The 244,799-nt window shown below is 46.6% G+C and overlaps 1 protein-coding gene and 1 long non-coding RNA gene across 2 annotated transcripts; one reads left to right on the forward strand and one right to left on the reverse strand.

Moving 5' to 3' along the window:
- Positions 1–31,119: 31,119 nt before the first annotated feature.
- Positions 31,120–215,276, forward strand: NRG2 (neuregulin 2). Its single transcript, XM_045028853.1, has 11 exons — positions 31,120–31,166; positions 99,145–99,316; positions 119,194–119,312; positions 126,702–126,767; positions 146,163–146,283; positions 165,688–165,764; positions 195,368–195,470; positions 198,485–198,608; positions 201,180–201,307; positions 204,159–204,383; positions 212,944–215,276. The coding sequence occupies exons 4-11, from the start codon at positions 126,755–126,757 to the stop codon at positions 213,599–213,601; spliced, it is 1,449 nt and encodes a 482-aa protein (XP_044884788.1). The 5' UTR covers positions 31,120–31,166; positions 99,145–99,316; positions 119,194–119,312; positions 126,702–126,754; the 3' UTR covers positions 213,602–215,276.
- Positions 48,074–57,273, reverse strand: LOC123376665. The gene is made up of 3 exons (XR_006581875.1): positions 57,161–57,273; positions 50,354–50,466; positions 48,074–48,127 (listed from the first exon to the last, which is right to left on the reverse strand). It is a non-coding gene; the product is annotated as an uncharacterized LOC123376665 (long non-coding RNA).
- Positions 215,277–244,799: the final 29,523 nt, after the last annotated feature.

Here is a 244,799-nt window from a genome sequence, read left to right on the forward strand (position 1 = left end):
TAGGGCACCAGGCATTGGCCACTGAGGGAAGACTGGATATTGGGCTACATGGACCTTTGGTCTGTCCCAATATGGCCGTTCTTATGTTCTTATGATCAGCCTCCCAGGGCCATCTGTGAGTTTTTGGCTCCTGATGGTTTATTACCACATGTTTCCAGCAGGCACATTCACACTGTTACTATTGCACAAACCACATAATCAAACAGGATAATAACTGCTATTCAGGTGGCTTGTTCTAATCACTTGGACAAAAGGAAATGAGGCAACAAAGTTGTTAGATTTTGTGATAAAGTTTTATTTTATTTTCTCCAGGCTCACTAGCACACACAACCAAAAACCAAACCAGAGACAAGGTGTTTGATACAAAAAAACAAGGCCAAACCAGTTGCTGATGAAGTTTCCTGTCTGAGCAAGGACATGCCTGCAACAGGACAACTGGAAAGGGTCTTCCTTCTTATTGTCACAGGAGATGATATTGTTGTTAATATCCATCCCAAGGTGAGTGTGCTGCTGGGGAGGTCTAGAAAAGCTTGTGAATGAGGTATCCCCTCATCAGGGGGTTGCTGCCTTTTTGAGAAGATCTCTGGCTCTCAAAGGATGCAAGGTGAACACTTCCAGATGGAGTCTCTAATCTGGTGGGAACAGGCTGAGCGTGTCAATAAATGATACAGCTCCGTGCAGAAAGAGTGATGTTTGGATAATTATAGTAGGTAATTAATTGGATAATAACATGATAACAGAGAAAAGAACAGGAGTACTTGTGGCACCTTAAAGACTAACAAATTTATTTTAGCATGAGCTTTCGTGAGCTGCAGCTCACTTCTTCGGATGCATAGAATGGAACACACAGGAGATATTTATACATACAGAGAACATGAAAAGGTGGAAGTATGCATACCAACAGGAAGAGTCTAATCAATTGAGATGAGCTATCATCAGCAGGAGGAAAAAAAACTTTTTGAAGTGATAATTAAGATGGCCCATAGAAGGTGTAAGGAGAACTTAACATAGGGAAATAGATTCAATTAGTGTAATGACCCAACCATTCCCAGTCTCTGTTTAGGCCACAGTTAATTGTATCTAGTTTGCATATTAATTCGAGTTCAGCAGTTTCTCTTTGGAGTCTGTTTTTGAAGTTTTTTTGTTGCAAAATTGCCACCTTCAAGTCTGTCACTGAGTGGTTAGAGAGGTTGAAGTGTTCTCCCACTAGTTTTTTTTCCTCCTGCTGCTGATAGCTCATCTCAATTGATTAGACTCTTCCTGTTGGTATGGGTCTTTTGTCTGTGTGATACTTACTTCCACCTTTTCATGTTCATGAAAGCTCATGCTAAAATAAATTTGTTAGTCTTTAAGGTGCCACAAGTACTCCTGTTCTTTTTGCAGATACAGACTAACACGGCTGCTACTCTGAAACATGATAACAGAGAGTACAAGATAAGCTGCCGTAATTTCCAGCGCACATCCATTATGTGAGGGATAATTACAGTGGTGTGTGCGAGACGCGCCAGTTAAGGTGTGAGAAGCTGGTTTTCTGATGTTGATCGTTTTGCCAGGCTTAATTTCTCCAGGGGCCATACGGGGTCTTCGTCTCTAAAGAGCATTTGTTGGTAATTGTTTTTCCAGTTGTGTCAAACAATTTAGTTTGGCTCCTTTTTTACATGAAAGGGAAAACGTCTGTCCCGTGGGCTTTGGAAAAGATGTGACTTGGGAAGTTTGGATGGAATGCTAGCGTTTGTCTCAGGCCTGCTCTCAGAGACCCCAGCACAAACCTCTTAAGCCTGGTGCTAGGTGGAAAACATTGCAGCTGACCCAAGTCCTCCTTGTCCTGCTCTTTCTCTCATGCCCTTCTCTGTAGTGTCTAGGTGCCACTCACACAGATAAAAGACCCACCCAAATTCTATGCTGGAAAGGGCCCAAAATATCTGCCCCTCACTTGGAATAGCCAGTCCCCAATGCGATCCAGTGAGGTGATTGCTTTGCAGAACTGGCAGTTGCTTGGCTGTTCTGTTGCTCTGCAGGGAATGAATGCACAAGTTGGCCACAAGGCAGGTGGGCTACTGTCCCTTGGTCAGGCAAAATGGTCACCAGCTGTGGAGGTGGGGGGAGGAGGGGCCTTCTACTGGGAATGCCTAGTCACCAAGGGTTTCGGCTGGGGGCCGTTGCCTGCAGTGTTCCCTCAGCTGCAGCAGGGAGACACAAATAGAAAGGCGGTATCTGAGATAGCTTGGGTCTAGCCTATGAAAGCTCAGCGCTGTGAATCGCACAGGGAGTCAATGGGGAGGCAGGCTGTCCTTGGGCGCTCCTGCTCCTGAACTAGTTACGGTTTCCGTGTCACCTTTTTGGTCAAACCCAAGTAGAACGTGTTGCAATATTTTGCCCAAGTCACTGGTGCTGAGCAGCATCCATCCTGAGGAATAATTCAAGGCATCTGGGTTTCCCTGGGACTGACAAGACTTGTTATTATGCTTGATTTTCTCTGTGGCCCAGAAGATAGCTGGGTCATTGTCTGGACAGAGGAAGTATGGGTTGGTCAGAGGGTCCACTGAGAGCAGTTCTGCTGGTGGGATCTAGCAGAGCCTGTTTCAGAGAGGAAGACAGGCCTCTTGGCCTCAGTCAGAGCGATGCCAGAGGAGTCTATGAGCTGCTTGTACCCTAGTCGGTCAGGCTCAGGTTGAGTGTCCTGCCACTGGTGCTCAAGTTGTCTGTGCTTACACTTCATCAGACAGTCTAGGTGTCCTGTGGGAGTGATGTGGAGAAGGAAGACATCAGGGGCCCAGTGCCCCAGTTGGGAGGGTGGATGGAAAATCACTCAGTCCTCATAGAAACAACCTGCTGACTAGGTAGATGCTCAGTGGGCTGGTGATGCACTGGGGGGAGAATACCAGTGTAGGTGCTCATAGGGGTATCACTGCCTATGGACCATGCAGATTCAGCACAGACTGGAGAATGGCAGTGACAGGCAGCCCCCGGGTGGTGGTAGCTCCAAAGGCCTCCCTGCCAGAGCATCTCTGATTTGTTGCTCAGCCCCAGGAGGTGTGAAAAGGGGGCAAACAGCCAACCAAAAGGCTCTATTTTGCTAGAGAGTGGGAGCTTCTCGCATCATTGCAGGCTGGCCCCATCCATCCGGTCACTCACAAAGACGTCACTAGAGTCAGTGACACTGAAGTTGTGACTATGAAAATTGCTGTTTCACTGAATGTCTCAGTGTAAATGTGGACTGCACCATGGGTTGGCAGGCCAGTGTCACATCTGTCAGCCCAGGGACAATGGCAGGTTGTTAGAATTTAGTTCCTGCACAATAGGTATGCTAAAGAGGTTGCCTGAGCAGGGAAACTAGTTCTTCCCAACTTCCCTCAACATGGGTCTGGGGGTTTGGAAAATGGAAAGTTACCAGCAGCAAAACAAAGAGGCGAAGGTTGTGATGCTAACCTTTTTAAGGACTCATGGGGGAAGACTCAAAGAGATACACAGGGAGTTTTGGACAGAATAGGGGAAGGGGATGGACTGGCAAAGGTCAGAGAGGGCTGGGGGAGAAGGCTCCATGTTTGAAGCCATGTAGTGCAGCCAAGATGCCTGATTCTAGACAACTCTGGTGCCAGCTAGGGTTGCAAACTCTGACTGATGCTATTCTGGGAGATTTTTTCCCCAACATGATGTAATGTCATTTAAAAAAAATATCCTATTAAAATTTCCTAGATTGCTTTCAATAGTCATTGATGCCGACTCTGGGAGACTCCAGGCCAATCCTAGAGAGCTGGCAACTCTGGTCCCAGCCCAAAGAATGTTTGGGAGTGGTGAGGAAACTGAGGCAGGGAACTGTGAGTTGGGTTTATTATCATATGGATCTGTGTATTCCTTGTGCTTTTCAGGAAAGAGTGATAATGTAGTAGAATCCTGTGCAAAGTGTCTTTGCGCTTCATGAATTACACTATTCATGTGCCTGTTGACAAAACCTATGGGTCCAGCCCACCACACAGACAGAGCTCTGGGAGAGGCTCCATTTATGTTCCGGGGGAAATCTGAGGGGTCAGCACTGATTCCAGGCAGCGGGTAGCGTGATCCATCCCTCATCAGGGGGTTGCCAGAAACAAGGTCTGTATACTGCGAATGTGACCAGGGGCCCTACGACAGCGGCAGTGCCTAAACTCTGTTCACACCCTGGGGACTTAAAACACCTGGGAACTCAGCTGCGGGATCCCCTCAGAACAGCCTGGTGAGTGGCCAAGAGGAGGTGCCTGAGTGGAGCTGTGACATCCGGACATGAGTGTTGTGCTGGTTTCCAAGGGCCCTGCCTGACATGTCAGGGCTGTGCTGGTTCCTGGGGCCCGGACATGTCAGCGTTCATTTCCAGAGGCAAAACACTCCCAACATTTTATTGTGTGCTGGGTAGATGTGGGAAATGTTATAGACAGGAAAGTGTCCAAATTTCCCCAGACTTGGGACCCTTAGCTCAGGCCAAACGAAGGGTGTTGCTTTCTGTAAAAAAAATCATTGCAGGAGAAGGGCCTCCAGGCAGAATTTTTATTCCCCTCCAAATAATGGGTCAAACCTGTAAAGAGAGTTTATTTGTACTGAGATCATGAATCAGCAGGAAAAATTGTGGGTGAGTTTGCCAAATGGAGGGCGACCAGAGGCAGTCTTGAGCACCAAATCGTTGCTGCCCTGAGCGAGCGATACTCCGCCAACACCATAGGGACAGCCCCCGCGTACTTTGTACATTTAGTCCTGGGACACTGGGTACTTACTATGGGCACATAATATCACGCTCAGACTCATACCAAAGGCATTGCTAAGCCAGAACTCAATTGCCATCTCAAGCAGAGATGTTTATTCAACTGTACTCAGACAATATTGCTTGTGAAGTGTTTGCCATTTTCATCAATACCTAGTTTCTTCTAGTTACATGTTGTTCTTGTGCTGTTACTTGTGTCTTCGCGGAGAGTGAGAGCAAATGCATTGCACATGTGGAAAACATACAAATTTGGGTGGATAGCATCTTTACAGTTTTTGTGGGGGCCTTTCTGAGCAGTGGCTACAAATGGCTAAATGTTTGGACATTAAATGTTTCTCAGTGAAAGAAATATGTTAACTTGAAAAGTCGATGGTTCCTCATTGGCACAGTTAGATGATCTCCCAGTTAGACTATCTGCGGGACACCACACGCAGGCCGGAATAAATACATTGAGGACATGTCAGGTAATATGCATTTGATTTTCTGAACAGGCGACATGTAAAAACAATGGACCAGATTCTGTTCCCAATGACACCCATGTGACTCACTGCAGAATTTAGCCTGATTGTTAATCGATATAATAAAATTCCAGGATTGTCATCTGTTTGTGCACCACTCTGAAGCCTAGACTGTTGGTTGAGTCAGGGTGAAGTGGTGGAGATACCTGCAAGCATTGCTGAGAGCTCTTTTTGTTCAGAATAGCCCCAGGTTCAATCACCACTGGGATTCACAGTTTGTTCCCATTGAATTTTTAAGTTCTCAGCCATGTTGACTTTACAAGTTACACCGTACAGTGTACAGCTGCAGTAAGACATGTATCTATACCATACAAAGTGTCACCATTGTGATATCAGAGATAACGTGACCAATTGCCACCTTACTCTACAGCTAATTTGCATGCAATAATTTCATGGCTATATGAGGGAAACTGAACAGATGGTGGATGAGATAGCACAGGCTTTCAGCTGCTAGGTACTTATTAAAAGGGATGATTTACCAGCGGTTACTCCTGTTCCCCTTCCTGGCATTGCTTCCACAGTCACACTGTAGGCATGCCGTGCCTAGCCATGAGGCCGCAGACCTGCTTTTGAGCAATATTTGCAAGCTAGTGAATGCATACAGTTCTCCTGAGCCTGATGTTCTATGGTTTGATGGAGACAGGGAGAGGTCTGTTTGGTGGCCACTCCAGCTAGTGGATAGAGAGGAGCTGAGAGGCACTCAGAGGGCGTGGGCATCCTCGGTCTATGGCAAGCTGGGGCTGGGGGAGTTGTGTATGTTCCTTAATTGCCAACTACTGCAGAGGAATGGTGCCATGGCTGCGAATCCTCCAGCAGGACCCTATGGAGGCACTATCAGGAAAGAGAACATGAAGGTAGATGTGGTTTAGGGTGACCAGATGTCCCGATTTTATAGGGACAGTCCTGATATTTGGGGCTTTTTCTTATATAGGCTCCTCTTACCCCCACCCCCGTCCCTATTTTTCACACTTGCTGTCTGGTCATCCTAGTGTGGTTTATAGTCTGAAATGCTGTGATCATTCTGTAGACATGATTCACTGCCTGGATCCAGAGCCAACCTTCTGCCACAAAGCCATGGCCCTCTCTGATTTAATGGACCCCTGAAAAACCCAGCTAGTCTCAGCTTTCACTTTCTCTTTTGGAAGGAAGGTTTCAGTCCATGTCCTGGTGCCAACAGGCTTGAAACAGAAAGCTGGTCACAGGATTGAAAGTCTGAGCCTATGAATTCTCCTCAACGTTGCTAACACTCCCTGTACAGTAAGCGAGGGCTGGCCTCCAGGACCTGTAAAAAGACCCCACTGTTTTGGAGGTGAGGGGCACGCCATTGGCATGTCTGGAGTGCAGTGAAGCAAGGTTTCTGCTGATGGTATTAAGCTAGTTTGCTGCCTGGGTGTTCATTGTGAGAACTATGTAGCTAAAGTTTGCAAAGAGCCAGTTGCCCCAGAAAGCACTAACGGTACAAATGGCTACACTGCAGTTAGACCCCCGTGGCGGGCCCCCGCCAGTTGACTCGGGCTCACATGGCTCCGACTAAAGTAGGGTGACCAGACAGCAAATGTGAAAAATTGTGACGGGGGTGGGGGGTAATAGGAGTCTATATAAGATAAAGACCCCAAAATCGGGACTGTCCCTATAAAATCGGGACATCTGGTCACCCTAGACTAAAGGGCTGTTTAATTGCAATGTAGATGTTCTGGCCTGGGAGGCAGCCCAAACTCTTGGACCTTCCCACCTTGCAGGGTCCTAGAGCCCAGGCTCCAGCCCGAGCCTGAACGTCTACACTGCAGTTTAACAGCCCTGCAAGCCTGAGCCCCGCAAGCCCACGCCAGCTGGCAAGGGTCAGCCATTGGAGTCTAACTGCAGTGGAGCCCTGCCCTTAGAGATCAGACTCCAAGGCAGGTGGAAGCTGTCCGTACCATGGAAGCTTTATCAGCCTCCAGAACTCATGTGTGTGTGGACAGTGGCTCCCAGACCCCTGCCCATCCTTTCATGTGAAAATCAGTTAAATTCTGGGGGGACCTGAAGGATTCTCACACTGAGCCTCCCTCAGGCTGGCTTAGTTGTGATCAGAGTGGGTGGGAGTCGATTACATTTGGAGATAACGGACTAAAAATAGCTTTGCAGGGCTGGGCCATATTCGCTTCAGTGAGCTAAGGATCAAAAAGTCACTAAAATAATAATTCTAAAAAAGACCCAGCCAGCTTTCTCCAGTGTTCTGGTATCCAGGAGCGTTTGAGGGCTGGCTCTGTGCGTTGCCCCTCTGCTGACTGTGTGGAGAGGAGCTGTAGAATGGTGGCTGGGACTATGAGATCAGTCCAGAGAAGGAAGCAGAAACAGCACGTGCTTCTGTCACTATACACTGACCTCCATCTTCTGCCTGTGTTGAGGTTACTTCATGAGGCAATATGGCAATGAGTCAATGCCTGTTAGGAGTGCCGTTCATCAGCTGATGATGCTGAGAGTTTTTATTTTTGTGACAGGGCAGACTTATGTCGCCATCGGTAATAATAATTTATATTTATGCCGTGCCTTTCATCTCTGCAGGTCCCAAAGCCCTTTAAAACCTGGAATGTGTGGAACCCCTTGACCAATAATGGTGTGGAATGTAGCAACTGTGATCACCAGGAAGTGAAGACAAAAACTGGATCAAAGCTAAAGAAGCAGGGGAGGGGGGTTAAGGAAACAGAACCATAGGTACCAAAGATGGAATCTGGCCAGGGAACCTACACCAAGAGCCCCATTACTGCAAAAGTGCCCTGTTGATCTCTGACTGCACGTGATCCATGACCTTGGATTAATCTGTCAGGGGGAACACAGCAGAGTGCCTGCTAACACCCATTGGGGCATTACTTCAGCACTGAGAGGGCCACTTACTGGGTCGTCAGTACCAATTCTTGCAGCCCCTTGCAGGTCTCCCTGCAAGTGCCCAACCCTGTATGACCGGACAGTTTCCAAGACAAGATGACCTGTCTTTTTGCACCATGGTAACCACCTTAAAGCTGTTAAGAACCCGTGTGAGGCTTCTCTGCAAGGACACCGAGGGATGGTAGGAGAGGGACTGAACCTACCGCAGGGACCTGGTGTCACTGAAGGAACCAATGGCAGCAAGCGGGCACCGTGGTTTAAAGCTTGCCTTGGTAGCTGCTCCAAGAGGACAGCTCGAGTTACCCAACCTGGCAGCGAGTTGGCAGTACGTGGGCACTTGTCCTGCCCATCGGGTAGATCTAAGTGCGGAGCTACCCGCATGGCTCAGAATAGCCTTGATTGGCTTAATTGTTGTTGTTATAATTCCTGGTATGCCATGCACAGCAGCAGGGGGCTGGGAATGGGATGTTCATTTCTGATCCCTGCTACACCTTAGAGCAAGAAATGACACCATGTGTTTGGCTGAATGTTTCTGGAAGATCGTCGTGCCCAGCTGGTTGGTTGGGCTTTGGGCTGCTAGCTGTAACAGTGAAACTACAGGCTCTGCCTCCTCCAGCCACTAGCCAAGCAGCAAGACAGAGAATACAGGGAACAACAGGCGGCGCCATTTCACTGCTTCCTCCTCCGGTGTCTTGCAGCCGTGATTACTCACTGATCCCCACATTAAACCCTTCCAGCCAGCCAAGACGATTCTAAGCTGCTTTATTTGGCCGATGCACAGACCAGCTCTTAGGTTTTCATGCCAGCACCTTCTATTGTTATTAATTGCTATATGTATTGTGGTAGTGCCTATGGGCCCCTCTCAGGAGCTGGGCCCCATTTTTCTGTCTGTGGGAAAAGTGAAGCAACTGTTTACAGTGCTGCGAGCTCCTTAGATGGTGCATTGCCCGGTGTTTGGCAGTAGTGCCAGGGAATACACTGAACCTGAACAGTCTTCTGGCGCTGGCTGGCACTTACACACCTGCTCTTGGGAGCCTCTCCAGATTTCACTTCAAATACTAATTGCATCTGTGGTTCGGCCAAGCTTTGTGTTAACTCTTCCCGTGCAGTTTTTATGCATATGCATTCGCTGGTGCTAGACTGGCCCTGCTCCACTGAGCTGAACTGGCTCCTCAAAGAACCCGAGCAGGTAGGATGCAGAATGCTCTGTGACCTCCAAGGAGCTTTTTAGGGCATGGGGTGGCCTGGTGCATGAGGACAGGGTGCACGCTGGAGAAGAGTAGCAAGGAGAGACGTGGTGGATAGATAGATAGATGGGTCTGTATGGGATGGATGGATAAATAGAATGCTTTTGAGGAAGAGGAGAACTCATTGTTAGGTCCCTCATGATGCAGAAGAGACTTCATTTCCCTTGGTGTTTCTCTGCATCTCAAAGCATAAAGTATAGCATATTGTACATTTAGATTCTAAACTCTTGGATCAAGGACCATTTCTTTGTTGTATGTTTGTACAGTGTATAGCAAAATGGGACTCTGGTCTCTAGTCCGTACAGTAAATAATAATATATTTTTATTGATAAATTATGTGCGGTGTGGAGTTTGGCAAAATTTTTCTAATAGTTTTTCAGTCCCCATGAGCTGTAAATTAATGTAACAATGAATCCACTGAAATTCCCAGAAATGTGAAAAAAAGAGCAAAACTAATGGCAAATCTTTCTCCCCCTCATCCGCCAAGGGTAACTGATAAATTCTCTGCTGCAGGAACTACAAGGAAAAACATAGTGATGTGGCTTCCAGCATTGTCTTGGAGCATAACAGGGAACAGATTCTTGGCCTACATTTTGAGAGGGGGACTGGATCTCTCTCTCTGCAGGGTAACCTGTGAGGAATGCCCCTCTTAGCCTGGTTAAAGCCGTGTGCTTAAGGCCCCTATTTATATTGGGCTGAACAGGTCACTATGAGGATGAATTCCTTGCCCTAAAGAGCTCACAGTCTAAATGGATATATATATGGGCTTGATCTGCAGCAAGGCAGATTCAGGTTAGATATTAGGAAAAGCTTTCTAACTCTAAGGGTAGTTAAGCTCTGGAACAGGCTTCCAAGGGAGGTTGTGGAATCGCCATCACTGGAGGTTTTTAAGAATAGGTTGGACAAATAACTGCCAGGGATGGTCTAGGCTTACTTGGTCCTGACTCAGTGCAGGGGGCTGGACTTGATGATCTCTCAAGCTCTCTTTCATAATTCTATAATATAGATGGATGCAACAACTATGGTTGGTGGGAGTGCTGAATGCCTCTCATAGCTTGGTTAATAAATAATAATAATAAATAAATAACTAGCTCTTATATAGCACTTTTCCTCCATAGATCTCAAATTGTTTTACAAAGGAGGGCCGAATTATTATCCCCATTTCACAGATGGGGAAACTGAGGCACAGAGGGGGATGTGCTCATTTCTTAAAGCGCTGGAACTGTGTTAAAGTCCTTTCCAGATCATCTGTAGGTGCGCTGGTGGGTGGGCTGCCCTTGACAGAAATACTTACAGATTAAAAAGAACACAGGTGTGAAGGCTCCTGAGAAATGCCGTAGGAAAGGCATAAAGGAAAGCAATTCTTCAGGGTGAAGGAAGAAAAAGAAACAGTGAGAGCTGCTTAAGGGCTTGAAAGGCAGAAAAAGGTAGTTCCTAGAAAGTGAAAAGTCCCTTCAGAAAGACTTGTCTCAGACTTCCTCCAAGTAACACGAGGGCGGCAAACTTAGAAACTTTATTTTGTTCAGTGTGCAGGACAAGACACCCCAGTGTGATGGGGCAGACGGGTCCCACACTGCCAAGGAGAGACTTAATGAGAATTGTGGCCTCAGCTGGCCTCACCCTGCTACCCGGGCAGCAGCTGTCAGGTAGAGAGAGAGGAGATAAAAGGAGGATAGCTGGCCCAGTTCAGGACTGGCCGGGAAGGAAAGCAGAGATCTGCTTCTCCCGGTGTGAGAGAAGCATGGTTTCAGCCCCGAGACAGACTTAGCTTGCTGGTTGAATAAGCCTCCTGGTGGAAGAGACGACCGGGCGCCTGTTTTGACTTGTGGATTTTCCTGATTTCTTTTGGACCTTAGCCTTCTGGAAGGGGTAGGACTGAAGTGCACCTTGGATGGAACGCAAAAGCTCAGCTACATTGGACCTCCAAGAGATAGCCACCTACCAGTGGAGCCTTGTGATTGGCTGAATTGTGCCTGGATGGGCCACAAGAGGGTGCTGCAGAAGCAAATCCTATCACACCTGGTCAAGAAGGAAGCCTGGATGGAGCTATGGCAAGCCCACTCTGGAGGAAGGAAAGGACACTCTAGTGATGGCTGAATTGTGTGATGAGAACCTTGACTGGCCTAAGGATAACAGAGACCAGGGGAGGCCCAGAGAACTGAATGCTGAAGCTGATGTGGGGGAACTCTGCTCCAGTGCTATATGAAGGGCAGGTTGCTTGGATAAACCAATTACATGAGTTGCATCCCAGGGGAGAGGCCTTGATGCCGTGCCATTAGGTGGCATCTCCTCTGTTGCTTCCCAGAGATGTTTTTGCAGGGGCAAAGACAATATGCATGGAGCAAAGAATCCTGTGGCACCTTATAGACTAACAGACATTTTGCAGCATGAGCTTTCGTGCTCTTCTTCGGATGCAAGAAGTGGGTATTCACCCACGAAAGCTCATGCTGCAAAACGTCTGTTAGTCTATAAGGTGCCACAGGATTCTTTGCTGCTTTTACAGAACCAGACTAACACGGCTACCCCTCTGATAATATGCACGGAGAGCAGCTCAGTCATGGGAGGCGGGGTTCCCAGGATGGATGTATTGAGCCTAGAGGTGCTCCAGCTGATTTGTCACTCTAAGGGGTACCTTTCCCAGCCATGGCTCTAGCTTACCTCTAGATGTGCAGACCCCAGGCCACTGTTCTGGAATTATTGATCCTACAGCTCTGGGTTGAGATGCTTTTTGTGGGATAGAGAACTGGAGTTAGGGTTAGATTCTAAGGGCAGAAGAGACACGCCACGGGATCTGAGCTCCTGTATCACATAGGCCATAGGACTTCCCTGAATTAATCCCTGTCTGAACTACACCTATGCTTCAGACAAACATCCAATCTTGATTAAAAAATTGCCTATGATGTAGCTCCACCATATTCCAACCGTGTTCCAATGGTTACTTATCCTCACTGTTAAAAATTTGTGCATATTTTCCAGTCTGAATTTGTCTAACAAACTTCCAGCCATTGGATCATGTTAGACCTTTTCCTGCTAGGACAAGCTCATTATCAAAAATTTGTTCCCCATGTAGGTACTTACAGGCTGTAATCAAGTCACCCCTTAACCTTCTCTTAGACTCAAGGAGCTCAATCACTCTAAGGAATGTTTTCTAATCATTCTCAGAGCTCTTCTCTGGTCCGTCTCCAGTTTATCCATGCCCTTCTTGAATTGTGGGCACCAGAACTAGACAGAGGATTCCAGCCACGGCCACACCATTGCCAAATGCAGAGGTACAATAACCTCTCTGCTTCTACTCGAGATTGCCCTGTTTATACATGCAAGGATCCCTGTAACAGGATAGTTTGTCCCATGAGCTGAAGAGCCTGGGGCTAAGCCAACCCGGTTTACATGGTGAGCCCCACCTCAGAGGAATCAGGGGCTTCTAGTACCAAAGCAGCATGAGGTGCAGTGAAGGGGGAAGCTCAGGGAATTGCAGCGATGCCTGTAGACACTGGCAGGGAGTAAGAAGTCTCCTGAATCAGCAGGGCCAAAGCAGAAGCAGGAGAGCGTGAGGAAAGCTCTCCAGGCAGGGCAGCCCGGGAGAGTCTGCAGTAGCCCTCCGGGAAAGGCCTGTGGAGAAGGACAAACTCCAGGCAGGAGGTGCTGGGGAGTAGGAAGTCCCTCGGGGAGGAGGGTCTGTGCCCAGCTGCAGCGTCAATGGAGATGGCTGCCCATGAGGCAGTTGGATTAACCCCTTTGACCCAGCCATCATACTGGGAGCTCATGTTTAGCTGATTATCCTCCATGGCCCCAAGGTGGGTTCCCTTTCCACAGCCTTGCCATGGTGCCGTGAATGCTAATGTGGAGTAGGCTGGCCATCCTCATGATGCCTCGCTGACCACGGTGCTGTAGGTTTACTGATATTAGGAGCCCGTCTTGGGTCCATGCTGGAGAGCAGGCTGGGTTTGCTGCACTAAGGTGCGATATCTTTTGCCCTCCTTTCACACCTGAGCCATGTGGCAGACAATAGAGACCATGTGCTAAGAGAATGGTTTCCCTAGCAGTTTAAGTGTCTCCTCAGCAGCAGCAGGAAGCCTACCTCCTCCAAGTAGTCTTTTGGGCTGGGAGTTTCAAAGGAGCCTAGGGGAGTTTGATGCTCAGCTCCCATTGAGTGCCAATTAGATTTGGGCACCTAACTCCCCTAGGTTCCTTTGCAAACCCCAAGAAAGAGCCATGGATCAGTACCTCGAGAGCACCAGCAGCACTCAGTCCTGCTCTCTGAGGTGTTATCCCAGGAAGTGAGTTGGGTTCTCACAACATGATCCTAGGTAGAATTTCGAGGCTCTTATATTACAGCGTTCTGCAATCAGGACTGTTTCCCATCTGTGGGATTTTTCTTGTGTTCTTTGTTTTTTGCTCCCCCATTTGTGCCCCTGCAGCTACTCGGGATCCTTGTAGCCCTCTTGGGCACTGTGCCTTTGTCTTTTAGAGAGGGGCTCGAGAACCTTCCACAAAACATTTTCATGTGAAATTATGAATCATAGACCCGTCCCCAACAAACAGGCAGCAACCCCCTTCCCTGCGTGCTAGGGCTCAGTGCATTCAGGCTGCGGCCCTGCAGGAGAGAGCTGTCGGACCACCATACCAGGGCGGGATGCGAGAGGCATGTTGTACGGAGCTTTGACTGTGGTCAGTCACTTTGGCCCAGATTTTTAAAGCTGTTTAGGTGTTGCTGTGCGTAGCATCGCCAACACCTTACTGATTTAGGAGCTAAAATCTCATTTTCAAAAGGGATTTAGGCACTGTACCATGCCACTGCTGACTTAGGGCCTGATACAGCCTAGATGTTATGGCCCTGACAAAAAGCATGCAGCTGGCCTGCTCTGACAGGTTTCGTCAGTGCTGTGTTTTTATGCTTCTCCTGACCAAACCTTGCCCACTTTGTGGGGCTCTCCAGACACAAACGCAGACAAGATGTGGGTTTGGAGATCTGCCCATAGCTCCTGTTTGGTGCAGAGGCTGCAGTCAGGCTCTTTAGTTAATTAATGATGACAGATTCTGGAAATCAATCAGGTCAATCTGAGGAATCGTGCTCAGGTCTCAGGAAATCCTGTGGTTTTCATATTGGTAACTCTCAGGGGAAGATCGTGCATCCTACCTGACGTTGGGCAGTATTCAGGGGCGGCTCTAGACATGTCGCCGCCCCAAGCAGGGCTGCATGCCACGGGGGGCGCTCTGCCGGTCGCCGGGAGGGCGGCAGGCGGCTCCGGTGGACCTCCCGCAGGCGTGCCTGCGGAGGGTCCGCTGGTCCCGCGGCTTTGGTGGAGCCGCCCCCAGTGGCATGCCGCCCCAAGCATGCGCTTGGCGTGCTGGGGCTTGGAGCCGCCCCTGGCAGTATTTTATTACTCTTACTATTAATTTCAGTGATACTTCTTGAGGAGTAAGGTGCTACTCAGCATGAGTAAGGGTGGCACAATCCAGCCTTGGATGAGTAATTAATTGGTTTTCCAATGCACCTGTTAAAATGGCTCCGTAACGACTTTAGAATCGGTTTGTCTTTGTGTTTTAAATACCTCACCCACCCCACAAAAATCTATGAGAATGCTAAGCTACAAACCTATCATGAATGCTGATGAACTGAATGTGCCATAAAAGGGAAACATGCCCAGGTTAAAAGAGGCATTCTCTCCTCGATGCATCAGCATTGTATGCTAGCAGCTCCCATAAATGCCAATGCAGGAATCCCTGAGCGAAGGATTTGCTGGGTATTGAAAGGCTGTTTGTTCATTGGACAAAAGTGCATTAGTAGAGAGCTAACTGCAGTGGGAATGACTGGCAAATCCAGCTTGGAAATGCAGTTTGCAGAAAAGATTCAGGGAGCTACCTGTATGCTCTTCTGCATCAGTTTGGTTCCTGTGTGTGGATAATTGAAATATGAATGGAAGGAACATGAAACAAAAAATAGGTAAGGGAAAGAAAGTTCCCAGCGCATGAATAACCCATTTATTATAGCACTAAGTGGAGAGGAATGTTACTTGCTAATATCAATGCACAGATGGGGAATACATTCAGCAATATTCATTATTGTGCTGGGTCTGACACTTCATTGCTATTTGAGGACTTTCCAGTCCACTCAAACTTTTTGTTGCTATCGGCAATCTCAATGTGACTTTTAAAGGATAGATTTCCTGAGATAGGCAAGCACCAGATCACCGTAATTTCATCACAGAGGAAACTGGAGATGAAAGGTTTTTCTCATTTCACGCTCCTGGATTTCTCTGCCTGAGGAGAAGCGCTCCATTGTCGTCAGTGCAGACATTTGACAAAGAGGTCAAGTTTACAGCTTTGGGGGATGTCCGCCCCTCGCCCCCAGCTCTGATAGCAGCTCTGGCTCCTCCTTTGCCTTAACTCCCCAATGCTAAGTGTTTTCTCTCTTCTAGCATCCTGTAACACTGCTTCTTGTGGTAGTAACAAGCCTTCAGCTTGGCTGTTTATGGCAAGAGGGGTCATTCAGTGTTTACTTTGTGCATGATGATCAAGCAGAGTGAAGAGGCAGCTTCCTGACTCTTATTTACATTGCCCTGGCCACTGGGGGGAAATAAAAAGGCAAATCTCCGGAGAGGTTCTTTTCGGAAGGGCAGCATTCCCAGACACAAAAGGCCCAATCCCGCAACAGGATGGGCTGAAAGTTGCGCCCTGGCCATGGCAAAGTGCACAGGCAGCAGCAGAGGGACACATACACTTTTCTGAGCGAGCAGGCAAACCGGATGGAACTTGTGCTGCTAGGCACAAGCTCCTGCTTGCTTTTTCTAGAGAAGGGAACACTTCTTTGATTTCACAGCCCTCCCCAGGCCCTGTCCTGCTGCCCCGCCCCCTTCCCAAGCAGCGAGTTTCACTCTAGGTGACCTGATGGGAGATGGCAATGGACTGGATTGTTTGAGCGTTAGCTGGCTAAGCGATCCCCTGGCAACTGGCTGCTTTTGTCTCTGAGGTTCAGAGAGGTAGCGTGAGTTGCGCACTCGGTCACTGACAGGTCTTGGTTGACAGCTCCCTTCTTGTTTTGTAAAAATTGGTTGCTAGTTGAGACATGACGAAGTTTTGAAAGAGGGAATTTTGTTTCTTGTACAGTTTCCTGCGAAAGGTCACAGTGCCGCCCACGGTGCCACTCCGGGAAAATAAACACACACAGCTGCTGCAGCTGCGACTGACGCACATCAGGCAGTTTGAAAACATGCAGGGTCACCAAGGAGCTCCAGGGATGGGATCTACATAGAGCTCTGGGGGGATCTTTATAGAGCACTGACTCTATATGAGATCACTATGGTGTCAGGTCCAGACAGGATTGCTACATAGTGCCAGCTCTGTACGGGATAGGTGTAAGGTGCTGTTGCTAAGCGGGATCAGCTCTGTGAGAGATTGCTAGAGAGTGCCAGCTTTCTGCAATGCAAACTTCCATGAACACAGCCTCAGAGCTGAGAAATGCCCAAATCAGGGAGTTAAAAAGCTCTGCTCTTCCTGTCACTTGTACCAGTTTCACATCATCCTTGCACAGGGTTCAGCCCTGAATGTGCAACCTGTCTGAGTTAGCATTCGGCTAGGAACACTGGCTTTGGCTAGCACATATTTCAGCTTTAACATTGTGTTCATGAAATATTTTGTATTTAATTCCCCTAATTTTGGTTTAATGAAAGAAAGAGTGAGCAAGTAAAAGGGAATTGGGGTGTGTGGGGGGAAAAGAAATAGAAAAGAAAGGCCTGGGGCTTGCAGCCCTAAACACCTGCATCAGCATGGAGACTGTATCATCCCTCCATCCCTATAGTTCTGTGGGCCTGTTTCTCAACTTTTGCACTCTTTTACACCGGTGTAATACAATTGACTTCAGTGGAGTTACTGCTGGCTTACGCCACTGTAACGGAGAGCAGCATCAGGTCCTAGAGCACTCTGCTACTGCCGTTGTGCTACAGTCCTTGTGCTTCTGTTACAGTTTTGAGCCCACCTGGTACTTTTGTTGTTAAGCTTGGACAGGTTTGATTTTTGTTTGCTGTGGATTCCGGTGGGTAATATCGATGCTCATCTCCAAATAGTTCTTCTAGTTTTTTACTGATTCAAAGCAATGGTTCTCAGGCCCTAGTCTCACTGGAGTGTTGGCCGGTCATGTGGCACTGGCTCTCCTTGTTCTCAGCTGCTCCATTGCATTACATGACAGCCAAAACGACACTCAGTGCTTTCCTAATTGTCCATTGGCTAGGTAAGGAATTGCTACAGTGGGCAATGAGATATTATGTGATGGTGAATGAAAGAGGAGGTGATCTGCTCCATTGAGGATAGGTGGGGAAGTGTCTATTCTATGGAACAACCTTTGTAAGGTTCAAGTATTGCAAAGTTTGAGAACGCATCACTGAAAGGTTTTCACAGTCAGAGAAGGAAAGAAAATACCAGTCCATGTTCCAATAGACTGTAGCAGCTGAGATGAATAACAGATTCAGAAATTACAGCATTAATCCTATTTCATTATATTTGTTTCTTGTAAATTGACAGACAGCAAAGCTAGCTCCAGTTGTTTGTGAGGGCAACGTGTCTTTAATTTTCCCTCTCTGTAAATTTGTATCATAAAAGAAATAACTTTCCATGGTTAGTGGAGGGGGAAAAATGACTAAGTAACATCTGAGGCTTGGGCTGCAAGCAGATCCATGTGGGCAGAGCAGTATGCCCACGAAAAGCCTAACCGACTTTAATGAGGCTCTGTATAGGCATAAGGGTATGCCCATGCAGAACAGATGATTGGAGTCTCACTGATTACAAGTGACAAAAAGTTAAGAAAATAGTCTCAGAGCCAGGCAAATATATTTTATACCAATTTCCTAGAACTGGAAGGGACCTTGAAAGGTCATTAAGTCCAGCCCCCTGCCTTCACTAATTTTTGCCCCAAATCCCTATGTGGCCTCCTCAAGGATTGAATTTATAACCCTGGGTTTAGCAGGCCAATGCTCAAACCACTGAGCTATCCCTCCCCCCTCTTTCCCCACTGTCTTACTACAAACTGACCTGTGGGGCTGAGACCACGCCTGTGATGTTCCGGCCAAAACAAGGGTTTTTTGTAGAAAGTCATGAGCAACGGCAAAGGTGATGGAATGTCACCAGCTGAGCTCTGTGTTGGTGAAGCAATCTCTGTAGATTGTAAATTCTATGCAGTGTCACTATACTGCAAGTTCTGCTCTGAGTTACTCCCTTGAAAAATCCAGAGTAATTCAGTTGGCTGCACCAGTGTAAACGAGAACAGAAATTTGAACTTGTGTCTCTTTGGATAAATACATATTGGAGTCCACAGGTAATTATATTCTATATCTGAACTTATACAACTAGACCTACTGAGTGGGTTTTTACAGGGGTGTTACATATCCTTAAAAGCAGGCTTGTAACTGAAAGAATGATGAAACTGACTGTGGAGCAGCGAACTATTAAACTTAGCTTTTAAACAAAGTTTTACATTCTGAATACAAGAAGTTAAAAACATAGGGCCAAATTACTCAGTTTTTACACAGTCCTTACACTGGCAAAATGCCCAGTAAAGTCAGTAGGAGTTTTTCCTCAGTCAGAACCAAGTAAAGGCTTAATAATAAAATAATGGTAATAATAATAATTAATAATTAATAATAATCTTTTCTGGCTTCGGTCCATGGAAAAGAAACCTTTGCTTTGCTCTGCAGGTTTGACTAAGTTAAAACTCTTCCATATGTAAGGTGTTTGTTAACTGTTCAGTCTAAAGGGTTTTGCACCAATGTGAATCAGGGGTAACCCTACTGATGTTAAGAGTGATGTGGTATAAAGAAGTGCAAAATCAGGCTGAAAGGCCGGAATACAAGTTCACATTGTTGGCACTCAAGGCTAGATCTTCAAACTGCTGTGTGGTCTTTGCTCTGAGAATAGCCCGGAATAAATCACGTGCCCAAGTGCCCACATGAATTGCTGGGCACAGAATGGGGCCCATAGAATGTTTTCAGACCACATGGAAATAAGCTGGCTAGATTGACCATAGGAAGAGGTGGTGAGGGGGCAGGGCTCTGGGTATTGTCACTCAGGTGTAGTATTACAAGAATTGTGTGGGCATCTTACACTCAGGCTGGGCATGTTTAGACAAATGAAAACCTTCCATCTGATGACAAATAAAATTCCACAAGTGTGAATATGTTACAGCAAGAGCCTGATCAAATGAACACAATGGCAGTCAACAGAAGTGGCCCTACATTTCCCAGGAACATTACTGTCTTTGTTTAAAACTACAATTTGAATGCGCAGTAATGACTGATGGCTTAAGTCGATCTTTATTGTTCGCATTACAGTAGTGCCAGTGGCCACAGCCATGTTAGAGCCATTGTGCTAGGTGCTGTACAGACACGACAGTCCCTGCCCCAGAGACCTTACGGTCTCACTAGCAAAGAGAGACAAAGGTGAGAAGGGAAGCAGCACCCCAGGTTATGCAGCAGGTCAGTGACAGAGATGGGAGGGACAATGTCAGATCATCTGACTCCCAGGCAAGCATCTTACCCCCTGGCTCATACTGCCTCTTACAAAGCAATAGGTGTTTGCAGTATAATGACAGAACCAAACAGCCAGGAAAGATTGCTTTGGAAAGGAAAAACCCTCTGAAACAAGATTGTTTGCTTTTGTTTCCAGAGCCGAGTAAATCATCTTATTAGCATGTAAACACACCTATCACAGGCCCACTGGCCCTTTGAGGCAAGTTGGCCTCAGCCTTGCCCATGACTTAGCAACTGTCCCTCAGCCTCACTGATGAGCAGGTGACACAGGCTAATCAGTGACCCCAGCCAGACATAATGGGGCTTAATTAGAACCAGTTCCAGCTGTGGCAGCGAAGCAGGGTGATAACTATTTAAGTAGAGCCGGGAGCTCAGGAGAGGGAGGAAGATTCTGGAGGCAGGAACAAAAGGGAAGTTCCCCTCGGAAGCGCCTGAGGAAGTCATGCTGGGAGACCTGCAGGGAGCAGAGTAGGCTCCTGGGGAGAGCTCTGAGCTAGGGCCTACGAGGGTAAGGGAGCTGCAGTCCAGCCCAGGAGAGCCAAAGGGCCCTTTGTTTCGAGCCGAACCCTGGAAGGGGAATGATCTGTTCTGGGACTTGGCTGAAGGGCTGAGCTAGAGAAGACCCAGTGCGGGAGGCTCGGGAAGAGACTGGTTGGGAGAGGTTACTGTGGCCGAACAAGCGGCTGCCAGAAGGGCTATGAGAAGCACCCTGCCACGCCGTGCCCTGGCAAGAGGGGGCGCCCTAGAGGTGAAGAAGTGCACATACGGCACCTTATCACATTGACTCCCATCAGGATAGACCAAGAAAAGGGAGCTGGGGAGGGGACAGGAGAGGGTGGGAGTGGACATTGCCATGTTTGATGTGGGTGGGAGACATGCTGGTGAAGATAGGGGGAGAAATTCAATTTAAGCCAAGAAGGCTGCAGGTGTGGCTAGGTTTGTGCACCTCTCTGCACAGGGCTGGATTTCATCCCATGTGATGTCCCAGCACACCAAGGAGCCTGGCTCCCTTTCAGGAACTGATCCTTGAGTCGGCGTCTCTGTTGCGGCATCTCCAAGGAGTCAGAGGGAAGGAATAGTTTGCTGCTCCTTTGCCAGGGCGACTCCCTCCATTAGGAGGATAGAGGCAAGTTCTGTTTTCTGGAGTGTGGGAGGGATGGGACCTTTCTGGGCTCTTCTGGGATCCTTTAGGGAAGGGTAAGGCAAGGGCTGTGAGCAAGCAGTATTTGGGGTAAGGTGTTATGAGATGGTGCTTTTCATGGCCAAGCCCTGCAGAGGGGCTGACAGGTGACTCAGTGCATTTGCAGCTACTTTGTCCAAGCGGGGAAGATTTCCTGGCAGGGAGGTTTTCTTGGACCTTTCCAGCTGTGCACAGGCCTGGCCTTTTCATAAGGCCACCCATTATCGCTAGATTAGAAGAAGGGCCCTTACCAGCTTCAGCAGGTAACATGCCACAGGTCATATTCACTCGCAGGAATGTGTTGGGTTTTCCTGTCCTGCAGTACAAACAAAGCATTGTACGGCAGCCCAAACAGGATCCAGGCTTTACCAGGTAATAGCAACAATGATGCTATTGTAAGGAGGAACAGGAGAGGTATTGGAAGGAGAACCGGTCCCGAAGGCACAACATCCCTTTCCTGCAAACAGCCGGCAGTATGCTCAGCAGGAACAGAGTCCTCCTATGCCCCCGTGCTATGGAGCACAGCTGAGCTGCCCTGTGGATGTAGGAGGCCAGCGCGTCACTGGGAATCATGCTGAGAATTTCACTGCATCCAGGTACTTACAGGTACTTGATCATGGCCCTGACCTGCCCATGCCCATCCCTCTGCACTTTACTAGACATTCCTAGATTATAAAGCCAGAAGGGATCACTGTGGTCTTCTAGTCTGACCTCCTGTATAACAGGCCAGAGACATGCCCAGAATTAATTCCTGTTTGTACCAGAGCAGATCTTTGATTTAAACATTGGCTGTGATGGAGAATCCACCACGACCCTTGGTAAATTGTTTGTTAAAAATGTGTGCCTTATTTCCAGTCTGAATTTGTCTGGTTTTACTGCCAGCCATGGGATCATGTTATACCTTTGTCAGTTACATAGATGAGCCCATTATCAAATGTCTGTTCTGCATGTCGATACTCATAAACTGTGGTCAAGTTACCCCCAACCTTCTCTTTGTTAAACTAAATAGATTGAGCTCTTTGAGCATATCACTGTAAGCCATGTTTTCCAATCCTTTAATCATTCTTGTGGTTCTCCTCTGGACCCTCTCCAACTTGTCATCATCCTTCTTGAACTGCGGACAACCAGAACTGGACACAGGATTCCAGTAGTGGTCACACCAGAACCAAACACAGAGGCAAAATAATCTCTCTAATCCTACTGGAGATGGCTGTTTATGTATGCAAGGATCACATTAGCTCTTTTGGTCACAGTGTTGCACTAGAAGCTCATATTCAGCTGATTATCCATCATGACCCCCACATCTTTTTCAGTCCCTGCTTCCCAGGATAGAGATCTCCCCGCCCCTGTAAATATGGCCTCCATTCTTTGTCCCTAGACTTAACTCATGTTTGCTTGTGGCCAGCTTACCAAGTGATCCAGATCACTCTGTGTCAGGGATTTATTATTTACTACTCCTCAATCTTTGATATTCTGAGACAGTTTGTGCCCTCCAAGTAGCAGAACTGTTCTACTCCCACTGTCACTTGGTGTCTGGGCAGGACGTGGGCCTGTAGCTGGATTGTTTTCACTGGACAGGTGTAGAAGCCAGCCAGTTTTATTTTACTAAGACCTGATCATGGTCTTTCAGGTCAAAGGAGTAGTAGCTTGGGTTAGACCCAGGTAGGTATCTAGCTCACTCTTTCCATGAGCAGGCTAAGAAGTGATGACAAATTCAGGCCTTAAAAATGAAGGAAAGCTTCAGTTCGAATTGTCCTGCTTTGGCTATCCCCGCTGGGTTTCTGTTACCAATCGTTCAAAAGAACCCGGACCATTTCAGAGGTATTGAGAGACAGATGTGCCGCACGCGTTCTCTCAAACAATGAAAGGCCCTGAGTGCCAGTACTGTTATGAACTACAGCTGGGTTTTCCATTCTCTCCTTTCCCCTGCCTAAACTCAGAGCAACAGATTTTCCTGTTCCCAGTGCTGCCGGCCATCTCTCTCTCTTCACTGCACTCCTTACCCCGTTCCTCACTCTGATTCTCCAGAGGTGGAAAATCAGTATCCATGCAGTAGGCTTTCAGAGGAGTGCTCCTGTGGCTTTCCCATCCCTGGAGAGAAGGATGCAGATTCTGGCTGACTTTTTAAAGGGGCTGATCTCCTATGAATGGCTGGCACTTCTTCACTGCACTCTAGGCCCCACAGCCCTGATGCTTAGTAAAGAACACAGTACAGCTTCAGGGCTATGCAGCTACACTTGGAGCTGGGCACATGGTTCCCAGTTCGCATGGATGTACCTCCGCTAGCTCTGCCAAGCTAGCTCCCTAAAAATAGCAATGTGGCTGTGGTGGCACAGGGGGCGGCTTGGGATGTACCCGTGAGCGTTCCCTGCATACGTATGCAGGTGGCTAGCCCCAGCCTCAGCCCATGCTGCCTGAATCACATCACTAGCTTCATGTGCAGATGGAGCCTACGGCAGGGGCACTGGAACAGGAGGCCATGGTCCTCCCACTTTTTGCCACAGGCCCCGCCCCTGCCCCACCTCTTCCTGCTGAGGCCACGGCCCCCAGCCATGCCAGCAGCTGGAGCCCAGCCAGGGAGCCCAGGCAGTTGCCCAGGTGGCTCTTACCATGGCCGGGCTCTGGCTCCGAGGCCCCGCCCCCCGGCTGGAGCCGAGTCGAGGTAAGAGCCATGTGGGCAGCTGTGGGGAGCCGTGGACGCTCCATCTGCCCTGGGAGGGGAGCCTGGGGGGGTGGGAACATTGGCTGGGGGCTGTTCTCGGCCCCCCCCCACCATGGGGAGGTGGAGAGGTCCTGGCTCCCCGGTTCTGCTCTGGCTTCCAACTTGGCTGGGGGTGGGGCCTCGGGGAAGAGGTGGGGCAGGAGTGGGTCCACAGAAGATGTGGGGGCCCCTAGCCCCCCCAGTTTGGGGAAGACTCCACTAACCATGGCTTCTGGCTGTCACCAGACTTCAGTTAGCAGCATTCAGTAAATGTGTTAGGTTCCTGCTCACCTCCGAGAAGGAGGTTTTCTACTAGGGAATGATTTCTGGTAAAGGTATCTGATCTGACGAGCTCTTCAGCATTCTCCTTTCCCAGGGTGTTAATGAGCATTGAGGGTGCACACAGTGCCAGGGTCATGCTGTACAGCACTAAGCACTCGGAGAGCACGCAACCCAACAGCCGCCATCCCACAAATATTTGAAAGTAGCCAGACAATTTGACAGCACCAGTCTCTGGACAAGCACTCGTGGCTGCAAATACAAACACATGTGCCCAGAAAACAATAGCTTCCAAACTCTTGTGCTGGCTCCTTACACGCTGAACATAAGGCCGTCCATCACTCAGCAGAGGCACATGGTGCCACATACCACCCTGACCAGATGACGTGCATTGAGAAAGATCAGTCAAGCCCCTCAGAGCACAAATTCAAATGCAGATGAAGCGATGCGCAGAGGCAACTTTTCAGGGCTAGCTGGCTAAATGTCACACACTGCACCTGCACCTGGCACGGAACCCCATGACTGGCATGGGCAAACTCTCATTTAGGCAAACGCGTGGAATTTGTATCAGTAATTTAGGGAGCTAATATTGAAAGGCCTCCACGCCCCCCAATTCCCCATATCATTTTTACAGTGAACCCTGAAGTCCCCCCTGGCCCTCCCACTGCCTACCAGCTCTTCATTGTAATGAGTCACTAGAGTAAAGAGAGGCTATGCAGGTCAGCGACAAGGCAGTGGTGACACAGAAGAAGGACAGTGTTGACGTGAAACTCCAGACACAGCAGAAGATTTCAATACAAAAGGGTTTTTCAATTGTTCTAAATCGCTGAACTGGGACCCTCTGTAACTCCTGGATCCTACTCTAAATCTGCTACCTCGCACTGTTGTTTCAATGACCTATGGTAGATCCAAAGTATAACCCCCAGTGCCCCCTTCACCCCATATGGTGTCATAGTCCTGATCGGCTCTAATTAATTTCCTGGTGTATCAGTCTCCTAGTGAGTATCTCTGGATGCCTGGGGGCTTTGCCCAGGGATCGGCCTGGCTTTGCTTCTCCTGCCTGTGATCAGCACTTCCCAAAAGGTGTGAGTTATCATGGGGAGTCATGCTCCCAAGGAGGATGCTTGGGTCAGATCTGCTGACAGGGGTTTCCTCCCAACATGCTTGGTATATAACCAAGCCTGACCCATCAGCAGGAGCACAGAGCTGCCTGGACACTCACAACTTCCTTCTCTTTCATTTTAAATAGGGAACTACATACCACAACGGGAGGTTTGAGGGAAGAGGGAGACAAGCACCATGAGAGGAGGAGGAGAGGAAGAAAGTGTGAGGAGATGGAGGTATGAGCTCAGCGCAGTGTGCTCTGGTTAGCTGGTGTGAGATGTTTAGAGGTCATTGTAGTAGGTGCCTGTGGAACACTCTACCCAGCGAGCCAGGACACTCAGCCACACGGCAAGGGGGAATACGTAGAGATTCATTGCTACTTCCAGTGTGCAGCAAGCGGACCAAGTAAATCTAGCAATAGAGGAAGAAGTGCAGGTACACTAGAGTTCATACACTGCTCATTCCAGAAAGAGACACTTTGTGAATTACAGGGAAATTCATGATAAATAGCTGCTTATCCTTCTCTCCAACAGCCCGATATACCCTTGCCTCAGACAGTCAGAGCCTTGACTTCACTGTGGTCCCTTTGCGCTTCTCTGGTGGAAGTCACAGATTAGCAATGCTGCCCCAGCATAAGGGAATACCTGGATGGCGTAAAGTCAGCGCAGCTCTTTGAGGCAGGGATGGTCATTTACTAGATGTTTGTACAGCACCCAGCATAATGGGGCCCAATCCAGTTGGCCTCCAGATGCTGCTGCAGTATCAATGCTCAGTAATACATCATCCTGGGCTGGCTCTGACTATCCCCCACTGACATATTGTGCCTTGGGGGCCACTGGCAGCCCGCAGAAGTTAGAGCAGCCTTGAGGCTACTCTAGGTAGCTGGGTGCCAGACCATAAAAGAGAGCCCTTTGTCCCACTTCACCCCCTGTGTTAGGTCCTGTGCTCAGCACAGCTCGGCCAGACACAGGGATCGAGGCCCGACAACCTTTCAGTCCACACAGTCCCCCGGCACTGCGTCTACACAGATGATAGGAACACCTCAGTCAGCGTTCCCCGGCGGTTTGCTTTACTGGCTGGCAGTGTGGAAATAAGTCAGTATTTCCAGGGTGGGGGGGGGGCGGGGGTTGGAGAGGTGTTGCAGAAGGATCTGTAGAGCCTGGGACTCCACACCCCCTTTCCTAGAAGCTTGCTAAACTGTCCAAGTTTTTCCCATGCACAGTTCTCACCCCCTCCTCCAACAGAGCTGGAGTTCACCCTGTGTGCTTTAGGCCAGGCTCCTGCTGAACTGTGTCAGTCAGCCAGTCAGGTATCTGACAAAGATGCCTTTGGAATGGGCATTGCTGCTCTCCAGGATTGGGAGGGTGCCAGGGGCTGCCCCGTGTGCAAACCTCAGACACCACTGCAGTCCCTGTGAGCACCCTGAGGTTCAAGCCTCCCCAGCAGGGATGGAGGCAAAGCCACAGCCCTGCCACACACACCAGCCCACTGCAACGGGGTGCACACGGCACCTTCCTCATGGCAGGCCCAGTGCACAATCTCCCCACTCAGCAGTGTGTGAGTCAGACATGTCACCTGAACTGCTCTTCCTCCTCTCTCTGGGGCTGGGGCCGCGGGATGATCCCCTTTGCCCTGTCTCTGGGGCATAAACTGGTTTCATTTTCCTGAAGTTTGGGAAGTGCAGTTATAACCGAACCCCACTGTGTTTGCAAAAATCTTTGCGAGGCAAGTGGAATTACATTTCCCCTCTCTCTGCATGTGGACTAATGGAGATGATTCATAAATGACTTCAATAATTCCAGTGGGCAAGCAGATTAGCATCATGTGTGAGAAGCAAAACTAGAAATTTGGACTTCTTAGCATGTCGCCAAGAGACAAATAAAATAAAATAAAGAAACCACTTGAACCTTGTGTTTGCTGGTTTTCAATTTCACCATCAGCAAACAGCAACTTTTAATACTATGTATTTCCTGTATATAGCTTTCTTCAGCTAACATAGCCTTTGAGCTAGGTAAGTATTCTCATACTCATCTTATAGATCAGTAAGCATAGGAAGCCTGAAGCCAATATTTTTCAAACTTGGGTGCCTAAAATGAGACACCTAAATAAGTGACTTGATTTGCAGAAACACTGACTGCTGAGAACTCCCAGTGAAGAAACTGGGAATTGAGCACCTCTGAAAATCAGATTGCTTGTACATAGGAATGTGGAGTTAGATGCTGTCTTATGCAGCCTTGGTTGAATATTTTGGCCTAAATGATCTGCACATGGTTACACAGCACATCAGTGGCATAGCTGGGAATAGAATCCAGAAGTCCTGATTGCGAGGTTCGTGCTCTGGGTTATTGCCTCACCACAAAAATCAAAACAAAACAAAAAGGCTGTTTCTGGCTCTGGAAAGATCTTTACTTTTAAAGCTGCAAAGCCTGCACAATTTCGCTAATAAATATTGTTCTTGTGTACAGTGCAGAATGTCTGTCATGCCTGGAGTTTAGTTAATGGTGCTGTGGTCAGTTTCAGTGATTGGACTCATGCCTAGCATAATTGTAAGTAGACTGAGCCATCCCATACATAGCTTTACATGGTTTTTGTTTGATTGTGTACCTGTATGAATTCCTGGCATTTAATTGTACTCTCTGATAGGGGCAGGTTTGCCGGCATTGGTTAGTGATAGATCATATCAATGCTGGGCTGCTTAATTTCACTTTCTGATCATCAGTCCCCCTTTAAGGTGTCTCACTTTGGGCACCCAACAATAGAGGCCCCCAGGATCACTAGTTGCTATTAAATCTCAGCATATATGTGCAGCATGTCCAAGGGTACTAGTACTATGGGAACCTTAACTTGTGTATCTCAAGTTGTGGTGACTTTAAGGGGGACAGTCTGGCCCAGGTGCAAGGGGTGCTGAAAACACCCCAGTTTCTCCGTCAAATGGCCTCTGTTTTTATCTGTGTCCAGCCATGCGAAATACTAGCCATTTGCTCAAGAGTTGACAAGGCCAGTGGATGATCTGTGCTGGAGAGGCGTGTGGCGGTTAGGGCTTTGGGGAGGATCTGTGCTCTGGCCTGCGTAAGCATCCTCGTCGCATGTGCCCCAGCCAATCTGGGCTTGTGCTAATGCTGTCTTTTGCCTTTAATAAAGAAAGAGAACAGCATCCAAAGGGAATGAAACATCATGCTCCAGGGTGTAAGCTGATCAGCTGCTGGGGTCAGAAAGGAATTCAAGCCCCACCCTGCGCATTGTTTTCACTTTTTCCTGTACATTAGAATCTAAAGTATCAGGCATTGACTGCTGCCAGGGAAACAATACCAGATCATGTGCGTACGGACCCATGGCAGCCCAGGGCTCTGAGAGACTATAGTGCAGTTTGAGGCACTACTTAGTGTTTGAATATCTCCCATCCGTCAGGGTTAGCCATTTTCACTGACTCCATGATGGCAGAGCTTGGATGTAAATCACAGAGGTGGGCACTACTTGTCTGTGGAGCTCACTGCCATTAGTGTTTGTGGGGGAGCAGTGCAACACCCCATAGGGCCGTGAGGAGTGCTGCACAGTGTAGTGCAATCTGTGTGTGTGTGGGGGGAGCGGGGGGAGGGGATGTGCAGTGCAGTCTATGTGTGGGGGAATGAGCAGTGCAACACCCCCCTGAGGAGTGCTGTGCAGTGTAGTGCAATCTGTGGGGGGAGGAGGGGAGGGGATGAGCAGTGCAGTGCAGTCTGTGTGTGTTGGGGGGTGAGCAGTGAAGTGCAGTCTATGTGGGGGGGGGGAGCAGTGCAGTACCCCCATGGGGCTCTGAGGAGTGCAGTGTAGTGCAGTGTAGTCTGTGTGTATTGTGGGGGGGGGTGAGCAGTGCAGTGCAGTCTATGTTTGGGGGGGAGCAGTGCAGCACCCCCATAGGGCTCTGAGAACTGCAATGCAATGCCGTCTGTATGCGTTGTGGGGATGAGCAGTGTGGTCTATGTGGGGGATGAGTAGTGTAGCACCACCGTAGGGCCCTGAGGAGTGCACTGTAGTGAAGTGCAGTCTGTGTCTGTTGGGGGAGGGGGAGATGAGCAGTGCAGTGCATTCTATGTGTTTGGGCGGGGAGCAGTGAAGCACTCCCATGGGTCTCTGAGGAGTGCAGTGTAATGCAGTGCGGTCTGTGTGTGTTGGGGGGGTGAGCAGTGCAGTGCAGTCTATGTTTGGGGGGGAGCAGTGCAGCACCCCCATAGGGATCTGAGGAGTGAAGTGCACTCTGTGGGTGTTGCGGAGGTTGGGGGTGAGCAGTGCAGCACCCCAGCACAGCCCTGTTGGAGGAACTGACTGTGGATGGTAAGAGGGGCTTGCACAATAGCTAGGTTCCAGGCGGGGACTCGGAATCCCATTGCCTGGGGCTCTCTGCGTCCAGCTGTTTGTGACAGGCTCTCTCTGCTAGTGCACACCCCACGCCAGTGACAGGGGAGGCCCCATATCATCCCAGACTAGCTGTATCCATTGTGGGATACCAGTAGCTTTCCCTCAATGGCCACTTTGTTCAGTGCTGCCTGTCAGTGTGATAGGTCCCCTTGTGTAGCCCCCAGCACACACCCTGCTTCCCTCTGCCTCTTGCCGTAGGAACAGAGAAAGGGTCCAGGACAATTTTCCGGATCACAGATGAAGCAAATGTTACGGGGCTGCACACAGAGGGCTCCAGAGCATCGTAGCTCTTGTCTCCTTTGCTACAGCGCCATCCATAATTCATTCCCTGTAGCAGCTGCAGAGAAGGGCAGCAAAAGAACCTGATAATGTCTCACTCAGGGAGGAAAATGAGAATTTGGGCTCCATCAATGGAGAGGCCAGACTTTGACAGTGTCGCCTGAGGACTTTTTATCGCAGGCTGTAGCTCGGCTAGACATGGGACCAAGCCCTTAAGTTCAGGGGCGACTGGCTCTGGGAGTTCGGTCTGAGCTGTTCTCTTGCACGAAAGCCCCAAATGCTAAAAGCAGAAGGTGAGCTGCGCTCTGGGAAGTGGCCAGTCTCAGGCATTGTGCAATGGGTTTGGGGGTAACTGCAGCCCTGTGCGGGAAGGAGAGGAAGTTGGTGGAGGTTCGGTTACTCTGGGAAAAGGAGCACATGGGAGGACGAAGAGTGTTTTCAGAGACTCCTTTATTCACTTTCCATGTACCATTTGCCCAGAGTGAAATCTGGAATGCACTGAGGGGTTACGTGTAGCATAGTGGAGGATCAGCGGGGAGGGCTTCTCTCTGGGTGGAAAATCCCCCTTTTGGCTGGGGTTGCTTATTAGCCTGAGTCAGTAGATTGTTTTCCTGGTTTATGATGTGCCAACTATTGTTTAGCTTAATTGCCTGGAATATTAACAGGGCCAATATAATCCTACTAGATTAAGGAAAATGATTCCTTCCCTGGAAGGAAAAGACGCTTCAGTAGCAAGGTTGCAAGACAGTACGTCTGCCGTCAGATACTCTTACGAAGCTCAGACAGCTATGGGACTGGGTCAGATTTCTCATTCCTGCTTTGCCCCTGGGACCAGGGAGGGAGAGCACACACACGTGCACATGCACACAGGAGAGGCCAGAGTTCCAGACTCCATCCTAACAGCACTGGTTGGAACGATGAAGGCGGGATGCCGAGTACTTTTGAGCCTTAGCTAGGGAGCTCTTGGTTGTAACCACTGCCTCGGACAAATTCTGGCCGAGTCAACTAGTCTGCCTGCTGGGAAGTACAGGTAGGAGCGTCCACCCTACCAGCCTTTAAATGAGTGTGGTATGCCCAGTGCCCATTCTCTATGGTCTCCTCACCCCGCTCTGCCTCCCTTTGGGTCCTAGCCAGGAACAGTGCCTCTGCTCACTGGCAGGATGCTGAGCTCCTAGTGGGCAGAGGGCACACCCTGCTAGCACCTGTGCGGAGCCAAGCATGATGGAATTTTATAGTAGGAACATAAGACTTGGAAGAATGCTGTTTGTTGCCTAGGCATCTCACCAGAGCATAATGAGTCCAGGGGTGCGCACAGCTTGCGTGGTTCAGAAATCACATCTGGATAACGGGTGAGTGATTTTCCCCACTGCCTGCTCCTCAGCAACAGCGGGCAGGAAAACTGGCAAGATGAAACTTTTGGATGGGTTTGAGTCATGCTGGAGATTCCAGCATAGCAAATGTGGAATAGAATTCAAACTTCCAAGAGACTGGTTCTTTTGGGGGCCAGAGGAGGGCCGGAGGACAGAGGTATTTAACCAGGCCTGTTCTCTCATGATTCCTTCTGCAAGACCCTTATATCTGCCGCTAGAAAAGCCACCAGGTTAGTGTTCAAATCCAACTAAGGTAGCCAAGACACCAGGTGTATCAAGCTAGGCACCCAAAATCAGCTTCCATGCTAGAAAATATTGGCTTTAATGACTGAACTGTGGGAGTGGAAGGAATTTTTATATCCAGATAAGAGCACAAATCCTAGGCACAGAAAAAGCCCATCTGGGCCAACACGCTGATTCTTTTATGGTTTCAACTTAATCCCACCATCCGGCTTTTTTCCCAGATGCCTTAATCCTCTCCCTCCCCAGAAACGAACCCAGGTGTCTCCTGAACACCACTGCGTCAGTTGCCTTCGTCAGCCCTTAGTCAACGTGTTCACTAACTAGAGTGAATGCGAATGGGCTTTGTATGCTGGGGTCTGTCTGATTTATATTTCCCAGCTCCTACCCTCGACTCCTCCTTGGCTTTGGTTACTCTCTGTGGGCTGTCGTTCTATTTCTCTGTTTCGCATTTGGGATAATTTTGCCCTCGTTACTCCCTGCTGGTTTCTGCTCTATTTTCCTAAGCAGCAACTGAGTGCCACTTTATTAGGGTGGGAGACAGTTGTCAGGAAGCAATGTTCTCTAGCAGAAAGATCAGGCATCCAGGGGTTCTACTCCTTAATTCTGCCACTCTGCCCTTTGTCCTTCAGTCTCCTGACAGGGTATCACAGGTAGGGCCAGCCCTAGAACAAATGGCGCCCCAGGTGAGTAGCGTTTTTGGTGCCCCCCTCCATTTATTAGACTTTTGAATACCTTATTTTGTGTTGCATTTGTAGCCCATTTCACAATTTAGATGCACAATTTGCATGCATGACTTATCCCTGTCATAGAAGAGGAGTAATTTGCACTCTAGGATCTGTAAATCTGTATTTATTCATGCCATATATAAGCCCCGCCGCTTATATACTTGTGAGGGCGTGGCTGACAACATTCGAGGAGGTTCTCAGAAAGTCTGGAAGGTTCTGCGAGATTCTACAAAGGTCCAGAACATTCTAGGAGGTTAGTGAAAAATGAATCCACATATGGAATACCTGAAACATTTTACTTCAAACATTCTATTTTCTCTTTTGTTGCTAACAAGAACAGCAGCAGCCTGAGCCTGGCACCCCCCTCCCCTCCAAGCCCAGCACACCAGGCAGTTGCCAGGATCGTCTGCCCCTGAATCCGGCCCTGATTGCGGGAGTATTGTATGTTGCAAGGCTCACACTGTAAAGTGAGTTAAGATCACAGGTGTCAGGCCTTTGAAAGTGCTGAGTATTATCATCACAAGTTTGTGACAGAGCAAATTCAGGGCTCGATTCCACTCCCGTTTAAGCCAAAGGCAAGGCACCCACTGAGCTCAGTGGGTTAAATTCGCCACGGTGCAGAGGGCCAGCACACGGTGTAATGGGTTCTGCTGGCCCTTGAAGGTCAGAGCTGAACTCTCTGGGGATAGGCTACCCAGTTCCAGGAGTTCTGGGGCTGGCAGGGTATGTCCACACTACAACTGGGAGTGAGCTCATGCTAGCAGAGTTCGAGCTAGCGTGCTGAAAAAGGCAGTGTGGATGTTGTGGCTCGGGCTGCCACTTGCATTTGCAAAGCCACCTGATGCCCAGCTTTGGTACCCAAGCAGCAACCATCCACACTGCTAGCTTTCAGCGCACTCTCTCGAGCCCCACTAGCTCAAGGCTGTCTACCCAAGCTGGAGCCTGAACATGGCCACAGACAGCCGGGAACAGCAGAAGAAGAGAGGAAGTGCTTTCCAGGATGACATTGGGGTCTGAAAACTTCAGGCTGGGCTCTCTTTGGCTATGTCTACACTGCAATAAAACACCCATGGCTGGCCTGGGTCATCTGACTGGGGCTTGGGGACAGGGAAAGGGACGTGAAGTCTTTCTTGCTAGTTCAGTATGTTGAGTTTTCCTGCATGTCTCGCTGGAGCCGAGTATAAGCAATTGTAATGGCCTCCTGGGAGAAGCCCACTCAGGGCTGTGGCCTACAGTCCAGTGCTTCTGAACCATCTAAGTCTCACACTGCAATTTGACCTTCTAAGTGATGCACAGATATTGTGCTTCTCTGCCCTGGGGTGAATTTCAGCCATTACTTGGGCCCTGAGTTATTTATAGGCATTGTTAACTTTACCACTTGTGCTAAATCCTTCTGCTTTTTGGGAAGCTTTGGGGGGTATTCGCTGCATGTCAGGGGCACGTACTTAATTTTCCATCTTCAGAGAAGAAGGAAAAGAGAAGCAGAATGTTTCTGTTAAAAACAGAGAGCAGATTGAATGAGGGCCTTTGTTACCTAAATCTCTGGTTATTAAGGGTGAAATGAATGCCAGAGAAGGTCATTACAATTTCATTATAACACAAAAGGAGGAACAAACACTTTATTATGCTAAACAAAAGGGTTATGGGCAAGAGAATAAGGCAGGGAAGCTATTAGCTAGGTTAATTAAAATAGAACAAGATGGCTGAATAATTCCCTGCCTAAGAAAGAATAGAAGAGAAATAATTCATCACCCATGAGGAAAACAAATATGGGGGGGGGGTTTAGGCCTGTTGTGCTGGAAATTCTGCTCCCTCTGAGCATTTCTTTTTAGACAAGATTATATTCATGCCTATTGAAACATAATTGATTTTCCAGCAATCTCAAATGCAGAAGATGCTCTTTAGTCAGAATGAGCAGTGTAAGAAAGCTAGAAACAGAGGCATAGTTCTAAGGGTCTTAAGGCCAGAGAAGGGACCACCAGATCAGTGTGACCTCCTGTATCGCAAAGGCCACCAACAGCCCTCCCACAGCACCTGCTCACTAAGCCCAACAACCGATGGCTGTCCATTCTCTTCTCATGGCTAAACAGCTTCAGTCCGAGAGCAGAAACAATGCCATTGAATTGACAGGCTCGATTCTGCTGCCATTGAAGAAGATAGCAAATCTTGCATTGACTGGTGCAGGATCACGCCATCGGCAGCCAGTCTTACCCTGTGAAGACTGAATAATGAATAGGGGAAGTGAATGCTCTATAGGCTGAAATTTTTCCACGTCAACTATTTGGCAAATGTTCGTGAGGACTGAATGCGTTTATAGAGACCAAGAGTGGTTCAGGAACATTTCGCAAACAGGAAGAAGGCTTCAATTCCTCAGTTAATTTATTTGCAACTTATAATTAATTCATCCAGCTCTAGCTCTAGGCTGGGCAGCCAGGAACCAGTGGCTTTCTGATTGGCTTGAAGAAATGTGTTAGTCTATATAATTTTTATGTAGAATTCCAGAAGAACTCTTTGTGGTTTGCTACAGAAAAGATTTGTTTCAGTTTTGTTAAAATCTCCAGGAAAGAGTAACAAATACCATTCTTGTTTTAATATCATCACTGTATGGATGGGGAAAGCTCTTTAAAATAAATACAAAGATCATTCCCTTTCCTTAAGTCTTGACCGAGATTTAGAATTGAATCAAGCAAGCTTTTTTTTAAAAAGAGTCTGAAATGTTTCTTTCATTTCCCTCTTCTACCGATTTTTTTTAAGCGTCTGAACTTTTGAGTTTTGGCTATGACTGGAAATGGAAATGTCCAAATAAGTTGAGCAAAGCGTTTCATTTGCTATTTCTAGATTGCCAGAAGTCTCACAAGAGACCCCCTGCTTGTGAAATATTCCCTTATGGAAATATCTGCATAGACTTGAAGGAGAGAGGCAAGTCTGAGCTCCTGCACATTGCAGGCCACAGAACCTCACCCACCAACTCCTGCAACAGGTCTGAGAACCTCTGGCTGAGTTACTGAAGTCCTCAACTCTTGATTTAAATACTTCAAGTTCCAGAAAATCCACCACTTACTGTAGTTCAAACCAGCAAGCAACCCCATGCCCCATGCTGCAGAATTTAACATACAAAGATAACCTTTATAGAACAATTAATTCAGCCTATAGAAACTTACATCAGGGATCTCATTCCCTACTAAACCTTTTGAGATTTATTAACATTTCATTATCATATTATAATTATTAATTGTTACAGTTCTTTTTATAGTGCTATAAATGTACATGACGCTTTATATAGGTTAAAGGTGGACTAGAAATTCTAAATGAAAACTGAGCAAAACCACATTTTGGTGCTGAATGACTCAAGTAGCCAGACCATGTGGGCTACTCAATAAAGTCATAATCTCTAATTCTTTCAAGTCATAGATTTGTAGATTCCAAGAGTAGAAGGGACTACTGTGATCATCTAGTTTGCCCTCCTGTATAACACAGGCCAGAGAACAGCCTCCAAATAATTCTTAGAGCAGATTTTTTAGAAAAACATCCAAACTTGATTTAAAAACTGTCAGTGATGGCAAATCCACCATGACTCTTGGTAAATTGTTCCAGTGATTAATTACTCACTGTTACAGAATTACACCTTAAGAAGTTCTTTACCCTACATGAAGCTGCAAAGAATCCTGTGGCACCTTATAGACTAACAGACGTTTTGCAGCATGAGCTTTCGTGGGTGAATACCCACTTCTTCGGATGCAAGACGTATTCACCCACGAAAGCTCATGCTGCAAAACGTCTGTTAGTCTATAAGGTGCCACAGGATTCTTTGCTGCTTCTACAGAACCAGACTAACATGGCTACCCCTCTGATACTTTACCCTACATGAAATCCTTTCAAATCCCTTCCCCGGAGCAGTACAGCTATCACCAGGTGATGTATTCTGGGACAGCACAGCTAACTATGGATTGCATGGGTTACAGTGAAGCTTCTGGTAGTAGAGAGATTTCTTCAGTGATCCAGGAGTTACTGAAAGGTTATCAGAGGGGAAGAAATGCAGATGGGAGCTAGAATGTATTTCTGTGCTGAATGCCTCCTTAGCCTGGTTAGGACGAGGCCATTCGCAGCAAAGACTATCTCTGCTTTGCAGTTCATTGCAGTGCTAACACAGTTCATTGCAGTGCCAAGGGCCCCATGTTGGGTGCAGTTACATCTGCAGTGTATCCCCCCCCCGCCCCCCGTGTATTTCTGCAGTGGGCAAGTTTAGAATATGTGGGCATGGAGTGGGCTGAGTGCAGATCGGATAGGGGCAGGTGTGATGTGTGTGTGTGGAGGGGGTGTTGTATGGGAGGGATGGGTGGGTGTGAACTGAATCTGACTTAGGAGGGGTGGAAAGAATGTGTGGTGTGGGCTAAGTGGGCAATAATTCGCCATACGAATGTGGGTAAAAGTGTGTAACTGCATTTAACACAACACACATTTGTGTTAATTAGCATCTCTGGGGGGGGTTGTTTGCAAATCTGCTGGTGAACCTCAGCTCTGGGGAATCTCATGCATCCAGGAGAGGCTGAGCTCACTTTGCTCTTTGCCACTGGGGGCCTTGACAAAAGATAATTGACTTCCCTGGCCTTACAGTATATCTCCCATGATCCATGTGCAGATATTTCCCATCCATGCTCACAGGGCTTCTGGGAGGGGTTACACAACATCATATTTTAAGTAGTTGCCTCTAACTCGCATTGCCATGCTCTCTGGACATCTTATGTTTAATTTAAAATGAGCAATTCAACAAGCATGAATTGCCCACATGCCCCTTTGTGCCTCCCGTGCCTGGCTGTGATGGGGACAATGACGTTGTTTGTGGCAAAAGTGTGGCTGTAGGTCACACACCCTCCCTGGGCTGCTGCAGAGTCACCTCACTTTGGGGGAGCTGCAGGACCCATCAAGCCTCAGAAAGCCAAAGTAGCTTCGGCAGCAACCTGGTGCCTGGAGGAGTCCTCTGACCATTTGGGATGGGGGGATACAAACCCCACACTGCCAAGGAAGAAGTTAAATAGCTCCTTTGGGCCCAGGTGGCCCCACCCTGCTGCACCTGCAAAGCCTGCACTGGCTGGAGGAGGAGCTTAAAAAGGGAGTGGAGTTGCTCAGTGGCAGGTAGACTTTGGAGGTGAGCTGTCCTGCATGCTGAGCTCCTGGCAAGCACCCCAGAAGCTCCTGCTGCCTGACTGCAGTGACCTGACCAAGCCCATACAGAAAGGACCTGTGCTTCTCAGAAGGTGAGAGACTTTGTCTTGGTGTTTAATTCTTTGCTGGACCTGTCTGGAAGAAGTGGTCCTGGGGAGCAGCTGCATAGCACTCCAAGGTGCAGGAGGACTCAGCTGCCTACCACTGGACCCTGGATTGGAGCCCAGTGGAGAGGATGGACCTAGATTCCCCCACCAACCCCTAAAGAGCGACAGCTATGGAAGTCTGTCCCTTGGCAGGGAAACTAGTTGGAGAAGACCCTGAAGATACAAAGGTCTGAGACCCTGACCAAAAGGGGATGCCCTGAATCCCTCACGTAACCCCAAAGTCTTCTCCAGTATTGGACTTCTAATATATATTCTCTGAAGGGGTTGGACTTGAACAGGTGACCTTGCTGGAGGGCTGAGTCACTGAAAGGACAGACCACCGCAGGGCAAAGTGGTAGTAAGAAAGGGGAATGCTTGTGACGGAGACACATACCACACCACCACCTACTCACTAGGTGGCATTGGCTGTGACTGCTTCCCTTTGCTCCATTGCAGAGGATGGGATGGGGCTCTGGCCTCGCCCCCTCCCTTGTTGTGGTGGAGTGCACCCCAAAGAGCGCTAACAGGAAGCAGTTCCAATGCTTAGGAGAGTGCAAGGATCTGCAATTGTGCCTGACCTGCATGCAGAGTGGAGAGTGGGAAGGCCCCTTACATCTTCCTCCCTCTACTGCACCCCCCTCCAAAGGACCCTGCAGAGTCTGACCCTAGAGTCATGGAGTCAGTCAGAAGGAACAAATTCCATGGGTCAGTCTCAGCAGCAAGGGCATCCTAGCAGATCTTCATTGCTATGACAGGATAGGGCTGGGGGTAAAATCAGACCAACAAGGAGGAGCTTGCTGCAAATATGAATAAAATATTTTGCAAGGATCTTAATAGCTGCTCTCCTGTTAATATACCTTTGTTCATGAAAACATAATGGTGAGCATATTTAGGGAGAACTTCTATAAGCACTTAGAGGATAATGGCATTGGAAGCAGGTGCCACAGGGTGCATGAAAAATAGACCGCAGCAAGCAGCCTATTTCTGCATAATTAAACAATTAGTGGACATGGGGAAAGCAGCAGATAGAATATCACTTGCCTTTAGTGAATAGTGTGATACGGTACAACAGGGATCTTATTTGAGACATCAGTTCAAATTGGTTTGGATACACATCTTGTGACATGGGTCAGGGACTTCTTGATGGATAAATGGGCATAAATGATGGCTGTGTCTAGTAGGGGGCAGGGTGGCATGCAGGTAGAATCTTCCAGGGGGCTGTTCTGGGTCCTGTTTTGATTTATATCTCAGAAGCAATCTAGAGGAGGAAGTAGAAAACATCTTAATTACTTTCTTAAAAGAAATGTTGCAAATGCCTGGCAGAACAGAGAGAAAATTACAAGTGTAGGCAAAGAGGCTGGAGGATGTGCAGAAATTAATAATCTGGGTTTGAAATCTGTGAAGACACAGCTAATACCTTTGGGCAAGAATAATTATGAAAGTAATTCTGTAATGACAGGGAGCTGTTTAGAAAGCAATAGCACTGAGACACACACACCTGGGTGTGAAAGCAGATGACAAGTCAGATAGGAGGTTGTAATGTGTTGTGGTGCTTCTGAGCTGTGCATTCACAGGCATCAGATCATGGAGCCAGACGCAGATGATTCCTCTTTACACTCTGCTGCTGCGGCTATCCTTGGACCAGTGCTTGGTGAGTGAGCTGCTGAAATGAGACAAATGAGGGAGGGCCCAGAGAAGAAGAGCAAAGGGGTAAAGGGGATGAATGAAATGACTGACCAAGACAGTTGAAATGAGGGAACAGAACGTGCACAGCTCAGTTAACAAGTCAAAGAGGCTTCATACTGTCTCTGCTGGTGTAACACCCCTGAAATCAATGGAGCTAGCACCAGAAGGATGTTTGGCCCTTACTATGTACAATTAGCTGAAGGGGAGTTAGGAGAAAGGAGGAAATAAAGTGCTGACGTGCCCATGGGGCTTCATCTCATTCAATGATGTGCTTTGTCGTTCTCACACCTGTTCATTCTGCAGACCGCCTTGTAGGAAGGAAATGTTGTTGTGGATTATCCCTGGTCCCTCACTAATTCATATGACTTCCTGTCACCAACTCATCATCCCGGGATGCCCCTCATGGCAGGACTTGGCATTTTGGTGACTCTGCCTCACTCTGCTCCTCGGGATGTCAGTGGTCTGCTACGGTGGTGGTTTGTTCTTCCAGCAGGGTCACACTGTGGTTCCACCTTTTCTGGGGTACCAGTGTCCCTTACAAACAGTGTGCAATACAATGGTGGTAGTGAACATGACTAGGTTCCTCTTTGGCATCACTCTTCTTCCACAGCAGTGGCTCTCAGGGCTGCTCCCTTGAGTCCCTCAGGAAAAACTCAAAAAAAGCCAGACAAAAATATAAACTTAAGAAACTTCCACCCATCCTTAGGTTCTTCCTGGTGCTCTACTGTTCTGCAGAACGCTGACCCACAGGGCTGAAATCTTGACCCTGTTTCAAGGCCCATCACAGCAGCTAATTCCACTCCTGTAGCTTTTTCACAGTTCTCCCTCTATCTGGCTTCTGCCAGGTCCTTCCAGTAGAGAGGGAACGCCAGACCACACTCAAGATATAACAAGGTGGAGCTACCCAGGTTTTGGTCAGTGTGAGGTTATACACCCCAGCATACTTCCTCACTGTGTTCTCGCTCTTCAGGTGAATTGAGGACCATAAGAAATGGCTCCATGGCTCCACTGAGAATCACCTCTCTGCTGTAGCTTCCTCTGAGCGAATAGTTGACCTTGATGTCCTAAATTGTAACTGCTTTGCAGGTGTTCAAGGGTAAAGCTTTTATGAATTTAGGGGAGAAGATGATAATGCTTCGAGGGGATTTTAAATGGGTCTGGATGTGGTCAGCTGTGGGCAAGGCAAGTAGATTTTGCAAGTCCATTTTGGATGGATTGGAGTAAGGGGTGAAGCAAGGGCATGGGCCTTCAGATAGGAGATTGTAACAGTGCCACGGAATGACCAAGGCCCACAGAGTGGAGAAGAATGGACTGATAGACCTTGGGGAGGTTATGGTAGGATTTAGGGACAGTCTCAATGTGGGGAATAAAGGGAAAGAGAGAACTGTCAAAAATGACATTGAGATTCAGAGAGGATGGCAGAGTTGTTGACAGTAATGGAGACGGGTGGAGAAGTTGTGGGTGTGGAGGAAAGATGAGTTATGGTGTGAGTGCCCTTTGCATCATATGCAGCAAGTCAGTACAAAACCAATGACTCTGCAATGAATTAGCAAACCTTGTGCTACTGCAGGTATTGTCTTTCCGATAAGATATAAAACTGGTGACCTGGCCAATTTGCAGTCATTAAAGATCCCATGGCAGAGTTTGCATGAGTAGCAGGGTTGTTCATTCTACTGTCCTGGCAAATTCTGATTTGGATTACTATTGTCAACTGACCTAAAATTTCCCTTGTAGAATATTATTTTGTTTTACTCCAGAAATGGCTGCATTTCATAATGTCTGTAGCTTGTTGAAATGGTTTTGGGGATGCATTGAAATGAAACACAAGAACTAGGGGGCACCAAATGAAATTAATAGGCAGCAGGTTTAAAACAAACAAAAAGAAGCATTTTTTCATACAACGCACAGTCAACGTGTGGAACTCCTTGCCAGAGGATGTTGTGAAGGCCAAGACTAACAGGGTTCAAAAAAAGAACAGGAGTACTTGTGGCACCTTAAAGACTAACAAATTTATTTTAGCATGAGCTTTCGTGAGCTGCAGCTCACTTCTTCGGATGCATAGAATGGAACTAGATAAGTTCATGGAGGCTAGGTCCATCAATGGCTATTAGCCAGGATGGGCAGGGATGGTGTCCCTAGCCTCTGTTTGCCAGAAGCTGGGAATGGGCAACAGGGGATGGATCACTTGATGATTACCTGTTCTGTTCATACCCTCTGGGGCACTGGCCACTGTCGGAAGACAGGATACTGGGCTAGATGGACCTTTGATCTGACCCAGTATGGCTGTTCTTATGTTCTTAAACAAGCTAGTTGCAAATGTTAAATATCTTTGGAACAAGAGGTGTTGGATAAGGAAAATGCCTTCTGCAAAATATTGTCTAGCCCATCCCCCCATGGCCAATGCAGAACTGTTCCTTCCAGTATTTTGTCCAGGTTTGCTTTAAATATCCCAAGCAACAGAGCTTCTGCCACTTTCCTTAGGGAGTCTGTTCCTGAGCTGATAAGCAGATAAAGGTGACGCACGTGATCTCAAATTGAAATCAAAGGTCAGTTTATGTACGTTTTTTTCCCTATAGTATGTCAGATTCTGTAGTGTGGAGCTAATATAAGACAGAACAGCATGTTACCCTTGACTAGCTGACTAACCCATCTAATCATTCTACATCCCCACAGTGGTGCAGACTCAGTCTTGTCTTTGCTCTTTACAGGCTGCCAGAGTTGTTGTGGGGGGAGATTTTTTTTTTTCAAAAAATGAATCTTACAAGTTATAGTCTTGTTAGAATTTTAATTAAAAAAACCCAAAGCTCAAGCACTTAAGGTTATGTCACTGTGGAAACCTCCTAGACATTGTGATTTCTCTTCTGCATTTCTTTGCATTGGGCCAAATTCTCACTCACGTGAGCCAATGTTGCATAGCTCTGCAATAACAACGGGACTCGCTGAAATACAACAGGTAGCACCTGCATTCCAGGCTTCTGGCCCCAGAACCACAGGGTATGTGGAACCCATTGAAGTCAGAACCTGGAAATCTGTTTGCCACCCATGACCTAGGTTCTGAGGTGACCAACAGGCAGTCCCTTCTAGGCCTAACCTGTAGCCACCAGCGCATGGGGTCATTTGAAGGCAGAGGCTCTAGGTTGCAGGATGAACCCTCCTTCACCTAGTCCTGCCCACCCCCACTCCATCTCTGCCATTCCCCAGCTAGCTGGACTCAGTTGTCTTTGTCCATGTTTGTGCATTGTGGGTACGCGTGTGGGGAGGGTCAGTATGCAGGAAATGAACTTGCTTTCTCTTTGGCTGTGCTGCTTGGTTGCAGTTTCTGACGTGTCACCACTACAAGTAAGAGCTTCACAATAGCTTATGGGTTGGCGCAAGGCAGTGCACTGCAAAACTCGGCCCAGTGACTTTGGACTCCACTGCTCTGCCTCAAACCACGGCCCTCCTCAAGTGCATGTGAATGTGGGACTGGACGGCGTGGTAAGAGTATGCTGTGGGATGCAGCCACGGCCCGCCGTGTGACTTGCTGGACTCTAAGCAAGAGTGGAACTGCCCGCTGCAATGGAGCACTCAGCTGAGGGGTTGTTTCACTCCCAAGCGGGTCAAGCCTTGCAATGCGGCTGTTGCTTCAGAGTCTGCCCATGAGCCTACACAGGGCCTCAAGCAGCTGCTTACAGCACTCAGATTTAAGACTGGCCCCAAATGCAGGGGAAGGGCCGAGGGAGAGAGGCCTTCTTGCTATCACTTAAGTATAAACACTGCTGAAGGTAACTTACCGCCTTCTCTGGAGGAGGCTGTAGCATGCTGGGGCCTTCAGCACTGAAACAGCAACTGCACTGACATATGAAGAAAACATAAGAATGCATGGAATTTTTTCCAAATGAGAAGTACCCCCTGGCTTTCAGTTCAGCCTGACTGGTTTTCAGGGTTCTGGGCCAGCAAGGGCTCTTTTTATTTGCTTCATTTAGAAGTTGTTCGGTAATTGCAACGGGGACTAAGTGGAAACACAAAACAAGCAAGATCATTCTGAAGGAAAGCACAAAGCTCTCTAAATGGTGTGAGAAATGAACAGGGGAAACTAGATGGCACACTGAGGGAGAGGAAGACTAAGCCAGTAAGAACTGAGTCCAGCTAAATCAATATAAGGTGATTGTCCATGCACATGGGTTGCAACGATTTAATTGAAGCAGTTTCCAAACTGAATTAAACTTGTACAATTTTCACATGTAGACAAGGACTTACTCTCAGGCATTTAGCTTGGAAGAAGGGCCATGGAAAGACTGCCTGTGGCAAGCTGTCGCATAAAGATATAGAGTAGGAGCTATTCCCTGTTTGGCTCCATAGAGGAATACGGTCCGGCTCTGGTTTTCATACATTTCAGATTTCTACTATATGAGCAGTCCAATACTTGAGATAACAGGGGTTACATCATTCATTGGGCTTGCTGAATGCAGGATTAATGTGGAGAAGCTATTCTAAGGAGAGCTAGTCACACTATTTGTTTTCCTTTTGCTATACATCTGCGGTAGCAAGTACAGCAGGTTTTTAATGAGATTTGGTAATATGCTCTCAGCCCCGTATGTTGTAGCACAGACATAGATGGGTATCTAGCTCTATCTCTGTAGGATAAATCATGTCAAGATGGTGGATCTTTTCATTCCTTAAAAATGAAAAGAAGATGCAATTTGAAGTGTCCTGCATCAGCTAGCTGAGCTAGGTTTCCATTATCAATCATCCAAAAGAACCGGCACGATTCTCATAGCTGTTTTTCCACATGTGGCAAGCTTTAGGTTAAGAGCTGCGAGGCATGCAGATGGTAGATATGAGGACGGCAAAATTCCATTTGTGTTCCAAATAGAGATCAGGTGCTTGTCAGATGGAACTTATCTGGGGCCTTATTGAAGAAAATCAATAGCCACATTTTTCTGAATACTCAGAATGGGAACAAAAGATGTGACAGGAGAGTGGAAAAAGTACAGGATTTGTTACTTTCAAATAGATTTCTCCCGTTTGCCAGCTTCTATAAAGTAAGCTTAAAGTGTCACCTGCCACTGACAATCCAGCCAGTTACCATCCAGGATTGAGCCACCCATTCTTAGGTAAGATTATTGAGTGAGACAACTCTGAGTACCTAGGTGGCTCAGATCTCCTTGACCCTGGTCCTTCTGGGTTTGGCCTGGAGGCAGCTCTGTCTCAGTACTGCTGATCACAAGGTGTTGTTCGCCTTCTTGCAGATACCAGTGAAGGTTGCTCTTCAGTGGCTTGGCTGCAAGGGTTCTTGTCTGTGGGGTTCTGTAGCCAGGGGTGGCTCCAGGCACCAGCACACCAAGCGTGTGCCTGGGGCAGCCTGCTGGTCGCAGTGTGGGTGGCAGTCAGGCTGCCTTCGGCGGTGTTTCTGTGGGAGGTCCGCTGGTCCCGCAGTTTCGGCAGCAATTCAGCTGCGGGTACGCCGAAGGCGTGGGACCGGCGGACCTCCCGCAGGCATGCCGCCAAATCTGCATTACCAGCGGACCTCCTGCAGGCATGCCACCGAAAGCCGCCCCACTGCCGTGCTTGGGGCGGCAAAATACATAGAGCCGCCCCTGTGTAGAGCTCCAATTTGTCCCCACTCTGCTTAATATGGAGAAGGAGACATGGGCTATGATATATACTGGTTATTACAGCTCCTTATTTTTTTCTCCTCCAGTCCCGCAGTGCTTGGTAGAGATTGGGTCGTGGATTAATGGTGGCTGGCTGAAGCTCAGTCTAGATAAACCAGAAGTGATGTGGTAGGATTCGGGAAGATATGGCCAGGAAGCATAGCATTGTGCACCTATAGGAAATCCTGCAGATATTTCCCACTGTTGCTAACTTAGGGTTATGCTCCTCAAAAGCCACAACTTATGGCCCTAGTGTAGGCATGTCATGTAACCTTGCTTAGAGCAAGTTTATTGATATACAGGTGATTAAAGAGCTCAGTGTTGCCTAACTCTGCTCCCATTTAAGTCAATGGTAAAACTCCCACTGATTTGTAGAAGATGACAGAACAAGGAGTAATGGTCTCAAGTTGCAGAGGGGGAGGTTTAGGTTGGATATTAGGAAAAACTTTTTCACTAGTAGGGTGGTGAAGAACTGGAATGGGTTACCTAGGGAGGTGGTGGAATCTCCTTCCTTAGAGGTTTTTAAGGTCAGGCTTGACAAAGCCCTGGCTGGGATGATTTAGTTGGGTTTGGTCCTGCTTTGAGCAGGGGGTTGGACTAGATGACCTCCTGAGGTCCCTTCCAACCCTGAGATTCTATGATTCTATGATTTCAAAGAGAGCAGAGTTAAGCCAGTGCTGAGCACTTTGGAAAATCCCACCTTCTCTGTTGAAAACACCGGTGGACTATTTACAGTTGTGTCTCCAACATTGCTACCATCAGTGGTGATGCAGTGTGGAGAGTTTGCAAACTGGGGGGAATTTTGGATCACCAGCTGCTTTTAGATGGTCATAGAGCAGCAGTGACCAGGGTCAGCTCTTTTTCATCTCCATCAGACCAGGAGGGTGAGATCTCCTGGCAATTAGACGGCTGCAGTGCAGTGCCTTAGAGCAACTCAGGAAGTGAAGCTAGAACACAATGCAGCAGCTTGAGTCTTAAGTACTCATAGTTTTTCCAATGCCCATTGAAATCATCACTGTACAGCCACTGACTTGGATGGGCGCTATATCAGAGAGGTGTGCTCTTTCACATGTGAAATACAACACTGGTCCTGGCCACTTGTGGCCATTAAAGCCTGTTGTACTGACCAAATTCCAACTAGTATAATGACATTTTGCCTATGGTACCTACTGGTCAATTCGCCCTTCAGTTACACTTGGATATTGTAGTGTAGTGTTACAGTGCACTGGTACAGTTCACACCAGAAATGGCTGCATTATAGATATTGGTCAATCCCTCCCTTAGTTAAAGTTAAGATGGCTACAGTAAGTATCTTAGGCCTGGTCTACACTGGGGGGGGGGTCGAACTAAGGTACGCAACTTCAGCTATGCGAATAGCGTAGCTGAAGTCGAACTACCTTAGTTCGAACTACTTACCCGTCCTCACGGCGCGGGATCGAAGTCCGCGGCTCCCCCGTCGACTCCGCCACCGCCGTTTGCGGTGGTGGAGTTCCGGAGTCGACGGGAGCACGTTCGGAGTTTGATATTGAACTCCGAGAAGTCGATTGCTACCCGCTGATCCGGCGGGTAGTATGGACGTACCCATAGACTAGAAAATAAGTGCCAAGAACATGACAGGTTAAATAAAAAATCACAACAACTTTTACAAGTAATCATTAAATGACATTTAAACCTAACATTAAGTAACTTGTGAGAACGTAACTACCTTATCTTATCATCTGCATGTTTTAATAATGTACACAGAGACTTGAATTCCTTTGCAGTAAGTATGTTCCATAACACAAATCTAGCCATGTGAGTTCTGAAGTAATATAATGGATGTGTCATTTAGCTTCATTAGAAATGCATTAAGATTGTTCAGGAGGAAAGGTGTTTTATAAGTCCTGATCCTGAAACTGGATCTAGATATGCAGATCCCTGTGCCTGGAGCCCATGTGGATGTGATAGTCAGGACTGGTGCCTGAATGTAAGATCAATATCTGCCAAGATACAATTCATATGCATGAGCTATTTCTTATTCATGCCACAGAGTAGATCATTAATACTGCAAGAATGTTTACAAATCTATTTTGTTTTGTGCCACCGATGCTGTTCTTTCACATTTTGCATTTCCCATGGCTAGGACAGCGAGGCTAAGATGGTTACTTTCACTTTTATTTTTTAGTCACTTTTGCTTTCTGATACCTTGGCTTTCCTGTGTGCTCAGGTGTTGGGTGTACGTTCACACTTGCAAGCTATGTTAAAATTAAAAAATATCTGTGATTATTCACTGACTTGAAGAAAAATTCAGGAAAACATTTATTGACATAGTCTGCCATCCTCCTCATCAAAACACCCCCAAAAGTCTGCCATATACAGCCTAGATAGTGTCTCTTTAACTGTATTTTAGACCTTGATTTGTCTGAGAGGGACGGGGAAATAAGCACATGTAGCTTATTTTAGAAATTAAAAAAAGCAAAATAAAACAGCCTCTCAGTTCTTCTTTAAGCGATTGTCCACTCAGATTCCTCTCTTGGTGCCTATGTGTATGAAGTTGGGTTTTATAACAGGATGGCCTACCCCTTGAGAGTGTGTCTACAGCACAATGAAACACCCGTGGCTGTCCCATGTCAGCTGACTCAGACTCGTGGGGTTCCAGCTGTGGGTCTGTTTAATTGCAGTGCAGACGTTTGGGCACAGAATTCATGGGAGGCAAGGCTTGAGACTTTTCTGCTTGAGAAATCAATGTAAGACTTTTCGCACTCTGGGACTTATGGAGAACCCCCAACCCTCTGAGTTGAGACACCACACTGACCTCACAGGCCACTTCTTATAAATCTCATTTGTCCGCCACACCAGCATCAACCCCTGATAGAGGCAAGAAGGAGCACTGTTTCTGGGACCAGGGTAGACACAGATTTATTTCCCCATCTCCAAGCAAAAAGCGTAAGTCCTCTCTCCAGGCACCTTCCACCAAGAATCTGAAAACTGAGTCCCGTTCTGGTACCTCTGTACCGAAAGTGTAAGTCCGCATCAGTGGTTCCTACTGAGAATAAGGACCACGCTGCCACCAGAACCAATAATTCAGCACTGACCCTTGCTCCAGGAGCCTCAGCGCTGAGTGCTTTACATGTGGCACAATTGGCTGCTTTGGGAATGACCAGCTCGGTGGAGGAAGTGCCCCTGGAGTTCAGGACCAAGAGCTTCTATTCCCATGCTTAGTCCCAAAGAAGAAAGGAGGCTAGTGACTCATCCTCAATTTTGGCATCAACGCATTTATTCATCGTTTTGAGTTCTGCATGGTTACCCTGGCTTCTTTAACCCCTTCTTTGGATCCTATGGGCTGGTTCACAGCTCTGTACCTGCAAAATGCATATTTTCACATTTCAATATCTCCAGCACATAAAGTGTCTGATATTTCTGGGAGGAAGGTCAGTCACACTGCCAATACAGAGTCCGGCCCTTTGGCCTCTCCACAGCTCCATGGGCCTTCACCCAGGTTCTGGCCAAGCTCAACTGAAGAGACAAGGAATCTGGATATCCCCCTATCTTGACATCTGGCTAGTTCAGGCAGAAACCCCACAACAAATGACCAACTCACTTCCACTGATGCTAATTCCCTTTGCTTCAGTGACACTCAAGATCAACAGAGAGAGACCCACATGAACCCTCACCTGGAGCCAGGGCCGGCTCTACAGTTTTCCCCGCCCCAAGCAGCGCAGGGGGGGTGCGCGTTTCCGCTGCGGCGGCAATTCCGCAGCAGCTTCTATATTTAGCTGAAGCCGCAGTGGACAGCTAAACATAGAAGCTGCTGCTGCCAAATTGCCACCACCGGAAATGCGCCTGCCGCCCTAAGGGCACACGGACTGCCCCACCCCCTCACCAGCAGCGGCAATTCGGCGCTGCTTAGGGGCAAAACAGGGACTGCCGCCCCGTGCAGAGTGCCGCCCCAAGCACCAGCTTGGAATGCTGGTGCCTGGAGCCGGCCCTGCCTGGAGCAGTGTTAGATTCCAGATCCCTGGTGGCATGCTTTCCTCAACAGAGATATCCGACAATGACAAATCTCATTAGGCAGCTCAAACACCTCCCAGAACACCAGTGAGGACATGCCTCATGCTCATAGTGCACATGGTGGCATGCAGTTAATGTCACACCACATGCCAGATTTCACCTTCGTTCTTTGCAAGGTTATGATCACTATACTGCATGGACCAGTTGGTCACAAATCCTCCAGAAGTCCTATCTTTAAACTGGTGGACAGAATCTTTCCATGTTTGCAGTGGAATTCTCTTTTCCATGCCCTAGCTAGGAAGACTTTAGGAACAGATGCTTCCACTCAGGGCTGGGGAGTGCATCTCAACCAGCTAGGCTGTCCTACACATCAGCATTCTAGAACTCAGAGCTAAACAGCTGGTGTGCAAGGTTTTTCTGTCCTATCTTCAGGGCTTAACAACCCAAGTTCTGACAGACAAGAGCACACCAATGGACTATATTAACAGACAAGAGGGAGCAGGATCCTCCCTACTCTCTCAAGAAGCCATACATCATTGTGAATAGTGTACCCTTATCACACCACACTGGTAGTTCTCCACCTACCAGGCCTTCAGAACAGCCTGGCAGACCAACTTAGTAGGGCCTTCTCTAAGAAGTGCCAGTGGTCCTTCAAGGATCCAGTCCTCCACAAAATCTTTTGCAGGTGTGGTTTGCAATGGTACATCTATTTGTGACATGCCACAACGACAACAAGAAATGTCAGAAGTTTAATTCCAGAGTGGGGTGCCAGTCCAGGCTCCCTGAGAGAGGCCTACTTTGTTCCTTGGACTCCAGAATTACTGGCTCCCCATTTTGCTCATGGCTGCCTGCTACCTTTGCCATCTATTAATGAAGATAGCCATGGTGGCGGTGTTAATAGTAGTAACAATAATAACAGCAGCAATTACATATAGTGATGATAGTAATTACCTCGCCTAGGAATATATGTGAAATCCAGGCCTTCATGGCAGGTCCCTTGTACATGGTCTTTACAAGGACAGAGTCATCTGTAGGCCTCACCTAGAGATTTTACCTCAGGTGGCTTCAGACTTCCCCAAAGATCCGTTTTTTCTCTCCTAAGCCACCCTCTTCCCCAGGTGAAACAAAGCTCTACACATTAGATGTGGGGACAGCATTGTCCTTTTACTTAGATGGAACTACATTGTTCAAGAGAACACATAGACTGTTGCATTTGCTGAGAGGGTTCTCGGCAACCCGTGTCCACCCAGAGATTGTCCAAGTGGGTCTCAGACTGTATAAGATCTTGCTATGAGTTAGCTAGGAAAGATTTCCCCTGGTCATATATGGGCTCATTCCACTAGGGTTCAGGCAGCTTCAGCTTCCTGTTTGGGTAATGTGCCTGTATCAAAGACATGCTGAGCAGCACCATGGTGCTCGGATCACATGTCTACCACTTGGTATTCCCTAGTGCAAGCTTCCAGATCAGATGCTAGTTTCGGTAGGCCTGGCCCGCAATCAATATTTAAGTAGGAATCCTCTTGCCCCCGCTAAGCAAACAGGAGCTTTTGCTCAAAGAAGAGAGAACAGTTACTTACCCTATAGTGGCTGCCATCCTTCTCCCCTTTTCCAGAGTCCTGCAGCTATGGGACTTTTTACTGGTAAAGGAACCGAGAGATGGTTGAGGCCATGCCACTCTTTATGCCCTCAGCTATGGGGGACAGAAAAGAGGAAAGAGGGTGCCTACAGTGAAGGCGTTGCCACAACCACCACTGCTACTAAATAATAATCCAGACTGGCATACATGGGGCACAAGCAAACGACAAAAGGAATCCAGATGGACAACACATTGTGAAGAACCACACTTACAACAGGGTAAATAACCATTCTTTCACTTCAAACTACTTGTGGCAAAAGACATGCCAAGTGGAAAATGCAATAGTATTGTTGCTTTGCACTTACACGGTACTCAAAGGACTTAGAAAGATGGAGAAGTGTCAGCATCACCAGTTTACAGATGTGGAAACTGAGGCAAAGAGAAGCTGACTGACTTTGCTCAGGGTCACATAACAGGCTAGTGCCAGAGCCTGGAATGGCAGAGGGGCTAAATTCTGGGCTGCACTGAGGCTGCTCTGATAGTACAAAGCCGATGCAAGCTGGACTGGAGAATGGTGAGGGCACTCTGCTGGGTGAGGCAAGTGGCCAATGGAAGTATGTGACTACAAGAACCAGGCAGAGGAAAAGACGGGCTAGTGAAGGAGAAATAGAGCTCAGGAACAGGTTTGTTGAGGTGGAAAAGGAAGAAGGGGCACAGCAGGCAGTAACAGAAGGTGGGAGAGCAAGGAAGAAGAGAAGAGCAGCTAGTCCTACAAGAAGAGGGGAAGAGTCAATGGAGATAGAGTTCAGAGCCCCAGGAGGACAAAACTTGCAGAAGATTGCAAGTGAGAACACAAGCCAAGAGGACTTGCAGCCAGAAAAAACAGAAGGAGGAAGGCTGAAGAATCACACCAACACCAGGAAGAGGCAGGTCTATGTGATTGGGGACTCCCTACTAAGAAGAACAGACAGACCTGGCACCAGAACTGAGCTGGAGAACAGAAGGATGTGCTGTCTGCTGGGAGCTAAGGTATGGGATGTGGACCTGAGGCTGAAGAGGATCCTACTGGGAGCTGGAAAGACTCCACTGATTGTCCTTTATGTTAGAACAAATGACACAGCTAGATTCTCGCTGGAACACATCAAGGGAGACTGTGTCAGGCTGGGGAAGATGCTTAAGGAAATGGAGGCTCAGGTGATCTTCAGTGGGATTCTACCTGTCCCTGGAGGAGGAGAGTGCAGGTGAGACAAGATTATGATGCTCAGCAGATGGCTCAGGCAGTGGAACTATAAGGAGGGGTTTGGGATGTTAGACTACTGGGAGGCATTCATTGACAGAGGACTGTTCTTATGGGATGGATTCCACTTGAGTAGAGAGGGAAATAGACTTCTGGGATGGAGGTTGGAGCTTTAAGTTAGGAATTTTGGGAAGACAGTGGGGAGATGATTATGGAATCTTCATGTCTGATTCTAACATTGAGTGGGAGGAAAATCAAGTAATGGAGAAAGGAACAACAGAGGCTAGGAGAGGAAAGATAGTGCCAACACCAATGACAGTAACAGTTGGGTGGGCGATACTGGCATTAGAATGACTGTACCCAATCGGGCGAGGAATCTGGGTGAAGCCAAGCAGAAACAACAGAGATGTCTGTACCCTAATGCAAGGTGCCTGGGTAACAGAATGGAGGACCCCGAACTACTGGTGCAGGAAGTGAAACCAGATATTATAGGGGTAACAGGAACATGATGGAATAGGAATCATGACTGGAGGATAGGTATTGATGGGTATGTGTTGTTCAGGAAAGGCAGAAATAAAGGTAAAAGTGGTGGAGTGGCATTGCATATTAATGAGGTAAGCTGTAAAGAAATTAGAAATGATAGAATGGATAAAGCAGAATCAGTTGGATCAAAATCACTTTGCTGAAGAAAGCTAACAGAGGCTCTACTGGGGTTGTGCTTGGGGTCTGCGGCAGATCCCCAGGATCTGATTTGGATATGGATAGAGACCTCTTTATTATTTTAAATGAAATAAATACTAATGGGAATTGTGTGATTATGGGAGACTTTAATTTCCCAGATTGGAGAAAAAGTGCTACTAATAATGGTAGGGCCCAGGTATTTCTGGATATAATAGCTGATAGATTTCTTCACCAAATAGTCACTGAAACAACAAGAGGTGATACAATTTTAGATTTAGTATTGGTAAGTAGCAAGGAACTTATAGAAGAACTGGTTGTAGAGGACAATCTGGGCTCACATGATCATGAGCTAATTCAGGTTAAAATAAATGGAAGGATAAACAAATATACATCCGAAACTAGGGTCCTGGATTTCAAAAGTGTAAATTAAAAAATTAAGGGAAGTAGTTAGGGAAGTGGATTGGACTGAAGAACTCAAGGATCTGAATGTGGAAGAGGCTTGGAATTACTTTAAAGTTGCAGAAGCTACGTCAAGCCTGCATCTTAAGCAAGGGGAAAAAAACTCACAGGGAAGGATTGCAGTCCAAACTGGGCGAAAAAGCCTCTCAAACAGGTGATTAAGAGAGAGCTTACAAGGGATGGAAGATGGGCTGGGTCAGCAAAGAAAGCTACCTCCTGGCGGTCAGACAGTGTAGGAGAGAAGTGAGAACTGCCCAAAGCCAAGCAGAGTTGGACTTTGCAAAGGGAATTATCCAACAGTAAAAGGTTTTTTTTAGCCATAAAAATAAAAAGAAAACAAGGAAAGTAGACATGGGACCACTAATCACTGAGAATGGAGTAGAGATTAAAGATAATCTGGGCATGGCCCAACAGCTAAATGAATACTTTGCCTCAGTTTTTAATAAAGGTAATGAGGAGCTTATGGGAAGTGACAGGGCGCCTAATGGAAACGAGGACATGGAAATATAAATTACCACATCTGAGATGGAAACGAAAGTCAAACAACTTAATAGGGCCAAATCAGGGGGCCTGATAATCTCCATCCCAGAATCCTAAAACTGTCATATGAAACTGCAAGGCCAATAGCAAGGATTTTTAATGAATCTGTAAACTGGGGGGTCTTACCATATGACTGGAGAATTGCTACTATAGTACCTATTTTTAAAAAAAGGGGGGAATATTGATCTGGGAAACTACAGGCCTGTTAGTTTCACCTCAATTGTATGCAAGGTCTTGGAACAAATTTTGAAAGAAAAGGAGTTAAGTACATAGAGGCAAAGGGTAGTGAGGATAGAAATACCACATGGTTTTACAAGTGGTAGGCTGCCAGACCAACCCAATCTCTTTCTTTGAGAAGATAATTGATTTTCTTTTAAAAACAAAGGAAATGCAGTAGATCTAATTTACCTGGATGTCAGTAAGGCATTTGATACAGTTTCACATGGGAAATTATTTAATAAATTGGAGAAGATGGGATTTATGAGAGACCTGAAAGGTGGATGAGGAACTGGCTAAAGGGGAGATTACAACGGGTCATACTGAGAGGTGAATGGTCAGGCTGGAGGGAGGTCATTAGCAGGGTTCCTCATGGATCAGTCTTGGGACCAATCTTATTTAACATTTTCATTCATGATCTTTGCACCAAAAGTCGGAGTGTGCTAATAACATTTGCGGATGACACAAAGTTGAGAGGCATTGCCAATACGGTGGAGGACTGGAATATCCTACAAAATGATCTGGAGGACATTGGAAACTGAAGTAACAGAAATGGGATGAAATTTAATAGTGCAAAATGCAAGGTCTTGCACTTAAGGACCAACAACAAGAATTTTTGCTATAAGCTTGGGATGATCAGTTGGAAGTGACTGAGGAGGAGGAAGAGCTGGATGTATTGGTGGATCATGGAATGACTATGAGCCGCCAATTTCATGCGGCTGTAAAAAAAGATGAATGCCATCCTAGGATACATCAGGCGAGAGATTTCTAGTAGAGACAGGGAAGTGTTATTGCCATTATACAAGGCATTGGTGAGACCTCCTCTGGAACACTCTGTGCAGTTCTGGTCTCCCAGGTTTAAGAAAGATGAATTCAAACTGGAACAGGTGCAGAGAAGGGCTACTGGGATGGAAAACCTACCTTCTGAGAGGAGACTTAAGGAGCTTGGCTTGGCTTGTTTATCCTAACCAAACCAAGGCTGAAGGGAGATAAGATTGCTCTCTATAAATACATCAGAGGGATAAACACCAGGGAGAGAGAGGAGTTATTTAAGTTAAGTTTCAATGCTGACACAAGAACAAATGGATATAAACTGACCATCTAAAAGTTTAGGCTTGAAATTAGACAAAGCTTTCTAGCCATCAGAGGAGTGAAGTTCTGGAACAGCCTTCCACAGGCTGGAACAATTTTAATAGTGGGGGTGCTGAGAGCTATTGAACCAAACTGTAAACCCTGTATATGATGGAAACCACTTCACGCCAGGGGATGCTGCAGCACCCACCAGTGCCCCTAGTTCCAACACCTATGGCCTTTCAAGGGGAGCAGTGGGGAAAAAAACAACTAACTGGCTTCAAGAGTGAGCTTGATAAGTTTATAGAGAGGATGGTATGATGAGGTTGCCTATAATGGCATGTAACCAATCTGCGACTGCTAGTAGCAAATATCTCCAATGGCCGGTGATGGCACACTAGATGGGGAAGACTCTGAGTTACTACAGTGGATTCTTTCCCAGTGTCTGACTGGTTGGTTTTGTCGACATGCTCAGGGTCTAACTAATCGCCATATTTGGGGTCAGGAAGGAATTTCCCCCTGGGTCAGATTGGCAGAGACCCTGGTTTGTTTTTTTTTGCCTTCCTTTGCAGCATGGGTCACTTGCAGCTTTAAACAAGTGTAAATGGTGAATTCTCTGTATCTTAAAGTCTTTAAATCACGATTCGAGGACTTCAGTAACTCAGCCAGAGGTTAGGGGTCTATTACAGGAGTGGGGGGCGAGGTTCTGTGGCCTGCGATGTGTCTGACTGGATGATCACGATGGTCCATTTTTGGCCTTTAAAGTCTGTGAGTCAATGAGATGAAAAATAGGTTTAATTGGCTGCCTAGGGATTCTCCTTCTGTAAAGGGAATCCCCAGGAGGTAATGAGGCAGCATATTGGCCCTACACCACACAGCCTCCTAGTCCTCAGCACAGGGGACACTCTCAAGGGAAAGTGGGGATGGTAGGGTATTTCTGCACTCTAGAATGGCCCCTTGGGAGTGTGAAAACCTGAGTGTAAGAGCAGCCTTTGGGTTGCTCTAACTTATGCTGGAAACTGGGCTGGTCCTTGGGCAGTCCCAGGATCCAAGATCAGAAAGGTGGTACACGTAAGGCCACCTTCATCTGCCCATCCTCCCCCATCCTATGCTGGGATAGGGCCCCCCCGAGAGAATCTCCTGAGCCCCAGTCCTGTATTGTATACCTGGGAGCCTGCTGCCTTTTGCTTATATTTACACTTTGTTTGATCTCAGACACTGAAAAATAATTGAGCTGAAAATACTTATAGCTGTATACTGCCTTTTTCTGAACTATTTCTCATTCCCAGCCAGTGGCAGAGTTGCAGTGGGAAAATGTAAGCAGCTGGATTTAACATTGTCAAGACAGCTCTGACTGCAGCCAGGTTAAATTAACTCCCTATTTTCCTTGCCCTCCCCCTTTGTCCCTCCCCACTATAATTCACTGCATCTCTTTAGGTGTCTGACAACTGGGGGGAGCAGTAAGCAAATAGTTAAAAGTTTTGCTTCTCCACCCAGTGGTGTGGTGGGTGTTGCCTGTGTCAGGAACAATATAAGAACAGTCGGAAGTTGCAGCTGGCAAGTAAGATTTGGAGTAGCGGTGGTGGGGCATTTAGATCTGGTGGGGACTGTCTTTTCCCTGAGACTTTAAACACTTGATCTGTGCAGAATGTCCGAAAACAAGAGAAAGGGGAGAGGAAAGGGCAAAAAGAACAAAGAAGGGAATAAAAGGGAAAAAGAACCAGACCCAGGAAAAGGTACTTTCAATTTTTAACAAATTTTACTGCAATTAAAAAAAAATCCCTGTAGCAAGAGAGTACTTGTAGATTGCATGAGTCAACTGAAATAATAAATAGCATCTACCAAGCAAATCTGTCTCCATCTCATTCATATTTCAGGCAGGTAGATATCTTTCTTTATCAAATCCTTTTTATTCCTAACCCCCGCAAGAATTTGGGGCAGTGTGTTCTCTAGAAATAGCAACACTCATGATTTCATATACAGTGGTGACATGATAATTAGAGGTTTTCAGGCTAATAGTTTTTTCTTTTCCTAATGTAAATATCAAAGTCTCTAGTTAGTCAGGGATGGGGGAATAAACCTTGGGATAGATGAACTATCATAGAGCAAATCTGATTTAATTTGCAGCATCATTATTAAAGCAACTGTATTGCATTTCAGCTAAAAGCACGTGTGCTGGAAACCTCCACTCTTGTTATTGGTATCGGATTGTTAATTACAGGCTCTGAAAGATGTGGCTGCTGCTCCCTGAACCTAGCACTGTAATCACTTAGCTGATGTTGGGTAAACATTCATACTGCGTTTAATTCATACTGTTTTGATGCAGAACAACTGTTTTGTGCTGGAGAAGAACAGAAATTATTTCTGGAAAATACAGATGTTCTGGTGGTGATGTACCAGAGTGGTGTCTCTCTCCCGCTCAGTTATACTGGGGAAAGGATTATTCCTGATGGTTACTTATCTGTTGTTTATCTGGCAATTTATTTGGACAATGCACCAGGTCTATAATGGTTTCGTTTTTTATTAGTGTGGAGAGAAACTAGAAGCTGGACTTTTGTACTGGGGGAAACTTTCAAATGGATTAGATCTAAAGCTGGCTCTCACCTTATGGACCACATTCTGCTCTCCTTCACACTGGGGGAATTCAGAGTAAGGCCATTGACCTGAACAGACTTGCCTGGGTTTTCCCTGGTGTAACTGACAGTAAAATTTTGTCTCTGCCCTTCCTCATCTTTTTGGTATTGTTCTGTGTCGAGTCTGTGTCTGGGCTGTGTGACCATGTCACAAAGTCAGGATAGTGGGTGTTAGTGTGATGTCAGATGTCCATGGTGACATGTTATGGTGTCATGAACAGAAGGGTCTGTCTTTGCTGTAGGATTAAAGACCAGCTGATCTGGGAGGGAGAAAGTTCTGATTCTCAAATAAACAATCTCATGAAGGGGAACTCACCAGAGACAGCTGCTTCGGAGCAATGAGGGTGGGGTGGTGCCTGCCCCATGGGCAACTGGGCAAGGGCAGGGGTGGGGCCTGGGTAGTTGGGCTGTGATAGATGCGGGGGGCGGTGCCTGCCCCCTTAATCATTGGGCTGTGACAGGAGGGGGGCAGTGTCTGAGTGGTTGGGCTGTGATGGGCGAGAGGGGGGCAATGCCTCCCCCTGGGTAGCTGGGCTGTGATGGGTGGGGTGGTGGTGACTCCCCCTGAGTAGTGACGCGTGGTGGGTCAGTGGGCTGCTGGGGGTGTGCCTGGCCCTTGGGTAGGTGGTGCTGCAGGCAGAGGGGGTGCCTGGCCCTTGGGTAGGTGGTGCTGCAGGCAGAGGGGGTGCCTGGCCCTTGGGTAGGTGGTGCTGCAGGCAGAGGGGGTGCCTGGCCCTTGGGTAGGTGGTGCTGCAGGCAGAGGGGGTGCCTGGCCCTTGGGTAGGTGGTGCTGCAGGCAGAGGGGGTGCCTGGCCATTGGGTAGATGGGCTGCAGGCGGGGTGTGTGTGCCTGGCCATTGGGTAGGTGGGCTGCAGGCGGGGTGTGTGTGCCTGGCCCTTAGGTAGGTGGGCTGCTGGCCAGGGGTGCCTGGCACTTGGGTAGGTGGGCTGCAGCAGGTAGGGTGGGGTGGTGCCTCTATTGTTTTTAACCGTCCTGTGGAAAGCTCAGAGTGAGACAGAGGGGAAAGCAAAGAAGAAAAGGGACTCAACCTGGAGAGATTCAGATGCTGCTCTGGGCTTGCCTAGTTCCTTTCAGATGCCCCAGACTTGCCCTCCAGCAGGGTGCATCACTTTCTGTAAAGATGTCTGCACTGCAATGTATACATTGCACGGCAAGTGGGGTTCTCTGGTGAAAGAGAAACATGCCCCATGTTGTTACTGATCTGACCATGGAGTTGGATGCAGGAAAGTTCTTCCCCTTCCCAAGCTGTCACCATTTAGAGAACCCAGAAATGTTATTTGGAAGACAAAGGAAGACACAGTGCAGCCTGCTAAAAAAAGGGGTGGCAGGGGTGGGTGGGGAGTGCTGGACATTTTTTGGCCTGTTTCTTCAGAGGTATTTAGGCTCCTAACTCCCATTGAAATAAGTGGAAGTTAGGCACCTAAATACTTCAGTGTTTCTGGGGTTTGCCCCTCTTTTTCCCACAGGAATATTTCTGAAGGTACCAAATTCAGCTCATCCAGCTCCGGCTCTCACCCAGCATCAGCAAGTTAGGGAGTTGGCCTTTATCAGTCTGTACTGACCAGATGTCTTACCTGGTCTAGAAAACTAGGCCTGATTCTCCTCTCATACAGCCCAGCTCGATGGATCCAGGGAAGTTACTCATTCTCCCCAGCGTGAGAGAAGAACTAGGCCTATGGAGGGGCTAGGCTCAATGTTCATGTCCGTGCACCCGTAGCCAAAGCCCCTCACTGTACAACCCCAGGAAGGGGAGATGTCGGCAGAGATCAGTGAGGCCTGATGGGATCCAGGGGAACATTCTTTCTGACCACAAATGATGTGACATAGGCAACACAAATGACTTTTCCAGGGCTGTTTCCTCAAAAGAACCTACAGTGCCTGCTGAAGAGAATAGGATGTGAATGGGAGGGTTCTGCTGGGACTGTTGAGTCATCTAAGTTCTTTAGGCAGACGTCTGCAGTCACAGAAATATCATTGTAACTGGGATGGAACCGGTGGTTTTAGTCTTGGAGAGAAGAATGCAGAGCTCCAGGGGAGCTACATGGAATTTTTAAGAATTGCAGCTACACTGCAGATGGCTAGTGCTGCACATGCCACTGGATACTGTAACTCACTGAGTCAGTCAAGCATGGGGCATAAGGAATATGGAGAAGATTAAAACACATTAAAAACCCCTGGAAAGTAGCCGATTATTTATTCTGGTTCCCATTTATTGAGCACATAGAAACTGATATTACCTAGCAGGTGACCCAGGTCGATTGAGTCTCTTCTCTAGTTCTGTTAAGTTTGGTTTACCCTCTATAAAACTTATACGCTTGGTTGTCCTTTTCTCCTCTCAAGTGAATGTGCTGCTGGTGGAAGGTAATAAAAGGAGATATACCAATCTCCTAGAGCTGGAAGGGACCTTGAAAGGTCATTGAGTCCAGCCCCCTGCCTTCACTAGCAGGACCAATTTTTGCCCCAGATCCCTAAGTGGCCCCCTCAAGGATTGAACTTACAACCCTGGGTTTAGCAGGCCAATGCTCAAACCACTGAGCTATCCCTCCCCCCTAGCCAGCTGCTAGACTGGCAGCCCTGTAGAATGAAGTCCTCTCTTGATTGTTTCCCTGAGCCATCCTGGGATTGTTTAAAATTCTTAAGGCTGCAGATATCATATAGCATCCCTGTGTCTAGATAACAACAGTCCAACTTCTGTGAGACAGAGACCAACAGAAAGTATCAGGTTCAGCATGCAACAGTAAAAACCTGACTTAGAACAAGTCTAGAGGGAGGTTATTGTTGTGATGTATTTGTTTCTTGTATCTCTTGCAATGTGCTAGGTATCGTTCCTGCCCCGAAGCACTTACAGTCCTAAGTCCTGGTCCTGCAAACATGCAGTGTGACAGAGCCATGCTACTCCTACACCTGTGCTGGGTACTAGAGGAAGAATTCAGTGTCCAGGTCTATCAATCCTGGCACTGCTCTCCAGCATGGCAATCACAGAGAAAGCATTAGAGACTAGAGCACCCTCAAACCTATGTAACTTAGGAGAAGAGAATTTTTCAGTACAGCTGTCAACCCACATTGTCTTTAGATCAGCGTAACTGGCGAGCTGACCTCTTGGGGAAGTGCTAGCCTCATTCTGAGGATGAGGAGCCTATATAAGGCACACCCTGGAGTTTCTACTCACTACTTTTGTTGCAGGCTGGAACGAGAGACTTGGGGAATGCACCAGTAGTGCTGAAGGAGTGCAGGTCTGGAGGAAAATTCTTCCCTGGGAGTGGAGCTGAGACTTAGCTAGAAGACTGGACAAAAGGAGTTGAAAGGGATTTGGGTACCAAAGGACCAGAGATTTAAGCAAGACTCTGGTAAGCAGAGAAGCTGTTGCCAGTCACTCTTCCCCACCGTGACACCTATGTGATGTACCTTGGAGAACAGGGCCAAAGTAATTGGTGACCAGGGGAAAAATCTTCCCAGAGCTGGGAGAACGGAGGCCAGAAGAGCCATGATCAGGGAAGCTTAAGCTTGCGTGCAAACCTAGTTGCTAGGATGAACAAGAGGGAGACGAGCTCTGATGCCAGAATGCTGGAGAGCACCTAGGTGCATCGGGGTGCAAGGAAGCCTTTATAGCAGCATATACAAGGGGAAGAGAAGCCAAACTTCCAGAGGGGAAGAACCCTGAGAAGTTGGAACCACTGACACTTTGCTAAGGAGATTGTAGGGTAGTTTGCAAGGGAACGACAAGAGAAATTGGAAGTTCCTTGTAGGTTGAATTCCTTAGTAATTCCATTCATTCTCTCTTACCTTTAGCTGGCTGCAAGGAAAATGTTGTGTGTGCACAGAATTGGTTATTCACCATTGGTGATCAGGTAGGGGGCACAGGAATCATGCCATTCTTGTGACCAGTCACTGGTAAGGGTTAACTCTGAAAACCATGGTGTAACGGGAATGAAGGGGAAAAGTTTCCAAAGGTCCCTGCTGAAGAGCATTGCAACAGATGTTCTTCGTATGTGTTTGGCTTTCACAAGAGTCAGGATTTGATTGTAATTTACCTCTGGGAGGTGCTAACATTAAAAGACATTCTGAGATTAGAGAGAAAGTCTTTGTGAGGCTCTTGCAGGCTATGGTAAAGAACTTCAGGTTATAAAAAACAATAGAAGGGTTAATCTTATTGTCAACATTATGAATCTCCAAAGTATGGAATGGATAATCAGACCCAAGTACAAAGGTGAACTGATGATTCGCTCAGTAATTCTTGAATGATATGATTTACTCTTAATTCTGACGTAGGTAAGAATGCCCTCTTGCTATAAGTGTTATTTTTGGCTAGGCTTAGTTCTAAGCATTTAGTTAAGCTACAGTGAATGCTCTAAGCCTGAAACTGTCCAGTGAAGATGGGAAGAGACAAAAGCAGGATAGATTTCAGGAGCCATGCCCCTATTTGTTCCTGAAGGAGCAGTACTAAGGATGAAGTCTGTCTGTAGCTCTGTAGACCTATTCTGCTTTTACCTCTTTGTAATTTCACTGGACATTATAAGGGGGGGGGGTCAGTGGATTTTTCACCAGGAATGAATTTGGCCCCATATTTATTGAATTTTTAGGGAAAGCCCCAGTCTGATTAAGGGCTAGTGTTTCTTTGTTTGTGTGGAGTTGAAATCCATGCAGGATCCCTGTTTTGTGCGTTTCCTCACTCTCATCCTAAAGTGAAGCTCTATGTAAAGCACTGTGGTGCCTGAAGAGAAGCTGGAGAAATTATTTCCTAGTGTGAAGTGTCTGAGCCTGGGGCTCCTTCAGCCCTCGCCCCAGCCGCAACTCCAGCTTCTTTGTGCTGCTGAGGCATTGCAAAGGGACAACTGAGACTCCCCCTGAGTCCTAGAGCCAGCATAGGCAGCCCTAAGCTACTCGCTACTCCTCTCTTGTGTAGGAGGCAGGAAGGGGTGGAGGAGGGGACATGCCAGGGGCAGGAGGGTGGGGAAGAGAGCACAGTGCCCCAGCCAATAATCCTGATCTAGTGCATCAGTCCACATGAGCCTGCTCTAGCCGACATCACTTAGAACAGCCCTTTGGCTGGCTCAGGACAGGGGGAGCAGAGGGATGGTCTGGAGCCTCTTTTTTCACCTGCTCTCCTCAGCTGCGTGAGTGTGGACTCAGCATAGCTGAGGTGTTTAAACACCCTCCAGGCAGGATTTAGGGGTAACGGGGAGCTGGTTTGGAAGTCTGCTGGTGCAGATGTTTACCTGATGCCTTGCAAGTCTGTACAGAGTGCCCGCCTACCGTGCCTTCTGGCAGCTAGTCCATGAGGACCTCTAGGCAGGTCATCCAAAGATCAGATGCTATTCAGGCTGTTCCTGCGTTTCAGACAGAAAGTTGGAGGGGATGACAGAACTGGAGAAGGTGTGGCAAGATGGGCTTCCCCCATCAGGCCAGGGGAAAATGCTGGCCTTCCAAAAGGGCGGAATAAGGAAACGCATTGTTGTGGGCCAGCCCCATTTCTCTATCCAAGTGGTTCATTCTGGTCAAATACCTGTCAGTGCTGATCTGGACAAACCTTGCAAGGTTCACCCGTCCCCACACAGAAGGCTCTTGACTGTATGTAAGCCTCATTTCTTGGATCTCTTGGTTGGTACAGAGGGCCCATTTTACCCAGGGCTTTTTTTTAGGAAGTTATTACAACTGTAGCGAGAGCACATGGAGCAGCATCTCTTCCCTGAGATGAGGCTGATGTTTATGTTGCTGTTTTTTTTTGGCATGGTTAATAAAAAATACTTGTACTAAACCTAAAAGTAAATATTTAGATAATTAACAAACTGGTAATTATCTTTGGCAGAATCTCTCACCAGTGCTTATAAAGGATCTCTGGGCAGTTATGCCTGGTGAGTAATGGTTCTTCAAGAGATTAGTGGAAGCTTCCTCATGATTTGTTGTACTTTGCATGTGTATAGGCAATGATAGTGAAGTTGAGATGTCTATGGAGCCTTCAATTTAAGGATCTCAAAGCCCTTTACTAGCTCCAGCTGATCCTCACAGCCTCACTAGGGGGACGTAAATTGCACTTGTGACTAAGGACATAATTTAGTCTGCAGAATATTTCACTGGTGATGTGTGGAAAGGAAAGAACCCAGCTTGGTCTCAGATCCCAGGCTGAAACTGCCTGGCTGGTTGTTAGGGAAAAAAATCTTTCTACCTGCTAACTGTTTTGAGACAGAGCAAATATGGAACTCCAGAATGGCTCACAGAGTCATTTTTTGGGATGGAAGTTACTTTAAACTCTGTTAAAACCACACTAAACACAGGTGATGCGAGGGTTTGTTATAAACCGTATATCAAAGCAAGTTTATTACATCATTTGCTAAGGTTTACAGACATTTCAAACACATTTTTTTGTGTGTGTGTGTGTGTGTGTGTGTATCCGGATTTGCATGCTTGTGTAATTTCATTGTAAAATCAGGTTAAAAATAATATGCCAGATTCTCAGTGGATGTAAATTGGCTTAGCTCTGTTGCCTTCAGTGGAAATACGCTGGGTTGGCACCAGCTGAGGATCTGACCCACTGATTTTCAACTGAGGTTCACTCTGAATTTTGGGGTTCATTTAAATCTGAAGCTTGATGGGGTGAGTTGAGTGTGTGTATGTGTGTGTGTGTGTGTGTGTGTAAAACCTGCTCTGATTGAAACACCAAAGACACAATTGCATGAATCCTGGGCATTGGATACATTTCTAATTGCTGTTAAAGGCAGCAGGTGTCACATGGCTAAACTTTTCTTCCGAGCATACTGCTCTTGGGAGTCCTCTCTCTGTCTCTCTTCCTCCTTCCCCGTCCCTCCATGCAAAACCTATGAAACCACTTGTTAGTGGAATCTACTTTCCAAAGCAAAGACTGAAAAGAATCCCGTGTCTGACCTGATTTCACGACCTTTCCTGGAACTGTGGCCAGTGGGGTTGAGCCCACAGCCACTGAACTCCAGGGTAAAGTTTCCAGTATCTTTCCCAGGTCTTGCTGAGTCACGTGCGTGCTCACCCTCCCTCCTTCCCCTTTAATAACTCTCCCATTGTGAACCATAATGCTACTAATTAGGTGGGCAGCCAGTGACAGCCCCTGGAAGTGTGCTGGTGTGTGTGGGATGTGCCATTCATCTCTGGCTCCCTCTCTGCTGTGACACACACGTGTCATGTTTGCCAAGCACAAAGCCCACTATACCACCAGCAAACAGCTGCCTTCTGCTGCTGGCAACCCTGTGAAATGCTCAACTCAAAAGGCAGGGCCTGCCAGCTACTGCTTCTAGAGACTGCTGCCTTGGTGCTAGGCAGAGGACCTGGGATGTCAGGGGCTGTAACATTCTCTGGTTTCAGTTGACCTCTTCCTTTTTTTTTTACCTGAGAGCTATTCCTGAAAAGTCAGCCCATGTGTTTAATATTTCAATGCATAGCTATGAATTGTTTTTTAGGCCCTTGCAGCGCATATATAACCCTCCTTCCCACACTGTCAAAATTCACCAATGAGAAAGTTTTGCTGTTGTCCCAAAGCGCTTCTTCTGCTGGCTCAGAAGCATCGGAATGATTCCGTAAACATATGGCCCAACCAGGCTTATTCAGGGAGGGGCAGATGAGCACCTAATGCTGCCCGCTGCGGGCCAGACTGGCAAAAGAGCTCAGCTCTCAACATGCACCAACTTTGAGCACTTTTGAAAATCTGGTGCTACTTGCCAACAATGATGCGAATGTCTCCATGAATTTCTTTGCAGCTGGCTGCTTCCATCTTGTAGGTTCTGCACTTGTGTTCAGAAGCCAATCCCCCAATTTCAGCTCCTGTTCCAGAAAACACTGTCAGGGCTGGAGAAGAGGAGAGGCAGGTCTGGGCAGAGGAAGTGGAGGGAAGGATATTCTTGATCCTGGTAGCTAGTGCAGATTGTGTCTATCACTTGCTTAATGCTGTTAGCGTAGAACTCCGGTTTTCGGAAGGCTGCACTGGCTTCCTGCTTCCAGATGCAATACCAGTTGTTGAAAGCTTCATAGAATAAGCTCTATTGTTTTGGTCTTGGCTTGAGAAATGGCCTCTGTGTCTTCAAGATAGTTAACGGCAGAATGCTATCTTGCTAACAGGTCCTGGATTTGTAGGTCTTGGTATTGCAGGTGGGATGCTACAAATATTGGGAATTTTCTTCCCCAGTGCATCCATCAGAGGCAGAGTTTGTTGACCTTCCAAGGATTGTACATGTCTCATCTTCTCATTCAGGTTTTTGCCTGCGGGGTGAGCGTGAGGAATGTGATGAACTTTACTGTGGTGTGGTATTTTGTTTAGCATTTGTCAATAACTGGTTTCAGGTTCCTGTATATGTGCCTAGTGACTGTGTGATAGGCACATTTCATAAATCCTAAAATAAATAAAATGAACTTTCCAGATAGCTGTTGGGTAACAAACAAAGCCAAAACATGCGTCAGGAAAGAGGTTGAATTGTTACAGAGATGCCAGTTATATGACCAGGAAAAAGGGACTCTGCCCAGAAGAGAATTCTTCCTGGATCTAACATGGAATGATGACTGAGTACCAAAATATTGAATTCTGTACAGTAAGGATTAGGTTCACATAACAGAGCAGGGCAAGGGGGTGAGATTTCAGAATGACAAATTTAGGAGAATTTAGAAATGTAGTGAGTAAAATGCGATGGAAGGAAGTATTAAAATCTGTGAGTATGGAAGAAACTATAAAATGCACCAAAATGGAGTTTCATTAGATCAGTTTTTCTCACCCAGAGGTACGTGCACCCTTGGGGGCACGGTGAAGTCTTCCAGGGGTTATATCAACTCATCTAGATGTGTGCCTAGCTTTACAACAGGCTCCATAAAAAGCACTACTGAAGTCAGTACAAACTAAAATTTCATACAGACAATAACTTGTTTATATTGCTCTATATACTATACACACTGATATGCAAGTACAATATTTATATTCCAATTAATTAGTTTTACAATTATATGATAAAAATGAGAAAGTCAGCGATTTTTCAGTAATATTGTGCTGAGACACTTTTGTATTTTTATGTCTGATTTTTGTAAGCAAGGAGCTTTCAAGTGAGGTGTAACTTGGGGGTACGCAAGACAAGTCACATTCCTGCAAGGGGTACAGTTGTCTGGAAAGGTTGAGAACCACTACATTAGATGGTGATTTGCCTGAAAAAGGAGGATGAAAGGAACTAGAATTAGCCAGGATGGCTTTATGAGGAACAGATCAAAGATCAGAAACTAAAACCAAAAACTTGTATGTGAAACTGAAATGGAAGAAAGAGAAACCCCCCTAATATGGATAGATTTGTAAGGAAAAATAAGACATCAAATCAAGAAAAAGAAATACCAGAGAGGATCATAGTGCTTTGCGTTTGATAGCCCTGTCCATCTGAGGATCTCAAAGATCAAACATTAATGAATCAAGTCTCATTAACATCCTGTGTGACAGGTTCGGTCACAGAGACCCCCCTTGGGACTGTCACCTGATGTGCTGAAATGACCTCTGAGCCTGTTTTCCCTGCCAGCTTGGGACTCCAGAACCCTGCCTTGTTGAGCCAGACATGCTGGCCTGCTGCAACACAGACTCAGGGGCTGGGCCACACCCCCAAAGCTGCAGACTAACCAAAAATAGCTCAGCAGGTTACCTCTCCAGCACCCAGACACCCAGTTCCCAATGGGTTCCAAACCCCAAATAGATCAGTTTTACTCTGTATAAAGCTTATACAGGGTAAACTCATAAATTGTCCGCCCTCTAGAACACTGATAGAGAGATATGCACAGCTGTTTGCTCCCCCCAGTTATTAATCACTTACTCTGGGTTTATTAATAAACAGAAGTGATTTTATTAAGTATAAAAAGTAGGATTTAAGTGGTTTCAAGTAATAACAGACAGAACAAAGTAAGTCACCAAGCAAAACAAAGCAAAAACAAGGAAGTCTAAGCTTAATACATTAAGAAACTGATTATATGTAATATCTCACCCTCAAAGATGTTCCAATAAGCTTCTTTCACAGACTAGACTCCTTCCTAGTCTGGGCCCAAACCTTTCCCCTGGTAAAGTCCTTGTTAGTTCCAGCCCGCATCTCAGATGGAAAGTAGGGGCTTTCTCATGACAGGCAGCCTTTATCCTGCTCCACCCCTTTTATAGCTTTTGCACAAGGCAGGAATCTTTTGTCTCTCCTGGTCCCCACCCTTCCTTCTAAATGGAAAAGTACCAGATTTAAGATGGATTCCAGTATCATGTGACATGGTCACATGTCCTGTGAGACCCAGCCGCCATTCTTCCTGGGCTGGCCAACATGTACTCGGAAAGGTATGCAAGTAAACAGGGCCATTTACAGTTAATTGATTCTGAAGCATCCTTAATGGCTTCCACTTAATATGTTTATATCAGTAATACAAGTTTATATCTTATTCTCCTAACTCCAGACATAGAAATAATACATGCAAACAAAGAGGATGAAAACACTCAGTAGATTATAAGCTTTATAATGATAACCTTACAAGAGACCTTTTGCGTAAAGCATATTCCAGTTACATCATATTCACAGTCATAAGCATATTTTCATAAAGCATATGGAGTGCAACGTCACAAATACTAGAGAGAATCATAGTGCTTTGCATTTGATAGCCCCATCCATCTGAGGATCTCAAAAAGCAAACATTAATGAATCAAGTCTCATTAACATCCTGTACAATAAATTAGTGTTGCCGTCTCCTTTCTACAGAGGGGAGAGCCCAAGGAGGTTAAATGACCTAGCCCAAGGTCAGACAGGAAGGAGGGAGCAGATTGTGTCCCCTACAGTGTTCCCTATACAGTGTTCCAGAGGCATATAGGGACCCAAAATGTATTGCAACAGGCTAGTGGAGAACTCCTGGTATAGGGAGTGGGCCACAGTGCATGGCAGTAGGTGGTTCTCAGGTGTACTGCACCCCACAAGCAGCCTGGGATGGGCTGTCATAAATTAGCTCAGTGGGGAGCTGCTCTAATTTATGCAGGCGGCTGTTGCAGTCCCTAGAGCGCTCCAGAATCCAGAAGGCACAAAGATGAGCATACTGCCATCTTCGCATCCCAGCCTCCTGCCTGGCTTGCAGCTTCTTGCTGTGTCTTCTGGAGATGCATCACAGACTCAGACCCCAGATGGCTGAGTTGGGAATAGAATCCCTATCTCCTGACTAATAGCTGTGTCCTCTAACCATGAGCATTGGGAGGTCTGTTGATTATAGGGAGGAAGATTAAAATTAATCCTGATACATGACTGAGATCAGGGCTTGAAAAGGCCACTTGCCCTTGGTGACTAAGAAGCTTTTTTGGGCAAGTATTATCAACTTCTGCAAAACCCAAGGTTTCATTTTTTAAAATTACGACTGTCACTCTTCTGGTTGCAAGATTAACCTTCCTGATGGGATCCGAGGCAGGGCTGCCTTCCTGAGTCTGACAGACAGGAAGCTCCAATGTCTTTGTTGCTGCTCAGAGCTTTCATAAGCTGCCTTGGAGGGAACTGACCAGAGTTTGGTCAGTTTTTGTTGCTGTTAAGAGGAACCTTTGGGCAGAAGAGAAATCAACACGAACAGTAAGGTTACATTTTAAAAAGTGAATGAAAGAGACATCTGTTCAGATCAGTTTTTCACAGCCATCCCCTCCCAAAGTATGTATTTTGGTTGGTTGGTTGAATTGCTTCACTTGTGATATCTGCCTTGTTCATGCTACTTTTAGAAACTTCTGTGTGGTGTATATACTTTAAGTGCAAACTCACCCCATGTGGGCCCCCACCTCTTACAACGTTTTGACTCCTTTGATTTTTAGTAAGATGCAATTTGTTGTATTTTTAAATCTCATGATTGGCCTTACAATCTCATGACTTTCTGTGGAGCTTGACTCATGATTTTCAAACCATTGGGGCTGGCAATACTGAATCTACCTCGTCTCTTCCTTTGTTCTTAGATATTTTTGTTCATTCGTTTACTTCATAGTTCTTCTCTTCCCTCTGACATCTTCCTGTGCATGCCCACTCTCCCCTGCACTGAAGGGAAAACATTATGCCTCATCTCTCTTGTTCCCCCAGTCACTTTCTCTCTTCCCTTTCTGCTCTCCCCAAGTTCCTCTTCACTCCTCCAAACCTTTCACCAGCCTCGCCCTCCCTGACTCTCAGATCCTACCCCCTCTTTTCTGCCCCATGCAGTCTTCATCAGCTTGCTGTCCTTGGGAACATCCCTGATTCAGGGAAGCACTTGATCATGTCATTAAGTGCTTTCCTGAACATGGATGCTTTTCTGAATTGAAGCCTTAGAGGGTCATTCTGCTCCCTGAAGCCCTGCAGATGCACACAGCGACCTGGAGGTGGGAAAGGGACTGAGACTAATACAGAAAATGCCAATAGGGGTGCTCTCACCCTGAATGCTGTGCTCCGTGCCGGTTACACTAACCATACAGAGAAACAGAAGGGGTCAAGAGATGAGCAATGAGAATGCTTACAGACCCAAGGAAATTTTGGTATGAGGCCAGAATGAAAAGACTGGAGATGTTTTGAGTAGAGCAGGGTCCTCAAACTGTGGCCTCTGGACCACTGACCGTCTTTAGAGCTGTTCAAGATGGTATGCAGTGCACTGGCTGGCCACACAGCTGCAGTTCCCACAAGGTTGGTATGTGATTGTGATCTGGAGGAGAGGTGGTCTGTGCTATTAGGAATGCAAGGGCCAATAGCCCACAAAGCCATCTCTCTGTGCCGTTGTGAGCCACAGCCCCAAGTTTAGAGAAGGGACAAATCAGAAGGGACATCATAAAAATGGATGGTGGACAGAAGGTAAATCGGGATATCTTTCTTCACCTCTCCCCTAATGCTGGAGAATAGCACTGAAAAGGAACAAATTTAAAACTGATAAAAATTTTTTTTTTACATAACTATCCTGTGGAACTCTTTGCCATGAGATACAATTGAGGCCAAGAGTTTAATAGGATTCACAAGACGATTGGACATTATATGAAAAATAACACCACCCATGGATCTATTAATTAGGATAAAAATGTGTAGGGGGAATATAAAGTCTCCGGCATCAAGGCAAACACAACAGCTAACTGGCTGGGGCTAGGAAGAACATTCCCTTAAAAGCAGGTTATTCATACCATTCATTAGAGGATTTCTTGCATCTTCCTCTGAAGTAGCTGATAGTGGCCACTGTCAGAGACAGGATCCCAGTCTAGATGGATGTCTAGTCTGATCCAGCCTGGCCATCCTATGTTCCACAGGCCCTCTCTTCAGCCTGGTAGAGTCTGTCCTCACTTGCTTTCTGTGCCTGCCCTGAGTCTCTCAGGTGACCCTGTTCTTTCCCTGTGGGAGCTGCACAAAGCTCTTCTTGCTGGCATGGCTGGTTTGCTTGGGCACTCCTCAGGGCTCTGGTACCTGGGTGACTCTGCCTCTCAGGCAGAGAAGCAGCCAGTCAACAAATCACGGATTCCTCTGCTGGATTCAGCAAAAACATGCCAATGACCTCTTCTCTCTGAGTCCACTTTAACCCAGACAGCTCTGTGTGGAAGTGACCATGGGTCTCCGAGCCTGTGTCAACTGGAAGGTTTGGAAGATGTCTCCAGTTCAGTTGACCCCAACATTCATGACACAACTTACTGTATTTTTAAAGGTAATTTTGGAAGCTTGGCAATTCCTAACCTACTTGGCTCCTTGGAACTCTGCCAAAAAATTCTTCTCTTGGCCTAACTTGAGCACAATCTCATACCAATATCTGGTTCTTATCAAAACTTGGAGAAGTGGGTGAAAATAAGGCTTATTGGTTTCAGCCCTAACCCTGGAATGGTGACTGGTGCCTCCATAATAGTGGCCCATGCATCATTGAGAGAAATATCACTAAAATACAGGAGGAAATGGAGCCATGAGCTATAACCAATATGGGGTTATAGAGAACAAACCGCACCAGAAAAATGCGATGGCTTTTTTTTGATAAAATGACAAAATAGCTGCATGAAACAAGCTGGAATGCATAGATTTGGATTTTAGCAAAATCATCTGGTACGATATCTCAGGAAACCTTAACACTCCAAATGAATTCCAGCTGGCAGGAACGCTGTCCCACAAATTGAAAACTGGGTGGAGGCTCGTTAACAGTGGGTCATGATAAATGGCAACGTGTCAAATTTCTGGGGGGAAAGTACAGTCGTGGTACTTGAATGTTGCCAGTTGCGTTACATAATTAAGATTCGCTGTTAGCTAATCTCCGTAGTATTCAAGGTGTTTCCTACGGTAATTAGAGGGAGCCAACAAGGGAATGCTGTGGACACTGAGGTAGTTCATCTTAAGTAAACTTGGCAAGCTTGTCAGTACCTCCTCTGTCACAGGACTGACGTTAGGTCCGTCCAGCTCCCCTTAGAGTGAATGGACAAGCCCCCACTTAATTCAGTGGTGGTTTGATTGTCTTTCTCTGCTAAATAAGGGCCCAAAGGGACATGTCGAGGTTAGAAAAATGAGATTTTTTTTTATTCCCTCCCCCCAAATTATAGAATGTGCCTTACAACAACTTTGAAATGCCCCCTTTCCCATGTACCCTAAGGGGACGGAGGAGGTTTCAGCCCTAACCTGTAGTACAGAGTGAGGTTCCCGCCCAGAAGGGCCAGTCAGAAGGCAGCCTTCAGCTATACAGAGGCAGGGCCCCGCTTCACTGAATGGAGCAGCTGAAATAACGACAATTGCATCTAAGCAAGGTTTTGGAAGCTTACTTTTTCCCTCTATATTCTTAATGAGAATGGAAGCTAAATATAGGAAATTCCACTGATTTGTTATTAGGGAACCTTTTTTCATTCAGGTCAATTTCTTGAGGCTCTGTATGTGTGTGTGTCCCCCCTCTAGTGGCTGGTTGCAGGCTGCAGCGAGACCAAGTCATTGGTGGAACAATGGCTGTGAATAAAGAATCGGCTTCAGCTCATGTGGCAGAGGCTTATGTATTAGGAGCTGATGTTCCGGTGCTAGACGTGCATCTCATGGGGCACCTTGTTTTGGTGCTAGTACCCCGGGTTGCCTTATGTATTAGGGCTCTGTGTCCTATCCTGGTCCTGATGAGATCAGCCTCAGCCTGTGACTGTTCCCCATAGTGAGCGTTGGGCCTGCCTACCTAGCGGTGTGAAGTGTCAATGGACGGACTCGCGGGCAGCCTGCTATTTTTCAATGATTTGCAGCATGAAACATGTTCGATACATAACAGTGTGAGTAAGCCAGCCCCTGGCCATATTTCCTGTTCTGTGCTGGTGCCAAGGCACACAGGGCTGGTCCTGCCCTACAGGCAGCCCATGCAGTTATCTAGGGCAACAGGATTGAGGGGGCGGCAGCAAATAAACCTGGCAAAGAAAAAACAACAAAACCCTTCCTCTGCTGCTCCTTGCTCTGCCTCCCTCTGGGTCCTACTGCCCTTCCTGCGTCTTGCCTTCCCCTACCACTTCCTAAGCAACCACCACCCAATCCCACCCTCTCTACCTCCTCACTGCATCTCCTTCCCTCCACCCTGCAGCAGACTAGACCCAGCAGAGGAGTTAGCTAAACCCTGATTGAGGCGCTCAGCCTTGAAACCCAGGTCAGAGTGCCTGCCCTCCAGCATGGGGGAGACTGGCCACCCTCCACTGGTCTCCAATCCCCTCTGGCAGCAGAAGCTCTTCTCACCTGTTCAAGTGCTTCAGCACCATGCTGAGTCAGGGCCCGGCTGAGTACTAGTGGGCAGTTGTGTGCATGGGTGTGTTTGCATCTGAGGGGCACTGCAGGGAGAGTCTGAATTGTGTGTTACTGTAAGGAGGGTGAGTGAGTGACGGGGTGCATGGAGCAGATGAGAAAAGGAAGGGGTCAGCGAGAGAGAGAAGGAAGGCAAAGTGGAAGGAAAGCAGAGAGGTTGAAAAGGCAGCAGAGAAAGAGAAAGTGGAAGGATTGGGATGGGCAGAGAGAAGCAAAGATGAGAAAGTGCTGCACTGGAGGAAAACCAGTCTGAGATAAAAACCACAAAGGAGGGAGTAAAAGATTCCCCCCCAGATCCATTCAGTGGAAGGGAGTGATGGGAAGGAGGAGGGACTACCTCAATGGAGCCGGAGTGAGTTTTAACAAATGTGGCATCAGCAAAAGTTGAAATTGAAACTAAATAACCCTATTAAAAGCAGTGAAAGCTGGGACAGGCCAGAGTAGATGGATGTGTATGGCAGGGAGAGAAGGGAGTCAAGTGCATGGCACTTTACCTAGGGCAGCTAGTGCTGAGGGCGGGCCCTGAAAACAAGCATTTGGTGAGCGTGGGTGGAGCTGTGTGGGAGCAAAAAGAGAACACGAAATGTGAGGCTGAGCACCTGAGAGCATGCTGTGTCAAAGCACTGCCCGATTCAGAACCAGCTCGCCCTCGCCTTCCAGCCCCCGCATGGGGAAGAAGATAGAGAGGGAGGGAGAGAGGGGGCACTGGTGGAATAAGCCATCCTGTTTTGCTGGTGGGAAACTTAGAGCTTGAGATCAACAGTTTCAAACATGGCCTGATGTTTTATAAGCCTCTGTTCTGGGCTGCCCTGCTTGAAATACACTGAACCTGGGTTTCAGAGGTGCCGAGCCACAGCACTGCCCGTTGACTTCAGCTGGAATTGTGGGTGCTTGGCCTTCGTGCCTCCTTGTCACGGGTATTGCTTTGCTCAGTGGCACCACCCTTGACTTGGTCTCACTGAAAGTCAATGAGACTCAAGAACCAAAGACACTTGGAAAAAGAAGCTTAGGCTTCTGAGCGGAGCAAGGCTTCAATGCCTTTAAAAACCTGGCCATAGGTGTCTTAAACTGGGCACTCAGCTTGAGCTCAGTTGTGACCCACATAAGGTTGGGACTGTTTGGGAGCTGGTGAATCCCTAAATTCTCCTCCAAACAGTGCATAAGGCCAGCGCCTGTGATGGGGCCTTCTGCAGTGGGACACCTTGGAGGAAGTGGCTCTCATTCTTGTGCATGAAAGGGAGAGCCCTGTCTAACGCCTGCCTTTTAGCACTGCTTGTAGCCGGGTGGGATGTTGTCCAGGTTTCTCTGGATGATGCGTGTTGAGGAGGGTTTCTGCAGTTGCAAATGATTATCCAGTGGGTCCCTTGGAATAATGGAAGGGGGAATGAATCCAGGAATCCAGTTGCATGAGCAGGGTAGTTCTAGCTTGGGTGACACAGCAAGGATGCTAATGGTATAGGGAGAACAATGTGGGAGATTTTCCAAGGCACAAAGGGCAGTTAGGCAATAAGAGTTGGGTCCCATTTGTGCCTTGGAAAATCTCCCCCCTTAGTCTTGGAGAAACACCCAGCCACTAACAATCATAGAAATGTGGGGCTGGAAGGGACCTCGAGAGGTCATCTAGCCCAGCCACCTGCACCGAGGCAGGACCAAGGAGACTCAGACCATCCTGACAGGTGTTTGTCCACCCTTTTCTTAAGAACCTCCAATGATGGGGATTCCACAACCTCCCTTGGTAACTATTCCAGAGCTTAGCGTTAGAACGTTTTCCTAATATCTAACCTACCTCTCCCTTGCTGCAGATTAAGCCCATTACTTCTTGTCCTACTTTCAATGGACATGGAGAACAATTGATCACCCTTCTCTTTATACCAACCCTTAATATATTTGAAGACTGTTATCAAGTTTCCCCTCGGTCATCTTTTCTCAAGACTAAACATGCCGCATAGGTCAGGCTTTCTAAACCTTTTATCATTTTTGTCACTCTCCTCTAGACTCTCTCCAATTTGTCAATATCTTTCTTAAAGTGGGGCTCAAAATTGGACACCAGCTGAGGCCTCACCAGTGCCAAGTAGAGCAGGACAATTACCTCCCATGTCTTACATGCTACATTCCTGTTTATAGGTCCCCAAAAGAGAAAGCAAAATCTCATGTTTCAATTCCAAGGCTCAGCTTGAGCAAAAGGTAAAGACTGGAAGACAAGCAGTGAAAGAAGAAGTCCTAGCTCCAAAAATTCCCCACCTGACAAGAAGTACAGAGAAAAGTAATCGGTACAGGAAAGGAGGAGCACAAGGAAAATGCTCTTCATTTATGAAGATGAACCATCATTTTCCTGCTAGTGCATGTCATCAGTAAAAGCTGAGATGCAGGGTCTACTAGAAAGAACTAATGCCGAACAACCACCAGTGGTAACATTGGTAAAACTAACAAACTGGGTTGGGTTACAAACCTCAAAAGCGTAAGTCAAGACCACAGAGCAATAACTCGCCCAAGCAGATATGCAATCTCAGAGCAGCAATGGAGTTACCATTCAGAAGGTCTCATACTTGAGTGTGTAGAAGATTGGGCTCTGACGGTGCTGCTTAGAAGTGGCAGAAAACCAGGGAAGGACTAAGAATATTCAGGTCCCTGGCTAAACAGATGACTCAGACCCATACGAATTCCTGGAGAAATGGTTGCTTGGGGCCCTTCAGTTAGATGTGGAAAGTGACCAGTTGTTACAAGAACCTGGGGGTGGGAGGTTGCGGGGAGGGGGGGGGAAGAGAAGAAAGTTGGTGATGGAAACCATAGGCAAAAGCTTGAATTTAGTAAAGTCCCTGATTTCAGAGCTAGAAAAATATACCTGTGCAGCCAGAATGAAGCATGGCGTGAAATGCAAACACAAGACCATTTCATTCTTTTCTTCCTTGAGTTATTTCTGATACCTTTCGATGTGATCATTGGGGCAGAGGTGAGGGAGGCATGGGAAGGGAGAAGCTGAAGGGTCTAGAGTGAATGACTGAAGGGAACAGAGAAAGAGGGGGATGAAGGAACATGATGCCATCTTACTTCTGAATGGCTTCCAGTAGAGTTAGTGGAGGCAAGACATTTAACTGATTTTAAGATGTAGCTGGATAAGTTTAAGAACAGGATTGTGTGATGGGGTTGCCTGAGACATCAGGGGACTGGACTTCATGTCTCATCCAGTCCTATGTTCTTAGATTCTCAGGCCAGAAGGGCCCATTGTGACCATCTAGTCTGACCACCTCTATAGCATAGGCTAGAGAACTGCTCCCAAATAATTCCTAGAGCAGATCTTCTAGAAAAACATCCAATCTGTAGTTAAAAATGGCTGGTGATGGAGAATACACCACCACCCTTGGTAAATTGTCTCAGTGGCTATTTATCCTCCTGATAAAGAAAATTGTGCTTTATTTCTAGTCTGAATTTGTCTAGCTTCAACTTCCAGTCATTGGCTCTGGTTACACCTTTCTCTGCTAGACTGAAGAACTCATTCTTTTGTTCCACATGTAGATACTTATAAACTGTGATCAAGTCACCCCTCAGCCTTCTTTTTTCTATTAAGATAAACAGATTAAGTTCCATGAGTCTGTCACTTTTCTAACCTTTTAATCATTCTCATGGCTCTTCTTTGGACCTTCTCCGATTTACCGACATCCTTCTTGAATTGTGGACACCAGAACTGGACACAGGATTCCAATAGCTGTTGCATCAGTGCCAAATACGGAGGTAAAATAACCTCTACTCCTACTAGAGACTTCCCTGTTTATGCATTCAAGGATTGCATTGGTCCTTTTGGCCACAGCTTCACACTGGGAGCTCATGTTCAGCTGATTATCCACCATGACCCCCAAATCTTTTCAAAGCCACTGTTTCTCAGGCTGGAGTCCCTCATCCTGTAAGTACGGCCTGTGTTCTTTGATACAAGATGTATAACTTTACATTTGGTCATATTAAAACACATATTGTTTCTTGTGCCCAGCTTACCAAGAGATCCAGAATGCTCTTCATTAGTGTCCTGTCCTCTTCGTTTTATTGACCACTCCCCAATTTTTGTGTCATCTGCAGATTTTATCCGTGATAATTTTATGTTCTGTTCCAGGTCATTGATAAAAATGTTCAATAGAAGAGGGCCAAGAACTGATCCTTGTGCAAGTCCTCTAGAACACTCCTGCTTGATGATGATTCCCCATATACAATTACATTTTGAGACCAGTCAACTAGTTTTTATTCCATTTAATGTGTGCCACGTTAAGTTTGTATTGCTACATTCTTGTGTCCTGACTGGTTGCCCCCCATTACTTCTCCTTAGCTGAATTTTTTTGATTAATAAAGAATGATTTTGTAGACTCTGGAGATGGAAAGACCCTGGATGAACTCTAATAGGCCATATCCCTGGCATCATTGCAAGGATGTTTCCTTTTGCACAGTTACAAAAGTTTGTCCAATCAGGTTATAAATGCGCCAAGCAATGAGGCTCCACTGCTTCCCCAGGGAGTGTTCAACAGGAAGATGGATCTCATGCTTTGGAAGTTTTCCCAGATAGTTATCTCAGGGGCATAACAGCATTTGGATGCTCTCCCCCACTTCCAGGCACAAAATGCAAAATTCTGCCTTCCTTCCTGTGCCTGCTTCTTTTGCCACCCACTTCAACTGTACCTCTGTTAGTTGGTCTCTATTATTATATTCTCCTTTGTTGGCTTGCACTTGTTACTGGAAAGATCTCTGAGAAGATTACCTACATTTTCCCCCACCTTCATTTCTCTTCCCAGATCCCTGAATTGATCATACTGATTCGAGCAAACAACATTTGCAAGCGTTTGCGCCATCAGAAACTGAATTTGCTTTATCTGCTTCCCTGCCTTTTTTATTCCCTTTCTGTTGATGTTCTAGCAAATGAGATTGCAGAAAGGAATGTTTGTGGAAACAGCAAATTTTAATCGAACGTAAGACATGTTGCTGCAGTGCCTTTAATGGGCTTCCCCTGAAATCCCAGTTGGATTTTAGAGCTACCTTCTCCTGGTGTAAACGTTGAAGGATGATGGTAGTACTGTTGGCTGCTCTTCCACAAGAGTCCATCCCTTCTCCTACTCAACTGGTGCAGATGTTACAAATCTGAGGCTTAGCTGCTATTGTGAGCCACGCTCTGCTTCCCTGACTCTCACAAGTAGCCCCATTCTCTTCAATGGGGAGACCATGAAAGGAAAGCAAGCAGGATTTGGCCTGATTTGGCCTGATGTGTCAGACCAAAGGGAGTTAGACACCCAAATGCCATTAAAATTCAATGGGATTTGGAAGCCTAAGTTGCTTAGGCTCTTTAAAAGTCCTAACTTAAGGGACCATTTTGTTTACATTCCTTTTTCTTTGTTTGGAAGGTAAGTGGAACCCCAAGAGGATGGCGAACAGGCCTTTGGTTGATACTGGAGGACTCTTTTGCCACTGCTTAAAGCATTTCTAAAACTGATAGAGGGACTTTTAATCGTTCTGCTGGAAAATTAGTGAGAACAAGCAAGCCTTTAATGCGAGCCCAGGTCCCTCCTGGGGAGAGCCTGATAAAAAGTGACATGTTTTTTTGGAAATACCTTGTGGTGAACGTGTCACGAATTCTACTAAAGAGCACCCAACTTGAGAGAGAGGCTGAAAAAAGTCTTTGGAATGGAGCCTGAAAGCAGTTGGTACATATCATGGAATTCTATTGTCTGTGGTTTTATAGATTCCTCCTCCCCACCACCACCCCGCTGATAATGTTAGAAACTGTTAGTTGGGTTTCACTTAGACAGAGGGGTGAGCACTTGCTTCATTTCAGAGGCTGCTGAACATGGATATTTCTAGCTATGAGATCACCTTATGGGCTTGTACAAACCATTGGGGTTGTTCTCAGCCACATAACTTCTGGAGTGATGTTGAAGTCGTTTCAGTTAGGCCACCTTCTTTCCCCCCCACCTAACCCTGAAAAATTGCCAGTACAAAGGGCAAACTTGTAAAACTTGTTTTAGGAACCTCATTAGAACACTTAATATTTACTTCTCAGTTACCTCGAAAGGCTGCAAGCCAGTGTGAAAAGAGGAGAACCCTGTGCTGGGCCTTTAATATATGTGAACTGGTCCTGAACACTTCTTAGCCTGTGAGGTGTGCAGGTTGTGCTGTGTCATTACGGTCTTGACTTGACCTACGACCTTCAGGTCACAATAGTACAGGCATTGATAACATATCCATTCCTTGGACAGAGTCCCAACTCTATTTTGACTTATGTTGGTAATGTGAAAAAGCACCCGAAAATCTTGGTGCCTCCCAAAAGAAGATACGGTCCCTGCTCCACAGAGTTTCAAATCTAAGGCCTGGTCTACACCTAAGCTCAGGGATGTGAAAAATTTTGCTTCCTGAGTGCTATAGTTAGTTTGACATAACCCTCAATGTAGATGGCTAGGGTGATGGAGGAATTCTTCTGTCAACCTAGCCATTGTCTCTCAGAGAGGTGGACTAGCTACATAGATGGAAAAAACCCATCCATTGCTGCAGGAAGTGTCTATGCTACAGTGGCACAGCTGCACTGCGGTAGGTGTGGCAGCGGTAGTGTAGACATGGCCTACACGTGACGGACATGAGCGCATGTCAGGCACACAAAAGGGAAAAGAGAAGGACAAGGCTGATGATAATATCCTTCAGTTATGCCGTAAGGCATGTGCACATCCTGATGGCTCCATCATATGTATTCATTTCTGTACGTCCTATAGACGAGATGGGAGTTTTTAGGAAGGGATGAATAATTCAAGGGACTTGGTCGACAAGTGTGGAGTGGACATTCTATGCATATAACACAATGTTGGCTCTTATGTTTGCAAATTTGTCCCTCAATCTGCAGAATTCCCCCACCCATGCCCACACTCTCTTTCAGTTCCCTGCAAGAGAATATAACTTTTGCAGTTTCTTCTAATTACCAGCACCCTCTAGTGTGCTAGTCTGTGCAGACACCCTTTCCACTAGGAGGATTACTTTTCCCCTTTAATTTACAGCTACCCTGCATATCTCCCCGGCTGTAGTGCTAGCACCTATGCAGCTAACAATGCTGTGAAAGACCAAATGAGCAATTGGATCGGAAGGGCCTGATTCTCCTTTCTGTGTAATACTGGTGCAACTCCAGTGACTTCAGTAGTGACTCTGATTTGTGCAGGGGTCAGCAGCCTTTCAGAAGTATGTGCCGAGTATTCATTTATTCACTCTAATTTAAGGTTTTGCATCCCAGTAATACATTTTAATGCTTTTAGAAGGTCTCTTTCTATAAGTCTATAATATATAACTAAACTATTGTTGTATGTAAAGTAAATAAGGTTTTTAAAACGTTTAAGAAGCTTCATTTAAAATTAAATTAAAATGCAGAGCCCCCTGGACTGGTGGCCAGGACCTGGGCAGTGTGAGTGCCTACCCCTGTCCTAGTGTAGATTCATAGATTCTAGGACTGGAAGGGACCTCGAGAGGTCATCGAGTCCAGTCCCCTGCCCTCATGGCAGGACCAAATATTGTCTAGACCATCCCTGATAGACATTTATCTAACCTACTCTTAAATATCTCCAGAGATGGAGATTCCACAACCTCCCTAGGCAATTTATTCCAGTGTTTAACCACCCTGACAGTTAGGAACTTTTTCCTAATGTCCAACCTAAACCTCTCTTGCTGCAGTTTAAGCCCATTGCTTCTTGTTCTATCCTTAGAGGCTAAGGTGAACAAGTTTTCTCCCTCCTCCTTATGACACCCTTTTATATACTTGAAAACTGCTATCATGTCCCCTCTCAGTCTTCTCTTTTCCAAACTAAACAAACCCAATTCTTTCAGCCTTCTTTCATAGGTCATGTTCTCTAGACCTTTAATCATTCTTGTTGCACTTCTCTGGACCCTGTCCAATTTCTCCACATCTTTCTTGAAATGCAGTGCCTAGAACTGGACACAATACTCCAGTTGAGGCCTAACCAGCACAGAGTAGAGCGGAAGAATGACTTCTCGTGTCTTGCTCACAACACACCTGTTAATGCATCCCAGAATCACGTTTGCTTTTTTTGCAACAGTATCACACTGTTGACTCATATTTAGCTTGTGGTCCACTATAACCCCTAGATCCCTTTCTGCCGTACTCCTTCCTAGACAGTCTCTTCCCATTTTGTATGTGTGAAACTGATTTTTCCTTCCTAAGTGGAGCACTTTGCATTTGTCTTTGTTAAACTTCATCCTGTTTACCTCAGATCATTTCTCCAATTTGTCCAGATCATTTTGAATTATGACCCTGTCCTCCAAAGCAGTTACAATCCCTCCCAGTTTGGTATCATCTGCAAACTTAATAAGTGTACTTTCTATGCCAATATCTAAGTCGTTGATGAAGATATTGAACAGAGCCAGTCCCAAAACAGACCCCTGCGGAACCCCACTTGTTATACCTTTCCAGCAGGATTGGGAACCATTAATAACTACTCTCTAAGTACGGTTATCCAACCAGTTATGCACCCATAACTGTAGCCCCATCTAAATTGTATTTGCCTAGTTTATCGATAAGAATATCATGCGAGACCATATCAAATGCCTTACTAAAGTCTAGGTATACCACATCCACCGCCTCTCCCTTATCCACAAGACTCGTTATCCTATCAAAGAAAGCTATCAGATTGGTTTGACACAATTTGTTCTTTACAAATCCATGCTGGCTATTCCCTATCACCTTACCACCTTCCAAGTGTTTGCAGATGATTTTCTTAATTACTTGCTCCATTATCTTCCCTGGCACAGAAGTTAAACTAACTGGTCTGTAGTTTCCAGGGTTGTTTTTATTTCCCTTTTTCTAGATGGGCACTATATTTGCCCTTTTCCAGTCTTTTGGAATCTCTCCCGTCTCCCATGATTTTCCAAAGATAATAGCTAGAGGCTCAGATACCTCCTCTATTAGCTCCTTGAGTATTCTAGGATGCATTTAATCAGGCCCTGGTGACTTGCAGGCATCTAACTTTTCTAAGTGATTTTTAACTAGTTCTTTTTTTATTTTATCTCCTAAACCTACCTCCTTCCCATTAGCATTCACTATGTTAGGCATTCCTTCAGATTTCTCGGTGAAGACCGAAACAAAGTCATTAAGCATCTCTGCCATTTCCAAGTTTCCTGTTACTGTTTCTCCCTCCTCACTGAGCAGTGGGCCTACCCTGTCCTTGGTCTTCCTCTTGCTTCTAATGTATTGATAAAAAGTCTTCTTGTTTCCCTTTATTCCCGTAGCTAGTTTGAGCTCATTTTGTGCCTTTGCCTTTCTAATCTTGCCCCTGCATTCCTGTGTTGTTTGCCAATATTCATCCTTTGTAATCTGTCCTAGTTTCCATTTTCATAGAATCATAGAATCATAGAACTTAAGATCAGAAGGGACCATTATGATCATCTAGTCTGACCTCCCGCAAGATGCAGGCCACAAAAGCTGACCCACCCACTCCTGAAATAATTCTCTCCCTTGACTCAGCTGTTGAAGTCCCCAAATCCTGATTTAAGACTTCAAGTAGCAGATAATCCTCCAGCAAGCGACCCCTGCCCCATGCTGCGGAGGAAGGCGAAAAACCTCCAGGGCCACTGCCAATCTACCCTGGAGGAAAATTCCTTCCCGACCCCAAATATGGCGATCAGCTGAACCCCGAGCATGCGGGCAAGACTCTCCAGCCAGACACTCAGGAAAAAGACTTTCAATATCCCAACATTGACCCTCGGTACTAATTACCAGTGGTCGCATGTTATTGACCTATTGACTAAATCACGTTATCCTATCAAACCATTCTCTCCATAAACTTATCAAGCTTAATCTTAAAGCCAGAGAGGTCCTTCGCCCCCACTGTTTCCCTCGGTAGGCTGTTCCAGAATTTCACTCCCCTGATGGTTAGAAACCTTCGTCTAATTTCAAGCCTAAACTTCCCGACTGTCAATTTATATCCATTTGTTCTCGTGTCCACATTAGTACTGAGCTGAAATAATTCCTCTCCCTCCCTGGTATTTATCCCTCTGATATATTTAAAGAGAGCAATCATATCTCCTCTCAACCTTCTTTTGGTTAACGAAAACAAACCGAGCTCCTCAAGTCTCCTTTCATACGACAGGCTTTCCATTCCTCGGATCATTCTAGTGGCTCTCCTTTGTACCCGTTCCAGTTTGAATTCATCCTTCTTAAACATGGGAGACCAAAACTGCACACAGTACTCCAAATGAGGTCTCACCAATGCCTTGTATAACGGGACTAGCACCTCCTTATCTCTACTAGAAATACCTCGCCTAATGCATCCCAAGACCGCATTAGCTTTTTAATGGCCACATCACATTGCCGACTCATAGTCATCCTGTGATCAACCAGGACTCCGAGGTCCTTCTCCTCTTCCGTTACTTCCAACTGGTGCGTCCCCAGCTTATAACTAAAATTCCTGTTAGTCATCCCTAAATGCATAACCTTACACTTCTCACTATTGAATTTCATCCTATTACTAATACTCCAGTTTACAAGGTCATCCAAATCTCCCTGGAGGATATCCCGATCCTTCTCCGAATTGGCAATACCTCCCAACTTCGTGTCATCCGCAAACTTTATCAGCCCACTCCTACTTTTGGTTCCGAGGTCAGTGATAAATAGATTGAATAAGATCGGACCCAAAACTGAACCTTGAGGAACTCCACTGGTAACCTCCCTCCAACCTGACAGATCACCTTTCAATACGACCCGCTGCAGTCTCCCCTTTAACCAGTTCCTTATCCACCTCTGGATTTTCATTTCGATCCCCATCTTTTCCAATTTAACCAGTAATTCTTCATGCGGTACCGTATCAAACGCCTTACTGAAATCAAGATATATTAGATCCACCGCATTTCCCTTGTCTAAAAAATCTGTTACTTTCTCAAAGAAGGAGATCAGGTTGGTTTGGCACGATCTACCTTTCGTAAAACCATGTTGTAATTTGTCCCAATTGCCATTGACCTCAAGGTCCGTAACTACTCTCTCCATTAATATTTTTTCCATGACTTTACATACTACAGATGTTAAACTAACAGGCCTGTAGTTACCCGGGTCACTTTTTTTCCCCTTCTTGAAAATAGGAACTATATTAGCTAATCTCCAGTCAAACGGTACAACCCCCGAGTTTAGAGATTCATTAAAAATTATCGCTAACGGGCTTGCAATTTCACTCGCCAATTCCTTTAATATTCTAGGATGAAGATTATCCGGGCCGCCGGATTTACTACCGTTAAGCTGTTCAAGTTTGGCTTCTACCTCGGATACTGTAATTTCCAACCCCGCACCTTAATTCCCATCAGTCACTCTGCCACTATTCCTAAGCCCTTCATTAGCCTCATTAAAGACCGAGGCAAAATATTCATTTAGATATTGTGCCATGCCTATCTTATCCTTAATCTCCACTCCGTTTACAGTTTTAAGCGGTCCCACTTCTTCTTTCTTGGTTTTCTTCCTATTTATATGGCTAAAAAACCTTTTACTATTGGTTTTAATTCCCTTCGCAAGGTCCATCTCTACCCGGCTTTTGGCCTTTCTCACTGCATCCCTACACCCTCTGACCTCAATAAGGTAGGTTTCTTTGCTGATCCCTCCCATCTTCCACTCCTTGTACGCTTTCTGTTTTTTCTTAATCACCCCTCTGAGACGCTTGCTCATCCAGCTCGGTCTAAAACTGCTACCTAAGGACCATTTTCCCTTTCTCGGGATACAGGCCTCTGACAGCTCCTGCAACTTCAACCTGAAATAATCCCAGGCATCTTCCGCCTTTAGATCCCTAAATATGTTAGTCCAATCCACTTCCCTAACTAGTCGCCTTAATTTAGTAAAGTTAGCCCTTTTGAAATCGTAAACCTTAGTCTCAGATGCAATTTTGTTTATCCTTCCATTTATTTTGAACCGAATTAGCTCATGATCACTTGAGCCAAGGTTGTCCCCTACAACCATTTCCTCAACAAGGTCCTCACTACTCACCAAAACCAAATCTAAAATGGCATCCCCCCTCGTCGGTTCAGCTACTACTTGATGAAGGAATTCATCAGCTATCACGTCTAGGAAAAGCTGAGCCCTATTATTATTACTAGCATTTGTTCCCCAATCTATATCCGGGAAGTTAAAGTCTCCCATGATCATACAGTTCCTATTAGTATTTACCTCCTTAAAAACATTAAAGAGTTCTCTATCCATATCCAGGCTAGATCCCGGCGGTCTATAGCACACCCCAATCACTATCCCAGGGGAGGCTCTAGTAGTTTTCTTCCCTAATGTGACCATTGCCCAAACAGACTCCGTATTATCCATTCCATTACTAGTTATTTCATTACAGTTTACCTCATTATTGACATACAATGCTACTCCCCCACCTTTACCTTTGTTTCGGTCTTTCCTAAACAGCACATACCCTTCCATACCTGTACTCCAGTCATGACTACCGTTCCACCATGTTTCGGTTATTCCTACGATATCTGGTTTCAATTCTCGGACCAGTAGCTCCAATTCCTCCATTTTGTTACCTAGGCTTCTCGCATTGGTGAACAAACATCCTAATTTTTGCTGTTTGGCTTCTCTCACCTTTGTTACCCAATTTGGTAGGGACCCAGTACCACCAGTATGACCTATTGGTCTAGTATCCATCTCCCCCTCTTCCTTATGTCCAAACCCCTCCCTCTGGCTATATCCGTTCTTATCCTGTTGTCCTCCCTCTCAATGTTTAAATTTGGCGTGGAGAGTGCCTGGACATCTCCCAACCATCTCCCCCCAGTACCTAGTTTAAAGCTCTTTTGATCAGATGAGCCAGCCTCCCTCCTAGAAGTCTATTTCCCTCCCTACTCAGGTGGAGCCTATCCCGTGAGAACAGTTCTCTGTCCCCGAAAGCCTCCCAGTGCCCATACATCCCAAAGCCCTCCTTATAGCACCACTCCCTGAGCCAACTATTTATCATCACAATCCTGTCACCCCTTTGTCGCCCTTCCCTAGGGACAGGTAGAATCCCACTGAAGATCACCTGAGCCTCAATTTCCTTGAGCGTCTTACCCAGCCTGGCATAGTCTCCCTTGATTCTTTCCAGTGAGAATCTAGCCGTGTCATTCGTTCCTACATGAAGGATGATCAACGGGTTCTTACCTGCTCCTTTTCGGATCCTTTTCAACTGCAGGTCCACATCCCGTATTTTAGCGCCCGGTAGACAGCACACCCTTCTGTTCTCCGGATCGGCCCTGGTCACAGGCCTGTCCAACCTTCTCAGTATGGAATCCCGAATCCCTTAGACCTGCCTTTGCCTGGTGACAGTGCGGTCTGCTAACCTATCCCCCGTTCCCCCTGGTTGCAAGCTTCTTCCATTCCTATCATCCCTTGTAGTCCCCCTTAAGCCATCCTGCATCCTCCCGGATGACTCCTTTTTATTTTTTAGATCATGCAAGATCTCGTGGTTAAGCCAAGGTGGTCTTTTGCCACATTTTCTATCTTTCCTACCCAGCGGAATAGCTTGCTTTTGGGCCCTTAATAGTGTCCCTTTGAAAAACTGCCAACTCTCCTCAGTTATTTTTCCCCTCAGTCTTGATTCCCATGGGACCTTACCTATCAGCTCTCTGAGCTTACCAAAATCCGCCTTCCTGAAATCCATTGTCTCTATTTTGCTGTATTCCCTTCTAACCTTCCTTAGAATTGCAAACTCTATGATTTCATGATCACTTTTACCCAAGCTGCCTTCTACTTTCAAATTCTCAATGAGTTCCTCCCTATTTGTTAAAATCAAGTCTAGAACAGCTTCCCCCCTAGAAGCTTTTTCAACCTTCTGAAATAAAAAGTTGTCTGCAATGCAGTCCAAGAACTTATTGGATAGTCTGTGTAAGTGAAGGAAGAATCAATTCCCAAAATTTGAAATGTAACATTCAGTTTCAACAAATACAATGACAGTATCCTGTGAATAACTGACTAATTGACCATTTAATTCCTAGGTCACATAATGGACTTTTTTATTTGTTTGTTTCAGTAATTTAGGTTGCTTTGTCTTAGATTATAAACTTCTTGGGGCAGGGATGATAGGCCCCCATGTTTGTACAGCACTAGAGCACAGTGTTAAATGAAGTGTAGCTAAGGCCATAAGGAATCACCGTGATCATCTAGTCTGACCTACTGTATAGCACAGGTCAGAGAACTTCCCCAAATTAATTCCTCTTCGTACCAGAGAAGATCTTTTAGAAAAACATCCAATCTTGATTTAAAAGTTGCTGGTGATGAAGAATCCACCACAGCTCTTGTTGTTTTTCACTGGGTAATTATCCTCACTGTTAATGTGCAGATTTTTATTTCTAGGCTGAATTTGTCTAGTTTCAACTTCCAGCCATTGGATCTTGTTATACCTTCTTCTGCCAGACTGAAGATCCCCTTATCAAGTTTTTGTTCCCCATGTAGATACTTATAAACTGTGATGGTCACTCCCTTCTGTTTGTTAAGCCAAATAGATTGAGCTCCTTGTGTCTGTCAATATAAGGCAGGTCTTCCAACCCTTTAATCATTCTCATGGCTCTTCTCTGAACCTTCTCCAATTTATCAGTGTTCACTTGTGGACATCAGAACTGGACACACTGTTCCAGCAGTGGTCACACCAGTGCCAAATACAGAGGTAATAGAACCTTCCTACTCCGATTTGAGATTTCCCTATTTATACATCCAAGGATTGCATTAATGGACTGTTTCACCAAGTGACCAGTACAGATTCTCTGGTCCCATGCTAGTAGACTTTCAGCCACTCATAGACTTTAAAGGCTAGAAGGGACCATCATGATCATCTAGTCTGTTACCCTGCACATTGCAGGCCACAGAACCTCACCCACCCTCTCCTGTAATAGACCCCTAACCCCTGGCTGAGTTACTGAAGTCCTCAAATCATGATATAGACCAGGGGTAGGCAACCTATGGCACGGGTGCCGAAGGCGGCACACGAGCTGATTTTCAGTGGCACACTGCCCGGGTTCTGGCCACTGGTCCAGGGGGCTCTGCATTTTAATTTAATTTTAAATGAAGCTTCTTAAACATTCTGAAACCTTATTTACTTTACATACAACAATAGTTTAGTTTATATATTATAGACTTATAGAAAGAGACCTTCTAAAAAGGTTAAAATGTATTATTGGCATGCGAAACCTTAAATTAAAGTGAATAAATGAAGACTCGGCACACTGCTTCTGAAAGGTTGCCGACCCCTGATATAGACACTTCAAGTTACAGAGAATCCACCATTTACTCTAGTTTAAACCTGCAAGTGACCCAAGCCCCATGCGGCAGAGGAAGACGAAACCCTCCCAGAGTCTCGGAAAATTTCTACTTGCCCCCAAATATGGTGATCAGTTAGACCCTGAGTATGTGGACAAGACCTACCAGCCAGACACCTCCGTGTTTAGTGCCCCATCTCCAGCCATTGGGAATATTTGCTGCTAGCAGTTGCAGATTGGCTACATGCCATTGTAGGCAGTCCCGTGCCATACCACCCCCTCCATAAACTTATCAAGCTCAGTCTTGAAGCCAGTTATGTTTTTGCCCCCACCTTTGGAAGGCTGTTCCAGAACTTCACTCCTCTGATGGTTAGAAACCTTCATCTAATTACAAACCTAAACTTGTTGATGGCCAGATGACTCTTCAGGATTAGGGTCCTTCAGGGAACCCCTTTAAGGTCATCTGGAAACTGAGCAGTTCATAACATACATCTCTTAGTAATCAAACATAACTTTGTTAATAGAATATATTCCAGAATCAATCATGTACAGACTAGATATTACCTTTAGGAATATGGACATTGTTAGCTATATGGACAGTAGAAACTGCTGCCTTTGTGCTGGATACTATATTGGTTTTAATAGGAACACCATGGATGCTGCTCTCCATCAGATTTCTTACATTTGGCTGCACTTAAGGTAATAATTGGAGATATACCAATCTCCTAGAACTGGAAGGGACCTTGAAAGGTCATTGAGTCCAGCCCTCTGCCTTCACTAGCAGGACCAATTTTTGCCCCAGATCCTTAAGTGGCCTCCTCAAAGACTGAACTCACAACCGTGGGTTTGGCAGGCCAAGGCTCAAACCACTGACCTATCCCTCCCCTCTCATGTGCTTGGTTGCTGAGGGTCTAACTGGCATGCCTGAACTTGGCATGCACAGGGTCTAATTGATCCCTATATATGGGGATGGGAAGGAATTTCCCCCAGGTCAGATTGGGAGTGACCTGGTTTCTTTTTTTTCACTTTTATCTGCAGTGTGGGGTGCAGGTCACTTGCAAGGATCATTTGGGTACATCTCAGTTAATCCATTCCTGCCATTGCAGGGACCTGGAGCATTGGTGTACCTCAATCCCTCCCATTCTTTGCCTGTGGCACATACTAGTTTAGTCTGTAATACCTGGGTCTAATTTTGGTTGTTGGGTGTATTGTGCAGGTTTTGGATGATGCTGGTGGCCTGTGATATGTAGGAGGTCAGATTAGATGATCTGGTGATTCCTTATGGTGTTAGGTTCCTTCTATGATTCTGACTTCCAGGTGAATTTCTTGGCAAAACACATTCAAAATTAAATGCATACAATAAAGTATGCTGCAGTTATTTTATGCAAACCAACTCCCATTAATTCAGTGCTAAAATTGAGAAATCAAGGACTTGGGTCCAAGATTTTAAGAATTTTGCATGCACGATGCAAAAATGTTCATGCATAATTTGCACATGCATTTGTTGCAGTCATGATTGTTGCATGTGCAAATGGCCATGTTTACCTGGTCCTTTGCTTGCACAGGTTTTGCACGTGTATGTACTGTTGTGTGGTAAAAGCACATGCTAATTCTGCATGCACATTTTTGAAATCCTGGTCCCTTGGAAGTCAGTAAATGTTTGGCCATTAGCTTCAGTGAGGCCAGGATTTCAACCCAGGGCACTATCTCAAACCAGAAACCTATATAGGAACTTTAATTATGGTAATATGACCCTTTGAGAGAGACAGGGAGAACCAAAGGATGAGAATGGGAAAGATGGAAAATGCACAACTTATCAACTATTCTTTTTACAGCACTTATGGAGCTCTTGTTTGCTAGGATAACAAATATCACAGTTTGTCATGTTGCTTACATCACGGCGGACCCTTGTTAACTTTTTCTGTTTTCTGATTTGAACTGCCAGGGTTTGACTGACAGTATTAAATAGAGAGCTGAGATCTACAGCTTAGATGGTGTCTGAGGACCAAGAGAGTAAGGATCTAATTTTTGCAAGGCATAGAGCTGCTCCTGTGAGATGCCCAGTGGGGGGCCAGTTCCTCACCACCTCTTTGAGTGATGCCCTTAAGCCCTTGAAATATTCCACATGTCATTGTCCATGGTATCTCTAGCCCTCCTCACCAGCACTCAATGTCAGCCAGGCCTAAGGACGCAGTGCTGTCCAATTTTGTAGCAAGGGGCTGGGAGCTGAAACTCCAGAAGTGCCAAATCACATCTTGGAATTACTAAGATAACAGGTGTAGTTTGAGGGAGACCTGGTCATGTGTTAACTAAAAGGCCTAAGGATGAGCACAACAGAGTCTGCCAGTCGTCAACTACTGCCCCAGGAAATTAAAATCGTATGTTGCGGTTTACCTGGCATATGCCCTGCCGACGGCAGCGGAGATCTGAGGGAGCCACTGCTGTTTTCAAAGACAATTGAGTTAAATCCTGTGAGAAAGTCTGGTCATCCTTTTCACATAAATGGGAAATATAAGTTGCCTAAAGGATTACATTTAATGTTCTCTATTTGAACTCAGAGTCTGTAATTACCCACTGATGGGTTGCAGCAGGATTTGGGAGAAGACTGTGTAAGTTTAATACTGAATGTCTTTTCCACATACATTGTGAAGATTGGATAGATGTTTACTCCGTGTATGTTGGGTGAGGGGTGTGCTTTGCATCCCCTCCATTTTAGAAGGCATTACTTAAGGACAGTGGTAGTTAACCTTGCAGAGGTGCAGAGTCCTGCCCTAAAATTTTGGCATCAAATACCATCATTCACCCCTCTGCAAAGTAACATTCTGCAGCATTTGCAGTATGATGTTGCTTCACTGTAACATGGCATCACATATTGATGAAGTTCTTGAACACATGGGTTCCTCAGCCTAAGGACTGCAGTCCTAATGCAGGGTGTGAACAGGTCTAATAGGTGGCAACCACCCTCCTTTTCTTTATGCCCTTCTGTGGTAACAGGGTCATGATATGAAAGAGGTGATCTGACACAGACATTGCAACAGCACATCAAGGCATCACACATGACTGTAACTTGTAACTTGCCTCTCCTCTTTACCCATTCTCCTGCCTCTTTGCTGGAAGTCAAGCCAAACCACTTTCTTCCCTAGCTGCTTGGAGAGCTATCATCCTGGCCACCCAGGTCCATCTGCATAATGCTTCCTGCATTGTTTCTTGTGCATCAGGTGGTGGGGAGAACCTTCCTGTGATCAGTGCTCTCCAGGAGACCAGATGAGAGGAAGAAACTATCGGGACACATGGTGGGAGGTTATGGGCCAAGGTTGTGGGCGCGGGCCGAGGGATGTGCTGGCCGCTGCTTCCCGCAGCCCCCATTGGTCTGAAGCGGCGAACCGCGGCCAGTGGGAGCTGCGATCGGCCGAATCTGCAGAGGCAGCAGGTAAACAAACCGGCCCAGACTGCCAGGGGCTTTCCCTGAACAAGCGGCGGACTAGCTTTGAGAAGACTGTTGTAACTGACGTTGTTTGCCATTGAGTAGGTGATGGGTACGCAAATCTTGGTGTCTTGTTGCTGTACAGGCTTCAGGTGTTAACAGTAAATCTGATTTAGAATGCAGAGAATGACAGCTGGAGCATGACCACACATTCAGATGGGTTACAGAACTGGATGTGTGTGTTTTTCATATCTTGGTTGGTTTTGGTGTTAGCTTAGTTCTCTAGGCCTATGTTGGTGGTTGGTTGAGCTATTTAATTTCAGTGACTACAGAATGAGCCTTTCTTCCATGCAGCTTTTGTGGTTCTTCACAGTCTCTTCTCCACCAGGTTTAAAGTATGATTTTTAGGATGTTTTATGGGGAACTTGTCACCTTACTCATAGCTCAAGTAGATTTTGTTGAATTTCTGTGCAAAAAGCCCCACAGGATTAGTCTTAGTGCAGCTAAACCTATTAAGTCCCGAATCCTGGGCCCTTTGAAACTTAACAGCCAAGCTCCCATTCATTAATATACTCATAGCTACTTACACTTACCCACTAGAGCGGGGCAAAAAATGTCAAGAAGGATTTGTGAAATTCATGCAACTAAGTGCCATTAATTTCTTTCACCAATATTTGCAAGCATCGTATTGTCAACCTCAAGTATCCAAAAATCTTGAGATTTCAAAAATAATAAATGTGGGGCTTTTTTATTTGTTTTTTTATTTATTATTATTCCTGGATTTTGAAACTTTCAGATCATATTTTCCAGCTTTTCTCTGCAACCACAGGGGCTAGAAACTTACTTATTTCTTTTAAGTGAAAGCAGAGTCTCACATAATCACTTGATTCCGGGAGCTGGGTGTCACGGGCTCGTCTGAGCCAATTAAGCATCTAGTGAAATGAGCTCACCTAGTCTTACAGAAGTCAAATTAATAGTCAACTCAGGATAGTCCACCTGGGCCTTACATTCCTCAAAGTAAACAAAACTCATTCACTGACTGAAACAAAAAAGTGCAGAATTATCCCAAGAGGCCTGGTCAGGGGCTAAGTTAAGGAGCGAGCCTTTCTTCTCTATCCCTGCTTCACCCATAATTGGCTCTTGGAAGAACTAGACAGACCTTTTTATACTGCCAGTTGGGCCTTGATTGGTTTCTTACTGTTTCCAGCCTTTCTAGCCAGTGGAGGATTGATACTTATTGGTTCCACCTGCAGCTGATTCTTATTTATTCTCCATGAACCTCTGTATTGGCCAGAAGAATGATTGCAGAAAGCTAAAATCTTGCAAATGTGTGTCCAGACACCCATCACAAAATGGCTTTGATTTACCTCCCCTGTTAATAAAACTTTCAGGTGTTGAATCAGGGAGCAGAAACAGTAGCATACAAGTTAGGTGAATAGTCATATACAATGAATTAGGAATACTCAAAGATCTAGTTGAAAATTGTTTGTGACCAATCCACATCTGAAATATACTTTTACAGAGAATGTCCATCAAATAACTTTGAATACAAATTAATGTGTAGAATTCAAAGTATGTGCATGAATAATTATCCCAGCTTTACTTGCAAGCAGTGTTATTCTGCTCTTCCATTTGTACTTGATATTTTCACCTACTGACTGAGGAACAGAGATTTGTTTGTTTTTCCTTGGGACTTGGGGACATTTAACTTGCCTCCATCGTCTCCTTAAATGATTATCACTGCTCATTTTCATATGGCATGAAGTTAATGGGTATGACCATCCCAATCTGTGCAGGGGAAAAAAACCCATTCAAAGCATTAAAGAAGGGGAGCACAACTTAAATACGAACATACTTCATACTGTTCCCAATAACTTCTTCAGCCATAAGTGGAATTTCATGAAGTACATTGGTTCAAAAAGTGGGAAGCAGGCTGACCTCAAAGCTGTAAATTAATTAAGTTAATGGAGGCAGCTATGACCAAAGAATCTCAATCTATTTATTTTATCCAAGAGGAAACTAAAAAGTGAATTGATCATGGTCTAAAAGTAATTACCGTATATACTTGTTCATAAGCCAAATTTTTTTTAGTAAAAAAGGGAAGCACCAGAGAAGGGGGTTGGCTTATGAATGGGTATAGAGAGGGAGAGGTGGGACACAGCCCCTCCCCCCAACAGAGGGAGCAAGGAGAGGCAGCAGAGCCAGAAGGGAAGAAGCGGGGCCAGAATCTTTCCACTTCTGGCCACGCTGCTCTCCCCCCAGCCTCCATAGCAGCTCCAGCTCCGAGGCTGGCAGGCTGCAGCTGGGCCGCTTGGCCCCACCCCCCAGAGCAGGCTGTGGCCGCCCGGCCCAGCCCACCGGAGCACGCTGCGGTCGTGCCGCCCGGCCCAGCCCACTGGAACATGCTGCGGCTGCGCCGCCCGGTCTGGCTCTCCGGAGCAGGCTGTGGCCATGCTGCCCAGCCTGCTGGAGCAGCTCCAGCCAGGTCAGAGGCATCCTCTCCAGATAAGGTGGGAAGGGATAGGATGGGGAGAGTGGGATTATGGGGGGGGCAGGGGTTACTCCCCTGACTCCCAGCTTCTCCCTCTGCCCCCAAAATTTCCCCGCCAGTTGCTGTCCCGGCCCGTCAGGGTAAGCAGCTGGCACGCCGGGACACTTTGTTTACTTAGGTTTACCTCTGTGTCTGCGGACGCTGGTGGTAAACAAACCATCTCGGACCACCAGCGGCTTATCCTGATGGCCTGGGAGCCAAAATTTGCTGACCCCTGAATTACAGGGTCGGTTTATGAACGGGTTATAAAAAATTTCCATTTTTACTTATCCATCTTAGGGGGGTTGGCTTATAAACGAACTGGCTTATGATCGAGTATATACGGTACATGGGGAAGAGATTTCTGATAGTAGATAGCTCTTTAATCTCGTAGAGAAAGGTTTAACAAAAACCAATGGTTGGAAGCTGAAGCTAGACAAATTCAGACTAGAAATAAGGGTCACACTTTTAATATTGAGGTTAATTAACCAGTGGAACACCTTCCCTAGAGATATGTTGGATTCTCTATCATTTGCATTCTTTAAATCAAGACTGGATAGCTTTCTAAAAGAGACACTGTAGCTCTAAGATGTTATCAGCTTGATGCAGAAATGACTGTTGGAGATTCTTTGGCCTATGTGATGCCGGGCATCAGATTGGATGATGATAATGATCCCTTCTGGCCTTAATCTCTGTGAATCTGTACACACACAGACACAAACACACTTCATAAGCCTATTTTTCACAATAACCTTTCACAGTGCAAGTTCTCTATGTACCTGAGTTCTGGGGAGAGAACAGATCTATTTCCCTTTAACATGCATGCATGCTTTTTGGTGTATGATTCACTTCAAAGCAAAGATCAGTAAAACAGAAGGTTTTTTGACTTTGCAAAACCAGAGGTACCCAGGATCCAAGTTCCAGCTTACTGGAACCCCTAAGTTTGAGAAACATGAGGGGGCATTTTCCCCATTTCTAGCTGACATGCAACTCCATAGCCCCGTCACACTCCTCTATCATCCATGCTCTTTGGGATTTTTCCAAGCTTGAGATGAATGTAGCTAGAGTCACAGTGCCTGCCACACTTCAGGAGAGGCCATTCCTGGAGCCCTTCCTCTGAGCAGCTCAGGTGCACCTCCTCTCCTCTGGCGCGGCCCCTCTCCTCAAAAAGATCCTTTACTTCTCCTCTGAATGGAAGGCAGTGAATTGTAAGGCAGGTGTCTAAAACTTTTTCATTCTGTAAACCACCTCTTAACTGAGTGTTAGACCTCCACAGCCATTCATGATTAGAGTGACCAGACAGCAAGTGTGAAAAATCGGGAAAGGGAATGGGGGGTAATAGGTGCCTAAATGAGAAAAAGACCCCAAAATTGGGACAGACCCTATAAAATCGGGACATCTGGTCACCCTATTAACGATTGCATAACTTCCTGATGACCACTACCATGATTGCTGACATGCAGAAATAATTCTAGGGAAGTATTTCATGCATTTTTTTCTCTCTTTCTTCAAAAAGCACAGAACACTTATTGCACTAAATGCACAGCCTGCTCCACAGCAATCTGTTTATCCCCCCTCTCAGCTGCACTGGTCCTCTCTCTCTCTTCCTCTGCACACGTTTCTTTGTCTACGGCTACACTGCACAGCTCCTGCAGCAGCGTATGGGGGATGTGTAGCTATGTGCTCAGTGAAAGGCAGGCTGCACCCATACTGCAGTATGTAGCTACCTGTGTCAGAGAGAGGCCACAGCAGCAGGGAGCTCTCAGAGCCTTTCCCTACTGCCTCCCCACTGCCAGAGTCTTTTCTCACCACTGGAGCTTTCCCTGCAGTGGGTGAATACTCCAGAAGCTGGATGCTGCATTGCTAAAAATAGCAGGGTAGACATGGAAGGTGCTGCTTGGGAATGTACAGAGCTGCGTAGGGTCCATACCCAGGTCCTCACCAAGAGGGTTCTGGCATGTCTCTACTTGCCTAAGCAGTGCCTCACTGTTGACACTGCTATTTACACCCATGCTAGGGGGCATGTCGTGTATGTACTCTACATGCCGCCGAAAGGAGTGTGCAGTGTATAGGGACCTTTTGCCACCTGCTCTGTTTCCCTTCCTTTCCTCCTGCACATGTTTTCTTGCTCCACTGGATATACTGGACCAACTCTTCAAACTGATTTGCACTGGCTATCTGCATTGACTACAGTGGAGCTATGAAGATTTACACCAGCTGATGTGGTCCACTACCTGCCTTGCTGTCTTTTTCCTTGCTCTACCTCCACTGGTAGCTGGCAGCTCTGCTGTTGCCTTCAGTCTCCAGAGACAGAGTCTGTTTCACGTTTTCAGCTGCTTTGTCCAACTAATTCACTTTAGGCTGATGTGTTCCAGCTCCACCCATAGTTGAAGGTTTTTTGAACTTTGACCAAGATTGATTCAGCTGTTTGATGCATGCACGCATAAAACAAACACAAAACATCCTTCCCCATGCATTCAGGTGAGATTTTAAACTGTGAATTCCAAGAGAATCTTTAGACTTTTCTGTACATTCAGCATATGTCTCTGTTAGTGTTGTTGTTACTCTGCCTGTTTTCATTTGTATATAATAACCTTCAATAAAGAAAGTATTTAAAAAACCCAACAGTCTAGGATTATTTAGCTTGGCAAGACAAAAGAGGGGAAATGTAACAGAGGTCTGTAAAATGATGACTGGCTACTCCTAGGGGAATTCTGCGCCAAAACATTGAAAATTCGGGACCAAAATATTAAAAATTCTGCACACAATATTTTAAAATTTTGCAAAATTCTGCTTATTTGTCAAAACAGCACAATATAATCATGCTGGTTTCAATTATTTTGTTAATTTAAACTACAATACAATGGATGGAGAATGGGAGAGGGGAGCATTGGAAGAAATCCCCAAATCCCCTCTGTCTAACAGTAATGTGGCTAGAATTGAGCCTTTACCGGTACTTCTAGTTATTAGTCAACAAATATATGCAGCCATATGCTCAGTGTCACATCATAGGCAAGTGAGGGCTGGGGACTCAAACTTATATTGGCTACTGACCATCTCCGGAAAGGTCAGTAGCAAACAGTTCATGGAGCACATTTTGATAGGAAATTTTTTCAGTCCAAAAATTTAGACCAGTTCTAATCCCTAAAGCAACATAAGCATGTGTAAGGTCATGCTGTCCTTTACAATAAGGCTCCTTTACACCACTCTGGCAACATAAAGGAGCCTTAACATTTTTACACCTGTTTTATACCTCTGGGGGAATTCACTAAGAACAATGGGAACAATTCATTAAGCAGGCATGCTGCTACATTCTCCTCTGCCTGAGGGGACAGAACCTGCCCCAATCCTATCTCCTCAGAAACACCCCAAAGCCCTGCCCCTCCACACCAAGCATGCTGCACCAGTGAGCAAGAGGGACAGAGTGTGTGTCTCTCACTCGCACAACTGCCCAGCTCCCCCCCCCCCCGACAGTGATTTATCTGTCTACTGGCTGCTCCCGGTGCCCAAATCAACCTGCCTGCACTGCTGGGGAGGGGAGCATGACCGCTCTTGCAGCTTCCCTTTGTTTCTCCATCAGAAGTCATTTTTCTATGGGGAAGCAAAGAAATCTGTGGGGGCCATGAATTCTGCACACATGCAGTGATGCAAAATTCCCCCAGGAGTAACTGGTATAATGAAGCCCATCTGATTTTCTATCTCTTTGTTACTATCCCATAGCACAAGGATAGTGAAATTCAGTGAAATTAAAAGGCAACCAATGTATATTGCATAGTGAAAATACTTTATCTGCAACATATAATTAACAGGTGAACTCACTGCTGCAGGATGTTAAGACAAATATAACTTATTAAGACTTTCTTTTAAAAGGTAAGATTTAAAATAATACATGTTCAAAGAGAACAGACTGCAGTTACAACTGTTAAGACAAAAATTGCAAAGATTGCTGATCCTCATGCTTAGGGCGTAATATAATCCCTGGCTGTGGGTTGTTAAGGGTGATTGGTACAACCTTATCCAATTTTCCAGATGCATAGTTAGTTTATTTCCCTTCTCTGAAGCATCCAGTAAAAGTCACACTCAGAGGCAGGTCTCATACTAGAAGTTGACCTGCCAGGTGTTCCACTTCTTGGGATTTGTAAAGATCTTTCCCAGTTGTCTCTATTCTGTCATGCCTCCACCTGTGGCGCCAGGAACTGATGCCTCTCCCTCTTTAGCCATTTGCACAGGTAGAGTTTTCAGTGTAGGAGCCCTGTTTGGCTGTAGTGTAGACTAGCAGAGTGACCACTTGTACCAGCATTTGTTTCCCCCGCTAGGACATGTTTCAGCCTTCCGCTCTTAGCAGCAGAAGAGCTAATGCACAGTACACCTCCAGATTGTACAGGCAGGCACATGAGCACCAGGAAATCTTCAGTGCATGCAGCTAGAGGGGAAGAGAATGACCCCCTACCCCCATTTGCTTCTTCAGTAGTCAAATAGTACAACTCTGAGCAGCAGAGGTTGTGAGATCAACAGTGTGTCTGTCAGCAGCAGCAAAGGTAAAAGAAGATGTCATAGCAAAAAGGTTAGCAGCAGCAATGGCAGAATAAGAAAAATCCACCATGAACTCCCGCCGCTGCGCTGTGTTCAGCCTGGCTTGCTGGTCTGGGAAGCAGAATAAAACCTCATCTCTTTTTTGCACCTGGAGATGCACAGAGCCTGCCTTCGTGCATGAGACAAACGGGAGCTATTGGTCTGGAAATCTGCAGCAGATGTGGGGCAAAGGTGGAAACTGGTGAGCCTGCCCTTCATCTGAAGTCAGAGGCCTGCTTCCTTCCCAGCATATTCAGCTGTGACAATCCACCTATTTGCTTTTTTTAAGACATAATGACACTAACAGTAAGTATTTAGACAAGGATCCAACCTCTGAGTCGCTATAGAATAAATGCAGCTGCAGATCAGATGCTTCTCTTAGAGCCCCAGCAGAGGGAAACTCGACTGTATAACTTCCCGTGCCCTGGGCCCCTTACAGAGGCAAGTTTTCACACTGGTCTGATTTTTCTTTTCACAGCTGTTCCTCCAAAACTGAAGAAACTGAAGAGCCCAAATGTTCACGTCGGGGAAAAAATTTCACTGAAATGTGAGGCTACTGCAGGGAATCCCCAGCCCTCCTACAAGTGGTATAAAGATGGCAAAGAACTGAAGAAGAGCAAGGACATCCGAATAAAATATGGGAATGGCAAGTAAGTATGAAACTTGATTGCTTTGCACGATAATAATTAACAAGTGTCTGGTATAAATGTCATACATCAGACTGCCTCCTGTCAGCCTTCACGTATCTGTATCTATTTTTCCTGCACCTGTACCACCTTCTGCAGGGATGCTGTCAGATTTCACAAGCTAAGCACGTTGGTCTGGATTGGTACTTGGATGGGAGACCACCAAAAAATTTCTACAGTGTTGTAGGTGGCATTCTGTTCTTGGAGTTAGTATTAACTGAGGTCCCAAGATAGTGTTTGAGAGCACTGTGCTGCTGGAAGAATAAAACTGACCACTTGCAATCATTTTTACAAGAGTAGCATTATGAACTGCAGGGTCCTGGGCAAATTCCATTTCTGATTTCCTAAATTTGACTTACAGTTTCAATTGGATGTACTATTCCTCTTTACTTCCTGTCCTAAACTGTTGTGTACTACTGCAGTACCTTCCTGAGTAGGAGAAGGGCACCAGGGGTTCCACCAGTACAGCTTCTTTCCTGTGGGGAGAAGGATGGAGGAACGTATGACAGCTAGTGCTGAGAGCTCTCTTGCTGGGCTAGTTTCGCATTAAGCGTCACAGAAGTTTTCTGAGTTCCAGCAGTGGAGATTAGTAGGAGCATTGCCAGCAGATTGAGGGAAGTGATTATTACCCTCCATTCAGCACTGGTGAGGCCACATCTGGAGTATTGCATCTACAGAAAGGATGTGGACAAATTGGAGAGAGTCCAGCAGAGGGCAAAAAGAAAATGATTAGGGGGCTGGGGCACATGACTTATGAGTAGAGGCTGAGGGAACTGGGCTTTAGTCTGCATAAGAGAAGAGTGAGAGTGGATTTGATAGCAGCCTTCAATTACCTGAAGGGGTGGGGGTTCCAAAGAGGATGGAGCTCAGCTGTTCTCAGTGGTGGCAGATGACAGAACAAGAAGCAATGGTCTCAAGTTGCAATGGGGGAGGTCTAGGTCTATTTCACTAGGAAGGTGGTGAAGCACTGGAATGGGTTACCTAGAGAGGTGGAGGTTTTCAAGGCCTGGCTTGACAAAGTCTTGGCTGGGATGATTTAGTTGGGGTTGGTCCTGCTTTGAGCAGGGGGTTGGACTAGATGACCTCCTAAGGTTTCTTCCAACCCTCATCTTCTATGATTTGTTTTTTGGCCATCCTTTAGTCAGCTTTTGTTGATGGAGACCCGGAGAGCCAAGCTCCTAAACAAGGAGGACAGGAGCTCCATATCTTCCTCAGAAGAACCCAGGGTATTTCCCTCTCTTGCTCTGGGAATGCATTGAGCTGCAGCTGTCTGAATGTGTGGGACATTTGGAAGGTGTGGGAATTAAATCCTTCCTGCCTTGCCTTTAAATTGCTGCTTCCTTCTCTTATCTAATCCTTCTCAATGCAAAGAGGAAACTGGCCTCTTGTTCTACCTCTTTTGTCCCCTACACATACAGTAGCTAATTCAGAGACTTCACAGAAGATCCAGCAGCTGTTTTCTCCTAGTGTGGCTATAGGTGATGATGAGGAAACTATCTTCCTAGTTCTGTAGCAGGGGAAGGGATGGGTTTCCACAGGGGTCCCTTTAGACAACACTTGGTACATTTGGGACAAAGGTCTTTTAAAGTGGAGTCAGTGTCGAGCCAGCCAGGAGCAGGTGGAGTTGGGTAGCCAGTGTGAGGATGTATGTGTTGCAGTCAGTGATGCTTGACGTCACTGATCCGCTCCAAGGGCCAGAAGCCTGAGCTGCTCTAAGGCCAGCAGTGTCTATTGCACAGCACCAAGGAGGGTGAGAAGATGAATATTTGGATCCTTCTCCAGTAAAGTGGCCACAGTGACATCCCCCTCTCCACCCAATAAGGGTTTAGTGCTGCAGAGGGAAGGGTCATAGTTTCCTGCCCTATATAGATGGAGGCATATCCATGTCAGGAGATATATCAGCTGTCACCAAGGGTGATGAGCCTGGGGACCCTGCCCTCCATTTTGTGCTGCAGGAAAGAATTCTCCTGCCAGGCCACAGTTCTGTCATGTTAGCCTCTATCCCAGTGTCCTGGAGATAAGAGTCTTTCTATGGATGCAAGCACTGCCCCTGAGCTGCAGTGTATGTAAGTGATGCAGCCTGAGTCTTGTGAATCAGGTGTAAGGCACAGTGTGGACCCAGCCCTTTAAGAAGGAACTGCTCCAGCCCACCTGTGCCCATTAACAGCCTTGATGGGCTCTGCTGGAGGACAGGTGTCCCCCTACAAAGGGCAGCAGGAAGTTGCAAACTCAGGAAGCTGTAATAGGTAGTGAGGAAAAGTTCTTGTAAGGCAGACCCTGAGCTTGGAGGCACTGCCCCTGCTAGGAGGGCTGGAAGTAGCCTGTTGAGGTAGGAAGAAGACCCTAATGCTAGGGGAATTTGGAACTCAGAGACTGAAGACTAAGCTCCAGGCAGGTAAAACCTGGCAGTGGTGATTCAATTGGGACCCATATCTGGGAATGAGGGCAGAGGACTCCCTACCTAAGGGGAGAGAGACACTGAACTGGGGCTGGGACTTGGAGGGCCAGACTGTGTAGGGACTAAATACACTGGGACCTCCAGGAGGGGAATGTTTTCAATGATCTTTGAACTGCAGGTGCAGACTTTAAGAAGCCCCTGCAGCAGGGGATATTGGCAGGGTGCTGCAGACTTTGTTTGGGAGGCAGCTGCCCTGGTACACACACACACACATATATCAGGAAGGGGCTTCTCTGACCATAGCCACATCCCTGCCTAGCTTGCTGGATAAATACCCACCCGCTTATGCAAGCCAAGGGCAAGCTCTCCGAGGCAGTAAACTGCCACATTTTTGGATTTCTCTGTGCAGATGCTATAGGTGAAAGGGAGACACTATGGTATGGGCCAGTGAGTGTCTGGTAGCATCTCGGTGTGAGAGGTCTGGAGGTAGTGGGATCTCTGTGATGAAGAGGGGATATGACACTGTCTTCCTACCCAAACACTGTGTTTGAACATAACACACACAAGGCCTGTCTGGTAATCAGATCATCTCACTCCCAGCCCTGCCTTCCACCTAGAACCCCTCACAGGTTTACTCTGACATTGCTTTCCAAAACATTCATCATACTGTGGAGAATACTGCTCTCCTGGGGGGGAGAGGTCCTTTAATCCAATGTTTAAATTACCTACATCAGGGGCAATATTTCACAATTCAGAAAAAAGTTCTGTTGATTCTTGTTGGGTCTCTCTTTCCCATTGGTGAAACATGGGGAAGTATTAGACACATTTTATTCTATAAGATAACATAATATCTGTGAAACACCCAGATCATATGGCAATGGGGTACCCAGAAGGGAAGAAGCCCCCATGGTGAATCTGAGGTGGAGGTTTCCTCTCTCACGACAGAAGTACTAGATGGTAATTAATAGTGCAGAGGCTTTTGCTGAGATTGTTCTGGCCATCTTGTCTAACTAGAGCCACAGAACCATGAATAAGGCTCAAAAAGAGAAGAAATCTCAAACTTTGAAGTAGAAGGGCTCTCCTTCCACCATGTTATAGCCCAGGCTAGTTGCTCCCAAGCTGACAGAAAAATTAGCTTTACTTCAAGACATTGTCTCCTGAGCAGTAAACCAAGTGTGTTCAACAGCACACTGCCACAGTAGAAACAGAAATACTGGGGGAGCCCCGACTCAGCCCAGTAACATCAGAACTAGAGCGAAGATGAGACAGCAGGACAAAGCAAATGTCTACTACAATCCCTATGCTGTCGACCCCTTTGCTGTTAATTCTCTGGCCCTGGCTGAACCAGGGTTGACATGGTGTGGAAGCCACAGCAGAGGCCTAGGTGGGGGCATAACTCATACAGTCTGCATGTGCCCTTGTGCTGGAGAACACGAAAGGGCAGAGATGTCTGTCTGTTAACTGTGCTTGTTCACAGGAGCGCTGGGCCGTGCAATTGCTGCAGCCAAGTTGTCCTCTCTAGCTTGAGAAAACACAATGCTGTTTTCCCTCGCTGGTTCCTTCACACCAGGACAAGCTCTGAACGTGAGTTGCTCTGCCTGCCCCACTGGTGTGCTATTAATGCTGAGCTAGGCTCTAGCCTGGCTGTATTTCAAGCTACTGAGACAGGATTAAAGAGACAGGTGAAATGACATAGGAATTGTCTATGGGCAGCCCCATATTTTGAGCCATAGCCTAGATGCCGATGGCTAGGTGGCAGCTCTCTTTCTTCTACTAGGTCTCTTCTGTGGGATCAGTATGGCCAGAACATTGTCAGGGTGAAGAAGGACTTTGAGTCCAAAGAGCAGTCCCCAGTGTGTATTGTCCCCCAAAGCAACTGCTGTCTTGGCAAAATGTCCAGGTGCGTCCACTTAAGGAATAGACTGTTCTCTGACTACAAACTAAATCCCTCTTCCACCCTCCTCCTCTACAGGTCAGCTATCAATTTCATTGCAATCAGGCATTCCACAGGCTGGTAAGGACAGGAGATTTCAGTCTCCCTTGGGGTAGATTAGTGTCTAACCCCATCCTTTGCCCTTCCACACCACACAATACCCATGTAAGCCCCCATTTAGACCCCATGTGGAGCCATTCAGCCTTCGTGTGCTCTTCTAATCCACGAGTCTCCAGCAAGCCATGAAAACATTTTATACACTCTGCTCTGCATGTCCTGTGTAGGAGAGGAACCCTCCCCCAGCAATCCTATGGTCTGTGCAATAGGCTACCAAACTAGGCAAACTTGTTGTATTATCATACTGTATTTCATGAGAACTTCAATGTAAAGATCTTTATCAGCCACTCCTATTGCTTCTGTCATAAGACAGGCTATGCCTTGGGCAAATCTTCACCTTTCTGTGCCTCAGTTTCCCCATGTGTAAAATGGAGATAACTACACTGACCTTTGTAAAGCACTTTGAGGTCTAATGCTTCAAAGCTCTACAGAAGCTAGTTGTGGTTTATACATGCATGATAATATTTAGGGGATCCCATGACACAGGACAACATATCCACCCACATAATTTATTGGACTGAATAGAATGGGGAAATTGATTTGTTTATGCAACATCATGGAAGTATTGGATGTAACATATTTTCCATGACATTTTCTCCATATATAATCCTTTACATGGCAGAACAACCAACCACTAACCAGGAAGTAACTGTAAAGAGTTGGCAAGAGACAGCAGCTATGGGGAAGTTTTCTTTTCTAAGAAAGCTTGGGAATGTGGCAGCAGAACAACACACCCTGCAGGTGCTGATTCATAAAAATTTGACAATTAGTCATTTTTCAGAGCAGCGTTGACATTTTGTGTATCATGTAACTTCCCAATCCATCCATTTCTGACTTTGTATGTCCTGACATAGCTGACAAAGTCTATAAATCTAGGACTGTTTGGTCACTTGGAAGTCTGAAAGTTAATTTTCTGCTGCCATATCCAATGCATAAAAGTGTGAAAAATACTACATCTATCCTTATTATGGCATGTATAGAGTATTCATTTTTAAAATTAGAAATGACTAAAAGAAATCAATTACAACACACTGAACCATTTTACCACCTTACAATGTTGATTACTTACCATTAGAAAAATATTAATCCTATAGATTTCAAAATCACCCCCAAAATGATTGGCCTCACTCATCACCGATCTTTCTGTGATTAATGTAACATCTCGTTCCTATGGAAAGTTAGAAAGTCCATCAAGAGAGGGCTTTGAATGGATGTATTAACACAATCTAACCATGGCACTGTAACCAGCCCCTCTGTAATTGCATATGCACACAGTCTGAGGGCAGATGGTGTTGGCTGTGAATGGACTTGTGTTAACGGGGGTCTAGGATGTTATGTAGAAATTACCCATGAACGTCCTAGGTAGACACAAAGTACTTATAAGGCCCTTGTTACTGTAGTGTCTGAGCACCTCACAATCTTTAATTCATTTATCCTCACAACAGGCCTGTGAGGTAGGGCAGTGCTGTTATCCCTCTTGCACAGATGGGAGAACTGAGGCCCAGAAGGATTATGTGACTTCTCTACGCTCCCCCCAGGAGATCTGTTTTGGAGCTGGGACCCCTATGTATCAGGCTAGTACCCTAACCCTTCTCTCAACCAGAGATCTCCTCCTCCCACTGGCTGTAGCATCTTCCTGCCTCTGTCCCTGACCCAAGAGCCCTCTGTCTCCTGCCTGGCACCCTCTGACAGATAGTGAACCTGGCTTGCTGGAAGAAGGTGGTTTCCCACCTGCCCAAAGAGTGCCTGGGTAGCATGGTGATGAGTGCTCGGTAATTCCCATAACAGAAGTAAAAGTGTTAGGAAGAACCAATCCTCTTCCCTCAAGACACTCCTGTCAAGTAACAATGCTGCATTTACTAGTTTCCATGGCACCAAGTTGGCCTGCGGCCAGTGACAGGCCAGAAACATGTTAGGTGATCAAAGCTCTTCCTTCTGGCAGAATAAAAGTCCCAAATCTTATCACACCCCAAAGCAGGAGTTCTGCTATGTCACCAGTGAAGAGTGCACCTGACCTGAAAAGAAACCTCAGGCCCAAGGTGCACCCCAACTCCTCTCCTGACAGACGTCCATCCCAGCACTCTGCTCCTATCCCTGCTTTCTGGCTAGAGAGCCTTCAAAGCACCCTGGGATTTCTGATTCTCCCTTCATGGGGCTGGTTACCTATGCAGAGACAGGGACTTGTCTACCAAAGTGGTAATCAGGCAAACCTTAGGGTTGCTCTAAACGTGCCTGCCCCTTGCTCTAACAAGGAAGATCTCCCCTTTCCCTCATTTGTCACACAGAGGGTGGGACAAAGCTGTTGGCTCAGTTAAATTGCTGATGGCAGGCAGTCGGGATTTTGGCAGTGATTTGGTACTTTCCCTTCTGGCCTTGGCTGAAAGCATGAAACACAGTAGAAACAGCCCTGTTCAAATCCCAGGTGAAGGATCCAGGAGCTCTGTTTGTGTCTGCAAATATCTTGCCCATCACAGCTACAAATACTCCAAAACAGGCCCTAGTGGGAGCAGGAAAGACCCCGAAAGAGAAGACAGGAGGGACTGAAGTCCATCAGTGCTGAAGGGCTCCCAACAAGCAGAGGGGGGTCCCTACTCCGTGCTCCAGGGGAACCCAACCAAGGTGGCCTTGGAAAAATGTCTTTCTGAGCCAAATATGGACATAGAACTGGAAGCGGCCTCCTGGGTCTGTGAGCCCAGTTCCTTGCTTTTACAGCAACCCTTGCTTTTACAGCAACCCTGTTCATGAACTTATCAAGCTCCATCTTACAGTTAGTTAGGTTCTCTGTCCCCAGTGCTGCTATTGGTGGTAAGCAACCATCAGATGAGGATCTATTCAACTCTGTGCATGGAGCAAGAACCACCATGGCTAAATAGCTGACCCCACTTATACTCTGTGGGAATGTTGGTATCCCAGTGAGGTGGGGTCTCCCATAACCTCCTGGGGCAGAGGATTCAAACCTCTATTGCTCTTTGGAGGGTAATGTTGGGGAGGGAAAATCTTGGGCAAGGAGAACAGGGAAAACCTCTGTTCTTTAAGAAAGCACCAAAGACTAATGCTCCCACAGAGCTGATGGGACCCTCCGTTTCAAGGTCTAATCCAAGAGACCCACTTGTGGTAAGCTACATGATACTCAGTTTGTCTACTTGAGTTAGTAGAGTGGACCCAGGTATTGCACAGAGTTGGGCTTTTTGGTTTCTTAGAAACCCTACACGTGTCGTGTTACAGTTAGATCATAGATCTAAATCTAATTCTTTGTGATCCTCTTGAAATATCTGATTCTCTATGCAGCAGGGTCCAGTGAATGGAGCACTAGAATGGGAGTCAAGAGACCTGCTCATTGACTTAACCTCCCTGTCCCTCAGTTTTCTCCCCTCTAAAATGGGGGCTCACACCTCACTGTAAAGCACTTTGAGATCTAGGGACGAAAAGTCCGATATAAGAGTTAAGTATTGTTAACTGAATAGAGGTGAGTGCTTTTTTAAATGGGAGAGACTCTCTATGAAATAGAATGTATTGTACCAAGGAGACTAGCAATTACCTGTAACTCCAAAAGCTCAGATTTCTCATCAATTATCTATCTGCTTTGTTAACTACAAGCACAACCTTCCAGCGCCACAGGGCAGGGGAGTCGTCCTTCTCAATGAGTTCACAGGAGGGAGGGGAAAAATCCTGATTCCTTGCTTCTGAACTGCATGTTCTATCGCTAATTAGGAACAGGCTTGGACAGGCCTGCCTTGCACAGAAAGGAAACCTACCTCTTGGGTGGAAGAAAGTATTGGCTGGTGTTTTATCACCAGCTAAATTTAAATAACATGCCATCGATAGGAATGTGAAGAGATTACCAGCAAGAAATGAACACAATAGCAAAACCACAGCAGAGTGAGTTAAGCTGTATTCAGATCACCAGAGCAGACCTTCCACTACCAGTGCTGATCAGAGCATGTGAGATCTTTTCCAAAGCACTGGAAAACAAAGTTAAGATTGAGTTACTCTACTCATGATTCTTTGCCAAACTGTCAAACTCTGACTATTATGGGAGTTTGGGGAGTTCGCATTTGTCTAAGAGCAGAAATTTAGCTTGTATTTCTTCTAACCCTCTGTGGTATTACTCATCACGAGGTCAACCCAGAGAGAGATGTGCATGTGGATCTTCCATTGAAGTCAGTGGGAGCTGGCCAGATCAAACACCTGATGGTCTGCTGGTTCAGGTTGATTTTGTATCCCACTCCTGATCTGTGCTCTTTTCTCTGACATGAAGAGAGATGACTACTTCGAGGTTTGCCCGTCACTGTAGTTAAACGTTTTGGATGTTCCGTTTGGATCTGGTTGACCATTTGATGAGCTTGTGGGAGGACCGTCTTACTTGCAGTGTCATCAAGCCAACCCTGTTATTACCCTGTGGGGTACCTTCTCCATTCCATTTCTGCACAGTACTCCCAGGAGGCTGAGGCACAAGGATTGAATTCATTGCTCGGGTTAGTGGGTGTTACCCCATTGTCCTGAGCAGAACTGCACCTCTTTACATCAATGGTGAATTTGGCCAGCAGAAAAATGTGCATCTTACTCTGCTAAAAAGAAATTAAAGTTATGGTAAAACAAGATGGACAATTTATTTGAGGTTGTTGCACAAACTAGAAATTACACAGGCAGGTTTAAGAGAAGAGGGAACACAACTAAAGGAGAATTTAAAGGCAGTCCTACTCTAGAGTAAATTGGCATAAATGGCATTGAAGCAACAATTTGGATGACGATGCTATTAATAGGTTGTTGTTAGGGTCTGAGCCTGCAAAAATTTGAACATCTGGGTAACTTTCCCTACATGAGTAATCTCTTTGGGTATGTCTACACTGCATTGTAACTCTGGGTTTGTGGAACACAGCCTTGCACATTTGGTGTTTTCAAGCCTGGGCTTGTGTCCACAGTGCACTGTAAACCTGGTGGACTTGGGTCTCACAGCTGTGTTGATGCTTCCAGACTGCACTAAGCAGACCTTCTCACTCAGGTCTGTGGCTTGAGCTGTGTCCACACTGCAAAATTACAGGGCATGGACCCAGGGGCGGCTCTAGATATTTCGCCGCCCCAAGCAGGGCGGCATGCCGCGGGAGGTGCTCTGCCGGTCGCTGGTCCCACGGGACCAGCGAACCCTCCGCAGGCATGCCTGCGGGAGGTCCACCGGAGCCGCCTGCCGCCCTCCCGGCAACCGGCAGAGTGCCCCCCGCAGCATGCCGCCCCAAGCACGCGCTTGGCGTGCTGGGGTCTGGAGCCGCCCCTGCATGGACCTGTCACAATGGGACTCAAGCTCTGACCCGCCCCCTGCTGCTTGTTACAAGAGTTTGCAATCTGGGGGCAGCTTTAGATAGTCAGAGAGCAGCAATGACCAGGGTCGTCAGCTCTTTTTCATCTCCTTCAGGCCAGGAGGTTGTGATTACCTGGAGATTAGATGACTGCAGTGCAGTGCCTTAGAGCAACTCAGGAAGTGAAGCTAGAAGAGAATGAAACAGCTTGAGTCTTAAGTACTGATCGTTTTTTCACCATGACCAGATCCAACGCCCATTGAAATCATCATTGTACATCCGTTGACTTGGGTGGGTGCTATATCAGAGAGGCAAGATATTTCAGGTGTGAAATACAAAACTGGTCCTGGCCACTTGTGACCATTAAAGCTTTTTGTATTGACCAAATTCCAACTAGGGTAATGACATTTTGCCTGTAGTACTTACTGGTCAATTCACCCTGCAGTTTCACTTGGATATTGTTGTGTAGTGTTACAGTGCACTGGTACAGTTCACACCAGAAGTGGCTGCTTAAAATGAGACGTGAATGCACTGTTAAGCTTCAAACACCAGAAAGCAAATAAAGGGGACACCTGCCCAATTGTCTATTAAAAACCTTGTGGTTGTGGTGGAGCCTGACTCATGAGTGTTGAATGCTTGAGGTTGGCAATATTGGAGCTGGCCAGAAGGGCAGGGGGGCAAAAGGCACCTACAGGGCTGGTGGGGTGTCAGGACTGAGCAACTTCAGCTGAGCTTGAGGACTAGCCGGCCCAGCCTCCAGGCAGGTTATTGAGCTCAGCTGGGTTGTGGTAGAACTGCCTGATTGGCTGAGGGCAGCCACGAGAGGCTTGCCTTTAAGCTCAGCAGCAGCAACTCACTGGCTGCTCAACACTCCTGATCGCTCTTTCTCCTACCTTGCTCCTGTCCTGCTCTGGGCCTGTTCTTGCCTTGCTCCTGATTCCTGGCTTGGGCTCCACCCCTTGGCTCTGGTTTCTGGCCCCCACATTGAACCATGGAGCTGGACTGCTGGCACCTGGGCTTGCCGGGGGGAGTTAGAATCCCACTGTGGATCATGCTGCTGCTCCACATTTAGGAATTGGTCAGGATGTGGGGTTCCCAAGCCGGAGACGTTGTGGGGTTCACTAAAGCTGCATCCAGAGCATCCGACATAAGGTGCAGTTCTGCTCTCAAATGAGATTAGAAAAATGGCATTATGGTTTTCAATCTTACAATCACTCCTTGGCTGCATGTCAAATGGGCTCAATTTACCAACGGATACGTCCTTCTAGCTGCCCGCCCTGAAAACTCCTCCGAAGAGCTAAGAAATCTAGCTCCCTCCTTTCCATCCTTAATACAGATCCTGCGAGCCCACTGTTTGTCCTTAATCTGTGCCACCCCCAAGGCTCTGCATCCATGGAGCGCGGTGAACAATCCACCCCTGGCCTCAGAACTGTGCTCCAGAATCTACATTTTCTTTCAAAGGAATTGCTGTTCTAGCCCTCCTGCTTGGGAAGAAAACCTCCCAAATGCATAAAACATCTATGGGGAAGGGTGACACCAAGTCAATTACATATCAGGCTAAGTCATGCAAGGGAGCCCACCCTGATTGTATTTTCCTGTTAAATACAGTAAAATTAAACTTGATTTTTTTTGTTTAAATGTACTTGAAGCCGCCCCAGAATTTCCAGTTTCCTACAGGCATGTGCTGCTGAAACCAGGGACCTTATCTTGGAACTTAGTCCATCTTGTCGGGGAGCACACCGGCCTGTTCAGTAGACTTGCATAGGGGGATAGCATTGGGGGACTGTGGGGTTGCCCAAGTGGCCAGGCAGCTGGAACTTATGTATTGGTTGATTAACAACAACTTGGTTAGGATGCATGGCCCAGAAGGGAATCAAGCTCACTCTCCCAGATTCTGTAGGGCAGGGGGAAGTATAATCTTGCTTTGTCCCCCATAACGTCATCCTCTCCAACTCTGGATATGTTGAGAGACCAGAGCCATGGAGTGAGAAGTCACTGTTGTTACACAGCTGCAAATCAGGACAGAGCAGAACTTAATTTGAGGAGGTCCTTAAACCTGCTTCCTTGGAAGAGAGTCAGTACCGGAAGAGAATAGGAGAGTGGGCTCAGGGGATGTCCGAGTTGCCTCCTGGGGACCCAGAAGGATGTTAGTGGGAGAAGTAGCCTTGGCAGACAGCTGTCACACAGTTAACATGTGGCAAGGGCAGAATGATGGCCTGAGGGGACAGGAAATAAGGACTCCAACCTGCCCTCCCCGGGGAGAGGATGTTGCTTGTCTAACCACTTCCACATCTCATTTCTCTCTCTTGTTCAGTTTATTTTGTTTCCTGTTTGCTGTCTGTTTTTATCACCTAATCTTGACATACCTAGATTAGGCCCTGGAATACAAAACTGCGTGCTTGGAGTCATGCATGTTGTTTTCAAACACCCACAGGTGTGTCTGGCTTTCAAAACTGTATTCTATAAAAAGTGAATAAAATGTCAGGTTAAGGAATAGGTGGGTTCAAGTTTGTTTCTGAGGATGGAAGCAAATTCAAGGTTGTGACTCATTTCTGAACCAGTTCTCCATTCCTAATGCAATCCAAGTGCTTTCCCATGGCCATATCCTCCACACAATCCATTATACTTCCTTTTGATGGCCTCTTCCATTTGATCACTCTCATCCTGTTGTCTGCTTTGGAAGATGAATTTCCTTAAGTTCCTCAAATTTAGGGGACTGAGTGCAAATGCAAAATGATACAGCTGCTTCAGATTCTTAGAGTGAGTACTGCATAGGACAACAGTTTTCTGCTTAGAAGACAGTTAATGAACTGACCATTCCCAATCTTCTGGCCAGATATTAAACTACTCAGTTTAGGTGAGATACACCCCATGCAGAGGACCAGAACAAGACTATGCACCATTTAGTCCACCCAAATGGGACTTAAATTGGGCTGCAAGTGGTACATACATATGCCTTTGTGCTAGCTCTAAGCACAGAGGTGAATTTCACTTTCTCTCCATTCATAATGTTATCAAAGCAGAGTGGAATTTAGTTAATATTTAACCATATCATCCCATTTAATGTCCTTTGTAATGTCCTTTATGATTTCCTTTCTAGTATCTCCTGATGGGAGTTCTTTTATCTAGCATATTTGATCTATATTTCCATCTCCTGATAGCAAATATAAGGGCCACCTTCAATGTAATCTTCAAATTCACACTATTAGAGGAGAATACAATGAATTCCTTTATGGCCTTCTCTGTATTCACTCAAAGTGCATTATCTCATAGGCAGAATGTCCAAAACTCCATCTTGGTAGTCTAGTTTTAGGAAACTAATAATAATTGTGATATCTTTATAATTTTATCTAATAATTCTCATCTTGAAAGATCCCAAAGCAGTTTACAGCCTATCAGTATATAGAGCTCAGGCATCAATGCAGACAGCTCTCGGGTGCAGTGTGGTAGCTGTTTAACAGCTTATGGCAACACTACATAAGTAGTTTTATTAGGAGATGAACTGGGGTGGGGGGAAGCTGTTTTCAACTGGAAATAAGGAGGGATTGGATTTAGGGAGGAAAAAAATTGGAATTTGACCTGGACACTGCTGCTAATATTTCTCAGAATCTTTAATGACCAAAATTGGTCTGGATCTTTGTTTTACGTCTCATCTAAAAGTCAGGAAAACAGGAGTATGAGTTGAGATCATTGAGTATCCCCAACTATACTATTCACTATGGCTAAGTAATATACAAAGACTACAGAAAATAATCAGTATGTGACTAAATCATAGGTTCTGAGGGGGGAAAAACAATAGCATAGAATCTACCCCAGAGTAAGTTTAAAGTCAACATAGTTACACCAAGGATGAATTAAGATATAACCCTGGCCCTTTTGCTGAATGAAGCCTATATGGAGCCAGGATAACTGCCTTCCTCAAGAAGAATGCAATGGCCTGCCATGAGGGTAACACTTGTGACTAGATCTCAGCGGGAAATGGCTTTCCCATCCTGCAAAAAATGCAAAATATTAGAAAAATGTCTCTATCCCATCTCAGGACAAAAGATCAGAATCTTGGAAACATTGGAGCTCCTTATCCTAAATGATCAGTGTCAGCAATAACCTCACTCACCTATCAGTTTGGCCAGATTTTAATCCATTTAATGTGTGCTGGGATAATTTTATACCTTTCTAGATTTTAATCAAAATATTGTGTGGTACACAAGTCAAAGTATGTTATGTCAATACTATGTCAGTCACACTTCGTAATCTCAAAAAAAAATCTAGTTAGTTGGACAGAATCTATTTTCCATAAACCTGTGTTGATTTGCATTAATTACATTACCTTCCTTTAATTCTTTATTAATCGAGAGACCTATCAACTGCTCCATTATCTTGCCCAGGCCTGATGTCAGACTGAGAGGCCTATAATTATCCACGTCATCTCATTTACCCTTTTAAAAATATTGGCAGACTAACTTTTTTCCAGACTTCTGGAACATCCCCAGTGTTCTAAGTTTTATTGAAAACCAACATTATCAGTCCAGCGAGCTCCTCAGCTAGCTCTTTTAAATCACTTAGATTCATGTTATCTGGATGTGTGAACTTAAATGTCTAACTTTAGCAGATGCTGTTTAGCATCCTTCTGAGATACTAGTGGAATGGAAAGAGTGTGAGCATATTCTTTGACTACATCATCACCTTCCTCCCCAATGCAGAACAGAAATATTTATTGAACACATTTACTTTTTCTGCTTTATTATTGATAATTCTACCAATACCATTGATGAGATTCTTTTTGTTCCTAATATACTTACAGAACTCCATTCTATTGTTTTAAACCCTGCTGGCCATAGATTTATCCGTGTGTCCCTTTGCTTCCCTTATCAGTTTTCTACAATTGAATATAAAGACATAAGAATGGCCCTACTGTGTCAGACCAAAGGTCCATATAGCCCAGTATCCTGTCTTCTGACAGTGGCCAATGCCAGGTGCCCCGGAGGGAATGAACAGAATAGGTAATCAAGTGATCCATACCTTGTCGCCCATTCCCAGCTTCTGGCAAAAAGAGGCTAGGGACACCATCCCTGCCCATCCTGGCTAATAGCCATTGATGGAACTATCCTCCATGAATTTATCTAGTTCTTTTATGAATCCTGTTACAGTCTTGGACTTCACAACATCCTCTGGCAGAAAGTTCCACAGACTATGCGTTGTGTGAAAAAATACTTCCTTTTCTTTGTTTTAAACCTGCTGCCTATTAATTTCATTTGGTGACCCCTAGTTCTTGTGTTATGAGAAGGACTAATCAGCACTTCCTTACTTACTTTCTCCACACCAGTCATGATTTTATAAACCTCAGTCATATCCCCCCATAGTCATCTCTTTTCCAAGCTGAAAAGTCCCAGTCTTATTAATCTCTCCTCATACGGAAGCCGTTCCATACCTCTAATCATTTTTCTTGCCCCTTTTTGAAACTTTTCCAATTCCAATATATCTTTTTTGACATGGGGTGACCACATCTGCAGGCAGTATTCAAGGTGTGGATGTACCATGGATTTATATAGAGGCAATGTATTTTCTGTCTTATCGATCCCTTTCTTAATGCTTCCCAACATTCTGTTCACTTTTTTGACTGCCGCTGCACATTGAGTAGATGTTTTTCAGAGAAATATCTACAATGAATCCAAGATCCTTTTCTTGAGTGGTAATAGCTAATTTAGACCCCATCATTTTATATATATAGTTGGGATTGTTTTCCAATGTGCATTACTTTGCATTTATCAACACTGAATTTCATTTGCCTTTTTGTTGCCCTGTTACCCAGTTTTGTGAGATCCTTTTGTAGCTCTTCACAGTCTGCCTGGGACTTAACTATCTTGAATAGTTTTGTATCGGCAGATTTTTGCCACCTCACTGTTTACCCCTTTTTCCAGATAATTTATGAATATGTTGACTAGAACTGGCCCCGTACAGACCCATGTGGGACAACACTACTTGCCTCTCTCTTCTTTCTGAAAACCAACCATTTATTCCTACCCTTTGTTTCCTATCTTTTAACCAGTTACTAATCCATGAAAGGACCTTTCCTCTTATCCCATGACAGCTTATTTTGCTTAAGAGCCTTTGGTGAGGGACCTTGTCAAAGACTTTCTGAAAATCTAAGTACACTATATCCAGGAGCAGCGCCAAAGTTTCTGGCGCCCTAGGCAGAATTTGGGGGGCAGCATTTTGTGCGCTCCCCACGGGGCGTGTGGGAGCTTCCGGTTCCACTCCTGTCGCGCCGCGGAAGAAGCACCCTCTGCCGAAATGCTGCAGGTGACAGCGGCAGTCATTGAGCTGCTCAATTGCCTGCCGCTGTTTTCCGCGGCACGTCGGCAGAAGGTCCTTCTTCCGCGGCGCGACGGGAGCAGAACCGGAAGCACCCACGTGCCCCGTGGGGAGTGCACAAAATGCCGCCCCCCGAATCTTGGCACCCTAGGCGACCACCTAGGGTAGCCTAATGGAAGCACCGGCCCTGACTATATCCACTGGATCCCTCTTGTCCACTTGCTTGCTGACTCTCTCAAAGAATTCTAGTAGATCGGTGAGACATGATTTCCCTTTACAGAAAACATTGCTAGCTTCTGATTAACATTCGTTACTACCGATTTTTCTTTTTTATTTCTTCATTTAATCATTTATACATACAGCTGCCTTCTAAACCAGGTTAGCCTTCTTCCTCGATTGTGGCTTTTGGGGCATCTAGCAAAGTGTTCTTAAATAACTCCTGATTATCATTCATGTTTTTTCTGATTAAATTCTTCCTCCCAGCTGATTGGGCTCATAATTGCTTTCAACACTATGAAACTGGCCCTTTTAAAAGCACCAAATATCTAATTCTGAGCTGGACCTAATTCTGTTTACACACTCTAAATGTGAAGTCATGATTGCCTTGTACAAAAGTTACCATTAATTTTTAGCTCTACAATCAGTTCCTTTTATTCCTGTCAAGATGAGGTCTAATATAAAATTCCCCAGTGTTGGACGCAGCACTTCTTGAGTTAGGAAATTGTAATCTATAACATTTAGAAATTCACAGGGATGTTTTAGTATTGTCAGCAAGAAACCTTTAGCATGTGTCACTCCAGTTGAAGTCCCCCATGATCTCGCTGCTTTTTTCCACTGCGTATTATAGATAGATGCATAAGGAGCCGGTCATCCTGTTCCCTAGTGTCATTGATGGTCTGTAGCGGACACCAGCTGCTACTCCATCTTGTGCTTTATCTGTTGGGACATTGATCCGTAAGCATTTAAGATAATTTTCCTCCGAGTTATCAGTGACTCGGAAACAGGTAATGCCATTTTTGAAATGGAGTGCCATTCCCCCGCCCCTTTTGTCCACTCAGTGGGGTATAACCATTGATTTTTAACATTCCAGGTAGAATAGCACATGAAATGTGTACCTTATTAAACAGAGGATCCTTCCTGAGAATGAGCATGATCTCACCCAGTTCTGATGCTAGCACACTTCTCACTAGCAGCTCCCGAGCTCTTCTCCCATATACCTGTTCCCATGCTAATTAAACTTGGAATGCAGGATAGATGGTAATGTTAGTTGCAACAATGTATCATTTGTTGTTGTTTCCAGGTGCTTGTCGCCATTAGGAACCCAGGGACTCGCATGGACTTCAGACCCTGTGTGTTAGCAATACCCAGGGTGTTGCTGATGCCTCTAGTTGCTGGCCTGAGTGAGGCTAAAACCAGCCACATCACTAGCTCAAGTAGAAGAGGCTGGGGTTTGGGGGTTGAGAGCCCTGGATTCAAGTCCCACCACCAGCTGTATGCTGCAAGTTTGTGTTCAACCAGAGCACATTACACAACAGTGCCTACATGATACTTGAACCCTGTGGAGTTCAGAGTCTGTGATCAAGTTTGTTTGCGAGGAAGGGTATAAAACACTCTAGTTCAGGGGTCTCAAACATGCGGCCCGCGGGCCGCATGCGGCCCTCGGAGCTCTTCCCTGCGGCCCGCGGAGCTCCCCCAGTTACTTCCTGTCGCCGCCAAACTCCCCTCACCCCCGCCCCCCTCCCCGAGTTATTTTCTGTGCCTAAGCTCCCCGCGCGCTGCTCCCCAATGTTTGGGGCCGGGTCTCTCCCCTGGCCCCACCTGCCGCCCCCACGCGCCTCCCCCCAGTGTCTACCAGCCCCCACTTGCTGCCCCCTCACCGCCGGGTAGCCTGCCCGGGAGCTCACGCTGACTCCACTCCTCCTCCGCTATGCCGGCTTCCGGCATCACTTGCTGCCGCAGGGTCCTAGCGCCCCCCTGCACTAGGGCCAGGGCAGGCTGCCCTTCCCCTAGTCCTGAGACTCTCCAATGCCCCGAGCCTCTCCAATGCCTCAAACCCCTCACCCTCAGCCCCACAGCCCTCACCCCTGCACCCCCTCCTATCCCCAAACTCCGTCCCAAAGCCTGCACCCCCACCCCCTGCCGCAGCCTGGAGCCTGCACCGAGCACAGAGCCTGCACTCCAGACCCCCTCCCCCACCCAAACTCCCTCCCAGAGCCTTAGGCAGTAAATCTAAGTGCGTGTTTTGTCCTTTGAGTGAGGTGCATTACTGAGTGTATATATTTATTAAAACTGCTTGGAAATGACTTCGTCAAAAAAAAAGAACACTCATGGAAGAAAAGAGAGTTTTCCAAGACAAATGGGAGAATTTATATTTTTTCACAGAGGTAAAAGATAAAATTCAATGCCTTATTTGTCAGCAAACGATTGCTGTTCCCAAGGAGTATAACGTGCGTCGGCACTATGACACGATGCACCGTGAAAAATATGATGCATTCACCGGAAAAATCCGAGAGGAAAAAGTTCAGCAACTTAAAGCAGCATTTGCCAAGCAAAGAAATTTATTTTCAGGGATTAACAAGTCTAGCGAAGATTCAGTAAGAGCAAGTTTTGTGATAAGCGAAATGATAGCTAAATCATCGCGACCTTTTACAGAAGGCTTATTCATAAAAGAATGTCTTATGAAGGCCAGTGAAATTTTATGTCCTGATAGGAAGAAAGTTTTTGAAGGCATAAGCTTGTCTGCAAATAAAGTTGCCTGCAGGATAACGGATTTAGCTGATAATGTGCAAAAACAATTGATTCAAATGGCAAAAGACTTTGAAGTATTTTCAATTGCTCTTGGTGAGAGTACAGATGTATCAGATACCGCACAGTGTGCAGTGTTCATTAGAGGTGTGGACTGCAATTTGAATATAACTGAAGAATTGCTAGACTTAATGCCACTGAAGGGTATCACAACAGGACGTGACATATTTCAAGGATTGGAAGAGTGCATTGAAAAAGCTGTTGGTGGCGCTTAGCACTTTCCAGGAGGGAGGGGGGAGGAGCGGGGAGCCGCGCGCTTAGGGGAGGAGGTGGAGAAGAGACAGGGCAGGGGCGGGGCCTCATGGAAGGGGTGGATTGGGGGTGGGGCCAGGAGCAGCCAGGGGGCGTGTCAGTGATGCGGCCCTCGGGCCAATGCACTAGTCCTCATGCGGCCCTCGGGGTCATTTGAGTTTGAGACCCCTGCTCTAGTTCATGTTTCCCTCTAGTGGCTGGGTCCGGTGGCTATCACAGTCTGCTCCTAACAGATGTGGGAATACTCACAAAGCTCCAGTAGTCAAGGCCTGTGCTTTTGTTGCTGAAGGACCTGGGTTCAGTCCACCTCAGCTAACTCAGGTTGTCTGTAGGTGTCCATTACACATACACAGTGAGATAATTAGCTCTTTAGCTACTGGACTAAAATATAATGCTAGGCTCAGAGGCTGTTGGTTTTATGGTGCGTCAGACAGCACATCTGCATCCTCTAGTGCCATTCTCAGGCCTTGTTTCAGTGCTAACTCAGAAAGCAGAGCATCACTTCCTGCATCTCACCAGTACTATTTCCTGTTGTGCTTGCACTTCCTTTGGCAGCATCCCATCCAAATACTGACCATACTTAACCCTATGTAGTTTGTGATCTCAGACAGCACGAGATCAGCACAAGGTGACCCAACCTGTTTGGGACATGTGGTGGGAAAGGGCTTTAACTTAATAAACATTGTTCATGGTTGAGTAAAAAAAAAAATTCTACTTTATTTTTCAACAGAAAAATTTCCAGGCTGCAGTTCAATAAGGTGAAGCTGGAAGACGCTGGGGAGTATAGCTGTGAAGCCGAGAATGTGCTAGGGAAAGACACAGCAAAAGGCAGCCTTAATGTGAGAAGTGGTAAGTTGAGACACCAGAGACTTTCAGGAGACGGCTATTGCCTTTCTTACACTGGGGGACCATGTTCTGCACATGATCTGTCTTGTGTATTGTTTAATACTTTCAGGATATCAAGTGAAATAATCTCGGGAGATAAAGAAAAATGCAGCCTAAGCATAAATGTTTATCGTCGCCATCTGCCACTGGCAGAGTGGTTGATCTACACTTTAAATAAACTGCAGACTAAATATTATTAAAAAAAACAATTGGAGGCGGTGGTAGTGGAGGTGATGGGTTTATACTTTTAGAAGCATTTCTGAGAAGCAAAGGAGATGACTAGTTAAGGTATAACTTCTCTAAGGGTGAAATGCCGACTGATTTTCATCCAGTAAAGTCCCTCTCCCTGGGAGTGACGTGTGAGCTAGTGAATGGAGCCTGTGGTGGGTATCAAAAGACTTTCTTTTGTTACATGATCCTCCTCCTGCTTACTACTGCAAATAATAATACTGCTCAAATATGATTAAGGTGTGTTGCTCCCAGCTTTAAATGGGACTATTTTAGTATTAAGCACTCCTTCGGTAGTGTTTGCAGACCTGGGCCTCTACTTGTAACCTTGGGTAGGTTAATCAGCCTCTCTGTATGTCTTAGTTAACCCATCTGCAAAAATAAAAGGTCCCTATCCAGATCTGTAAAGGCCCCCAGATGCAAAATGCTAGTTGTGTGTTAAGCATTGTGTCTGAAGAGAGCCCTCAGGCTCTGCTCTATCTTTTCCATTTAGGAAAAGAATCCAAAGTTAGTTAACTGGACAGCACAGCCTTTTTAAACTGTTTGAACTGCATTCTCAAATCTAGACCATCATTACAATAGCAACATATGTATGCGCAAGGGGTAACTGCGCCTGGAAATCAGACACAGCGTGTATGTATTTTATGGTCTCCACTTAGGCAGCTGTGTTTTGAAAATGTAGCCTTTTTATCAGTCTCAGATGGATGAAATATAAGTCACTGACAATCCTTTCCACTCAATGAGGATGGAGTCTGCTTGTGTGATTGTACAGCACCTAGCACAACAGAGCTCTGATAGCAATGCCAGTGAAATGCAAAGCATAATTATGGCAATTTAATGCTGCTAGTTCCCACAAATTCAGACGGCATCCACATTATATAGCGTATAAATATTTCTTCCTACGACAGGTAGGGTATGATATGAGAGGTGTGTGCTGGTGGAAAGGGCGAAGGGTTTTCATTCATTCCCTGCCTAGCTTGGAGGTTGCATCTCAGACAAATGTACACAATCTCACCTGGAATGTGCAAGGGCTATTCCGGCCACTGAAAACCAGAAATAACAAATGCAAAGTTCTGGTCTCTCGGCCTAATTCTCTGGGCTGTCCCCTTACTGAGTGGGAGCTGTAGATTCCATGCTGATGGAAGCACTAGAAATACAGAAAGACTGACTCAGTGGTGCAGATATACCTACTGTAGCGGTATTAATCCACCACCAAAGCTTCCTCATAAGCATACCTTAGTGGCATTTAGCTGCATTAACAGTAACGTCTTTACTGTTGCTACTTGCCAGTCATCAGCATTAGTGCAGAATAGCCAGGGATGAAAGTAACTTACTGGTACACTGGAGTCCTGAGCGGGGCGTGGCCTCAACTGGAAGAGGCGTGGCTGGGAGTCCCAGGGCCTTTAAATCACCCCGGAGCTCCCAGCTGCAGAGGCGGCTGGGAGCCCCGGGGCTTAGGGGTGAATTACAGGGCCCGGGGCTCTGGTCACTGTGGAGCTCCAGGCCCTTTAAATCACTGCAGGAGCGCTACCCTGGGGCGGCAGGGCTTGGGCTAGGGCTGGGATAGTGGTGGCTGGGCTCCAGCAGTGATTTAAAGGGCCAGAGGCTCTGGCCGCTGTGGGGAGCTCCAGGCCCTTGAAATCACCGCTGGAGAAGCCGGTCCAGTCCAGCACGGCATACCAGCTCTTGCTGGTACACAGTACCGGACTGTACCAGCTTACTTTCACCTCTGGGAATAAGTGATACTTAGTACAAGGCTTAGGGCTCTAATGGTGATCACCTGTGAAAGGTAAATATAAAGGTGGTGGTCACTATATTCAATCACAGTCCACCACTACTCTGACCTTGTCAGTCTCCTCTTTGAATCCTTTCATTGGCTCCCTCTGCTTCTGCCCCAAGTCCAAACTTCTTATTCTCCCCCACTGCCTACATCTTTGCTCACCCAGAGTCTCCCGCCTAAGCAGGTACTGCATGCTTCTCCCATTCTCATTTTACTGCCAAATTCTTCCAGCCTACCCCCTCCAGCTGTCCTTATGCACCAAGCAGTGACCCCCTCTTTCTTCAGATCTCTCCTTAAGGAACATGTCTTTCAGTAGTACACTTTCCATGATATTTGCTCCTCTTTGAGTCTGCGTCTTCCTCTGGTGGGTAAACTCCACTGTCTTGTCTATTAATTAAATTGTAAGCTCCTTGGGGCAGGTCCTGTGCCTCTCTTTCAGCATGAGCCTACTGCATAAATCTCTTTCTTATTCTATAAAGGACATCGATAAAACAATAAAGAAAGCAGGAAACACAAATACAGCGAAATAGGAAAGAACACGTACGCAAGAAGTTCACACTGAACAGTGGTGGCTGTACGACATAGACAGTCAAAGAAAACCAGGCACAGGTTACCCATGCCCTGATCCTAGGTCTTTGATTCATAGCTCCATCAAAATGGACTTCACCTGAGTAAAGCAAAGAAGAGAAAAGGAAGAAATAGGAATAAAACTCCAGTCTGTGAGAACAATCACTCTAAAATCCCACATCTGCAAGGAAAAAAAATCTCAAAATTCTAGATCTTTTTATGGGTGACAAGATGGATGCCAAGTTAACTGATATGATAAAGGTACGGTCTGACCCAGATACCCTTGCATGTGGCTGCTCCATTGCGCAATAAAACAGCGTGATACTGCTGTGGGTTTTTTGTTTTATATTTTTAATTAAAGGGAGAGTTTAGCTCTGGTGAAAGATACTGGATTGGAACCAGGCACTGAGATTCATAGGGCTGATCTCAGCTGCTGATCTCCCACACAGGGGTGCAGCCAGTGCTTAAGTTGTAATGAAAGAGGTACTGGGGCTTAAGCAATGATTTAATTTTAAATTTTAAACTTGTTATGACTTTGAATTGGCAATAATACCACCATACATTCGGTCATAAGACGTTTATTTGAAAGAGTTGCCCACCGTCTAAGGTGCCACAAGGACTCGGTTTTTTTGCTGATACAGACTAACACGGCTACCACTGAAAACTGTCCTGTACTAGTGTTAGATGTTTACAACCATGCATTCTACATCATATACAAAGTAGTAGCTTGTGCAGAAAAAAATTAAAAGCAACTGCAGGAAAAAAAAGTCTGAATATATTTGCTAGCTACAGACCTCTCCACCTTTGCCCTGGCTCTCTCCCTAGGGTTGTTACACAATGTTATTCTCACACATCCCTTATTCTCTGCCCTGCTGTACCCGCCCCCCAAACACACACACATTCTTTGTTCAGTTGAAATTACAATAACTGCGGAATTATATTGTACTATTACTTAACAACCAACTATGGTGCTTTGCAGTAACAACTTTTAAATGAGTCACTAAAAATAGTTAACTATGTCTGCTTTGTTTTCTATATTGTTAAGGAACATTGTTAAGAGCAATGAAAAATTATATTTTCGTATGGACCGAACAAATGTAACCAAATTAAAAAAAAAAAAGATGTAAGACCTTTCTTTACCCTAATCCTGTAGTGTTTGGGAGAAGTGGTGTTGGATACAGCCTTGTGCTTTACTTCACCAGAAAATGCCAGCAAGTATATTTGCACCCCCTACTAGAGCTCTGCATGGGACTATTTTTTTAATCCTGCTCCCATCCCATCCTGCAATACCCAGTCCTGCATTGTTTGACTTTTTTTCCCTGCTCTCGCTATTATGGCAGCAGCAGGACTAGGATCCCTAGGACCTGCAAGGCACATTCCCTACCGGTTTTTTTTCATTCACTACATTTTTCTGCCCTTCTCTGCCCCAGCTTTGCACCTGGGTGGCTGCACTGCTCGTCCCTCCGTCATTATGACCCTGATGGATACAACTATGTTGAGAATTTTAAGAAAAACACATTTCAGATGAAAAAAATAGAGATATTTTTGTTCACTTTCCTAACTGATGCAGCAAGCCCAGAGGTGTGGGGGCTCAGCCCTGACAAACCCCAGCACAAATTAAGCACCGGCTGCAGCATTATAAGTGGAGACCTGGATGGACTCCCAAAGCTAGTAACGAGCCTCCTGGGCCAATGGGAGTGTGTCACCCCCTCAGTGGGCACTAGGGTGACCAGATAGCAAGTTTTAAAAATTGGGACGGGGGTGGAGGGGTAATAGGAGCCTATATAAGAAAAAGCCCCAAATATCGGGACTGTCCCTATAAAATTGGGACATCTGGTCACCCTAGTGGGCACTCTGTCCCCTTCTCGCCATGGCTGTGCTGCAGGTGGAGGTTGATAAGCCTGCTACAGGCTTGGCTGACAGAGCAGGGTCTCTTAGCTCATGCTCTAGAGCAGGGGTAGGCAACCTATGGCATGCGTGCCGAAGGCGGCATGCGAGCTGATTTTCCGTGGCACTCACACTGCCCAGGTCCTGGCCACTGGTCTGGGAGGCTCTGCATTTTAATTTAATTTTAAATGAAGCTTTTAAAACATTTTAAAAACTTTATTTACTTTACATACAACAATAGTTTAGTTATATATTATAGACTTATAGAAAGAGACCTTCTAAAAATGTTAAAATGTATTACTGGCACGCGGAACCTTAAATCAGAGTGAATAAATGAAGACTCGGCACAGCACTTCCAAAAGGTTGCCAACCCCTGCTCTAGAGGTACATGCGTTTTGATCCATAGGTCTGAGGTTCAATCCCTGCTGCCCACAACCCAGCCAGGGGCACTATAATTTTTAATATGTAATTTTTACTCCTCCCCACCACCACTTCTATGTATTTCCTTTTGAGAAAGGTGTCCATTCCAAGTTCTAGGATCCTGGGCTAGGAACTGAACTGGAAATGCAATCCATAACAAAGGCCAAAAATAAATAAGAGCATAAAGGGAGTACCAAACCGATGGCATTTTTTAGAGTTACGAGTGGCCAATCAGCAAAAATAAACATCTTCCCCACCCCTTTCCCCTGTCCTCAGTTCTCACTGAACCAAAACTTTCCATCCCCCACATCTGAGCCATTTATGATGAATGGCCTTTTCAAGGCAACATGTCCAAGCTACTGCAGACAAGGGAGTAGGGAATTCTAAAGTCCCTTGTGTAGCACATGTCCAGTCAGCAGCTTCCTAATAATAGGAGATATACCAATCTCCTAGAGCTGGAAGGGACCTTGAAAGGTCATTGAGTCCAGCCCCCTGCCTTCACTAGCAGGACCAATTTTTGCCCCAGATCCCCAAGCGGCCCCCTCTAGGATTGAACTCACAACCCTGGGTTTAGTAGGCCAATGCTCAAACCAGTGAGCTATCTCTCCCCCCTCTCTGATAACCCAGAGGGCTCCAGCACAAGTGCTTCTGCCAAGCACAACCACAGCAGGACCACATGGAACGAGGCCTCTCTCAGCCAGGCAGGCCCATGTAGAACTTTATTGGCTGAGATTAGCCCCTTAAATGCAACCCAGGCAGCCGGTCCATACACAGCCCTAGTGAGAGATGCTCATGAGGAGATATTCCACTTCACAAGCGAGCAGCCGTGCTCTGCACCAGCTCCGGTTTCCAAAGCAAGTACTCACGTCGCAACCCCCCCCCCCACTGCAGTTAGCATTCATTTTAAACCCTGTTCTCAGCTGAGGAATCTAGGACAGAATGAAGTCTCTTTGCCATGATACAGGTGGTTCTGGCACGCCAAGGTCCAGGTGCACTGTGAGGAGTCTTTCACTGCACCTGCTCTGTGGGCTGAGGGACTTAATTCTCTGGGCTGCCTGTTCAGCACTCTCAGCATTAATTACATAAACTGAAGGAAATGAAATATGGAAAAGAGTTTGTATCTTAGAATAAAAAATATTTGAGTTAAATGATGAGTCCATCAAAACATCTTTCAACAAAAAGTTGGGTTTTTCATTACCTAATTGCCATGAAAATTTTCAGTTTTTCATCAGAAAAAGAGAAAATCCCCAAATAAACTTTCAGCTGAAAGTCATTCCCCCAAATTTTTGGCAGTTTTTGGCTAAACATTTTTGGTTTTTAGTCAAAAACTTGCAGTTTTCAGTTGCTGAAACAGAAACATTTTCACTTTTTTTGAGGAAAATTAGAATTTTCCAGCCAGCTCCTTCAAGTAATCTACTCTTGAAGTGCCAGTGGCATAGACTATAGTGACGAGGCCACATCTAAGAGACAGAAATGCCCCCCCTTACCAGATGCATGTGGAGAACCTGAGTTTCAAACCTCTTTTTGCTTCTGTTTGTGTTTTCCTTGAATTGCTCTTTCCCACTGTTCTCTTTCTGCTCATCTTTCAGAGAGGTAAGTGGTGGGCATCCCAGTGCTGCATCCCCAAGGTGATTTCCCAGAAGTGTCTCCTAGGCCTTGGGGTCCTGACGGTGTCGTCTTTTCCTTTTGCAAATGTTGAGGGAGATAAGGAACTGTGCACTGGATAGTGCTGGTGCCAGCTGGTGACACCTGTCAGCCATCTTGAATATAGTGAATAAGGAATGTGCATGCCTCGAATTTTCCAGTATTCCTTACCCATAGAAAATTTCCATACCAAAGCAAACCACTAGTCTATCTAGTCTGATGTATCTCCTTGGGTAGTGGCTACTATATTGCACAGTTTGCCATTGTGAACCTGAGAAATTCCTTCCTGTCTTCTGCTAACTGATCAGTTTAAGCTCTGCGGCATACATGCTGATCATCTGTTGCATTACTTTATCTTGCATAGCTACAAATGTTACTTACAGTCATAAAATTATCCTACCTTTTCTAAAACTCAGTCAGTGTTTGTCTCCGTGGCCTCCTGTTGTCCCATCTTTGGTTATTAGTCACCATTATGTCAAGGAAGGAATCCATCATTCCACTGTCTCATCTCTGTGTCAAATTCAGGACTGTATATCCATTTCCTCCTGCTGCTTTTTAAACACAGGGATGATAATAGAGTGAAGCTTCTTACATCTGGTGGATTAACAAAGCAATGCACTGTGCTGGGGCTGCTTTACCTGATTATTCAAATGAGAATGCTGAATAGGCCAACCCCTACAAACACATTTAAAATCCTCCTTGAATATTCTGTACCAGCAAATCCCTCAACACCTGTTCTAACACATATCCCTAAAATAGCTAATCCACCATGATCTTCAGCTGCAAATGAATATTTTGTTCACTACTTTCTACCTTAATTTCCCCAGGAACAACGAATGCACCACAAGTCTTACCTGCTTCAGAAACTAAATTAGTTGTAATGGAAGACGAGTGTAAGTACCTTCTCCTCTCCCCCCCCACCCCGATTCTTTCTCTTTATTTATTTTGCTTTTACAACACATTTCACTTTAATATTTTATCACATCCTGGCATATACTTAATCTCCACTTCTGTTTAGTTTCCAAGAAAGGCCTTGATCACTAACTAAATCCTTCAAAGGAAATGTTTGTTTCTGATACCCAAGCTCCAGAGAGAGGAGCAATTAACAAATGTTGGAATCCTAACTTGACAATCAGGGTGCTTTAAAAGTTTTAGCCATACTTTAAGAGATGCAAATTCTTTCAGTGAATAGGTTTTATTCATATAGGTCAGATAAATACTTTATTTTCTATTTTTCAGTTTGTTTTTTATTTTTTCCACAGGGATAAGTAGGAATACAGGAAAGCAAGAAAAAGTACCTTTGTAATACATGCACAGTATGGATAGTAGCCGGCAAATTGAGTTGTACTCCATCACTGTATTTTTATCATACATTTCTAGAGAGCAAGAGCAGATTTACTGATATATTTCATTTGGCTGAATTTTTTTTCGTTCATTTTTATTAGATTAATGTTCTATGTTTTTCACCAAAGGAATAAAAATAGAACTACAAAAGCTAGCCACCAAGCAAATCTATAAAAGCCTGATGTCTGACAGATATATTTATTATACTGTCAGTTCGTTCTGGAGTATAATGCTGTTTCTATAAATGAGTCTCTCTCCCTTTTCAAAGACACCTGACTAACCTAACACAAACAATACATTGGACATCCCATAATGATCTCATCTAAGCTGGCTTCAATGTTTAGAACTGTAGAGCAAACAATTTCCACTTCTATAGAATAAGAAGAGGAAGTCCTGCAATTTACAGTGCAGACTGCTGTACCTCTGTGGTGAAGATTTCAGGTCTGGGGCCATAATCTTTTTGGATTCATTGGGAATACTGCTGTGAGGAAAGGCAGTCTCACACTTAATTTTGCAGGATCAGGGCTTAGTTTCAGCCCTTAAATCACCTTCTCTCCCTACCAATCTTTTGAGTGTGTTATTTCTAGAACATAACAGCAAATCATTTATATATGTAAATGATACATTAAAACAGTTACATGAAGATTACAAACCAAGGTGATACTACTTGTACATTTCCAAGAAATAATGACTATCTGCTATGCCTTGCTGTTCACCTAGCGCCTGACTGTGTGACCAGATGTAGCAACATGGACCACTTTGCCCGTGGAACTAATATGTAGGATTGGGTCATTTAAGGACTAGATCCTGCATCCCATACTTCCGGCTAGTGCAGTCAGGATCCAGTATCAGTTGTCATTATTAATATAATGTTATATGTGTGCATGGCCCATGACAGATAAAGAAACGATAGTGTCTCTGCCCTGAAGAACATATAGTCTAAAGGCCTTATCTTGCATGATTTACCCACATGAGTGATCCGAACACAAGTAGCTCTGTTGGGTTGGATTGATAACGGGAGTGAAGTTTTTGGGATAACGCCGTAAATTAAGACGTGACATGACAAAAGAAGGTAAGAAATGCTGGGTTGGGGAAAGGCTGAGTTTATAGTGGTTACAATTTTAATGTGGATTCTTTCTGTTTGGAAGGATCCATCTTCTGGCTATTAAACTACCTACTAGTACCCACAGAAATTATCATTCTGGTGTACCGGTAGGCATATTGTTAAGGTTTCCTACTAGAAAACTTTAAGCAATTTCCCACCTTCCCACTCCAATGTTTTAAGAAAATAAAAGTCCACATGTATCTAGTTCTGTCCATGCATTTTATAGTAGGTGAAGTTTTCAAGTATATCAGGTAACAACGTCTGGATATTAGGTTTCCTAATTAGAAAAGCAGTTTGTCTTTAAAAAGGGCTCATTCTCTTAGAGTCCATCCGCTTCTAATTTAATCCTGTGCTTATGCTAAATGCTCCATGAGCAACATCAGGCTAAGATGTGGCAAATTATGGCACCATAAACACAGGCTTCGCCAACAGAATCTGCTGTCAGTTACACCAGTATAAATCCAGAGTAATGATGTGCTTCACTGGAGTCACTCTGGATTTACACTGGTTTAACTGAAAGCTGAATATTATGAATTCCCTGCAATATCAAGCAGAGAGAGAAAGCTTTTATGGGAGTTTTCCCTGTGTAACCAGTGGGGAAAATGGGCCTACACACTGTATTCCAACAAGAAAAAGAAAATCAGAAAACTGCTAGGTAGGTAAATTTTCATTCTGTCTGTCTACTTTCTTTTCCACCCAAGCTTGCAACTGTGTGAAAGTCTCCCTGTTTTGGTAAATGTCACCTCCACTTTGGAAATGATGGCACATTGTTAATTTGAAGCCGGGCTCTGTTTTTTCTTTATTATGGAGAGGTAGGAAACTCTCCATAATTAAGGCAGTAATTGGCTTTTTCCATTACAAGCTTTACTGTGAACCCCATTAAACCTCACCAAAATGAAACCAATCTACCTGAAATTTCTTATGTGGTCACTGAAGACTAGTGCCACATCTGTGTGTTTTAAAGTGTGTGGTAAGTGGAGAATGTGTTTGTGAGGTGGAAATAGGTAAAATCAGAATTACCTCACTCCTGTAAAATTATGATATATAAACTCTCCATGTTTTATATATATATTAAAAAAAAGGCAGCTTAGCTTAGAACCTCTAAATGATCCTTACCTCAGGTTGGTGCTGTTCATTGTTTTGGGGAAGGTTTGTAGGTTGTTACCTGCACTTTTCAAACCTGTGAGAACTCCCAGAGGACTCCAGGGAGCTTATATGGTGCTTACTTGTGGTTGTAAAGCCACAGCTCACCAGTAGGGAGCAGTATATGGGGTGCTGTAGCCAAGCACTGCACTACTTTACCCTTTGTTCAGCAATTCACGCTGGTGCGAAGGAAGCATCCGGCTTTATGACTTGGCAGGTGAATTAGACCCAATGCTTGAGAAAGCAGAGGGAGGTCATGGCTACTGGTTGAGGCGTGCTGTACTTTTTCAAATTCTAATATATCTTTTTTGAGATGGGGCAACCAGAACGGCACACAGTATTCAAAGTGTAGGTGTACCATGGATTTACATAGTGTCATCGTGATATTTTCTGTCTTATTATCTATCCCTTTTCTAATGGTTTCTAACATTCTGTTAGCATTTTTGTCTGCTGCTGCACAGTAACAGAGAACTATCCACAATTATCCTTTTCATCAGTACTACTGCCTAGGCAGTTATTTCCCATTTTGTAGCTGGGCATTTAATTGTTCCCAAAATGAAGTACTTTGCACTTGTCTTTAAAGTCATAAAAGTATCTGAGCTTCCTTATGCATCATCCTTTGTATTGCTTATTTCAGAGATGTCTGGAGTTAGGGCTTTTAATCCTAGGCACAACAAGACCCAGACACCAAGATGCTATGTTGCAACTATAGATAGAATATGATTGGTCCAATAAGTATATTAAAGATGAATGGCTGGAAAATGTCACACCTGGAAAGGTGTGTGTGAGAAAATGAAAAGTTATCCTTGAGATATATAAGGCAGTTTGTCTAGTGGCTAGAGCAGGGAACTATAACAGCAGGGTGGATTGATTTAAATCAAATTTTGATAATTTAAAACACCAAGCAGAAAACCTTGATTTGAATAATCAAATTTAATCTTATTTTGTATTTGTAATTTTTTCTTTTTCTAAAGTTTTTTATTCTCATTGGCTGGTAACAATTAAAACATGTTGTTTTGCAACTAAATATAACCATTACACTAAATTTGGTGGTACTTTGTGCTATCCAGAAGGACACATTATACCTAAATACATTTATTTAAGCAATTATATAACTTAACTTACATTTATTCAGATTCTTAATTTTTACTTTTTGTATTATGTTGAAAATAGTCAATGATGATTTGTGTCAAACTGTGTTGGAAATTGGAATTTAATTAAAAATTCACAAACAGCATTTTAAAATTTGTTAGCTAAATAACACTAACAACTGTGCTGGATACATAAAAAAGTTTATTAAAACATTTTGCATTTAAAACTGTTTTTATTAAACAAAGGAAGTATTCTCTGTAGTTAGTGAACTGAACTGATGGTTTCTGGTCACCGTGTCCATCAAGATTTTAGAACTAGTAGATCTCATCCTCTCACACCTCGTTTTTATTCATAGACCGGAAGAGGAAAACAAGCTTTCCTTCTTTTTCAACTCCCAATTGGTTTTTCAATTTTAAATGAACTAATCATTGAACCGAACTAGTTGAATAAACTGAAATGGAGAAAATATTCTCTCTGCACCTGCACAAGAGGCTACTGCTGTCAAAAGCTGGGTTTAGCGCTTCAGCAAAGTCTGGTGCCGGTGGCTTCACCAGTGACTTCTGCTAATTCAGTTCACAGACTTTCTTTAGAATATTGGCAACAAACACATACAGTTTGAATATTATTATTTAATTTAATTTAATAGATTATAGTAAATTTAGGCCTTATTATGGGTTATTTAAAATGTGAATAGGTTTGTTTTTAAAAAGAAAATCTATTGAATTGAAATTTAAAAATCCAATTTAAATACAAAAATGTTTTTTTTGTTATCTTAGAAAATTTTTTTTAAAATCAATCCTGACTGGGAGTCAGGAGAGCTGGGTTCTATTTCCAGCTCTGCCATTGGACTGTTGTGACCCTCTCTGGACTTCAGTTTCATCATCTAATAATGCACTTTAAGATGGCTGGAGGAAATAGGGTTGTCCTTGTCTAATCCAGGGGTCGGCAGCCTTTCCGAAGTGGTGTACCGAGTCTTCATTCATTCACTCTAATTTAAGGTTTCGCATGCCAGTAATACATTTTAATGTTTTTAGAAGGTCTCTTTCTATAAGTCTATACTATATAACTAAACTATTGTTGTATGTAAAGTAAATAAGTTTTTTAAATGTTTAAGAAGCTTAATTTAAAATGAAATAAAATGCAGAGCCCTCCGGACCAGTGGCCAGGACCCAGGCAGTGTGAGTGCCACTGAAAATCAGCTCGCATGCCATAGGTTGCCAACCCTGGTCTAATTGCACAAACCCAAACACCCATGGCCCGCCCCTTCCCCAAGGCTACACCCCTTTTCTGAGGCCTTGCCCCTTCTCTCTCCAGCCCCCCTCCCTTGGTTGCTCACTCTCTCCCATCCTCACTCACTTTCACTGGGCTGGGTAAGGGGGTTGGGATGTGGGGGGGTTGGGCTCTGGGCTGGGGGGTGGAGCTGAGGGGTTTGGAATGTGGGAGGGGGCTCAGGGCTGGGGCAGGTTGTTGGGGTGTGGGAGGAGGTTTGGGGTGTGGGCTCTGGAAGGGAGTTTGGTTGCAGGAGGGGACTGGGGCAGGGATTTGGGGTGAAGAATGGAGTTTGGGTGCGGGAGGGGGCTCAGGGCTGGGGCAGGGGGTTTGGGTGCAGGAGAAGGTGTGGGAGGGAGTTTGGGTGCAGGAGGGGGATCCAGGCTGAGCCTGGGGAAGGGTGTTGGGCTGCAGGAGTGGATGAGGGGTACAGGCTCCGGGAGGGAGTTTGGGTGTGGTTGAAGGTTTGGTGTACAGGCTCTAGCCGGGTGACGCTTACCTTGGGTGGCTCCCAGAAGTGACGGCATGTCCAGCAGTGGCCCCTAGGCTCAGGGGTGGCCAGGCACCACTGCACATTGTCCCCACCTCCAGGCACCACCCCCGCAACTCCCATTGGCAGTGATTCCCCATTCCCAGCCAATGGGAGCTGTGGAGTCGGCGCTAGGTGCGGGGGAATTGTGCAGAGACCCCCTGGCCATGCCTCCGCCTAGCAGCTGCAGGGACATGCTGGCTGCTTCTGGGAGCCGCGTGGCGTCAGGGCAGGTAGGGAGCCTGCCTTATCCCTGCTACACCACTGGACTTCTAGTGGCCTAAAATCTCCCAGATCGGCTTCAGTAGCCTCCGGGAGATCGAGTCCAATTCCAGGAGACTCCCAGCCAAACCGGGAGGGTTGACACCCCTGGGAGGAAAGCATCTATAGAAGTGTAAAGTTGTTAGTGGTATTATAGGGATTCAAGAAGATGGATGCTGTGATGCTGGCAGGTGCTTTTTGGGGCCCGGATGGCAAAGGAGAAAATCGGACAATCTTGTGAGCTTCAAGAGATCACTTTAGAGGTTCTTCTTGAAGCTTGACAAAAATACAGAACATTGCAGCTGCCAGCCATTGAAACAGGCTATTTCACTGAAACAGGCAGCCAGGTTATATGGGTTAAGAAACATTTACAATCCCTTCTCTTAAGAAGCCTTAACGGCATAAAATGGACCGAAGTTATGACTGTTCCGCATTATCTGTTGTTTCAAGTGAAGTGTCCTGCGTTCTGTTGTGGACGCCTGTGCCTACACTATGATCCAGGGCTATGGTTCCCCTGCTTGTGTACACATACAGGTGCTAGCTTGCATGGAGCGAGCATGGCTATAAATAGAAGCGTATCCATAGTGACAGGGGTAGCGGACACAGGGCTGAGCCGGGCCAAATACAAATGCACCTGAAAACCATGGTGCGTATGCAGCATGGCTCAGCTGTGCCTCTGGTGCCACTGCCTGTGCTACTGCACCTTAACTACTATTTATACTCGTGCTAGCTCTCATTGAGCTTCCACGAGTATGTGTGCAAGGGCAGCAGCGTCAGGGCCCTAGCTCATTGTGCAGGCGTAGCCTGTGTTGCACAGGTGCGTATTTAAATAAACCTGGCTGTCCCTCTGTTGTGCCCTCAAGACCCTTTTGCAAACAAGATGTCATTTCAGTGAGCAACATTTTACTGACGTTCTAAATGTTGGGATATACCCAGATCAATAAAAATGCAGGCACAGAATACTTCCATAATCGGAAATCGTCCCCATCAACTGTCAGCCTAGTGCAGTCTGCTCTGACTCGCATGGCTTGATTTAAGAGGATCAGAAACATTCACAATACTTCAAATAGCAAAACCCCAATGTTAAGGATCAGTTCAGACGTTAAAGCGATATGCTTTTGACGGTATTGCAGTGCCAGTTATAAGATAGCCTTAGACTGAGAAGATGGTAAATATCAGCATAGAAACCCATGCTCTGCTACATCAGTATAAATTCGTTGTCACTTCATGGACATCAATGAGTTAATCCAGAATTACACCAGTGTAAGAGGATAATTTGGCCCAGAGACCTCACTGTACTTCATCTCTGATGGAGGGTTGGGCAAACTAGTTTGAAAGGAACCTCAGATTCTCTGTTTTATCAGTAAGTACATTAGGCATATACAGAGCAAGTGATTTGTATACACTCTCAAACCAGCTGAATTCATCCGTCAAACCTAATGTCTAAATATTGAGAGAGTGAAGTGTCTGTACTCTATGAACCCAGCATTCAATGTTATTTAAAACAAAAAAAAGTGGTGAAAAGCAGGTCTTAACTGGCACGGTTCTTTTGCTCTAATAAACAGTAGCTGTGGTTCATAAAAAATAAAGTCCAAACTGCATTAATTAACCCTTTGGAGACTACAGGTATAGTAACTCTATGACCTCCTAAGCATTAATTTGGTTAGCAGCATGCTAAAAATCAGTGGTCATAGGGTTAAATCACATCTGATGTAGGAGCTGCAACATTCTTTCTCAAGTTCCTGTGCATGTGGATCCCACTCATGGGTGTGCTCACACCCTCTGTGCTGCAGTGTGGAAAGTTTTTCTTTAGCAGCGTCCCCTAAGGGTTGCACATGTGACCAGCATGCTCTTGCGCACCCCTTCTTAAGAGCAGGGAGACTCCAACCACCAGCCAGTTCCAACAGTGTGTTGGAACTTCTCTGTGTCCCTCTTAGTTAGATAGCTATAGTGTAGGATGGATAGCTAGCTTTCACTTCACTAGATTTTTTTGTTTTACGGCCTGCTGGCAGGAAGAAAAAAAAGGTAGGTAGTAGTGGTGGAGGACTTTTGGGGCTGTTATGTCTTGGTCATGCTCAATGGGTTTTAAATCTCATTTGTCGAACAGAAGGGTAAATATTCAGGGAGAGACACATAATGTCTATGTTTGAGTTTTTTAGGCATTTGAGAAACGCACACTGGAGTCCAGAGTGTCCTCAAGATTTTCCTTATGGAAAAATCCATGAGAGCAACTTCGAAGAGATTCTGAAAGAACAGGGAACAACCTCTGTTCCTCGAATGCACCACAGATTAGGGAAATCACCCAGAGTTTTAGGGGTTCAAAGAGATCTTTCAGATCTGAAAGGACCTTGCCTCAGCAAGCTAAGGTCATTTGGGGACAAGATTTATTCAATTCCTTTCAGGCCAGTGTCTAGAATTACTGTATCAGCCAATGCTGGCTACGTATAACTACATGCAATGGGGCAGAATCACAGACTTTTATGATAAACTCCCCTCAGCGTTAGAAGAATTTACTTCCATCTGCTCTAGGATGACCAGACAGCAAATGTGAAAAATTGGGACAGAGGGTGGGGGGTAATAGAAGCCTATTTAAGAAAAAGACCCAAAAATCGGGACTGTCCCTATAAAGTCGGAACATCTGGTCACCCTAATCTACTCTGAAGGAATGTTGTTTGCAAAAAATCTCCGCAAGTAGCTTTGGACTCAGTGGATGTGCTCTATGGCAACTGGATCTGTTGTCATGAGAAGAGACTGTTGGCTTTCATTATTGGGCCTGCCTAGGGAGGGCCAGACTATACCAGTGGGACCTCCCCGGGGTGAAAGTAACTTAAAGGACTTACCGGTACTCCAGAGTCCTTAGGAGGGGCGGGGCCTCCACCGGAAGGGGCGGGGCCTCTACCGGAAGGGCGAGGCCTTTAAATCCCCAGGCACTTTAAATCAGGATTTAAAGGGGCTGGGGCTGTGGTAGCAGCAGCTGGGAGCCCCAGGCCCTTTAAATCAACCTCGGAGCTACTAGTTGCAGAGGCGGCTGGGAGCCCCAGGGGTGATTTAAAGGGCCTGGGGCTCCAGCTGCCGCTACCGCAGCAGAGCCTCGAGCGCTTTAAATTACCATCAGAGGGGGCTCCTGGCTGCTGCCGCTACCCCGGGGCCCCAGCCTCTGGTGGAGCTTTAAAGGTCCCAGGGCTCTGCTGCAGTAGCAGCAGCCGGGAGCCCCTGGCCCTTTAAATCACTGCTGGACCCCCATCACTGCTACCCCAGGGCTCCAGCAGTGGGGCTCGGGTGGTGAATTAAAGGACCCTGGAGGGTAGTGGCAGTGGTAGCCCCAGGCCCTTTAAATCGCCACCTGAGACCTGCTGCCGGAGCCCTGGGGTGGCAGTGGCAGCCGGGGTCTTGGGCAGTGATTTAAAGGGCCCAGTGCTCCGACTGCTGCTACCACCCCAGGCCCTTTAAATTGTCCCCTGAGCCCTGGGGTAGTGGCAGTGGGGCTCCGGCGGCTATTTTAAGGGCTGGGGTGGTAGCGGCTGCCGCATCCCCAGACCCTTTAAATAGCCGCCGGCAGGGCTTTGGAGTGGAGCCCGGAGCTGGAGCATGGAGCAGTGGAGCTGCAGGTTTTTGCCTGGAGCTGAAGCGGAGCTGGAGCCCAGATCCAAATCCCTGGCCACCGGAGCCATGCCACCGCTACCCCAGGGTTCTGGTGACAATTTAAAGTGCATGGGACAGTAGCTGCGGCAGGAGCCCCGGGCCCTTTAAATCGCCGCCCAGGGAAGCCTATCTTCCCTGGTACAGCGCACCAACTCTTGCCGGTATGCCGTACCAGGGCATACCTCTGGACCTCCCTTTCAATGGTCAAGATCTTTTTAGTGCTAAGACGGATGACACATTGCATTCTCTAAAGGACTAAGGGTACGCCCAGATTATCCACCGGATCGGTGGGGAGCGATCGATCTATCAGGGATCAATGTATTGTGTCTCGTCTAGATGTGATATATCGATCCCCGAACATGCGCCCGTCGACTCCGGAACTCCACCAGGGCGAGCAGCGGAAGCGGAGTCACCAGGGGAGCTGTGGCCATAGACCCTGCACTGTGAGGACGGGAGATAAGTCGAAATAAGATACATCGACTTCATCTACGCCTATTCCCATAGCTGAAGTTGCATATCTTACATAGACTCCTCCCACCCCCCAGTGTAGACCAGGCCTCAGAGCCACGTTAAGGTTGCTTGGTCTCTACACTCTGTCCTTCAGAAGAAAGCAGTATAGACCTCCAGCTTCTACCAGAGTTCTCAACCTGCCACTTTGACCTGTTTCTTCCATCAGAGACCTTTTGATCAAGGAAGACAGAGATCAAGATTCCAGAAGAGGAAATTGTTTGATCCATCTAATATCTTGGCACCATCTGCTCATCCTCAAAAGAAGCACTTTTGATGCTATGGTTGAGGATACATATACAATCTACTTGAATTTATTCCCCCTTCCCTCCTCCCCCCTCTTTTTTTTAAAGGATTGAGCTGGAATAACCATGGACCAGTGGGTTCTCCAGGTCATCCAGGAGGGTTATATTATTAAATTCCATACCATTCCAGACATATTTCCAAGAATCTGCCAGTTAATTTCAGATCTGAGGACTCATCCTCAGAACCATGTAAGACTCTCCCTAAAACTATTAGGCAACATGGCCTCTTGTACTTATGTAACCCCTTTCTCCAGGCTCAGAATGAGATCTCTGCTGTCCTGGATCAAACGGGTGTTTTCGCCGAGTGTACACCTTATAGTGATAAGAATAAAGATAGCACAGCCAGTCCATAGAGTCCTTGAACACAAGCAATATGGCCTGGGAACTCTATTTCAGACTCTAAATCCTGCCAAAATTCCCCTCACCGATTTATCCCAATAGGGGTGGGGTGCTCATCTAGATCAATTTCAAATGCACAGTGTTTGTTCTATAAAGGATTCCTTGAATCATATAAATGTACTGGAGCGAAGAGTGATTTGCTTAGCATTCAGGTCTTCCCTTCCACTACTACAGGGTCTGTCAGTTCAAGTGCTGTGGGCTATTGCACAGTGATTGTCTAATATTAAACAAAGAAGGGCAGGCAAGATCAGACCTCTTTATCAAGAAGCCATAATGCAGTGGAAATGGTGCATTTAGTATCACATCAATATTGTAGCACTTCATCTACCAGGGCAGGCCAGTGTCTGTGCTTCATCTGGACCCTGCATCTTTAAGAGGGGAGGGATAGCTCAGTGGTTTGATCATTGGCCTCCTAAACCCAGGGTTGTGAGTTCAATCCTTGAGGGGGCCACTTAGGGATCTGGGGCAAAAATCAGTACTTGGTCCTGCTAGTGAAGGCAGGGGGCTGGACTCAATGACCTTTCAAGGTCCCTTCCAGTTCTCTAGGGGTCATCAAATGAAATTAATAGGCAGCAGGTTTAAAACAAATAAAAGGAAGTTCTTCTTCATGCAGTGCAGTCAACTTGTGGAACTCCTTACCTGAGGAGGTTGTGAAGGCTAGGACTATAACAGTGTTTAAAAGAGAACTGGATAAATTCATGGTGGTTAAGTCCATAAATGGCTATTAGCCAGGATGGGTAAGGAATGGTGTCCCTAACCTGTTTGTCAGAGGATGGAGATGGATGGCAGGAGAGAGATCACTTGATCATTACCTGTTAGGTTCACTCCCTCTGGGGCACTTGGCATTGGCCACTGTTGGTAGACAGATACTGGGCTAGATGGACCCTTGGTCTGACCTGGTACGGCCATTGTTATGTTCTTTGGACTTGACAGTGTGGAAGGTTTTTGGTTAATAGCCAGGTATAAGGAACATTCATTGTAGGTACAAACAGTCTTTTTGCCGAATAGTAAACTTTCTACTAGAAAAAACATACATGGCAAAATGAAAGAGATTTTCAGCTGGTGTGAAGACAAGAGGATGTGTTCCTACCTGTTCTTCTATTCCACTCATTCTGGATTACTTTTTATTTAAAACAGTTTAGTTTGTCTTTAAGTTCCATTAATATACATTTAGCATTTTTGGCTTGTCACCCACCAATTACAGGTTTGTCTGCCCTTTCTCATCTAACAGTTGTCAGATTCCTAAAAGGTCTGAATCTCATGTTTCCCCCAGCTAGAAATATACCTCCCTGATGAGACTTTAATTCATGCTTTCGGTTCTAATGGAACCACCTTTTGAACCATTATCACCTTTTTCTAGTCAACACTTGCCTATGAAAGCTGCTTTTTAGTGGCTATTACTTCTGCCCGCAGTTAGCAAAATCCAAGCTCTCATCACCTTCTCCCACTCCCACCCTGGTACACTGTTTTTCATACTGATAGAGTCAACTTTAGACCTCACCCTAAATTCATACCAAAGGTGGTGTCGGACTTCCATATTAACCTGTATATTCAATTACTGTTTTTTTTTCCTAGACCTCATGCATCTGACATGCAGAGTATGAAGTTTTGATTCCGGAGGAGAAAACCCCTCTTATACTACCTAAATACAGTGAGACCATTTAGGAAGACCCTTAGGTTGTTTGTAGGCTATGGTAGCAGAACTATTGGCAGCCCTCTCTTGACTGAAAGACTGTCGAGAGAGGGTGTATTAGAACTGTTGTGAGCTGTATTAGAACTGACTATGAGGTCAGTAAACTGAAACTTCTTTTGAACATCTTGGCTCATTTTCCTTCAACAGCATGCTGCAGTAGGGCTCTGCCGATGGAAACACATAGGGCAGCTACATGGTTACCAGTTCATGCATTTACTAGGCTTGCATTCATTGGAGGCTTCCTCAAGAGTTAATGCTCAAGTTGGAAGAGCCAGTCCTTCAACCTTTGTTCAGAGAAACTCCGTATCTCCCTCCTCCAAAGAGTTGAATGGCTTGCCAATCACCATGAGCGGAATCCATGTGGACCTGAACTCGTAGAAGAAAGAGCAGTTACTTGACTTACAGTAACTGTGATCCTTGAGCATTGGATCCCATGACCCACCCTCTATACCCACAGCTCGAAGTCTTATCACTGAGGCTTTGGGTGGTGAAGGATGTGGCTGGCGGTTGGGGTTGCCCCACCCTTTATGCTTTCAGGAGGAGAAGCTTGAGAGCACGCAGAGCGCATGTGTGACCCCTAGGGGACATCGGAAGCTTTTTCTCTGGCAAATTCCTGTGCAGAGAGTGTGAGGTATTTGAACATCTCAAATAATCAGTTACTGTAGGTTAAGCAACCATTCTTTTTCCTGCACAATTGTTAGCTACTTTTTCAAGCATGTAGTTTGTGCAAGGGGAAGCTGGTAGTACCATGCTTAAGTCAATATGAGAGCAAGCAAACAATTGATTTTTCAATTCGGGGGCCAAACCATAAATTCTGAAAAAATAATTGATCTGTATCTAACCAAAACTGATTTTTTTCTCCTCGAGGAAATGAAAAATTGAAGAAAAAAAAGGGTCAAAATGAAATATTTTGAATGTTGATTCGAATTGACATTTCATTCTCAAATGTTTCAGAATGACATTTTTGAAATGGTTCATTTTAATATTTTCAAAATGGGACATTTTGATATTTTTTCTTTTTTTTTTATAACCAAAACTATTTGTCGTTTGATCCAAATTTGCAAATAGTTTCAGTGCCCCCCAAAGTGCATATTTTTGGGCTAATTTACTATTAGCTCCCCCCCATTAAAATCACTCCTTTCTAGTCAGTATTCTTACTTTAGAACAGAGACAATTTTTGATTATTCTCTTCTGCTACTCCTGAATGTAGTGTATTTGGATTCCTAGATAATTCAATAAATAGAGCTCTGTTCATATATGTCCAAAATACCACAATTTGAGCTGGGCAGGAAATAGTTTCCCAGCCCACAAATGCTTTTGAGAGTTTACCATCCCCAATTGGGATGAAAAGCTGAAATCGCAAAAAAATTCATGAACCAAAACCCAGGTGAATTAAAATGTTTTTTGTGTTTCCATTTCAAGGTTTTTTTCTTTGTAACCATTTGTCATTCTAATTATTTAATTGAAAATTTCCCAACCAGCTCCAGCAACAATGTTCTGTTTGCTACATAATGTTAGTTTTTTAAAATTAAACCCTGAATATGTATAATTGATGTTGTTCTTATTGACGGGGCAAATAATAGCACTGGTAAATGCTGGTCTCTAGCTCTTTCCAAATCTCATTTGAAAATACATCCTTCCTCCCTGCTGCCCTGCCACCTCTTCATTTCCCTCTCCTTTCATTGCTGGCTTTGTATCTAAATGGAGGTTTCTTGGGGCAGATGGGGAGGGTGCTGCCTGCGTTGCTTTGAATCAGATATATTACTGCTGTCAGTCGGCTCGAAGTGGAGCTTTGTGTCCATTCTGCATGCGTGCGTTCAGATCTCACCTGCCTGCTGGTGAAGGCGTTCACTTGTATTGATTCTTCATGCTTTCATTTCACCACTTTTTTCTGTAATTGACATCACGACTCCATGGAGCATTTTGGGACACAGCTCATATGTGAATGGTGCTGCTGTGTAAACCTTCTCCTATCCCCTTATTTTAAGTGAAGCATCCTACCACCTGAATTGCAGCCACTACTGCCATAAATTGTTCCCTCCATTATTCAGACTTCCAGTATTCTGAATATTTTTGCAAAAAAAACAGGAGTACTTGTGGCACCTTAAAGACTAGCCTTAAGTACTCCTGTTTTTTTTGCGGATACAGACTAACACGGCTGCTACTCTGAAACCTGAATATTTTTGATGTCTCACAAAGCATTTTGGATAAAGAGGGTTGTACTGGGTACCAAATAAGGGCTTTATCCTGTGAAGTGAATCAATGGGAGTTAGGGGTGCTCCGCACCTGGGGGATCAGGCCTGAAAGTTGTATTGTGCTGTATGGTCCATTGCAGTGGAATGGTTCTGAAATTTCCATTCGGGATCATCTGGTGTAATTGTGAGGTGTTCAGAACAGAGTTAGAAAAGGAATGTAATGGGGAAACATTCATGGCTACAAATAATCTAATTTCTGCACTTGAGATGTGTTTCAGCTGTCGCTGATATTAGTGGCAAAACTCCCTTTGACTTCAATAGTTTTACATAACCACTCATCAAATGGCCCAAGATGACTGGAGATATAAATACAAATGTATTTGCTTGTAAATCTGTGAATTATCCTGCCAGGCCAGAATGTGACAGAAATGCGATCCTCATTTAAGGAGGAGATATCCTACCAACCTAAATTCCCCCTACATTTTCAGTTCGCTAAGTTATTCCTCACACTGACAACTCAGTTAATTGTTCTGTACTGTGGTGTGTGCTGCTGAACAGATGCTACATTTTACTCCAGCAGTGGCTGCATTTCAGAGATAGATGAAGTGATGCCAGTGAATAGCACAGTGTGTATATCAGTTTTATTGGGCTCTTTAGCATAATGCAAACATAAAACATGATTTTTTAAAAAATAACAAGGCAGTGTTAGAAAAACTACCTAATCATGCATTTTTAAGACAGGAATAGCTCTACTAAAAGATCTGCTTCTTAGTTTCACAATACGCAACTTTTAACCAATCATAAAAGATATACCGGTATTTTATTTCTGTTTCATTTTGTTTAAAGAACAGTGTATATTTAAAATCAGATTAAAATCACATGGAATCCATGTTAGAGTCCATGTTGTGCCCTATTCTAAGGGCACTATCTGAATTTTCCATATCTTTTGACCCTTCCTTAATGCTATATATATATATATATATATATATATATATATATATATATATATATATATAAAACTCTGCCTTTTTATATTGAGTGATATATGTGCTTTCTACTGTAGGTGGCTATGGATTCTGTGCTCCATTATTATTTTCCTCTCTCTGTTCTTCACCCTCTTTGTTTACTATGGAACGCGTACTCCAGAGCATATAGTTTCCCTGTATGATTTATGATGTCTGACTTTGCCAAAAGAGTGCCATGGAGTTGCTTGCTAATAATTGACAAATGACTTGGTTGTGCAGACTGATGGCCTTGTTCTGCCTTTGCACTGTAGGTTTGTACCAAGGTTTTGGGAGAAGGCTGCTCAGACCTGACTCAGCTGCTCTAGTTTTAGTTTGAAAGGAGATGTCTGAGCTTTTCCATTTGTGACTCGGTAGATGGAAATCTTTCTTCTGCATCAGAACTGAACCAATGTCCCTTCTTTGGGCTAGGAGTGCTGTGTTGCCACAGGAGCCCTCTCCTAGATGTGACATACAATGTACAGTGGTGACTTTAAAAATTCCAGAGTGATTTGGACACACAATTCTCATTGATTTTAATGGGAATGGGGCATCAAATCCCCCAAAGCAGCTTGGAAAATCTGTCATAGTCACTTAAGATCCCATGGCATTTTTTTCAAGAGCAGGGTTAACCCCAGAGTCATAGCCGAATAACATTCTGCCTCCCTTAGAACCAGGCCTTGTTTAATTTATATGCTCGTTGCTCTCCGTTCTAAACTGCTTGCTTCTACTATATGCGGTTAAAGAGCTGCTAAGTTGCACCCTAGAGTTGACTGCATTTCTCTGCTTGGTGAAGTGATTCCTCTGTATAGTAAACAAACAAAAACCAACCAAACAAACAAAAAACCAACACACACACAAAACCACCTTTGGGATGCATGGAGCTGTCTGCTGGAAAACATACAGGTTATTGTTAAGAAAAAGTTGAAGAAAGCCAACTCGAAAAGCAGTCCTTATGAGATGTGCGGTGTAGAAATAGCATTGCTGAGAGCATAGCCCAAGCAGTGCCGTGGCACAGCTGACAATGAAATGATTTGTGTTGCCTAAGCAAATAGCAAACAATGGGTGTCAAAATGCACCACTTCATTATATATAATTGAGAAAGTAAAATGTGAGGGTAACAGTCTGGGTCACAGGCGGCTGAGGCAGTGGATCTGATCAGCTTAATGAGCACAGAGAGAGAGAGAGACTCCATACAAAGCCGGATCCACCAGCAGGGGTCCTTGTGGAAATAAGAGTTGTAGAACAAACCATGTCAGTTGTTCTTGTGCTAGGGTTACATTTGTGAAAACATCCCACTTATTTGAGGGGATCACCAAAATGACAGGATTTTGGGAGGTCCGCTGTTACTTGTAGCTGTTGTGTTGGTTCACCTCATATCCCCTGGGGGTGAAGTCGGGAAGTAGGAATATGAGGTCTTTTGCCACCGGGTTGTTGTCAGATGTTTGGCTCCATGCATGTGTTCTTTCTGCATGTGCACCAGCTCTGGCTAGATAGCCCATACAGCAGGCGCCAATCAACTGACCAATAAGATCACAGAACTTGGTTTAATAGTGAAGGCACCCGGCCAGGTTTATTGCTAATGCCCAGGGCTGGCGCAACCCATTAGGCGACCTAGGTGGTCACCTAGGGCACTAACATTTGGGGGGCGGCGACCGCGGCAGCTGGATGTTTGGTCGCCACAGTCGTTGGCGGTATTTCGGGGGCGGGACCTTCCGACGTCTCCGGGGGTGCCATTTCGGGGGCGGGACCTTCCGCTGCCTAGGGCGCCAAAAAGGCTGCCGGCGCTCCTGCTAATGCCCCAGCTCAATGGTTACAGGTCACACTAACACATGTATGCCCGTGAGAAAGGACAACTCAGTCAGTGGTGGGATTTTCCACTGTCCCGTAGGCCAGACGAAAGCTTAAAGTAAGATAGCCCAACATTTATAGACTGGGACAAACAGTCTGGGATTAAACAATTTGTGTATCACCTTGTGTGTTTCATGACATGTTTGTTACTTCCCCTTGTTCTTTCCTCCTGATGTTTCAGACAACATTCCTATTCACCACCTGTCTTTGTACTTTTACTGCTGATGTTTCAGACAAAATATCACTATTCATCTCTCTTGTCAAACCATTTTACTGTGTGCTAGGTTGGGGTGTTCTTGTGCTGGCCTGCTGGAATGTGTTTACATATTCAGTGTGTTTTAGCAAAGCTAGCAATACCGTTGCTGAGTTTGTGTACCGGACACTGACTTGCAGGCAAACAGCTGCTTTTGACAGGGCCTGACTGTTGCTCACAGCTTAACCTTTGCTGATTTTGGTTCAGGCCTCAGGCCCATGCTTCAGGCTCTCTTTCTACTACATGGGTCACTGACTTCAATCCAGCCCATGGGATTAGTTATCACCTGCTAGCTGCTTGGTGACCTGTTGGAAAGGAGTTGGAGGTTCCAGTTCAGCCCTTATGGAAAGTGCTATAAAATGTAACAGACAACAATAACCGTTCGGTGAGTTTTTTCACTATCTCTAGAAATCAACAGACAATTTGATTCCTTCTGTAGAATAGGACAGTTAAAAAGGCAACAAGAAATACCGTATTCTCTACTACATTCTATAGGGTTTTGCAGTAATTTCTGAGAGAATCTCACTAAATTGCTGTAGAATGCTGTTGCTTTCAACTTTCTTTAATTTTAGAGGACTTTTCCATATGGGAATTCCCAGCTGGGAGAAGTATCCCCAACTCAGAAAGCATCAACACTACCTTTTTTGGTAGTCTCATTAGAGAAGCCAAAGCTGCATGACCATGAATACTGATTATCGTTCCATCAATAGAGGCCGCCCCTCTAGGGCAGAGTTCAGGTAGATTTGTGGGCTTGTACTGCCACTGTGCTGTCCCTTTTCTGGGAACAAATGGTGGACATCAGTTTCTAGGCTATGGAGAACTACTTTGTTATGGAATCACAGAAAGCCACCAAATAATGACTGTGTCATCCCACACACTGCATTGTGATTGGATACTGATCCAGTGCACGTACAGCCACTCAGGGCATCAGCATCATATCACAGCTACTTTGTGACTCTGCAACTCAATGCAACACATTCTCCCTCTGTTCTTCGTCTGTGACCTCCTCTCTGGTGATGAGGGTGAAAGATTGGGCATGAGGGTAGGTGTGCACTTTTTCATCTCATTTGCCCTCCTGGGTTGATGAGGAGTGAGGAGACGATTTTTTTTCTTACTCCTCGTCTCTGGTTCCTGGCTTCTGGAAGGGATGTTTGCACAGAAATCTCACTCCCCCCCCTCACACTTTGTATGCAAGGGGTAATGCTGTGATTGGAGCATGAAGAGTGTCACTCAAACCCCACAGACTCCACGAGAGCTGCATGTAGGTCTAAAGCAGGGGTAGGCAACCTATGGCACGCGTGCCAATTTTCAGTGGCACTCACACTACCCGGGTCCTGGCCATCGGTCCGGGGGCTCTGCATTTTAATTTAATTTTAAATGAAGTTTTTTAAACATTTTAAAAACCTTATTTACTTTACATACAACAATAGTTTAGTTATATATTATAGACTTATAGAAAGAGACTTTCTAAAAACGTTAAAATGTATTACTGGCACGCAAAACCTTACATCAGAGTGAATAAATGAAGACTCGGCACAGCTCTTCTGAAAAGTTGCTGACCCTGGTCTAAAGCCACAGCTTGAGGATTGTTGCTCCTGGGGCGTCTGCTCAGGCAACCAAATCAACTGAAACCCACTTAAGGGAGCAGACTTGCAAGGCAAAGGAAGTAACAGTATATTCTCTTGTGTCTTTCTTGCAGTAGCGACCACACTCTCCTCCTGGTCAGGACACGCCAGAAAATGCAACGAAACAGCCAAATCCTATTGCGTCAACGGCGGAGTGTGCTACTACATCGACGGGATCAATCAGCTGTCTTGCAAGTGAGTGAGGGTCGTGCTTGTTTCGACACACAAGTAGCCTAGAATGGAATCGGGGATGGTTGTGCGATTGCAGAAGGAGAGATGTCTCTTGGAAGGTTCCCTGGCGATCGTGCTGGTTAAGCTGCGCAGATTTAGCAAAAGGGTGTTTTTTGTTGGCATTGCCTTATCCCTAGGGCCCTACCAAATTCACAGCTGTGAAAAACGTGTCACAGAGCATAAAATAAGCCCTCCCCTGTGAAATCTAGCTGTTGGATGGAAGAGAGAGAGGCAGGGCTGGGATGCCCCAGCCAGGGGCTCCTACCATTCCCCTGGCTCCAACTGCTAGTCCCCAGGCTGGGAAGGAACGGGACTAACTCTTCCCCCTCACAGTTGCAGAGCTTCCTGAAGAAGGGAGAGGTACCCAGTAGTAGGTCTGATTCCCCCCTCTTCCCCCCGAAAGCAGCTGTGGAGGGGAAGAGCAAGTCCTGTCCCTCCCCAGCTCAGCGGGGACTAGCAGCTAGGAGCCCCCAGATGGGGCACTCCCAGCAGAAGGAGGGAGATCAGACCCACCTCTGGGAACCTCTTGCAGCCGCAGGAAGTTCACAAAAGTGAGGGTGGCAATCCCGTGACTCCACCTCCCTTTGGGTTGGGACCCCCAGGGTTACAACACTGTGAAATTTCAGGTATAAACCTTTGAAAACATGAAATTAACTAATTTTCAAATTCCTATGGCTGTGAACTTGACCAGAAAGGGCTGTGAATTGGTAGGGCCCTACTTATCCCCAAGTACCATAGGTCACTTCTATTGAAACTTCCTTTAAGGATATGTTTATGCTGGAAGTTTGAAAAGATGTTTTCTCTCTTCCCCCTTCCCTCACGGCTGCAGGGAAGAGTGGGATCTGCATTTCCCTGTGCAACTCTCCCCAACCTAGGTCAAGGTTCAGCGTCAGAGTCACCGTCCTCCCAGTTAAGAATGGATGGGGCCTTCCTTGGAGCATGCAAATCTCACTATCACTTCTCAACCAGAGGGGACCCTGATGAGTGACTAGGCTGACCAGATAGCAAGTGTCAAAAATCGGGACGGGGGTGGGGGATAATAGGTGCCTATGTGAGAAAAAGACCCAAAAATTGGGACTGTCCCTACAAAATCGGGACATCTGGTCACCCTATGAGTGACTCAAAGCCCTCCCACCTCCCCCTGTCCCTTAGGGGCCTTCTCGTCCCTCCCACAGCCTGGTAGGCTAAAGAATGAGGCTTGTGAGTGAGTCTCCCATGTGGCATTTAGAACTCTAGCGCCACACCAAACTTAGTTTATAAAGGGGCTTCTTGGGCGTCAGTGAAAGGGAATCAAGTGTTGTGTTTATTGTGTTCCTTTTTATATTAGGACCTACAAAAAGCTCAGGGAGCCATAGAAAGTCAACAATCGACATGGAACTTCCTTGAGGGGGTGGAGGCAAAGTGCATGGTTTAGGGGACTGGTAATCTGCCATGAGAGTCTTTCACCTCTAGATCACTGTTTCAAACCTAGACAATGCCAGCAGTAACCCAAAGCTAATACCATCTCGTGGCTTCACATTGGCAGCCGATGTGAAACATGGGTTGAGGGGCTCAGTCTAACGGCCAGCATCAGACGTCTGCACCACAGAAATAACCAAGACAGTCCGCAGTCTAGAACAGAAGACGCCTTGGAGATTAAACTACCCTCACCCTTTGAAGTGGTCTCAAAGTTGGGGACCACCCGCAAGGCAGGGAGTGAGAGGTTTGCTCTTTTATTGAGTATGTTGTATCAACTCTGTGCACGAGTTCTGTAGAAGACTAAATCTCCATGACTTTCTATCCAGCCCCTGCTACGTTGTAACGTGAAGTAAACATGGCAATTTCTCAGATCTGTTTCAGTCAGGGATAGGCCAACAAGTCTGGATTCAAGTAAGTACTTGAACTGACTAAACTACAAACTATTTTGGAAAGTTAACAAAGTTTGGTTAAGTTTTGTGTGTGTTTATTTCTACCCTATTTTGCATGCTTTGGCACTCCTTTGTTTGGCAGGGATCACAAGCAAAGAGCTGATATTCAGCCAAAGAGCCTGTTTTCCCCATGTTTATGACCCTGCGGTGAAAAGCTTGGATGGATACTTGATCCAGTGAGCTCAAATCTTTCCATGTGAGCAAAGCACCAGTAGCCCTTATATATCATGGGCTTGATTTTCAGAGGTACGGAGTGCTTCAGCTCCCACTGACTTCAGCTGGAATCGTGTGGGCTCAGCACCTCATAATATCAGGCCCTTTTAGCCTTAGCATTCCCTGGAGGAAATGCGAGAGAAGCCATAAAATGCCTTACAAGATTATTGTGCAGCACATACCTTATTCTGGATCAGGTTTGGAAATGAAGTGTAACAATAGTCTCTGTCTTGTCACAGGATATAGAGATTGGCCCCAACCACAAGTCTGTATCCAAACACCCCTCAAACGTTGAGAAAGTTCAGCTCTGTGGCTGGATCCAAGGGTTGTGGCTTGGAACTACATCTGAACAATGAGCTGAGCCAAAACCTTAGATTTGAATGCCCTCCTGCTTTGGGAAAGCTTGAATCCAGATCTGAATTTGGCAAATTGGGCCTATTTCTATTTTTATATGGAGTGAAATACATATTGAAACTTAATAGACAGTTCTCTGCACCCGCAGCTTGCTTAGCTTTACAGGACAGATCCTTAGCTGGTGTAAATTGGCATAGCTTGTTTCATCTCAGTGACGCTATATCTGTTTTCATCAGCTGTGAATCTGGCTCAAAATCAATATGCAGCTGTTATGACTGAACACATTTTATTGTTTATGAACTTCATCCATGACATGCCCATCTGAGGTGATGCTCTGGCTCCTGGCATGTTCCCATTTTGGACTTTAATGGTGCCAGTTTGGGCACCCTGAAAATCCCATTTGGAAGGAGGGGAACAAGATTCCCTCCCTCCCCCCTTCACATCACTGGTGCAGGAGCAGTGCAGAGGAAAGCTTTACTGGTCTGAAAGCATTTGGACTGGTCTTGCCAAAGCAGTCCTAGCCTAGTCTTGAAAGAGTACATCTTACAGTTAGGACATTGTGATTGCTGTCTCATGGAGTTTTTTTCCTAACTTGAATCCCATCATGATTTTAGCAGTCGAAGCCTCACGAACCACTAGAAATAGACATAAATACTAGAGAGATGATACCATTTAAAAGCTGCAGTTTTTGTTTTCAGATGGTATGATGCATTGGTTTGCATCTCTAATGAGTCTCAACTTCTTGGCTGCTAAAAGTGTGCTGGGATTGAAGTGTGTGTGTGTGTGTGTGTGTGTGTGTGTGTGTGTGTGGTGGGGGGGGGCAAAGCACTGATCAGAATGAAGTAATTTCTAAGGTCCAAAATGTCATTGTTCACCTGCCAGAGCTTGAAAAGAAAGCCCTGTACTCCTGGAACCCCAGGTTTCCTACACTGTAACACCTTCATTTCTGATCCGGATGTCCTCAGAGATACTGGACATTAAATCTGCTACTGGTTGCTTGGTCTAGCAGGGATTTTTAAACACTGATCAGGGACTGAATATGGCAGGTTTTGGGTTTCAGACCAGTGTCATTTACAGTCCCTGGGGAATTGGAGGCACAACCACTAGCTCTCTAGTAACTAGTGTGACATTTGAATTTATACATATGCATTGAGTTTCAGATAGTTTAACTCAGAACATTTTATTTTTTTCTTGTAAAATGAGGCATTCTTAGTGTAGGTGGTTGGTGACTGACAGATAAACTGACTTCCACTACAGCATAGCAAAAGATTAGACTACGGAGCAGATACTTTCAGAATATGCTTGTATGCTGACTATCAAGACAGTTTGATTAGTTGCAGAAATGTACAAAGCTGGTTCCAGGTGAGGGAGAAAATAACAAGTTCAGAGAAGAATTCAGAAAGGGAAGGTGGGGTGGGAGTGAGGTGAGGAATAAATGGTTTGATCCATACTTCTTAGCCTTTCCACATTACATTATGGGTCCTGTCCCTGTCCCTGTCCCCAAATCCACCCCCATCTCTACAGAAACAGAGTTGTAGGGCATTGGTCCTTTCATTGTGCAGCTTGTTAAAATACTTTTGAATCACAGCAGACTGTTTATGACACTTAAAATGTAAAAATTAAAATTGCCCAACATTAAAAAATGCACTAGAATCAAAGCCCCAGATGGGAACACACAAAGACTTTAGAGTGGTAAATGTTGTGGATTGGGCCCGCCTCTCCATAAAACATACCAGGCGGTGCAGCGAAAAAATGTTGATTAAAAACGTGTAGAAACCTCATTTCAAACCCAGTCTTTGTTCCTCTTTATCACTGGCAATGAATCCATGTTTGGATTCTAAGACCTTCTTCTGGGCTGTATTATTTTCCCTTAGCAGTCCGGAAAGCAGATTCTGGCTCCTACACCAGCATGGTGTTATCTATCGGCTTTTTCAATATTCCCCTTCTGAGATTCAACAGTAAGGAAATATGACTTGGGAACATTCCGCTTGTCCACCATGTGTTTTTTATCTCCTTAGTCACCTTACTGGAACATATTTAATTATTTAGAGTGGTCCACAAACACAGGAGATTCTTTCTGTGGATGTTATCTCGGCAAAAGAGCCAGTAGGCATCTGAAATTAATTCCTCTCCTGAAGTCGCTTCATGCCTGAGATGGTGCAGATATTTTCCATATGAAAGAGAGAGTGGCCCATGGTTTTGATTGAACTTTTGTAGCAGGGTCATCAGCAAATTGCTCCTTCCAGCCACCAAAAACCTGGGGAGGAAAATGCAATGAAATTTTTGCCTGGAAAACCACATTTCAGTACAGTTCAACATTGAAAAAAAAAATCTAGACTTGGGTTACTGGAAATACATGCCCTGGAATTTCTAATCTGTGGCAGACCTCTCCATAGATTTTTTGAGTCTTTGCAGAGTGTTTGCATAATTTAGGCTTTAATGTAAAAAAAAATCTACACATTTTGGTTGCAAAGAATATCTGCTTATGCCCCAGGCAGTGCTGCCATCCTGAACCTGCAAACAGACCTCCTGAAATTAAATCTTAGAGAGGTGTGACAGGCCCCAGGTATATTGCAGCTTGTAGGCATATAAACTAAAAAGGACTATAGTACTATATATATATAGAGAGAGAGAGAGAGAGAGAGAATTGACCCAACAGCACTAATAAAATGAAGAGCCTCTGACCCTGGGGGAAGTGGGGGTGGGAAGAATCATAGTTCAAGCCCCAGATCATCCTGCTAGGAAAAGTCTTAGAAATGGGCCTTATAGCTTCCCCCAGAGGTAAAAATAATCCTCAAACTCAATTCCAGAGTCCTTAAGAACACCTGCAGTCAGTCAGACAAATCTCCAACCTCAACTAAAGGATCCCAGCACACATCAGCTGCTGGGCTGGAACATGGTGATGGGCCCTGATCACTGGGTATGGATGAACTGTGCTTGCCTGAGTACATGAGAGGGGAGAGGTCAAAGGTGGCTATATTCATGCACTCCTGTGGTCTTGGGGACAGCCATGGATTTCTTCAGCTCCTTGGCACAAGCTAGAGCAGTCTTAGGGTTGCTCAAATTGGTGTTGGCTATCAGATCCTTAGACTCCATTGCACCACTTGGAGATCACCAATGCACAATAGTGCACCACCCATGCTCTCTTACACTTTAGGATTGCCAACATGGTAATAATTAAAAACCAAATGCTCCAGCAGGAGTACCGGAACCTCCCCCAGTCTTGCCTCTTCTCTCTGAGGCCCCACCCCTGCCCTGCCTATTTCCCCACAAAGCCCCACCCCTGCCCTACCTCTTCACATGAGGCCCCACCCTGCCTCTTCCCCCCTGAGGCCACATATTCCATCCACGCCTCTTCTCTCCTGTCATTCGCTGCTTTTCCCCTCCCACCCCGCCCCCGGGTCAGAAGGGACTCGCCTATGGAGCTGGGGCTGGGAGCTGCAGCCACCCAATGCAGATAGGTGGCGGCGGCCCTGGCTGAGCGGGGGCTGCAGCGGGTGATGACCCACAGCCTCCCCTGCCTGCAGGAACCAGACATTGGGTGTCTGGTCAGTAGATCTGACTGGACACTGTCAGAGCCCCTTTTTAACCAGACTTTCTGGTCAAAAACTGGGCACCAGGCCACTCTATTACCTTTCCATGTACTGGCACGCACTCTCTGCTGTGAGTTGGAGGGTCACACTAAGCCAAGATTCCCCTGCAGTGGACTACTCAGCTGCCCAGTTAAGGCAGTTTTGTGCAAATAACCAATTTTGCAGTTTGGTGGCCAGACTGAAAGATTGAAAAACAAACAAAAAACTTGTTTCAGGTTGACCTAAAATGAAATGTAAAAACAAATGTTTTGGGAACCAAACAAGCTGATTGAATTTCGTGTTGGTTTGAATGAAATATTTTGTTTTGCTTTGGTGTAAAATTTAAAAAAAAGTTGTTTCTAAGGGAAAGTCTAACTCTTGCTAAACAAAACATTTTGCCTTTTTTGCATTTTTTTTTCATCAGAAGCAATTAATTGAATTTGATACAGATGCACTAAATGTTTTGATCAACCTGAATCTGCATTTTTTGGCAAGAAAATAATTTAATCCATTTTTTTTGACCCAGCTCTAGTTATCAGTGTTGTAGAAAGTGTCTGTAACATGGGTGAGGACCTGGTACTGAGCTTCTAAATTACATGGGACCAGAAACCATCAATTGTTTTGCAGAACCAAAATTATGAAAGATCATTTTTTCAGGAATCAGCTTGCAAGATGTAAAGCTGCCAATAAATGAACATTCTAACCCTTGTTTTGGCCCTCAGCATAGAATTATGGGAGAGGAAAAGTCTAGAGGTTTGGACGATCACAAACTGAAAATGAAAGATGTCAGAGGTGGGGAAAGATCTTAAAAAGAGGGAAGTGTGTGACATAAATAGTCAATTTGATTGAAAACTACTCAAAAATGTACATAAATAATTTGCTTTTAAAAAAACAAGCATTTTCCATGTCTTTTGAGTCAGGTTGCTTCAAAATTCCACAGAGTCCCATTTATATTTTCCTAATAAATCCACACACTATGGGAGAAAAAAATCCACAGAATTTTGCAACATTTCATGGACACCCCCAGCCCTTATGCCGCGCGTAGTACCACCTTTGCCGTGTCAAGCTGATATTTTGCACCCCCGGTCTCCCCACCATCATAGCTGCCTCGCTTAGCATTACAGTTCATCTTCTTCACAGTGTCAGGATCCATGGAGTGCTTCTCAATCAACTTAATAATGTGACTGGGTCAAGAAAATGATAAGTTGTGCTCTGCTGGGAAAGTGACATGAGACACCTTCAGTTAGTCTTTGTTCAAGTGCTCCCCTTTCTCTGCAATCGCTGATTTGTTTCTTTCCCAGCACACTGTTCTGTATTTTGCTGCGGCTTCTCCAACAATTCCTACCTCAGAGCTTCAGGAGAAGCCAATATTTTATTTATATTTTATTTATTTTTGATTTATTAAGTGTTTCTCTCAATATTCCTGAATGCAGGGTCAGATTTATAAAATCCACAATGACAATAATGTTACAATAATGTTCTACACCATCCTCCCTCCACCCCAGGCATGCAAATTATGGTGCAAACAACTTGCCATTTATTTTTCATTATTCCCCTCTTTTAAAAAGCTTCGATCATCCCATCAGGAGGGAGGGGGGCAGAGGCAATGCCATGTGATGTAGCTGACCAGTCACATACCACAAACAACAAGCAGTGAAAAGGTGATAGTTGACATGCACGGCAAGAACAATAAATACGTTGGCAGAGTTCAGGGTCTGTTTGTGAACAATTTGCAAACAGATAGAAGGGCTAAATTGTGTAGATAATTTATTTGCAATGAATAATTCGGCCAGGTATAGAATTCAGTCTCTTTCCTACTCCGTGCATGGCCTCTCTGCTGACCAGGGGGCTAGTAGTCCGAGCTGTGGTGGTTTGGTTATGGAATCCTAGAAACGTAGGGCTGGAAGGAACATTCAGAGGAGACCGGCTCCAGCCCCTGGAGCTGAGGCAGGACCAAGGATGCCTAGAGTGGACACACATACCTATGTGGACACACATCCACTAGGAACGAGACTGATGCCTACTACCTCCTATCACATAGGTCATCAAATAGCCATTGGATGCTAATCTGGGCTGGGTAGAAACTGGTGAGCTAGAGGTGAAAATCCCCATCTCCCATCCAAATCCCTTTGCCAGCCAGTCCTGGTCTGTCTACAATGCAAACAGTCAAGAGTGAGATGAAATGGCGCTGTGTCCAGGCTGATTTGGGGCAGTTACACTTTTTGGTTCTTTTGCTGAGGTGCTTTAGTTCCTGATGCTGTGGGGTATGTTCTGCTCCCCACCCCTCCCGTCATGCTCCCGGGGAACCTGGTTAATGAGCAGCAGAGTCTGTAAAACCCTTTTTAAGAAACAGCAGCTGAAGCCAATGGGAGCTGTGCCGTTGTCTTCAGTGGGCATGGAAGTGGGCCAGCTGCAGTTCGGCCCTTATTGTACTGCGGGTGCCTTGATAAGGCCTTGGCATTTGCTCATGCTGCTTTCTCCACTTCTCGGCGGCTGTTTTGTGGAGCACAGCCTGTCGGTGAGCTCAGTGCATGATTCTCTGGGACTGGTTGGGGGATAATGACAGAACAATGCTCTTTTTCAGCCCTCTGCACAAGTAAGCAGCATGCCTGAAACAGTTCTCCATTCACTTATTTAAGTGCCAGGTGTCCTTTTGCTACATTTTCTCCATATCCTCGTAAATTAAACCACCTTCATTTTCATGCTCTTCTTAGTGACAGATTATGTTCTATTCTGAGGAGTTTCCCAACTGGGTATTGTGATCTTAATTAAAGAAACAATGCAGAGAGCAAAGGGAATGTGCCAGCAGTTAGAGTCTGGTATCACCTGAAAGCAGGCAGGTAAAACTGACACACAGGGCTGGTCTGCACTGGGAACTTCCATCGCCATAGCTACATCTCTCAGATGTGTGAAAAATCCACCCCCTGAAAGGCAGCTATACACCCTAACCCCACTGTGGATGACCCTAGGCTGCTGGAATAATTCTACTGCCTCTCAGAGAGGTGAATTATCTACGCCGATGGGAGTACCCCTCCTGTCGGTGCAGGTAGGTCTACACGGAAGTGCTGCAGCTGTAGCATTTCATGTGTATACAAGCCCATAAAGATCCCTCTCAGAGCCACGTTACAGCAGTGTGCAGAAATTAGGTTGTATCCGCTTTGAAACAGGGACCAGAGGCTCCCTCACTCCATGTGGGTGTGCGAGGGGCCTTCCCTCCCCCAATGTATGCTCTCAGTGAGGGACAAGGACAGTGGTAGTCCCGCTGTTTGTGGGAGCGCAGAGGTCCGCTCTGGTCACCCTGTGGGGGTGCAGATCATGCTGAAGGGGGAAGGGCAGGGGCAGGCCAGTGATGCCAATCCCCTACCAAACTGGCGCATGGAGCTGGCCAGGCACAGAGAGGAACTGAGTTAAAAGATGGTGGCCCCTGAGTGCTCCCCAGGTGGACCAGGGAGTGGGGCAAGACATTGTTCTCCCCACAGGTTGGTGCAGCTCTGCACCATTCCTAACATAGGCCTATGCCTACCCCCCATGCCATGCGGGGCCTGCGGTGGTACCAGCCCATAGCTGAGAGTAAGACTGGGAACAAGGGAGATGCTAGTTGTGGAAACACCCTACCCCCCAGCTGGGCCACGCAGGAGCTTTGGAACTTAATGGGGTGCACACAGCTCTGAGAGAGACCTGGGACAGTCAGCAAAGGCTTTGCGGGCAAAGCCCAGCTGAAGGCTGGTCACATGCACACAGCAATGGCAGCCTTCTGGAATGTCAGCCTTCTGCACGTTCTGTATGTAAGACAACATGCTTTGTCACTAACAATGCCCCGACCCCAGAGGTTACCAAATCCCTGCAGCATGTGCTGGCTCCCAGGGAAAGAGCACGCTGCTTCCCATCTCACCCCCTCCTTCCACGTGGAGCGAGAGACACCACGTTTCTCATTGTTCTGCAGTATACTTCCCAGATTCCTAGATTCCAAGGCCAGACGGGACCATTGTGACCATCTAGTCTGACCCCCTATATAACACAGAGACCTGCCCCGGAATAATCCCTACAGCATGTGTTTTAGCAGAACATCCAATCTTGATTTAAAAATTGTCAGTGATGGAGAATCCACTTTAACCCTTGCTAATTGTTCCAAGGGTTAATTACCCTCCCTGTTAAACATTTATGCTGTATTTCCAGTTAGATCTGTAGGCCCATATCCTCAAGGGTTGGAGAATCTGGGCTGTAACCTGTTGGAGGACAATACTAAGGAAATTATATCCCTCTTCATACATTTAGTGCAGCAGGGACTAAAGGGAGCCCTGGCTGGAGATGGTGTCAGATATTGCACACTATCCAGATGTAGCCTTATAGTTCAGGAAGCTCGCCTCTAAAATCAGTGAGCTAATGAACGCAGAATGCATGTGGTGTGACGTGTGACGGGGTCTCAGTAGATTGCCACACCCAGCAGAGGCTCAGTTGTGCAACTGCATTAAGGATGGGTAAACTTCGAGAAGTTGAAGGTTTTGTGGTCTCGCAAACTAGTTTTGGTATTCACAAAACTTGCTCCAGTTCACAAAGTTTTCTGTCCTATTGCTTCAAACCTGGTATTTTTCCACCAATGATTCAATATAAGTAAAAAATAAAAGCCCACATTTTTCTAGATAATGGGGAGCCTGTGGTATGTACCACATTAAGCATGGACTTTCTGCCCTCGACTGCTAGGCTCTTAGCAGTGAGACCTGGAGATGGTGTATACAGTAGCTGTTATTGCATTAGTATTTCCCTGTGTATCCTTTTTCACAGATGCTATATATTTATTTTGCTGCTTAATTTCTTTCCAATTTCTTCCGCTGGGATTTATTCCCTCTGCCCCTCTCCTGTCATTTTTCAATTTTTCCGGAGTGGGATGCAAATACAATAATGTTCTAGTTCTGGCCCAGTACCTGCAAATAGGCTTGCCAGACTTTGAATTCTCTGGGGCGGTGACTTTCTTTTTTTATACAGTAGAATCTCAGAGTTATGGACACCTCGGGAATGGAGGTTGTTTCTAACTCTGAAATGTTCTATAACCCTGAACAAGACATTACGGACTTCAGCCATGGGGGAGTTGGGACTGCAGCTGCAGGGTGGGGTGGGGTCACGGTTCCAAGCGGGGGGTCGGGGCTTCTGACCGTAGGGGCCATGCAACTCTGGGCGGGGGGCTCTGGGCTTTTGCCCCATGAGAGCACCAGGGATCAGGGCTTTAGACCTGAGGGGAGTGCTGAGGCTTGGGGCTTCAGCCTCATGGCTTCACTCCTGGCTTCAGCCTCGTGGCGGGGCTGGGGCTCGGGGCTCCCCAATGCTCTGCTCCTGGTTTCAGCCAGGGGTAGGGATGCACCGGGGCTCTAGCTATAGGGGGGAGCCCTGGGGCCAGAAACTGGTGCCCCTCTTGTAGCTAAAGCCCCGAGCCCCAGTGACCCCCGTGGAGCTGAAGCCAAGAACGGAGCTATGGGGCTGAATCCCCAAGCCCTGGCAACCCCCACGGGGCTGAAGCCAGGAATGGAGTCGTGAGGCTGAAGCCCTGAGCTCCAGCGCTTCCCCAGGTCTAAAGCCCAAGAGTCAGATGTCCTGAGCCCCCTCCACTTGGCGCCCCAACATCCCATGGCTGAAGCCATGAGCCCCAGGGTTAAAGCCCCAAGGCAGTACAGTGTTTGCTTTTTGTTTTTTGTGTCTGCTGCTGCCTGATGGATAACTTCTGGTTTCACATGGTGTCCGGTTGACCGGTAAGTCCATAACTCTGGTGTTCGTATCTTTGAGGTTCTACTGTATGTTTGTATAGTGATTGCCTAACACAGAGGATCCCAGCCTGTGTGAGGACTTTAGGTGCTATGACAAAATAAATGTTAAATTCAGTGGCAAAAAACTGTTAACACAGAGTGAAGCTTGCTTGGAGGTGGGTCATCCCCTTGCAGAATGCTGAGTTCAGTAAAACTCGAACATCTGAAAACCAGGAAATGCACAGTTAAGGTTGCCCATGAAACCTTAACTCTGTCCTTTTCCAGCACAGTCCCAGTACACCCTGTTAACACACACACTTTTTGTCTGCCCATGCCCCGTTGCTGAAATGTACAAGCTCTTCACCTCCTTTTATAGCCCACTCACTCTGACCCACAGGATTCCATTGAACACTGTTAAAGGACAAAAAGAAAAAAAAAGTTGCCCATGCCACCTTCCTTCCGCCCTTTTCAAGTAATGTCTCAATATGCACATAGCACCCGCTCACACTGGCCCTGAGCACTGTATGATTCAGGAGGTTCCAGATCCTTGCGTACACTCTCACACAGCCAATTCCCCAGAAGAAATGCCACATGTATACAGTTTAAGAAACACTTCACTTGAAGACAGTAGAGGGAAGATGGCGTGGGCAACTTGCATAACATAAGAACGGCCGTACTGGGTCAGACCAAAGGTCATCTAGCCCAGTATCCTGTCTTCCAACAGTGACTAATGCCAGGTGCCCCAGAGGGAATGAACAGAACAGGTATCATCAAGTGATCCATCCCTTGTCCCCCATTCCCAGCTTCTGGCAAACAGAGGCTAGGGATACCATCCCTGCCCATCCTGGCTAATAGCCATTGATGGAACTATCCTCCGTGAACTTCCTTTTCTTTGTTTTAAACCTGCTGCCTATTAATTTCATTTGGTGACCCCTACTTATAAGAAGGAGTAAATAACACTTCCTTATTTACTTTCTCCACACCAGTCATCATTTTATAGACCTCTGTCATTACCCCCCGCCCACCCCCAGTCATCTCCTTTACAAGCTGAAAAGTCCCAGTCTTATTAATCTCTCCTCATATGGAAGTTGTTTCATATCCCTAATCATTTTTGTTGCCCTTTTCTGAACCTTTTCTAACTCCAATATATCTTTTTTGACATGGGGTGACCACATCCACATGCAGTATTCAAGATGTGGATCAACCATGGATTTATACAGAGGCAATATGATATTTTCTGTCTTATTATCTAAACCTTTCTTAATGATTCCCAACTTTCTGTTCGCTTTTTTGACTTCTCCCCACCCCCTTTTTTTGTGTGTGTGGTGGGTGAAAATGAATGGGTTGTAAAAGGAGGCAAAGGGTTGTATATTTCAGCAACTGAGGGGTTAGCAGTGTAAAGGTGTGTGCATCTTAACAGCACGTATTGGGGCACTGCTGAAAGAGGGCAGAGTTAAGGTTGCACGGGTAACCTTAACTGTGAAATTTCCTCATTTTCAGCTGTTTGCTTGACTCAGCAGTCTTCAAGGGGATGACCGACCACCAACCAATCTTAAAAAAAAAAAGCAGAGTTGCCATTGAATTTCCTAGGAAAAATTTCCAGGAAAAGCTTGGTTAGTAGTCATTTAGGCAGTTGTTTATATCATGTCCCACAGTTAGCATATTGAGCCAGCTCCCCCCACCCCTACCCTACACACACACACACACACACATCAGCTGTGCCCACCAGTTGTGCTTCAGCATGCCTCTCAAGCTATGCCCCTGACCCATTCAGTGTGTTTCCCCACCTCCAGCCTGGCCCCCTCCCCACTACTGTAGCTAGGCCTCTCCACCACAATTAGGGAATGCATCTCCCTGAACTCTTCACTCTTTGGTATACAAACATTTCTAGTGCCTCCCTTCTCCTATAACCCAACTCACGTGCAGTGCCTGAAGCAAAGTGGAATAATGTTCGGTTGCAAAGGTGTTGGGGTGCACTGGCAGAGCTGGCAGTGCAGGGGGATTGAGGTGCACTGGCAGAGCTGGGGTACAGGGGTTGAGGTGCACTGGCAGAGCTAGGAGTGCACGAGGGGTTGGGGTGCATTGGCAGAGCTGAGAGTACAGAGGGGTTGGGGTGCACTGGCTGAGCTGGGGGTACATGGGGTTGGGGTGCACTGGCAGAGCTGGGGATGCAGGGAGGGTTGGGGTGCACTGGCAGAGCTGGGGTACAGGGGTTGAGGTGCACTGGCAGAGCTAGGAGTGCACGGGGGTTGGGGTGCATTGGCAGAGCTGAGAGTACAGAGGGGTTGGGGTGCACTGGCTGAGCTGGGGATACATGGGGTTGGGGTGCACTGGCAGAGCTGGGGATGCAGGGAGGGTTGGGGTGTACTGGCAGAGCTGGGAGTGCAGGGGGTTGGGGTGCACTGGCAGAGCTGAAGGTGCAGGGAGGTTGGGGTGCACTGGCAGAGTTGGTGGTCTGGGGGTTGGGGTGCACTGGGAGAGTTGGGGTGCACTGGCACTGCTGGAGGTGCAGGGGGGTTGGAGTGCACTGGCAGAGCTGTGGTTTCAGGGGCTTGGGGAGCACTGGCAGTGCTAGGGTGTAGGGAATTGGGGTGCACTGGCAGAGTTGGGGGCATGGGGGTTGGGGTGCACTGGCAGAGCTGTGTTTTCAGGGGGTTGGGGTGCACTGGCAGAGTTGAGGGTGCAGGGGGTTGGGGTGCACTGGCGGAGCTGAGGGTTGCCATGCCTCCCACACATGAGTCCATAATCTTTCTTGCCTCTCCTACCATCTATCCCTGTTTATCCCCCTCCATAACCTCCCTCCCCTCGCTGCAGCCCCAACGCCCTCTGCTCCTCCTTCCCCACTCCTCCCTCCCCTAACAGCCCTCCCTTCCCCATAAGGAGTCACATGTCTGCTTCCCCCTCCCCCACCCAAAGACTGGTTTCATTTCCACAAAATAAAATTGCCAGCTGTGATCCACAAATTCCTGCCACCTTCAGCCATTCAGTCCAAAACTCTGTCTGGGGGGCTCTGATTAACTTACACATAGTTCCCTTAATGAAAGGCTGAGTTCACAGCAATCCAGAGGGCTGGGATTCATCCAGGCATTACTATCTCCCTGGTTAGCATTACAAGGCAACAAAAGGGAACCATTGGGGGCAGGGGCGGGGTCTCAGGGGAAGGGGGTGGGTGGGGCCTCAGGAGGAAGGGGTGGAGCAGCGGAGTGGGGCCAAGGTTAGGGCACCGCTGTCCCTCAGTTCTAGGGAGCTTCTGGAACTCCTACCCTCATCTCCCTGCCAGTAGGACATCTGTGGACATACTTTATGTAGACTCCAAGTGTCTGAACATTGAGATACACTGACATCTGCATGGGAGTCAGGCATTTCACCACTGGCCTAACCAAACTGGCACATGGCACTATTTTGATTTGACTTCACCGAAGACTCTGCTGCTCCTGACAGCAGATTTTGGAGGCCATGGCTACACTACAGAGCTTACCGTGGAGCAGCTGCACCGATACACCTGCGCTGCTGAAGTGCTGCTAATGCAGATGCTCTAAGTCAACCGGAGAGAGCTCTCCCATTGCTTAATCACTCCAAGCCCCGCAAGCGGCGGTAGCTAAGGCGACAGGAGAAGCTCTCTTGCTGACATAGCACTGTCCACACCAGAGCTTAGGTCGGTGTAACTTACGGCACTCGGGGGTGTGTGTGTGGCTTATTTACACCCCTGAGCGGCATAACTTATACTGATGTAAGCTGTAGCATAGCCATAGCCTACGTCTAGTGTCATCATGTTCAAACATGCCACGATATTCCTCCCGATAGCACCACTTTCAGAACAGGTTGTGTGATTGTGAATTCCTCTGGGAACCTGAGACAATGACACAGTAATGTACCTGGGATTGCCTTACCCATTGAAAGTTACCAGGAAGTGGAGATTTTCCAGCCAGGGGCTAGTAGCAGCATTTGCAAATTATTAGCAATAGTAAAATAGCATTAGTAATAGTAAAAATATCCTAACCAATAATGAATAGGGAGCTCGGTCTGTTTAGTTGATCAAAGAGCAGATTGAGATTCACTTGATTACAGTGTATAAGGAGCAAATATTGGGTACTAAAGGGCTCATTGAGCTAGCACAGAAAGCTAGAACGGGAAGTTTAAGCCAAACACATTCCAGTTAGAAACAAGGAATGAATTTCTAACAGAGGGTGATCAGCCCTGGAACAAACTACCAAGGACAGCAGCGAATATTCCATCTCTTGAAGTCTTCAAATCAAGACCAGCCTGGACTGTCAATCACAAGTTAATGGGCTCAGTACAGGGGTATCTGGGTGACCTGTATTACACAAGTCAGACTAGATGATCTGTTGGGCCTTTCTGGCCCAAAAATCTATGAATAATATTTTGCACGTCTATACTGGCTTTAGTTTAAGGTTCACAAAGCATGTTACAAACACTGAACTGCCTAGCTTCCTAGCAGAGTCTGAATGTATAATGGGAGACTCTCAGCTGCCCCAGAGCTCCACACAGCACATTCAGGAGTGAGTGGGACAAGGTTGGCTGTAAGCTGTCTTTGGATGCCCTGTTAGAGGGGAGTCCTCCAGCTCAGAGGTGTCTGCATTCCCCTTCTGGGTAATCGCAGCAGTGTGGATGGGGAACCATGCAGCCCTAGTCTGCACAGTCCTCCCTCACACAGATGGGAAACCTGGTCTGGCCCCCTCCTCATTCACAAGCACATACATGTTTGTGTTTCCAAAAAGGGAGGGAAATGTTACAATCAAAAAGAAAAAACAACATCCTCTCCATTTCTAAAGCGTTCAGGGGAACATTCCACTTTCTAACCTCTCCCTCCTTTTCAAAACAGGTAAATGTAGGACCAAAGCAAGTTGACAGTGTTCCTTTCAACAAGTAAACACAAGAAATTGAAACGCAGCCCTTTTCTTTTCTTGTACTGAATTGCCACTGAATTATTTGTATATTCATAGTGTATTCCTAAAGCATACACTTGGCAAGAAAAAACAATTCTATTTACCCCTGAGCAACAGTACAGAGTTAATCTGTCAACATGTGTTTGAACTAAAATGCTTTGATCATGCTAAACGTTGCATATCGTTAAAAAATAAACAATTCCTTCCCTCTCCCCTGTAATTTATCTGTAGAATGGTAGAAAGTACTAGTGTGAATTTGACGGAGGGAAGATGTCTGTTTTCTATGGAGTATGGAGCTGCCAGTAATTCAGTCAGCATTATATAAAAATTAGCATGCCCCTCACATTCATCCCTGGCAGCGGTGGCTCCAGGCACCAGCGCTCCAAGTGCGTGCCTAGGCCGGCAAGCGGCGGGGGGCGGCCTGCCAGTTCCTGCGAGGGCGGCAGTCAGGCAGCCTTCGGCAGCATGCCTGCAAGAGGTCTGCCGATCCCGCGGATTCGGCGGTGGGTAGGCCGAATCCACAGGACCGGGGACCTCCCGCAGGCATGCCGCCGCAGGCAGCCTGCCTGCTGTGCTTGGGGCGGCAAAAAAGCTAGAGCCGCCCCTGATCCCTGGTGTAACTTCAGTGAAGTCAGCAAAGTTATGCTGCGGAGGAATTTGGAGTCTAATTCCCTTTTCCTGTGTGAACCAAAAATGCTGATGCTACTATGATTATGACAGTAGGTCTACCCATGAATCACAGAAAAATTACACATAAGAACTAGAGTGCTGACCGTAATCTAATCATCCTTGAGGTCAGGTTGAATGTAGACATTCAAAAATATATCAAGACAACTGAAACTTTGATGGGGCATATATAATGGAGTGGGAGAGAAACAGGAAACAGCCCCAGTCTCAAACTTCCAACTTTCCTGTTTTAAATGAAACGTATCTCTCGGTCTCTGATCTGTTGGCTGATAGAGATCTAGCCGTCACTGTAGGGCCAACAGTTCTTTTCAATCTAATGAGTACTAGGATCTCCCCAGGATGAGAGTCTGGGGCAAACTATTCTGGTGGGGGGTTGACAATGGGAGGCTCTAAAGTAGAGATTCTCAGATCTCAGTGGGTCAGGAGTCAAATTAGCAATCAACATTACCCAAAAGAGCCACAGTCGTGTGACTTCATTGCTTCATTTACTATTATCTCTGTATCTGTATTATTGTCACCACAAAATGACTGACCAAGTATCATTATTTTATCAACTACAGTTGGTTAGTAACATAGTAAAAGCATCCTGATTGGTTAGTAATTAAATCACACAGTGTTTTAATATCATGTGCTGCAAAGAACCACGGGAGACACATTAAAGAGCCATTTGCAGCTCCCGAGCCTCAGACTGAGTATTGCAGCTCTAGAGTGTGTAATGTACAAAGACTGCTGCCAGCCAGTGCCCAGCTGACTGAATAGGAGGTAACCCTGGCCATTGTGATATCACCAAAGGGTAGGCGGCCTGTGCCAGGAGAGGGAGTTGGGTGATGAGAGAGCTCATTTGGGGTCAGAGAGAGAGGTCTGTGGGTTAGACAGAGGGAGTGGAGAGTCAGGGACAGGTACGGACAGTGTTGGGGAACTACCTGGTTAGGCTAGGAGAAAGGGTGGAGAAGGAGAACGAGGAAGAAAGGAGCCTTCATCGGTTTTGGAGAATCATTTGAATTGTTCAGGGTTAAACCTCCAAACTCCAACTTTTTGAGGTTCATTCCTATGGGTCAAGTTAAAAGAACCTTCTGACAAAGCAACTTTTCCATCCTTTTGGACTGGCCTTACCAACAACATGCTACATGCATCAGTGCTAAATGTCGTGGTTCCAGTGCCTCCCATGTGTAACTCTGCCCCTGAACACTGAACCCAATAACTAGACACACTCAGGCATCTTGTCCAGACGTATCACTGGTTTGCAGCTTCCTGAGCCACAAAGCAAAATCTCCACCCTGTTACACCACTGTAATGATTGGAGTGGAGTTCCTGTGGATTTGCACTTGTGTAACTGATGGCTGAATATCGCCTTGTGCTTGCAGATCATCCTGGTGCAGTAATAGTGACCGTGGGAGTCATGAGACCCCTGCATCTGAACAGAGTCTTGGGGGCTTCTTCCAGTGCAGCTTTATTGTCTATCCCTTACCATGGAAAACGATTGAGAATGCTCTCTCCATAACCCCAACACAACAGTTTCCCTGGCAGAGTGCTGGAGCTTCCTGCAGCGCCTCTGGGGAATAACAGCATTAGATGGAGTAGGACACTTGCTGTGCACCACTTCCAAATAGCTCTATCACCCTGTGGTATTTGCTGCCAGTCTATGTACGTAGTGACATTAACGCTAGTCTCCAAGAAGGTTGCTCGATAGCACAGAGCCTGCCTACCCCTCTTGTCAGGTGGCGGCTGGTAGAGGTGATTAGCAGTCGGCAGGTGAGTAGGAAGGTGACCGGCCTAGAATGAAAGGATGAGTTTGCTGACACCTGGCTGCAAAAAGAACAGAATATTAACATAAAGGAAGCCTGATTAAACAAAGCAGAGATTAAATGCAGGAACTGTACATAAAGCTTTTAACTTTATTTTTCCATTCATCACTATGCACTTTTATTTCTAACCATAGCCTCGAGGATGCTGCCAGATTTGTTCTGTGATTTGTCCCCTTTTCCTCCTCCAGATGTCCAAATGGATTCTTCGGACAGAGATGTTTGGAAAAACTGCCTTTGCGATTGTACATGCCAGATCCTAAGCAAAGTATGTTTGAAGACAAAAAATGCACCACACTACTTAAATCTCCTGGGCACAGCACAGCACTGGACTTAGAGTGGTCTAGCCAGGGGTGTGTTTTGATATAATGTTTGGGTTAGGGTTTAGGGAAACAGGTAAGGGATCAGGCTGAAAGCAAATCATAGGAATCGTGGAAGGGATCTGAGGTGGCATCAGGAGGGGCCGCATTTCAGTCCACTTTGATATCATTTTGCTATCTTGTTTCTCTCTTTCTGGTTTTCTTTCTTTCGTTAGGTGTCCGATCGAATTCACCGGGGACCGGTGTGAGCACTTCGCAATGGTCAGCTTCTCCAGTATGTCTCTTTCTACTTCTCTTTCTCCCTGATTATCGTAGCACTGTGTGACATCTTTAAAGCAGGTTCTTCCATTCCTTTGGGCCCCGTTCTCCTCTTTTTATGCCTGCCTAGCTCTGGCTGACATTAATGGGAGCTAAGTGAGTGCTGCTAAGAGGAAAATGAAAGCCCTCACTGTCTCACAATCATTTTGAATGGTCCTTGCTTTCACTTGTAATCAAACGTAATGTAGGATTTTACAGTTTGCTCTTTTCATGCAAAATCCAAATAAGCAAAGATTTTCAAGTGTGCTGTGGAGAACGGGTTGAGTGATAAGAAACTTCTCTTAACATTATTATCACACGAGGAACTGCTTTGCACAATACACAGGAATCCTTTCCTGAACTTTGAAAGTGGGATCTGCGAGTTTGTACCAATTTGGGAATCATAGGTAGGGTTGGGCTGAAGACCACCAATTACTTCAGAAGAATGGCCATACTGGGTCAGATCAGTGGTCCATCTAGCCCAATATCCTGTCTTCTGACACTGCCTCCGATGCAGGGCAGTGCCTGACTTAGATGACTGAGTTCTTCATTTTTACTAGGTCCTTGTTTAGACAAACTCCCTTTGTATCCATGTCAGCAGGAGTTTGTAGTGGGAGTGTAAAACTCAGGGGGAAATTCTGATCTCAGTGTAAATCAGGAGTAACACCATTGAAGCCATTGGACTTGCTCTGGATTTACACCAGCGTAACTAAGAATCCAGCCCCAGGTAAGGACAACAGGCGTTAGCCTTTTCAAATGGCCAATTATGCAACCTTTACACTGAGTAGTACATATGCGAGTAGCCCCCTTGACTTCAGTGAGACTGCTTGTGTGAGTAAGTACTATGCAGAGTGAATAAAAGTTGCAGAATCAGGCCGTTAATTAGCAGAATACACTCAGTTAAACAAAATATGAAAGCATTTGTTGTGTCCAGTGACAAAGTGTGTGCTCTCTATGCGATCCTGGCCACCCGGCTTACAGTTGTGTCCCAAGTTCTAGCAGCTCAGCCAGTCTTTCGGAATTTGTGCATTTATGAGGTTTGTGAACATGGGTTGGGAGCTTCTAAAATGTTTGCCCAGATATTTCTCCTTAGCTTTTGTCATTGTTTTGCCGCTTTGCAAAATGTACACCAGGTACAATATAAGTGTTTAGGGCATTGCGCAGGATGTATTTTTAAAACTTGCTCAGTTCATCCGGTTATTTGCCCCTAATTTTCATCAAAGGGATCCTTATAGCTAAAGAACACCAGATCCTTCTAAGTGAAACTATCCAGAGAGATCACCATTGCGATGTCATTATTTGCCAACAGTCACCACATACCTGGTGGTATCTAAGATCTGTCCTTACAAATTCATAGAGCACTAATAATAGTAGATATCAGTGGTAACTATGTAGTAACAGCTGGGAAATGTTAACTTTATAATAGTTTCTACTGCATGCACAAACAAGTTGCAATGGGCTTTGTCAATGAGGATTTGGCTGGAGATGAGTGAAAATTGGATTTCTGTCCCATGGAAAATGTTGCTGTTTTAACATTTTTGTTTTTTTCCCAAATCAGGATGCAAAGTTTAAATATCAAATTTTTGCTCAGAACAAAACATTCCAAAAAAATTAAATGTGGAAATGGCACAATGTTTTCTTTCCACATTTTTTATCAAAATGACACATTTTGATATTTCTGAATCAGAACATTGTGTGAACTGACTCAAAATGTTTCATTTTGTGCTAGTTCAACATTAAGCTGCATTTCCCAATAGTAGCATATTGACGTGTGGGAGTTATAGTTCAGGTAGGACTCCTTTATTCCCTCCTATGGGCTCCCTGGTCAGGCCACATTTACTATGATGAACCCACAGCCACGTGGCTCCCATCATGGTCAGGGAGAGGCGTCATAATTTTTGCAAAGAAGTTTTGCCACTTGCAATAAAAATAGCTTTTTGATTAAAACAATGAGTTCTTATCAGTGAGAAGTTCCTTTTGCTTTGTCAGAACATTCATGGGAAGAACAAACTATGCTTTGATTTTTTTGCAAGACTAAAAATTTGATTTTTTCATTGGTGGTGAGAATTTTTTATTATATTCATGGTTTAAAATGACAGTCAACTTTAAAATCACATATTACAATCAAACCCATTTCTTGACCAACATCAGTTAATCACTCACTGATTATTAAATGTCCAGGTTACCTTTCACTAATTATTTGTTTACTTTTTACATTTGTCTCAGCTTCAATAATAATAATCGGAGAAGTGAGATTCACCTTTATTTATGGCTGGTTTCATTTCCAGGTTTGCAGTGCTGCAATGTTTGGATTGCAAACATGGCAGAGGAATGTGTATTTGGTTTCAAATTTTTCCAAATGGAAGATTTAAAGGAAAAAAATAACATTTCTCTTGGGGTTTTCTATTTGTTTGGGTTTGTTTTACAAAATCTAAATATAGGGCCCAATAAAAGTTAGCACTGCCCCTTTAATTATCTTTCCACTTCATGCTATGCATGTGATGACAGATCAAAAACTGAAACAGATTCAGACGGATCCAGGAAAAATTTCCAGGGAAAATAAAAAAACTTGCCTTGTGATTCATATTCCAAGCACATAGTCAATGAGTAACAAATCATTAAATAAAATAATGAATCATTATGACCACTCTAACACCTTATTAAATGCTTATTATTTTTTTTAGATGCTCTTAGCCTGACTGGAGCCTCTGTGTGCTACTGTAATATAAATATTAAATAATCATTGATACTGATGGCAAGGCATAACCCAAATGCTGAGGCTGATTCTTTGCAAACTGATATAAATTCAGGACACTAGCTTGACATGATTAGACCCTTCTGCTGCACTGAGGCCAGAGACTGAGGCTGATGTACCCAGGGTTCCATCGAGCCAGGTGTATAGTGCTTCCCAAGAGTGACTGCATCCTGACTGGGCTAAACCCTGGAGTCCATACTCTGTATTTACTCAGACCTTGCTCAGGTAAAACTTCCATTGACCTCAGTGGATGCAGGATCATACTATCTATTTGCCAGATAGCACTGGAGGTTTGTTCTTCTCCACTTGTCAAAAGAATCTGTTCCCAGACTCTGCTATGGAGAAGCTGAAATAATTGGATGATTTCTCCCCCATAGAAAGATTTTCCACTTTGCTCTTATGATCATGTGATTCAGTGGCTATTGCAAGTCCCTGGTGCTAGTTTTGGTCCTTCTGCAGTACCTCCAGAAGCTGTTGTCATGAGAAATTCTAATGATATTTGCTGCTATGTGACAATACAGTTAAAATATTGAAATTCAGTTTTTCTCTGGATCATGCTTATACTATTTCAGTTTTTCATTTGCTGGTGGGGGGATTTTTTCCAGGTCAGTACAGAGAAACTCTCTGAAATTAGCACTATTGGAAGAAATCTGGAGATTCTTAACTCTGTTTTGATTTAGCCCTTACTCTGGTGAATGGCAACTGATGTCAGCTGGTGTTTGCCTGAGTAAAATTTGAGTAAGGGAGCGCCTAAAGTTGATCATGTTTAAACAAGTGGGATAGAGGTGTTTGCTGCATAGATACCAACAGGACTGTGACCTACATTAGAAAGACATTTAAATAATTTTAATTTAGATTGAAGGAGAATAAACAATGAATTTAAAATGCATACAGAATATAATTAAATATATAAAAGAGAAATGTACCTTTGATATTTTAGAATCCTATTAAATGAAAAGAAATAGTCTAGGCTTATCTCCACTGTTTATGAATCATCAAATCATCTTGTGAAAGTATTTTTCATTTCACACTCTTCATGTTTATGTATAATTATGTCTCTGCACAATTATAATTACAGATGTATATAATATATATACAGCAATAGGGATATTATCATCATCATATAGACTGCAAGCCAAGAATGTTGAAACATTCAGCAATAATCATATCCTCTGCCAGCTTCTAAAAGTCGTATCACATAGCCATGATGTAATCAGAGGACTGTGAGGGTCACAGCGTAAATATGACTTAAAGTGTAAAACCTCAGTAAAACAGAATGACTTTGGCAGCATTTTAACCAATAAAAATGTAATGTGCAAATGAAGAAAAGTTAGCTTTCCTGATTGGCTAAGTTGACTTTAATGTCACAGTCTTACCACCTATTATGCCTGCTCTCTCCCCATCCCACTGTTCATAACAATAGCTAAATCAAACTGTAAGTTTAAAAGAATTACACTATTTGTGTTCCATGTTTGTAATTTTTCGGTGTTTCTTTATTAAGCCCCTGCTGTATCTTGAGGTGTCAATAGGCTTCGTCTCATGCATATCAGCATCCTTTTATATCTTTGCATAGTCTTATAGTGCAGTTACCTCCCCCCCCCCCCCTTTAGCCCCTTGACTGTATATGGTACAGTGACTGGACTGGAAGTTTACAGTACAGAACTATCATTCTGTAGCCTGAAAAAGTGATGACTGTTGCAGCACAATGACTCAGTGTTACCCACAGAGTCTCTTTTGCAATGCAGGGGACAACTGTTTCCCATAGAAAATTTAAAACTCCAGTGTGTGTCCCAAATTCTGCCCTCAGGTATAATTATCCACCTCTCATTGACACCAGTAAGAGTTGTCGGTCTGTATTTGGCCCCAAACATGGGCCTCGTCCAAAGGCCTTTGAAGTGAATGGAAGTTTTTCCGTTGAATTCAATGGGCTTTGGCTGAATCCCCATATGCTTACATAGGACTATTTTAAAACTGTTTTAAATCCTTGTTTTAAGCATACTACAGTTTCAGTTATACTGTGCTTAGGTGCCCAGCTCTAGCTCAGATCACAGGACTCAGTAATAGCAGCAGCTTTCTTGGATTCTTGAGCTTATAGAAGTAGAAATTTTGTCTGTTTCTTTTGTTCACCTTCGCTTCAAAATGTTTCTTTCGCATAAAACATTATTGGGTACCACATGGCTGCACTACATATACATCAAAATATTTTTATTTACTTAGATTTCCACAGTGACTTCTGTTTTCCACAGTGACTTCAGGCTATATGACGCTGTAGCCTGAAATGCAGCAAAAGAGCTAGATCGAGACTCAACAACATAATTTGCTAACAAAACATTGCAGCTGCATCACACTGACTGCACAATCCCTACTCCATAAAACCATTCCATTGGTTCTGATACAGATTGTTACCATGTAATCCTGTTCCATACCGAGCCATGTCTTTGGATGTAATGTTGATCTTTCCTGGCTGAGGAAGCCTCTTAAAGCCATAGCTGCAGCAGCTATTGTCTCTTCAGTAGAATCTTCTCTCTCTTTTCCTGACTGAGCTGTCACAGCACAATTAGCCAGATCTCATGGTTTTCAGTTTTATTAGCATCACTAACTGGGGCACAGTGTCCAACCCCAGGTTCCAGTTCTATTAGTTGCGCAGATTGTTATAAACTTTCCTAAGACATCTGGCCAGCACAGAGGGACCTAGCCATGTGATGATGTGAAGTGATATAGGGACAAAGCACAACCAGGTGGTCAGTGATCTCAGCTTGTAGGTGGACCTTTAACAACCTGTCTCCACTGGGAGCCCGTACTTCATAAGGCTTTCATTAGCCTTTTCACTTACGTTATAGCACATACTCCCATACACTGCTGGAAGTTCACACTGCACTTACTGTCTGGGACAACTTGAGAGTGCTAAGTCGACAGAATATGGCATCTTAATAGGAGTTCACGTGCTAAGGTCATGGGAGTTATAGATGTGAAGATAAATTCTCAGGTGCAGGTTTAGTCCAACACTTGATTTATTGAAATATGCCATTGCCTGATATTCTGTGATATCTTGAACAGTGGGGCATTGTCTTCTTGTTGGCATTAAGGTGACTACATGTTCCTAAGCCTAGGCAGGTCTCAGGGGCAAAACCCAGTAAGTCAAAACACACTGCCACTGTGTCTTCCCAAAATTTAAGACAAAATTGCTTCCCAAAAGGAAGACTGAGTTAATCTAACCAATCCCATCTTCTCCTAACCTCTCAGGTTATATTTCTCTTCCTCTTGAGTGCTTCACCCTTCATGGTATCTCCAGCAAAACCAAATTAATGTTGCTGATATTCTTGCAGCTGCGGGTATGTTGCTGCTAAATAAATATTAGCAATAAAATCCTGAACTCATCGCTGAACACATCACAGGTTCAGGGTAACTGCATCTGTATTTCCCTCTTCATAGTCCACTCCAGGAGTGTCCAGTCAGGTCTCCAGCCATCAGCTGTCTCTGGGCAGGGACCCTTGTCCCACTCCCTTCTGACTGGGGGTTTTAAGGCTGCACAGCTCCCTGCCTTATACTGTGATATCCCCAGCAAGCCATTCTGCCAATGCCTGTGCATTTCTTTCTCTCTGAGGGCTATGATCAACATATTGCCAGCAGTTACAAATTACCACCCAGCTCTTTCTAAGCAAGCACATTTATTCTTAAGGTTAAAGCATTACAGAGAATACATCATAAAAACAATAAACAGATTTAAACACACACACACCTTACCAGAAGCCACCTGCCAATCTTATGGGGCCCTCATAGGCCAGTCTTTCCAACCCTTCCACAAGGGTTGAGGCCCCTCTTGGACAGAAGAACTTGTCTGTTTTTTTAATCAGAAAGAAACTCTGTGTCAATTCAAACTCAGCCTTTTAGACTCAGTGACTCACCTGAATCGCCTCCCACTGTTTTTAATTCCTGGTGGAGCTGAGGTGACCCTCCCCCATGGAGTAGAACGCAATCATACATCAACCATTCTGACATTTAATAAATGGTCCCCAAAGATACTGCATGGGGTTGCAATATCTGTCTCAGAACATTTACTGGATTTTCTTTGGGAAGTCTGAGTTTTCCTGGGTTGGATTCTCATCTCCCAGGGAAACCCTAAGAGTTGTGATTTCTGCATTTGTGATCAGGTCTTAGGCTCCTCTCATTCACCCTGGTGTAATGAGGGAGTTATTATATTGAAGTCAAGGAGTAATGATAGTAAAACCAGTGTATGGGAGAGGAAAATCGGGTCTTGTCTTTCCTTAGTGAAGGAGCTAAACCCCTCGTGGTCCTTCCCAAAAGACTACACTGTTTAATACTGAATCTAGAGTTAAAGGCAGCAGCAAATCTCTTCAAAATACTTGGCAAGTTTCCCTCCAGTTATGCTTCAACAATAAAATGTCTCAGCCACATGAGGGACTATTTTGTTTTCAACTTCAGCAATACCTGTTCTTGGATGTGATGTTGTTACCTTGATAACTCTGGTTGACCTGGGGAATTTTATCGGTGGATCTCACGAGAGCATCCATGCTGGGACCTGGGGACAGTCTTTACCTTCCTTTCTCTGCACTCGTATATGCTTGTGTCACAGGGCTGGTGCCAAAACCACCGCTCTTGCAAAGATGACTTTCTGAAGAATCTTAGGGCTAGTTTAGACTAGAAGTGCTACAGTTGCACCAATGCATCTGCACCTCTGTAGTGTGTCTGGTGAAGACGCTCTGTGTCAATGGGAGAGAGCTCTCCTGTCTGCATAATAAAACCTTCTCTGTGAGAGGCAGTAGCTATGTCAGTGGGAGAAGCTCTTCCACCAACATAGCGCTGTCCACACCAGTGCTTAGGTCAGTATAACTTAGTCAGTCGAGGGGTGGCTTATTCACACCCCTGAGCAACATAAGTTATAACAACATAGGTGGTGGTGTGTTCAACCAAGCCCTTAGTCAGTAACAATATTGGTCACCATTTCTTGAGATCAGATCTGTCCTCCTCCATTTTATACAACAATATCCTAAGGGACTGGGAGAGCCCTCTTTTTCAACCGTCCCCTGAAAAGATTGCCAGAGCTCTGGTCAACAGGTCTCCAAGGGTTTTGTAAAACACAGAGATAATTCTCTCACACCCTGGTGAACTGGAGACATTGGAAAAATGAGTGCTATAAACAACACCCCTTCCAGTGAAGACAGTTCAGGGATCAGCATGTTAACTCAAATGTCTATATTTAAATTTTATCCAGTTGTGGAACAGTTTAGAATTTTGTGACACAGTGTAGAATTCTACCGGATCCATTTATGTTTTTTTTCTTCTGAGTCCTGAAAGTTCACCTCAAGTTTGCTATTCATTCTTTTCCTGTTCATCTTGCTGTTGATTTTTCTAAGTGTGTATGCTGCTTTGTTTTCTGCTTGATGATGATATTAAAGTTGACATCTATGACTTAGAATGGAGCTAATTTACATTAATTTTTGACTTAACCTAGTATAGTCCCCATTTTTCTTCCAGATTTTGTACTTAGCGTTTTTTAAAAATGTAATTTTGATTAGTCATTTTGTGTCTTCCCACCAGTCTGGAGAGAAATCATACATCAGCATCTTCTAATCCTTAGAGAGAGAATAAACGTTGCCCTGAATTTTGTAGTCCCATAGGAGCTCATTATTCAGGCTCTTTTTCTAAGTGGAGAGATATGTATTTATTGCTCAGTGCTCAGTATAGTGACATGAAAATGTGGAATGGAAAAGATTTACTTGAGCAGTCAATGTTGTGGAGTTAGTGTATATCCCAACAATTTTGCCTTTGGTGGAACCTTTTATGAAAATGTATCCTGGATTTCTAGGGGTATGTGAGCTATATGCATCTGTTAGATTCTGCTCAATGTGAATATTTGAAGCATGGCCATCATATGTGAAGGTATGTAACTTAACGTTGTTGTACAAGTTTCCCTTTCTGTAGTTGAAATCACCTCTGCAGATGTGGACTCTAGAAAGTACTATTGAGACCTGGTGGAACTGTGTGTTGAAGACAGTTTTGCCCTATCTGTTATAGCAGCAAAATCATTTTTATCCCAAGGTGAGAAGGGGCCAGGGATGACCCAGCACCATCATAAGGTTCCTTTCCATAGACAAGACAGGGTGGCCTCCTCACTGATCACTCTTTCCTGGGAAAACTGCCTTCCTAGAGGATCTTCTGAATCAGAAGCAGTTTCCACCTGCAGCCCCGGTGTCAGACACCACATCCTCATTACAGGTCTCGATGAATTTCTCAGCTTTGTCCAGTTGCTCCAGAATGTAGGGATGTCTACCATGATTGACCTGGAAACAAGCTGGATACAGCATTGCATATTCCCACACTAGCTCTGCTAACAGGCATCTAATCTTCCCCAAAGCTCTCCTCCTTTTCAGCTGATTAGTACTATCTTCCAGAAATAGGGCCATCCAGATTTATCCATGGAGATTGATCTTGTTTGTAGGATGATGTAATAATAAATACCGTAGATTTAATAGCAGCTTCCAGTTAATGGCAACATATTTCCAGGACCCAGTCCTTTGAGTAAGCACAGCTGAGTGCTTCAGCTGTGTGCCATGGCTTCCAACATGTGAACCTAGCTTTCACTGATAAAGTTTGGGTCCTGGGGGGCCTACGTGAGCCTGGTGCTAAGCAAGTGAGAGTAGCTGAGAGGTTTGTTGTCTCAAAATCTGTTGTCTCGTGTATTCAGAAGAACAGCCGGAACATCTCACAGGAACACAGCAAACTGAGGCTGCAAGTGCCAATGTGAGGGAAAGGAGTCAGATGCTGGTGAAGCCCTATGGCTCTGGTTTCAGCGTAGGCTTGGCCAAGGTGCTTGACCAGTATTTCTCAAACTGGGGACGCCGCTTGTGTAGGGAAAGCCCCTGGCAAGCCGGGCTGGTTTGTTTACCTGCCCCATCTGCAGGTCTGGCCGATCGCAGCTCCCACTGGCTGTGGTTTGCCGCTGCAGGCCAATGGGAGCTGCTGGAAGCGGTGGCCAGTAAGTCCCTGGGCCTGCGCCACTTCCAGCAGCTCCCATTGGCCTGGAGCAGTGAACCACAGCCAGTGGGAGCCGTGATCGGCCGGACCTGCAGACGCGGCAAGTAAACAAACCGGCCTGGCCCGCCAGGGGCTTTCCCTACACAAGCGGCGACCCCAGTTTGAGAAACCCTGTGCTTGACTCTCTGGGATGATGCTGAAACAGAAAGCAAGTTAGCTGGTGGCAGAGCAAGGGAAGGACTTTACCTCTTCAGATGGCTGGCTCAGTCAGCTGGCACAAGGTGGTTCAGCATCAGGAGCAGGTGAGAAACAAGACACTGACCTTCCGACAGCTACTGAATGGTGGGAAGTCAGCCTACTCAGCGTTCTAGAACAGTACCGGCCACGTGGCATCCTCAGTGCAGTTGGGTCTTCTCTCTTCTGCCAGGGCTTTCCTGATCCACCTCGTCATGCTGAAAGAAGGGTGTAAAGGAGGGAAAAAAGCTATGGATTGCATATCATTACAGTTTTGTGCAAACATGAATGGGATAGAGAAACAGCCTCTGATGGTGATTGGAAAGCACAAGCGCCTTCGTTGTTTCCCTAAAGAGCACTGAAATCTGCCTGCGATCTACAGAAACTCAACCAATGCATGGATGTCAAGTGTGCTGTTTGAGGAGTGGCTTAATAACTGGAACAGGAAGCTGCAGCTACAAGACTGATACATGTGCCACTTAATTGACAATTGCTTGGGTCATTCAGCTAATGTAGAGCTGTCGCACGTTGTGTTAAAATGCTTGCCTCTGAACACAACTTCAGTCATGCAGCCAATGAACATGTGTCATTAAAAATGTCAAAGATCACTGCTGTGCTTGTCTTAATGCACGGGTTATTGCCTCTCTGGATACTGACCCACATCTGCGAGCAGTGGATGTTGCCAAAAAACCCAGATCTGATTAACTTCATCTTGCTAGGGAGTCAGAGGCCTCTGTTCTCCTCAGACTGTTCTAAACCACTTCAAAAGGGAGGGTTTTCACCAACCGAAAATGGTGGACACTGATGTGCAGGCCAGTGCTTCTGTTCCTGAAAACCCAACCGCAGAGGAATTGGAGGCCATTGTTGAGTCTGACAGTCATCTGGAGATAGAAGGGGAGCTTTCTTGTGCTAAACTCTTGGAGACAGCAGTGGCTGAAAATCCCCACCAGGCTGATGAGGCACCAGAGGACAGTGCCACTGATAATGAACTCAAAGAGCATCCCCCCACAGATCAACTACGTGTTGGGGACATTTTTGGCAGGATATGCCAGAGTCATGGCTTTGAGAATGGTTCTGAGGCTGCATGCAAACCTGAGAAAGATTTGCAGGTGGAGGTGGCAACATGTAGAACGCAGAGAACATTGCACAAATTTTGTTCTTAAAAAACATTTTTACTTGTATAATTTTTTGTATTTGTTAATCTTTTGCTGCTTTAATTTGTGTAACACATAAGGAACACTCAGTACAGTACTGTTCAGCATATGGAGACATTGTACTGTGAGTGTTTGATAAGTTTTCTCTGGGGTTTTTTAAAAGCTTTTGCTTCAGATAGTACTGTAGAGTGGTGTTCCACTTTACACTATTTCTTGTGACACACCACAAACTCCTACATTTGCTCTAAGCATTGTGGTACATCATGTGTCCATTACTGTGTGCCATGTTTGGTTTTCTTCATACTGAAAGTTAATAAATAGTTTCACAACTAGTGTACTGTACAATGCATCATTGTTCTGTGCTCATTTTTCTATGTATCCCCCCTGAAAAAAAGTTGCTTATTGGCAACTTCCAGATAATAGCAGCTTTTAACTGGGAACCGAGAGGTTGCGATTAAGCAGAATCCACTGTGTCTCTTAGGGCCCAGTGTATCCCCTTTTGAAATCAAGGGGATTCCTACCTAAAGTGAGGGGTCTTCATGTTAAAGATATGCTTGATCCTCTCGGAGCAGATATGATTTGGACTCACACTCTGTGCTGGTTTTATGCATTTGAGGCAAAATTCACTCCCATGCACTAAATAAGTCCTCAATATAGGGCTTTAATGGGTCTTCAGTGGTACATACACCTGAATTTCACCCTTTCTATGCACACCACTTAATTTATTCAACAATTTATTTCCTATGTGATAACCAGGATATAGGGAAAAGAATAAAGGGCAGAACATTTACTTCTGTTTGATACAGACCTGGATCACAGAAAGTATATTCTCATAAAAAGAACAAACTTGTATACCCTTTTCATTGTCCTTCCTCTTTTTCCTCCTCTATCTCTTATTCATCTGAATTCAACAACAACATTGTAACACTTTAAATTCCACAATCATCATGCATCTACCCTTTGGTGATATGATAACTGCTGACCACTTAATTGTAGGGTAATTACTGTGGCATGTTGTGGCTCGGTAATTACAGGGAGTTAGTGGTTTATCATAATAACAGGGTTATTTCTCAGTCTTGAACTACAGTGCAGGTTACACATTGGGACCTACTAAGGTTAATTACATAGTAATCACAGGAGCCTGCTAATATGCTTTGCAGTACCAGCAAAAACCTGCTATGTTTTTTTTATTAATAAGGTACTGAGCAAGCTAAGTTGCTATGCAATTAATGAAAAGTTATGGGCTAATTGAACCCTGGGATTTGAAGTATTACCCATCATTCCATTCTCTTCAGCGCATCATCTCCTTTCCTCATGTTTCTATGGGGAGAGCATGGATTGTTCTCCAGACTTTTTGGAGCAAAGTTGAACTTTTGTGGAATGAGAGTTGACTTTATCATCAAGAATTTTATGTGCCTGCCCTCAGATTTTTTCCATCTGGTTTACTTTCTCAGACCCGTTGGGCTGCGGAGGCCAGTTCCACTCAGGCAACCCAAAGCTGCTTTGAAGAGGATAATTTATGAGAGCACTGACCACCTGACCTTTGCTTTTTAGGTGCTCTGGGGGCCTATGGTAAAGATACCTTCCCAGAAATCTACAATTCCATGATGGCCATCTTGTCTTGAATTGTTATTCACATGGAGATGCCTGCCTGACATTTTTAAAGCAAAACGTGGCCAGAAAATCAACAGGGATTGTATAACCATAGGTCTGCCATTCTTATACCCACCCCACCTGCAGAGAAAATACCCAGCGAAGCTCAACTGTGATGTCACAATAGACAAAGAAAGCGCTTCCAACAGTAGTTTTCCAGCCAATGCTATTTTAGCATATTATTGTTTTAGTTAAAGGAATAATCTCTCAATTTAAAAACATTTACTCTGAACAAACGCCTTTCCTTACCCGAGATATTGCTAATGACACCACAAAACAGTGATAGCACTTACAATCAAATTAATTCTTTGCTATTTGTATGCTTTATGTCCTCTGGGTGAGATTCATCCCTGGGTAGGGGGCCAGCACAAGGCATGTGTGTTACTTAATTCCCACTCAAGTCCTATTCTAAGAAGTGAAGTGGTGACCCAATGATGAATATTGCTGTACTGTAGCATTCAGGCTTGTCTACACTGGAAATTTACACATTATGATGCAGATCAGGGCCATGTATCATCTTCCAGGCATTTGATTCAGTAAGGTTTTCTCTTTTTTCATTTGCATCCCATATTCCATGGCTGTTTCCTCCAATTTTTCTGCTCTGGAGCATCGTAGAAGGTAGAAACATAAATTTTAAATTCTAGCATTCCTTCTTCACATCTGTTCGCTGCCCTTTCCCATTGCGGCTCCAATGTGGGGGAAATGCCCAGCCCATCCTCACAGATTATCACTTACCAGCGCCATCATCTCCCGTGTATTTCAGCACTGCTCAGGCTAGTGTATTTACTGTCTGACACAGCTGCAGCGATATAAGCTTGTGTAGAGCTTGCTTCCTGTTTCCAGTGACTCCGTGGGAACAGAAGCAGGCCCTTATTATTGTTTATTGTGATACTAGGGTAGTAAGAGAAGACACACTGTCTGATTGTAAAACCACTGGCCTGGGATTGAAGAGAACTTGCCTCTGTTTTTGGGTGTGACATTGACTTGCTGGGTGACCTTTGGCAAGTCACTTAGACCAAAATTTGCAAACTTGGGTGCTGAAAGGCATGCACCTAAATCCATAGTTGGGTACCTAAATACAAGTGGTTTGACTTTAAAAGGAGCTGTGGGTTCTTAGTATCTCTGAAAATGCAGTATTTTGGTTCCAAATATTGACCGAGGGGCCTAAGTTTGAGAACTCAAGTGTGAAAATTTTGGTCTTCACCTTTTCTAGCTTCAATTTTTCCTTCTATAAAATAAGTGGCTGTGAGGCTTAATTCCTTAAAGTAACTCCTTTAAACTGCGTGTCTGCAAGCTGAGGTGGAAACGAATGCCCTGCAGGTTGAAAAATGGCTGCAGGTGGACTGTAATGCCCAAAGCCCCAGGCTGAGGAGGGTTGTTAGACACCTCTGTTGTGACCAAAAGTAGAGAACAGGATGCAAAATGCAAAACCTTTACTTCTCTAACATGCACAGGGGGAGCTATTTGCACATACACAGACATCCCAAATTGTCCCCAGCTGTGCATATACAGTTTGCCTTGTCTTCCACGGGAGGCTGGTTCATTGGGTACTTTGTTCTCTCCTCACAGCCCTCTTACAGTCCACCCAGCTCTGGAGTAGATTAGGGAAATTACTGAAGAGAAGTCATCATTTTTCCACAGAAGAGTGCTTCTTGAAGTCACTTTCTCAGAACAAGGGAATATTGCTTTTCTGCTCAATCTGCATGGAATTACACCATTACAGTCTCAATGGTGGGATTTTTCAAGAGTTTAGGGGAGTTAGGTACCAAACTGCCACTGAATTTCAGTGACAGTTGGTTTCTAAGGGCCAGATTGTCAAAGGCACTTAGGTGCCTAAAGATGTTGGAATGTACAAAAAAGTGTCCAAGTGAGGTAGATGTCTAAGTCCTAGTGCTTAAGCCTTTTGTAAAAAACACCTATCGCATCTTTAGGCACCTAATTATCTTTAAGATCCCAGCCCTCATGTGCCCATACGTTTTATTAAGTCCTGTATTCATGCTGCTGCTTCAATGACCTTCTGTGAGGATGTTTAGCTCGTAGAGTGATGTGATCTTGGCCAATAGCAGAGCTGGAGCAGTAAGAGCAGCAGACAACTTGGATCCATTAAATTGAAAAAACTTCCCTTGGTTTTTACACTGTTTGTCCCTCTGTATATATATCAACTTTTTACTTTCATTCTGAATGTTGTTGGGCAGCTCAGGGTTGAAATTATTTTTATTTTCACATCTACTTTTCCCTGTAGTTGTGTTTCCTGAAATGTGATAGACACAAAAAAGTATGAGAGACAGGAAATATGCCCCCAAATCCTTCACTGAATATGAAATTAGTTCAAATGTCTCAGATACAAGGTTTTTGCCATAAATGTGCAGTACCTTCAGTCTCCCTCTCTGAGATTGTTAACAAATGCCATGCTGGTGAATGCATATTGGTGCGGAACACTGTTGACCATGTGCCAGTAGAAAAGTAATGGTATAAAGGTACTTTAGATCAGCTGATTCTGTCTCAGCTAACTGGACTGCATTTGATTACCCAACAATGTAATAGCTGTGCATTTGTATAGTACATATTGCAAAAACATAGCTATGTGAATGCCTAGTTAATGTTAAACATTTAAATTGAAAAAAGCCAGGAAATGTTTGTTTGGTAGCAATATTAACTCAAGCACATATAGTAGGTCCCAGTGAAAATGTAATTACGGCTCACGGTATTAATTCCCCAGTGTAAATTCTAGGTATGGAGAATGCCAAAAACACTGGAGAAGTATGAAATATCAGATACGGTAGATGTTGGTTTTTTAATTATGACTACTGTGTTGGGTATAATAAATTATGTATTAAAGCGAAAATTTTCAGGAAGGTTCAGCCACCACAATTAGGACCAGATTTTCAAAAAGCTCCAAACCCAACATCTGGCTATAATTGTCACAATGGGATCTTCTGAGTGCTGAAAAAATGGCTCCAACTGCGGATGCTCAGCCAATGAAAATCTGGCAGTGCGTACTTTTGAATAACCTGGGCCTATGTACCCTAAGTAGTTATCAAAATGATTGTATGTGTAATTGTAGAGGGGTGCAGACTCACCCCTGCAGCGCCTCCTGCTGGTTATCCTCACGAATTAGCTTCCAGCGTCCAGAACGCCCTCTGCTGGCCAGTGATCCACCTTACCGCTGGCCTCCATGTCCCTCCCAGGACCCCAGTGCCCCTTTTAGCAGGTGCTGCCTCCTGGCAGTACCCCCACAGAGTTCTGGGTCTCCCCCTCCCAGGGGAACCCCCACTCACTATCTCCACTTCGCCTCAGTCTTGGCTACTGCCCAGTCTCCATCTAGCCCTCGTTCACTGGGGCAGACTGCAGTATAAGCTGCTCATCACAGGCAAAGGGGTTCAGACCTGCTGCCTCTACCTTCCCACCGGCTGCCCCGTTGCAACCCTGCACCTGTTTGGCCTATAGTCAGGCCTGCAGCCTGGGGCTTTCCAGGCTGGAGCTCCCAGCTCTTCTGGCCCTTCCCTAGCCCTGCTCCCAATCTAGGTGTCTTGCTTAGGTCCCTGCAGCCAGGCCCTTCTCCCTCTACAAGAAGAGGGAGAATTACTGAGCTTTTGGCTCACAGCCTCTTATAGGGGCCAGCTGGGCCTGATTGAGGCATGGCTACAGCTGAGTCTACTTTCCCCAATCAGCCCAGGCTTCTTGCCCCAGCCACAGCCCTCTCCTGGGCTGTTTCAAGCCCCACAGGGCAGGAGCGGGTAACCACCCCGCTACAGTAATATAGGCAAATTATTGGCGTTATGAGAACTATGCATTTCCTACATTTAAATATACAATGCCTAAGTACTTAATGCTACCTTATATATATATAAAATTGTATTCAATGGCTAAAATGCAAAGTGCCTAAGTGACTAAGCCCCAGATATTTAAAGATATTTAGGCATCTAAGAATGCCAGTAGGTGCCTAATAGGGTTTATTGACTTGTTTAAGAAGGTTAGGCACCTAAATCTCATTGACATCAACAAGATTTGAGTACCTAACATGCTTAGGAACTCTTGAAATCCCACTAGGTGCATAGATGTATCTTTAGATGTCTAAATACCTTTGAAAATCTGGCTCTCAGTTTCACATGCATGGACTTTCCAATGTACCCGGGGGTGCTTGACCCCTGGTTTTGCCTCCGACCCTGCCCCTCCTTCTGTACTCAATGACTGGAAGATAGCTAATGTAATGCCAATATTTAAAAAGGGCTCTAGAAGTGATCCTGGCAGTTACAGACCGGTAAGTCTAACGTCAGTACCAGGCAAATTAGTTGAAACAATAGTAAAGAATAAAATTGTCAGACACATAGAAGAACATAACTTGTTGAGCAAAAGTCAACATGGTTTCTGTAAAGGGAAATCATGTCTCACTAATCTATTAGAGTTCTTTGAAGGGGTCAACAAACACGTGGACAAGGGGGATCCAGTGGACATAGTGTACTTAGATTTCCAGAAAGCCTTTGACAAGGTTCCTCACCAAAGGCTCTTACGTAAATTAAGTAGTAATGGGATAAAAGGGAAGATCCTTTTATGGATTGAGAACTGGTTAAAAGACAGGGAACAAAGGGTAGGAATAAATGGTAAATTTTCAGAATGGAGAGGGGTAACTAGTGGTGTTCCCCAAGGGTCAGTTCTAGGACCAATCCATAAATGATCTGGAGAAAGGGGTAAACAGCAAGGTGGCAAAGTTTGCAGATGATAGTTAAGATAGTTAAGATAGTTAAGACCAAAGCCGACTGTGAAGAACTTCAAAAAGATCTCACAAAACTAAGGGCAACAAAATGGCAAATGAAATTTAGTGTGGATAAATGAAAAGTAATGCACATTGGAAAAAATAACCCCAACTATATATACAATATGATGGGGGTTAATTTATCTACAACTAATCAGGAAAGAGATCTTGGAGTCATTGTGGATAGTTCTCTGAAGACGTCCACCCAGTGTGCAGCAGCAGTCAAAAAAGCAAACGGGATGTTAGGAATCATTAAAAAAGGGATAGAGAATTAGACAGAGAATATCTTATTGCCCTTATATAAATCCATGGTATGCCCACATCTTGAATACTGCGTACAGATGTGGTCTCCTCATCTCAAAAAAGATATACTGGCATTAGAAAAAGTTCAGAAAAGGGCAACTAAAATGATTAGGGGTTTGGAATGGGTCCCACATGAGGAGAGATTAAAGAGGCTAGGACTTTTCAGCTTGGAAAAGAGGAGACTAAAGGGGGACATGATCGAGGTATATAAAATAATGAGTGGTGTGAAGAAATGAAATTAATGGGCAGCAGGTTTAAAACAAATAAAAGGAAGTTCTTCTTCACACAGCGCTACTCTGAAACCTTCTTCACACAGCGCACAGTCAACCTGTGGAACTCCTTGCCTGAGGAGGTTGTGAAGGCTAGGACTATAAGAACTAGATAAATTCATGGAGGTTAAGTCCATTAATGGCTATGAGCTAGGATGGGTAAGGAATGGTGTCCCTAGCCTCTGTTTGTCAGAGGGTGGAGATGGATGGCAGGAGAGAGATCACTTGATCATTACTTGGTAGGTTCACTCCCTCTGGGGCACCTGGCATTGGCCGCTGTCAGTAGACAGGATACTGAGATGGATGGACCTTTGGTCTGACCCAGTATGGCCATTCTTATGTTCTTCTCTGCCTCTTCCCGCCCTCACCCTGCCTCTTCCTCCCCCTACTCCACCTCGACCCCACCTCTTCCCGCCCCGTTCTGCCTCCTCCCCTGAGCGCGTGCCACACCCTCGCTCCTCCCCCAAATGGCACACCATAAAATATAAATATGTATATATAACATGGGTGGGTGGGTGTGTACACCACATATGTGGAGGCATTACCCATGGGATAAATAGCAGAACCATGTGATAAATGCAAAGCTGTAAGATAAATATTTTTCATTAACATTCGTGCACTTCAATTGCTCTTTGCCTGCTAATTCTCTTTCAGGTACACACTGTAACATTCTGAACCCCGATCATTTTCAAACATACACCTATTTTATTTAAAAGAATTTGACCTGCCCTTGAAATGTTTCCTCCTTAGCTCCCCAAATATGGTATTTCTTTGCAGATGTACACCTGTCTGAGGCCCAGGACAGGGGAAATTCCATATTTAAGAAAGTAGGGAATGATTCTCAGGCAGTTTAATTTAATTATGGGCGACACAGGTAATGATGCCTGTAGTTAAAATTGCTTATAACTTGCTATTCTATACACTGTTATCAGTTGCTTATAATTTACCACACTGAAATGTGAAACCATTTATATACATATAAAGAGCTAGCTGAAAAATAAAAATAGTTCACAAAACTTTCAAGAACTTCCAAGATGGTTTCATTCCTTTGCTTTTTGAAACAGGTTGATTTTCATTTTGTGAAAATTTCTACTGAAATTTCTTAAGGCAACATGTATCAATTTACAAATAGATTTTTTAAAAAAGCATTCTACTATAGGACCTAACTGACCAATCAAAACTGACAATGAAGAAGAAAACCCTTTGCATGAAATCAAAAACTCAAGATCAAACCCTGAGAACAGTAAATGAAAGTGGATACATAAAACCTGAAATGACAAGTGAAAACTTTTGAGATACAAATTTTTTGCTAAAATTTCTGCAAACTGGGGAAATATTGTGAAAATATTTGTAATCACATCCATCTGAAGCTGCTCAGACGTTTGGAATGTTAGAATAAGTCATGAGATGAATTACTGGGTAAAGCAACTGAGCTAGACAATGATGCATTTATCAGATGGCTCCATAACTTAGCACATTTTATATATATATATATATATATATATATATAACAAAATCAATTGACAAGATAGAAAACTGAAATAAAGTAAATCTAGAACCAGGGTTTACATGATAAACAAAAGGTTTGGAAGAATATGTTCATTGGGTCCGTTTCTCTCCTGTTCTTCCATCTTGTGTTGTCATTTATACCTGTGCAAAGTAGTTGTGAAATGCTACCGGATGGCAGGGTTTTGCACTCCCTTTGGCCAGGTATAATGGTGACTCAAAATGCAAATCAGGGAAGAATGAGGCTCTGTGGTAAGGAAATGGCAAAATACTCGAAAATGGTGCATAAAAGAGGAACCTACTTTAGATGAGACTATTACTGTAGTCCATGAGGGTTAGTGCTAATCCCTCAAAGTTCAGTACAGTCGCAGAGAAAAACTTGTCTTTCTCTACCACAAAACTGGCTACTGTGGAAATTGGAGCATAATAACATTCACATCCACAAATTAGGAATGATCATGTTTTGTGTATGGTGGCCTCTGCTTTATATGCAACGATGTATATACAGGGTCTGAATGTTCGTGCAGACAAAACTGCTGTGGATGCATATAGGTGTTTTCTGGTATAAGGCTGAACCATCAACACCCACTGGGTGTTATAATATACAGAAACTCTCAGCTAATTTGAATATTTTCAGTTTAACTGAATTGTTGGTCTATTAAGTAAACTGTATTTTTCTCGGCAATATCTCTCCAACATAAATTGCTTTCTTATTTTTAACTAATTTGAAGTTTCAATGATATATGATCAGATTTTTGTTTATTTCAGCACTACTCCTGTTCTTTCTAATGAAAGCAAGGTCGCAGTGTATGTCAAAGGTGGAAGAGTATAAATGTCAAAGAAACTTTGAGAACAGTTCTGATTTTTAGATTCACAGGGATTGTTGTCTTGCACAAGCAGCTACATATTTGCATAATTAATTATGTACAGCACATACACAATAAACTACACCCCTGTAAGAGCTACTATAGCCAATAGACTTGCACACTCAACATGCATGTCAGTGGATTTTAAAAGCCGTGTTGCAGGATGCACCTGTGTATCAGAGATCAGACTTCAGATTATGTGCACAGAAGTCTCCTCATTAATTAAGGATAATAGATTGTATCTTTTTGCTTGGTACTGTTTGAAGGCCTGCACATGCGGAAAGGCTTGTGAAATTGACGAGTGCCTACTCCGGGTGTGCAAGTTCAGGAGACAGTTTTACAAGATCCTTGCAGCAGCTATGTATGCTGGCCTTTCTGGTGTCAGGATATGTCTCTCAACTGTGTACGTTTATTCCAGCTAAAAGCTGAATTCCATCTCAGGAACTAACAGACATGTCTCATCTCTAGAGAATTCATGATTATCTACCATTGCTATCTCTTTGAACATTTCTTTACATGGAGCAATACCTCTTGTGGGAATTAAAACATATTAATGCATACGTTGTGTTCCTAGTTACTGCTACTGAGACAATGAATAGGAAAAGCTAACCTGCTTTAACCACGCAGTGTGTATATATTTTGTATATTTAGAGATCTCTGACAGACCTGATTTTCTTTCTTTCTTTCTTTCTCTTCCTTGTCCTCTTTCTGCATTGGCAGAGCATCTTGGATTTGAATTAAAGGGTATGGAACAACCATTCATTTGTTAATCAGAAGCCATTAAGAGCTGCCCACAGTCCTTAACATTACGGCTTTAATGGGATGATTAAAAAATCAGCTGTTCTGCTCTTTTTACTGGCACCCAGAAAGATATTTGGATAAAAAAAACCCAAATGTGAACCTATAAAAATACACATGTATTTGTAGCAGCACGTTTTTCTTTGTCATGATAAGAAGCACTATGTGCAAGGCATTACTGGAATACTAAATTGTTATATGTCTCCTCACTGCAAATCTTTTTTCTGTATTTAACTTGAAGAGCTGTGGTTTGTGTTAGTTGGAAAGGTGACCAGCAAGTGTAGCTTGGTAATGGACAAATATTCCAGTAACAGAAAGTCTAGAATTTAGGCCACTGGGGAACAAGAATTCTGCGTGATTCTGCAATCGTTCTGCATGTAGATCTCCCACTGAAATCCAGGAGAGTGCAGTGGGGGATTGGGGTCAGAGTGATGCTTTTCTCACAAAACATGTGCTTGGTTTGAAAGAAATTGGTTTCAAGAGGTAAATCAATTAAAGTCAGCTGAATTACCCAGGAAGCGTAGTGAAGTCAATTGGGGAGCGTCTTTCCATTGACTTCATTGAACATTGATCTGGCTCAAGGAATATAAGCTAAAGTTTTCAAAAGCACCTTAGGCCCAGACCCTCAAAGGTATTAAAGGATCTGAGTCTTAGTGACTTACATGCTTTTGAAAATTTTACCATTAGATAATCTTAGGAGCAGAAAAACCCCATTTGGCCAAACACATGGCTCCTTTCTAGTTGACCATAATGCCGCTCTTTTGTCCTGCATCCCCATTAACTCTCTCTACAGAAGTACAGTGCAGAGGTCTCTTGAGTTCACATTTTGTGCTGCAGTCATCTTCCCTTGTACTGCATCCCCTCTAATTTGTTTTGTGTGTGTGGCATAGTTCTGGCAGAGTTCTCTGTTTACTCCTATTTTTTACATTGCCATTTGCTCAGTGTGCAAAACCATAAAGAGCCAAGGCCCACAAACCTTATTCAGGACCATGCCATGTTTCTGTATTGAAGGAGCTGGCGTAAAAATGGATGGCATCATATTGCCTCAAGTTCTTACTCAGTCAAAACTCCCAGTGCAGTTTTGATTGGTTAAGACAGCAGGATTTGGCCTGCTGACTATGCTGATGCCTCTTTGCAAACCTCTCTCACATTCCTCTAGGGGCCATATTATTCTCACGGTTGCACTCGTGTAACCACATTGGGGTTATGCTTGGGTAACTGAGAGCAGAATTTGGTTTAAATTTCCAGTAAAAGCTACCTCCATTCTGTAAACACTTCCTTTATCACTTCTTGCAGATCCCTGAGACCTGCTGTTGCCTTGTGTTGCATCCTTTCTAAGTGAATGCCTTCCTTTGAGCAATATGGTGCCCAGCTGTGCACACAGAGATCCACAGGGGATCTGATAAGTGCCCTGAACTGTTTTTCCCTCTGCTCATATATCTTTAGTCCAGATTCAGTGCAGCCAGAGAGATATGTTAGCTAGCACAGAGCAGACCTACATGATTAAGACACTTAAATTCCATTTGATGGGCTCACTGTGGCATGAGCCACTCACCTCTGGCGTCCGGGGGCTAAAGTCTTTTCTCAGCTATCCAGTGCAAATCACTAGACACTAGCATAATGAGAGTGGGCTTTGTCTCCTAAGGACCCAAATCCTTTCTTCCTCAGGGTCTGGTCCTGGGTGCTCCCAACTCCCACTGGTTTAAATGGAAATGGTGGGACTGGGGATCTTGCAAAAGAGGGTCAGCACCCATTTAGATTGGGCTCCCAGTGCAAAGGGGTTTGGTGGTTTCAGCACAGCCCCCAGTGGATATTTGTCCACCTTTCCAAACTGCCACAACACTGAGCAGAATTCGGCACAGGTAGTAGCCTCTGCTCCAGAGTAGCCCAGAACCAGCCTGCCAGGACTGATTCACATCCTCCCAGCAGGCAGTTCTGTGCTACAGAAAGTGAGTTCATTTTGGAGAAGGAATTACAGAGAAACTGGTGCTGCTATTACAAATACACTTTTAAATAACATTTAGAATTGAGGATTTTTGACATCCCTTTTTAGTTTACTTCTTTCTTGTTTTCCTTGTCCATTCCCAGTCTCATTATTAGGCAATAAACATTAATAAGCTGTCTTCTCTACTTCATCCATTCTTCACTTTCCATGTGTTTGCTGTAGTACCCATGACTGGAACTGTGACTGTGTCTGCATTACTTGACATTAAATGATTTGTCCATAATGTCATTGTTTTAGAATGATGATGATGACTATTATTTATTATTTGTATAGCATCATAGGTGTGAATGGCACTTCAGAGACAAAAGTTGACTGGCCCTACCACAAAGATCTTATAATATAAATTAAACATAAAATCACTCTCTATATATTTACATCATTTTCTTTCTGTCACTGTCCCAGTGAGTTTATGTAACACGAAGGGATTATGTTATCAGCCATCAATTTAATGAGACTTTGTGGAGCCAACCTAGATTGTTTTCAACAGTCATGCATTGAGTTGTGCTGCACGGTGAGGTTGGGATTTGATCCATGGGGAAAAGGGTTGCAGTATAGATGAAAGTTTTTGGGAAAAAACTAACTCATTTGGTAGTTTTGCCTCCTCCACCACTATCCCTCCTTTTTTCCATTAAATAAAAGGCAGGGTTTGCATCTGAAAAAAATAACATTTTTGCAGCAAAAATTGTGAATAGTGAAAATTCTCTATGAAAGTATCATTTCACCTGGTTTCAAGGTAGAATCAGATCACTTCCCCCCTCCCCCTGCTATGAACAAATATGTTCATCCAGCAGAACAAATCTTGAACAGATTCATCCACAAGCAATAAAAATCACATCTAGCTGCTTTGGCAAATTTGTCTTAAATCTCTTAAAACCCAGGCTCGGCCTTTGCACATGCAATACTCCACAACTGTGATCAAATGGAGAACAGATTGCTTGCTGTCTGTATGGAATTCATAACACCAACTGTGAAAAAGAGACTGTCAGAACTTTCTGAGCTGCTCCCAAATAGCGTTAACTTTACACTAAGATCCACAAAAGTATCTTGTTAAGCCAGCCATAATTTTTTAGAGCTGACTAAAATCTAAATGAATTTGCTGTTTATATGTTCCAGGAAAAAATGTTTTTTTCAAAATGAAATTGTAAAAATGTGATTACGTCAACTAAAATTGGTTCACAAAATCCACTGAAGGGAGGTTTATATTGCATTTTTGAGATTGGGGCAGCCGGTCCTGACAGATCAAAAGAGTAATGTTTCCTGTTTGTGAGGTGAGTAATGCCTGAGGCCTGTAGAGCACTGCTCACCTCAGCAAAATAAAATCATGCTTCTTGCCTATTTTAGCTGTCCCTGTTGTTTTTGTGCTGGTACCACCAGTTGTGACAGGACAGTAGCTCCTCCTTCACCATTAGTCACACTGGAGTTACAGACACTGACAATGAAAATCTCCCAATCTTTGGTCCCCTCCAATCACGTCATGACCCCTCTTGTATTTCTCAAGTTTGATGACCTCCCAAGATGGAATGTACATTTGCATTAATGATTCTAACAACAACATGATTGAACTGGAGAACTTGGAACGTTTGACCGAGTGAAAGGGGCTATACTGATGAAATCCAGGCGTGGAAAGATGCGTCTCTCCCCTTCCATGCTTCTACCAGTACAGAATATGCACCGCATTCCCCACCAGGCAAAAATACAGGGAAGGGGAAAGCAAAAAAGCTGAGTTAAACGTCCCAGTCCAAATGTGAGTTCTTCCCAAAAGAGGACATATGAAGATTTGACGTAACGGGGAGGTCAGAGAACATCAGATCAGACTGCATGCTCCAACAACCAACAACAAATCAGTATGGTCTGCATCACAAGTGAAACCAATCAACCTTTGTGCAAAGGGTCAGCACAGAACCTCAGCACCATTTAGGTCCCACCTTAACCCCTTAGGGCTAGTGAGGAAGGTTTGGGCTGGCCTTCTGCATACGAGTAAATTTTATCCCAGTTGAGGAGGAACTTGATGAATTGCTTCTCAGAGGACACGCTACCCTAACCCAGTATCGGCCAAGGAAAGCACATGGAGGCACCAAAGCTTGGGAGATTCTTGATGTCATCCTCTCTAATGAATGTTGAAGGAAGATGCCAGTAGTGGTGGAACTAGGATGCAGAAAGGACAGAATAGGTAAGAAATTCTCTATTCCTGTCACCTGTAATAATGACTATGCTAAAAGTCTCCTCTCTGGCCTACAGTGTGAATATCTGTGTATGCTGCATTCATTCCCTACCCAGAACCCATGTTCAGTTCAGCGGAAGCTTAACATGCAGGACATGTGCAGCCTGTGTCATAGAGGTTCACAGTGCAGAGCAGAGTTTCCCCCGCTTTTTGGATCACTGCTTTAGAATGAATGTTCACAGTGGGCAAAATGAAATATTTCTGATTTATTTTTACACGTTGATAAAAAGAAACAAAACCAGGTGGATTTTGACACTCTCTGGCTTCTCAAGTAACTACTGCTGCTTTTCTCCTGTTTAGACCTTCAGAAAGAGAATAATCTTTTCTATATTAGGTACTTCCAAAAGTGGTGGGCTAAGACAGGCTCAAATCCCAAATTATTTTCTCTTAGCTTTTTTTAAAATACTTTTATCCTACTACAGGACATGACTGTACTCCTACTCCATTCCTAGCACCTGATGCCATTCTTACTTTCCTTCTGCTTTTACCTCCTATAGCTTTGCAGTTGCTGGGGATACCAGATATAGTGTAGTGAGGGCACTTAGTGTCTCCTGGTGGAACATGCCACCCTAACAACTGCAGCAGGGTTTTTCTTGCCGAATTTCTATGAGAAAATGTTCTAGAGAATGCTAATTAATTAAACCCCAACAACCCAGAATGCTGTATAAATAAAACATGCTATTGGGGCATATTGACTTATTCATGGTACAAGTCTTTTTTTGGTTCTCCCTCCCCTTGGGTTCACAAGATGATATAGTGGGCCAAATTCTTCTCTCAGTTATTCAGTTGGAAATCCAGTTACTCTATTGATTTCAGTGGATCTGCACCCATGTAACTGGGGGCAGAGCTTGGCCTACTGTATTCACACAAGAAGAATAAATGCCTCTAGCCATGTGATTGGTTGACGATATTTGGGTTGAACTGATTTGAGGCAATCTGAATCTTAGCTTTTCCCCTGACTCCATCCTGAACAGTTTTACGGACCTGATCAGTGTGGATAAATTACTTCTCTCCAAGAGTGTGCTGTTAATCTGTTGCAAGTGACTGATTTCATTGGCACTGAAAAGTCTTCCATTACAAATAACTATGGATCTCTCCTGCTCGTTACAGCCATATCTTAATAGAAACACTAGATCACTGATGAAGTTCAGTTTAATTTCACAAGTGTATGTGAGTTATACAGTGTGGTTGAGACCATGCAGTGTCCCATGATACAACTCATTCCTGGAATACAGTTGCCAAGAGGATTAACTGAAATGAATCTGTGTGACTGTTTGGGTTGAAAAATTAATAAGATTACTTCCCAGGATTTCATTAAAAAAATACACTGCTGTTATTGGTTACTGGATTTTCAATACTCTGTCCCCTCCCTGTCTTCCAATAGCCAAACCACCTCTCCTCCAGGCCCACCCAACCTTTGATTATTTAAAAGGTTTTCTTTTCAGCATCTGTGTGCTTTTGTGCATCGGATGTTGTGATTTCTGGAATAACTCTAGGACCCACAGCATGCAGTTGCTTCAAGAAAAAAAAGCAGTCCTGAGTCCAGCAGAGAGAGATATGCTGGACCTTGTGATGGGGCCATCAAATGATCAGTGTATATATGTGAGAGGATGTGTGTGACAATCGGAGTCCAGACACTCCAAAGGGAGAACAGAGGTTCTGAACCCCAAAGAATAAGCAATTGAATCAACTGGTTGTATCTGATGTTACTGTGTTACAAAATGTGTCGTGTCAGGTCTTTTATTGCTTGTAATGTTCTGGCAATATTCTGTAATATTTTTATCCCCACCAGGTCTCTGTTGAGTGTGGAGTGTGTGTGGCAAAGTGAACTGATAGCTGGGCGCTGGTTTCACTCCATTGGGGGTGATGAACTAGAGGGGAAAAATACAAGTGTTGGGTAGTTAAGAATTTGGGGAGACAGATTTGGGGGGACTTGGCACTGAAGGGCTGTTGAGGTCACCCTGTCAGGGGTTACTAGGCTGGTGGAAGCCAGGGTGAAAACATACACTCATAGGCTGGCTACTGGTGTCAGAGCTCTGAGCCATGTCAGCCTAGCGTTAGGCTCCTCAGGTTACAGGGCAGGTGGTGACTGAACCCCTTACTGGTCCTGGTGGTGCCCAAAACATTGCAGTGGTGTAGCTGGCAGGATTTGAATCTGTGTGGGGAATCTCTTAGTAGCCAGCCTACAAGCATAAGGGTGACCTCAACATCCCCTTCTGGTCCCAAGTCCCCCCAAATCCATCTCAGGTTACGCAGAAAACAAATATAAAGGCACAGTCTCAGGCTCTACATGTCTGTAATAGCTAATTTCCCTTTTCTAATACAAGTTACCTATTGCCACTGAACAGTTTCCCAGCATGCTCTCTGACCAAGATGTGCACTTCACTTGATGCTGGTCCTCAGTTTTTGGGTGTCCTTCACTTCAAATCCCCTCTCTTTTAAGGGTTTGCAGTCTTTTTGTCTTTCTCTCAGACTATGGTGATTCATGGAGGGGAAATTCCTCCTCTCCTAGGCTGGGTCTACATTAAAAAATTATGTCGACCCAGCCATGTCACTCAGAGGTGTGAAAAATCCACACCCCAAGCTACGTAGTTAGGCTGACCTAGCTCCCAGTGTAGACAGCGGTAGGTCAATGCAAGAATTCTTCCATCGACCTAGCTACCACATCTCAGGGACATGGGTTAGCTACAGTGACCAGAGAACCCCTCCCATCATTGCTAGGGTGACCAGACAGCAAGTGTGAAAAATCAGGATGGAGGTGGGGGGTAATAGGCACCCCCGAATACTGAGACTGTTCCTATAAAATCCGGACAGCTAGTCACCCTTGTCATTGCAGGGGGTGGTTACACTGAAGCAGTACAGCTGTCCCACTCTAGTGGTTTAAGTGTAGACTTAGCCTCAGTTTTCCAAGACTGGGGTTTGTTTGTTTTTTAATTTCAAGTTGTTTCAGTATTTTCTCATTCATGCTAATGGTCCACCATTGTCTCTTCCTGGCTGGACAATGGACGGGTACTTGAAGTAAGTTCTGTGTAAACAACTGGTTTAGGAGGAGCCCATCCCTGTTGTGAGGTGTGCTTGAAATTGTAGTTCTGGTCATGAGCATACTAGTCTAGATTCATAATTACATACATTTCTAATCTTAGTCTGTCTATGTATCTCCTAAGGACCATCAAGTTAGAACATCACAAGCTTTCATAAAGACCTGACTTGACATATTTGTATACACAATAACATTGTATACAACCAGTTGGTTCAGTTGCTTATTCTTTGGGGTTCAGATGCTCCATTCTCCCCTTGGAGTGTCTGGACCCTGATTGTCTCAGTGGGTATGGTCAGGGTCCTGTTTATTGGATTAGCAAGGCACCTGGGGAATCTGCTGGAAAGTAAAAAGAAGAGTTGTGAGGCTATTGGAGATCATGGACTAGAGGTCACAGAGCTGTTATAGGGGAGGAGAGGGGACATTGATAAGTTTGCTGGGGTGCAGAAGGGAGGGATTACTGGGCAGAAGGAGGAAGCCATGAGAAGAGGAGGAGAGAATGGTAGGAGATCTCAATGTGTTTGGGGAGGTTTGGGATAATCATCCAAGCCTTTGGGTGCTTATCAGAACTGGACCATGGAACACTTTGAGATCTGCTGATAACTAGTCTATATCGGTTGGATTCTGCTGCTATTTGTGTGTTCAGAACACATTATTTTCACTGGAGTACATCTTTAATTAGTATATTTTTCTAACCTTTGCAGAAGCTGAAGAGCTCTATCAGAAGAGAGTTTTAACCATCACTGGGATCTGCGTTGCATTGCTTGTGGTTGGAATAGTATGTGTGGTCGCTTACTGTAAAACCAAGTGAGTACAGGCAAACAAGTGAAATCTAACAGCAATATTCAAGCTTTGGGTTCGCACTTCTAGCTATGGTACTTACTGACCTAAGATAATACTCAAAGGAGATGCTGTACTGTGCTTTTCACTTACAGCAGAGAACATGCAAGGTCTAATAGGGCAGGGGAATGGAAGTCAAAACTCTCTCTATACCTGACCCTGTTTAGAGCTCGTAGGGGTACCAGATTATGCGGGATATTCTGCATTTCGGCTGAATCAACCCCATTTTGCTAAGTCAGGCAATGTCCTGTGGATGAGAGAACAAGACTCCCTGTAGCAATGGGAAAAATCCATTAGGCTGGGACCTAGGTGACCATGACTTCTGGTCTCACCTCCACTGACACTTGCTTATATTTCAGTGAAGTTCATAACAATTACTGTTGAGCAAGGCTTCATAAGCTTTCCTAGAAGACAATCAAATATATTTCCCTCTATTTTACAAATAAGTTAACTGAGAGGTTGCAGGAGGTCATTGCAGGCAAAACTGGGCGTAGAACACAGGTCTCTAATATGCAAACCCAAGTCTCATTCAAAACCACACTGCCTTGCCTAATTAATATGCCAGATCTATGTGCCTGGCTGGCCTTCTCTAACCAAACACCGCTCTAACCACTAGCCACACTTCTCTCCCAGAGCTGGCAACAGATCCCAGCATTTCTAATTCCCAGCATTCTGCTGCTGTCTAGAAAATGGCTGTACAACCTGTTAGCAAAGTGTGTGCACCTCGGTCCCCCTTCAGTTGCTGCTCCTCACAGAAGATAACAGTCACTCCTTTAGCTCAGGTGTAGAGGTCTGAAGGTCCAGGGATCAGACCTCACTGACAGCCCACGTAGTGAGTTCTCGTGGTTGCACACAGCTGAAAGTTGAAGCTAGAGGCTGGAAGCTGAACCTAGACAAATTCAGACTGGAAGTGAGGTGTAAAATGTTACCAGTGAGGGTAATCAACCATTGGAATAATTGACCAAGGGTCATGGGGGATTCTCCATCACTGTCAATTTTTAAATCCAGATTGTAAGTTTTTATAAAAGATCTGCTCTAGGAATTATTTTGGGGAAGTTCTCTGGCCTGTGTTATATAGACAGTTGGACTAAGATGACCGCCATGGTCCATTCTGGAATCTACGACACTGTGAATTTTCTTTTTAAAAACGACTAGTTTATTTAATTCACAGAGTGAGGAAATGTCTTTAAAAGTGAGTTTCACCATTATAACCTGTCCGTTATGGTGCCACGTGCAACAAAACCCAGGTGTTCCACCTTGCAACCATTTGTCACACATTGGCTTGTATTACACAGTGGTAGGCTTGAAGGTGGAGAGTTATCACTTTGACTCTGATTTGCTGTGAGGCCTCTATAGGGAACTCATGTAACTTCTCCGTAGCTTAGTTTTTGCCATCTGAAAATGGGGATAATAATACCTCTCTGCCTTGCAGGAGGTGTGTGAGGCTTAATCAGTTTGAGAGTCTCAGCGAAAAGGACAAAACAATCTTATTATTAATACAGATATTCCCTTGGTTACTGAAGGTTTCAAACACACATCTCTCATTTGCCCAGGTAGAAATAATGGAACAAACCCTGAAGTCCTAAGTCAGTTTTCACGGCATCTACACTGTGGAAAAAATCCTACCCACTGAGCGTGCACGATGCCCCTAAGAGGGTGAGAAGGAAATAAGAACATGTCCCTGCTGATCTGCTGCAATGGCTGGGTTAGCTGGGCCTGGGCAGTGTGGGAATCAGTTGTGCCCTGACACGCATCCTGATGATCTTCCTGGGTTGGTGCATCCCCATACCATGCCTTACTGTGGGCTGTGCCTTAAAGTCATATGTGGCTCTAGCCCTCTGTAAAGGCTTCAGAAGTTAGCTCAAGGGTGTTATACTTAGAATTTTGACCATGTTTCTCCCAGCTGTGGTGTTGGCCCAGGATATGCAGTGGACACAAGCTAAATGGATGCTAGAAGGTGGAGGCTCTGTTCCGAAACCATGCTGCAAGGGTTAACCCAGGCAAGCAGGCAGCTGCTTTCTGTAGATCAGCAGCTGGTCACTGTACATCCAGTATCACCTTGTTGTGAGCAGCCACCAGGCCACACTTCACCTTACTGACTCATCAGACACCTGCGCAATGCTCGTTCTTCTAGACCTTGTCTAAACAGGCAAAAATAGGACCCATAGATCACCAGCACTGGAGCTCCAGGGGTGAGAAATGGAGTGTAGACAGGACACAGTAAGTTCCTGAGCTGCCCTGTCTTCATCTCAGTGTCTACCATGCTGCCATTGGTGGAACTGCATCAGAAGGCACCCAGAGTGAATTTCACTTCCTGCTTTTGCCAGCATAGATGCAGCCTGCTCACCTGGAGAGACAGCGTTCAGTCCATATCTAAGCATGGGCTTCTCATGTTGGCTTTGTCTGCAATGACAACATTGCCCTCCATTAGTGGGAGCAATGGGAGAAGCATCAGCAAAGGCAGACCATGTACATTTTTGCCATCATGTCATCTAGTAAGCCTAGATGATATGATGGATTAAAACTTCAGTGGCTTTCAGTGCCCCTGTCTATAGTATAGTATATATAGTATAGTGTTTCCACCATTGCTTCCGGCTAGAGGAGTTGTGCAGTGCAGACAGCCCTTGAGTGCTTAGATTTGTAATTGGGACCAAGCTGCCAAGTTTGATCCAAACTTTCCCAAATACCACCTGACTTCAGAACAGCCATTTTGGTTTGGGGCCATCTCTGCTTATGTGCTTCAGAAAACCTCAAACGTTGCAGAAAGATCCTAACGTTGTAGAACATTATCTTGTGCTCATGATTTTCCACTGCCCCTGGCTACAGTGTGCTGAAAGTGTCTCCGAGACATGAATTCGAAGCATGGCCTTGTCCTCCTTATTGTCTCTCTCCCCTACAAGGCTTTGGGTGTGAAGAGTCCAAGGAGATATTAGAATTCTAAGTAAACCGTATGAATCCATTTCTCCTTTGTGCATTTTTAGAAAACAACGAAAACAAATGCATAACCATTTACGGCAAAATATGTGTCCCGCCCATCCAAACCGGAGCCTTGCCAACGGCCCCAGTCACCCTCAGCTGGATCCGGAGGAAATTCAGATGGCTGATGTAAGTGGCTTTTGTATAAGGCAGTGCAGAAGTGTATTCAATGCCTTTTTTCAGCCAGTGATTTCGTTTAGCTGTAACATTAAGAATTTGACGTTAAAAGCTGAAATTGAATGGAATTTTTTTTTCCAATGGAAAACCATTTGGGTTGGGGTCAGGACAGAAATGTATGAACTAATCATATTTAATTCTCTACCACTCTGTGAAATGCTCCTGGTATTTCCTGTTCATTGATGATATCCCAGAATGCATCATTCTGGACCACTACAAATACCATGGACTACATGGCTGGTGGGGGTGAGGCTGTTAGGTGTGCATGGCACTTTACCTAGGGCCTTATTCTGCCACTGTTGCTTCTAATCAGTAGCACTTTGCTGAAGGTAGTAAGTCCCTTTGGGGTGCTCAGATGCCACACTGATGGACACAATTTAAGACCATAGGCTCTGATCCAGCAAAGCATTGAAGCACATGCTCAGTTTAACGTATGTGGGTAGTTCCATTAAATTCAGTGGGACAATGAATGTGATTATATTGATTTGGGGCATTTGAAAAAAAAATGAAAGTGGGAGGAAATCAGATCCATGATAAGTAAAGACACAGGACGGGATTCTTTCCTGTGCCAGCGCTCCAGCATTTTCTAACTTTTGAGTGCTCAGCTTTGCAACCTTTGCATTGTATTAACATTTTTTTTGTATGTGATAATTTATATGTTGTCCCATGTATAATGGGCCAATTCTTGTTGGCTCCTGGAGACAGGTTATAATGGGTCTCTTGTCAGCTGCACATGTGCCAAGCACAGACAGAGAAGTCGGGAGCTAAGTAGATAGACAGGCATGAATACAGACAGAAACAGAATCTTTAAAAAAGCAGCAATAGTGCCTTTTCAGGCTGCGGCCCCACACAAAACCTTGCAAAATCTATTTATGCTGTGAATAGGAATAATCCATGCAAGAACTGTGGTTGACCACTGCCAGATCAGGGACCACATTGGTATAAATATTCATAGAATCATAGAATATTAAGGTTGGAAGAGACCTCAGGAGGTCATCTAGTCCAACCCCATGCTCAAAGCAGGACCCACACCAACTAAATCATCCCAGCCAAGGCTTTGTCAAGCCGGGCCTTAAAAACCTCTAAGGATGGAGATTCCATCACTTCCCTAGGTAACCCATTCCAGTACTTCACCACCCTCCTAGTGAAATAGTGTTTCCTAATATCCAACCTGGACCTCTCCCATTGCAACTTGAGACCATTGCATCTTGTTCTGTCATCTACCACCACTGAGAACAGCCTAGCTCCATCCTCTTTGGAATCCCCCTTCAGGTAGTTGAAGGCTGCTATCAAATCCCCCCTCACTCTTTTCTTCTGCAGACTAAATAACCCCAGTTCCCTCAGCCTCTCCTTGTATGTCATGTGCCCCAGCCCCCTAATAATTTTCATTGCCCTCCACTGGACTCTCTCCAATTTGTCCACATCCCTTCTGTAGTGAGGGGACCAAAACTAGATGCAATACTCCAGGTGTGGCCTCACCAGTGCCTAATAGAGGGGAATAATCACTTCCCTCAATCTGCTGGCAATGCTCCTACTAATACAGCCCAATATGCTGTTGGTCTTCTTGGCAACAAGGGCACACTGCTGACTCATATCCAGCTTCTTGTCCACTGTAATCCCCAGGTCCTTTTCTGCAGAAGAAGCTTTGCAAAGCTAAGCTTTGCTTAGTCTACAGACTAAGCACCATATCTCCAAGACCCTCAACGTTCATCAATGCCCTTTCATAGTTCCCATGTAGCAGCCTCTCCTTGATATATTGAAGAGCCCAGAACAGAGCCACAGAAAAGCCACTATTTTTTAACCTTCTGGGCAGCTGCTGTTCTTCTCAGCTCTTTAAACTGGACATAGATACATGCGATCATGTGCTTGTTACATGATTTGATATATAAACTCATAGACATTAAGGTCAGAAGGGACCACCATGACCAGGGGTTCTCAACCTTTTTCTTTCTGAGGCCCATCCCAACATGGTATAAAAACTCCACAGCCCACCTGTGCCACAATTGTTTTTCTGCATATAAAAACCAGGGTGGTGTTAAGGGGTAGCAAGCAGGGCAATTGCCCGGGACCCCACACCACAGGCGGCATGTAGAGCTAAGTTGCTCAGGCTTCTGCTTCAACCCCAGGTGGCAGGGCTCAGGGCCCTGGACTTCAGCCCTATGCGGTGGGGCTTCGTCTTTCTGCCGTGGGTCCCAGCAAGTGTAGTCCTGGGCCAGCCTGGCAGACCCCCTGAAACCTGCTCGTGGCCCCCCAAGGGGCCCCGATCCCTGGTTGAGAACCACTGATCATGATAATCTAGTCTGAGCTCCTGCATGTCACAGACCACAGAACCTTGCCCACCCACTCCTGTGATAGACCTCTAACCTCAGGCTGAGTTACTGAAGTTCTCAAATTAAGTTACCATCCACCATCTTCACTAGTTTAAACCTGCAAGTGACCCATGCCCCAGGCTGCAGAGGAAGGCAACCCCCCTCAGTCAATCAATGAGCAGTTGCCTGATATTTGGGACTCTCTTTATTACAGTATATTTCTAAAAACGTTTCTGCCACTGACCATGTGATACGGAGGGAAACAGAGACGACGTTTTCAGGAAGTCATTCCTGCTCCCCATCTCACCATTGCTCCACAGCTAGTCCAACTTCAAGCCAGAGGTGAGTGTGCCATTCTCCCCCCTCACATACACACACACATCCATCCTGTCCCTGCAAGAATATCTCAAGAGTGTAGCAAGAAAAACATTTCTTAAGTCAGAGCAAATACTAAATGTTTTTCCTTTCACCTGCTTGTTCACTGTTCATGAGTGTTTGCAATATTCTGTCACTTTGAGTGACACAGAGAAAATAGATACATGAGAGAAAAACACTGAAGATTATTCTACATGTAGTTTGATTTTGTGATAGTTTTGGAGAAAATTCTTTTTAGCTGTGGGGTTTGGAACATATATAACTAAAATTTTCAAAAGTACCTAAGGAAAAATTTTTCAGATGCTCCTAAGTTCCATTTACAAAAAGGATATAGGGCCAGCTTTTTAAAGGTATTTAGGTGCCTAAAGATGCAAAATGGGCTTTTCAAAAGTGCACATTAGGTGCTCTCCAATCTGCATCATTATGCACCTAAATACCTGTAAAAGTCTGGCCATTAGGTGAATAGTCACTTTTGAAGATGGGACATAGGCTCCTAAGATACTTAGTCACTTCTGAAAACCTTACCCTTTATCTCATTTGCATACTGCTATCCTCATTCCTAAAATACTTTAGGAAGTACTAGAGCTGCAAAATTTGGATTCAGTTCCAAGTTTTGACGAACCCAAATTTCAGAGGTATTCAGGGGGCATTTACAAAATACAGATCTGGATCCAGATTCAGATCTGAGGAGCCCTGCAATGTCAAGAGTGTTTGGATTCTGGGGTTTCATTTGGGGCTCTCATGGTTTCCATTTTTAAATGTCAGGATTCTAACTTATGATCTCAAAACTATGAACTATGGCCTTCTGGTGACCTTGTCATGGCAAATATGTCCTTTCTCCACTAGCCGCAAATGTGCTTTGTATGTCTGCACATGGATAGTTGCTCCTGAAGCTGACTGCTGTAAAGCATTTAGAGCTAAACTTTGCACAGGGAAAATCTACACAAACAGGAAGTTGTACACAGAACAGTTAAATGTATCTGCACATACATTAATCCTGAAGCACACACAGATGTGTATTTTTCACAGGCAGTTGCCTGCATATTTTATATATACTAATGCATATTTTACTAGTGTTTAGAAATATTCTCCTATACATACCCGTGATGTATAAGAAGAGAGGGCTATACATTTTTTAAACATTTAGGTCTAGACTTTCAAAATTGGGGTCCGATTTAGCAGGTGCAATTTTGCATCAACAAAAAACTTGTTCCTGCAACTTGTTGCAGGCAAAAAAATGTTGGTGCAGATGCTTATGTTTGCACTTTGCACCTATGTAGGTCATTCTGAGGCTGGCTTGAAAATCTGAGTCTCAGTATCTTGTGCAATGTTAGGTCATCAGTGAAATAGCAATAGTTTTTGTTAATAGGACAAGGTCAAGGTGGAAGAAACAGCGCATCCATGTAGCTGAGCCTTTCACCTTTTTGAAGGGCATTTCCAATTCTAAATTAATGTTTTCCATTTTTATAGTGTCCAGGAAAACCCTGGGTTGCATCTTCAAATGCCCTGGAGAAGGGCTAAGAGTAGATGAACCCTTTCTCTTTGTGGGTGCTCTGTTTCTTCTCCTTTGATGGTTCCAGTGAATACTGTGCTTATTCCAGTAACTGAAGTCGGTTCTTTGAAGGTGCACTCAACATTAAAACACGATAATAAAATGACACTGTGAGGTCCATATTTATGTCCCATCGGTGAATTGCACCAGACAAGATATGTTCATCTGCAAGGCAAAAGATGTCAGGTCTGATTCTGATCTCACTTACAGCAATTGTCCACCAGCGTTACTTTAGTGTTTGGTAGGTGTTAATGAATCCTTTGCATTCCAAGTGTTCGGAGAAAAAGGACCAGAAGGCAAAATGTTGTCGTCTTTAGAAGACATTCTCTTACATAAGTTACACTAGCAGTGTGGCTATTCTGTTATTCAGTCCTCAAAACTTGGTGATTTAGACCTAATATTTTTCAGGTATTGTGCATTCATGAGTTGCACACACAAATTGCACAATAGACACATGCAATCCTGAGTTGTGTGTGCAAAAGTATATGTGCATGCACAACCCCAATTTACATGGTCTCATTAAGTGTTTTTCATTCACTTCACAATAGTTAGGCCTTCTGACGGGCAGGTACCTATTGGGTTTACAAAGTGCCTAATTCCCATCAAAAGTCAGCGGGAGTTAGGTGCCTAACTCACTTAGGCATTTGTAAATCTCTCAAGGCACCAAAATACTATCATGAATTGGTGCTCGATATCTAAAACGCTGTCTTTCTGAATAAACTGCACTGAGCAAATGTTTTTGAAGACACACCCAGAGCAGTTCAGTTGAATGTGAAGCTGCCATTTCACTTCTCCTCTTTCCTAACCAGAACACCATTTGAAGTTGTAAATGCAGTTGATGGTTTCAGCTGAGAGTAGGCCTGGGTTTAACCATAATTAACAAGTTCTTTGGAGCAGGACTGTTTTCCTGCTCTGGAATCCCTGTGTACCCCACCTAATTCTCTGCTGGCAAACTTCATTAACTCCAATTGCCTGATCTGCACATGCCATAAGGCAGTCAGGCATCTGTTTGTCCTCCCCTGTCCCACAAGCAGTTGCACCCAAATTCTCTGTGGACAAAACAAGTGAAGGCCAGGTTTTGAAAACTGGCCCCCCAGTTAAACACATTGCTTTTAGAAAGAGATGCAAAGTGGATACAGAGTGTGGATTTCTAACCTTCCTTCAGAATGGCTCCGAGCCACAGACTGCCTGAAGGAACAGGTGTGGTGTAGCAGGGCATGGCAGAAGTTTTCCCTGACTATTGTTGATCTGTGGTTTGCTCCGCAGGCAGGAAAGCCACACATGGAGCTTGGACCGCACGGAGAGCCTGACTTCTGATTCGCAGTCTGGTATGATGCTCTCTTCAGTGGGAACCAGTAAATGCAACAGCCCTGCCTGCGTCGAGGCCCGCACCCGGCGAGGAGCTGCGTATTGCATTGAGGACTCGAGAAGACCCACGATGCAATACAGGGATTCTGTGGATTCGCTGCGAGACTCGCCACACAGCGAGAGGTCAGCCCTCACTGCTTTGTGCCATCAGCTCTGCGGCTGATGACTCTGTTATCGGTTACTAGGGTTCGCTGGTGGAACTGCAGAACAGTAGAGAGGGGCATCCAGACCAGATCCATATTGGACATAAGATACTTCACCAGAACAGTGCGCCACTTGGGCTGGTGTCCTGTCTTTGAGAATGGCCCATAGCAAAAGCTTCAGACACAGATGCAAAACCTCTCGCAATTGACAATTATGCAATAGCCTGCCCCTGGTAGAAATTTCTCCCTACCACCAAGCAGTTCATGTTGCTGTATGGTATTCCCTGAAGCATCAGACCTTTTCTCTCTTATACATTTTAAGTGTAAATAAGAGCGAACGTTTGACAGCATGAGGGTGACTTCTGGGGACAGGTTGGGGCGTAGATCTTCTCTCAGTCCATGACCGAGGACTCCAAGCTTGCTGACCACCTGTGGCACTGGGAATAGAATTCCTCTCCCAAAAGAGAAGCCCCAATCCTGTGAGCGACAGAAGCTGCTCCAATAGCTTAGTACAAAGAACCTGCAGCCCTGAGCAGCTCTGACACATTCCAGCCAGTAAAGAGCAGCGCTACATGTATGCATCAGCCCCTGCTGTGCATGGCCTAGGGATGGAAAAGTAGCTGATGATCCAGGCAGGGAACTAATCTAAGTGAAGATGAAGTAGAGAGGAGGGGTTGGATTCACTGAGGATTGGGTTGTTTTTAATGGTGAGAGGGGACTGCCTGGATTTGAAAGCCTTCACCCTTGTTGTCTCACTACTAGCTGGGCTTGTTACATCGGCTCTCAGCTGGGAAAGGTGATAGATTTCAGGGATTTCCCCCAGCCCGGTCCCCAAATGCTGCTGCAGCAGTATGACGGGGCTGGCTGTGGGAGAATGCTCCCAGGATAGGCACTGCATCAGGCTGTCATGGAGACCTCTCTAGCCCTGTCTTAGGGAGCACCCTGGGGCTGGGAGCAGTGTGTCAGAGGTGGGAGGGAGAAGAGCTGTGGGGATTCTAGCCAGTGCTGCTGCCATAGGCAGCCAGGGAGGTCCTGCCTCCATTGCGCACTAGCCCTTAGATCAGCCTGGAATAAGGCAGAGCCTCCTCTCTTGGCCCACACCTGAGTGTGCTGCACCTCCAGAGAGCCCCAGTTGCACCTTGAATATGGACAACATGGTGAGGGCTTGTGGGGGTCTCATAAGGCTGGGGGAAGGATCAGGCTGTACTAAATACACCATGTCCAGCGCAGCAGATGAGACACAGACAGTGCAGGAGAGAAGGCAAAGGGAGCAGAGTACAGCAGTGCCGTATGCAAGTGCCACAAGCCTGGGGGCAAACAAGATGAACTGGACAAGCTGCATGCAGGATTGATGGCCCCACTGGTGTTGTGGAACCAATGGGAGACAGTCAGGAAAGCTGGCCTATTGACTCTGAAGGCCATGCTCTTCAGAGGAGGAGAAAGCCAGACACATGCCTGTGCTAAGGGACAGGGGAGTCACCTTCTAGTGAAATCTAGATGGCAAGAGAAGAAAACGACAGCATGGACACTCTGGGTCCTGATATGTGAGAAAGGAAATAACAGTGCCCAACAAGTCTCTGGCCCAGGTCAAAGCAGAGTAAAAGCAAAGACCAGGCCCTTAGCCAAGAGATAGTGGAGACAGGAAAGGTACTGGACCTGGTGCTTAGCATCCTGGTGGTTTGCAATACCAAGATGTCTGAGGTGGATGCAGCCAAACCAGGGGGCATCAACGGAGATTTAACATAAATTCCACTGAAGTGTGTAGTGAAACATGTTCATAAAGGCCACCAAAGGGAAGCACTGTATTAGTGCTGGTTACAATAGGTGACCACAGAAAGCAGCATGGTTAATATGGAGGAACACTCATGGGGCTAAGACTACCTGGCTGTTAAGACCGGGGAGGGTGGCTAGCTGGGGCCTCTCAGCATAGATCCCACTCACTGTGCCTCTTGTTTGGCAAGGTGGAGAATACAGTGAGAGGCACGATCACTTGCACTTGGTATTAACCAATTAAGAGTCATAGAGCTGAGCATAGGGGAGAGCCAGTGGGGAAAGGATCTCTCGGGGCTTAAGCTCCTAAGGAAGGGGAGCATGGGAAGCTGGAATCATAGGGCGTTTTACTGTGACACATCTAATAGTTGGAAACCGAGGCAGTTAGTAGGAAGAGGCCCCACAGAGTGAGGTACCAAGGGAAAGGTGGAAATAAAAAGTACAATGCTGGGTGTTGAGCAGTTCTTCCCACCACGCAGAGCGCACAGGATCACAAACAGACTCCTGTGCTGAAGAAGTGTGTCATTTATTTGCTGCTTCACTGAGTGATCGGTCCATCAAACCAGTGCACAGCATAGGGTTAAATGCAGGCGACCCCCATATTCGGGTGCGCGCCTTAAATTCTGTTACAAAGTTATTCATTTTATATTGTATAAACACCTTTCTGCCTAGCACGAAGATTAGTTTGCCAACTCGGTTGTTACCTGATTGGATTGCTGACCCAGTTGTTTATCTGATCCGATTGCGGGCTCAGCTTTTCACCTGGCTGTTCTCTTTCCTTGCCAGACAAGCAGGCATCTTTTCACGTACATCCCACATATTCCATCCTAAAAGATACATCCTACATATTCCATCCTACACTGGGGGACCCAAGAGTAAAAAGCACAAATGCAAATGTGTGATTTCAAAGGGAAATCCAGAACAAGAAGGCAAGCCAGTGACTAAAAGAAGACCTTACAAAGGACTTGAAAATTGAACTTTGCAGGGGCAGGAAGTGAGGTGGGATCTTCTAGAAATCAAATGAGAGAGACGAGAGAGAGAATGAAATTCATAGATTTTCAGATTCCAAGACAAGCAGGGACCATGATGATGATCTAGTCTGAGCTCCTGTATAGCACAGGTCAGAGATTTCATTCCTGCTTCAAGCCCAGAAACCTGTGGTTGAAGCAGACAGATAGAACTTGATCTAGATATCCCATGTGAGGGAGAATTTACCACATTCCTTGATAAGGGAGAGAGGGTGTGTTTGGATGTATGAGAGAGAGGGAAGGAGTCAATGGAAATAAGATTTCTACAAACATATCTAGGAAAAGAGGGAAGGGAAGTGGAGGAGCTCTGTCAAGGGAGGAGGAAAACTCAATCCAGAAGAGTGCTGGGATGGTTATAGGACCAGGGCCGGCACCAGCCCAGCAAGCAGGTGCTTGGGGCGGCCAACGGAGAGGGGCGGCACGTCCAGCTCTTCAGTGGCAATTCAGCGGCGGGTCCCTCACTCCCTCTCAGAGCAAAGGACCTGCCGCTGAAGACTGAAGCGGGAGCGGTAGGGCTGCAGATCATGATCACGTTTTTTTTTTTTTTTTTTTTTTCCTGCTTGGGGCGGCAAAAACCCTGGAGCCGGCCCTGTATAGGACTGGGGAAAATCTGAGTCATTGTTCTAAGGCTTTGTCTGGATTCAGTGTGTGGGTCTCTTTCTTTCTTTCTTTCTCTCTCCTCCATCCCCTCTACTTATCCCAGATGTCTGCACCTTTACAGAGGTAACTGACCCGATTCCATTGCCTCTTTACTGAAGCTCTGATCTCTGCCTCAGAGCTCTCTCCACAATCCCCACCTGCTGTATTTCAGCACGTCTCCCTCCCTTCAGCCCCATCGCTCCTTTCACGATCTCTAGGCTGACCTCGCTGCTGCTCTCAGCCTCCTCGTCCCTTCCACACACACCCCCACCCCTGGCTTCTCTCCTTTCAGTTGATTCTATCAATCCTTTCATTTCTCACAACTCCTCTCTTGATTCCTGTGCCTCCCTCTCCTGATGCTCTGTCTGCCCTTTAATCTCCTCCCTCTGCATCTGCTGCTTCTGTGCCTGCAGCCACGCTGCTGAATGCCCTTGGGTAATGTCCTAGGCCTGCACTGAGCTCCTCCATGTCAGTTCTTTTTAGTGCTTCCAAAGTGTGGCATCTCTTCTCCTCCTCCTGCTCCCTCCGGACACCTCACCCTCCTCTGCCCGCTTCTCTGCCCAGCAGCTTGCCAGTAATTCCCAACCACCCATAAGAACTCTCCCCTGCCTCTGACCCTTCCACCTCTAACTCCACCCTTTCCTTCTTCACATCACTCTGGGCTTCCCAGGCCTGACTGTGACTCTGCCTCCAAACCCTCCACCCCATTGCTTCCCATCTCTTGTCCTCCTCCCCTGCTCTTTATCTCTATGACTCCTTTCCATCTGCCCACCTGCACCAACTGTCTCCCAGCCTGGAAATAAACTCCTTGGGATGGAATTGTCTCTCTACCTACCACCTTAGCTCCACCATCCTCCTCCACTGGCTTTCTGGGTTTTACCACCCCTCCCTACCTGCCTGGATTCTGACTTCTGCTCTCCCTCAGACCCTGAAGGCAGAGGATCTTGATCTCTCCTGCTAAGTATCATTAAGGATCTGGTGAAGGAAATGGAATGTGTGGAGAGACTCTTCCCTGATGTCCTCACGAGTTCTCATCCCACAGAGGAAACTGCAGAACCTATTAGAATTGGACAAAGGGCAAATGTGAAGCAAACCCAGTGACGGCACAGCTGGGTGTTCCATTGCAGATCCTAGCAAAGTTGAGGAGGTTCAGTATCCAAATGAAACTGCTGGGAAAAGGGAACCTAGCAACTACAGCGGGGGAAATTTTCAGATAACGTTCCTTTTTCACTGAAAAATGCAGATGCAGGTTGACCAAAATGTTTTCAAATTCACGGAATTGTTTCAGTCAAACAAAAAAAAATTCTGAAAAAATCAAAACGTTTCAACTTTCTTTGTGAATTTTACTTCGATTTGATTCACGAAAGAAGTTAAAAAAGCTAAGAAATCCCTCAGAAACCAAACAAAACCTTCCATTTGACCCAAAGCTGGATTTTTTTTTTTAACTTTTTCGGTTTGCTGATTTTTTCTCCCATTTTTCGGGCTGGCCACTGACCTGAAAAATTGGTTATTTGCCCAGCTCTGCTAGCTACTGGCTACCACAGCACAGATCATCCAGGTGATCAGAGCCCCCCCGTAGAACTATAGATGCTGTGGACCAAAGCAGCACAGCAGCTGACATTTACCTTGATTTCTCTAAAGCTGTTATTATACCCCACCCCCCAGAATGTAGAGAGGAATGCCAGCGAGGGCCAAGACTGGCAGGCAGGCTGTAGGCACTACGAGCAAACAGGGCACCCTCAGAACAGGGAAAGCATCAACAGGAGCCAGGCTCCAGGTCTGTGCTACTAAACATTCACTGTAGTCCCTGTGGAATGATCGGGGGCAGGGCGTGAGCTCTCCCTGAGTCAGGACCAGATTCTGCCTCTAGGAAGCAGGGGTGCGGTGCACAGGGGCAGCCCAGAAGCAGGGGCTCAGCGGGACTCAGCCCCTGTTTCTCCCGGGGGGCTTTTTGGGAGCATACACCAGGGCAGTGGCTCCACCAACCTACGGGAGAGTACAGTGTGCACTCTCCTCTGTGTTCAGCTAACAGGTGTGGTGATGGCCATGGAGGGGGACAGAATCATGCCCCTCCACCCTGCCCACTTGTGGGCAGCTAGCACCCACGTGGGCACTCGCAGGGAGTGAGGTGGTCCCCATTGCTAGGTGAGGAGGGCATCACCTTTCAGCCTCCCCAGCCCCATCCCAACAGGGTTTGGTCATCATCTGTGCAGCCAGCCCCAAGCTTGGAGGGCTAATGAGCAGCAGAAGAGCTCTCCAAGCAGCACGAGTGATGTGGCAGGCTGGAAGAGCCAGGCAGCTCTAAATTCGATGAGATTTAGGATAGCTAAATGCAAGGTGAGGCACCGAGGGAGATCCCATAATCAGCCCAAATAGAAACAGGAGGCTGCTGCTTAGAAAGCAGCCGTGCGGTTAGAGAGCCCTGCAGGTTAGAGCGGAGGTTATTGAAGATGAGCTCACGCTCTAATGCTCTTGCTAACAGAGCAAATGAAATCCTGAGTGCATGTCTATAAATAGAGGGATCTCTCCTAAGCCAAAGGAGGAAATAAGGGTGTTTCATACAGCCATGGTGTGAGTGTGCTAAGTATATTGTGTGCACTTTGAGACCCTGTGTTAGAGAAAAGCCATTGCAGAGCTAGAGGGAGGGCAGAGAAAGGCACTCGAGGGTTTCACAGAGGACGAGAGCCTGGGATGGTGCTGGTGGAAGGGCAGATACCAGGAACGTTGCACAAAACATATGTGTTGGTAAAGCAGGAAAGGGATTGCCCTGGCGCAGAGGGAGGGGGGGAGCCAGAGGACAGGTCTGGAACTAAGGGCCTGATCCAAAGCATCAGTTTTGATGGAGAAGGCCCCAGAGTGGATCGTGTGAGTATAAAGGGCCAGGTTGTGGCTGTGCAGGGAGCATAGCAGAGGCGCTCTGTCCTGGTGCGAGATCTCTGAGGCATTGCCTCCTAGAGCACAGGGAGTGGGCGGCTCTGCACTCTTTGAAGAAGGGTGGCATCAGCGTGTCTGGGCACTAGGTGTGCCAGAGAGGCTGATTCTTCTGGCAGCACTAGACTGGCATAGTCCAGGGTTATGGACTGTGATTGTCCCTGGGCAAGGGCACAGGTGTCAGGGAGGGCATGCTGCCCTTTCCTCTTCTCTGTGCACTCGACCAGGAGGGTGATCGGGCAGTGGATGTAACTGCTGAATGAGGCAAATACGTGAGATGAAATGCTAGACATTGGCATTGTATGTCTCTAGGGATCTTTTGCAACCCAGCCGTCTAGGGCTTTCTCATCTAAGAGCAGGAGTACAGGAAAAGCCCAGAGAAAAGAGAGAGGCTCCTGGTGGGGTCCCATCTCCTCTGTACCAATTTGTTACTCTATGAGCGGGTGTCCCTCCTCTCTGTGATGATCGGCTTATGTTCCAACCCCCCTCCTCCACTGTACCTCTTGTGAGCTCCGTGGCTTCACACTGGTGAAAGGGCTGCAGGACAGACCCAGCATGCACCTCTTTTGTGCATATCATTTAAAGGAGCTGTGTGAGCATCAAAAAGCTACAAACCTATGCACCTCAGGAGAACTTACTGTCTTTGAGTTGTGCTATAAACAAGCAAACAAACACTGCTCTGTTCTGTGTCACCCAAATATACAGTCATCCTGGGCCATTTACGTACCAGCTCTGGGTCACCCGAATGTACATTCATCCTGGGCCATTTACATACAACTCTGTGTCACCTGAATGTATAGTCATCCTGGGCCATTTACTTACCACTTTTATATTCTATCTATAAAATGGCCCCTTCTATATAGCTCAAAGGCCAAGCACAAAATCTAATATAACCCCACAAATCAGCCACTGCTTGGAGGGAGATCAAAGAATAATCCCCTCCCACCTCATCCTCTCCCAGCCAGCTCCTCAAGCCACTGTTATGAGGACCTTGCAATGCACCCAGGATGTTAACAAATGCTGGGCTTGATCCTCCAAGGTGCTGAGTACCCCACATTGCATTGCGTTGTGTTGCGTTGGTAACAGAGGCACTCTTCTCTTTGGCTCTTGAGTGGGCCAGCCCTTCAGCATGGGTTAGAAGCTGCAGTTTTGCTGGAGGTGGTATCTTTTGGAGGAGCCTTAAAAGTAACATTGTAATTGTTTCTGGTCCTAAGGTTCCCATGGCGCTTTTTGCAAGAGGAGGGTTTTGCGCTCCAGTGTTGTGGGCAAATTTCACCTTTGTTAATTAAATTTACCTATCTAAATTCTCACTGTTGCTTCAACTGGATGTTATCCTTCGCTTCCTAAACTGTCGTGCAGTGTGTCTGGCATTGCGAGATGGATGGTGCATCTTACCTCGGAGGTGGCTAGAGTTCAGTGGTGGATGTCATAACCCCTGTGTTAGCTTCACCCTAGTATAGACACTCAGAGCATCCAGTTTTCACATGCAGGTAACTCAAGCTGCTGCACAAGATGCTGGCATAAGACCATAGGGCGCACCGTACCAGATGGGACCAACAGTACAATGGGTCTATTGTCCTGTGAGCAACAGTGGACAGCACCAGGTAGTACAGAGGAAGGTGTAAACCCCCATTCTGAACAAATATGTACTCACATGCCCATTGGGCTAGTGGGTGACTTCAGGTGTCCAAATGGAGGGCTTGTATGGCCTGTAATAGGGCAACCACTTTTGGAAATAGGCCTTATAGTCTGTAAAATGACTTGGGACTTGGTTCTTCTGGGTGAAATTTAAAGCATGAGGGCGCGGGTGTGTCAGTTACTGTGTGAGGGGTGTGTGTGCATCAGTTACTGTGTGGGGGCATGGGTGTGTCAGTTACTGTGTGGGGGCATCAGTTACCATGTGAGGGCGCGAGTGTGTCAGTTACTGTGTGTGGACATGGGTGCATCAGTTACTGTGTGTGGATGTGGGTGCATCAGTTACCGTGTGAGGGTGCGGGTGTGTCAGTTACCATGTGTGGGGTGTGGGTGTGTCAGTTACTATGCAAGAGTGTGATTATGTTAGCTATTTGACCCTGGTAGTTTGGCCCTCAGGGTCAGATATTCAAATGGGAAGAATAATACCTGGAAAGCTCTCGTCAATCAGGATCCTTATGTAGTTGTTTCTGTTTTCAGGTATGTGTCTGCTCTGACAACACCAGCACGTCTGTCTCCTGTTGACTTCCATTACTCACTTGCTGCACAGGTACCTACCTTCGAGATCACCTCCCCCAATTCTGCTCACGCGGTGTCCCTTCCACCTGCGGCACCCATTAGCTTCCGAGTGGAAGAGCAGCAGCCTTTACTGCGACGCTATCAGGTGCCCTTCCAGGATATGCAGAGATATGACAGTTACTACCAAAGGAAGAGCTACTTGAATGAGAGCATGGGGAGCCTGCCTTCGAGCCCCTTCCGCATCACGGAGGATGACGAGTATGAAACGACACAAGAGTACATCCCAGCACTAGAACAACCAAAGAAAACAGCTAGCAACAACAGGCGGTGGAAAAGATCTAAACTCAACGGGCAGGTCTCACACAGAGCCCGGACGGTCAGAGACTCCTTCTCAGGAAGCAGTGCTTCATATAGTGAGTCTGATGAGGAGCTCATGGCGGAGAGCACCCCGTTCTTAAGCATTCAAAACACTGAGGCAATGAACACAGATTCGCCGCCGCTGTATCGGCCAGGAGACAGCAGGACTTACTATTCCTTCGAGAGACAAAGCGCACAGTTGGAGAGCGGGCAAAGCAGATCGACACACACGAGACCCAAACAGGACTCGGCTCCTCTTTAGAAGCCACACAAACTCACGCACCCACAAACACACCTGTATCGAAAAGGAGGAAAGATATTTTTATTTTGTATAAAAGAGGAAAAAATATAACAAATCAAATGTTTTATTTTCATTTTAGCAAAGTTGTCTTATAATAGCTAACAGCAAAGACTTTTTTATAGGGAATCTCTATTTATATGTAACATCTTGACTTACAGCTTCCGAGAGAAAAACAAACACAAACAAAACAAAATAAATAAATAATAATAAAAAAAAAGATGGGCCAATTTTTGACAACTTAAAAATAGAAAAAAAAATCGTGGTGCCTTTTTTTGCTGTATGCTAATGCCAGAGTCCATGCTGAGGATTACGTTTTAGTAGCATTCTTAAGATCATAGGTTTTAGTTCAAGACAACTTACCATGTTAAGGGCACTTTCCCATTTGAAAAAACAGCACCCTCCACTTTGTCCCATCTCTGGATGTTTATGATCTCGTTCTTTAAAACATTGTTATAACACACAAATTACATGTGTATGTATGTTCTCATGAATACCTCCTAAGGGGAATCCATCTTGCCCACTCAAATAGTTGTAGTTTTGCTTATTTCAGGGTGGGGAAATTACATACCAGAATACAGAAGTAATGGGGTTTTTTTTGCAACATAGGTAGGAAGAGGGGAAAAAAGCATACAGTAGCAACAACCCTTACAATATATTTGTTGACCGTGTTACTTGTGGGGTCCCAAGTAAATTTCACTCATTTTGGCACGGTTTTGTGAAGTTGTAGTCAAATGAATAAAACGTTTACATGGATGTGGTAAAATATTATGTATTTATATATGGTTGAATCCACTTTATTGGTGCAGACCCTGATGGGAAGGGAAACAGCCCATTGCAGCAGTTACAGACAAGCACTCTCGCCTGGTCAATTGTTTTAAAAGATGGCATTACAGTATTACAAGAAACAATGTGAAGCTTAGACAGGGTTACATATTGGCCATGATAGTACGGAAGAGTAGAGCAAAGGACATGGAGAAGTTAGTGACAGCACGACCACCAGTATAGCCCTGCTAGTTGCTGTGAATCAGCTACAGATAGTGTTGAGTGTGCTCCATATGCAATTAATCCCTGTTTAAAGTCACTGCAATGCATCCCCAGGACCCTGCCCCTGGCCAATGAAACAGGCGGGCAATGTAGCAGGAAAGCCAGTCAGTGGATTCTTCTGTATCCATGTGCCGTATATTGTAAAGAAAGTTGTTATTGTAATGTGCCAGTGTTAACATAATAACTTGCTATCAAAGATGGACATCATGTTTGGGGCAGCCCTGGCCCCTGGCTCAAAGAGACAGTGCTGTGTGTCCAAGCAACGGAACATTCACATGTGAAAGTGCCCCTCCTTTCAGTTCACTGCAGCAACCCTGTTTACATTGTAGCCTGACATTTCTTTTTATATTTTCACTTCTGCATGTCCTTTGCATTTCAGATACTGTAGATTGGATGCATGGTGAAGCTGTGACTGAGAAGATAATACAACAATTGACAGTTTATTTCATTTAACTTTTAGCAATAAAGTAACTAAACCCTCTATTCCTCACCCACAATGGGGTCAGATGGAAACTCTGCTAATTAGTCATAAGATGATTGTAAACATTTGCTCTGGATTGTCTGAATGTCTGAACTCTTGACTGTTTAACACTTGAACATTTTTATATTATAAATAAAATAAGAAATAATTAACATGTTTCCAGCATTAATCTTAATCAGTGATCAGATTGGTGGTGGGAAAAGTGGTGTTACACAATCCCAAACTCCACCCACAGTCTGAAGCTTCATCCACAGTCCTAAACTCCACTTACATCCCAGAGTAGCTGGATGTTGGAGCTAAAATTCTCAGTATCAAACTAGCTGAAAGAGACATTTCAACTTCCACCATTATGCTTCAGAGTTAACACCTCATTGAGGTGAATGGAAGGGGACGGTCAGTCCACGCTTTTCTCAGAGCTATTGTTGCATTCTGTGTTTGCAGACCGAGTGAGACAGCACTGCATCAAGGCACATTTGGAAGGTTTCCTTTGCAACCGTAAGGCTTAGAAACATGACTCCAATTTTTCAAATGTGGGCAGTAATATTTGGCAGGCTTCCATTTTTGTGTGGCCAAACTGACCACACAACTGTTGGGGCAGGAGTCTCAGAGTGGCTGAGAGATGGAGCTGCAGGTGCACTACTGGAAATCAGGCCCAGGGCATCTTAGGATGGACACATTAAAAAAGGAGGAATGCAAAATCAGAGGCCACTTTTGAAAATGTTGGCCTTTCATTTCAAAATTTTTTTTTTTAAATAAAGACAGCTGACATTCTGCCACTGCTGAAGGGGCCGATGGGAAGGTGTCAGTATGAAAAGTCAACTCCCAGACTTGTTTGCAGGCTGACAAGCAGCCTATGGCCATTGTTTATGGGAAGCTACACAGTGGTCTTAACACCTCGCAGCGCTTTGTAACAGACCATAATCCAGGTGGATTTTTCTCCTTCTAAACCCCGGATTGTGTTTACAACTGATTAGCTTCAGGCACGAGGTGTTGATGAAAATGATTGCCACAGGGTTGAAATACAGCTCTGGAATCTTGGCTACACCGGCTTTGTCTCAGCCCCATTGTCACAGCGCTGTAGGGACAATGAAATGGGTGCACGCCAGGGGGAGAGAGCATGAGGCCCAAACAGCCTGCGGCTAGCCTTGGTGCATGTGGGGGTGGGGGTGGGGGGGGGGAGGGAGCATAGAAGGAGCTTGTGTATCCCATGCAAATGCCTGGCAGAGTCCAGCACTCGGGGCCCAGAGATGGGTGCTGGCAGAGCCATGCATTAGCCTGTGGTGAGGGAACTACCATCCAGCCCCACACAAGCCCATGGCTGGTTCAGCGTGCACCCCTCCCACACACTGGACAGCACGGGTAATGATTGTGTCTCACTGCAGCACTGGCCCTCCCGGAGCTCTGCCTCTGCCCCGCAGGCAAGGCTGGATGTCAAAGGCACAGCCAGCACCAGAGAATGAAGGCAAAAGCGCCCCCTGGTGGCCGTGACTGAGGCACAGCATCTCAAAGATATGCAGGGGCCTGACAGTTTGAGGTTCTGGACCTGAGTGACTCTCAAAGAAGGAGTGCAAACAGGGTCAGGATTGCCCCCTCCCCAGCAGTCCATTTCACCATCAGCCTCCGAAAGCCTTTGGACCAGATTCTGCCCCCCCCGCCCCCGTAAACCTCGCCAAGGCCCCTATTCCTTGAACTCAAGGGCCTGCCTGGGGTGTAACCAGGGAGTGTGTCTACATTTGCCCTGTATGTACATGCTCTAGCTTTGCTCGAGTGAGCGCGCTAAACCTAGCAGTGTAGCCTCGGGGACAGGCGGAGTTGAGGGGGAGGAGAGCAGACAGCTAAGTACGAGCCCATCCGAGACACTCAGTACAAACTTGGGGCATAGCTGCTCATCACCTGCACCGCTGAGGCTACCTTGCTAGCAAGCGAAGGTAGAGCAAGAACATCCGCCTGAGCTGAAAAGATTGGCTGTGTAGATGTATCCTGAGCAGAACAGGGACAGTCACTGCCTCCTACAGGTTTGTTAAAGAGCATGTAGAGTATTAGTTACATAGGGCTGGGGACTGAGCGTTTCTGGGTCTAGGCCTGGCTCTGCCACAGATTTGCTGTGTGACTTAGGGAGATAAATCAGTTAATGTTTCTGCACTGTGATTTCGTATGAGGTCGAAGAGGGCTGTGGGCAGTTTCAGCAGCCATGGCTGCAGTGTGCTCTGAAACTCTCCTGTGGAAGCAGCTGTAGCAGGGCAACTGCTACTGACATGCTGGATGCTAGGCTCAAAGCGCCCAGAGACACAGTGACTGGGGGGGTCCCTGGTATCTGTCCCTCCCAGTGGCAGTTTTGCCTCAGAAAAGTGACTGACAATCAGAGACATAGTCATCAACCTTCATGATTAGTGAAAATTGATTAGGCGGCTGGGTCACATGACTTATGAGGAGAGGCTGAGGGAACTGGGCTTGTTTAGTCTGCAGACGAAAAGAGTGAGGGGGGATTTGATAGCTGCTTTCAACTACCTGAAAGGGGGTTCCAAAGAGGATGGAATGAGGCTGTTCTCAGTGGTGGCAGATGAGAGACCAAGAAGCAAGTTGCAGTGGGGAAGGTCTAGGTTGGGTATTAGAAAATACTATTTCACTAAGAGGGTGGTGAAGCACTGGAATGGGTTACCTAGGGAGGTGGTGGAATGTCCTTCTTTAGAGGTTTTTTAAGGCCCGGCTTGACAAAGCCCTGGCTGGGATGATTTAGTTGGTGTTGGTCGTGCTTTGAGCAGGGGGTTGGACTAGATGATCTCCTGAGGTCTCTTCCAACCCTGATATTCTATGATGCTATGATTTTAAGCCCTTGCACTGGGCACAGCTGTTAATGGCACAGGCAGGTTCTTCTGGGGTGGTGGGGGAGGGGTTCTCTTGGGGCAGTGGCTCTGGGGTCCCACATTCCTTACAGCCCATTGTATTGTCACATAGGGCAGCAGCTGCTACAGTTCAACAAGCCTCTTAGCAGACACAGTAAAGGCCCGAGGGGCATGCAAGGGGAAGGACATAGGACCCTCATGTGGGCCAGCCACGATTGCTAGCCCTGTGCTGAATGAGCAGGCTGCTGCCTGTCAGGCTCCCTGTGCATAACCACCCCAAAGGCCAGTGTTAGGGCCATAGGCCCACCCCCCCTTCCACCTGCCCAGACACAGGGGTTGGGGGGCTACATGCTGCATCTTTTTAAGAGGAAGAACAATGACCATGCTCCCTTGTGGAGTGGGGAACCTTGGGATGGACTGGCCCTAGCAGCCAGCTCTAGCTCTCCATGCCACCCCTAGCATGGGTCGTGGCCCAGCAGTTGCAAGCTGGCCCTTTGTCAGCACATAGTGCAGTGAAGGTGACTTGTGCTTCTCCACCTCAGTTTCAGATGTAGAGCAGCTTCTGAGGATGGCCCAGCAAGACACTTAGTAAGGGACCAATCCAAAGCCAAATGGGCACCATTCCATTGACTTCAGTGAGCTTGGAGCCAGCCCTAAATGCTGGAACCCAGACGCAAAGGAATGGGAAACCCATCTGTCACCCCACACATGAAATGGAGTCTCAGGCAGGCTGGAAAGAAGCAGTCTGTGGAAGAGGCCGGGGCTGCAGGACCAGGGACCAGCAGGTCATAACAAAGGGCACAATCTGTACCGAAAGGGATGGATTTTTTGGACATTTTAGGTGCATAGCCACAGTAGCCACGTACCCAAAGCTCGGCAAATTTGTACACACACACATCATGGCCAATATTTTCATTAATGAATTGGCTAATGGAGTGGAGCGTATAGTGGCAGCTGACACAAAGCTGGGAGGGGCTGCAAGCACCTTGGAGGCCAGGTTTAAAATTCAAAAATGATCTTGGCGAATTGATCTGAATTCAACACGATGAAATTCAATAAAGACAAGTGCAAAGTACTTCACTTAAGGAGGAAAACAATCAAATGCACAGCTACAAACTTTCTGCTTGGCACTGCTTGTGCCCTGTAGACAGCAGGACTCACCCCTGCGGCGCCTCCTGCTGGTGACTCCGGGAATTAGCTCTGTCCAGTGCTGGAGCGCCCTCTGCAGGCCGGTGATCCGCCTGTCTTCTGGCCCCCCGTGTCCCTCCCTGGACCCGGTGCCCTTTTACATGGGGGTGCTGCCCCCTGGCAGTGACCCCTTTCTCTCAGGGTTTCCCCTCCTCAGGGAACCCCCACCCTCTATCCCCACCTTGCTGTAGCTTTATGGCTACTTCCAGTCATTGTCTAGCCCCACGTCCTGGGGCAGACTGCAGTATCAACCTATTCATCACTGGCAAGGAGGGTTTGGACCTGCTGCTTTGGCCTACCCCTGGGCTGCCCTCTACAACCCCAGTACCTGTTAGCCCTCTGCTAGGCCGCAGTCTGGGGCTTTCCAGACTGGAGCTCCCCAGCCTGTCCCCAGCCCTGCTCCACTCAGGTATCCAGTCTCTAGCTCCCTGCAGCCAGGCCCTTCTCTCTCTGAAGGCAGAGAGAGACTGTCTGGGCTTCTGGTTTCCCTGGCCTTCTTATAAGGCCCTGTTCAGTTTGGGGCGTGGCCCCAGCTGCAGCCACTTCCCCCAATCAGCCCAGCCTAAAGGCTGTTTTCTCCTCCCACAGCCCCGTCTAAGGGCTGTTTTTAACCCTTTCAGGGCAGGCGCAGGGGTCCACCCTGCTACCGCTCTGCCTGCTTGGGCTGCCTTGCTGGCTGGAACATTCCCCCTTCTCTGGCTGCCTTGCTGGCTGGAGCTCCTTCTCCCTTCCTGGGCTGCTGCTGGCTGGAGGACTCCTTCCCTGGACTGCTGCTGCTGCCACTCCTGCTGAGCAAGTGAGTGCGGGGTGGGGGGGGGCCTTGCTGGCTGTTGTGTATTTGGTTGTCATGGGTTTTGTTACTATGGCAACTGAGTTAGACTATTAAGGGATAGCTCAGCCGGTTTCAACCGGCTGAGTGAGCTCTCTGTTTCTGTAAATAAAATGGAGGTTTTGGTTAGCTGTCTGCTCTCTGGCCTCAAGTGATTGTTTCCTACACCGGCTGCCCCAAGGACTTAACACTGGCGACGAGGGTGGGATCCTGGTGCTGCTCCAGTAACAGAAGGAAGTAGAAGTCAAGGTAAAGACCAAACAAAGAAAAAAAGCTGCTTGTTTGTACTGACTGTGAAAGTGAAACTAAAAATCATGGCTACTCTGACCAGGCCCCTGGAGCCTTTTGATGAGAATACAGAGCAGTGGCATGTGTATACTGAGCGTTTTGAGCTTTTTGGTATTGCAAATGACATTACAGAAGCGAAGAAGGTGCCAATATTCTTAACTGTTGTAGAGGCTAAAACCTACTCTCTGCTACACAGCTTACTGCACCCTGTTAAGCCTGAGACTAAATCTTACAGTGACATTGTGGAAATCCTGGGGTCTCATTTCTCCCCAAAACCACTGGTAATTGCTGAAAGATATAGGTTCCACAAAAGAGACCAAAAGGAAGATGAAACAGTTGTACAATTTGTAGCCATTTTAAAAAAGCTAGCAGAACACTGTGAATTTAAAGAGATGTTAAATGATGCCCTGCGTGACAGGTTAGTGTGTGGCCTCTGCAGTGAAGCTATACGGAAGCACCTACTGACAGAGGCTCAGCTTACATTACAGAAGGCTGTTGATATTGCTGTCTCCATGGAACTGGCTACAAGGGAGGCACAATACATTGGTGCATCCCCTAGGGTGCAAAAAGTGTCACAAGAACTGACCCACAAAACGGTGCAGAGTCAAGAATGTTACCGCTGTGGTAAGCTGGGTCACCAGGCATCAGAATGCTGATGTAAGGACCTGGTGTGTCGACACTGTGGCAAAAAGGGACACATTGAGTATGCCTGTAAACAAAAGAAAAAGAGGCCTGTGGTCTGGCCGACAAAAAGAGGAACCTTGCATACCCTAGAGCAGACCCAGGATGATCAAGGTGACACCTCCTCACAAGAGGAAGTGCCACTGCATGTTTTGTCTTTGGCAGCGGGCTCACATGAATACTGGGTAACCCCCTTATTGGAGGGCAAACCTATACGCATGGAACTAGACACCGGTGCAGCTGTCTCACTGGTTCCTGAGACTGTGTATAAGGAAAAGCTACAGCATCTTCCGCTTAAGGCAACAAAAACAGGTCTGAAGACGTATACAGGTGAAGCTGTGCCCATGTTGGGCACTATTGATGTTAAGGTGGAGCTCAATGGAAAGGCGGCTAAATTGCCACTGTTTGTGGTGAGAGGTAACTACCCAGCCTTAATGGGTAGGTCTTGGCTTGGGAAGATTCAGCTGAACTGGGCAGAAGTGCACCGGATGACTAAAGAAGAAACCAGTCTAACCCCTATACTAAGGAAACATGCTGCTGTTTTTGGAGATGATTTGGGAAGTATGAAGGGAATCACTGTGACATTGAACATTAAACCTGGCAGTCCACCAAAATATCTGAAAGCCTGAACTGTGCCATATGCCATCAGGCCAAAAGTTGAAGCAGACCTGGAGCGCCTGGTCACCAATGGAGTCCTAATACCAGTTACCCATAGCTCATGGGCCACTCCTATCGTTCCAATAGTGAAGAAAGATGGCTCTCTCTCCGGATTTGCGGTGATTTTAAAGTCACTGTCAACCCAGTGTTGTGTGCAGAGCAATACCCGCTTCCCCGCATCGATGACCTCTTCGCAGGCCTGGCTGGGGGACAAAAGTTCAGTAAGATTGATCTGAGTCAAGCATATTTACAGATGCACGTCGATGAAAAGTCCCAAGAGCTGTTGACTATTGTGACTCATAAGGGGCTTTATCGATACTGTCGCCTACCCTTCGGAATCACATCGGCTCCCGCCCTGTTCCAGAGGGCTATGGACCAGATCTTGTGTGGCTTGTCAGGAGTTCAGTGCTATCTGGATGATATCCTGGTCACTGGAAGAAATGAAGAGGATCACTTAAGGAATTTAGAGGCTACCCTACAAAGACTGGAAGAGTATGGCCTACGAGTTCGCAAAGACAAGTGTGAATTCTTCAAGCCCTCTGTTGAATATTTGGGACACATCATCGATTCTGCAGGTCTTCATAAGGCCCCTGCAAAAGTTAAAGCTATTGTGGAGGCTCCCCCACCTCGAAATGTAAGCCAGCTGCGCTCATTTCTAGGACTACTGAACTATTATGGAAAGTTCATCTCACAGTTAGCCACACTGCTAAAACCACTTCATGAGCTGCTTGGGCAGAACAAGGCCTGGAAGTGGACTGAAGCCTGTGATGTTGCATTTAACAAAGCTAAGGATGCATTGTTAAATTCTGAAGTGCTAACGCACTTTGATCCATCCTTACCCCTGCAATTGGCCTGCGATGCTTCCCCTTATGGAGTGGGAGCGGTCGTGTCACACATTATGCCTTCGGGAGAAGAAAGACCTATTGCTTTTGCTTCACACACTCTAAGCAAAGCAGAAACTAACTACGCCCAAATCGAACGTGAGGCATTAGGAATTGTTTTTGGAATTAGGAAGTTTCATCAGTACCTGTTTGGGCGAAAGTTTACTCTTCTTACAGACCATCGACCTCTGACATCAATTTTTGGACCCTACACAGGCATTCCCCCATTAGCTGCTAGTCGTATGCAACGTTGGGCATTGATACTTTCTGCACACACATATGAAATCAAATATCGGAAATCCACTCTGCACGGCAATGCAGATGGCCTCTCAAGGTTGCCTTTACCGGTCAAACATCAAGATAGTGCCCAAAAGGAAATCTTCTACTTTGAACAGGTAGAGAATACACCCATCACTGCTACTCAGATAAAGAAGGCAACCCGCGTTGACCCAGTATTATCCCAAGTTATGGACCTGGTGATGCATGGAAAATCTCGACAAACCTCTCCGGTCTCACCCGACCTTGTTCCCTACATGTCCAGGCGGACGGAGTTATCGGTCCAATCTGGTTGTTTGTTGTGGGGGAGGCGTGTCATTATTCCACCACCCCTGAGATCACAGATGTTAGAACAGCTACATTCCGGTCACTGTGGAATAGTGCGCATGAAGGAAATTGCACGAAGCTATTTTTGGTGGCCTAGATTGGACAGTGCTATTGAAGAGAAGGCAAAAGCTTGTATGTCATGTCAGAGTGTAAGAAATGCACCCCAGTGGGCACCCCTACACCCATGGGACTGGCCTGAAAACCCGTGGCAACGTATTCACATTGACTTTGCTGGCCCCCTTGAAGGAAGCATGTTCTTGGTGGCAGTAGATGCCCATTCTAAATGGCCAGAAGTCTCTATAATGCAGTCCACTACTGCAGAGAGTATTATCCAAAAACTACGAGGACTCTTTAGTCGTTTTGGTCTGCCAGAACAACTTGTGAGCGACAACGGACCGCAGTTCGTCTCTCAGGAGTTTCAAAATTTTATGAAGGCAAATGGGATACACCACATCACGTCAGCACTATATCATCCGTCCACCAACGGATTAGCTGAAAGATTTGTGCAGACAATGAAAAATGCTTTGAAATCAGCAAAGGGACAACACTCCATTCAAAAGCATCTGGATACCTTCTTACTTTCCTATAGAAACACACCTCATGCTACGACCCAGGCTTCCCCAGCCTTTCTAATGATGGGACGACAGCTGCGCACTTGCTTTGATCTGCTGAAACCTTCTGAACCCAGACAAACTGTGCATCAAGTCATCAGACGGGCACCCAGAGCAAAAGACCGAACCTTTAGCCCAGGACAGCCAGTTTTGGCTCGGAATTATACTTCCAGAGCTAAATGGGTCCCGGCCACAGTCATCACTCAAACAGGACCTGTTTCCTATACAGTCCGGACTGCAGAGAATCTTACCTGGAGGCGACATGTAGATCAGCTGTTGCCAGGTCATGCCAGTCTTCAGGACCCATCTGCAGTTGAGGGGTCTGACTTCACCCCTCCTGGTGAGACACCGAATCACGAGTCACCTGTTTCTGACTGTTCTCCTCCATTACTGCTGGCAGCTGAGATACCCCTTTGCCCAGCACGAGCTGATACCACCTCCTCACCTATTCGTGCTGCGGACCCTGAGCCCCTAGTACTTTCGGGTGCAACAACACCAGAAGTTCGCCGTAATCCACCTAGAGACAGAAGGCCTCCTCATCGGCTGGATCTTTAGTTAGGGCGAACCCACGGTTATGGGGCAAAATAATCCCCAGGGTTTAGCCGGGAATGGAGGCAGTCTACCCTCCTTCTCTAGTTTAGTGTGTGTTTTATTTAGGGGATGTTCTTATTAGGGGGGGAGGAATATGTTGTGTATTTGGTTGTCATGGGTTTTGTTACTATGGCAACTGAGTTAGACTATTAAGGGATAGCTCAGCCGGTTTCAACCAGCTGAGTGAGCTCTCTGTTTCTGTAAATAAAATGGAGGTTTTGGTTAGCTGTCTGCTCTCTGGCCTCAAGTGATTGCTTCCTACACCGGCTGCCCCAAGGACTTAACACTGGCCAGCCCCCACTCCCCCATCTCTGGAGGGAGAAGCCAGGACCCCACCACCACCACCACTACAGCTACCACCTGTGGGGGGTCCTTCCTGCCTGGCCACCAGGGCTGCTGGAGGAGGAGTTGCTGCTGCTACTGCTGCTGGAGCTGTGTTTGTCCTGGGGAGCTGCTGGAGCCTGGAGTAGGAGGAGGACAGGGACTGAGAAGGCCACCGGCTGCTGGGGAGCACACAGGGCTCTGAAGACCACTGTGGAGGGGGCCTTAAAGACTGAGTAACTCTCTAACTGTGCTCTAGTGGTGGGGGTTTAGACTGTGTTTGTGGGGGCACAGGGGGTGTGGCGTGGAGCCTGCCCCCTGGTCCATCTGTGTCCCCCCCCAACCCCCACCACCACCGCTGCCCCCTCCACCACCCCCGCAGGCTGCTTACCATCTGCCTCAGTTCCTGCCTCTGGGACTCAGCTGCTCGCCTGGCCTGCCACGCCCTATTGCCACCGTTTGGGCCTCCAGCAGCAGCCAGCCAGCATTGACTGTGCACAAGTGCTTGTGCGTGTACGCACCCCCCCCTTCCCCTGGATTGACCCCTTCCCCTCTGCAACAGGCCCCCAGCTTTGCCCCTAGTAGCCTTCCCCCCCCACCCCCCGCCCAGCTTCAGTTTGTTTGCCTGCCCCGCCCGTCTCCCTTTGAAGCTTTGTTTGTCCTACCCCAGCCCTGAAGCCAGCCCCTTGGTCCCTCTGCCCCACTCCCAGCCTGGTTGCTCCCCTCCCTCCGCGGCCCCTCGCCCTGATTAGCCCCTCCCCTCGTGCGCCCATAGCTCCATCAGTGCGCTTGTGCCTCTCCCTTGTTTAAGTTGCCCTTCTTGCACTGCACCCCCCATTGCTCTTGTTTCCCCTCCCCTAGTGCAGCTAGAGGAGCCGGATTTCAATCTCGTGTCAGTGACTGACCCCCCCCCCCCCAGTCGTTGATACTTCCCCTATTTGCCCCGCTCCCCCAGTTTGGCACCCTCCTCCCTGCCCACAGCCTAGCAGGGAGGAGTGGGTGACCTGTTCTTCCCCCCCCGCCCCCTTTCTCCGGTGTTTGCCCTCCCTCCCGACTCAGCATGGCGGGAGACGCGGCGGGTGGGACCCCTGGGACAACGCCTGTCCCCCCTCCCCCGCCTGCTCCCCCCAACCCCCCCCCCAGTCTCGACCTCACCCGCCGCTGCCGGACCACCTGCCACCGCTCCCGCTGAGGCGCCGGCAACGGCGACCAACGGGGTGCCCTCTGCTGCTGCCACGTCCCTCGCCCCTTCCACCTCTGGGGGAACCCCCCCAGCCGGCGGAAAGGGCCAGGGCAAAAAGAAGGGAAAAGGCCCCGCTAGGAAGACAAAGCCCTCCATGGCGGAGCCTGCCACCGCTGCCGCGGCCCCGCCACCGGCCGCGGCGTCCCTCCCCGCTGTCCCCTCCACCAGCTCTGCGGGTGTCCCTGCCTCGGCCCCCAGAGCGTACGCCCAGGTGGCGGCGACCCCCCCGCCCGCCGCTACGTCATCTCCCCCGACCGCCGCCTCCGCTACCATCTACAGCGGCCGGGGCCCCTTCCCCACCTTGACCCGGAAGCACGGCGTCCGTTGCCTCCTGGTGCCCGCCTCGCCCCATGTGGAGACCTACGTGCGGGCGCTGGCGAGGGTGGTGGGGCCCACGGCCATCGTGGCGGCCTCCAAAATGTACGGCAAGGTGGTCTTCTTCCTTGCCTCGGAGGCCGCCGCCCAGGAGGCGGTGGAGAAGGGCCTGGCGGTGGGGGGCGTGTTCGTCCCCCTCGAGCCGCTGGAGGACCTGGGTGTCCGAGTGGTCCTGACCTCCGTCCCTCCCTTCCTGCCCAATGTTGCCCTGTTACCCGCCCTCTCTACTCTGGGGAAGCCCATCTCCGTGGTGAGCCCTCTTCCCTTGGGCTGCAGGGACCCCGCCCTCCGTCACGTCCTCTCGTTCCGCCGGCAGGTGCAGCTTCAACTGCTGCCGGCGGCGCGTGGCGGAGAGGCGCTCGAGGGGTCTTTCCTGGTCCCCTACCAGGGGGCCCATTACCGGGTGCACTATTCGACGGGGGAGGCCCGGTGTTACCTCTGCCAGGCGACGGGGCACGTTCGGAGGGACTGCCCTTTGGCCCGGCACGGGGGAGCGCCCGGGACCCCCGAGCCCCGGCAGGGTGCCGGCCCCGTCATCGCCGGCGCCCCTGGCCGCCCGGTGCCCAGAGTCGCCCCTCCTCCTCCTCAGCCCATCATTGCTCCCGCTCGGGCCTCAGGGGTCGGTCCTCCAGGGCGCCCAGACGAGCGGGAGAGCCCTGCCTCTGCTGCTTGCACTCTGGCGGGGCCTGTGGAGGAGGGTGCGGCAGGGGTACTGCCGGGCGTGGGAGAGGGCTCTCCCCAGGGGGACTCTTCCCTCTCTCCTGCTGTCCCCCCAGTGCCTCTCCAAGCCCCCGAACAGGCATCCTTGCCCCCCAACCCAACCCCTGTCGACCAGCCCGAAGACGATGCCATGGAGGGCTGGACCCGGGTACAGGGTAAGCGGGGCAAGCGGAAGGCTCGGGCTCCTCCCGTGCCACCTGAGGCGGAAACCCCCCGAAAACCAGAAAGGGGGCCGCCGACACCGAGCCTTCCGCCATGCCCGCGGGGTTGACCCATCTGCCGATGACGGCTAGGGAAGATGTGGCAGCACCGGAGGGTACCACCGTCCCTCCCCCGCAGTCCCCCCCTGCAGAGGCCTCCGCTGCGGCCCCTCCTGTTCCCTTGCCGCCTGTACCCCCTGCAATACCCGAGGTGAGCGTCGCCTCGGGCGCGAGTGGGGAGGACCCCGGGGTGGGGGAGGTGAGCTCCTCTCCATCTTCGTGGAGATCGAGGCCCTGGGTCTGACCCCGGTCACCCCGGGGGAGGACGACCCTCTGCTAATGGGCCTCGACCTAGCTGACCTCACCCCAGCTTTCCCTTCCCCATGCTCCACCGTCCCTCCTGTTGCGTCCGCTCCCGCCTCCGAGGGTCCCTGGGCCCCTCGACTTGCCCGGCTGCGGACGGCACCCTGCTGCTGGCCGCCGAGCCTGTTGCGGCGATGGCCGGTGCCTCGTGGCCGGGAGAAGGGCTATCAGGGGTGGCCCTTGGTGGTGCGGGGCAACCGAGCTCCTTCCCGGGCGGGGGCCCCCCCGAGGGTTCTGCATCTCTCTGCGCCAAGGCTGCTTTACCTGCCGTTGAGCCCGAGCCCGGTGTCGCTGGGGACCCCCTCCCTACCCCTCAAACCCCCGTGCCTGGCCACGAGGAGCCACCCACTGAGAGTCCAGCTCTTGCGGCCCAGGGTCCCATCTCTGTCCCTCCCCCGACCCCTGCTCCTGACCCCATCCCTGCCCCCTCCGCCTCCCGTGATGTTATTGCCGCCCCTGGAGCTGTCTCCTTCCCTTTCCCGGAGGATGACTCCCAGGGAGCGGCCTTTGAGTTCCACAGTCCCGACCCACTAGGGGCTGCGCTCTTCCCTCCGCCGCCCCCCACTGAGCCGAGGTCCGGGGCGGACCAGGTGGCGCCGGTCCATCGGGCGCCACGTCGCAGGTCCGCCCCTTGTTTACCCATCCCAGCGGGCCACGGGGCTGCGCCAGAGGCCCCACCGGTGGACCCGCAGAGGCCAGTGACCCCGCCCCCCCATACGCTGCGGGAGGAGTTGCGGGAGTTCTTGGAGGACGTCCGGGGCTCCCGCAACAATGTCGTGCTTGCTCTCCAGCGCTGGGGGGACTTCCATCGGATCCTCCTGGCCACGCGGGCCCTCATAGGGGAGGGCAAGGGGACCGGGAAGCAGAATGTCGCGGCTTACCACCGGGCGCGCGGCTTCCGTGACTCCCTGCTCGCCTTTGGGGTGGGCCACGGTTTCCTGCGCGGCCCAACGGGGGCCGTGAGCGCCCCTGCTGACATGGATCCCCCCCAGCCCTCCTCATGGCAGTCATCACCTTTGTCACACTAAACACCCGGAGCTGTAGGGTGGGTTTCCGCAGGAGCCAGGTGCTTTCCTTCCTTCGGGACGGGGGGTACTCCGTGCTTTTCCTGCAGGAGACCCACACGGATCCGGCCGCCGAAGCTAGCTGGCGGCTGGAGTGGGGGGACGGGGTCTACTTCAGCCATCTCACCACCCGTCAGGCTGGAGTGGCTACCCTGTTCTCCCCCGACCTACGGCCAGAGGTGCTGGGGGTCGCCGAGGCTGTGCCGGGCCGCCTGCTGCACCTCCGGGTCCGCATGGCGGGGCTTGTGGTCAACCTCATCAACGTCTATGCCCCGACATCGGCCCCGGAGCGGCTGCGGTTCTATCGGCAGGCGTCCGCCTTCCTCGGCTCCCTGGATCCTCGCGAGTGCCTGGTCCTGGGCGGGGACTTTAACACCGTCCTCGAGGAGCAGGACCGCTCGGGGACCGAGCAGAGCCCGGCCGCCACGGACATCCTCAAGGAGATCGTCGCCCATCACTCCCTGGTGGACGTCTGGCGCGACCACCACCCGGACGACGCCTCCACATACACCTATGTCCGGGTGGAAGCCCATCGGTTGTGCCACTCTCGGTTGGACCGCATCTATCTGTCCCGGTTCCATCTCTCATGGGCCCAGTCCTCCAGCATCCGGCCGGCCCCTTTTTCGGACCACCACCTCGTCACCGTGACGGCCTCTCTCTGCGCGGAGAGGCCGGGGCCGGCCTATTGGCACTTCAACAACAGCTTGCTGGAGGATGGGGGCTTCGTGGCGTCCTTCCGGGAGTTCTGGCTGGCCTGGCGAGGGCAGCGGCGCGCCTTTCCCTCGGCGCGGCGGTGGTGGGATGTGGGGAAGGTGCGCGCCCGGCTCTTCTGCCGTGACTACACCCGGGGCGCCAGCCGACGGAGGGATGCGGCGATAGGGCAGTTGGAGCGGGAGGTCTTAGAGCTGGAGAGGCGTCTGGCCGCCAGCCCCGAGGATCCATCCCTTTGCGGAGCGTGCCGGGAGAAGCGGGAGGAGCTCCGGGTCCTGGAAGACCATCGGGCCCGGGGCGCCTTCGTTCGATCCCGCATCCGCCTCCTTCGGGAGATGGATCGCGGCTCCCGCTTCTTCTACGCCCTGGAGAAATGGAGGGGGGCCAAGAAGCACGTCACCTGCCTCCTGGCGGAGGACGGCTCCCCCCTCACGGATCCGGCGGAGATGTGCGAGAGGGCCCGGACCTTCTACGCGCGCCTTTTCTCCCCGGATCCGACCGATCCTGCCGCTTGCAAAGTGCTCTGGGACGGACTCCCGACGGTCAGCGCGGGCGACCGGGACCGGCTAGAGCTGCCTCTCACTCTGGCCGAGTTCTCGGAAGCCCTCCGTCGCATGCCCACCAATAAATCCCCGGGCATGGACGGGCTGACCGTGGAGTTCTACCGCGTGTTCTGGGACGTCCTCGGCCCAGACCTAGTCACCGTCTGGGCCGAGTCCTTGCGGGGCGGGGTCCTCCCTCTTTCGTGCAGGCGAGCCGTGCTCGCTTTATTGCCGAAGAGGGGGGACCTCCGCGATTTACGGAATTGGCGTCCCATCTCGCTCCTCAGCACGGACTATAAAATCGTTGCGAAGGCCATTTCGATTCGGCTGGGGTCCGTGCTGGCGGACGTGGTCCACCCAGACCAGACCTACACCGTCCCGGGCCGCACGATCTTTGATAACTTGTATCTGGTCCGGGACCTTCTGGAATTAGGGTGTAGGGATGGTCTGTCGTTCGCCCTCTTGTCCCTGGATCAGGAGAAGGCGTTCGACAGGGTGGACCACGGGTATCTCCTGGGCACTCTGCAGGCGTTAGGCTTCGGGTCCCAGTTTGTGGGGTTTCTCCAGGTGCTGTACGCCTCCGCAGAGTGTCTGGTCAGGCTCAACTGGACCCTGACCGAGCCGGTCAGCTTCGGGCGGGGAGTGCGGCAGGGGTGCCCCCTCTCGGGCCAGCTGTACGCCCTGGCGATCGAGCCCTTCCTCTGTCTCCTCCGCAGGAGGCTGACGGGGTTGGTGCTTCGGGAGCCGGAGCTGCGGCTGGTCCTGTCGGCGTACGCCGATGATGTGCTTCTCGTGGACCAGGACCCGGGCGACTTGGCGTGGGTGGAGGCCTGCCAGGCCGTGTACTCGGCGGCCTCCTCCGCCCAGGTCAACTGGGCCAAGAGCTCTGGCCTGGTGGTCGGGGACGGGTGGCAGGCGAGCTCCCTCCCACCCGCGCTTCAGGCCATCCGGTGGAGCGCGGGTCCGCTGCTCTATCTCGGCGTTTACTTTTCTGCCACGCATCCATCTCCACCGGAGAACTGGCACGGTTTACAGGGCAGGGTGGCGGAGCGGCTCCGGAAATGGACAGGACTCCTCCGGTGCCTTTCCCTCCATGGGAGGGCACTGGTGCTCAATCAACTGGTCCTGTCCATGCTCTGGTACCAGCTCAACACCTGGTCCCGGCCCCGGTGTTCCTGACCGACCTCCGGAGGGTGGTGCTGGAGTTCTTTTGGCCAGGACTGCACTGGGTCCCTGCAGGGGTGCTCCACCTGCCCCTGGAGGAGGGAGGGCAGGGCCTGAAGTGCCTCCGCACTCAGGTCCACGTCTTCCGCCTCCAGGCACTGCAGAGGCTCCTTTATGGTGCGGGTAGTCCGGCGTGGAGAGCCCTGGCGCACGCCTTCCTGCGCCGCTTCCGAGGGCTCCGATATGACCGGCAGCTCTTTTATCTCGATCCGAGGGGTCTTCCGCGAGACCTCTCCGGGCTGCCGGTTTTCTACCAGGACCTCCTCCGGACCTGGAAGCTGTTCTCTGCGACCAGGTCCGTGGCGGCCACCGCGGGGGCAGATCTCCTCGCAGAGCCCCTGCTACACAACCCCCAGCTCCGTGTGCAGGTGGCGGAGTCCCCCGCGGTGCGCCAGAGGTTGGTCCTGGCGGAAGCTACCAGGGTCGGAGACCTCCTGGACTACGACCAGGGCGACTGGCTGGATCCCCTGACGCTCGCTCGGCGGATGGGGCTCTCCAGACCGTGTACTCCCCGGCGCGTACTTCAGGAGGTGAGGGCCGCTTTGCCGCCCGCTGCTTGGGCCTACCTCGACCGGATCCTGCGTGAGGGCTCGCCCCGCCCACCCCCCTCCCCGAGCCCTCCGGACCTTTTAATCGGGCCCCTGCCCCGTAGACCCGACCGGCCCCCCCGCCCCTTCTACTCAAGCCGGCTGCATGATCTGCAGCCGGTCCGTTTTCAAACCGCGCCAAAGAAACAACTCTACGCGCTCGTGCTCCATACCCTTCACTTCCTCACCCTCGTGTCCCGCCCTGACACCAAGTGGCGGGACCTTCTGCCACCTGTGGAGGGTGTGGAGCCCAGGTGGGCCAGCCTGTATTCCGCCCTTGTCCCGAGGCCCGCCGGGGACATCAGTTGGCGGCTCCTCCACGGGGCCGTGAGCACGGGCGTGTACTTGGCGCGGTTCACCCCTGTCCCGGACACCTGCCCCTTCTGCGGCGTGAGGGAGACCCTGGCGTATGTTTACTTAGAGTGCGCCAGGTTTGCAGCCCCTATACCGGCTCCTTACCGACATTCTGTTACGTTTCTGGCTGCACTTTTCCCCTCACCTCCTTATCCATGCACTCCCTATCCGTAGCCCCACAAAGTCGCGGGACCTCCTGGTCAACCTCCTCCTCGCCCTGGCTAAAAAGGCCATCCACGCGACCAGGGAGCGGAGGTTGGCCAACGGAGACTCCTGCGACTGTGGGGCTTGTTTCCGGTCCCTCGTCCGCTCACGTCTCCGGGCGGAGTTCCTCTGGGCGGCGTCTGCTGGCTCCCTTGACGCCTTCGAGGAGCAGTGGGCGCTGTCCGGGGTTCTCTGCTCGGTGTCCCCATCAGGCTCCCTCCTTATGACCCTTTGACCTCACTCCTGTCCCTGTTCTTTTATTAGTTGTCCCCTGCACTTAGTGGGTTTCTGTGGCCCTGTGGAACCTCCCCTTAGGCTGGGGGGGGATCCGTTAGCATGGGGCGGGCTTTGCCCGCCCCGTTTCCCGGAAACCCAATAGATACATGCCCCAGCTGGAGTCCTGTGTCCAGTTCTGGGCACCACAATTTAGACATGTTGTGGACAAATTGGAGAGAGGCCAGAGAAGAGCAGCCAAAAATGATAAAAGGTTTTGAAAAACCTGACCTGTGAGGAAAGGTTAAAAAAACAAACAAACAAAAAAAAACCTAGCTATGTTTCATCTTGAGAAAAGAAGACTGGCGGGGGACCTGATAGTCTTCACATATACTAAGGGCTGTCTAAAGAGGATGGTGATCAATGGTTCTCCATGTCCACTGAAGGTAGGACATCCAGAAATGGGCTTAATCTGCAGCAAGAGCAATTCAGGTTAGATATTAGGTAAAACTTTCCAATGCTGATGGTAGTTAAGCTCTGTAACAGGCTTCCAAGGGAGGTCATGGAAGCCCCATCATTGGAAGCTTTTAAGGACAGGTTGGGCAAACACATGTCAGGGCTGGTCTAGGTTTTCTTGGTTCTGCCACAGCGCATAGGGTGACCAGATAGTAACTGTGAAAAAACGGGACAGGGAGTGGGGGGTAATAGGCATCTATATAAGAAAAAATCCCAAAAAACAGGACTGTCCCTTTAAAAACCGGACATCTGGTCACCCTAACTGCAAGGGGATAGACTTGATGACTTCTTGCCGCGCCTTCCTGCCCTGCATTGCTGTGGTTCCATGATTCCATTTGCATGGGCAATGCTGGTGCATAAATTGGGTGTGAATTTGTTCCTCTAACCCAGGGGTCGGCAACCTTTCAGAAGTGGTGTGCCGAGTCTTCATTTATTCACTCTGATTTAAGGTTTCGCTTGCCAGTAATACATTTTAACGTTTTTAGAAGGTCTCTTTCTATAAGTCTATAATATATAACTAAACTATTGTTGTATGCAAAGTAAATAAGGTTTTTAAAATGTTTAAGAAGCTTCATTTAAAATTAAATTAAAATGCAGAGCCCCCCAGGACAGTGGCCAGGACCCAAGCAGTGTGAGTGCCACTGAAAATCAGCTCACGTGCCGCCTTCGGCTCGCGTGCCACCTTCGGCTCGCGTGCCATAGGTTGCCGACCCCTGCTCTAGCCTGTCAGAAAACAGGACGGTACTTTTCCTAACTAGCATAGAGCTAGCGGTGTGGGGTGCTCCCATTTTATCCTGGAGAGCCTGTCAGTGCTAAGCTCTCCTGATCTGTGCCTGCAGGTACTACCTCCGCAGAACTACGTGCTAATCCGTGTCACCGACATGCTGTGGCAGATGCAGCCACTCGCTCCGTCCCCATAGCGGGCTGGGAGTTTCTTTTCCTCTTGGCGGGAGCAGCAGACGAGGATGGATTCACGCCCCAGTTGTTGCAACATGAGTAGGGAGCAAAGTCCCCTTGGGCCCCACTGCAGGCAGGAGGGCACCGTCAGCAAGAGCTAAATCAATCAAAGTGAATGAGCCTGAGATTATTCTGGTCCTGGTGGGAAGTCAAAGCATCCACCCGAGCATATGGCTGAGCCCTCCAGGATAACTAAAAGTGGGTGTGATTTCAGGTGTGCGGGCAGTGTAACAAAGTGAGTGCTTTTTAACTGCAGTTAGCACACTAGTCCCCACACCCTGACCCCCTCAGGGAACTGCACTGGCTAAACGCTTTGCTTTGACGTGCGCAATTTGAATTATGCACCCTGAAATCTTCACTCCAGCAAAGTGTTAGCGACTCCGGATGCGCATTTTTCCAGCTTATTCCCGTGGCGTGTGACAGCGTTGGCCCTGCAGGATGCAGCACAGCTTGCCAGCGAGCGACCCAAGTTCAGCTCACTCGATTCATGCAATGGCTCAGACAAGTCAAATACAGTGCACAGAAAATAGCTTTTTCTGCCATTTAAAGGATATTTTTTATTTACTGTTTCGTGCACTATGGACTTAATTCTTGTTTCAGCTGCACCAGTTTCTGGCTGGATGAAAGGACTGACTGGAGGTCTCTTGATTTATGCCAGGGCAAGTGAGGGGAGCAACTGGACATCCAGGTCCACCTCTGGCTAGTACTGGGAATGTGGCATACTCAGCGAGGGAGGATTTGCCAGGGCATGGGGTGCAAGCTGGAGACATGGGCTCATGTCTGCTCTGCTATCTGCACCCTGCGTGACCTTCATTTGTTCAGCTGTAAAATAGAGAGAATAGCCCAGCCCTGCATCTTGGGGATCTCGTGAGGGTAACTGTGTTAAAGATTGTGAGGTTCTCAGACATGAGGGAAACGGAGACCAGCAAAGTACCCTAGATGGCCACCAATGGGCACAGCAGTTTTGATATGAACCTGTATTCTCACCGTGGGAGTAGCCCCAGGTGCAGTCTGTTCTTCATCACCATAGGAATAATGAGCCAGGCCTTGCTGCCCAGATCCAGTCCCTTAGCTTGGCTCCATGCACGGAGCAGGCGTGGGTCCCATCACAAGCCATTTCCTGCGGTTGCAGGAGGTGCCATAGATATGGTGACCAGATAACAAGTGTGAAAAATTGGGACATAGGGTGGGGGGTAATAGGCGCCTATATAAGACAAAGCCTCAAATATCAGGACTGTCCCTATAAAATCTGGACATCTGGTCACCCTAGCCATAGAATTGAGGACCCTCTTCCCTCCCCCCGCAACCCTCCTCCAGATGCTCTGCCTGGGTCTCCTGGGGATTTTTGGCAGCACAGGGAGCAAAGCAAGAGCTGGAAGGTAAAAAAGAATCTGATGTCATCAGCCTCCCATTTGCTTGGCAAATATTCCCTGGGATGGCTCTATCTCCATATTTAAAGTAAAGTTAAATACATAAGCCAAAGGGCTCAGAATTGACTGTGCTGCCAAGTGTAAACATAAGGGTTCAACATGACCATGTCTTGCAGACTTATGTGGATTTATAGCCAGGGCTTGTATCAAGACTAAAAAGCATACTGTGGTTGGGAACAAACTCTTATCCCATAATCACTTGTGCCCTTTGACATTGCTGGCCCATCCAGGAATGACTAATGGCGCTGCTGAAAGACAGCTACAGAAACAAACCCCAGTGAAATAATGTTAACAAAAGAACTATGTGACAGCTGGAGGGGACACAAAACCAGAAGGCTGGCATTCCACAAGGGGGCCACCCATTTTGGGTGCCCAGCTTGAAACACCTAGGACCTGTTTTTAAAAGTCACTGAGCACTTGACACTCCCTTTGCCTTCACTAGGAGCTGGGATGCTCAGCACCTCTGCAAGTCAGGCTCAAGGTGGACACCCAGCAGCTGTGGCACTACAAATTGGTAGAGACTTGAAAAGTAGGGCTTAAAGAATTAGATGGGCCCAAGCCATCATTTTCAAAGGCAAATGCAACCTGACCCTTCTTTCAGGGGAGAGCAGAGATCTGGCCTTGATACCAAGTGTTTCGGTTTTTTATTTACAGGAAATTTCAGGGGGGGAAATCTGTACTTTCCCATGCCCAGCTTTCTTTGAAAAGCCATTTGATAAAAATGTGTAGTTTCCCCAAACCCACAAGTGTTTAAATCAATGAGGGTTAGGCACTCACATGCCTTTGAGAATCTGCCTCTAAGTGACACGCAGGAGGGTGTGGGCGAGGTCACACAGGAAGTCTGGGACATGGCAGGGCACTGAATCCACAATTCACAAGGTTCTTGTGCTAACTGTGACATCAGTCTTGGCTAGTGACCTCACAGTTCAAGGGCCTGGTACGTTTGCCCTGTAAGGCCACAGTTTTGCATGTCGCTCTCTTTTTGGCTTGGCATCGGCCTGAGAAAATCTTTTAGCCGATAATTTGAGCTTTTAAAGTGGCAGCACACAGGACTGCTTTCAACGAGTGAAAGAAAACACCATCTTTCTAACCTGTTTATGTCTGCTCCTAACTCAGAAATAGGCAAGGCTATAAACTTCCAACACCTTTTAGACATTGAGCCTGAATGAGATCTAGTGCCTAGAACTAATGTTACATTACAACCTGTAATGTTTTAATCATTCATTTCAGCCATCCTGGCTAGTTTGGGCTTATTTCTACTGATTTTCGCATTGCCAGACCTTCGGCAGGTGTAGATCGGTGTGTGACCCCGTCCCAGGATCACCTGCTGGTTTGACCCTAGTGCAACTGCTCTGCTTTCATTGGCGTCCCTCCTGCTTTATTCCTATGAAAGTGAGAGGCGAATCAGGCTGTGTAACTTGTGTGGGGGAAGCCTTCCTGGCTCTGTGACAGAACTATTACAGGGCAATTAGTTAGCAACAGGACCTGCTTGGCACGCGGTGGCAATTCAGAGACAGAGCAGCCATTTTAATTCTGCCTCTGCAGAGATGGTTTTATCTTCATTTTGGAAATTTGTGCTACGTTTCTACAAAATACAATGGTGAGCAATCAGAATCCCAGCTATTCTGAGCCACGCTGGCCATGCAACAGCAGCTGGAAAGCTGCCCGATCCAGCCCTGTGCCAGTCCCATCTCAGTTCCCAGCAGATGGTGTGTTTTTGGGAGAAAGAGAAAAGGCTGGGACCACCTTTTACCTTCCCCAGAACAGTCCCTTGAGATTATTGGCAGCGATGTGTAAATCAGAGTAGCATTTGGGCTGCTTTGGCACAGGCCAAGTGCTGAGCTGTGTCCAGGATCAGGGGAATGTAAAGGTAGTTTAAAGCTGGCCACCCTGCACAGCTCAGCTGTGTGAGTGAATTGGGCCCAAGATACCTAATTCTTACCAAACTATACAGTGCTCTCTTAGGGGGTAAATGGGCATACCCTGAATGTGTGCATGTGCCAAATTGTGCATATGCATAGGTGTGTTCACCCCTAGTTGGTGCAAGCCCCTGTGCATACACGGGAAGAGGTCTGGCAGATGCATGTGTTAGTGTTTGAGTTAATGTATTGATGAGACATCTAATAAACAAGACTCAATCAGTTTGATTAGTCAAAGACAAAGCAGCACAACATGGAAGGGAAAGGATTAATTCTTTACCAATCTGATCTGGGAAGCAGGGTCTCTAAGCCATTATGGGGACAAGGTGGGGGAGGTGATATCTTTTATTGGACCAACTTCTGTTGGTGAAAGAGACACGCTTTCGAGCTCCACAGTGCTCCTCGTCTTCTGAAAGCGTGTCTCTTTCACTAGCAGAAGTCGGTCCAGTCACCTCCTCCACCTTGTCTCTCTAAAATCCTGGGACCAACATGCCTATAACAACACCCAAGTTGTTTACAACATACAGAAGTATTCACGCATTACCCAAGACTTACACACCACTTCTTACCTTTGGAACATATTTTTCAAGGCACAAAGACATCAGACCAACCATCCTTAGAGCTCTGGACCAGCACCTGGTGCAATTTGACAGGCCCTAACAAGACTCACATCTTATCCTAGGCAGTTCCTACTGTGATGGGGTGTTCACGCCACACCAGCCTTGAATGGGTTAATGAGACTGAGAAGGGCCTCACCTGAGGGGAATTAGGCTAGCTAACTAGGAGAGAGCACCAACCGTTAAAAAATAGTATGTGCTCAGCACCCACCAGCAGATCAGTTCCTCACCCCCCCAGCCCCTCCATCTGCAGGCGGCCCCACGGAGCAGTTCCTTCCACTCCCTCCCAGCGCCTCCCGCCCACTGCAACCAGCTGTTCAGCGGCGTTCAGGAGGCACTGGGTGGGAGTGGAAGGAGCTGCTCGGCAGGGCTGCCTGCGGACGAGGGGGGAGGGGGAGGACTTGGGGGAAAGGGTGGAGGGGGGCAGGGCAGGGGCTGAGTGGGGGGGTGGGAAGAGCTGGGGCAGGGGTGGAGGGTTGGGGGAGTGGGTGCGGGGCCTGGGGCAAAGCAGTGGTCAAGGACCCCCTGGGAACTGGGGAAGTCGGCACCTCTGGTTATGGTAAAGCCAAGAAGCTGGCAGCTAAAGGAGGCTACAATGTGGAGGCCTGTGGTCAGGGGCACTGGACCAGGGAGGGCCAAGGGGACGTGGTCCCATCACTTTTTACAGGCAGTAAGGGAGAGCCATGCGGGGGAGGGGGCAGAAAGGAGTGAGTGGAGGCGGGGTTTTGGGAGGAAGAGGCCATGCTGGAGCAGAACCTCAGGGGAATGGAGGGGGTGAGGGGGGGGTCTCAGGGGGAAGGGGCAGCATGGGGGGCAGGGCCACGGTTTAGGCACCGGTGGCCCCCCCACTTTTAGGCAGCTTCCACCGCTCCTGCCTGTGGTCACTGTCTAGTCTTACAGAAGGAAAGGAGGAAACCAGGGGGAGATTAGAAGCCCTGGAGTCCTGGCCCTGGCCCTGAGGGAAGGACAAACCCAGAGGAGGCTGGAGAAAGAGCCTGCTGGAGGTGAAGTAGGAGCCACCCAGGAAATGGTAGCAAGGTTTGGGACTGTGCAGACCTTGGCTGCTGGTTGTGGGGTCCCTGGGCTGGAACCTGGAATACAGGGTCCCCCGGGTTCCCCTACCCGTCACTGGGGCAGTGGCACAGATTGAACAGTGGGACTCTGGTGCCCAGAAGGGGCAGACGATAGTGACCTGGCCAGAGGGCCAAGTCACAAAGAAAAAGCAAGTAATGACAAGAGAGGACCTAGAGTCGCAGAGAGAGAGGCAGCAGGGCATGTGGATGAGCAGCAGGAGGCGTGTTGGATCTGAAGAGAGCTAATTCCCAGAGCATCCAGCATGAGGCCTCCTAGTGTACCCTGCGACACCTACGCATACCCAAGAACAGAGTTCATACACAGTTCACCTACTAAGACAATTTCTTTTAGCATAAGCACAAAGGATGCTGGGAATGTGGTTCATGCTCTACACAACTTTAGCATAAGTGTAAAGCCTTTTAGAAATACATGGTATTTTCTAACATAAAGGTGGCATTGTTCTCCTAGCCTTTCAGGACAGTCACTTATTTATAAGGTTCCACGTACAGTACAACAGTAGTTGAGCCTATAATGATTCTAACTTCTCACAAATCCAGTGCCTTTTCAAACGTGAATGTACTAGGGCTGGAATGTACTCACTGAGAGCTATGCAGTGGTGAAGTCTCAATGCTAAAAAAATCATCTCAGTGGCAGCTGTGATCCAGATGTTGCCAAGGTTTTTGGGCCATCTGGTTTGCAATACTGTAAACTTGCCTTTGTTAATTGCAAGATAGCTGCCTCCCTATATACAGGGTATTTACCAGCCCCCATTACTGTTCTATTGGAGCACTTCACGGTCTTTGATGTAGTTATCTTCCCAACACCCTGGTGAGGTAGGGTCCTGTTGTTATCTCCATTTTACAGGTAGGGAATCAGGACAGTGGGAAACTAACTGAATTGTCAAGGTCATAAAGAGAGTATGTAGCACACAGAAAGTTCAACCCAGCTCCCTGAATTCCTAGTAAGAACCCTAACCTGTAGGCCACCCTTTCTCAATGCTGTTAATATGGCTTGTCAGCAGTTTCACTTCTAGACTAGGAAAATATAGCCTTTCACCACTGACCACTTGTTTTACTTGCATCTAGATTAGAAGAAGCTGCAAGTCGCTACAATGTGGTGGCTGCCATGACAAGAGATGGTGATCTTCTCCATTTCCTCAAGGAGGACTTTCTTAACTGCAGTCACGGGTGTGCGGGTGACTCAAGTTACGCATTAGTGCAGTCTCTTGGCTGAGTGTTTTACTGTCTTCATCCCCAGCCCCTTCTGCATCCCTATGTCATCATCTCCTCCTGCTCTTCTCTTAATGTAGGCTCCAACCCTGTCTCTGGATTCCCTCTCACGGACCACCTGTCTCCACGCACTGTCCCACTGAATGGAACGATGCTCAGGTGAAGAAGACCAGGCCCTTAGAGAAAACCAGAAGCTGCGCTTGACCTCCCACGTGCTCGTTGTGCGCTGGCTCCTTGTCATGAGCGGCTGATCATAACTGCGGCCTCTGTGAAAGTGCCTTCGCTTTGATGAAATCAGCGATGAAATCAACCTTAGCTTGTTAGGTTGGGTGTCTTACTGTGGTAAAACATCCCGGATTGCTCCATGAGCATGTACAATACTTTTCAGTTGCACGATATTGTTTGTCTAGAGAAATAATAACTGCTGTAGGCCAGTCTATGGCGAGGCCACATTTATAGGTGGTGTTGGAAGCTTGGACTTGTAGGCCTTTTCCTTTTAGCTTTTCCAGGGGATGTCTACACAGAGCAATGATGTGCACTTCCGGGAGGAGGCAGGGTGATTTCTAAAGCTCACCCTGTTGTGCATTAATTGGTCCAAGTAGGCTTTGCTAGTGAAAACTAGTCTCCCTAGTGTGCTTTAATGTAGTACTACTGCACTGGATTAACACAGCCTAGGGAACCTTTAGAGTGCACCAGCAGGGTCCATACAGACCTATTAATGCACATCACATGAATGCACTTAAGAAATCACAGGGTTGGAGCCTGTCCTGTGTATCACCCCACTGGGTGGCCAAGCCCCTTCCAGTGAACCCTTCCCTGCCTTGGTTTGTAGATGGAAAACAATGCAATGGATCTCATTGTCATTTGCATTAACGCCTCTTTACATCACTCTGGCAGTTAGGGTTGCCAATTTTGATTGGACGTATTCCTAGAGGTTTTATCACAACATAATCTTTAATTCCTGAGACTCCAGGACAATCCTGGAGGGTTGTCAACCCTGATGGCAGTGTAAAGTGGCCTTAATGGACACCCACGTTAGGGCTTTGTAAATGAGAGTCAGTGTGAAAAATCCACACCCCTGAGAGACGTAGCTATACCAACCTAATCCCGGTGTAGACACTGCCAGGTCAATGGAAGAATTCTCCTGTCGACCTAGCTACCGCCTCTCGGTAGATCTATCTACTGCCTCTTGGGGAGGTGGGTTACCTACGCTAATGGTAGATGCAGTACCGCTGTAGCATTTCATGTGTGGACTTAAATGAGCACAGTCTGCTTTTGTGCCCTCTGGTCCATATTCACCCAGCAGGTCTGTGTATGCTCTCATTCCTTCCCACTCACAGGGAACCAGAGTACCACGAGTTTGTCTAATCGTCTTTAACTTTGACTATGGAGTATTCCTCAGGATTCTGCAGTTGATTTCTGGTTTCTTCGCTGTCAATAATCTTTCTTCCCTATCTGGTCACTCCTGGTTATTGCACTAGATTGGTGGATGAGTCTTTTGTAAGACCTGATGGACAAGTTTTCCACAATGACCCTGTGTTTGTTTGGTCCAGAACATTGGATACATTTAACACCTCCTGATTTTCTTACTCTTTCACATGAGATGCACCGGGGTGCTTTCTCACCGCAGTTTTGCACCTGTTGCCCACAGAAGGAATTTTGCAGATGTACATCTTTGTAATTTCTCAGCTGTGTAACCTACAGCTAGCTCATATAAAATAATTGCGTTCTATATCTGGAGCTAATTATACCAGTCAATTCTCCAACTGCCTCCCACTCTCCAAACGAAGGCACTCTCCCAAGTCCGATTTATTTTTAGATCCCTCCTCTCCAGCCATGTGTATTGCTATAATTTAGCCATAAATATCTGAAACCATTTTTCTCAGACTGGTGTGAGCCTTCAGCTTTCCCGAGCTTTACTCTGGAGATGTGTGGGACTTCAGTCTGAATGTCCTCCACAAAGGTCTCTTCCTTGCTAACCTGGTATGGGAGACAGAATTGGATGAGAGACGGCCAATCTTGCTTGAAGTTTGTTATTATTTAAAACAAAATATAAATGTCTTCCCCTGCCCTAACCTCCAGCCCCAAAGCCAACATGACCAGAGGCCCAGTCATCACCCTAGTTCTCCCTGCACTCAATTTGCTTTGTATGTTTACATGGCTCAGTTCCATAGCCTCACCTTGATGGGGCCTCGGGAGTGTGTTCTCTGGGTGAATGCTCAGGCCGGCTGGCCATTTTGTTAGTGCACTGGTCCCCAAACTTTTCAGGGTCACGCCCCCCACCCCCAGGAGCTGGAGCTGGGAGCAGGGGAGTGGCTCCTGGGGTAGAGGGGGATGTGGCCAAGGGAAGGGGGCCAAGGCTGAGTCTGCAGCTGGGGGTAGGTCTGGGTCTGGGTCTGGGAACCAAGCTGCAACTAGGGGCTGAGGCTGGAAGCGGAGCCATGGCTAGGCCACGATTGGGGGCCGAGGCTGAGGGTGGGGCCAGGAGCTGGGTCCATGCCTGGGGATGGGGCTGGAGCAGAGCTGAGGCCAGAGCGGGGCTGGGTGGCACTCCCTCCCTGCCTCCGGGGGGGGGGGGGGGGCTGGCTCAGGCCCCAATGTGCCCCCCGAATGTTCCTCCATGCCCCCCTAGGGGGGGTGTTCCACAGGTTGGGGACAACTGGGTTAGTGAAAGGGCATCATTTCATTCAGCAAATACACCGTTCAAATTGTACCATGTCTCACTCATAGGGCCTGGGCCTGGAAGGAGCTGCTGAGCGCCCTCAGTTCTCACCCCAGTCAGCGGGTGCCGATGGAGCTGATCACCTTGCAGAATCATAGAATATCAGGGTTGGAAGGGACCTCAGGGGGTCATCTAGTCCAACCCCCTGCTCAAAGCAGGACCAAACCCAACTAAATCATCCCAGCCAGGGCTTTGTCAAGCCTGACCTTAAAAACCTCTAAGGAAGGAGATTCCACTACCTCCCTAGGTAACCCATTCCAGTTCTTCACCACCCTACTAGTGAAAAAGTTTTCCTAATATCCAACCTAAACCTCCCCCTCTGCAACTTGAGACCATTGCTTCTTGTTCTGTCATCAGGTACCACTGAGAACAGTCTAGATCCATTCTCTTTGGAACCCCCTTTCAGATAGTTGAAAGCAGCTATCAAATCCCCCCTCAGTCTTCTCTTCTGCAGACTAAACAGTCCTGGTTCCCTCAGCCTCTCCTCATAAGTCATGTGCTCCAGCCCCCTAATTTAATCATTTTTATTGCCCTCTGCTGGACTCTTTCCAATTTTTCCACATCCTTCTTGTAGTGTGTGACCCAAAACTGGACACAGTACTCCAGATGAGGCCTCACCAATGTCAAATAGAGGGGAATGATCACATCACTCGATCTGCTGGCAATAACCCTACTTATACAACCCAAAATGCCATTAGCCTTCTTGGCAACAAAGGCACACCGTTGACTGGGATAGCTCAGTGGTTTGAGCACTGGCTTGCTAAACCCAGGGTTGTAAGTTCAATCCTTAAGGGGGCCATTTGGGGATTGGTCCTGCTTTGAGCAGGGGGTTGGACTAGATGACCTCCTGAGGTCCCTTCCAACCCTGATATTCTATGATTCTATGACCCATACAGCAGCAGTTGCTGCAGGGAGGCAAGCTGCACAGAAGAGGCAGGGACACTCTGCTCCCTCCTGGGCCCGGGGACATGCACAGGGCCAACAAGGAGGAGCTGGGGGACACTTGGGGGAGGCACAGGGTGGCAGCAGGTGGGGCCACCCGGCCCCAAACACTGGTGGAGCTGGGCCCCTGGGCTCTGAATATTGCTGGTGCCCGGGCACCACATGGGTATATAACTTGCTGCCCATGCTGCTGTGCCAGGGACAGCTCTGCACAGGAGGCGCAGTCAAGGTGCAGCAGAGACGCAGGGGCCTGTGGGAGCACTGAAGTGAGGGGGCAGGTCACATGTGATTCAGCACATGAGCAAGGCAGAGAGCTGCACTTAGAAGTGCTGGCATTCCAGCAGCGCGGCACTGTGACTGGTCATACTGAGTTACTGAAAGGCATGGCGTGGTGTTCATTGCAAAGAGAATTGGCTTGCTCACTTGGCCAGGCTGCCTTGGAAAGCCAGGGCTGGTATGTGTGAGAACATGGGTGTGTAGGGAGATGGAGGTTCCTTGGTGCCAGCGAGTCTGGGAACAGCAGCCCTCGGAAAGGCAGCCTGCATTCCAGGGCCCTGCAGCTGAGGCAGAGTGTGTGCCCGTTTATCCGGGGGTGGGGGGAGAAGCAGAAGAAAGGAGTTGGAGAAGGAAGTAGTTCAGAGCCTGGCAAAGTAGGTGCCTGGGAATGCTTGCTGGGAACCGGATCAGAGAACAGGGGCTGCATTATCTGGGAAGCCTGAGCAAGGCCAAGAAAAAGAAAAAAATCAACAAGAGGGATGAGGCGAGAGAGAGAGAGAGAGAGAGAGAGCAAAACAGCAGCTTCAGCTCCAGAGGCCCTGGGAAGGTGTGCACAGTCAAAGCAACAGCCCAGGAAAAACACTGCAACTGACGAGCATCTTGGAGGAATATGCCCAGGACAGAAAGGGCACAGCCAGGGCAGATAGGAGACAGGCAAC

Source organism: Mauremys mutica, chromosome 8, assembly GCF_020497125.1.
Source record: "Mauremys mutica isolate MM-2020 ecotype Southern chromosome 8, ASM2049712v1, whole genome shotgun sequence".
Lineage (NCBI taxonomy): Eukaryota > Metazoa > Chordata > Testudines > Geoemydidae > Mauremys > Mauremys mutica.

Coding starts and splice junctions, on each gene's coding strand:
- NRG2 (XM_045028853.1), top strand. Junction 146,284..165,687: donor ATCAATCAGCTGTCTTGCAA/GTGAGTGAGGGT, acceptor TTCCTCCTCCAG/ATGTCCAAATGGATTCTTCG. Junction 198,609..201,179: donor AGGAAATTCAGATGGCTGAT/GTAAGTGGCTTT, acceptor TCTTTATTACAG/TATATTTCTAAAAACGTTTC.